This window comes from Natator depressus, chromosome 1 (assembly GCF_965152275.1).
Source record: "Natator depressus isolate rNatDep1 chromosome 1, rNatDep2.hap1, whole genome shotgun sequence".
Classification (NCBI taxonomy): domain Eukaryota; kingdom Metazoa; phylum Chordata; order Testudines; family Cheloniidae; genus Natator; species Natator depressus.
The window spans coordinates 264,560,550-264,797,339 of NC_134234.1; the positions used below are offsets into that span (position 1 = coordinate 264,560,550).

Consider the following 236,790-nt stretch of genomic DNA (forward strand, 5'->3'; position numbering starts at 1 on the left):
TTGTCCCCATCACATTTTAGAGCTGAATTGCACTTTAAACCTAACTAGATTATGAACATTTTCTGTAAATGAATAGATGATGACCTGCCACTCATGCTTCCACTCAAAGGAAATTTGAACCAAGCTGACTGTTGTGCTTTGGTAATGCCCTGATGCCAAAGACTGCAAATAAGAAAGCACAGTCGGAGCAGGGATGCAGAGACATCTTTGGTAGTGGCTGAAATAATTTGCTAGCTCTGTTTCCCTTTCAAGTCAAAAATCTAAAACAAAATAAGTAAATAAATAAATAAACGTTAATAATAATTGAAAACAGGCAGAAAGAAAACAAAAGTCTCAAATAATACTGGAGTGATCCAAATTCATTTCTGATATCATTCCATCACCTTCAGTGGAGTTACACCAAGATAAATTTGGCCCAACAGACCTAGGACAATGCAAACAAACACTAACAAGGATTAGATTATAAACCAAGTTTGCCGTTTTTATATGAAGTTGCTTTTGAGTTATGAGTGGATAAAAAAAACCCAGAACAATTTTTCAAAAGTGATAAAACATCACAATTTTAAATTCTCACTACTGAAACACATTGTCCCAGTATCCTCAAACGAAAAAATCTTTGCAGAAGGGAGCTTCCCAAGTCCTGAAAGTGATGGAAGTAGGAGACTATCAAAATCAGGTATATTGAAAACAGTTGTACAGATTTTGACTCCATGATACACAATAGCACTAATCCCACCTTTGGACAATATAGAATACAGAATTGCTGTATTAGAAAGGATTTGCCATATATTAGTCACTTAATTGGGCAAAGTTAAACAGGTTACACTGAGACTATTAAGACACCCTCACAAGAAGCAATAACTTAGAGAGGGGAAGACAAAATTAGTTAGACCATGTGGACATAATACACAGTGGCCCACATACAAAATGTTTTTCTTCTTTAGGAAACCATTACATAGATTAGTTTAATATACACATAAACTACATTAGATTTAGGCAACTAAGCACCTCTCACATGTTCAGCTGATCCTATTCACATTTATCTCCAAAAAGGAAATTCATTATATGACTAATGTGAAAATCTGTGAATGATTTCTTAGGGAAAAAAATTGGTCTATTAAAAATGTATATTGTTTTGAGACTATGACAAATGGTAGGTCCAATAATATGCTACACAAGAAAAATGGAGCTCTGATTATGAGGAACTTCAAGCACTGTGATTTTGTAAGTTAAAATAGTGGATTCTTTGAAAGTCTTTTGATAAAAGAGTGACCTTTATAGCATTCATCCAAAAAGGAGAGAACTATGGAATAAAAGCGAAACCAGCAACTCTGAGGCTTGGTCTACACTGCCACCCCCGAGCTATAATAACCTCACCCCTGGTGTAGACAGTGCTATGGCAACAGGTGGGCTTCTCCTGTTGAAATGGCTACCGCCTCTTGAGTAGCAACTAGCGTCTTCACTAAGTGATGCAGCACGGTAAGCGTAAACAGGCTCTGAGTGAAGACAGTAAGAGGAAATAATAGAACTAAGCCCTGGCTGGGATGATTTAAATTGGGGATTGGTCCTGCTTTGAGCAGGGGGTTGGACTAGATGACCTCCTGAGGTCCCTTCCAACCCTGATATTCTATGATTCTATGAACTGTGAAGTATTGCATTTTTATACCTCTGATCTGATTCTGTGAAAATGTTTATTCTAAGTAAACTGAACTTATACATAACAAACAAGGAGACAGGCTCCAACTTCCTTACACTAAAAACATGAAAATAGCAATAGATATCAATCATTAGTATAGTCCAGCTGTTCTCAAACTGTGGGTCGGACCACAACGTGGGTCGAGACCCCATTTTAATGGGGTAGCCAGGGCAGGCATTAGACTTGCTGGGGCCCAGGGCCAAAGCCTGAGCCCCACAACCTCGGGCTTCAGCCCCCACACCAGTGGTCGTGTAGTAATATTTGTTGGCAGAAGAGGGTTGCGCTGCAATGAAGTTTGAGAATCCCTGGTATAGCCATTCAAAGAAGAGAAAACATAAGAGTAAAGAGCTTTCTGCTGCTTGAGTACAGCATATACCTGCTCAGAATTTCACAGTCATTCCAAGTGCATGTCTACATGGTAATCACTTGTTGTGATTGCAACTCAGGTAGACATACCCAAGCAAGCTTTGATCTAGCTAGCTTGGGTCCTGGAGCAGTGAAGCTGCAGTAGTGGGGGTTCAGCACAGGCTGTACAAGACCGCTCTGAACTCTGGGTAATCACTCACAGGGCTAGCCCGTGTTGAAACCTGAGCTGCCACAGCTTCATTGCTCTGGTACTTGAGCTCACTAATTAAAGCTAGCTCAAGTAGGTTTCCCCAAGCTGCAGTCATACCCTATGACTGCAGTGTAGACATACCCTAAGACAGTGGGAGCCTGACATATCCCATTGTGAAAGAGTATTGTATAGAAGCGCTAGGTGTTGTATTACCATTCAAGTAATCAAAAGAGCCACTTTTGGGGGGGGACAGTTTGAACAAGAAGAGATTCAAGGAACTTGGCTTATTTAGCCTAACAAAATGAAGGCCGATACACCAGAGGGATAAATAGCAGGGAGGAGGAGTTATTTAAGTTAAGGGCCACTTTTGGCACAAGAACAAATGATATAAACTGGCCATCTGCAAGTTTAGGCTTGAAATTATATGAAAGTTTCAAACCATCAGAGGAGTGAAGTTCTGGAACAGCCTTCCAAGGGGAGCAGTCAGGGCAAAGCAGTCAGAGCTTGATACACTTATGGAGGGGATGGTATGATGAGATTGCCTACAATGGCATGTGGCCCATCCGCAAGTGCTAGTGGCAAATATCCCCAGAGGCTGCTGTATGAGGCACAGCTCTCTTAATGGTTTAAACTAGAATAAACGGTGGATTTGCTGTAACTTGAAGTCTTTAAATCATGATTTGAAGAGGTCAGTAACACAGCCAGAGGTTATGAGTCTATGGCAGAAGCGGCTGGGGGAAGTTCTGCAGCCTGCAATGTGCAGGAGGTCAGAGGAGATGATCACACTGGTCCCTTCTGGCCTTAAAGTCGATGATTTTAGGAGACCAGATTGTATAGACACTGAGGCCACAAAACACTGGCAGAAAGAGAAGGAATACCCTTGGTCAAGATGAATTCACAGCTAATACTGCAATGGCCTTCTGAATACATATATCAAAAACTATAAAATGAGAATAAACTATGTCATACAAATATGAACTAAGTGTGAGGGCAACTGCAGCATATTATTACTCAAGATTCGTTTCAGTTCCTCCAATGGCGCATTGTGCTATTTTTACTCTCCAAAAACATTTTATAACTTCTATTGCCCCTGTGGCCATTCTGTATTTGATTAGTTGGAGGGGGGGGATTTTTATTTACAGCACCAAAAATAAATTATTACCTCTACTTTCTCTAGCATCCCAATCCTCCCTTCCTGGCTGACTCCACACTGACTCCTATCGTGAGCTGGCATCAGTTCTTCAAAAGAGGAAGTGTTAATTCTCACTCAGTAAGGTCTATGAAGTCCCACTATTTAATTTCAGAAACAATGCTGAGACTCTCCTCTCACCTGGGTTCCAGTTCCTTTGATGACTGACCAAACAGATTGATCAGTTTGCGGAAGGCAGTAGTTTACATTGCACATCTGTGCTGATGTCAAATACACGCTACAGCTGGTTTGAAATTTTTAGCTGAAACGTTTTTTCAGCAAAAAAAATGCTATTTTTGTTTAACTGGAAACATTTCAGATAATATGTCAATTTTGACAAATATTCCTGTCAAGGTTCCTTCCCCACTCTGAACTCTAGGGTACAGATGTGGAGACCTGCATGAAAGACCCCCTAAACTTATTCTTAACAGCTTAGGTTAAAAACTTCCTCAAGGTACAAACTTTGCCTTGTCCTTGAACCCTTTGCTGCCACCACCAAGCGTGTTAAACAAAGAACAGGGAAAGAGCCCACTTGGAGACGTCTTCCCCCCAAAATATCCCCCCAACCCCTACACCCCCTTTCCTGGGGAAAGCTTGATAAAAATCCTCACCAATTTTCATAGGTGAACACAGACCCAAACCCTTGGATCTTAAGAACAATGAAAAAGCAATCAGGATCTTAAAAGAAGAATATTAATTAAAGAAAAAGTAAAAGAATCACCTCTGTAAAATCAGGATGGTAAATACCTTACAGGGTAATCAGATTCAAAACATAGAGAATCCCTCTAGGCAAAACCTTAAGTTACAAAAAGACACAAAAACAGGAATATACATTCCATTCAGCACAACTTATTTACCAGCCATTTAAACAAAAGGAAATCTAACGCATTTCTAGCTAGATTATGTACTAACTTTACAGGAGTGGTAAGGCTGCATTCCTGATCTGTTCCCGGCAAAAGCATCACCCAGACAGACAGACCCTTTATTTCCCCCCACCCTCCAGCTTTGAAAGTATCTCGTCTCCTCATTGGTCATTTTGGTCAGGTGCCAGCGAGGTTATCTTAGCTTCTTAACCCTTTACAGGTGAAAGAGTTTTGCCTCTGGCCAGAAGGGATTTAATAGTTCTGTATACAGAAAGGTGGTTACCCTACCCTTTATATTTATGACAATTCCCATGGAAAAAATATTCTGAAGCAAAATTTTTGAATTTCAAAAATAAAAATTTTCTCAATAAACCTTTTTAGGAAATTTCTATTTATGGGAAATTTTGAAAATATTTGGTTTTGGTCCAAACTGGACTGAAAACAAATTTAAAAATTTCCCTGAACTGGAAATTCGAAGTTGTGGCCAGCTTGATACACTATTGCTGTCTGCATAGTTCATTTTCCACACCTGAGGAATAATACCTAAAATACCTTTATTTAAATATATATCAGAGGGTCCTAAAATCCTTCACAAATATTTAAATCTCACAACATCACTGTGAAATAGTCACATATTATATCACTTTAAAGAGTGTAAACAGGCAGGCAGAGGTTGAGTAACTTGTTCAGGGCCACACAATAAGTCAGTGAGAGAGCTGTAAATAAAACTCCTCCCAGTCACCTGCTATAACTACTTGACCACATGACTCTTCTTTAAAAATGAAGGAGTAAAGATTGTTGTTCAAGGCAGCAGAGGCCATACCCTATGTCAACAGTAAGGTTCTTAGCTCATGACAGGCTGAAGTTCCATATTTGTAATATCTCCTTTTGAGCAGTCTGCTTAGACCAACTACAAAAATATTTACCAAGGTCAGGATCTGTCAATATGATGTGATTTTGGAAGCCTTGACCTGATCCCCTTTAATTAATATAGTAGCTTGCAGTCAAGAAACACCGTGCCCCGTAATGCCATCAGGGAAAAAATCTGACATATTTAAAAATCAGTTTTTATCTGTTCAAGGACCACAAATACAAAAGTGCCTTCATCTTAATCATATGGTTATTTTACAGCATCACAACAGGGCAAGGTTAACGTTGTTTGGGTTTAACTGCATCTCCATACTTTAAGCTTTGTGGATTCCTTTTAACTGTAGCCTTTACTGAATTTCCTGGGTTTAAAACACTTGGGTCCAGGATCACTACAACACCCCTATAATGTCTTTTACCCTTAAATCACTAATACATATTCCCAATCTTAACTCCATTTTACCATAGTTTTTGTCTCTGGGAATACCAAAGTATGTGAGATTACCGTAATGCATTCTAAACTACTGAAATATTGTAAGTAAGGTGAACATTTCTCTGAAGTTTTTACTGATCCAGATTGTGTTCCCAGCACCTCCACAAAGTCATCAGTTGTTAGAAATACCATTTAGATAAAAGGATACAATGCAGACAGAGTATACATTGATATACACCACTGTCACATATTGTGAGGCATTATAGACCCTTTAATTCTCAAATCACAGAAGGAAACATTTGGGAATGAAAAAAGACCAATAGTGCTTCACACACAATTTGGCATTGGGGACCGTATGTATTATGGCTTCCATATGTCTCAGCCTACTAAATGCATTCTTAATGACAAGCTCCTGTTGAGAGAAATCTGCACAGTAGCTTGGGTATTCTATCTAAAGGAAAAAGTTATTTTGTTCATATTTGTCCTGAACCTTGCCTCAGTGCTGCTTCTAGATGTCCTCGGAGCCTCCTAGATGTCACAAAAGGGAATAAAATATCAGAATTCTCTTGCAGACTTCCTTACCACTCAAGATATGCCACAATAAACCATTAGATCAGGGGTCTCAAACCTGTGGCCCACGGGGTTATTGTCTGTGGCCCGCCAGCTCCCCACGGCCCCCAAATCCCCCCAGGCTCCCTCCCTGCCTACCTGCCCTGCCCCCGCACCACTCCGGGAAGCAGCCGAGACCGGGGGGGGGGGCCACAGGGGTCTGTGTGCTGCCTCCAGGTACCTCCCCCGAACCTCCCATTGGCCAAGGAGCCTGCCCTGCCCCCGGTGCGTGCCGGGCTGGACCCACCCCCCGAACCCCTCCTGCAGCCGAACCCCCTGCTGCACCCCACACCCCTCCTGCACCCCGACTCCCTGCCCTGAGCCCCCTGCTGCACCCCACACCCCTGCCCTGAGTCCCCTGCCATACCCCGCACACCTCCTGCACCCCAGCTCCCTGCTGCACCCCGCACCTCTCTTGCACCCCAACCCCCTGCCCTGAGCCGCCTGCCGCACCCTGCACCCTGCCCCCCTGCCCTGAGCCCCCTGCCACACCCGCACACCTCCTGCACCCCAGCCCCCTGCCCTGAGCCCCCTGCTGCACCCCGTACCTCTCCTGCACCCCAACCCCCGCCTTGAGCTGCCTGCCACACCCTGCACTCTGCCCCCCTACCCTGAGCCCCCTGCTGCACCCTGCACTGCTCCTGCACCCCCTGGGGGCAGGGAGGGGGCGGAGTTAGGGTGGGGATTTCAGGGAACGGGTGGGAAGAGGAAGGGCGGGGTCGGGGCCTCATGGAAGGGGTGGAGCGGGGGCGGGAACGGGGACAGGGACGGGAGGGTGGTCAGTGGTGCAGCCCTTGGGCCAATGTACTAGTCCTCATGTGGCCCTCGTGGTCATTTGAGTTTGAGACTCCTGCATTAGATATTTTACCAATGTCAGGGGAAAGAAATCACTAACTTTATGTCTGAGGATCTGAGCCCCCCAAAATTGAGGACCTCCGCCAGTCTGAGTGGTTCATCAGGATCAATTACCTCTTTTGTATGTTGGCACAAGAAGTTTAATGCACCTGGTCCTTAAATGAGTGTGTTTGGTGCAGTTCTTCCTCAGACCTCTCTAATAAGGAATGCTTTTTATTCTTCAAGACTAAACTTAAAGGCATCAAAGATTCCTAGGTATTATCATTCTTGGCACTGAGACCTGTGGACAGAATTATCATCAATGCTGCAATCAAACTGCTCCGAGAGAATTCACCTGCAATCTCCTCTTCTGCTCTGAGAGAACTCCGCAGATGAACGTGGCACAAATTGAACAGGTCTGAGTAGAATGGCCTTTGCTGAATCAGGTGGAACAAGTAGGTGTGTTGGCTGGCATATAAGGACGTACCATATGGCACATCCTTGTATCAAGATCTCCTCTCCAGGTTAGCCATCTTGAATGACCCACCGACCCAACAAGAAATTACTAATCTACCCTCAGCACTAAATTCTGTAAGAACGTATTTCAAAAGATTATTTAGAAATATCATATAAAATGAAGATTCATGTTTCTGCAAATTACAGCTGATAGAAGGAAAGAGAGGAAATAGGGAGTATGGATCTTTGATAACCTGTGAGGGGAAGGGATCTTTTATTACCTGTCAGAACATTCAGATCCTTCAACTGATATGTTCATTCCCCCTAAGAGTTATTTGTATGCAATGGTTCTGGGACTCCCAAGGCACAGCTTGAGATTCCTATAGTGGGCGATGTATAGAAACAGTGCCCCATAAAGGAGAAATGGCCTCACCTTCCATTGTATGGCTTATCAAAGAAATTAAATACAGATGCAAGCTAAAAGCAAAATTTTCTTACTTCTGGAATGCCAATGACATGATTTTCCTACCCAACATCTGTGATAAAATTCAGTTTGAAGCCCTGTTATAAAAAGTCAAGTTATAAACATTACTTTTCTGCTCATAGAGTCCTGTGAAAAGCAATCATGGTATTACTGTCAACCGTGGTAAAAGTAATCTAACAAATATCCTCTGTGCTTCCCTTTTTATTACAGTGTTGCCTCAGTGATACTATATACTATAGTTAAGGTCGAGATGGCCAGTCTACTCTAAACTCCTATTTTCAAAGGCTTTCAATTTTCTTTAAAAAAATTACTTTTTGGGATGAAATTTGTTGTGCTTGTTCAGCCCGTAAGTGATATTTTTTGTGTGGTAGTATATCCTTTCAACTATTTGAGTTATCAGAACAAGAAAATGTTTTGGTTTTAAATACATTGTTAAGATATTTCTGCACTCAGATAATTCCCAAATATTTTCATTTTTAAAATTTCAAACCATGTGCGTATTGTACATTCAGCAATACATGCTTCACTTTTCTGGGGGGTGGGAGACAGACTGTCAAGATCTCTCTGCATGGATCAGACTGCTGGATTTGGAGTCTCAGTTAGCCACCTGTGATTTAACAAGATTTTACTTTAAAAATTCGGGCTGGGCCAAAATCAGAAGTATTTATCCAATGACCTTCAATTTAGAGGGAGTGAGGGATGGAGAAAGGAGAAGTTTATTGTTGTAACATGGGACCTGGATACGAATCCCCTTTTGTTCCATATTGGTTTAAAAAAATAAAACCCTTACTGATGAACTGTATTTTGAACAGAAAAAAAAAAGAGGGGGAGCAAAAAAAAAAACACAATTAGCCCAAATATCCAACTTTGTGGGCTGGCTATTGTGACATTATATTTCTATTTACCCCATATTCTGACCCCTTCCAGGGCAACTGGCAAAAATCTCAGAGTCATGGTTAAAAACGTATAGTTACTTCTATTTCTGGAGGCTCCATCCCACCAAGTGATGCATTTCCCATGCTCTTTCCAGCAGGCTCAGCCAAGGATCCTCAGTACACTAAAGCTGTACCACTTCAGAACCCACTCCTGTAGTCCATAGGCAGACGAATACTCTTTGGAGTGGATTTTGGCTGCCTATGGACAATAGGGCAAGGCCCAGTTCCATAGTGAGCATACTGCACTAAGGATTTTACTTTACATTAGCATCATTTTCATACACTATTCTAGATTTCATTTCCTGTTCACATTATATTCGCTTTTATTCCCATGCGTATGCTTATTGTACATTAGAAAAGCAAAGCTGACAAAAATATAGATATTTCATAGTCAAGGTATATTCTGAAATCCTATACTGTTAAATGCTATCCTATACAATTAAATGCCTGACAGGTATAATACCATAGAATACTCTGTCAAGACACTACCCTATGTTGGATAATCTGACCCCGAAGACTGGTAGATAGTCAAGATATAAATTGTCTCCTAAAACCACACATCTTTCTTTACTCATATTTAAATTGCAAACTCGCATTACTTTGCCTGTCTGCATCATTGCTCTCATTTCCTTCTGCTTTACCTCTTGTTCTACACCTTGCCCAATCTTCTTGCCTTGTTTTTACTTTATCTCTTTCTCCCCTGCATTATGGTCAGTAGAACTGGAGTCACGGGCCCATGTTCCTTGGAGGGACTGTTATTGAGGGGATACCAGAAAAACAGGGAGCGTGGGGAATTAGGCTGGAAGCAACTCAGTCACAAGGACAGAGCATGCACAGGCTTTAATAAAGTTCCACTTGTTCAACTTAACCTGCATTCAGCTTCATTATTTACTAATGAAATATCCCCCACACTGCACCCTGCACCTGAAATGATCTCCTTCTTCCACTGTATCAAACTACCCTGTTCAGTGTTCAACAGCTGATGTCCACTCCATTACTGATTACTTCTTCTCTTTCCCTATCTTTACTAAACCAAAAAACACCAAAAAACCCTTGCAAGCTGTATAGACAAATTAATACAAATTGATTGTATTTGTTGAATCACTTGTCCCATTTTTAACGCATCCTGTCTTTGCCAGTTGTCAGTTCCATCCAAAGTGGCTCCCATTACTATAGTACCTGAACACCTCCCAATCTTTTAATCAACACACTTTGAGGAAGGTCAGGACTATTACTCCCATTTTACAGATTGGGAACTGGGGTACAGATAGAATAAGTAACTTGCCCAAGGTCACATATTAAGTCTCTGGCAGAATGACGAATTGAAGCTGGGTCTCTGGAATCTCAGGGTAGCACCCTAGACTATTTAGAGGATTTATCCGGCAGCAAAATTAAGTTTGGGGGTCTGAAACCCTTCACAGAGCACCACATACACTATATAAAAAAATCTGTAGACAAATACCTTTTCAACATGAGGTATTGATCAAATCATAACAATCAGCAGGATTTGTTTAATGGTGTGGAAGATTTTGTGAAGTCATAGGGATAAAAAGATGAATTATGCTGGATTTCCTTTCCATTATCTGCAAGAAGTGTTGCAAGTTTTATGGGTATAAAAAACACATTATTGTAAAGGGAACTGAATATTGTACGTAATTATTTTAAATGTAAATTATATATTCTTTGTGTTTGAATATTTCTGACCCTTCTCTTTCTGCCTCAGAAAATACAAAAATGAAATGTGAAAGTGAAACATTTTACTGTAATTAAATAAAACTAAGATTGCTATTATTAAGAAAAACAGGAATTAGAATGAAAAACTTAGAAAACAGGTTTCTTGTCAGTAATCTTTTCAAAAATTCACACAAAAATATCAGAAGTAACTTTTTGAGAAGTTGGATTGGTTTTGTTAAGATGACTTTCACTTGAACATGTTGGGCATATTTCCAGCTGGTTTATACCAAATGTATTGAAAATACCTTAGAACTGACACACTGTTATTTAACGGCTTGTCTAGGACTCTCTGAGACAAGGGAAAGTTCATCCGAATTAACTAACAGTGTGAATTTAACTAAACAAGTTCAGACCACTTTAATCCTGAATGAGAGTTCTCAAACAGGAGTTTAATGTAATTTAACTAATCTACTTTAAAATCTCATCTTTAGTTGATTTTGATTAACTTTCCTGAGTATCCCCAGGTACACAAGCCCTAATAGTTGTTTCACTATCAAATAAAACAGAGAATGCAAACAGCCCACATAATATACAGTGCATTCAGGGTCCTACAACCCTAAACTCAGACTTCAGTGCTTGCTAGCCCACTCCCTGAAGGAGAGGACAAAGTATAATACAAAATCGGCTTTTGTAGAGCTTAGCCCTTCTGAGCTGCTCCGTATCTCCTCTCCTCCTACATAATGAAGCTTGATGGCTCCTCCAGTCCTGGCACTGAAGGTGTAGTCAGAATTAGAGTAGTCAAAGGATTGACAGGGCAACCCAGGGGACATAACTGGCATCCATGTAGCTGGGATTGTACTGTACTATAAATGCATTGTTGCATTTTTTTGAGAGAGAATCAGATTCTCAAAGTGTTTGCGGGGGGTGGAGGCTAAAATTTGATTTAGAGTTCAACAAAATTTGTAATAAAATATATATACTTATTTTCTTTTCCATATTATGTAAGATTTTCATACAAATAGATATGTTTAACTGAGGAATCTTTTTTAATCCAATGACAGAAAAAAAAACGCATACAAATTGTTGGGCCAAATTCTGATCTATGTTAAACACATGCGAACACATTGATTTCAGTGAGGTTGAACAGATGTGAGAGCAGAATTTGGTCATCACATTTTGGGTACGTAATCTACAACTCTGTGATGTATGTATTTTAGTGATGATAAACTCTTCAGAGTAGGGACATTGTTATAGTCTAGATTTGGATGTCACCATGTATATTTATAGTACTATATATAAATGAGGAGAATGATTCGGAAACCAGTGTCATTAAATGAAGAAATGGCCTCAACTTCATTCTAAATCTGAAACTGAATCAGGCCCTTTTCTGATGTTCAAAAGGATTTAGGCAATTTACAGCAAGACAGCAAAAAATCCATAGGGCTGTTTCTGTCTTAGGGAAACTCGCATCTAAAGACCTTTTGTGAACACAGTTAATGAAAACAATGGGATTTCATTTCCAAGTCATCCTTAAAGATTTGCTTACAAAAACTTGCAAAGAGCTCAGTCTCATTTGCAAACCTCTCAGAGTTTAAATCCTCAGTGTAGAGGCTTGCTAAGTTCCAGGTGCACCTCTCTGGGTCTTCATTGCTGAGACTTTTCAGTTTCTCACCCATCAAAAGAGCAAACCATTCTCCAACTCCTTTGTACTTATGCATCTTATTGTCCAATTGTGTTAATATGATGTCAGACAGGGTTGAAAACCTCATCTTCAAAAACCTTTTTGGGATCTGGTGGCCTTTCATCATTTGCAAGTTCGGGTGGCATTACTTTCCTCCTTCAAGACAGTTTCTCTCTGAACTGCATGGATATTCCTAACATTTCAGTCTGTGAAGCAGCAGCTTCCTTACATGCAACAAAACAAGACCATAATTCTGATAAACCATCTCAAAGGCCACCAAACAAACTGTGATCCATCTGAATGTCAAGATCAAGACTCTGCAATTTGTTTGCTCACGATGTTAATTTTTGATAACATACCACATCTCGGCCAAAACAAGAAACAAAATCTTTGAAATGTTTTGTTTGCAAGTTAGCAGCTTCCAGCTTAAGTTCTGGCATAAGACTCCATGAAGACTTGATCTCATATAAAGGAACAAGAATACCCTGAACCTGATTTTATAGCGGACAGATTGACTCTACCCCTTGCTGACCATCTTGTCATGCTTTGGCATTTTAATGTAATGCTAATGTGCTTTCTTAAACACATTCCAACCACACGAAGAAGTGGAAAATGGGGTATAAATTTTTTTGAACAATTCCAAACAATGGACCAAATTGTGAAACAACCATTACAGCAGCTTCTCCAACAAGATTCAGTGAGTGGGCAGTGCATGGGATGAAAGATGCAAACTGATTTATCTGCTGCATTTGATTTTGAACACTTTTGTATTGCTGCAGCCATGTTAGCTCTGTTGTCTCAGCTTTGTCCTCTGCAATCAATATCTAAACCATATATTTTCAGGTTCTCTAAAATAACCTCCATAATAGCCGCACCGACACAGGGGAGGGTATCAAGGAAATCTACAAAGCATTCATGTGTGTTCCAAACTCACTATTTGGGGTCTGAAAAGGGCCGCCTGACCATTCCATTTGGGGAAGTAAACAGACAAGGAGAAGGCCCCAGGACGGAAGAAAATAGCAAGAAGTTAAAAAAAAAAGGGGGTGGGGGGGCGGGCTTTTATGGACCTAGGCTAAATTCCACTGGACTCATTTGAACTTCCCTTCAAAAATCCCTGTGCCAATGTCATAATTCCAATGACTCTGGCTGCTGTGCTAATCCACCAATGTGGAGACCATGAGGTCTCCCAATATCAATAGAAAAGAGAAACACAGTCCCTTACTTACGTTTTTATAGAACTTCTCTTCCTCGTAGGATGCTGCTTGTGTCCATATGCCATGCTGCAATATATTCGATTTTCCACTATATGTCAATTACAAAACACAAATTCAATACAAAATGAAATTCAGTCAATAGACTGATATTATTTTTATGCCAGACTGGCCAAAAACTTGTCATTATTTTACATCTATCATGGGAAATCATCAAGGTATTGTTGTGTCTCTTAGCATCAGTGTACCTTATAAAATACTAATAATATAGCACAATTGGGAGCAACCATTATAGTTAAAGTTGCATGTGTTGCCTGTCTAACCCCTCTTAAATGACTTTAATTTACCTTTCATGCCGAAATTTTCCTTGCCAAAAATAAACACTTTTGTAAAACTTGAGCAAAATTCAAATGTTTCAGCCATTTCTGAGTAGGAGCTGAGTGAGAGAAAGTACATTTTCCCCATAGCAAAAAAAAAAAAAATCTGCAGTTTTGGTGGGGTTTTTTAAACACAGCTCTGCAGGCCAAACAGCAAATGATAGAAAGTAGAAATTTGACATGAATATACTCCTCACATAAGAGAAGTACTTTTATCAATAGCCTCTTCTTCTGATTGGCTGCTGGCTTCACCTCCCTTTTGTCACCTTCCTCAAGTCTCTTAACTTCAGTCTCATTCAATTGCCTTCCATTCACCCTCTTTCTCCCCATTCTTACAGCCCCTCACTCACACTTTCCTGTACTTTGTTTTACTGTATTTTTGTTTAGCTAAAGTGAAAAGCCTCCGAAAATTATTTCAAACAAACAAATATCCAATCAGCCAATAGAAAAAAAATGTAGGACCGACATGTTGGCAAATCATCACTCTGCTTTTATTTTATTGTTATTTATATTCTTTACCCAGACTCTCTGTCTTGTCTATTCCAACTGTAAGATTTTCAGGGCTCTGTAGTATTATTGATGAAGGCTTTATTACATATAATGTTTAACCACGGTGCAAGAAAATGAAACCAATGACTTACTCTGCTTCATTTTTCAATTGCACAATGTCTTTCACAACCCAAATATTAATCTAGGAGGATAACAAGTGCTATACCTGACAAAAATTCACAATTAAGTTATTAATGGGTCAAAGGTATTCTATAATACACCACTATATTTTTCTGTGTTTTATTTCATTACCTTATAAACTATATCCTCATCCCAAGAAGGGCCTGTCCTATATCATCCACCCCATCTACACTATATTTTGCCCATGCTAGGAAACCATTGTCCATCTTAAGTGATTTCTGTCAACCAACTGTCACAACGAGATTAGGTCAAGAGGAGCAATTCTGTTAGCATTATCCTAAGTTAGTGACAAAAAGAGAATCCTGAAAGCAGCTAAAGACATAGGAGAAATTAGCTACTGAAGGCATACAATATTGTTTTCCCCAGAGCCTTTTTTCAGCTTGGAAAAAAGATGACGGCGGGGGTGGGGGGGGGATATGATAGAGGTCTATAAAATCATGACTGGTGTGGAGAAAGTAAATAAGGAATAAGGAAGTCTTATTTGCTCCTTCTCATAACACAAGAACTAGGGGGTCACCAAATGAAATTAATAGGCAGCAGGTTTAAAACAAACAAAAGGAAGTATTTCTTCACACAATGCACAGTCAACTGGTGGAACTACTTTCCAGGGGATGTTGTGAAGGCCAAGACTATAACAGGGTTCAAAAAAGAACTAGATAAGTTCATGGAGGATAGGTCCATCAATGGCTATTAGCCAGGATGGGCAGGGATGGTGTCCCTAGCCTCTGTTTCCCAAAAGCTGGGAATGGGCGACAATGAATGGATCACTTGTTGATTACCTGTTCTGTTCATTCCCTCTGGGGCACCTGGCATTGGCCACTGTCGGAAGACAGGATACTGGATGGACCTTTGGTCTGACCCAGTGTGGCCGTTCTTATGTCCCGAGCACAATTACAAAAGCCTGGCAGAATTAATTCATGCCAATTAAATGGGTATTTGATGAGGTAGTAGTAGCGATGGCCATATTATTCCAGCAAAACTCCATGTCATCTATTAGGAAAATGTCTACCTTCTGGGACATTAATTCCGCTATTTCTCTGATAGACAAGAGGTAAAAGTCAATGGGATTCAGGCTCATAAGTCTCTTAGGCACTTTTAAAAAATATTACCCAAGATCCTTAAAGCCAACCAATTCAGTTCTCTTGCATTCTAAGGAGATGATGACAACTGAAATGCATATATCTTAACTGTTAGCCTGATCAGGATCTGTACTGGATTTCAATTCCCCTAACTCTCAGATTCCTCATCTTGCAACCTGTCCTACAGTGTTGTGACCTCTTTTCTTTCTATTCAAACTAGTCTATCATTATAGTTGGAATGCAATGCACAGAGAGAATATCTTTAGAAGTTCCCTTGTTGTTCAGTGTAAGAGAGTAAGTTTTAATGGTTAATTCAGTGTCTGACATTTATACTGAAGACAACCGGAGTTTTTCTGTATTTTGAATGAAATTATTTTTAAGCCATCTGTGGTAATTAATTATACATGCGCCAGAGGGATCTGATCAATGTTCAACTTCTGAATTATTATCACTATCCCAGCTGTTCCACGGTTTTGGGTTTTTTATTAATAATCAATAAAAAGTATTTGGAAAAGAATTTGATACTATTCCAGAGATCTGGAGGGTAGCCCATCCTTTGCCTATCTTTAAACAAAATCTGATAGGGAATATCATAAGAATTATAGACCAGAGATCCTGGTAATACTGGATAAATTAGGTGAAACAATAACTAAAAAGACAGAATGAAACCCTCAATGAACATTATATAATAGTAGGCTTGCAATGATTCGATTTTTAGCAATAAATATTGATTTCACCATACATGCACAAACCAACAAAAATATTTCCATAGATAATAATAGAAATTTTTAAAGGGGCAATGTAAGAAAAAAGCTTCTTGAAAACTTCTTAGAGTTTAATTTAAGGATATTTACTTTTTTATATTTTGATATGTGATGTTAACAATTTCTTTTAAGAGTTATAAAAATTGGACCTTTTGAAACTCAGTGTCTATGAAGTTAAATAATTAGACTGACCCTGACATTGCCAGCCCCTCTCCTAATTTCCCAGAAAAATTTAAATCAATCAAAACTGAAAAATGCTTAAAATAAAATTTGGTGTTGTCTGTTGAAAGAATAAAGGAGTAAAAATTGACTTCTTCAAAGCGTATGTAATAGGGACAAACCAGTACGACCTGTGTAAACAAAAACTGTATCATTCCTATCTTTCAGAATTCTTTGAACGATTCAAAAAATTTGTAAAACAACAAAATAATTCAAACTAGAAGAGACACTGAGAAACTCCAGAAGGACCTAAAAAAGCTAGTGGACTTGGCAACAGAATGGCAGAAGAAATGATTGCACACATCTGCAAAGTTGTGCATGCTAGGAGGGACAACTGGATTCTAATAAATTATAAAGCTCAAGAAAAATATTTAGGCATCGCTTTGAACAGCTTAATCAAAATATCTGTTCAATGAGCTCCAACAGCCAAGAACAAACAAGATGTACAACTGTATTAAGAAAACAATAAAGAAAAAACTGAAAATATTATAATGAAGTTCTATAAATCAACATTCACCCTCACTTTCAATATGGGGCCCTGGTCAGCACTTCCCAAAAATAATACACAATAGCAGAAATGGGAAAAGTCCAAAAGATGAGCAAGTAAACGATCTAGAGACATGGAAAGACTTCCTCTGAAGACATCTTAAAAACATGAGGACTATTTATTTAAGAAAGTAGATGAACAAGGGGTAACAACAACCATATACAAAACAGAGTATGATACAAAGGTGGTCAATAAGGTGACCCTACTTAAACTCAGATAATACAAGAACAAGAGGAGTTGTAGCTGTGTCGGTCCCAGGATATTAGAGACACAAGATGGGTAAGGTAATAATATCCTTTATTGGACCAACTTGCTTGTCTCCCTCACCAACAGAAGTTGGTCAAGTAAAAGATATTACATAACTCCCACCCTGTCCCTTTACAAGAACAAGGGGTCACTCAAAGAAATTAAAAAAGGCGATAAATATAAAAAAAGGATTAAAGAAAAAACGTTTTTGGTTGTTTTTAAAACACAAAACAGTTAGCCTGTGCACTCATTGCAACAAGATGTTATTGAGGCAGAATTTAAAAAAATTTAGAAATTTATATTGATAAAAATACCTGCAGTCTCATTAGATAGTATGAACACTTATCAAGGATACAGCCCTCATGTTTCAAGCAGGAAGCTAATCACTAAAAGCCTTCAGCTGGGAAGAAATTCTTCCCACGAGCATGCTATCGCTTAATTGTCCATTACCGAGGTTTTACTACTTCCTCTGAAGACTAAATTTTGTGCAGAATACTAGACTAGACAGATAACTAGTCTGATCTACTATGGTAATTCCTACATTCAAAATACAAAAAGGAGAGCTCAACTCCTTTTTTTATTAAAATCATACACTGTAAGACAAAGTGATTGATATCTTTGAAAACTCGTCACGACGTGCCACTGGCTGGCTGGGTGTGCTAAATGAAGGGAAAAGGACAAGGCAAGGGAGCAATCTGACAACAGGGAAGAAGACTGTAACATATTAAAGAATTACTTAAAGCGTTATATTTGTAAATGCTTTGCTGTAAGCAAAGCTAATTGCAAGTGTTTAATGGTCCTGTCTTTCTCGGGCAAGATAAAGAAAACTAAATTGATATTACTTTACTAGATGTTTACAGTATAAAGTTTCTTACATATAAAATTCTACAATTAAATAAAAATGCTAGCTCTTAAAAGCCGATAAAACATCAGTAAGCTGATAAAGAAAATGAGTTTTCCTTTTAAAAGCAATGCCCAGTAGAACATACTTTTAGTGACATGCATCAAGCAGAACCAAGGAAGATCATGAATCCTTGCTCCTTAGCAGGCCTTTTTATTTAGGTCCAACTGTATCAAACAAATGCATTTTAAAAGACGGTTCATATGGGCAAGCAGCAAAAAGTCAATCAGAAGCTGGAGAGATCCATCAAATGAGCTCTTCTTTTCCTTCTGCTTAGAACACAGATTTGCTCTTAATTTAGTATTTATCAGTAACTGTCTAGTATATTTTAAAAACCTGATATAAATGTCATCCCATTCCATTTGTGTTACTATGAGTATGATGTATGGTGTTCAAAGACCTGTCTTCTGATGCCCTCCTGTTTTAGAAGAAGACTCCAATGATTTTTCAGAATTCCAGATTCCTACAGTCTTATATGAAAAACAGCAGATTTTGTTGATAATCCAATGGATTTTAAAAATATAATTAATTTTTAATTAAAATTTCAATAGGAAAAGCACACCTTATTGGACTTTTAGTTCGTATGTGTATTTAAACATTTTTTGTTGGTAAACTGTTTCGTTGGTATTGATTTTATACACAGACACTACCTGGGATTTTTATAAAAGCTAAACAAAAACTGGAATTCAAGTGTTTTGATTAAGTATTCCCCCTTTAAATGTGCCAGTGATCTTCTCACAGCCAACTCCAAAGAGGGAGGTCTGAGGGGAGAAGGAAAAAAAAAAAACAGGAGAGAGGTTTCCAGGCCAGTCAGCCCTACTCTCCAGCCCACCCACTCCACCCCGCAACTTAATAATGTCACTGAAGATTAGAAGTTTCTCAAAGTGCCCAACCAAACTTGGAACATTTTACAGCCTTCCCCAGTGAATCAGTATCATCCCTCTTGTTAAACAGCAACAGAGGTTCATGGAATTTGTAAAAACTAACCCCTGCTGCTTTGAGTTATTACTGAACTGATCCCCAAATGGTTGACTTTCACTAAATACAGTATAAACATGGTATAGTTCTTAACAGCTCATAAAAATTGAGCTTTAAAAATGTTACGAAATCTAAATGGGCATGAAAGTGCTTCAAGAGGATTATGTTTTCTAACATGTCCCTGAATGAAGCCTCTCCATAGTAATCAGTCTCAGAAATTAGCAGCAAGGCAGGCATGGAAATTTAAAAATATAAAAACTTGAATTGCAGTTTTAAAGTTAACCAAACGATCTGCCTGTATTAAAATGCAACTTAACAATATTTCGAGCTCCCACACTGTCCCTATGGTTTGTTCATGCTGAATAATAACAACTTGCCGAAAAGTAACAAGAGTGTAGCAGCTTGATAACATTTCAAAATTATCACTGTGACAAGGGTTCTGCATTGCATTTTATTTAGCTATTTACTCATTCAGGTAGGGTGCTTAAATAAACCACTGACACGTAAAATGCTGCTTATTTGAAAGCTTTAAGCAAAGCATTCAGCCTGTAAATTTCATTGTTATTTTTGATCCTGATGTGCCATTCATAAAATGGTAAAGAGGTAATGTAGATCACAGGTGACCATTATATAACACAAAACAAATGTAAATATGGTCACTGTAGTATTAATCAGACTTCTCCAGCATTATAATATACAGCTGCACTACATCACAATACCCAGTGCCTTACTGAAATCTCCTTTCATTGAGGAAAGAATAGCACCACTGAAAAAATGGATTAATCTAACTTTTCCTTCAGTTTCACTCAGCATGTAATATATCTCTCTCAGAACGCAAGATGTCATCTCTCCACATAAATGTTTATAAAATTATATTCCCACTCAAAGGAAATATCAATTTGAAAAAACATTTCCCCGAAGAACAAGCCAATATGAAAAATTTCCAATGAAAGTAAGTCTGTCTTACAATATATGGTTTTATTCTAAATAATTATTTTCATTTACACACACACACACACACACACACAGAGCTATATTTTTATTCTTTGTACAGCACCTAGCACAAAGGGATCCTGGTCCATGACTGGGGATCATAGGCACTATTCTAATTCAAATAATACAAATAATAAATAAATAAATAATGAAGATGCTTAATAAATGCACTTTACTGAGTACCTTTCCTGCACTTTGTCCACTAATTCATCTTACTTAGGACTTCTTAAACACTTTTGGGAAATTTCACACAGCCACCATTGTAAAAACAACAAATAACAATAAAACCTAGGAAACCCTTCCAGAAAATGTTTTGTTCTTTCCCCCCATGTTCACAAAATCCTTCTTGACTGTAATGCAGGACAGGTTAAATGCCTCATACCAATTGTGATAGAAATGCATGCTACATAATATTGGAAAGGAGAGATTCCAAGCTTTCCAATGCAAGGTGGTGAGGTCCAGTGCTCAATTTAACTAGCTGCAGCACAGGGACTATTTGAAATTATATTTGGTCGCTATGAAGGAAACAAAGGTTTCTTTGTGTCCACCACAGTAACTATGAATTCCTAACTAGACCAGGCCTGTTTGGCCAACTTCTGAGCTGTGAACAGGGGTTGATAACAGGAGAATTTAGAGGGAGCTTAGAGAGTGAGGATAAGAGACTTCTACCCTCAATAACGTGATGGCCAACAGTAGTTATAAACGGCAATGGATGCATCATGTTTTCTTTGCTGCCTGAAGCCAGTAGAGATTTCCTGTGTATGAAGTGCAAGTTAGTGGCTCTGCTGGCAGAGAAGAGTCTTACACTAGAGAGGCAAGCACAGACTACAGAGCATTAGAGATGCTGAGGAATTTCTGTTTCGCACGGCAAGCCTGCGAGGGAGGGAGGGAGAAGCCAAGCGGCGGCGCGCTTGGGGGAGGCAGCGGTGGTGGAGCGCACCGCCGCTTGGCTTCTCCTCCCTCCCTCCCTCGCAGGCTTGCGGCGCGAAACAGGAATTCCTCAGCATCTCTAAAGCTCTGTAGTCTGTGCTTGCCACTCTAGTGTAAGACTCTTCTCTGCCAGCAGAGCCACTAACTTGCACGGTGAGCTGGGGTGGGGAGCGGTTCCTCTACCCCCCCCCCCGTTACTTCCTGCTTTCCCCCCCACCTTCGTTCACCTCCGCACCGCCTGCTCCCCTGAACACGCTGCCTCTCTCTCGCCTGAGAGGGATGGGGGAGAAATGGAGCGGCGGCATGTTCAGGGGAGCAGGCGGAGCAGAGGTGAGCTGGGGGGGAGCTGCAGGAAGCAATGTGGGGGGGGGGGGAATGCGGCACAGCCGGGGGAGGAGGCGGGGCCGGGAATTTGGGGAAGAGCCAGCCCTGCCTCCATGAAATTATCTAGTTCTTTTTTGAACCCTGCTATAGTCTTGGTCTTCACAACATCTAGCAAAGAGCTCCACAGGTTGACTGTGCGTTCTGTAAAGAAATGCTTCCTTTTGTTTGTTTTAAACCTGCTGCCTATTAATTTCATTTGGTGACCCCTAGTTCTTGTGCTATGAGGAGTAAACACTTCCTTGTTTACTTTCTCCACACCAGTCATCATTTTATAGACCTCTATCATATCCCCCCTTAGTCATCTCTTTTCCAAGCTGAAAAGTCCCACTCTTATTAATCTCTCCACACATGGAAGCTGTTCCATACCCATAATCATTTTTGTTGCCCTTTTCTGTACCTTTTCCAATTCCAATATATCTTTTTTGAGATGGGACAACCAGATCTGCACACAGTATTCAAGATGTGGATGTACCATGGATTTATAAAGAGGCAATGTGATATTTTCTGTCTTATTATCTATCCCTTTCCTAATGATTCCCAACATTTTGTTTGCTTTTTTGACTGCCGCTGCACATTGACTGGATGTTTTCAGAGAACTCTCCACAATGACTCCAAGATCTCTTTCTTGAGTAGTAAGAGCTAATTTAGACCCCAACTTTCTATATATATAGTTGGGATTATGTTTTCCAATGTGCATTATTTTGCGTTCCGTAACCACAAGAAGCAACAGGACGAGTCAGCGTTCTACATGACTGAAGACAGATGAGGATAGGCAGGCTGAGACTACCAGAAAAAAAGAGTACCAGAAGGCATTCCACACAGATAGAAATAGCCAATCAATACTAGGTCCTACGCGTGGAAACTGCAGAATATATCTCTGAAGATTTAGTAGTTTGAATGGACTGGAGAGGAGTAGAAATACACCTGTGGATAGCTTCTGAGCTCAACCTGTAAGAAAATCAAGCATACCTCAAAAAGAGATCTCCAACCATCCAAGGAAAACAGACAATCCTTGTAGGGGATTCTATATTAAGAATGGAAAGAACATTTTGAAAGGGACAGTCTGTATGGCGTACTGTCTTCCTGGAGCCGAGATGAGACACCACTCTAAGACTGGACAGATTTCTGAAGTTAACAGACAAGGTGCTGATGCACACTGCATCACAGGATATCTCATAGAATGTAGATGACTTCAGGAAACTCAAAAGGCACTGAAGGAGAAGAATATCTAAGTGATCTTCTCAGAGATTGTCATAAAGGGAAGGGTAACTACCTTTCTGTATACAGTGCTATAAAATCCCTCCTGGCCAGAGGCAAAATCCTTTCACCTGTAAAGGGTTAAGAAGCTAAGGTAACCGCGCTGGCACCTGACCCAAAATGACCAATGACGGGACAAGAGACTTTCAAATCTGGAGGGGGGAAAAAGGCTTTTGTCTGTCTGTGTGATACCTTTGCCAGGAACAGATCAAGGTTGCAAGGCCTCCAACTCCTGTAAAGTTAGTAAGTAATCTAGCTAGAAAATGCGTTAGGTTTTCTTTGTTTTGGCTTGTAAATTCGCTGTGCTGGAGGGAATGTGTATTCCTGTTTTTGTGTCTTTTTGTAACTTAAGGTTTTGCCTAGAGGGATTCTCTATGTTTTGAATCTGACTGCCTATGAGATTATCTTCCATTCTAATCTTATAGTGTTTCTTTTATCTTTGTTTTATTCTTCTAATAAAGTTCTGTTTTTTTAAGAATCTGATTGGGTTCTTAGGGTCCTAAGAAACCCAAGCTGGTCTGTGCTCAACTTGTTTATTCTCAAGCCTCTCCAGGAAAGGGGGTGTAAGAGCTTGGGGGGAATAGCTGGGGGAAGAGGAACTCCAAGTGGTCCTTTTCCCTGGTTCTTTGTTAAAGCGCTTGGTGGTGGCAGCATACCCTAGTCCAAGGGCAAAAATTGTGTGCCTTGGGGAAGTTTTTAACCTAAGCTGGTAGAAATGAGCTTAGGGGGTCTTTCATGAGGGTCTCCACATCTGTACCCCAGAGTTCAGAGTGGGGAAGGAACCTTGACAGAGATTTTTTCTGTCCCACAGCAAAGGAAGGCAGAAGATTCTGGAAGTAAACCACTGGCTATGCAAGCGGTATAAGTTAGAGGTTTTGGTGTTATGGAACATTGATCCACTTTCTATGGGGAGAAAGGGAGAAATGTACAGTTTCGATGCATCCATCTCAATAGAAGGGGAACCAGTCTTCTCTGGGACAAGCTGGTTACTGTGGTCAGGAGGGCATTAAACTATTAGCAAAATACAAGGGTTAAAGAGAGGGAACAAACGAGCACTCATTTAGCACAAAACCATGAGGTAGAGAACAAAATTAATCAAGACACCAAAGAACATGAACAGAAGAAATTCTTGAATTGCCTAGGTAACAAATAAAAAGAATTGAAATTGATCATTTATTAGCACAAATTCAATCTAGTTAGTATTACTGAAACCTGGTGGGAAGAGTCACATGATTGGAATGTTAAAATCAATGGTTATAACCTATTTAGGAATGATTGAGTGGGCAAAAGAGGAGAGGGAGTGGTATTCCATATCAAAAATTACATTACCCGTTCTCAAGTCACCGACAGCTCAGAAGAATATGATCCTGAATACATATGGATCAATGTCCTAACAGATAAAGCACAAGATGGGGTACTAATTGGTGTCTGCTAGAAACTGCCAAATCACACTAGGAAATAGAATGACTTGCTCCTTAAGCATCTGTCTCTAAAGTGTAGGGGTAAAAAGCTGCATGATCATGGGTTACTTCTATCTGAGTACTTGTGGCACCTTAGAGACTAACCAATTTATTTGAGCATAAGCTTTCGTGAGCTACAGCTCACTTCGTCAGAGCTGTAGCTCATGAAAGCTTATGCTCAAATAAATTGGTTAGTCTCTAAGGTGCCACAAGTACTCCTTTTCTTTTTGCAAATACAGACTAACACGGCTGTTACTCTGAATTCTATCTGAGTGACACATTCTGGAGGTCTCATGATGTCAGTACTAAACGTCCTAAGAATTTCTAAATATTATAGATGATATTGTCCTAACTCAAAAAGTGTTGCATCCAGCACAGGGGAATTCTGTATTAGACCTCATCCTGACAAATAAAGAGGAAATTAAAAGATTTTACTAGATGCCAAAAAGCCACAATCATACAATCATGAAAGAAGATCATACTGGTTAAAACATTAAGCTGGTTTATAGGGGAAGTGAAGGCAGCTAAATATATATATCACAACTGTGAGCAAGGGGACATTGATAATAAAGAATATAAATTAGAAACTGGGAACTGCAGAAGATTGATAAAGGAAGCAACAGGACACAAGGAAAAATCTATGGCCAGCAGAGTTAAGGACAAGGAGTGTTTAAAGTAGATTAGGAAGAAAAAGAATCCTAACAGTGGCATTGTCCATTACTGGACAGAAATGGTACAATCATCAATAACAACGCAGAAAAAGGCAGAAGTGTTCCATAAATATTTCTGTTCTATATTTAGGGAAAAAGAGATAATGTAGGCATATCATCATCTAATGATGGTGATGAAACTCTCTTCATTCCAGCAGTAATCCAGGAGAATGTGAAACAGAAGCTACTAAAATAGACTTTTTAAAATCGGCAGGTCTGGAAAACTTGCAATCAAAAGTTTTAAAATAGCTATCCATGGAGTTCGATTGAAATTCAACAAGTCCTAGAAGACTAGGAAAGACTGGAAGAAAGCTAATGTTGTGCCAATATTTAAAAAGGTTAAATGAGACAACCTGGGTAATTATAGGGCTGTCAGCCTGACATCAATCCCAGACAAAATAACAGAATGGCTGATATGGGACTTGATTAATAAAGAATTAAAAGGAAAGTAATATAATTAATTCCAATCAACATGTGTTTATGGAAAATAGATTTGTCCAACTAACTTTTTTATGAGTTTACATGTTTGATTGATAAAGGTAATAGTGTTGATGTAATAGACTTCTATGAGGAAATTTTTTAAAAGGGTAAACGCGGTGACCTGGGTAATTATAGGCCTGTCACTGTGACATCAATCCCATGCAAAATAATGGAGTAGCTGACACAGGACTCGATTAATCAAGAATTAAAGGAGGGTAATGTAATTAATTGAAATAAACATGGATTATGGAAAACAGATCCTATCAAACTAACTTAATACCTTTTTTGATGAGATTGCAAGTTTGGTGTTGACGTAATATATTTAGACTTTTGATTTGGTACTGCAAGACATTTTGATTAAAAAACTAGAATGATAGAAAATTAACTTGGCACACATTAAATGGATAAAAACTGGCTGACAGGTTTCAAAATATAATTCTAAACAGGGAATCATCACAGAACAGGTGTGTTTCTAGTGTGGTCCAGCAGGGATTGGTTCTGGGCACTATGCTATTTAACATTTTTATTAAAAATGGAAGAAAACAAAATCCTCACTGATAAAGTTTGCAGATGTCACAAAAATTGGGGAAATGGTAAATAATGAAGAGGACAAACACTAACACAGAGTGATCTGGATCGTTTCATGAGCTGGACACATGCAAGTAATATATATTTTAATATAGCCAATTGCAAAGTTATACACCTAGGAACAAAGAACGTAGGTCAAACTTACAGGACGGGAGACTATCTTGGGAAGCAGTGACTGAAAAAGTCTTGGGGTCCTGGTGGATAAATAGCTGCAAATGAGCTCCCAGCATAACTCTGAATATGCCTACACAGCAAGTAGGATCCCAGGGCAGCAAGTCTCAGAGCCCAGGTAGACAGACTCAGGCTCACACGGTGGTGCTAAAAATAGCCACTTGGAATTGAATCCACGATGGAATTGAGAGCGAGTCCTGACATCGTCAAAGACAGAAGACAGTCCAAAAGAAGGGGAATGTCCATGTCGTCGGAAGAAGACCCCTCTGCTGGGTCCAGGGGGTGAAGAGTTTCCACTTGGCCTGATAGGAATGTCTCATGGACTCTTTCCTGATGCTTGAGAGGATGTCTTGTATTGCTGATCAACATTCTTGTGCTAGTGAAGATGTCCATCCCAAAACCAAGCCTTGAGGTGAAGCATCTGCGGATCGGAATGCCTGATTCTGCTGCTGTATTGCATGAGCAGTTCTGGGAAAGATGGCAGAGGAAGTAGGGGAGGCGCTGACATATGGAAAAGGTGAGGAAACCTGAACTGGTGAGGCCAGACTTATGGTAGCTCTCTCCCACTTGATCTTGTGGAGAGAACACAGCAGCAGCGATTGCGGGGGAAAAGCATAACTAATCTGGTCTGACCAGCCGAGGACAAGGACATCGCATTGGGAATGGGCACTGAGACCCCCCCCCCGTCAAGCAGTACATGATGCACTTACTGTTGGCACAGGAGGCAAAGAGATCCCTGTTCAGAGTCCCCCAATAGCTGAAAATGTCACTGATTATGGTGTCGTGGAGCTCCCATTCGTTGTCTACTCCTGGGGGAATTCTGCACCACTGCACGTGTGCTGAATTCATGTCCTCCACAGATTTGTTTGCTTCCCTGCAGAAAAATGACTTTCTGATTGGGAAGAAAAGGGAAGCTACAAGAGCGGACACATGCCCCTCCCCAGCAGCATGGGCACTTCATTTCGAGCACCCGGAGCAGCCAGCAGAGAGGTAAATCACCATGGGTGGGAGGGGGCTTGGGACACCCTGGCTGGTGGCTCCTACCATGCCCTAGGCTCAGCTGACTTCCTCTCCCCTGCAAGGAGCAGCCAGGTACTGGTCAGACCAGCCCCAGAAACTTTCCCCAGCTTCAGAAAGCTCTGCATCCCATCCCCTGACCTATTTCCTACCCCATCGCTCCTCAGCCACAGGGGGGGGAGTCACTATACGGGGAGCTGCTCCCCCGTCCACCCAACCCCCATGCAGCTGGACCCTCCTCCTGCTGACCCTCACCCCCAGCACCTAGAACCCCCCTCACCGAGCTCCCCGCACCCAAACTCCTACCCTGCCAATCCTCACCCCCTGCATTCGGAGCCCCTCTGCACCCCACACCTGGATCCCCCGCACTGAGTCACACTTCCCCTGCATCTGGACCCCTCCTGAGCCCCTCCCCCTGCATCAGAATCCCCACCACTGCACCCAGACCATCCCCCGCTTAGCCCCCCCCAATTCGAACCCTCATACCACCAAGCCCCACCCCTCCTGCACCTGGACCACCCTGACAGGCACCCCACACCTGGACCCCCATGCCATCAAGCCCCACTCTTCCAGCACCTGGACCCTCCTGCTAGACCCTCCACACCCAGACCCCGCCTCAATGAGCCCCATCACCCCATACCCAGACACCCCCCCCCCCGATCAGCTCCAATCACTTTCACCTGGACCCACCTACAGAGTCCCATTCCCCCTGTACCGGGAACCCGCCAACAAGCCCCTGTGGATCCAGATCACCCCTGAACTGAACCCCACACCGAGCCACCTGCACCCAGATTGCCCCACACAGAACCCTCTCCCCCACACCTGGATCCACCCACACTAAGCCCCTCCACACTAGGATCCCACCAGGATGAGCCTGCTTGCCCCACACCTGGATCGGGGGGCCAGGGCTGGGCTGAGCCTCCACATTTATTTATTGACAAATCAAATATGTAGAATTTTAAAATATTGTGCACAGAATTTTTAATTTTTTGATGCAGAATACACTCAGGAGTAGTGGTCAGCCACAAATTTCCTGCTGAGAGACTCTGCAATTACATTCTGAGTCCCCAGAAGATAGGCTGCCAACAACAGGATCTTGTGAGCAATGCATCAATCTCATAAATGAATCACTTCTGCACAAAACACTTGTGACCACGTGCCCCCTTGTTTGTTGATCTAGTAAACGGTGGTGTTGTTGGGCGTGATGAGGAGCAAATGGATGGGAGGAAAGCGCAACGCCCTCCATACTGCCCGAAGCTCCAGAACATTGATGTGCATTGATGTGCATCCTGGATTCCCAAGTGGTCCAAGTTCCCTGTGACGTAGGCACCCCATTCGATGAGTGATGTGTCCATGATGATCGTCGTTTCCGGGGAGGACGGGAGGAAGGGTATCCTGATGCAGACCTGTCCTGGGTCCATCTTCCACTGGAGGGAGAAGAGGACTTTGGGTGAGACTGTCAGCAGGAAGTCAGTGGTATGGTGTATGGGACAATAGACCCTCTGGAGCCACAGCTGAAGGCAGCAAAGACGGAGACAAGCAAAGGTGGTGACATACATGCGGGCTGCCATGTGGCCAAGGAAGAAAAGGCAAGACCTGACTAAAACAGAAGGACTGGTGATAACCCTGGCAATCAATTCCAGCAGGGTCTAGAATCTGTTCCTCGATAGATAGGCCCATGCCAAGACCGTATTGATGGAGGCCCCAATGAAATCTAGGGACTTTGTGATATCCAAAGTCGATTTTTTTGCTGTTTATGCTCACCAACAGGGAGGAAAGGAATTTAAGCAACATGGAGATTGAGGCTCGAGCCTCTCCCTTGGATAATGCGGCCAGCAGTCAGCCATCAAGACACAGGAATATAAGGGCCCCTGACACTGTAGATGGGCTACTACTACAGAGAAAAATTTGGTGAAGACCCATGGAGCAATGGCGAGTTCAAATGGTAGGACCCTGTATTGGAAGTGCTGAGGGCCTACCATGAATCTCAAGAACTTTCTGTGGGTCAGATGGATGTCTATGTGAAAATAGGCATCCTGCATATCAAGTGCCATATGGGTGGGTGTGCAAGTGGCCGGGGTGTGCCAAACAGTTTGAGCCGGTTGAAGAATAGCATTGTTGATTGGTAGAACAACCCTAGTTGGTACCTAAGCATGAAGGATATCAAGAAGCTGACGCTGTTTGTCCTGTACTTTCTCCAATGGAACATAGAGGTTCTCAGCCATCCTGCGTAAGAGGTCCTGGAACTGATTAAAGACAACTGGCAGTGAGGGGGAAGATGAGGACACAGCAGCGTCTGGTGATGTTGACGGGAACCATTCTTGTTTTGGCATACCATCAGAGCTGGACTAAGCAATTCAACCTCAAAAACTGGTTCTGAATGCCTACTCGAAGATACCCGAAGTGGGGAGAGAGGTGAATCCTCTCTTGCTGAACGGGAAGGCTCTGACTGTGGATATTGAGGCCATGACCCCCAGTACTGCCAACAGGACGGATCCATCAGATGCTGTGGTGGGCTCCAGGAAGTTGGATACCAGCGGTCTCTCTGTTGAGGAAAGAGAGGGTACTGCCACTGAGCTGGCAGAGCCTTAGGGAACTTGTAATGATGGTAGGGAGAGGCGGACCCTGTGCTTCATCCGAGTCCTTCAATGACAGTAAGTCGGAGCCCAGTTCCAGTGGCGGTACCATCGGAACTGGTGGAACCATATGAACCATAGGAGAGTAGTTGGAAGCCTGACTCAAGTGAGGTAAGTCCAGGGTAGGAGAGCATGTCTCCCTAGGTGCCAACTGTAGAGGAAGGCATAGAGACCTCGCTTCCCACAGAGCAAAAATTCATGGGGCCCAGGCGCTGCCTGCAACCTCCCCGGTGTGAGTGGTACTTGCTCCAGAGCTGGAACCAGAGCACTACTTCAGTATCAATGGTTCCCTTCACTTAAGGGGCAATAACTTGGAAGGTGTATGAAGCTCAGTGGACAGTACCAGCAGATCCACCAGCCTGGGCAACTTCTTGTCATGTTTGTGAGCCTTGGAATGCACTGCATGGCTCTATTGTCCTTCTTGGGCCTGGAAGAAGAAATTCCTGGTACGACTTGGGAAGGAGAGACAGATACTGCACCTGGATGAAATGTGGCTTCTCCCAATCAGTAAAGGCAATGTTGGTGCTTGTGGCTGACTGAGAACAAAAACAGATCTTGAACCCCGACATCTTTCGCATAATCCAGTACCAGGCGTGGGGGCTGGGGTTGGAGGGGGGGAAGAGGGAGACTGAGAAAAAGGAGTCCCCAAAGTCTCTTAATTTCTAAAACTACTACTAAACACTAAAACTACAGTAAAAAACAACAAAAAGGACTATGTACGTAGACCTCAGCAGCTCTGACTTGGACTATGTGGTGGTGAGAAGGAACTGAGGGCGAGGTCAGTCCGCCCTGACCTTTATCACTTTGGATGAAACCAAGAGGTGGCGCAAGGGCACATGCGTGAAGCAACAGACACTACTACTTTCAAATTCTCTGGCTCCAGACGCATGGCACATGGGACATCCCTCAATGGAATACAATAGGGACCATCACTCAAAGAAGAACAATAGCACCGTGGTTTAAGTAGGATGGGAATAGTAACCGGGCATTTTCAGTGAGGAGCCGCATAGTCAGGTACTTGCTTCCCTCTGGAATGTGTCCAGGTTTGTTGACCTATGAGGCAAGCTGCAAGGTATACGCTCTCAGACTTTTGAAAAAGTGGTGGGTATGCTACTAGAATAAAAGTAGTCCTGTGTCAGCTAGAGGTATGCAGCAAGACTGCAGGCAGAAGGGGTAGGGAGGGCCCACCACTTGCTGTGGCCCAGGGTCCCACAAAACCCTAATCCGCCTCTAATTAACATTAAAACTGAAAAAATAAAAGGTCCAAAATCCCTTAAAGAGAAGATATATTTCCATTTCAAAATTTACACTAAAAGATATGTGGTAAGAGAAAGTTTCTGGTGTAGAAGGATTAAATTTCTGTGATTCCCATTTCTATTTTCAATTTGCACTCATTGTCGAGACTATAAAGAATAATTTAGCTCATCTTTACAGTCACTAGGTCTTATCATAACACATAAGTCACACCTTTCATGGTATAGCTGGTAGAAAAATCGTAGACATGTTTCACTAAAAATTTCTAAAATTTTCAGCAAAAAAATCCCAATCACTAAGAAATAAAAATTCAGTTTTCAGTTCAGTCATTCCCTTACTCTGTCACTTTTAAGAGGCAAAATGGAAAAGGGAATCCAGGTGGGAAAAAGTCCAAATTTGACGGCAAAGAGTTACAAAGGAATCTCACTAAACCTGGGTGACTGGGTAACTAAATGGCAGATGAAATTCAGTGTTGATAAATGAAAAAGTAATGCACATTGGAAACCATAATCCCAACTATACATACAAAATGATGGGATTTAAATTACCTGTTATCACACAAGAAAAATGCAGGTTGGAGTCATCTCAGATAGTTGTCTGAAAACATCTGCTCAATATGCAGTGGCAGTCAAAAAAATCTAACAGAATGTTAGGAACCATTAGGAAAGGGATAGATAATAAGACAGAAAATATTATAAGGTCACTATATAAAATCCATGATATACCCACATCTTGAATACTGCATGCAATGCTGGTTGCCCCATCTCAAAAAAGGTATTTTAGAATTGGTAAAGGTTCAGAGAAGGGTAACAAAAATTATTAGGAGCATGGAACAGCTTCCATATGAGGAGAGATTAAAAAGACTGGGGCTGTTCAACTTGGAAAAGGAGATGACTAAGGGGGGTTATGATAGAAGTCTATAAAATCATGAATGGTGTGGAGAAAATGAACAGGAAAGCGTTATTTACCCCTTCACATAACACAAGAACCAAATAAATTAATAGGCAGCAGGTTTAAAACTATAAGGAAGTATTTCTTCATACAACAAACAGTCAACCTGTGGAACATGTTGCCAGGGGATGTTGTGAAAGCCAAAAGTATAACTGGATTCAAAAAAGAATTAGCAAAGTTTACGGAGGATAGGCCCGTCAACAGCTATTAGCCAAGATGGTCAGGGAAGCAACCCCATGCTCTGTCTGTCCCTAAACTTCAGACTGCCAGAAACTGGGACTGGACACCAGGGGATGAATCACTCAATAATTGCCCTGTTCTGGCACTGGCCCATGTTCAGTGGAAGACAGGATACTGAGCTAGATGAACCATTGATATGACCTAGTATCATTCTTATGTCTAAAGAGAAAGGGCGACAAACAAAAACATAAATTTAGTTTTCTATGTTTTTTTTTGTTTAGAAAATTTCAAAGTCAAATATTTTCCTGAAAATATTTTATTTTGAAAAAGGCTATTTTTTCATTTTAAAAAGCTTTAAATTTATAATTTTAACCAGCTCCACTGATCATGTAAACTCTAACTCTTTGCTTATACTGTCTATGTGAACCTAACACTACTTCTTAATAATAGTAATGGTAAGCATAATAAATATTTTCTATATTCTGTGAATTATAGATGCTGTGGTAACAACTGTTATAGTTTAGTTGGCAAAATAAGTTCCACTATACCCCCATTTTTAGGTTTCTAGGAGATTTAACACTTGTGGGCTGTAAATTCTCCTTGATTCTTTTTCTGAGCAAAAATAGTTACAAAAAAACCCTGAAACTACCTTCATTTTCCCACACTGTAAACAAAATTCTAACCTGATTCTTTCAGGGTTTTCTTAAACAGGGCTACAGAAAAAATAGCTCAATTAACTATTTCCCCATGGTGGCCTACTACATTTTCTTTGTGTGGAAGTAGAATATATTTAAAAGCAAAAACTTATTAACAAATTGGAAATATTTTCTGAGCTGTAAGATCTAAGGGTTTCCCTTATTTTTTTCTGATTTTAATTGTTCAGCATTACTGTTGGATTATTTTGTTTGTTTTTTGGATTTTTTGCATTTAATATGGAAATAGGTTCGAACAGCTGAGCTTTGATTTTGGTTTTGTCAAATAAAATTAAGCTCAGGCCCTCATCCTGTAACTTTTAGCATGCAGGTGAATCACTACACCTGCATGGGACTCTACTATTTGCATAGGGTTCCACTTAGATGCAGCAATCATGCCATGTGCAAGAAGCTGCAGCTTTGGAGCCTTCATTTTTTGTCTTTCTAGTACTATAACCAGATTCTCACATGGGTTTGGTTTTTGATTTGCATCTGAGAAAAATGTGGACTATTTTACACTTCCCAGTTTATGGTGCTCATTTATCATTATCATGCTAAAAAACCCTCTAAGTTGGCCTTGCCCTGGATGCAGAGTGCTATAAGGAAAATAGTATTAAAAAACATGAAAACCTCAGGCTTTTCATTACATTTCTGCATGCTGTTTAAGACCAAGTAATAAACCAGCCTGCCACACTGCCAAAATATACACTAAATTACGCAGTTAGTGTTGAGACTTACTGAAGAAAAGCACTATATAAAAGGTAGGTATTATAATTTAAAAAGCACACACATATTCTTCCCTTTGCAGATCTTAATTTTCTATTACAGTTTGGTTCTTTCAGGTCACAAACTATCTAACCTTTGAATTCTTAGTGCAGAGTTGTCATAATATCCATATTTCCCCCCAGGCTTTAGTATAACAAATTCTGCTGTCTCAGAGACAATTTTCTCTCTACATTACTAATATCTAGAGGCTTCAGGTTCCATGTTACCAAGAATTTCTCACATTTCTAGAAATATAACTAACTATATCATTATTTGTCAGAAATACCCTGTCTCATATATTCAGGAAACATCTGCCTAGAAGATAAATGCATCTATGACTATATAGCAGTTAAAAGTGGTGATTGCTCCAATTCTGTTTCTCGTTCTGTTTCAAATAATAATGACTTTCTGTCTGCACCTTTAAATTAGGATTCCTGGATACCTTGAAGATTTAAAAAAAAAGGTGGGACACAAATTTATTAGTCTGGGTTCCCATCACTGTCCTGGATTAATAATAGACTTCTCTTACAATAAACTCTCTCATTATTTTTCACTTTTCTTCTGTCCTTCCCTGTCTATTCTATAACACTGTACCTTCTTTTTCAGCCTCAATCTTTATTCACTTTCTATTTTAGTCCACTTTCTATTTGCCAGTAAGTATCACTCCATTATTTCAGAATGTGGGTTTTTGCCCTTTGATCCCTCTGTCTCCTTGACTTTGAATATCAGCTAACTGTGTAATTCTCAAACCTATTTCCTCTTTTTTCTTTAGATATTGCTCTTCAATTTCTGTTATTAATCTCATATTGTTCATCTATGGTACTATCTCAGCAACATTCAGCTAACTAGAAATAATTAGTTAAAAATAAACATATATTTATATATCAATCAATTTAAATCCATAATGCATCTACATAAAATATATACAGTAAGTCAGTCTATTAAATGTTTGACTTAATGAAGACTAGTAATTCAATTAAAACAACAACATAATAAGGAAACAGTAAGACTATATAGTATACAATTACTGAATTTAGTCTCCTTTGCACTACATTATTTCTGTCACCTGGAAACTAATTAGCACAACATAATCACATACTTCCTGTCTAGTAAACATACAAGTCTCATAGGAACAAATGATTTGTATCATGAATCACTAGCCACTGCTTATTTGTAATTATCATATAAATGAGGTGCTTTAGGTTGACCTCCAATTCCCCCGTCCTTGTCTGAGGCAGAGAAGATACACTAGTTATGCAAAAACTTGAGGCAATTTAAATTACTTATTTAGCCCCATGTAACATTTTTTGTTTTGTGGAAATTGCTCTAAAAGTAAAATTAGTAAATGTAAGGGTAATTCTGAAGATAAGCACAACAGGGTCCAGATGTTTGACTAGGTTTTCTAAGCACTATGGCAGTACAAATTTAATAAATAAATAAATAATAATAATATAGTCAAGAAAAATGATAAAGTGAAATTATAGAAATGAAATCTCATAGGTGTCTGCTGTGTTATTACATAAAAATCATTCATCTAGTGGTTGCATTAACTTACTAGGAAGACTGAATACTTAACCAATAACTACCTTACTTCAGACAAGTTAACACCTCATACATAATTTTTCATGGTAAACATTTTGCTTGCAATTTTATGAGCAAGTAAGGTTTACCAGCAACATCAGTTCAGGCAGGTCATCAGGTGTGGTATTCTGCCTCCAGTACTGCCCCTTACCTGAAGCAAGGACCAATTAATAAGATATTACAGGATTTTAAGAATCTTAGCCATCCCTGTAAAGTTGATACCACAGCTGACAACAAGCTAGCCAGGAAGCAAAGTAGAAGACAGCAATACCAGGCATCCCACTCACAACTGATTGCCATTGTGACCACCAGCCTTAAACCCCAGAGGGAAGGAATAGGTCATCCCCTGGACTCCTGCCTCGGACCTCCAGCCTTATCCCTAATGCAGGTTGTATTTTGACAAGGAAAGGAGAGAGGAGAGCAACAACCTGAAATGCCTCAACTGGCCACTCACTGGCTGGAGCAGAGCACTAAGGAGGAAAAGGATGTTCAGCTGGGGTGCTCATGACCTGGGAGCAGAGTGAAAGCAAGCCGGTCTGGTCCGGTCCAGTGTACTGGTAAGAAAGTGGCCACCGGTACACAGACGACCATACCAGCAGGCCGCTGATGGGGGAGGGGAGGGCAAAAGGGGCAGCTGCCCCGGGGCCCGGAGATTTAAAAGGGCCCAGGGCTCCTGCCGCTGCCTCAGAGATGGTGGCCAGCCCCTTGGGGCTCCAGTGGTGATTTAAAGGGCCCAGGGCTCCCGGACCCTGCTGCTGATGCTGCTACCGTGTCAGCGGCCAGAGCTCCAGGCCCTTTAAATTGTCACTGGAACCCCAGGTGGCATGGGCCAGGCAGCGCTGAAGGGCTTGCCGGGTAGTCTGGCCCCAGAACTGACCCTCTCACCCGAGGCCCTGACGCTTCTGGGGGCCCAGAGCTGCCCCCCCACCCACCTTGCCCAGGACCCTGGCCATCTGTTAAGTTACTTCCTCCCCTGAAGGCTGGCCACCAGCTCCCAAGGAGGGACAGCCTGGACTCCAGGATCCGGGAGCCAGCCAAGCCGGGATGTGCCCCCACATCCAGACTGAGTACGTCACAGAAGGGGAACAGACCAGAGGACTCCCTGAAATAGAGGACCCAGAAGTTATGGTAGGAAGTGACCCAGGGGAACTTTAGAAGAAAACAGAGTTAGAGCTGCACAGAGGCTCAGCGTGTTTCGGGCAGATCCCCACCGAGAAGTGGCAAGGGGAACTTGCCACTAACAGGGCCCTGGGTGGGGACCCAAAGGAGAGGCTGGGCCCGGGTCCCTCTACCCCTCCCAGCCGCCTGCCCTCTTTGGAGAGGGGGGTGGCCCAGCATGGGAATCACATGGACTCCGACCACTAGGCTGCACTACCACACCTGCAAGGGCGGGTTATATGGACTCTGGCCAGTGGGCCACACAGCCCTGACATTTGGGGAAGGTTACAGGGACTCCGGCCACAGGGCCGCACTATCCCACCTTTGAGGGGGGGGTTAATATGGACTCTGGCCATTGGGCCGCACAGCCCTGACGTTTGGGACGAATTACATGGACTTTGGCTGTTAGGACTCACTACCCGGACAAAGGAGGTGATTGTGTGGAGAGAGACCATTAGGCCGTATCGGGAGACGAGTGCACAGACTTGGGAGTGGCGAGGCTCCGACACCCCACCCATGCCCCAAAGGGGCAGTAAGGTGCTAGGCCCGCCACAGGGAGGATCTATTAACGGAGATTCTCTCTATCTTAGTAAGGAAGAAAGGATGGAAGACGATAAAATACAGGTAGGATCTGATGAGAAACAGTCAAATGAAAAAGAGTCCCATTCAATTACATCATGTAATGGCAGACAGCTAAAATGTGACAAGTTTTTAAAGTGCTTATATACCAGTGCTAGAAGCCTAATAATAAGATGGGTGAACCAGAGGGCCTCATATTAAATGAGGATATTGATGTAGCAGGCATCACAGAAACTTGGTGGAATGGGGATAATCAATGGGACAGAGTAATACCAGGGTACAAAATGGCAGGCGAAATTCAATGTTGATAAATGCACATTGGAAAACTTAATCCCAACTATACTATCAAATGATGGAATCTAAATTAGCTGATACCACTCAAGAAAGATCTTGGAGTCATTGCAGACAGTTCTCTGAAAACATCCACTCAATGTGCAGCGGCAGTCAAAAAAGCAAACAGAATGTTGTGAATCATTAAGAAATGGATAGATAATAAGACTGAAAATATTGTATTGCCTCTATATAAATCCATGGCACACCCACATCTTGAATACTGAGTGCAGATGTGATCACCCCATCTCAAAAAATGCAGCCTCACCTCCAGGGGCAATGCCATGCCAATCTCAGTTGGATAGAATACCAAGGCCTTCTGCAGTCAGGGCCAAAATGGATCACTCACTAAATGTTTGTGAGTGTTGGTGGCACTGTAATTGTCTCACACACTCTAGGGATTGGCAGGGTGAGTTCAAACGTGAGAAGACAGACCAAAAATATCTTTTAAAAAAAGATCACGTGATTTGGAGGCCAGCTCCATGATTTTGGGAGTACTGATTTTTGAACTTTTGGGGTTGGCAATACTGTTTCCTTATTACAGCACAATGTGCAAAAGAACAGACTGTCCATGCCATAGTTTACTGTAATAATCAATCAATTTAATATCCCACTAATCTTTCCCTTTCTAGACTGAACAAACCTAATACTGTGTTATTCTTGGTATTTTTTGGTTGCTTACTTGTTTGGGGGTTTATTGCCAAATCTCTCAAAGCATATTTCCTGCCACTCTCTAGGCAGCTAATGTGTTTTATTTTATCAATAACATTCCATTTTTATTCATCATGAAAGAAAATATCCACCTATCCCCGTATTGCCAACTCCAACGTTCAAAAATCATAAAGCAGATCACCCAAATCATGAGATTAAACACAAAAAAACCTCATTAATTTCAGGCCAAACATTATACTGTGGTTTGGTCTGTGATTTTTAAGTCCCCCTGTGCCCCATCACCCTGCCCCCCACCCCCGCCAGTGTGAGTATGTTGCAATGCTCCCAGATATATCCAAATGACTTTGGCACCTGCTTCTGTAGCTTCATCCACATATCTGCTCATCCCCCTGCCACCCATCAATTCTGTGACTCCAATTCTCTTCCAATTCTGCTCCCACATCAATTCTCCCTCACTGTCTCTCCTCCAGAAGCTCTTCACCCCCCACTCCCAGGCCTGTGGGGGCTGCAATGAGGTTCCCCATCCCCCTTCCAGGAGAGGGACAGCAGCTCCAGGGGCTGTTCACCACCCTTCCTCGTCACCCCTTATTTCTTCCCAGGCCAAGTTAGAGTTAATAAGGAGTTAGGGTGTGGTTCCGACCTGGGGCAGGGGGTTGGGGTGTGAATGGGAGTGCAAGGTGCGGGGTCTGGGAGGGAGTGAGGGTTGGGGAGGGGATTCCAACCTTGAGCAGGGGGTTCACGGTGCAGGCTCCAGCCGGGCAGCACTTACCTCAGGCATCTCCCGGTCGGCGGCGCAGTGGGACTAAGGCAGGCTCCCTGCCTGCCCTGGCTCCATGCTGCTCCTGGAAGCGGCCGTCATGTCCGGCCCCTAGGCAGATGCACGGTCAGGGGGCTCTGCACGGTGCGCACTGCCTGCACCTGCAGGCACTGCCCCCACAGCTCCCAAGACTACGGTTCCCAGCCAATGGGACTGCGCAGCCGGCGCTCAAGGCAGGAGCAGCACATGTAGCTTCCCTGGCCGCCCCTGTGCCTAGGGGCTGCAGGGATATGCCGACCGTTTCCAGGAGCTGCCCGGAGCCAGGGCAGGCAGGGAGCCTGCCTTAGTTCCGCTGTGCTGCCAACCGGACTTTTAACGGCCTGGAGCCACCAGGGTTCCTTCTCAAATGGGTGTTCTGGTCAAAAACCGGACGCCTGGCAACCCTAAGACCACCCTATTTCTCTGGATCTTGACTGCTGACCAGGGTCAGACTTATTTTCTTTAATCAGATTTAAACAATAGTAAATCAATGCCCAGGCAAATTAATGCCCACGCAAAAAGCTGGAGGGGGAGTGATGTTTAGTGGATGAGGCACTGGACTGGAAGCATGGAGACCTGGGTGCTATTCCTCGCTCTGCCATCGCCCTGCTGTGACTCCTTGGACAAGTCACTTTATTTCTCTGTGCCTCTTTTTCTACTTCCTGTCTGTCTTGTCTATTTAGACAGCAAGCTCTTTGGGGGCAAGGATTGTCTTCCACTATGTGATTGGACTGTGCCAAGCACAATGAGGCTCTGATCTTGGTTGGGACCTCTAGTCACTACTGTAATACAAAAAATAATAGATGCCCAGAAAATTACACAGTATAAAATATTTGAACAATTGACTCACACCTGAAAAGCACTGTATCCCAAAACTAATTCAGTGGGGGTGAGGGGAGTGGAACCCAGTGCCCCATAATGTACTCTTCTATACAGGTGATAGCAATTCCGTTATTTTCTGACCCAAAGCTAGCAAAAATAGTGTTTTCTTATAGGCCAGTACACAAGCTTTCAAAGTCCAGAAGCTAAAGCAGAGACCACCTTGAGTGCATATCTTATGAGATCTGCAGTGAGCAAGCACAACATTTACAAGAACTACATTTTATAAGATGTGGTGTCTTGTTCTTACAAGATTTACAAGTGTATCTCTTATAAGATGCACAACCAAAGCCATGTCTTCTAGAACTCCCAAGCTAGGCAGTGTCCTGGGGATAAGCTTCCCAACCTACAGTAGAATCAGCAGTTTCTCTCCTCCCAGGCCATACAAAAGACCTAACTAAGCAGTCTGATTTTTCAGAGATGCTGAGCACTAACCTCTCCCAGTGAGAAGGGTGTGCAGGGGTAGGCTCCATGGAGACACACAGACATGCCATAACCAAAGTCCCAGGACATATTTCATATGAGACAGCCCCAGTACAAGTAGTCTTTAAAACCCAGCTTCATTCTTACCATAGCTGGACTCTGCCAGGATAGCCACCCCAGCCTTTTCATCCAGGGTGCTGCATACCTGCTCTTCCCATTGCAAACTCTCACAGCCACTCTACTGGGAGCATCCTTGACAGAAGAGCATCCTTCACTACTGCTGATCCTCTCATGGTTTCTCTGGGGCCCAGCTCTGCAACAAGGAGACCTCAGTGGGTAAGCTGCTCTTGCCGTTCCCCTTTCCTTAAGCCCACTCTGGTCCTCGGCTCCAGCTCTCTGGCTTAGAGCCAGCAGGCATCTCCCTCTGCTGTTCCTCCTGCTTCCAGCCCCCTCTAGCCTTGGCCCTCTCTGGCTTGGGTATACCAGCCAGCAAATCCTTCTTTTTGCTCTCCTGCCTTAAGATAACTAAGTGACAACCACTACAGAAATATTCAAGATAAACAGACAACTAAACAAACACATATAAGCCAGCTCCTCAAAGGTACGTGACATTTTTGCATTTCTTAGCTAAGACGTGAGTAGATAAGTATTAATGTTTTTATTTTTGTAAGTGAAGTCAGATTAAATATGACTAAATTCCTGTTTACTGGGTATGAAGATACAGAAAATCAGAAAACTTTGTGTTCTGAGGAATTTACCAAATGAACAGTAAATATTCACCTGCTGCTAAGATCAACTGGTTGTCTTCAATTTAATCTAAATATAATTAAACAAAGAAATAAAGAGGAGATCAGGATTCCACTTACCAATTTGGAACCAAATAATTCAAACAATCTTTCACTCTAAAGTTGCAGCAGCATAAGAAAGAAAGTCAATGCAAATCCTTTCTTTTACTTCTACACCAGTATTAATTTCTAGTTAACTAACCCAGTCAACAACTTGAAGGAAAGTCACAATAGTTTCATAAATCATTATAGAACAATATATACAGGGGGAGTGGCTGTGCTTCGAGAAATTTCCACAAGTAACTTTTGTAACATACACAAAGCAGTTGGCAAAGTAAACATGCTTCCAGTGGAACCAGCTGCTGTGTAAGTTCTAACAGTTACTTTGTGTAATGGAATGTCTTAGCAATCAGTTAAATTTCTTAAAGGTGACTCTGACAGATTTTTTTTTGTAATTGGATTTATGCCTGTTATTGTTTCTTGATGGTGTATAAAGAAGCCATAAAAGTTTTTCTCTGCTTGTCTTTTTACCTTAAATACATCGGTGTTGAAACTGGTCTTCCCTAGTTTTAACAGAGAATTTTTTGAGGGTATCAGAGATGTGTATTATGAATTCTCATACCTTAACTGAACGGGCAAGCGTGTTGAGCCTTTAACAAAGCCACCCTCTCTCATAAATTTTCATTAGGCACTGAAGCTAAACAAAACTTAGTAAAAACAAAAAACAAAATGTAAACACATGGTGGTCTCAGGGCAGCCCTGCAAGTGGCCCCTCATCTCAGTTTTCCTTTTGAGTCCCCAGTAACTGCAAAAGAGCTTATTGTCTAGTCTATAATCATAGTTTATTAGCAAAAAGCCATAACCAAAAGTCCCAGGACATATTTCATATGACACAGCCCCAGTACAAGTAGTCTTTAAAACCCAGCTTCATTCTTACCATAGCTGGACTCTGCCAGGATTGCCACCCCAGCCTTTTCGTCCAGGGTGCTGCATACCTGCTCTTCCCATTGCAAACTCTCACAGCCACTCTACTGGGAGCATCCTTGACAGAGGAGCATCCTTCACTACTGCTGATCCTCTCATGGTTTCTCTGGGGCCCAGCTCTGCAACAAGGAGACCTCAGTGGGTAAGCTCCTCTTGCCGTTCCCCTTCCCTTAAGCCCACTCTGGTCTTTGGCTCCACCTCTCTGGCTTAGAGCCAGCAAGCATCTCCCTCTGCTGTTCCTCCTGCTTCCAGCCCCCTCTAGCCTTGGCCCTCTCTGGCTTGGGTATACCAGCCAGCAAATCCTTCTTTTTGCTCTCCTGCCTTAAGCCCTTTTCCAGGAACCACCTTCTCTCTAGCTCGCTCGGGCAGCTCTCATCTTCCTCTTTTCCTGACTGAACCAGTCTGCCCTGCCTCTTCTTTTCCCTCACCAGGCCTCTTAGGATATGTCTACACTGCAATGAAACAGCCCTGCAGCCTGAACCCTGTGAGCCCAAGTCAGCTGGCATAGACCAGCTGAGGGTGCCTAGTTGCAGTGTAGACATACCCGTAAATATGTTCTAGACTCAGGAAGTGTAGTCCTAGGAAATAGAACAATTCAAATGTTTCCGAGTGGCTGTATTAAATGCAGAAAAAATGCCTTGCTGGACAAATCAGAGTTGGTATCATCAACATTAAGAAACAGATAATTTCTGTATACAAAATTAACCAGAACTGTTTTTATGCTACAACATGATCAAGAGCCAGACTTAACACACTTAGAGGCATATCACTCAGTCAAGTGGTGATGAGACGCTCAGATATTAGGGTGCTAAGCACAGTATAGAAATCTATATAGAATAGAATACAGACAATTGTTTGGATACAAGACTTTTAAGCACTTTAGCCAGAAATAGTACATTAGCTATTGGAAGGCACATACTCCAAAATCCAATGCAGCTTTTAATTGAGCACACATCTAGTCTAATTTAATGGAATTGGAACTATACCAAAACTTAAAGACAAATCAATAGTTTGTGTAACAAATGAAGAACTCTAACTGGTACATTGGTTCAGAAGGTCAGCAGGCCAGGAATCAGAAGTCAACATTTTTTCCCCATTATGTTTACTGAAATCTTTTGAGAGAGATACAAGGCATTACACATATCCACAAACACAGTAAAAATTCATGGTAGATGACAGACAAAATAAGGATAATACAATTTAGAAAGACATTACAGGACTTACAATATAATAAGTTCTGAATAATGCATGGAGGATAGGAGCATGGTAGATTTATCTGTGGCAAAACTACAGGGAAGGCAAAATAATAATAATAGATTCTATATGTAAATAATGCTTTTGATCCTGAAGGATTCTAAAGAGCTTCAGAAGTTACAAAACACACTACAACAAAAATAGAAAGCAGACACTTCCTATTTGGGGGTAGAGGGTAGGGTACAGTCAGTGAGCAGAAAACACAATCAGTAGTGAAGGGAAAGAAAATCTGGTTAAAAGCATATGAGCAAACTCATATCCTAACTAAAGTTCCCTGGGACCTTTCATGCCCATTAATAGTAGAAAAAAGACATTTGTTTTTAAATCTCATCCACAAGATCCTCCAGAATAAACTGCATAGTGTTTAGTGTAATTATCTCAGTAGGAAAATATGCTGAATTCGCCTTGCTGGAATTTGGGAAGGGAAAAAAAATCAGACAGGTTTCCACACATTCACAAAAATTTCATAAAGAACATCATCTTCTCCACCTTTATTGTCTTGATAAGTTCTTAAAATCAAGCACCAACAATGAAAGGGATGGCATTAACAACATATTGGTCAGGCTTATTTTGTGCACTGTCAATCAGACAGCTGGCAAGAAACACACAGGACAAGGTACCTTGAGAGATACTACATGTCCAGTGTAAGATCCCCAGTTACACAGACTCCTAGAAAGTATCTGCAATATAACAGCAACTTCTAGAATTAATATCCAAACAAGGGTAACATGACTCAGATCTAAACCAGAGGTGGCCAACCTGTGGCTCCAGAGCCACATGCGGCTCCTCAGAAGTATAGGCACCAACTTGTATAGGTACCAACTCCAGGGCTGAAGCTACAGGCACCAACTTTCCAGTGTGCCGGGGGGTACTCACTGCTCAACCCCTGGCTGTACCACAGGCCCTGTCCCCACTCCACCCCTTCCCACCCCCTCCCCTGAGCCTGCCATGCCCTCACTCCTTCCCCCCCATCCCCGAGCCTTCTGCACGTCACAAAACAGCTGATCGGGAGGTGCAGGGAGGGCCGCCAGTGGGTGGGAGGCGCTGGGAGCTGGGGGTGGGGAGGCTAATGTGGGGCTACTGACTTATTACTGCGGCTCTTTGGCAATGTACATTGGTTAATTCTGGCTCCTTCTCAGGCTCAGGTTGGCCACCCCGATCTAAACAAATTCCTCTTATCTCTTCCATATGTAAATAGCCATATAAGTACCAAGGCCCAGAATTTCAGACTTGAGTGCCTAAAGTCAGGAACTTAGATCCAGATTAAAGTACCTAAATGAAAGGTTTTCAGAGATGCTGAGCACCCATAGCTCCCATTGACTCTTATTTAAATGTCTCACTTTAGGCACCCAAGTTTGAACTGTATGGCCCGGTTCTCCTCTGCTCACAGCCACTGGGAGCAGCTAAATGGCTGTGACATGCCAAACTACATTACAGGGAATCTGTACCATTCATGATTGTACCAAAAAAGCAATGGTGGGTGAGAATGGTTTTAGGTAGGTCATTATCTCTAAACTACTTTGCCCTGAATTTGTGTGACAACATTAAAGTTTTAAAACCTTGGTGTAGTGCTCCATCTGATAATCCCATATACGCATACAAGGGCAGCAATTGGCTAATATAAAGGAAAATACCTATCGACACAGGAAGTCACAAGCTTTGGAGTAGAGGAGAAGATGGAAACCCACAATACTGAGGTCTCAACAGGAACAGACTGGGAGGATGCTAAGAATTCAAATAATAAATGTTTTTATTCTATTTCTAGATACTGAATTCTCACCCAGTCTCTTTAATGAAAGGTAGAGGTAGAAATTTTGCTAATAATAAATACAAATTTTTTGGGTCAAAATATTTTTTTTCAAAATAATATATATATTATATATAAACAAAGTGTGCTTTTTCTTATTTTATTTAAAATTGATCAGAAATATTACTGAAAATGGTTATCAAAATGTTTCATTTATCAATTACTGGGTAATCATTTTGCTAATGCTTTTGATAATTTTTTCCTCCCAAAACAGGCCTTTTTTTAATTTACAAAAGAAAAAAAGAATCTATTTGAAATACTTTGAAATGAAAACAACTTCCAAATTTTGAAACTTTTCAAAGAAATAGATTTTAATTTTGTAACCAGCTCTATTCAGAGGCTATTTCAAATCAGTTGAAACACCATTTCTAGTTAAATATCCCAAAAGAGGCTCAGAGGTCTTAACTTATCAAATATAGTAGTAATTTTGACATTTTCCACAGTCTGAGGAAAGAATATAATTTTGACTGTTTTATAGAGGGGCAATAGGAGACATCAAATCTGGAGGGGCTCATAAGGTGGAATTATATCTCTTCAGGGACACAAGGTTTCCAAACACTGTAACCTACAATAGCAACAACCACCATCACCATTACTACCACAATTACTTATGCAGACTCATCCGCCCCATTCCAGCTTCATTAGTCACTATAGGTTTGTCCCCTCCCTCGCTATCAAAGGTATACTAGCTGGTAAAGAAATCTCTATGAGAAGAGCAAGCCATCTCAACCCCCACAGAACTGACCCTAGAGCCAAAATGTAGCACACGTATCCTTTCCTGATTGGGAGATGTTTGTTAAAGGATCGAATTCTATTGTCTAAATCCAGTATGGCTCAGCTATTCTGGCCCTTAGGAATCTTCATGAGCTCTGAAACATAAATGGTTGCTTAAAGGACTTCATATTTAATTTTGTGATAAGCCTGTGACTACAGACACTTCTTTATTAAAAATATTGTATACGCTAACACAGTCACCAATAGTTCTTCTCCATTCTGTTACTTTATGAAAATAAAAGGATTAAGAATGATTGTGTTGTCTGTCAATATGCTACAGGGGAGATGTCTAATAGCTTCTCACATATGAAATGTGTAGATCAATCATCATCTCTAGAGTATATATTTCATATGGTTTCTTGATAAATTCCAGTAAATAAAGGAAGAGAAGGAGATGATGCCAAAAGCACAATATAACATGGAAACACAATTCCCACCCACCCACTTTACAGAAAAACTACAAAGGAACATAAAAGATAAAAGAAAGAAAATTCAATCACTTAGAGCCAGACTCACCCTGACACTGGAAAAACCACCTTGCGGGGGCAGAAAACTCACAAGCTGCAACTTACAAACTTTCCTCCTAATCTGCCCATTACAAGTAGATAAAGAAAAGGGATAAACAGTTTTACCCCCACTACATAGAAGGGGCAGGAGGGCTTGTCCACTTAAACCTATGGATGTTCCCACATTACAATCAATCCTGGGACCCTCACATGTGGAGGCTAATGCCTCTGCACAGCTGATCTTCTGGGGCTGTTGGCCCCACCAATGGCCGCCTTCAAACTCTTCCCACAGAGTGGTTTTTCTCAGGGAAAGCTTTCTTGCAAAGTGCATCATCTCCATCCAACTTCTCTGTACCCAAAGTTCTCCATACCCAAAGAGCCCAAAACCTATGTACCTAAGAAGGGCTTTTGTGAGTCAAGACAAATCATGAGACTGTGACACAGAGCTCATCATCTTCCAATTCAGTGACCCCCAACCACTCCTCTATAGGCCTATATCCTGGTGAGACTACATCTTCAAAGGTGCACCATGGCCAAAGGCTCCTCTCTTGGCAAGGGGAGAAGGTGGGCAATGGAAGACATGGTGGCCTCATGGTAGATGTAGTCCAACCGGGGAGACAGGTTTACAGAGGAGAATGGGAGCATGAGGCACACAAACAGCAACTCCCAGAAGGCACCATGGCAATATATCTGAATCAAAATAGTTACGGTTTTTAGCTGAAATTTTTCTGAATTTTAATTTTCTATAGAAAAATGCCCATTTTCTGACCAGATCTACTTCAAACCCTGCCCCTCTTTTTTGTTTTGATAAACTTTCTTCCTTCTCCCCTTGCATATGGAAGGGTCCCCATCTAAAGTATATCACACAGGAAGGCTCAAATTGGGAAATAAAACAAAGGTAGTCTGCCTAGCTTTGCCCACAAGCCAAGTTTCACCTACTCAGGATGCCAAAATGAGATGTTATTCACAAAAGCTTGTGCGGATGTTTAAAATGTGACCATGTATTCTCTGCTGGCTTCTCAAGCTTCAGCCCTTCTCAGTAGTATTCAGGGTTGGGTTAAAAAAGAGACACAACCAGCATATGCCTAGGGTCCTATCACTCAGAGTCATGTGATATCAGAATGTACGCTTTGCTCTCATGGTTGCTAAGAAAGCTTGAAACTGAGTGCTGGTATAGCTGCAGCAGAGATATCTGTCTGAGTCTTCAGTCTAGCACAAAGGAAGAAGCAGCAGCCACTAGAGACAGGAAGGTAGTTGCCAGGCCTTACATCCCCCATCACAGCAGATCCATGACTCTAGCCATTTTGAAATGGGACAGCTTGGATGCCCTCTCCAGCTCTGAAGTACTGGCTCCCCCTTGCTAGGGTTCAGATGCCCCTCTGGGCTCCATTCCTCTCATCTGGGTGTTTTGGCTTGACAGGTCAATTTAGAAATGATGGTGTTCTCCCAAGTGCCATCTACTTCTGGCACCATCATGAGATGCCACTCTCCATAGATTGTACAGATCTTTACAGTAGCCTCCCGTTCTTTTTATAAATGATTTGATCAACTTTTAAATAGATTAAAGTTACATTATTGCCAACAGGCCCCACACACTATTCATTTCTCAGTGGTATTGTTTCAAGCTGTGGGCAGACATAGGAAGACATCACTCAGTAGTTATACTTGGTTCACATTTTCAAGCTTTCATCTGCATTTATAACAGTTAGAGACTACTCTTTAAAAAAAAAAAAAAAGAAAGAAAGAAAGGTGAGATTCTGGAGAAAAAGATGGCAGCCTTAACCTGCATAACTCCACCATGGATTCACCACTGGTGAACCATGCAGTCATCCAAAACTCATGTCAGAAAAATCTTTATACTATACCATGCTCTCATGCATTCCATATTTATATGGATTTGACAGATGCGCGCATACACACACACACTCACTCTAGAAAGCATTCATTCATTCATTCAGCATCTGATTCCATTTACAGCAAAAGGGGATTAAATATAACTCTTAGTTTTCAAAGAAACAGCGAATAACTGCAGATTACAAGGTTCTACGGTGGCACAAGCCTACTGAAAACAGTCATCACAAAGTAAAAAAATAAAATATAAATAAAAGGCAGGGGAGGTGAACAATCCAAAACCCCAAACATACTACCTGTAATACAGACACTAAACAAAAGAATTAATAATGGGAAGAATCTGAATAGATTAACTCAGAAGCAAGCTTTCTTTTACTAATACTGAATATCTTTTTTCATTCACTTATATGAACACATTCTTGTCACTGGGCATTTAGACATACATACTGCAGAATACCTTAGTGCTTGCAATCAGAGTGTATCCATTATAACAATGGAAACCAAGCCTGAAATATTTCAGCTACAACTGGAGGATGTCTCCACTATGATTGCTTTACAGAATGCTTAGGAACTCTACACTTCATTGAAAGATTTCACATAGCTACCATGAGGTGTCTTGGAGAAGATGTGGGAAAATAAGGATATATACTTTATGTCCATTTTTCTGTGAGACAGAATTCCTGCAGTCGCTATTAAAATGGCTAAAAGAAGATACTCATTCAAAAGAATTTTTGTTGAGTTGGGTTACTAGGGAAACCTGAGTTGCCTACAACCAGTGAAGTTTTAAATTACACAATGAATGCATGGATCCAGACATGATCCTGCTAGGTTCTGGAAAGAAAACCCATGCTGGATTAAAGGTTTTGGCGGTTAAAAGACATTACTGTACTAGCAGAGATGTTAGCTGAAACTACACAATAAAGGGTGATGGGTTTCATAAAATACAAGGTCTTTTTTATAGAAAGTCATGGAATTACCACATGGTTTGAAAAAGCTTCTTGGGTTTAGAAATGTACGTTTTACATCTAATTATATATGAGATATTTAATTTGGGTTTTATATTTCCTTTTAAATAATTATTGCATAGTATTGGAACCATATACGTATGTCCATGTGTATCTGTTTTCTGGTGGAAGTCTCCTCATGAGGGAAGTTTTGGAAAGTAAAGTGAGCTATTAAAAAATTGTCATAGGCAAAGTCAAATGAGCATTTGATCTGTCATACCAGGTGCTATGGACAGCTCAGCATTTTTGCCATTTTGTAGCCAAAAGTCGCTAGCAACTGTTACCAGCACAGTACACATATGTGCATGTGATTTATGAATACTGGAAAGTAAAGGAAGATATTTTCATAATGAACAAGCTATGCAACAAAACATACCTACTACCGTGTTTTGCCTTTTAGCATAATGTTATTTATATAGCACCAAAAATGTAGTGGATATGTCACAGACACATACCCATATATAGACAATGTCTCTTCCCTAAGGAGTTTACAAATTGTAAACAAAAGTTAGGGAAGAGATTAGAAGCAGGTGATTAAGCAGCAATGTTTAGCTGGCATCTTGTTAACTTCAGGGTTTGATTTATTTTTTTCCTCTTCTCTTGAAAAGAAAACCAGGATTAAGAGGCCTAAGGAAAACAAAATTTTTTTAATTGTGCTAATTTAATATAGAATGTATAGATTTGTGATGACATCAAAGGATATATCTGTGTGAAATATGCAAAGAGTGCTTAAAATATAAAAAATAATCAGTAGAAACATACATCAGATAGCTAACTATGCTATTCTCACATACGCAGACTAATATTATTGAAAAGAAAATTTACCTTAGGAAGATTCAGAAGAGGAAGATGTGAAAATATATTTGATTCTTGGCCAACTCCTCCAGAATTTGCATTGTCCATAACAAGACCCTGACAGGGATGCCTATTAGAAAAACAAAGCAGTAAGCTATTCAGTACTCCTTTTACTTCAAAGTTCCATTTATTGTTTATAAATACCTAAGGATTGAAAGAATGAATGAATATTAAATATCAGATTAAATGTCTAAAGCTTATTTTAAGATTCCCAAATATATACATTCTCATGTTTTCCACAACAGCATCATTCCCTTTATGAGAATGTTCTCTCTCTGGGAATATTTCCTGAATTCATTAAGGTTGTCTTCCATCAACCAAGATGTCAGTTTTTTCAAAGCCGCCACCACATCCCATCATGTCAATTTTCTCAGCTTTATTTAAAGTTTATTTTGCACCAATTTAAATCTTTAAATCTTTAAAAATGGACTAAAGTTTGAATACATAATTTACAGAATACAATCTTTACAAACATGTTTAAAAATACTCAGAAATTTCTTCCCACACTTAATAAAAAAAATACAAGTTAACAGGAACAACAAATTCAAAGGTTAAAATTAAATTTAGTAGCAAGTACTTTGCTGCAGTGTGACTTTCACATAATTACTACTGCTTTTAGACTATGAACTAAAGTAACATTTTTACCCTCATTTGTCAATATAAATGAAATGGATGTTGCTATATTAATAATGAATGTGATAGAAGAAGAAAAATAAAGATAACATATATGAAAGGCTTCTTGCCTGGAAACTGACCTTTTCAAGTTTATTCCAGTAGCAATTTACTGGCTCCTAATTACTGTTCAATATTCCTCTCCTACTAGCACATTAATAACAATAAAAGAGGCTAGCAGCTATCACAGCTGATTTAGAGGTTCAAATTCTTTACTGTAGCAATGGAGATGGTTTTTAAAAAGGCAAAATGCCAGTCATGAGATCCTATCAGACTATTGGTAAACTACTGACAGCAGCACTACAGCAAATCGATCAACAATGCAAAAAGCTGACAAGGAAAGACAAAAATAAAGACTTGCACGACTTTGCAGTTTACAGGCTTTTGTTATGAAATTGTGCTGTCTAACTAAATTTCAACTCGTATTGTTGCAGGAAAATTCTAGTTTTTGTTTATAGGACAAGCCATCAATATGCAAGTAAATTTTCAAATATGATAGACATTCACAGCTTAAATAACCTTACCTATTACTCTTTTTAGAGACACTGGAGAAAGGAATAACTATGCCTAAAGGCACATATTGTAAACCTCTGAAGACAGTAAGGATTAAAAGTGACTTTTTTAAATGAAGATTTCTGGTCATATGAGTTGTTATTCTACACAAAGCTCATTACCAGTTATTCCAGGTTGCTATTTTTAACTAAATTATTTCTGTTACATTCAAAATCGAGTTGGGAAATAAAAACCTCTCAGGTAGCACTAATTGTCTTTTCCTCACATGCATAAAAACCTGTGTAACTCACTGGATTAGATTACAAGCAATCAGTGTTGTTTTTCATTTTAAACAACCCCCAGTAAAGCTCATTTATAAACAGGCAAGTTGCACTGTTAATTTATTAATGGGTTTAGTGTAGTATATAATGGTATCATCAATACCAAAAGCACTTCTGCTAATCTAACTAATCAGAGTTCTGGGAGCATAAAAATAACCTGACTTTAATCCACGGCAATAAAAATATGGAAAAAAGAAAACAGGCATGCAACATTTAAAAAGCCTTTCAAGATAGGAGGTTGACAAGCTTTGGAAAATAGAGTGTTATACGTAATAGTTTTATAAAGCAAAACTGGCATTTAGTACTTTTGACTGTTTTAACTAAAATGAGAACTATGTTAAAGTGGAGGAGAAATGTTAGGTTGTCAAAAGGTAGTATACAGTATTTCCCTTCCCACATGCATATGTGCAGAGTTTAAAGCCAAGTTTAGGTAAAGACTACATCTATTGTTACAATCAATTAACCAAACTAAAAATCATTTTTAAAGATTCTACATGAACTTTAACATAGATTATTATATATTTTCAAAACCCATGATAAGCAGTGGCTTTAACACTTCATTTTAATACATGAATTTTCCTGTATTCATGCTGACTATATAAGTAATAATTAGTTTTTGGGGGGTGCCTTCCTGCAGTCCAACCCCCAATCTTCTGCTAGACCATTACTCCCACATCCTGCAGAGGGCATGGCAGACAGCAGAGCAGGGAATGTTCAACCTCTTTTGCAGCTAAAGTTCACCTCTTCCCACACATGAGCCGTAGGAGAATTGTCAAGGAGTTTTTCTCCCTGCAAGAGTTAAGATGTTTGTTTGGCAAGCCTTAGTTGGCTCCTTGGGGGCCAACAACCCAATGCACACACCTAGAAAACCTATTAGGCTTGGCAACAGGCCTAAGAGCTCGCTGACATGGCTTGTAACCCCAAAGAGCCTCCCATGGTTTATTCATTATTTGTATTATGAAAGCAACCAGAGGCCCCGCATCAGGCTGAGGGTCCCTTCTGCCGGACACTGTACAGGTGTGAAGTACAAACACAGTCCCCTTCTCCAAAAATATTACAATCTTTTAACAGAAGGGTGGGAAGGGATGGATGAGGTAACAATGTAATAAGAAAGTTCCCTACTCTGGAGCAGTAGTTACAGCTTGCCACCTGGCTAACCACAGTCAGTTGGCAGGGAATTGTAGGCGGAATTGTGTGAATAATGGATTTTTTGCTTTACTGGCAATTCCAAAATAATCGGGGGGAAAAAATCATTTGGCATCAAACAAAATGTTTTCAGTCAATTTCAAGAGCTTAATGTTTTTAATGTATTAAAAATAAATGGGAAGGAAATTTCAAAATTAAAAGTCATTTCAAACTGAAAAACCAAAACATTTTTATTTTTTCAGATTTTTGTTTTGTTTTGTTTTTTGTTTGGGTGGGATGAGAGGGTTCTTTGATATGATCAATATGGCAAAACTGACACAAATTCATGAAACTTTTCAGGGTCACTAAATCTACTTTGGCTGACAATTTTCACCCAACTCTAGTTGCTTTCAGCCCCAAGAAACCAGTCACTTACCCCAGATCAATTAGTACCCTAAATCTTATACCAAAGACAACGCCTGTAGCCAATCCTGTAATAAACTATCTTATTTCTTAGTCCCAGTTAATAAAAGTTTAGAGAGTTATTTACAGGTTAAAAGAAGCAGACATATACACAGAAATGAATTGCAACCTAAATCATATGAGTGACAGAGCTGCAGTGATCTAACAATTCAAAGTGTCTTTCAGGGCAAACCCAGGGATAACCCTGGGGGAACCCTCACTTCAGTTTAGAGTCTCCGGCCCTGTAAGAGTTCAAACAGCAAAGAGATGAAAAATCTTCATGTCAGCTGTTTTTATTTCCCTCTTCTTGTATTCAAACCAATGGTACGAGGCCTTCTGCATGTACTCCTCCATGGGTGGGTAGGACAATTAACAAGGCTTTTGTCCTATGTTGGTCCACTGAATTTTTGATAGTCCTTCTGATGCACAGAGGGGATCATTCTCATGCCTGGTTCACAAGTACAGAGCAAATATTTTCAAAGTTATAAAGCGAAACTTACATATAACCACATAGCATGGGATACAGACATTACAAGTGAAATTAATGCCTGCAGCAACTTACAAGCATTTCATAGAGTCTAAGCGCTAAATACACTCTTATAAAACTAATACCTATTTTGAAATAAACTAACCTAGTCGCAAGCTGGTTTGGTTTCCAGCAATGAGTTTGCCAGTTCTTAGCTATGCCTGTGGCCTTGGCTCGAGCTGGCACCTGATTTACCAGCATCACATGGAGAAGATCATAGCAAAATTCGGTTGCCCGGAGAAATTCATCGCAATGGTTCAGCAATTCCATGATGGCATGTTCGCTCTTGTTGTGGACAACAAGTCATCTGAACCATTCCCAGGCACCTATGGAGTCAAGCAGGGCTGTGTGTTGGCCACAACCCTCTTCAGTATGATGTTCTCTGCCATGCTTACAGATGCCTTTCATGACTGTTACACAGGGATACTGGACTGATGTCCAGCTCTTCAATTTGAGGAGACTACAGGAAAAGACAAAGATACAAGAAGTGATTGTTTTTGATCTTCTCTTTGTTGATGACTGTTCCCTGAATGCCAAATCTGAGTCTGACATGCAGCGGAGTATGGACTATTTCTCTTCAGCTTGTGACAACTTTGGTCTCATAATTATCATCGAGAAGACAGAAGTGATGTATTAGTCTGCACCAAGAAACTCTTATGTACAGCCTACTATCCAGTGAATGGCCAAACCCTCCAGGCAGGGACAAGTTCACTCACCTCGGCAGTACATAGTCACGTGCAGTTCATATGAATGATGAAAACAACGTCAGAATTTCCAAAGCAAGTGTGGTCTTTGGCAGACTACACGCAAATGTGTGGGAGCACAGAGGCAATAGTTAACAAACAAAACTGAAGGTATACAAAACCATCACGTTTCCAACTCTGACGTTGAAGTGACCTTGTGCAACCTCTCTCTTGCCTTCTTTATGAAGTAAGGGCATGATAGCTCCCAGCCTCCTGAGTTACGGGTGAGTTAAAAAAAGCCAGCGCTCCGCGAACCAGCTGAGCGGCGGGGAACCAGCTGAGCAGCGGGGGACAGCAGAGCAGCAAACAGCAGGAGTTTGCCTGGGAGTTCGCCTGGAGTGAGCCCACTGAGGCTTACACCCTAACGACTTCTCTGAGTAATTACTGCATCTCCTGAGGAAGCTCATAGTAGAAAGGTAATATGGATGGGGACTTCAACTGTTGTGACCTGAATTGGATGTGCCATGTTTGTCTTTCTTCCAGAGGACAGAAGCGACTTTGTCTGTACAAAGTGCAAGCTGGTCTCCATATTGGAAGAGAAGGTTCAAGGTCTGGAGCAACAGGTATCGACCCTGCGTTGCATAAGAGAAACTGAAGATTTCCTGGACAGATGTTAGGATATGCTTCTACAGGCACAAGGTTCTGAAGATTCAGAGCAGGCTGCGCAGCACGGACAGGAGGACAGTGAAGAAATCTGGCAATACGTGACCTCCAGAAGAAGAAGGGGGAACGTCCATGTACCAGCAACGCGGACACAGGTAAGTAACCGTTTTCATGTTCTCTCCACAGGTACCATTGCGTGGAGTGGCCCAGATGATACGTCTGGGGGAAGGGAGCAGAAGGAGACTCCACCAGTTGAAAGGCATGAGATGCACTGTCCTAAGGTTGGGGGTTCCACGACCACCACTCCCAAGAGAAGGAGGTGGGTGGTGGTGGTCGGGGACTCTCTCCTCAGGGGGACTGAGTCATCTATCTGCCGCCCTGACCGGGAAAACAGAGAAGTCTGCTGCTTGCCAGGGGCTAAGATTCGCGATGTGACGGAGAGTCTGCCAAGACTCATCAAGCCCTCGGACCGCTACCCCTTCCTTCTTTTCCACGTGGGCACCAATGATACTGCCAAGAATGACCTTGAGCGGATCACTGCAGACTACGTGGCTCTGGGAAGGATAAAGGAGTATGAGGCGCAAGTGGTGTTCTCGTCCATCCTCCCCGTGGAAGGAAAAGGCCGGGGTAGGGATCGTCGAATCATGGAAGTCAATGAACGGCTACGCAGGTGGTGTCAGAGAGAAGGCTTTGGATTCTTCGACCACGGGATGGTGTTCCAAGAAGGAGTGCTAGGCAGAGACGGGCTCCACTTAACGAAGAGAGGGAAGAGCATCTTCGCAAGCAGGCTGGATAACCTAGTGAGGAGGGCTTTAAACTAGGTTCACCGGGGGAAGGAGACCAAACCCCTGAGGTAAGTGAGGAAGCGGGATACCGGGAGGAAGCACGAGCAGGAGCATGTGAGAGGGGAGGGCTCCTGCCCCATACTGAGAACAAGGGGCGTTCAGCGGGTTATCTCAAGTGCCGATATACAAATGCACAAAACCTGGGAAACAAGCAGGGAGAACTGGAGGTCCTGGCAAAGTCAGGGAATTATGATGTGATTGGAATAACGGAGACTTGGTGGGATAACTCGCATGACTGGAGTACTGTCATGGATGGGTATAATCTGTTCAGGAAGGATAGGGAGGCCAGAAAAGGTGGGGGAGTTGCACTGTATGTAAGGGAGCAGTATGACTGCTCAGAGCTCAAGTATGAAACTGCAGAAAAACCTGAGAGTTTCTGGATTAAGTTTAAAAGCCTGAGGTGATGTCGTGGTGGGAGTCTGCTATAGACCACTGGACCAGGGGGATGAGGTGGACGAGGCTTTCTTCTGGCAAGTCGCAGATGCTACTAGATCACACGCCCTGGTTCTCATGGGCGACTTCAATCATCCTGATATCTGCTGGGAGAGCAATACAGCGGTGCACAGACAATCCAGGAAGTTTTTGGAAACTGCAGGGGACAATTTCCTGGTGCAAGTACTGGAGGAACCAACTAGGGGCGGAGCTCTTCTTGACCTGCTGTTCACAAACTGAGAAGAATTAGTAGGGGAAGCAAAAGTGGATGGGAACCTGGAAGGCAGTGACCATGAGATGGTCGAGTTCAGGATCCTGACACAAGGAAGAAAGGAAAGCAGCAGAATACGGACCCTGGACTTCAGAAAAACAGACTTTGACTCCCTCAGGGAACTGATGGGCAAGATCCCCTGGGAGAATATCATGAGGGGGAAAGGAGTCCAGGAGAGCTGGCTGTATTTTAAAGAATCCTTATTGAGGTTACAGGGACAAACCATCCCAATGTGTAAAAAGAATAGTAAATATGGCAGACGACCAGCTTGGCTTAACAGTGAAATCCTTGCTGATCTTAAACACAAAAAAGAGGCTTACAAGAAGTGGAATATTGGACAAATGACCAGGGATGAGTGTATAAATATTGCTCGGGCATGTAGGAATGGAATCAGGAAGGCTAAATCACACCTGGAGCTGCAGCTAGTGAGGGATGTTAACAGTAACAAGAAGGGTTTCTTCAGGTATGTTGGCAATAAGAAGAAAGCCAAGGAAAGTGTGGGCCCCTTACTAAATGAGGGAGGCAACCTAGTGACAGAGGATGTGGAAAAAGCTAACGTACTCAATGCTTTTTTTGCCTCTGTCTTCACGAACAAGGTCAGCTCCCAGACTACTGCACTGGGCAGCACAGCATGGGGAGGAGGTGGCCAGCCCTCTGTGAAGGAAGAAGTGGTTCGGGACTATTTAGAAAAACTGGACGTGCACAAGTGCATGGGGCCGGATGCGTTGCATCCGAGAGTGCTAAAGGAATTGGCGGATGTGATTGCACAATCATTGGCCATTATCTTTGAAAACTCATGGTGATCAGGGGAAGTCCCAGAAGATTGGAAAAAGGCTAATGTAGTGCCCATCTGTAAAAAAGGAAAGAAGGATGATCCTGGGAACTACAGGCCGGTCAGCCTCACCTCAGTCCCCGGAAAAATCATGGAGCATGTCCTCAAGGAATCAATTCTGAAGCACTTAGACGAGAGGAAAGTGATCAGGAACAGTCAGCATGGATTCACCAAGCGAAAGTCATGCCTGACTAATCTAATTGCCTTCTATGATGAGATAACTGGTTCTGTGGATGAAGGGAAAGTAGTGGACGTGTTATTCCTCGACTTTAGCAAAGCTTTTGACACGGTCTCCCACAGTATTCTTGTCAGCAAGTTAAAGAAGTATGGGCTGGATGGATGCACTACAAGGTGGGTAGAAAGTTGGCTAGATTGTCGGGCTCAACTGGTAGCGATCAATGGCTCCATGTCTAGTTGGCAGCCGGTATCTAGCGGAGTGCCCCAGGGGTCGGTCCTGGGGCCGGTTTTGTTCAATATCTTCATTAATGATCTGGAGGATGCTGTGGATTGTACCCTCAGCAAGTTTGCGGATGACACTAAACTGGGAGGAGTGGTAGATACGCTGGAGGGTAGGGATAGGATACAGAGGGACCTAGACAAATTGGAGGATTGGGCCAAAAGAAATCTGATGAGGTTCAACAAGGACAAGTGCAGAGTCCTGCACCTAGGACAGAAGAATCCAATGCACCGCTACAGACTAGGGACCGAATGGCTAGGCAGCAGTTCTGCAGAGAAGGACCTAGGGGTGACAGTGGACGAGAAGCTGGATATGAGTCAACAATGTGCCCTTGTTGCCAAGAAGGCCAATGGCATTTTGGGCTGTATAAGTAGGGGCATTGCCAGCAGATCGAGAGACGTGATCATTCCCCTCTATTCGACATTGGTGAGGCCTCATCTGGAGTACTGTGTCCAGTTTTGGGCCCCACACTACAAGAAGGATGTGGATAAATTGGAGAGAGTCCAGCGAAGGGCAACAAAAATGATTAGGGGTCTGGAACACATGAGTTATGAGGAGAGGCTGAGGGAACTAGGATTGTTTAGTCTATGGAAGAGAAGAATGAGGGGGGATTTGATAGCTGCTTTTAACTACCTGAAAGGTGGATCCAAAGAGGATGGATCTAGACTATTCTCAGTGATAACAGATGACAGGACAAGGAGTAATGGTCTCAAGTTGCAGTGAGGGAGGTTTAGGTTGGATATTAGGAAAAACTTTTTCACTAGGAGGGTGGTGAAACACTGGAATGCATTACCTAGGGAGGTGGTGGAATCCCCTTCCTTAGAAGTTTTTAAGGTCAGGCTTGACAAAGCCCTGGCTGGGATGATTTAGTTGGGATTGGTCCTGCTCTGGGCAGGGGGTTGGACTAGATGGCCTTCAGAGGTCCCTTCCAACTCTGTTATTCTATGATTCTATGATTGGCCTTGGTCAGCAATAATGTGAACTGCACAGAAAGATTAAAAGAAGATGTGCAACCAGAAACCATGATCTCCAGGCTCCTTAACCAGTGAAGCTTCCCATAGGCCAAAGGGTATTCTGTACATGATGTCTCCCTTTCTCATGACTGACGTACTTTTGTGGGCAGGCATGACAGGACTACCAGATGTGTGACATTATGCAGGTCTGACAGTAGAGTCAATGAGATAAAATCTATGTACACTGAGTCCCCCTCCTGGGAGCCTAGGGCTCTTTTAAATCGAGGTACAGACACAAACTGATGCATCTTATAACTGAGGAGAATGAGAGACTATACCTTTGCACTTTAGGTCTGTAGCCTTTTGGGAACTGTAATTTAGAAACTCACTGGCCATTTTCTTGTAGGCATTATGGTTCACGACAAATTAAATAAAAAAAATGTGTTATATTAAAAAGCAGTGATGGTGAGTTAGCTGATCAGTTTGCAGATTAACTGTGGGTTATTAACTTGTGGAGATTAACTGTGGGTTATTTTTCATTTCGTTATTGGGTTTACTTTTGGTTTTTAATGTTTTGGGTATGGAATTAGGTGTAACCTCTTCCTGTAGTGCAACAGCCAAAAGATCCCTCTTCTAGTACAGCTCAGACATGGTTAGAAGTAACTAGGGAGCAGACAGAAGGCTGATTCTAGCAGCAGGCACTTGGCCAGGAAGTTTTAACGCTTGTTTGTGCTGTAAATTAGCAAATAACTCCCCAAGTGTGCGAGCACAGGGGTAGAGGGAGGGAAGAGAGACATAGCTGGCTTTTTTCTTTTGCCCCTTTTAAATCAGTATTTTTTATATATAACCTTGCCTCTTCAATGAAATATTCTGATCTGTCATTTCTATTATTTTTATTGTGTTAACTTCACAATTGAAGCACCTGTGTGCTGTAGGCACACAATGAAATTACAGTAAACTGCTTTTACCACTACTTATATTTATTGGCCCGGCCAAGCGATGATGTCATAATAATACCTTATCTAACCCCTTCAGCATATAGTGTAAGAAATATATTTGGGTTGAGAGCAGTGACAGATTAGCCACTGGGTCAACAGGGCCCATGCCCAGGGGCCTTGGACAATTGGAGGGCCCTGGAAAAATGGGCACCCCTGCACCCTGCTCGGTGCTCCTGCCAGGGATTGGGGGAAGCCCCTGTACCCCGATAGGAGCGCATGATGGGGGGCGGGGCAGGGCAAGCCCCCGCACCCTGACCCCATTTCCCTGGCAGGAATACCAGGGGGAGGGCAGAAGAGGGGGGACTGCAGGTGGAAGGAGTGGGGACGGGCACCCAACTTGCTCTGGCCCAGGGCCCCACAAAACCGTAATCCTCCTTTGGCTGAGAGAGAACATACTTTAACCCAAACATACCAATATTACTTTAGCCTTGTCTGCAATGATCTTCAGCTAGCCTCATCCAATACATAATCTCATGCAGACACCAGGTCATTCAATCTACTGCACTAGCATGAGAGTAGAAACTAAAATGTAGAGGATACTGAGCCCTCCACTTTACAAGCCTTCTCCCCACATCATCATATACATCTTGAACAGAAGACGTGACACAATAGAACCCTACATGAAAGTGTCCTTGGAGCAGATGAACAATTGCCAAAAACCACCATGTGATGCTTCTCACAATGAAGAGCTCAGTTATTTGGATCCTAGTTAGAGAATATTCTCTTGTGAAATGTAAATGACATCCCTTTCATCTGAACCATCAGAATGTACCTTCAGTAGCACCAAGTGTAGCAAAACTTCGTATCCAAGCCCTTACTCACAATGGCGAGCACCTATTCACTCAAGTAGTTACATTAAGTTCCATAAGTTTATTCACACAGATTTCTCCCCAGGTTGAGAAAGGGCTTCACAGATTGGCCCACTGTGATTTTATAATAAGGTAAAAGAATAATATATGAATCTTCTGAAACCACAAATGCTATTTTGCACAGGCTCTCAGTAAAACTGGATATTCACCTGAAAAGATTAGCCCATAATGATACATACATAACCAGAGTATATGACAACCTACAGGCTTCAAAACCTGAAACCACAATGCTAGCAGCACAAGGGTCTAGCTTACAGTAAAAACTGGGTAATTTAGATAATAGAAACAAACATAAAATTTAGCTGTTTGTGGGCTTTCGGGAGGGCGGGGAGTATGTCCTAAAAGCTTAACCCCCCATCACTTGAATTAAAATAGCTTTTGCAGACACCTCATGGCATGCTAGAGGACAATAAAATAATCACTGAAAGGGTCCATAGCTCCAAAGCCAGCACCCGAAGGCAAATAATGAGTTATTACTGCTAACACTTTTAATTGTTAGAATAGAATTAACATCCTAAGGACCTACACAGAGCAAAGCGGATGCTGAGTTCCAGGGCCAGAAGAGAATGATTAATTACTTTTTCATGGACCATGCCGGATACTGCTGAGACTATGCTCCTGCATTAAGGGCATTGTAAGATTCAGCCTGAGAGCCTAAAAGTCCATCTTCAGAACCAGACAGACAACATTTTTGGAGTGATTTTTGAGTATTATGTAAGTATATAATGCAAAAGAGAGAGGAAGTAGTTTCTCCTACTCATATTATTATTGCCCCTTCTTCTGACACTAGTGTCCTGTTTCGGAGAACAGTCTTTGCCAAGCAGTAGTAAAATTCTGGGGCTTTGCAACTCATCTTCCTAGCGGAGGAGAAGTCAGTATACAGAGTCTAGGTGGCTTCTAAGGGTATGTCTACACTACAAAATTAGGTCAAATTTATAGAAGTTGTTTTTTTAGAAATTGTTTTTTATATAGTCGATTGTGTGAGTCCCCACACAAAATGCTCTAAGTGCATTAACTCAGCGGAGTGCTTCCACACTACCGAGGCTAGCGTTGACTTCCGGAGTGTTGCACTGTGGGTAGCTATCCCACAGTTCCCGCAGTCTCTGCCGCCCATTGGAATTCTGGGTTCAGATCCCAATGCCTGATGGGGCAAAAAAACATTGTCGCGGGTGGTTCTGGGTACGTCGTCAGGCCCTCCCTCGCTCCCTTCCTCTGTGAAAGCAATGGCAGACAATCGTTTCGCGCCTTTTTTCCTGAGTTACCTGTGCAGACGCCATACCACGGCAAGCATGGAGCCCGCTCAGCTCATTGTCACCGTATGTCTCCTGGGTGCTGGCAGACGGGGTACTGCATTGCTACACAGCAGCAGCAACCCATTGCCTTGTGGCAGCAGACGGTGCAAGAGGCCTGAAAACCATCGTCATTGTGTCCGAGGTGTTCCTGGCCGCCTCGGTAAGTTCGGTCAGGAGCGCCTGGGCAGACATGGGCACAGGGACTAAATTAGGAGTGACTCAACCGGTCATTCGCTTTAGTCCTGCAGGCAGTCCTATTGTACCATCTTATGGTGAGCAGGCAGGAGATGAGGATGGCTAGCAGTCCTATTGCACCATCTTCTGCTGAGCAGCCAGGAGATGTGGATGGCTTGCAGTCCTACTGCACCGTCTGTTGCCAACCAAAGATGTAAAAGATAGATGGAGTGGATCAAAATAAGAAATAGACCAGATTTGTTTTGTACTCATTTGCTTCCCCCCAACCCCCTCCGTGAAATCAACGGCCGACAATCGTTTTGGTGAGGTCTGCAGGGGCACCTTGAAAACTTTAATGGAGATTCAGTCCTGCCTGAAATACCAGAGGGAGGGATAGCTTAGTGGGTTGAGCATTGGCCTGCTAAACCCTGGGTTTTGAGTTCAACCCTTGAGGGGGCCATTCTGTGTGACAGTTGTTTTTGTTTCTCCTTGATGTAAAGCCACCCCCTTTGTTGATTTTAATTCCCTGTAAGCCATGTTGTCAGTCGCCCCTCCCTCCGTCAGAGCAACGGCAGACAATCGTTCCGCGCCTTTTTTCTGTGCAGACGCCATACCACGGCAAGCATGGAGCCCGCTCAGATCACTTTGGCAATTAGGAGCACATTAAACACCATGCACATTATCCAGCAGTATATGCAGCACCAGAACCTGGCAAAGCAAAACCAGGCGAGTAGGCGACGTCAGCGCGGTGACAAGAGTGATGAGGACATGGACACAGGCTTCTCTCAAAGCACGGGCCCTGGCAATGTGGGCATCATGGTGCTAATGGGGCAGGTTCATGCCGTGGAACACCGATTCTGGGCTCGGGAAAGAAGCACAGACTGGTGGGACTGCATAGTGTTGCAGGTCTGGGACGATTCCCAGTGGCTGCGAAACTTTCGCATGAGTAAGGGCACTTTCATGGAACTTTGTGACTTGCTTTCCCCTGCCCTGAGGCGCAATAATACCAAGATGAGAGCAGCCCTCACAGTTGAGAAGCGACTGGCAATAGCCCTGTGGAAGCTTGCAACGCCAGACAGTTACCGGTCAGTCGGGAATCAATTTGGAGTGGGCAAATCTACTGTGCAGGCTGCTGTGATGCAAGTAGCCAATGAAATCAAAGATCTGCTGATATCAAGGGTAGTGACCCTGGGAAATGTGCAGGTCATAGTGGATGGCTTTGCTGCAATGGGATTCCCGAACTGTGGTGGGGCCACAGACGGAACCCATATCCCTATCTTGGCACCGGAGCACCAAGCCGCCGAGTACATAAACTGCAAGGGGTACTTTTCAATAGTGCTGCAAGCACTGGTGGATCACAAGGGATGTCTCACCAACATCAACGTGGGATGGCCGGGAAAGGTACATGACACTCGCATCTTCAGGAACTCTGGTCTGTTTCAAAAGCTACAGGAAGGGACTTTATTCCCAGACCAGAAAATAACCATTAGGGATGTTGAAATGCCTATAGTTATCCTTGGGGACCCAGCCTACCCCTTAATGCCACGGCTCATGAAGCCGTACACAGGCAGCCTGGACAGTAGTCAGGAGCTGTTCAACTACAGGCTGAGCAAGTGCGGAATGGTGGTAGAATGTACATTTGGACGTTTAAAAGCACGCTGGCACAGTTTACTGACTCGGTTAGACCTCAGTGAAACCAATATTCCCACTGTTATTACTGCTTGCTGTTCGCTCCACAATATCTGTGAGAGTAAGGGGGAGACATTTATGATGGGGTGGGAGGTTGAGGCAAATCGCCTGGCCGCTGGTTACGCGCAGCCAGACACCAGGATGGTTAGAAGAGCACAGGAGGGTGCGGTGCGCATCAGAGAAGCTTTGAAAACCAGTTTCATGACTGGACAGGCTATGGTGTGAAAGTTCTGTTCATTTCTCCTTGATGAAACTCCCTGCCCCTTGGTTCACTCTACTTCCCTGTAAGCTAACCACCCTCCCCTCCTCCCTTTGATCACCGCTTGCAGAGGCAATAAAGTCATTGTTGTTTCACATTCATGCATTCTTTATTAATTCATCACACAAATAGGGGGATAACTGCCAAAGTAGCCCGGGAGGGGTGGTGGAGGAGGGAAGGACAAGGCCACACAGCACTTTAAAAGTTTAAAGCTTTAAAACTTATTGAATGCCAGCCTTCTGTTGCTTGGGCAATCCTCTGGGATGGACTGGCTGGGAGGCCGGAGGCTCCCCCACCGCATTCTTGGGCATCTGGGTGAGGAGGCTATGGAATTTGGGGAGGAGGGAGGTTGGTTACACAGGGGCTGTAGCGGCGGTCTGTGCTCCTGCTGCCTTTCCTGCAGCTCAACCATACGCTAGAGCATATTAGTTTGATCCTCCAGCAGCCTCAGCACTGAATCCTGCCTCCTCTCATCACGCTGCTGCCACCTTTCAGCTTCAGACCTCTCTTCAGCCCACCACTTACTCTCTTCAGCCCGCCACCTCTGCTCCCAGTCATTTTGTGCTTTCCTGCACTCTGACATTGTCTGCCTCCACGCAGTTGTCTGTGCTCTGTCAGTGTGGGAGGACAGCAATAGCTCCGAGAACATTTCATCGCGAGTGCTTTTTTTTCGCCTTCTAATCTTCGCTAGTCTCTGGGAAGGAGAAGATCCTGTGATCCTTGAAACAAATGCAGCTGGTGGAGGAAAAAAAACGGGACAGTGGTATTTAAAAAGACACATTTTATAGAACAGTGGGTACACTCTTTCATGGTAAACCTTGCTGTTAACATTACATACATAGCACATGTGCTTTCGTTCCAAGGTCGCATTTTGCCTCCCCCCACCGCGTGGCTAGCCCCTCCTCCTTCCCCACGCCCCGAGGCTAACAGTGGGGAACATTTCTGTTCAGCTACAGGCAAACAGCCCAGCAGGAACGGGCACCTCTGAATGTCCCCTTAAGAAAAGCACCCTATTTCAACCAGGTGACCATGAATGATATCACTCTCCTGAGGATAACACAGAGATAAAGAACATGTTGTTTGAACAACAAACATACACTGCAATGCTTTGTTCTACAATGAGTCCCGAATACGTGCTACTGGCCTGGAGTGGTAAAGTGTCCTACCATGGTGGACGGAGTAAGGCTGCCCTCCCCAGAAACCTTTTGCAAAGGCTTTGGGAGTACATCCAGGAGAGCCGCGAATGCCAGGGCAAATTAATCATTAAACATGCTTGCTTTTAAACCATATATACTATTTTAAAAGGTACACTCACGAGAGGTCCCTTCTCCGCCTGGTGGGTCCGGGAGGCAGCCTTGGGTGAGTTCGGGGCGGGGGGTGGGGTACTGGCTCCAGGTCCAGGGTGAGAAACAGTTCCTGGCTGTCGGGAAAACCGGTTTCTCCACTTGTTTGCTGTGAACTATCTTCCTCGTCCCCAAAACCTGCTTCCATGTTGCCTCCATCTCCATTGAAGGAGTCAAACAACAGGGCTGGGGTAGTGGTGGCTGAACCCCCTAAAATGGCATGCAGCTCATCATAGAAGCAGCATGTTTGGGGCTCTGACCCAGAGCGGCCGTTTGCCTCTCTGGTCGGCTTGCCTCAGCTCCTTAAGTTTCACACGACACTGCTTCGGGTCCCTGTTATAGCCTCTGTCCTTCATGCCCTGGGAAATTTTGACAAATGTTTTGGCATTTTGAAAACTGGAACCGAGTTCTGATAGCACGGATTCCTCTCCCCATACAGCGATCAGATCCCGTACCTCCAGTTCGGTCCATGCGGGAGCTCTTTTGCTATTCTGGGACTCGGTCGTGGTCACCTCTGCTGATGAGCTCTGCACTCACCTGCAGCTTGCCACGCTGGCCAAACAGGAAATTGAAATTCAAAAGTTCGCGGGCCTTTTCCTGTCTACCTGGCCAGTGCATCTGAGTTGAGAGTGCTGTCCAGAGCGGTCACAACGGAGCACTCTGGGATAGCTCCTGGAGGCCAATACTGTCTAATTGTGTCCACAGTACCCCAAATTCGATCTGGCAAGGCTGATTTCAGCGCTAATCCCCTTGTCGGGGGTGGAGTAAGGAAATCGATTTTAAGAGCCCTTTAAATCGAAAAAAAGGGCTTCGTTCTGTGGACGGGTGCAGGGTTAAATCGATTTAACGCTGCTAAATTCGACCTCAACTCCTAGTGTAGACCAGGGCTAAGTATAATTTGTTTTATTTAGATACATACACCAGTCCTGAAACAGAGACAATCATAAAGAGCATGCAGGTAATCCCTTTCTTCCAGAAATTTCAAGTCACAAACCAGTAGACTGTTTGCAGAGAGCTTCTCTGTTCCACTAATTGTCTCTAAATATAGTGAATAAAGCAGAGAGCAAACTCTGCTATCAGTCACAGCTGCGCTCCAATGAATACTGAACCAAACGAACAACAATTCAGCATTCTTCAAATACTAGAGATTTGCTCACATACTAAGAAAAATAACTTAAGACAATGTGTAACAGCACCATCTGGTGCCTCTTGCCATAACATTATATATTTAACATTTCTACAAAGTGTTGTAAGAAAAGACAGACAGCAAGAAGAGAAAGAGAGAGGAAGAAGTTAGTGAATGAGGGATAACATAGGGTATCCAGAGGAAAGAAAAACATTCAACCTAAGGTTTCAGAGTAGCAGCCGTGTTAGTCTATATCCGCAAAAAGAACAGGAGTACTTGTGGTACCTTAGAGATGAACAAATTTTTTAGAGCATAAGCTTTCGTGGGCTACAGCCCACTTCATCGGATGCATAGAATGGAACATATAGTAAGAAGATATATATATATATATATATATAGACACACATACAGATAAGTTGGAAGTTGCCATACAAACTGTGAGATGCTAATTAGTTAAGATGAGCTATTATCAGCCGGAGAAAAAAACTTTTGTAGTGATAATCAAGATGGCCCATTTAGACAGTTCACAAGAAGGTGTGAGGATACTTAATTTAGGAAAATAGATTCAATACGTGTAATGACCCAGCCACTCCCAGTCTCTGTTCAAACCCAAGTTAATGGCATCTAGTTTGCATATTAACTCAAGCTCACCTAAGAGCAGACTACACATTTTTGAAAGCAGTAGATGCTCTAGAAGTACTTCAAAAAACACAAACTTGTTTGACAGGAGTTCTTTACTGAGGTAAGATAATGGAAACTTGATCCTCTGATATAGGATATGCAAGGAATTCCTGCTCTCCTCCTTACCAGTGCTTGTGGGCAAACTATTAAGCAGAAGTAGATAAACACAAAGAAAGTGGCCTGTGTCAACTGCATCGTGTGCCAACAGAATTTTATCAATAAGAAGAGTATTATTTGCTCATTTGTAAAGTAACTTGCATTTGTATTAAAAACTCTACTGCACAAACATATAATAGTAACAGAAATAACATTAAAATGAAACATTTTCCAAACAAACTTTAAAAAAATGGAAAGCATAATTCATGCATCAAATATGCATGCACATTTTGTATGAGTGTTCCATCAAGTAAGTTGTCCGGCTATACCAAAAGGACAGGAGACATTACATATGGTTTTAATCAGGCCACAACTTTATTATTAGATGTCTTGGACTACCCAGCAGATAAAAGTGTACAGTGCAAGTAACCCCATGTTCATTTAATAACTTCTTGGGGGGCTTCCACAAGCCCTCACCCCCCTCTTTTTCTATCCAGGTCTCCCCGCCAACCCATTCCTGGGACTGAGCCCACTTTAACATGATGGTGATAAGAAAGGGGGGTTGGATCTCTGCAGTACCAATCACAGGAGTCCCCGAAGCTTCCCCGCCCCCCCCTCCATTCTGTTCCTTTAACCAACTTTTCCTTTCAAGTCCTTTACCAGGCCATTTTTATCCAATCATTGTATACCTTCCCTATGGAGTACCTGCACGGGACATCCACCCCACTTATATAATGAGTTGCAACACATAGCCTACCTCCCTTCATGCCACACATGAACAAAGCCCTCCCTGATCCCGCTGCGGGAAAGGCAAAAAAAACCCCAACTCCACCTAGGTAAAACTGGTGGTAAGGGAAAAATTCCATCCCCCCACTTAAAGGTGCAGTGTGATCATACTAGCAATGTGAATTTCAAAATCTAAGCACGTGAATAAAGACTATTAAGAATAAAGAAAATTATCAAGAATTTGCTCAATAACAATTAAGAGAGGGACAGAGGGAATTGTTATAATGAAAACATGAAAAGCAGCATATTGCTGGGGAGGGAGTGTTAAGTTTCATTTAGTATGTAATGATTGTGTTTTTAGGTGAGGTAAAAAGTGTTGTGTGTGTATGTGACAGAACTATAAAGTGCTCATTTACTTAATTTCAAACTTTTCAATAACTTATTGCCAGAATATCTTTTCTCACTGTATGAAATATTCAAACTTTATACAGTAAATTCAACAGAGAATTCAATATAAATTTCAAGTCATTTTTATTTTCATTTATTTCTGTGTCCATCCAATGACTTTTCAGTTTTGCATTTTCACTGAAAAAATATTATGTAATTTAGTGAGAATGTAACTGTTAATTGTTGTGTACTGTGCTTTGCTTTTCTCTAATACCCTAGATAGGATACAGAAAGATTGAAAAATATCTAGGTCCTTTACAAATTCCAACTCCTCTTTGCCTTTCATGCATTCATGTAGAGGCCTATAATCCCTACATTATTTCTTACTGACTTGTTCAAGGCTCTTGAATTTATCTCCTTGATATTTTATATTCTTAAGTAGTCCAGAGTCTTGCTCTCTAGCTTCTTATTATAATCCTTCAAGTCACTAATTCGCTCTCATCTTCAGCCTCTTCATTGACATTTTTTAAAGTTGTTTGAAACTGGATATTGAAGTTAACAGGTTATCAGTCTTTATTCGTAACTATTTCCGGCCATTAGCAGCTTCAGCAAGTTGTATTATGGACAAGTGGCATTTAAGGTTGTCTATTTAAGGTTAAAACTAGGGTATATTATACACCTTATTTTAGCTCACATCCACATCCCCAATAACTTTGGCTAGTAAAGTTAGTATGACCTAAGATTTGCTAAGTTTACTCTGAAGTCAAAGAAGAATCCATTATTATTAGCTAAATCAGAAAAAACTTACATTTTTGAGCTACAGTATATTAAAAATTACAAATTGAAATTAGCATCTTATGTTTCTCTGTGTCCTTCATGCTTAATAAGCGTAAGCTACCCTTTAAAACTGCTCCAATAGTTAGCTCTCTTTAAACTTGTGCATTAGCTACATTTGAAGAAAATGTGTTGTAATTAAATTGAAGTCATTAACTATTTATCTAATTACATTATCTACGGCTTATATTATAGTAGCACAGAGACCTCACACAGAATTGGGGCCCCACTTGCTATGTGTTCTTAAAACACAGAGAAAGATGCAGTCCCTGCCCCAAACCTTATAGTCTAAGTGAAATAAGAAGAGCGTGGAGAAAGAGATATAATGAAACAGACAGTTTTTGATATATGTTTGCCTTTTTAAATATTATAAAATAGGTTAAGTTAATGGCAACCATCCCTTATCTTGTCCCTAAACTAGTGTTCAAAGAAGATCAAATTAGGATGGGGAAGCTCACCAATTTTGTTGGCTGCCATAACAGGTGCTCACTTTATGTGGTGACAAAGTATCAGTATTAAAGCTAGTCAATACTTTTTGTGGAAATATTTTTTCAATGAAGTGTGGACTTTTTTTTGAAAATGAAAAGTTTTGTGAAAAATTCTTAGAAAATAAAACTTTGAAAATGTTTGTTTTTTGAAATCCACCAAAAACTATTTTTGTTTATTCATTCAAAATCCAGAAAAGTCCCTAAAAATATTAAAAGAAAATGAAATTGTTAAGTTCTTTTACATTTTTTTCAAAAAAATGTTTACCTTTTTTTAATGCCTGTAACCATAAAATCCGAGTACCTATGTATTCAAAAAATATATCTGAATGGAATTAATGTCCTTAAACATAAGCCACAATAAAATAAGCGTGTGTGTGTGGGCGCACGCACGCAGATGTATGTGTGTGTTATACTCACCCTCATTTCTATAAGTGCACCACTTAGACCTGACCAAGATGGAGAATCTGTATTGATGTAAAAATAGGCAAAAATAGGCAAAAAATGCCCTGTAACATTTTGAAATATTCTACACATTTTCCTGAATTTTACAAGATTTTAGGGCATGTATTTCTGCATCTTTTCCTTTGAAGGGGTTGGGCAGCTAGCAGAGGATCATCATTCTTTAGAAGAGGGAGACATGGAACTCCTGGGCTAAGGCATCTTTTCATCTGATTGGTTATGTTACTGATTCACCTACTCATAGAAAGGGTTGGAGGCCACGAAACTCTTCAGATAGATTCAAAGTCCTCACCCTCTCCAGCTAACAAGGAGAGGCGCTCCCACAAGATCGGAAGAGGGAGAGAGTGGGAGCTCTCCTACTACATTTAGAAGAAGGGGAGCTGCACCACTCATATCACCATACTTAAATTTTACCTAGCCATCATTAGTAGGCTGATTTCTTGAGATGGGGCATGAAGAGAGATTTGAAGTAGAGAGCAGTGGTTATAATATAACAGTTTGCTCACTGTTGGCTGCACTTCAGAGAGAACTTTCTACACTTAACTCTGAAAGAATTTCCCTGAGCTCAGTCACAGAGGGTCAATGTTTTTGAGTTAAAACATCAGGCTTTCCTTCTTTACTGTGCAGGTGTGTGTGATTTACCCAGTAATTATGTGTTTCTAGTAATGGATTCATTTTAGAATGGCACCCAACTGTTTTTTTCTGTAAAGTAAAAAGAAAACTGTTCAGACTGCTTATGAGTTATAGATAATTTAAAATGACCCTGAACACAGCCATCCAGCAGCTGCTACATAAGTTATGTTTCCAACCAGGGTTCCAAAGAAAGCTCTAGAATCACTCCCCTTAATTTCACACAAGAAAAATATTTTTGATTATTTCAGGTTACTCTACAAATGTTTTGGAATAGCCTCATTTGTTCAAAGCATTTTGAAAGTTACTGATGCTTAAAAATGATACTTTAAAACATTTTACTGAAGTGTCACACAGTTTTGGGTCCCTCTCAGTGAAAAATTCTTTGACTAACACTTGAAACTTTCCATCCAGTTAATGTATCTAGGACAGCATAAAACTGAAATATTTTCTAAGACTTATCTGGCATAGCAATATATATTTTATAAAATCTGCATGGCCTGACAGGTCCTTTATGAAGTCTCTGAAGAGCAAGGAAAAACGGAAGCCCTTGAGATCGCTCCTGAACTCCACAGGCAAGGCACAGGGAGCTGGGGAATTTGTGGGAATCCAAAGTTCTGATGTACCAAGAGGCAGAAGGAGCAGGGCAACCTGCTGAGCTCAGGAGCTCTGCAGAGTAGTGGTACCTGTGGAAGACAGGAGACTACAGAGAGAGAAAATGAAAAAGATCTATCCCATTTTGGTGATCTATCTGTAATGTGTCAAACAGAGTCGGAGCTCCAAAGTATTCTGGGCATGACCAGTGGCAGTAGCTCCTAAGAGAATGAGTAGCAAAACACCAAGCTAATCAAGGCTCTGATTGGATACCAATCTTCCAGTCAATAGCGTCTATTTTCCCAGACATTTACAAAAAATAAGTGTTAATAGCTCAACAGGTTAATAGCTCAATAGGTGATCCATATGCCCCTAGGGCCTGCCAACGTATGAGCTCTGTCTCAGAAGGAATGTATACTTTCATCCCAAAGAGCAATCTGACTGATTTTCAGATTTTCATTATTGAAGAGTGACCTATTACTGTAATCAATGACTTCAATAACCTTAGAAGTTCCTACATGACCATCCTGAGAATCAAGAAATTACTTAGCTTTTGTTACTGGCTAAGTCAGGTTTGAACCTCAGTCTTTAGAAGTATTCCAGTATGCCACTTACCTTCCCCAAATCAGCTTTATATTTATACACTATAAATTTCACTCAGTTTAAACCAAAAATAAACTAGAGGGTTGCACACTTTGTTGCTCCTCCATTCCCCCTGACAAGCATTCTGTGTGCCATCCCCTCCCATCCCTCTCTATTTCAGGGACTCCCTATACCTCCCTCATGCCAGGGATCTGTGTCCTGCATGTCCCTCTCCCCAAAGTCATTGTCCCCCATGCTCCCCTCCCACGCCAGGAGCTGTGTGCTTTCCATTCTCCCCTTTCCCCCCATACCAGGGTCCTCCATTCTCACCATCACCAGTAGTTCTGTGTGCCCCCTATTCCCCTCTTCCCCCTACACCAGGGAATTTTTGTGTCCCCATTCCCCACACCCACTTTGAGAGATGAGTCGTTAAGGGGGTCAACATATTAAATTGTATTGAGAGGATAGGCACAGCTGAAATGGGGAGGTACTTTTATGCTGGAAGGCATAAATGGCTGCCATCAACTGGCTCTTTGAACTGTAGACAGTTTCAGGAGTGGTTTAAACTGCTAGCTTTACTAACCTGACACAAGGGGCTCTGTGTCCCCCCTCCCACATTTCCCTGGTTTGTTTTTCTAATTTTCACCAAAATCCAGAGAGTTCTGCCCATTGATGCCCAGAACATACCTGAAATTTTGGACTTGATTGAATGCAACATTGAAAAGTTATCATGTTACAGATGGAGAAATGCTGCTGATTTGAGTATAAAACCTCACTTCGCTCAGCCCAAAACCAATATGTCCAAATATTTCCAGGTTTAGATTACAGTACATTTTCTATTCAAGCAAAAACTAAAAAGAACGCTATGTTGTGAGAGTTCTATGCTGTTTCCAAATGACATTGTTCTGTAATTCGCTAGAATTTAAAATACACATTTGATAATTGCATATGAAAATTGCTAATGTCATACAAAAGAAAGCAAAAGAAATGCAAGTTAAGGTTATGTAACTTGCATAATCACTAACACCTTCTTAAATTTAAATAGGTAGTTCTAAAAACTGAAAAAATCTAAAGTGAATTGAAAATTCAACAAATGAAAACCAGTGCCAAAACTTTAAAAAGAGTACAATTTTCAGATCTGATCTCTATTATTTAATGTTATATGCTTCAAAATTGCTTGGGATTATACAAAAGAGAAATATGAAAATGGACCATGCCCCAAAGAAGTGACAGTCTAAAAGATCTATATATGAATAGTCACATGGGGAGGCTTAGAGGAAGATGTTAATTTGTATTTTTTGATAAAATTTAATTTCTCTCACTTATATAAGCTTGCTTGACCGCCTGTCATTTTTGTACCAGGGCGTGGTATTTAAGTTGTAGTCAAAGGCAGACATTTATGCTAGCTCTGCTATGACTGTCTCCATTTTGACACTGAAGAAAAAAATGAGCAGAAAGAGGAACAGTATAGTAGGAGACACTGTTTGTGGCTCTAATCCAGTAATAGAGGCTTCCAAAGTGTACAAAGCCACAACCTGTTGGGGTAATGCCCGTGACAATCACATCAGTCGTGTGTGCAAAAAGCATGTAGAAAGCAGCTAACCTGAAGCTTGTTTGAACAAGAAATACTATGGTTTTACAAGAGACTCCCAACTTCATCCAAGTACCATGTATCTTCAAGAACTCAGAGCCCCAAAACGCACAGCCTGTCCAGAAAATTGTTTTTCCAAAAGAAAAACAGAGTTCACACTTCCCTAGATGAACTAAAGGCTTTGGATGCCCATTCCCACTGTGAAGGAAGTATGTTTGGGGCTGTTCATAAAACTACTGGAGTCATTTTCCCAGCTCCTCTCTGTTCATAATGTTTTCCCTGATATATATATAAGTTCATCATTAAGTAATAATTCTGCCAAACATCACTAAATATTAATGTGCCTGTGGACATATGGACAAATTTGCAGAGCACAAGCCTCTCTAGGGCTACTCATTACACTAGCTAGACAACTTTACTAGAATATTTGTTCTGCTTTTTGAGGCTTTTCAACACAAAACAAACATGGGAAAATGCCATGTGTGACAGACCCAGACCAGTGGGGTACAGGAGTCTGATCCTGTTGGGATCCAGGAAGTGGGTGCGCAGAGCCCACCCACTACTGAAGGACCTCCCCCAGCCTAAGGGGAGGATCGACAGGTCCGGGATTCCAAATAAGTGCGGGGGACAACTAATGAGATAACAGGAATGGGAGTGAGGTCACAGGGCTAAACGAAGGGAACCTGATGGGGACACCGAGCAGAGAACCCCAGACAGCGCCCACTGTTCCTCGAAGGCATCAAGGGAGCCAGCAGATGCCGGCCAGAGGAACTCTTCCTGGCTGTGTCATCAGACTGAGGAGTGGAAATAGGCCCCACAGTCGCAGGAAACCCCATCAGCCAACCTCCTCTCCCTGGTTTTGTAGATGGCCATTTTGGCCAGGGCCAGGAGGAGGCTGACAAGGCAGTCACGCGACTTTGTGGGGCCACGGATGGGGAGTGCGTAGATGAACAGGTGAGGGAAAAAGTACAACCAAAAACATAACAGTATATCCAAGAGGAGCCAGAATAGGGGCTGCAACCTGGCGCACTCCAGGTACACATGCACCAGGTCTCCCTCACACCGCAAAAGGGGCGGGTGTCTGGGAGGGGAGTGAACTGCGCCAAGTACACGCCCGTGCTCACGGCTCTGTGAAGGATCCACCGGTTGACATCCCCGGTGGGCCTCGGGACCAGGGTGGAATATAGGCTGGCCCACCGGGGCTCCTCACCCTCCAGAGGTGGCAAGAGGTCCCGCCACTTCGTGACGGGTGAGAACGTGAAGAGTGTGGAGCACGAGCATGTACTGGTGTTTTCTTGGCACGGTCCAGAACCAAACCAGCTGCAAATCGTGCAGCCGGCTTGCGATAAAGGGGTAGGATGGCGTGACAGGTCCACGGGGCAGGGCCTGATGAAAAGGTCCAGAAGGCCTGGGGTGGAGGGTGGGAGGGGCATGCCCTCTCACAGGACCCAGTCAAGGAAGACCCACAGTGGGCGGTAAAGCAGCCCTCACCTCCTGAAGTATGCACCGAGGAATACAAGGTCTGGAAAGCCCCATGCACTGAGCGAGCGTCAGGGGATCCAGCCAGTCTCCCCGGTCATAGTCCAGGAGGTCTCCGACTCTGGTAACTTCTGCCAGGACCAACCTCTGGCACACCGAGGGGGACTCCGCCACCTGCACATGGAGCTGGGGGTTGTGTAGTAGGGGCTCCACAAGGAGATCCACCCCCTCGGTAGCCACCACGGACCTGGTGGCCAAAACCAGTTTCCAGGTCTGGAGAATGTCCTGGTAGAAGACCGGCAGCCCAGAGAGGTCTCGCAGAAGACCCCTCGGATGGAGATAAAGGAGCTGCCAGTCATATCGGAGCCCTCAGAAGCAGCGCAGGAAGGCGTGCGCCAGTACACTCCACGCCAGACTACCTGCACCATAAAGGAGCCTCTGCAGGTCCTGAAGGCAGAAGATGTGGACCTGAGAGCGCAGGCACTTCAGGCTCTGTCCTCCCTCCTCCAGGGGCAGGTGGAGGACCCCTGCAGAGATCCAGTGCAGTCCTAGCCAGAAGAACTCCATAACCGACTTCCGGATGTTGGTCAGGAAATCTGGAGCAGGGACCAGGGTGCTGAGCCGGTGCCAGAGCATGGACCAGACTTGCTGATTGAGCACCAGTGCCCTCCCTTGGAGGGAGAAGCACTGGAATAGTCCTGCCCATCTCCAGAGCCACTCTACCACCCTGTCCTCTAAACCTTGCCAGTTCTCCGGCAGAGACTAGATAGAGTAACGCCAAGATAGAGCAGCAGACCTGCACTCCACCGGATGGCCTGAAGCATGGCTTAATGGTGAAATCCTAGCGGATCTTAAACATAAAAAAGAAGCTTACAAGAAGTGGAAGGTTGGACATATGACCAGGGAAGAGTATAAAAATATTGCTCGGGCATGTAGGAAAGATATCAGGAGGGCCAAATCGCACCTGGAGCTGCAGCTAGCAAGAGATGTCAAGAGTAACAAGAAGGGTTTCTTCAGGTATGTTGGCAACAAGAAGAAAGCCAAGGAAAGTGTGGGCCCCTTACTGAATGAGGGAGGCAACCTAGTGACAGAGGATGTGGAAAAAGCTAATGTACTCAATGCTTTTTTTGCCTCTGTTTTCACTAACAAGGTCAGCTCCCAGACTGCTGCGCTGGGCATCACAGAATGGGGAAGAGATGGCCAGCCCTCTGTGGAGATAGAGGTGGTTAGGGACTATTTAGAAAAGCTGGACGTGCACAAGTCCATGGGGCCGGACGAGTTACATCCAAGAGTGCTGAAGGAATTGGCGGCTGTGATTGCAGAGCCCTTGGCCATTATCTTTGAAAACTCGTGGCGAACGGGGGAAGTCCTGGATGACTGGAAAAAGGCTAATGTAGTGCCAATCTTTAAAAAAGGGAAGAAGGAGGATCCTGGGAACTACAGGCCAGTCAGCCTCACCTCAGTCCCTGGAAAAATCATGGAGCAGGTCCTCAAAGAATCAATCCTGAAGCACTTACATGAGAGGAAAGTGATCAGGAACAGTCAGCATGGATTCACCAAGGGAAGGTCATGCCTGACTAATCTAATCGCCTTTTATGATGAGATTACTGGTTCTGTGGATGAAGGGAAAGCAGTGGATGTATTGTTTCTTGACTTTAGCAAAGCTTTTGACACGGTCTCCCACAGTATTCTTGTCAGCAAGTTAAGGAAGTATGGGCTAGATGAATGCACTATAAGGTGGGTAGAAAGCTGGCTAGATTGTCGGGCTCAACGGGTAGTGATAAATGGCTCCATGTCTAGTTGGCAGCCGGTGTCAAGTGGAGTGCCCCAGGGGTCGGTCCTGGGGCCGGTTTTGTTCAATATCTTCATAAATGATCTGGAGGATGGTGTGGATTGCACTCTCAGCAAATTTGCAGATGATACTAAACTGGGAGGAGTGGTAGATACGCTGGAGGGGAGGGATAGGATACAGAAGGACCTAGACAAATTGGAGGATTGGGCCAAAAGAAATCTGATGAGGTTCAATAAGGATAAGTGCAGGGTCCTGCACTTAGGATGGAAGAATCCAATGCACCGCTACAGACTAGGGACCGAATGGCTAGGCAGCAGTTCTGCGGAAAAGGACCTAGGGGTGACAGTGGACGAGAAGCTGGATATGAGTCAACAGTGTGCCCTTGTTGCCAAGAAGGCCAATGGCATTTTGGGATGTATAAGTAGGGGCATAGCGAGCAGATCGAGGGACGTGATCGTTCCCCTCTATTCGACACTGGTGAGGCCTCATCTGGAGTACTGTGTCCAGTTTTGGGCCCCACACTACAAGAAGGATGTGGATAAATTGGAGAGAGTCCAGCGAAGGGCAACAAAAATGATTAGGGGTCTAGAGCACATGACTTATGAGGAGAGGCTGAGGGAGCTGGGATTGTTTAGTCTGCAGAAGAGAAGAATGAGGGGGGATTTGATAGCTGCTTTCAACTACCTGAAAGGGGGTTCCAAAGAGGATGGCTCTAGACTGTTCTCAATGGTAGCAGATGACAGAACGAGGAGTAATGGTCTCAAGTTGCAATGGGGGAGGTTTAGATTGGATATTAGGAAAAACTTTTTCACTAAGAGGGTGGTGAAACACTGGAATGCGTTACCTAGGGAGGTGGTAGAATCTCCTTCCTTAGAGGTTTTTAAGGTCAGGCTTGACAAAGCCCTGGCTGGGATGATTTAACTGGGAATTGGTCCTGCTTCGAGCAGGGGGTTGGACTAGATGACCTTCTGGGATCCCTTCCAACCCTGATATTCTATGATTCTATGATTCTATGGGTGGGAGGGAGCTCGCCTGCCACCTGTCCCCGACCACCAGGCCAGAGCTCTTGACCCAGCTGACCCGGGCGGAGGAGGCCACCAAGTAGACGGCCTGGCAAGCCTCCACCCGCACCAAGTAGCTTGAATCCTGGACCACGAGGAGCACGTCGTCGGCATATGCCAACAGGACCAGCCGCAGCTCTGGTTCCCATAGCACCAACCCCATCAGCCTCTGGTGGAGGAGACAGACGAAGGGCTCAATTACCAGAGTGTACAGCTGGCCTGAGAGGGGGCACCCCTGCCATACTCCCCGCCCAAAGCTGACCGGCTCAGTCAGGGTCCAGTTGAGCCTGACCAGACACTCCACATATAGCACCTGGAGAAAACCCACAATGTGAGGTCCGAAGCCGAACGCTCGCAGAGTGCCTAGGAGTTATCTGTGGTCCACCCTGTTGAACCCCTTCTCCTGATCCAGGGACAGAAGGGCGAACGACAGACCATCCCTACACCCGAGCTCCAAGAGATCCTGGACCAAATACAGATTATCAAAGATGGTACAGCCCGGGACAGTGTAGGTCTGGTCGGGGCACAAATATTCAAACTGGACCACCTGGGTGCCAGAAGACATGTGGTCCACCAGTCTCAGAGACATTCAAACTGTCACGAAAGACTGAGGTTGCAGATTGAGGCAAAGACATCAAATTGTCTGAAAACAGTTGGTCAGTAGGAACGCTCTCAATGTCATGGAATCTAACAGGCCTCAATGAACTCGATTTTTTGAGTGGGAGTCAAGGTTGACTTTCCAGTGTTTAGGATGAAACCAAGACCATTGAGTAAGCACAATGCAGTGCTGATGTGAGTGAGAACTTCCTCTCTGGATGTGCCCATCAGTACCAGTTGGTGATGTACGGGAAGATTTGGATGCCCTTTTTCCTGAGATATGTCATAACCACAACCATCCATTTGGTGAAAGCTCAAGAGTGGAAAACAGGTTGAATGGGAGGACCGTGTATTGAAAGTGGCATTCTCCCATGACTAAGTGAAGGAACTTTCTGCAGCTAGGTAAAATTGCCACATGAAAGTAGGCATCCTGAAAGTCCAGAGTGGCAAACCAGTCATTCTGAGACAATGCAGGGAGAATAGTCGATAGAGTGACCATTTGGAACCTCATATACCTGATATTTGTTGAGGCCTGTTGAGGATGGGTCTCACCCTTCCCTTGGATTTGGGTATCAGGAATTGCCGGGAGGAGCAGCCGTCATCCTGGTGTTTCAGCAGAACCTCCTCCACTGCTCCCAAAGCCAACGGAGAGCTGACCTGCTCAAGGAGCAGTATCTTATGAGCGGGGTACCTGAAGAGGGACAGGGAGGGAGGGTGGGGAGGAGGTGTGGAGAACTGGATGGCATAACCCCATCTGGCAGTGTCTAGGATCCAGTTGTTGGACTTGATTGAGCCCCAAGCATTGTGAAAGCAGGCCAGCCTGTCCCCAAAGGGTGGAGTGATGAGGATGGAGAAGCAACAACTGGAACAGTGCTCTGGACCAAGGAGTCAAAATGGGCATTAGAGAGTGCAGGGGCGCATGGATTGGCTGACCCCCAAGCCTGACTCCTTTCTCCTGTGGAATCTATTCCTCTTTCTGAGATAGTCCCATTGCTTTGGAAGAGGGAAAGGCTGAGCAAATGTGTATTGCAGGAGATATTACTGCTGCTGCGTGCCATAGTGGCACTTCTGTGCTGCCAGTGTGTCCATCCCCAGGGACCTCAAGCTAGCATTGTGACATACCCAGGGTACAACCCAGACTCATACGTAGCTATGTCACTCTTGTCCTCTAACCTGGGGTGCCCTTTACCCTGTTTTGCTGCCATAGCCTCTAGTCTGGACTGCCCACAAACAGCCTCCAGCATGGCAAGTCACTCCCAGCGATGTCTCTGTGTGTGCTGCAACTAGCCAGCCACACCTTGGCTCTTACCAGCCTTGGTTATATTTCAGGGTGACCTCAACACATCCCTACTCCTAGATTTCACCCCAGAAATGTATGCCCTATACTGTCTAGCCCTCTCCTGGACAACGCAAGCGTATATAAAGTCCATAATTTTATTAATAGAAATGATATGCACATATCTTGTTACCCTGCATGGACTTTCCCAGACCCTTGACTTAAACACACTGGATTAGATAAAACAAAACAAGTTGATTAACTACAAAGAGATATTATTTGTACTCACTTAAAATCTAAGACATAGAATTCAGAAATAGTTCTACGAAAAATAAAGATTAAATGCAACTGGTGCCTAATTTAAACTATGTTAAATTCAAAGGGAAGTTTTTTGTTATGTGCTCTCAGCAGTCTTACTAAGCACACATTCTTTTATTTGACACAGAACTGTTTGCCAACTTCAGTTTGGAACATGTGTTAAGTTCAACATACAGTGGAATCTTATAACTTCACATATAAAATATGTGTGGCAGTATTGTCAGGACAATACTGAGAAGCAAGTTGAGTTTTCAGAATACCTTACAAGGCATACGTTCTACAAAGATCATTACAACAGTGTGTGGGGTGTAGACACAAGGGTACATTCTGTCATAAGCATATCATCGGTTTTCTCTGAAAACAGAGGTTGGTCGTCAAAAGGCAAGTCCTCGATGGCTTGCTGGACATTGGACACAATACCCAAATTCTGCAGCCAGGAAGCCCTCCTCATGGTGACTGTAGATGCCATCACCCTGGCCCAAGATGTCCAAGATATTGAGTGCAGAATGCAAGGACATCTTAGCCACCAAGCAAGCCTTCCATAACAAATGCCTGAAACTCCTCCTGTGAGGTCGTGGGCAGCCAGTCTGTGAACATGGACATAGCTGTCCAGTTAAGAAACGCATATCTGGACAGCAGGGCCAGCTGGTTAGCAATTTGCATTTATAAGGACGAGGACATGTATCTCTTTTTGTCCATAAGGTCCAATTGTTTGGAATCTCTGTCCTTGGGGGTGGACTTGGATCTGCCCTATTGGACTCTATCATTCACCAGAGTCATGACTATGGAATTTGGGGGCAGACAGGAATAAAACCCCTCAAACTTCTGCAGGGGACCGAAATAGCACTTCTCCATGCACTTAGCCACCAACGGTACTGAGGCTGGGGTGCTCCAGAGTGCCTTAGCCAGTTCGAGGAGTGCATCATTCATCGGGAGAGTGACTCTCCCAGGGGAAGATGGCTGTAGAGGGTCACCAATCTATGGGTGTTCTTTTGCAAATACTCTGCTTGGATGCCCAGGGAAGCAGCTGTGTGGTGCAAAAGGTCTTGGTACACCTTAAAATCCTCTCGCACTGAAGGGAAGAATGAGCCAGGCAGCACTACGTTATCTGGAGACGAGGATAAGACCTTTAACTGAGGCAAAGCTGGATCTTGTTACAAGGATGATATATCTGGGAGGGAGTACTCTGGAGGTTCTGCATAGAGAGGGACCACTGGTGCCTGGGCCTCCCATGGACCTATGGTCACCACCACAGACTTGGCCAGCGATTTTGCCTTTGAACAAGACTAGCAGTGGAACCTCTGTGATCGAGGAGCTTCCCACTGAGTCCACCGAGGCCACTGATAGGGCATCGGTGGCCAGTAGGTGCCAGGCCAAGGACCTCCATCCCAGTGATAAGGATGGAGCGAGACCAGAAGGAGCAAGTATGCGGTCTGAATTATCTATCGCCCAGAATGAGACAGGAAGCAGCACTGCAGATGGAGGCGGTACCGTTGGTACCAAGCATGTAGGTGCCTGAAGCGGTGTTGGTCATGATGTCAACAGCGGTACTGGAGTGACCTTGGAGACATAATGGGATGATTGCCAACACTGAAGAGACTGAATGTCCAGAGGAATTATCAAGAGGGGGTCTATATCGTGAGGCTTGTAGTTCCAGATACCCACGATAGAGAAATCCATTTTTAAGTAAACAGTAAGATGCCAGCAGGGAGGAGAGCAGTTTAGAGAAAGCACCAGGATAAACTGCTCAAAACTACAGGGCTGCAGCCACAGATCACCCATTTGAAAATTGAGTTATATATAAATATAATCATTTATAGACTACACCCACACATGTTACCCGGAATTATCGCCTTGATCTCTTGTATCATTTGGTGGACTTTCTGATGTGTATTCTGGGATATGGTGGGCTATCTCTAAGTTTGGTTTCTGCCCAGGGGACACACTTTTGATAAGTGTACCCATTATTTTGTATTGCTATCAAGATGTTAGGCCAAACTCTGATTTCAGTTACACCAGTGTCACCCATTATAATTCCACTGACTTTTCAAAGGAGTTATGTTACATTTATACCAGTAGATGATTTATACCAGTGTAGATGAGATCAGGCCTATACCCACATATATACATAAAAAAACGGGAAACAGCTACGGCTGTCGCACGATTAAAAAAACAATAGAATACTATTTATTTTAAATATTTTGGATGTTTACTATATTTCCAAATATATTAATTTCAATTACGACACAGAATACAAAGTGTACAGTGCTCACTTCATATTTATTTTTATTACAAATATTTGCACTGTAAAAAAAATATATTTTTCAATTCACTTCATACAAGTACTGTAGTGCAACTCTTTATCATGAAAGGTGAACTTGCAAATGTAGAATTAGGTCCAAAAAATACCATTCAAAAACAGAACAATGTAAAACTTTAGAGCCTACAAGTCCTACTTCTTGGTCAACCAATCACTCAGACAAACAAGGCTGGTTACAATTTGCAGGAGATAATGCTGCCTGCTTCTTGTTTACAATGTCACCTGAAATTGAGAACAGGCATTCGTATGGCACTGTTGTATCTGGCATTGCAAGATATTTACATGCCAGATGCGCTAAAGATTCATATACCCCTTCATGCTTCAATCACCATTCCAGAGGACATGCTTCCGTGCTGATGATGGGTTCTGCTTGATAATGATCCAAAGCAGTGTGGACTGACGCATGTTCATTTTCATCATCTGAGTCAGATGCCACCAGCAGAAGGTTGGTTTTCTTTTTTGGTGGTTTGGGTTCTGTAGTTTCCGCATCAGAGTATTGCTCTTTTAAGACTTCTGAAAGCATGCTCCACACCTGGTCCCTCTCAGATTTTGGACGGCACTTCAGATTCTTAAACGTTCAGTCGAGTGCTGTACCTATTTTTAGAAATCTCACGTCAGTACCTTCTCTGCGTTTTGTCAAATCTGCTGTGAAAGTGTTCTTAAAATGAACATGCACTGGGTCATCACCGGAGACTGCTATAACATGAAATATATCCTGAATGCAGGTAAAACAGAGCGGGAAACATACGATTCTCCCCCCAAGGAGTATAGTCACAAATTTAATTGACACATTATTTTTTAATGCGCATCATCAGCATGGAAGCATGTCCTCTGAAATGGTGGCTGAAGCATGAAGGGGCATACAAACATTTAGCATATCTGGCATGTAAATACTTTGCAACACTGGCTACAACAGTGCCATGCGAACGCTTGTTCTCACTTTCAGGTGAAATTATAAATAAGCAGCAGACAGCATTATCTCCTGTCAATGTAAACCAACTTGTTTGTCTTAGCGATTGGCTGAACAAGAAGTAGGACTGAGTGGACTTGTTGGCTCTAAAGATTTACCCTGTTTTGTTTTTGAGTACAGTTATGTAACCAAAACAGTCTGCATTTGTAAGTTACACTTTCATGATAAAGAGATTGCACTTCAGTACTTGTATGAGGTGAACTGAAAAACGCTTTTTTTTTTATCATTTTACAGTGCATATATTTGTAATAAAAAATAACAATATAAAGTGAGCACTGTACACTTTGTATTCTGTGTTGTAATTGAAATCAATACTGAAAATGTAAGAAAACCATCCAAAAATATTTAATAAACTTCAGTTGGTATTCTATAATTATTAATTTTTTAATCGTGATTAATTTTTTTAGTTAATCGTGTGAGTTAACTGCGGTTAATTGACAGCCCTAGAAATAACCAACCACATTTGATCTAAAATGGGATTTTCACAAGTGTATAAGTGAGTTGGGTACCTAACTCACTTAAGCACTTTTGAAAATCCCATCCATAAACTACTGTACTTAGCTAAAATATTTTATCAATAAAATATTTTAGCTAAATACAGTAGTTTATGGATGGGATTCATATATACACACACACCCCTGTAAGAGCGAGACAAAACAATTAATGTATAAATAATGTTGTCATATAACGGTTTTATTAGCATCATTTTGACACTGCTAGCTACTCACAAGTGGAGAAGCCACAAGTGAGTTATGCAGATCATCCCAAATAAGTTTCCAGTAAATCTTTGTCAGAATACTGCTCCATACTATCAAGTATCTTCACATGCCATATATTTCAAAGAAAAAGGATTGTAGAAGTATTTTGATTGTTAAAGCAATTATATTAATAATATTTGTGTACCTGCCCACTTATAAATGCCAAGTGCCTTGGTACCATCACTACAGCTGTCTATTGCTTAGGAGAATTAATACTAATATATTTTTAAAACCTCAAAAAATGTATATAAAAAGATTTTCTAGCACTTAAAAATATCAGATATCTCAGGACTTTCAGGAACTAGAAGCAAGTCCTGGGTATGCCATCAGGAAGATGGGGATGCTCCCTTTCCAACAGTATAAACCTCCCATTTCAAACCTTGACAGATCATGAATCTTATCTGTCACTGGTCCTGGACTGAATATTGCCCAACCTGGGTAAAAAGTAATGACATTTTTTGTGTGTGGGGTGTATGCATGTGTGTGTTCATGCATGTGGGTGTCAGGTCCCTGCTTTCCTCGGTGGGGAGGGAAGTCTCCAATCCTTAAAATATACACTATACACAAGGGACATTTTGATTGTTTTCATGCTAATGCTGAGAAGAACAAAAGAATAATTTATGTCCCCTGCTGACACTGATTTTGTCCCAGTTTCTTAAGCTTTCACAGTTAAAGTTTAATTAATTTTTTTCAGACTTTCGGTTGCTGGAAATGGGGTGTGTGAATTGGCAGCACTAATCACCAGTTGCTGGCTATTAATGAAAGCACTGCACAGCACTTCTTTGGTATTGTTTTAACTCCACTTAAACAAGACGTCTGGTAGACAATTTTCAAGTGGAGCAGCTGCAGACCTTGCATGAACAATGAAAGAAAACAGAAGTAAGGAAACAGAGGTTAACAATGGACAAATAATAAACTCACAAATCAGTCTTGTAAATGACATGTAGTTAGTAGATAAAGAAATAGTAAGAAGAGTAAAGTGTGATAAGCTTGCAGCTGCAGCTCTGCTTACTCACCTACTTTGCAGCTTGTGGATTGTTCATGATCTGTACATGGATTGGTTACAAAAATTAACAGACCAATCAGAAATGTATGAGTTGTTCTGGATAAGCTGAGTGGAAAAGGTTTCAGAGGGAATCCCAGCAACAATATAAATGAAAACAAAATTAGGAAGACAGAATACTATAAGCAAGTTACCAAAACTTACTATTTCTCTGCTAGTACTGCTTCAGAATCATCTTCCAAAGATTCTGGACCGTCTTTCTCAGAAAGTGATAATCAAAGTAAAGATATGGATATGAACTTGTTCCCTCAGGAGAGGGAAGAAGAAAAGGCAACTGTTCCTGAAATATAAGACAAAAGTAATGATAAAGAGATGACGCATATTTCCTACCGTTTGTCTGTACAGAAGGCAGAGACAATAATAGTAATAAAGAGGATGATGTTGCTGTTAACGTTGAACAAAATCTGGCTAAATTGTTTTTGATAATTGAGGAGTTGTGACATTATTTGAAAGAAACAATGGACAATGCCGAGTAAAATGGTGACAGTCAAATGGAAGCACAAACATTGTACAAAATGTGCCAACGGGAAACTGCATTTATGAGTATCTTATGGAATGTAATACCAGAGAGGTTTGACAAAACTAGTGTAAAGCTTTAAAAGGCAGGTCTGGATCTTGTCATTGTTGTTAATTTGCTGAGTTCCTTGGAAGAGCCGGTCACAAGCTTACGGTATCAGCTTGATGATTTTGAGGATCAAGCAAAAAAATGGGAAGTGATGATGATGAGTCCCGATGTCCAGTGATGTGTTCTATGTAGGTGTCCCTTGACCACCTGATGGCATCTGACACCATGAGTTGCCTCATCAGCCAAGCATAGCATTGACCGATTCCGCATTCTCTCAGCACTTGCTCATTACTGGGGTCCCATGAGCCTGAGGCTCCGACGATCAGTGCGTGTGTCTGGACCTGGTAACCCTTAGCTCTCAAGGTTTCGGCCAGAGGGGCATATTTCTCTACCTTTCAAGCTTGGGCATGGTGGAAATCCGGGGTCCTGTTCTCGAACGGCACTGTGACCGTCCACCATGAAGATCTTCTTCCAGTCCTCATTGGTGACGACAATGTCTGGTCGCAGTTGGCTGTCAGTTCCAGGGATGGCGGAGTTTATGGCAACCTTCCCCGTGGGTGGCAGGATGGCTCTGGCCAGGCAATCTTGGATGGCGTTGTGTCGCAGCTGCCAATCTCTCGAATGGGGCTTGCAGCTACACAGGACGTGGGGTAGCATCTTGTTGGTGTAGCCGCACTTCCTGCATCGCTTGTCCTGATTCCTGTGGCGGATGGCTCCGTTCAGAGGAACGCAGTTGAGCCACCCTGTGGATGAACCTCCAGTCAGCAAATCGGGCAAAGCTGTCCGCGGAGAGGAAGTGGTTGTTGGCGTCCCACTTGCACGTCACCTTGAACACCTTGCCCTGGTCTGGCTTCCATTTCAGGTTTTCCACGTATTGGCAGCAGATGGCATCCTTCAGGGTCCTCGCCAGCATAGTTCTAGCTCTCGGAGTGATGATAATGTGATCTGTATTCTTCACCTGTGGCACCAGGACTCCCAGCTCCTGTCGTTCTTTGCACCATGTCCAGTGGCAGCCGATACGGTTTGCCAGTCGTCGTGTAGCATTGTGGGCACAAGTCCAGAATGAAGCAAAGTCTCCCCCGTCTCTTCCAAATTCACCTTCCAGTGAGCTGCTCAGGTAGGTGGCAACATCTTGGTTGGAGATGGTCCTGGCGATTCGCTTCTTGATGGCATCCTTCAGCACACACAAAGTTCAACTCATAAAAGAGATCTAAGAACAAATAAAGAGAAATGAAAGTATCCCACCCCTGCAACAGCTTCTTACAATGATTCGTCTGGGAAAATTCTAAGCATTTTATCTGAGAACGTGGTAGCATCAAACATGGTTGTTTATAGTTATACAAACTATTTCTCTAAGACTAGTGATTTACTACCTTACATCTCCTGTGGCTAACTTTCAAATAACAAACTTATGGAAGATCATCTTTATCATAGCTCAAACAATGCTAAAACAAACAAACCCACCCTGCCTCCCCAAAAAGAGAGAACCATTGAAACTACTTTCAGACTTCACAATCTGATAGTTAACTAGCCATGTCTCTCAACTTTTTTGGATACCTAATTTGTCTCATTTAGCCTTCATAATATTGCTCAATTTATTTAACATGGCACTGAAGCTGATGGCCAATCATGTCGGGCAAGAAGTAGTGCACATTGGTCTGGTTATTAATTAATCTGGAAAAAACTAAGTCCCTGGCCATTACCATTAAGCAGCCTCCAGATTACAACCAAGTATTAACTTGTCCAGATGGGACATTAAGCAGGTGGAAATTCAAATATTTGGGCAGCATCATAGATTGTGATGAATGATGCCTTAAAGGTATGGACACTTGTATACAAGCAGCTGCTGTCATGTTTTGGGCCCTTCAGCAGCTTCTGTGGGGATGTTTTGGCATGAAGCTTATTACGAAGCTGGTGGATCTATAGAGCCACTGTTATACCAACTCTGTTTTACAGAAGTGGAACGTGGGTGCTGAGGAAGGCTGAAGAATACCAGATTGACATTTTCGATTCTCGCTGTCTTGGTCAGCTGCTTCACATCAAGTGGCAGGACAACATCAGAAATGATGATATTTGAAGCCACACCTAGCAACTGTTTTATCAACAGGTTCAATTTTTGTGACTTTCTTGGTATAGATATATTATTAGAATAGAAGACAAATGAATTCCGAAGAGCATGTACCAAGGAACGCCGCTACACAACTTGTGATTGCCTGGGGACCAAAACTTTTGGTGGTGTGATAAGAATGCTCTTCTAGGTTCCAGTGGGAAATTCCTAATTCATAGTTTTTTTCCCCCACTCCTCAATCTGCATGATGACCGATAAGCAACATACTCAGTCACCACAACGTGTATGCTGCATTTTGGTGGCATCCAAACATGTAATATCCAAACATCCATAACATGTAGGTTGTAGGGTGACATCCTAGCTCCATTGACACCATTTTTTTTTTGCTAATTAGTATTGCAGTCTCTCTTTTGTTCTTTTTATGAGACATTCACCAAGCTTCTCTTAGCAAATATCAAAAATTTTAAAACGATCTAGGTTATGTGAAATGTGGCTCTTCTACACTGCCCTGTCTTCTTAAGAATGAGAGGATCATAGAACAACCTTTTGACAGAACTGTTGATTCCCCTAATATTAAGAGAGAAGATTTTCAGCTTATGTGAAGGCTCCTGGCTGGTACACCTTATTCTTCTTAGCCTCTGCTTGCCTGTTCTTCTTCAGACCAGACATTCCTCTTGTAGGATGCTGCTAATCTATCGTGACAAAAAAAAATTTCAACAAAAACGTAAAAATATCTTAGCACTTTGAAGCATCATATCTGCCTGCTGCAGCAAACTCCATTTCAAATTAAACTCCTGTCTCCACCTCCCTTCTCTGTAATAAAACAGGATTTACCTGATTTATAAAAAAGCAAATAAACTGTGTTTTGGTAGTGTATATGATAAATTGGTTTGAGTACAGTTGAAGGATATATCATCACATTTGTCTAATCCATAAATTATCCAGAGTTTTACTATTTCAGTTTTATACTTTAAGTGGCTTCTGAAGTGCTTCTTCAGAAAGGTGGAGAAGATACATTATCTAGGGGTAATTTACACAGAATGAAACCCTGGCATTTTGCAACACACACGACGACTCTGTTGGCATCATGAACAAGAATGAGTCTGGCAGGTCCCCAAATACTTGATAGGAGTCTGTTTCATTGGTGAGGCTCAACAGGAATTCATTCTCTTCTTTGGCCATGTCTTTGCTCTGATTTCTCCATAAATGGTGATCTGTCTGGCATCATGATCCATGTGGTAAAGTTTTCTGCCTCTCTCTTGCTAGCCTTTTCCCCCTTCTTCTACAAACTGTTAAAAATGAAACTACTATTACCTATTTCTTATGGTCTTGGTTGGGTCTGGGTCCAAGAAGTCTGTGTGCCCTCTTTCTCCAGGTTCAAGGAGGCTGCTGTCTATCTAAACCTTCAACATTTCAGTAACGCTGCCATCATCTGTTACTTAATTCCAGATCATCACTTCATTGGTCTCAGCTTTTTCCAACTGCTTGTCTAAATTATTAAAAAAAAGATTGTTGAAAGAAATAATACCGTTAATAATACTAAACCTTGAATGGCCTGGATGGCCAGCATCCATCCACTTGCCCTGATGTGCTGGGCTCTCACTGAAGACTATTGTGAGCTGACAGTCAGACTACATATCTGTAATGGAGCAGAAATTCTTTACAGAATTCCCTGTGCATACCAGATTTTTTCTTCTATACCTCTCCCCCTGCCAGTGAGCCCTCCTTTGAGGCATTATTTCTTTCTTCCCATTTATCTGAAAAGTGGGAGGGAGCAACTATCATGTCAGATTTCTGAAGAACCAGAAACAAAAGGAGAGGACACTGGTGGCACATCTGTCATCCAAGGCTTCCTGCTACCTTGGGCTTTGGGCTTGACTATATGCAAAAGCTGCACCCATTTCATTTACGGTGCGATAACTGTATTAAGCTAAAGTGAAATAGATCTGATATAAACTGAAATAAATGTGTCCACACAGCCTTTTGCACCCTTAAGTAAATCAGTTAAAAAAAAGTGAATTTACCTTAATTTAGTGCAACTTCTCTGTGCATAGGCCTGGAAAACTGAGTTGATAGAAACATTAATTATCACATTTTAATTAATATATAAATCTGTACTTAGCACCGGCACAGACAAACTCAGTTGTGTTTAAAAACAAAATTAGCTGGTCTTTGTTTATACCTTTTCTAACACAATCCACTGTACCAGTGTAAACAAAGCCTAAGTGAGCAAGGACCTTGGGGGAGCTGATGTGGCAACTCCAGCTATGGAAAAAAGAAGGCTGGTGTGGTGATGGAATCAAAATGTGCCTTGGTCTTACTGATACTTATTTCTCCTTCCAGCTCTTATTTAAGATGGTAGGAGAGGAAGTGAAGCAGCACCAGCAGTGCCAGCTCTGGCAGCAAGGAAGAGGTCCTGGCATCGGATCAGAATTGCCTGAGCCCCACTACTGCTGATTACCTCTCTCCTACTGCCACCCCACGAAGTCATTTAAGAAAAAGATTTGATTTCAACATGGTATTATAAATAAAATAGCTTTGTACACTTGAGTTTAAAGGCTATTAGGTAAACAGGATCATTCTATCACAGAAAAAGCAACTGGGACATATTCCAAGGGAAAAGAACACTGAAGAAATATGTGAAGACAGATGGTAAAATTCAGAATGGGTAGGTTTCTAGCACTATGTTTTAATTACATAATTACTTTGGTCCCTCCCTATTCTCTGCCTGGGACTCACATTTAATTTCCTGTGGACTGTAATACTTTGGTTTCAGAGTCGTAGCCGTGTTGGTCCGTATCAGCAAAAACGAGGAGTCCTTGTGGCACCTTAGAGACTAACAAATTTATTTGGGCATAAGCTTTCATGGACTAGAACCCACTTCATCAGATGCATGGATACTTTGGTCTAGTTTTGATTATTGGGTTTAGTGTGCAGGTACTAGCTAGTGTTAGTGGCCTGTGACATACAGGAGGTCAGACTAGATGATCTGGTGGTCCCTTCTGGCCTTAAACTCCATGACATTAACCTCTTTTTATTTATTTCTTCTTTAAGGTGTTTCAGGGAGACTGAAATGCTCCAGAAATGCATGATGGGATAAAGAACCTTTTTCACCAGCATCTGTAGGGTGATTTTAATGCGCCCTAGGTCAGTAAAGACCCAAAGCCATTACAATCTGACGGCTCTTTCCAGGCTTATGTGAAAGTGGTTGGTGGTTTTAGTCCTAATGGACACATTTCCACATGACTACAAGTAAACACAAGGTTGCATTGTCTAAAACCCACTGTGTCCTATTCCAGACTCCCATCTATACCAACTGGTACATTTTATTACCACTGTTTTTTGGGTGGGGAGGAATACAGATAATATGTCCAAAGAGAGATTTTACAGGGAACTAAGGAAATAACAAATGGAGGTTTACCATTAGAGGTTGGGGCGAAGAAGAAAAACTTCCCAGGCAAACAGTTAAGATGGAGACAAGTCACCTTTACTCAAATTACTTGGATCACAGAGCTCTCAATCTACAAGATGCAGCTTGTATGCCACATCATGCAACACTGAAGCACATGCAGTGAGCTTTCACACTAGCCCCCTAGCAGCTGCATGTTTTGACCCACACTATTTGGACCAGCTCTGTGTATAAACAGGTCATATATATTTTACATCGCAGATAAATAATTAGACTATCTTACTATGCTACATTTAAAAAAAAATATCTTGGAATAGGGCTTCTGTGACCAAATGTACCACTATATTCACACTCTACACACCACTGTAAAAATCTGTACAAAATATGCCTTGTGAGGTACCATTCGAAAAGCTCATTGGTCAATATCAACACGGTGAAATGTACGTAGCAACATTATATGTAAAGTTATGAATTCCCTCTATATGATGGCAGCACATGTTCAAACCCATATAGCCCCGAGTGGGCAGGGGTGGTTAAGCAAGTCTATCTTAAACAAAGGAATGGGTGTTCACCTCAATTTACATATAAGTACTAAACAAGGTCCTTGAGACAGCAAGAGGGAGACAAGGCAAATCTTCATTTCAGCATACACAGGGGAGAAAGAGCATGGCGGCACCTTCACCCCCAGACTCCACTATTTGAATAAACTTTGCTGCAAAGGGTAATACTCAGAAGAATCCACTTCAAAGGCAATGGGGGACTGGACCATAAAAATAAAGGGCAAGAACATCTCACCCGGTCTACCTCTCTCTCTCTCTCTCTCTCTTTCTTTCATGTAAGAACTCAAAGGAACCAACCCTTTGGACTGGGGGGCAGATCCTGATTTGAGAATTTGGTCGGCTGTGTTGCTGGGAACATGTAGTAAGGATTTCACCTTGAATCAAATCAAGTTTGTTAAGATCTAGTTACTAGAAAGTGCTGTCTCTTTATTCTCATAACCATTTCTAATTTTAATGCCTTAGACTTGTACTCACTTAAGATCTCTTTGTAATTAAACTTTTTTGATTCTTTAATCAAAACTAATCCAGCATTGTGTTTAAATTGAAGTGTTTGGTAACTCCAATTAAAGTAACAAACTTTTGCACATTGACCCCTCATAGGGGCAACAGACCTCTAATATCAGAACTGCCCAGGAGAGGGCTGCACAGTGCAGAACCAACATTTCCGGGGAAAATCCAGGACTGGGGGAGTGTTTGGGGTCATTCTGCAAGTGGTAACATAGGGCTAGTCTACACTGGCAGCGCTTTAACGTGCCTTGTGCGGTCACGGCACAGCGCTGGGACCCAGCGCTCAAATAAAACCACCTCAACGAGGAGCGTTTTACAGCGCTGTAACTTGCTGCACCCCAGGGGTGTATTTTTTCAGTGTAAACAAGCCCTAAGGCTGGAGGAAGCCTGAACGTTGACTGAAATGTTGTTAGCAGGCTGAAGCTATACGCAGACGCTCAGGGTGTGACCTGCATGCTATTTTGCTGTTTATGAGGGGCCCAGGTTGGGAGCTCCAGCAGCAAGGCATTGTGATGCAATCAAGGTTGCATGGCAGGTAGTGACACAGGCCCTCACTAGTCTGGATCGCACCCCAGACTCTGATAGCTTCCAAGGGACGTTGTGGAATCCCCATCACTGGAAACTGTTAAGAATAGATTGGACAAAATATCCCTCAGGGGTGGTCTAGATTTACTTGGTCCTGCCTCAGAACAAGGGACTTGTTGACTTGATAACTTCTCGAGGTTCATTCCAGCCCTATATTTTCTATGATTCTATAACTGTAAAGTAGAAAGAGAACCAGAGCCATGGATTTAACTTTCCCATTTTCATTGATAAGACTCAATATGACAGTGTAGTACATAAAAACAAAACGTACATGAAAAATAAAGCATCTCAGTTGTCTTAACAAGGCGCCTCCCATGCCTCCTACACTATGACAAGCTGGCTTATTTCTATAGTATATTTAGTAGAAGTAGTCCTGCATTCCTTTAAATTTTGATAATTCACTGTGTAGTTTGTTTGCAGCTACTTCTGATGTAGGTTGACAAGACAGTCAACCTGTTTGCCCTCTCTATTTTCTCAGCAATAAACAATTCTGGCTAGCCATACCGATAACCATTTAATATAGTATTTCATTTTTCCTGCTACAAGGAATTCATTATGTGAAAGTAAATGAGGCCAATGGGACAACCTATGTTCACTCCCATATCATAGAAATAATCTTTATTCTGTCCTAGTACTGCCAAATTTGAGGGAGTGTTCAAAAAGAGTTTCTAATTTTGTCCTCTCACTTGTCCCTATTTCAAGCAAGTATAATCATCGTGCAGTACACATCTTTTAAGACTTGCCAGTGTCCATTCTTAAATTCTTCTTAATGAACTTTTCCAGAATAAGTTTGAACCATGGTTTATCTATACATGTAATCTTACCATAAAGGTTTTATACATTTTGTTTAATTAGCTTTGAACCATCAAAGTTCCTAAGTAAAGAACAGTAATAAGGAACATAATGAAAACAGAAAAGCCTGACACACAAAGGCAAAAGCTGAGGATTTAAAAGGCCTTTAGGTTGGAGCCAGGTATAGCAAATGCTAGTCAACACCAGACATGCCAAACCCACAAAAAAAACCATAGAAATTGGGCTTGTTTTTGGCTTAATTGGCTTGTGAGTTGCTTGTTGGCTAGTTTGTAGCTTGTTGCTTCTTTTTTTTTTTTGATTGGCTCCTGGCAAGCAGGGGCAAGCAGGAGTGGGAGGGGGAGAGAGTCATGGGTACACAGCAGGCCAACCACAGTCCCAGACTGCATGTTGGGGGGGATCTAGTCACAGAGTGTTGGGGTTCTTAGGGATTGGCTTGTTCTGGCCTTGTTTTGAAATGGCATTAGCTTGATTTTTGGTTTATTCTGAAAGTTGGGGTGCTTATTTACCACGTGAAAGCTGGCAACTGTGGTCAACACTTGGATGTCTACAGATTAGCGGGGAGGGGAAGGGAAGAGGGGCACCTACAAAACTATTTTCATAAGTTCTCTTTATTCTCAGAAAGAGAAATTTAGAATTGTTTTTCCTGCATTTTAAACAATAAATAGCTAGTTCAGCAAAATTACAGTTTTCTTTGCAGATAACTGTACACCAAAAATATTTTTAAAGCAACTTTTTGCTGTAATTAAGTGAAGATGAAAAAAACCTACATGCTGAAGTTGTTGAAATTCTTGTGGAATTTATTAACTTCAGTGCAACTGCTAAGACCAAATGAGCTTCTTTAATTTCCATAATGAAATTGTTTTTATAAAGTTAAAAATACTGTAATGAGGCCAAAACGGTGTGCTTTCAGAGGCTCCCATGGTGAAACAAATGAGATTTTAGCTTCTCTAATTGGGCATACTGCAAGCTGGGCTTGATGCTGTCTTCAGCACAGGATGTTTGTTATCCCTAACAAAACAAAAAAAAAAAAAAAAAAAAAAAAAAGGTCTACAGCTGTCAGCATAATACTATATAGCTTTTCAGAAACTAAATCATCAGGAAGAAAACTGCTGCTCTCTGACTGGGACCACCCAAAGGGAGAGATCAAGTAGAGAACAGCTCTACTTTTCCTTGATTAGGAAGTTATTCGTAAGGTAATTTGTTTACCACTATCAAAGAGAAGCTTTTGAAGGAACTGTTGAGAATTCCCAGAATCCTCTAGAAGAATTTTATTTAATTAAGCAATGAATATGGATATTCTCCCCCCCACCCACCCCTGAATTAAATCTTATTACCAGTCAACACAAGCCTTTGGAGTCTTACTGGTCCTGCAGGAAAAAAAAAAAGTTAGAGGCATTGTGTTTTGTCCGCATTGCCAAACTCTGCTCTTTTGCTGTCATGTACAACACCATGGTAACAGCCTGTAAATCTTTAAGAGCTTTAAAATCATTTGGATGAAATATTATTTTCATTTTCCCCCAAACATTGCTTTCACATGTAAGATATAGAAAAAGATAGGCCATTCTAAAATGATTTTCAGCATCTGAAGATTTATTATATTTAAGTAAATGTATTCTTTTATCATTAATCATGATTTAATGTCTGATGCAAGTGCAGTGCTTCCACACAACAAATAAAGTAATACTAGTACAGTATCAGAGGAATGTGACCAAACTCACTTTCTGAAGTTAACATTTACCCCATGACATTTAATTCTGATGTAAAATTAGGAACAGAAGGTATCCTATAAAAGGCAGAACAATACTAACTGTTCTTTACTCAAAGCCTAAACCACCACTAAAAGACTAACTGATTTAATGTTTCAGGAAATTTTCCTGATACTTGCAAAACACAACATAAGCCACTGATATACTTACCTAACCATTCGCAGACAAATTTTACTATTCAAAACTGTTTTCAAGTAATGATTTCTTTGTTAATCGCTGAAGGAATTTATTTGTAAGCTTGCTAGCCACACTCTATTCATGGTTTTAGTCTCACATACAGAATGTTCATGGTTGATACTTTCCTCTGTAGGTTATTATCCCTTCCCCGCTCTTCTGCTTTGTTTTTACTCCCCCAACCATTCAGTTGTCAATGTGCTGTACAGGTGAAGTAATATTGCTCTTGGGAAGATAAAAATCAATGATTTTAAACAAATAAATGAAGACTGGATTTTTATTTAAACTGAACTTTTAAAATTTAAATTAAATACAAATTTATTCTTTTTAAATAAACATTTAAAGTCAATTTATAATTGACAACCTATGTTAAGGGCTAAGCTTATTATAATCTAGTAAAATCATTTAAATTATATATAAAAAACATTAAAACTTGACAGCAAACATGTACTGCTTAAAGAAAATCACACCACTGAACTGGTGGACGTCACTGGCTAAGCAAATGGAACCTGAGGTTACTGATGTGCTAAACCGGTTTGTGATAGCAGTAGCCTGATTTTGCAGGTGCAGGAAGAATATTTTCCTCATTTGAGCTTATTCATCTAGTTCAGTTCAATGACTAATTCTTTCAAAGTTCCGAAATCAATTGGGAGTTGAAAAAGTAGTTGTGTTCCTCGTCCAATCTATGTATTAAAACTAGGTGTGAGAGGATAGGCTCTACTAGTTCTAAAATCTTCAAGGATATGGTGAACAGAAACAATCAGATCAATATACTGATTTCAGCTAATATTTCTTGTTTAAAAAATGAGTTAGTTTTAAATGCAAAAACTTGTTTTTCTATTGTGTCCAGCACATTTAAGATAGTTTTATTAAATAAAACAATTAAAATGCTGATTTTGTGCATTTTAATTGAATTTGAATTACGATCCAAATATAGCTTGGCACAAATCACAAGTAAAAAATTAATCTTCATCTAGAAAATTTGTAATGCATCATTCACTAGTTTCTACCATAAACAAAATGTGAAAATTAAAAATCTGAATTAATGTAAATTAAGTTAAGATATATAATTGCTTAAATGTTCATAGATATAGTATATCCTCCTGGTCAGCAAAAAGAAGCACCACATTTAGTGTAAAAGCTCTATTTAGTTGCAAAGCAACAAGTTTTAATGGTTACCAACTGATGAAATTCAACCTTTCTTTAAGAAAATAAATAAAGACAACAGATGCAAAACACAATTAGAATCAATTATTTAAATCAAGGTTTCTTGCTTGCTAATTTAAATCACAATTAAAATCAGTGATTTAAATCACATTGATTTAAAATCAACCAACCCTGGTTACCACATGTTCTACAACTTCCTCTTCTTTACTGATTTAGAAAGCATAAGAATCAAGAAATACAGTACTACCCTCATGGAGGACACAGGAAAGAATTACGATGAATGGTATTAAAAAGAAAATTGGAAGAGAAATAGTAATACAAGAATTAAGGGGTGGAAGAAAAATTGAGGGTATAGGTGAAATCCTAGGCTATTGAAGTCAATGAGCATTTTGCCACTGACTACAATGGAAGCAGGATTTCACCCTTTGTTTAGAGATATATAAAGCAAACACAAAGAATGAATGAGGAATATATGGGATGGGACTGAATATCTCTAAATATCAATATGCAGAATTTTATGGGGTTGGTTTAGAAGGATCATGTTTGATAAGCATCTGAAGATATTTAAGCAAACAAAATTTTTGGAAACTCTTCAGTTAAGTTTCTCTTCAGCAGGTTTCCATTACCATTATGTGCTGAATTTATATTTTAAAAGGGGAGGGGAATCAAAGGGGTAGAACAGAATAATTAAATATTTCTATAAGATTCCAGCTCTTACTGATTATAGTCTCACAAGCAACATTTATAGGTCAGGGATCAGCTTTGGTTAATTAAAATATCTAATTGCCTAAAGTCAAACTTAGCTTTGGACTATAGAGAGTTTCTTAAAGTCTAGCAAGTTAATCTGAAAATTTTCAGCAGTAGATACAAGCAAAACAGCCTCACACAACTAGAAAGTTCAAAGGAAGCAGAGATTGAGAGTCTCCTCTGAACACCGGGATCATTACAAGGGAAAATAAAGAACAGGGTACCCATGCTATAGTTTTGACTTGCTGATGAAAGAATATCAAAGAAATTATAAGCCTTGTCACAATGTCTGCCAATAGCAATTAAATAATAGGCTCCTTTGTGCTACTAGACACTAAACAATGATTCATAGCACTAATTACATAATTTATATTTTGTATTAAGAATTATTCATAATATATCCCATGAATGTTTCTAGGTTATGAAATAGCTTCTGCGTTAGAAATTGACTATGTGTGTACCTATCTAACACTATAGGAGATGCTATTAAGCTCTACATCCACATTACAGCTCTGTATAACCTGTCAAAATACTGACAGAATTTTGATCTTCAAACTAGAAGACAAATGTAAACACTCATATTTAAGTTGCTGCCAAAGCTAGTCACAGAATAGATTATAATTGGCGCCCCATTACCAATTTTCAGAAATAATTATACTGTAAATACTGATGGTTCAGTTATAAAAACCAGATTTACAACAATATTTTAAGAGTGTAAGATCCGAACAGACCTGTTGAAATCTTTACATCAAGCATCATCACTTAAAATAATTTAACAGTTTTACTTTTATTAATTCATCATATTATTTTTCTAGAATCTAGAATCTATTGAAACAGTTAATTAACTAATCAACAATTAATTTGTTCTTTAAAATACAAAGATAGTGAAAATTGTATTAAAAAATAAAAAATATTTTAATAGTAAGATGTCTTTTGTAACACCATTCTCCTCTACAGATTATCACAGTGACGGCCACATATATTGTTGCACTGATGGCATACTGAGCAACATTTATCATGACAAGAAGCAAACAATGGATCTGTGTCTCTGTTACCAGTTCCATTTCCTAACAATTTCATTCTCATTATTTTAGTCCGGTAGATTGTTACACACACACACACACACACACACCCTACCTCACACTCTACTTTGGGGTTAAATTGCACTTTGGAATTCACATTATTTTGTAGATGTGTCACCATTCATTTAAGTTGCTAGGGTTAGCACTTCTTTTCTATCAGCTGAAGCAGTTAATTTACTTTCATTGACCATCCAGGAGTGTAATCTAACACCTGTTTATTTTCTTTCTCTCAGGCTACACACAAATCTAAAAAAAAAGTATCCTTTCTTTTTTATATTCTGTAGTTTAAATTCATATGAATGTAATCTTGAATTCTTAAATTCTCTGAGGCAATTTGTGCATGGAAATGTTGGGATTTTTACAGCATCACATCTGTGCATGCATGTTGTGTTTAATAGAAGACAAATCCTTCAGGCCATATTGCAATTGATGCATCAATGCTAAACTTATTTGAAACACAGTGAAATGTAAGTGTATTACATATTTTTCAACTGATGGCTAAATTATTTTTTCCACAGTCAGGGTAGGTTATAGAAGATTAAACACTTTTTTCATTACTATATAAAAGCATCCTTTGTGTGTGAGAGAGAGAGAGATTAAGAATGGGGGACCTACATTATGTAAATGTGGAAACAAATGTTTTCTAAAATATTAACATTCCAACAGTTAAATATTTAAATCAGACTTACTAAATCATACCAAAAGGTAAATTAAATATGAGGGGGAAACTTATCTAGTCTCATTCTCTGCTATTTTTGTCCCATTGTAAATAATAAGACTATTTTTACTTCTCTCTAGACATTTATAACCCCACCAAATGCTAATTCACACTTATCGTTGAGAGTTAGAACTAGTTGCCAGAAACATGTTCTGTTCAGTCTGCTGCTTCATTTTGGGTTAAGAGACTGCGGTTTTGACAGTAGGGCCATCTGCTGTTAACTTTCCTTCTCATCATCATCCTTATTTTGCTAGTCCAGTCAAAAGCAATTAAAAATGTTTTGCCATTATAATATGTAGATAATTATGATAAATTACAGTTTTAAAATGAGTCTAAAATTATGCATATGCTAGGTATTTGCCTCACAGTTATGAATATAAAAATATTCCTGCACTTGTGAAATATTACTATTTTATTAGTGATGTTAGCTCTGTAATGATATACCTACAAGGAAATTTCCTAGGCACAGAGTCTGACAGTCATTAGAAATCTATTTATATCTCAGCGAGATAGTTCACCAAGTGGATAGCAGAGCTCAAACATTCTGTGTTACTATTGTACAAAATACACAGCACATAAGGCTCTATGTTGTTATATTTTATGTCACAAAATCAACAACATACTTTTTATTTGTGGTTTTTGTGTAACAGGAAGAAAATTCAATTTTTGGACACAGCATGGTGTTATATAAAAGAGTTAAGACTAAGCTTAATGGTTTTGAGAAAACTGACAATTTCTAAAGCAAGTTATACATTATACCCAATTTCAAACTACTGTACCTTGGACTTTATTAAAATACTCCTTAAAATGAGGCAGATGTAAATAATCAACATTCAGAACTGCTAAATAAAAATATCAGATCTTTTCAAAGAAAAGTCCCCCCATAGTGGTACACTGGAAAATTTCAACATTAATTTATGCTGTATTTTATTTGTGGCTTCTGTGTAATATTTTTGTCTGAAGATTTGCTTTAAAAAATCAATACCCCTTAAATTTTATTGTAAAACTAAAAGAAATACAGTTTATTATTTAAAATTTCCTCTATCTTCCTTTTCTTATTAGTGGACCAGGTTCTTTAGAAACAACAACAAGTCCCTATAATGCAAGCACCGTCCTACTTGCAGTGACTTTGGCTGGACTGATTGATAGTCCAGGGTCTGACACTAAACATATATAATTCTTGCAAGAAGTGTTCTGTCCACTAAGAAAACCTGTTTACTTATTGCAAGTATAGCAATGACTGACAACGCTTGAATCATGGCAGACTATAAAGAGGAACAGCTAGAGGGATAGGGAGAAAATGTCAAACAACAATTTTGGCAGCGCTAGGACCAAATCTTAGCACTGTTAAGTCAGTGGGGATGGTTTCTGCCTGGTGATGGCCTTATTACTCTCACCTCATTATGACCACACAGAATTCACAAGTCAAAAAGATAAAAGCTGCTTAGAAGAAAAAGTTATCAAGCCTATTGGCTTAATTCCTTAGAGCTCAAGACACAGGCATTTTGTATTGACATTTAAATCGTTCACTGCAGATAGGGCAATGGTATGGTATTTCAGCAGAGTGGTGATATGTAGAGAAAACTAGTAGGCAATGTATGCGCCATTTAAATGCCAGTGACAGATCTTCAGTTGTGCTTGAAATTACCACTTTCTGACCCAGAACCAGATAATACCAACTAAGCAAGAAATGCCCTATACACAGAGATATACAAAATTCTTACAATTTGAAGTACTTTACCATTTAAAAATATCTAAAATTAAGTTCATATTGTTCTCTATCCAAAAGGGTTTTTATATATCATTTAGTACATGTAATCTATTCATTATCTCCCCCCATCTCTTTATTGGCCTCATCATTCTAGTTAGCACTGCCAGTGTGTTACCATACTTTTTTCCCCCTTGGCTGGTAGGATTGCCAACCTTCAAGCATTGTCCTGGAGTCTCCAGTAAATACAAATTTGTCTTTGGTTAAAGATTATGTCATGTGATGAAACCTCCAGGAATACATGCAACCAAAACTGGCAACGCTATTGGCAGGACAGGAAAATTGCTTTCCATAGACCAGATGCCAATCAACAGAATAGTAAAAGGTATTCTTTGGGCAAGGAGCATCAGTTGTCTTCCCATAAGACTGAATAAATTATTTCCAAAATACTAATTTTCCAATAGACTAGGCCCTGGGGTTACTTGTGAAATCCCCCATTTGTTTTTTTTTTTAAATGTGACATCAGGTTGTCCTAAACTTCCATAATTAATTTTAAAAAATACAATGAATATTTTAATTTTGAGAATAGTGCTACATAATTATTTGATTAGGCATTCATCTGAAAAGGCCCTTAATCAAATACTATTGAAGCAAATCAGTGTTCAGCTAATGTATTCATTTGCAAGGTTAATTTTTCAAACTAGTCTGAAAATTATAGTTTACTGTTTGGTATAGTACCTGCTGTCTATACTTGTTCTATATATTTCATCAAGAATTTTCAAGGGGACACATGATTTCGGGATTGAAATATGACATACCATAAATTTATAACTTGACAAGAATAGTTTTTGAGGCTATAAATTTTTTTTTAAATATTGTTTTATTGCTAACTGCTTCATCTTTGAAAAACTGCAACCAACTACTGTTTTGTGAGTCACATGAAAATAATGGTTTGCACTCTTTTCCCAGTTAATTAACCTATACTAATCAATTAGCTAGTCTAACATCAGTCAGTCATGTGGTTGCCTAATAAAAGTGCTCAGAATGACAAAATGCTACTTAAAATTGAAACTGCTTTAGAAATAACCTTGCTAATTTCTACTCCTTCCAAAGCACATGCATATTTGCCAAGTAGAATAGAAAATAAGATTCATTGAGAAAATTCTTACCTATAAAGTGGGCTTTTGCATCTCATTACTGTACACCTTCTTCACTTAGTAAAAGGCAGCAAGTAGCATTTTTCTAGACACAAGCTTTTGGGACTGCCACAGCAGTGCATGGTTAAGTCCATTTCCAGGAGATACTTCCACCGTAGTTAAACTACAAAATGTGCTAACACCATAACTAGAATTAATAACTACTTAGAGCCAACTAGAGGTAACCAATCCCATTAAATGTCAAACACAACCACTGAAGCTACCCTAATGTGGGGTGAGATGTTCCAAACTGGTACTGAGATGCCAATTGTTATTTATGCAGTGTCAAACATGCAAAGCACTTTACAGACGAAAGAAAGTCCTTGAACCAGAGCTTACAACCTGTGTTACAATCCAGTTTACAGGTATACACACAGTCTTCTAACTCAGAGCCAAAACACTCTCAGTAGTAGGAAACTAATATACAATGTACAGGCACATAAAAAATATTAGAGGGAATGAATTCTAAAGAGCCAGGGAGGCTTGCAAAAAACTGTATCTAAAATCTTGGACAACATAAGTACAAGTATCCAACATGTAAAAACTTATGGAAAAAACAAAACACCAAGAGATGACTAAGAGGCACACTTCTATATCATGTGCCCTAAAACAAGGACGAAACAGGAGAATCTCTGCAGTATGTTACCTGCTTCTTCAATGCCTAGATGTCTATCTCAGAATGAAGATGTGCTCTATGGGATGGACTACGTTGGTACTATTCAGACAAAAACCGGAGGTGTCAACTAACACCTAGAGAATGTCACTTGCTCATCCTCAGCCTGGATCTGCACACTGGGAGTAGAGAAGCAAAATTGTTGGTAATGTGTGTAAGCCTCATGGAGCTTACCTTGGTTCCTGGTTCTCTCCCTGCTGGTAATTCAGGGGGAGGTACACAGTCCCTGGGAGAAGAGGGCCAAAGGGCAGACTCAGAATCCCAGTTGCTATGCAACTGAGAGGGAGAGAAGAGAAACACTATTTCCAGTGATAGGGGCCTCTATCAGCTCGGCGGAGGATAGTAGGAGCACCTGGATGGCCACCAGATGCCTGCTCCCAGGGACAGCATGGCCCAAGAGAAAGGGTGGGTTAGAGTCAAATGACTGACAGGAAAAGGACCAGGAAAGTAGAGCTAGACTGACCAATAAGAAAAGTCCTCGGTGAGATGCCTGCCCCTCGGACCACTGGGATGGGGAGAAGCCATTTTTAGGAGTCTGGAGCAAGCCACTGAAAAAGAAGGACTTACTGTGAGTGAGCTCGTGAGTCCCAGGCCTGAATGCAGGGTTCCTACTGAGACCAGGCCTCTGGGTGCCTGGACGCAAAATCTTCAAGCTTGTTCCTTTCCGTGTTCAAGGTAACTCCCAGTTTATTACGCCTGGGGGGATTCTGTGGGACTGCGTGCCTGCAGAAAATTCCCTTCCCCGCCCCCAGCAGAATTCCTGTGCTTCCCTGCAGAAAGGCACATTCCCATGGGCAGAGTCTTTTGGGGGGATTACCCCCTCAAACAGAGGGGAGGCGTGGGGGGCACATAGGGTTATGTGCCACTGCCACCCTCATTTCTGCAAGCGCAGAGCTGCCCAGCTGAAGAACGCTGCATCTGGACTCCACTGACTCTCCAACTGAATGTCACCTCCTGGGTTCTAGCGTCAGTCGTGCTCCCCTTCTATGTGCTGGGAGCCTTCTTGTTTTCTGTGCAACAGTGAGCGCCCCTGGTGGGGCTGTGTAAGGGGTGGGGAGAGGAATGTGGAAGTGAGGGGAAGGGGTTGGAGAAGAAAAGGGGATAGGGGAATTGTGGGGAAGCGGGAGCCCGGCATGCAGCGTCCCCTCAGCAACAGCTGGGGCTCCCCCATTAAGCAGGCCCAGCGAACGTCCACCCAGACAAGCCCTACCCCGCTACATCTGGACCCCTCTGACGAGCCCCACACACCCATCCCCCCATCCCACTGATCCCCAACCAGCTGCACCTGGACCCCCATCCCATCAAGCCCCACTCCCATGGTACCCAGACCCCCCTGCCTAGCCCCATCTCCCTACACCCATATTTCCCCTGCTGAGCCCCAACCACCTTCACCTGGATCCCCTGCAGAGTCCCATTGCCCCTGCACCCAGAACCCCCCAATGAGCCTCTGTGCATCCAGATCCCCCACTGAGCCGCCCGCACCCAGATTTCCCCACAGAGAAACCTCTCGCCCCACACCTGGATACCCCACACACTAAGCTCCTTCACACTTAGATCCAGCTGGGCTGAGCCTGCCCACCCACACCTGGTGCACCAGGCCCAGATAGGTAGGGCCCTGGGGTGTTTCTGGGGCAGGCCCGGCCCTTGCACTGTGTCAGGGTCAGATGCAGCCTCACTGCCGAGTCCCTGTACCAGGGGAGGTGGGGACTTCAGGGTGATCTCCCACCTCAATGCAGCCAGTGGTCTGTGCTCCCCACTGCCATGCTGAAGCCACATTTATTTATTGACAAATAAAATTTGCAGAACTTTGTAGAACTTTAAAATATTGTGTACATAATTTTTAATTTTTTGGTGCAGAATTCCCTCAGGAGTAGTTTATAGAGTTTTACTAGGAAAACTCCCCCTACCATCCCAGTCAGGCTGAGTTAGCCCCTCAGCTCCCTAAGGGTATGTCTACACTATGAAATTAGGTCGAATTTATAGAAGTCATTTTTTTAGAAATCGGTTTTATATATTCGAGTGTGTGTGTCCCCACAGAAAATGCTCTAAGTGCATGAAGTGCATTAACTCGGCGGAGTGCTTCCACAGTACCGAGGCTAGAGTCGACTTCCGGAGTGTTGCACTGTGGGTACCTATCCCACAGTTCCCGCAGTCTCCGCTGCCCATTGGAATTCTGGGTTGAGATCCCAATGCCTGATGGGGCTAAAACATTGTTGCGGGTGGTTCTGGGTACATATCGTCAGGCCCCCGTTCCCTCCCTCCCTCCGTGAAAGCAAGGGCAGACAATCGTTTCGCGCCTTTTTTCCTGAGTTACCTCTGCAGACGCCATACCACGGCAAGCATGGAGCCTGCTCAGCTCACTGTCACCATATGTCTCCTGGGTGCTGGCAGACGCGGTACTGCATTGCTACACAGCAGCCTTGTGGCAGCAGACAGTGCAACAGGACTGGTAGCCGTCATCGTCATGTCCGAGGTGCTCCTGGTCGCCTGTGTGAGGTCGATCAGGAGTGCCTGGGCAGACATGGGCGCAGGGACTAAATTTGGAGTGACTTGACCAGGTCATTCTCTTTAGTCCTGCAGTCAGTCCTATTGAACCATCTTATGGTGAGCAGGCAGGTGATACGGATTGCTAGCAGTCCTATTGCATCATCTTCTGCCGGGCAGGCAAGAGATGAGGATGGCTAGCAGTCCTATTGTACCATCTTCTGCCGAGCAGCCATGAGATGTGGATGGCATGCAGTCCTTCTGCACCGTCTGCTGCCAGCCAAAGATGTAAAAGATAGATGGAGTGTATCAAAACAAGAAATAGACCAGATTTGTTTTGTACTCATTTACAAATCCCCCCCCCGCCCCCCATCTAGGGGACTCATTCCTCTAGGTCACACTGCAGTCACTCACAGAGAAGGTGCAGCGAGGTAAATCTAGCCATGTACCAATCAGAGGCCAGACTAACCTCCTTGTTCCAATAAGAACAATAACTTAGGTGCACCATTTCTTATTGGAACCCTCCGTGAAGTCCTGCCTGAAATACTCCTTGATGTAAAGCCACCCCCTTTGTTGATTTTAGCACCCTGTAAGCCGTGTCGTCAGTCGCCCCTCCCTGCATCAGAGCACCGGCAAACAATTGAGCATCTGAGTTGAGAGTGCTGTCCAGAGCAGTCACAATGGAGCACTCTGGGATAGCTCCCGGAGGCCAATACTGTCGAATTGTGTCCACAGTACCCCAAATTCGACCCGGCAAGGCTGATTTAAGCGCTAATCCACTTGTCAGGGGTGGAGTGAGGAAATCGATTTTAAGAGCCCTTTAAATAGAAATAAAGGGCTTCATCGTGTGGACAGGTGCAGGTTTACATCGATTTAACGCTGCTAAATTCGACCTAAAGTCCTAGTGTAGACCAGGGCTTAGTAAATCACTTACCACATGGCAAGTACTGCTCCTACTGCTACTTCAGGGTTGCCCTTCGGCTATGATCGTATCTAAACTCTAGCATAGGAGATTAAGAGAGTAAGAGTTACAATTTTTAGGATAGCTGTTGTAATCTGCACTTGATTACTACGTCCCTTTATGGGGAGAAGAAATCTCAGAAACAGAAGCAGCCTGATTCCTGCATGAAGAGGATGTCTGCAACTGAGATGGTCAGTCCCTCTGGTGCTGAGGAGTCTGGATTCAGCTCTGAACCTGAGACCATTTGTGGAATTGCGAGAGCACCATCTTTTAGTTAGATAGGGAAACTGTCTGGGTGACTCCTATTCTCTGCACTGAGTCCTCAAGCCATGGGGTAAGGAATTGAGGATTTTATTTCCTGTGGTCTGCTAAACCTGTAGGAGGGATTTACCATCTTATCCCATGTGTGAGTTTTTGGGGCGCTGTACTGGGCCAAGTCAGCCAAATTACTTATTACTGCTACAGAAGATATTGTTTTCACAGGTCATCAAGGACCCCTGCAGAGTATGCCTATGGACAGGATATTAAATTTTATTCGTGCTATACCAGGTCACATGACCACAGGGGCAGATTAAGCTTTTGTGGGGCCATGGGCCAGAGCAAGTCGGGGTCCTCCCCACCCCTTCCACCTACAGTGCCCCTCTGCCTCCCCCTCACACTCCTGCCAGGGCTTGCCTGGCCCCCCGCCCGGCACTTCTGCCGGGAAGCAGGGTCAGGGCACAGGGGCTTCAACATCCTCAGAGAAGAATTATGGCTTTTGCTAACACTTGCATAAAATGTTTTATAAAAATCAGTGCAAAATTACAAGGATGGTATAATGAGATACTGGCCCCTTAAAGCCAGAGAAGATAGTTACCCCATTCCATGTGCCCAGGGAAGTAACTGAAGCAGTCTCTGGGAGAGGCATTTGGTTCCAGGGAGCAGCTAAGTCTGGGAAAGTGAAGGTATAGGGCCATCCCAGACCATTGTTCCTGTAAAGGTCCTAGGACCAGGAACCGTGGACAGTAGGTGAGCAAGACTCCCTTCTCTTCCAGACAGGACAGACAGGTGTTTGGGGTTATTAGTCCCATCTAGGAAAGATCAAGAGTCTGATTAGTAACTGAGTGGGTGACTCAAAAAATGGCTTCAAGTCCAGTAAAGGTGTGGGGAGGTGGCAGCATACTGAGACAGCTGCTGGGAGAAAGAAAGCAAAGCGCACTTCCCCAGAAAGGAAAGCTGTGCAACCCTTGAACCTGAGAGGGAGACTCTACAGGCCAGGATAAAGAAACACAGACCCCAGGTAGTAAGGGTGTGAAAACACCTGTATTTAAGGGAAGAAGCGTTTATAGAACAGGGAGGCAGGACCTAAAAGGGCTATGAAGCCATGAACTAAGGGGGGCTCTTTTGGAAGCTGAGCAGTGCTTAATAAGTTAGACTCTATGAGAGGGGGGAAGGTTATTTTAAAGGCTCTGGGTGTAAGAATTATTTTTGGGATGCCAAGGGAAACTGAGGCCTGCAAGACCATCTCAGGCCACAAAGGGGTGTCCTGGGAATGGCACCTGTCTACAGATGGTAATAACAATATTTAGCCAGTTCTCAAATGATAGAAAAATTACAATAAACACAGAAGTGATAGTATACCCCTCCCCAATTCTTTTTAGACTGGCAGTGGTGAAAGAGACTTGCATAACCACTAACATGCATCCCAATTTTGAGCACTATATACTTTGTTTTTTCATAAATCAAACATTACTTAGGATGAAGAGGAATTGAAAAAGAAGCATAATATAAAACATGGTCTAATAGGATGTTGAACAGATCCATGAATATGGCTTTTGGATCCAGATACCTAACGCTGTACCACTCTTTCACAGAGGTCACTGGATACCCAGAAGTGTGGCATCTAGCTATCCTTACCAAACCACCAGCCTTTCAGATACCTTCAAATGAAGAAACACCTCATTAGGAACTTTCCTTCAGCTTGATGTACTGGACTGAGCGGTTTGCAGTCCTGAGAGACAATATATTTTTACTACTCTTAGATGCTTTTCATTCCAGGCCAGAAAAAGAAGACATCTTCGTCTACAAAGATCAGGTTTAAGTTCTCCTAGCTTGGTCATTTCTGAGATAAACAAAGAACTGGTTGATGTTAGTATGTCAGTTCCGTGATAGTGCAGGTGCTGAATTTATCTTAGCTCTCACTTGACTGTGCTCATTTTCAACATACTAACACAGCATAGCATGCAGCAAGAGAAATGTAATCCTCAAATAGTCCCGAGTAAAGATCTAATAGCACGAACTTTAGATTTGGAGCATAAGAGGCAGGTATTGTGGAAGACAGACGAATTCACACAGATTATTTGAAAAATGAAGACAATGTTAAATGCCTCACTCATAACTTACAACAAAAATCCACAGACATCTGGTGCAGATCTGTTGGCAGAATTTGTCCTGACTACTTGTCCACAGCCAATTTCTATTTTGTTTATTCATAGCTAAAAATTGTTTCACAATAAATATGGAGAGTGACAAAACAGCGCTAATTAAATTAATATGACGTTCTCAATTTAACAGTTTTTAGTTTATAAGGTAATAATATGGTTCTCCAAAATGTCAATATGGCTCTCCAAAATGTCAACACTGCAGATTACTCATACCTTCTTGTAATGATTGTCGATTGCTTTTCTGCTGACGTGCTAAGTATACATATGTTGACAAAGTATTAAAGGGCCAATGAAAAAACGAGACTTTGAAAATGTATTTTTAATAATATTACATTATAAAATGTAACAATATGAAATGTATTAATGTATAAAGAGGAATTTAATAAATGTACTGTTCTGTCAAATAAATTTAGTTCTATCAAACGAACTCCTTTATCAAAGACACACAGACAGAGAATAGCTGAAGATCAACGGCAATACTCAGATACTGGGATTAGTCATTAGATTTCTGAACAGGGCCCTAAAGTCTGTAAACTACGTCCCTTCACTTTAAACTGAAAAAGGGAACAGACACACACAGTATAAACAGTGTGCTAAATGACTAAATTGCTTGTTTCCTGGCTCTTTAGCAATCTACGTTGGGGAGACATGCAGTCCAACAACTTTAATTCCAAAGTTAAAGTTTGTTTGCATGGGATATGTGTAAAGACAGAAATATACAAGTTGAGTGACACTTTATTTTTTGTTTTTTGAGTAAATACCCAGCTGCACTATTGTACTAGATAATCACCACACACTTAGAATTGTGTTATTGTCTTATATGCAGTCAAAGCACTTATAGAATCAGAGGGTTGGAAGAGATCTGAGGAGGCCATCTAGTCCAACCCCATGCTCAAAGCAGGGCCAACACCAACTAAATCATCCCAGCCAGGGCTTTGTCAAGCTGGGCCTTAAAAACCTCTAAGGATGGAGATTCCACCTCCTCCCTAGGTAACCCATTCCAGTGCTTCACCACCCTCCTCCCACTGCAACTTGAGACCATTGCTTCTTGTTCTTTACAGTTTATCAATAATTCCAACAAATATCCACAAGCATCTTTAAACTTATCTCCATTAAAGTTAGATGATATTCACTTTCAAGGTAGACATGTAACAGACATATACATCCTTGGGATTAATGTTAACAGATGGCTTTTCTAACTGGTTAAATTCCAACAATACTATTGCTAAACAAATATTCCAACATTAAATACCATTAAGACTTTTTACAGTTGATTTTTCTGAACATTAGAAATCTCTGTGGCGCAATTTTTCTATGAATTCATACTGTCATAGATATTGGGAATGTACCTATCACCAATATACCTATCTGAGAATCTCACAATTAGTGATTGCTTTATCCTGACATCACCCATGTGAAGTACGTAAGAATTATCCCCACTTTACAAATTGGGAACTAAAGCACAGACAGATTAAGACCCACATCCTCTAAGGAATTTAGACTCCTAACAGCCATAGAAATCAATAGAAATTAGGTACCAAAATACCTGTGAGGATCTGGGCCTAAGTGACTTGCCCAGCTTCACAGAATCCCTGTCTTTCCTCAATAGCAGGGGTTCCCAAAGTGGGAGTGGAACAGAGGTTGTCTTTTTTTTTTTAAATGGTTCTCTTAACACACACACACACACACCCCTGTACCTCTTGTCCTTATGGTCATAAAGATAACCTCAAAAATGCCTGTCTGAATCTGCAGATGGTCTGAAACTGAAACAATAGCTGTAAAAGATGTAAACAGCCCCATTCGATTTATGCAAGATCCTGCAGACACCTGTTCCAACTTAAGGTCATATTTGAAGAATTCTTCCCTGAGGATTTGAGCCCATTGTTGAGGAAGGGGAATCAATAAAGTCACATTGCTACCAGATGTGCAAGATTTATTGATTGTCTTGCGATGAATCACTGAAGTTGCAGATTGCAAGTGAAGACGGGTGTCAGTTTTGGTGCTCAGTGAAATGCAAATATCTATTACTTTTTTCCCCCCAATAGGAGCCAAGAGGGCTTCTTTCGTTTGCTTCTTCATGTCTGCATGAAGCAGGATTTTCAAGAACAGTTGCCATTAAAAATAAGTTCAGTCACCAGCTAAGTGTCAAGAATGAACTACTTTTATGCCTGATAAACTTCACGCTGCTCCTTGAACTGATCTGCAATTCCAGACAGATTCAATCTGATTAACCATTAATGTTAATAAAAGAAAGGCAAGTTATTGGATTTAGTTTAAACTGTAGTACATTTTGGGAGCAAATCTGTACAAATATATATTTTTGTGTATGCTGCTAACAAAATGAAGATTATAAATTCTACTCTAGTAATTTATTTGCAGAGTAGGGAAAGTCATTACTAAGAATTGAGGATTCTGATAAGTCATGAAAATACTGATGGCATTAAAAGGGGTCAGGGCTTTGAAGTTTAAGAACCACTGCTCTATGGCTTGGCTTAATAACTGAAGGCCAGATCAAAACCCATTGAAGTCAATGGAAAGATTCCTACTGAGACTTTAATTGGCTTTGGATCAAGCCCTGAATGAGACAGGTGTGAAATTTAAATAATAGAGGGACAGGCCAATAATTGATTTTGACACCAAACAGTTTCAATGTCATTTATGAAGAATGAATATTGTTTATTATGGTGCTGTAACCATTTGAAATGGTTTTTTTTTTTTGTTATAAGAATGGTTTTTATATTACATTTAACATCTTAAGAATATTCCATGGCTGCCTTGATAAAGGGAGTATTCTAATTAACTGATGAAAGCTAGTATAATCTATGTGAACCATCCAGCCCAGCAACTGCAAGTTGTTTAATATCACAAAATTGTTTCAAAAGCAATACTAAACAATAACATTCAGCAACAGAAATCTTACATGGAGTAAAAAAAGAAGGAAGAAATGGAGAAAGACTCCTGTTTGTTACTCTACATACAGTTAAGTATGTATACAAAAGTCAAGAAGCAAGTCCAAGTTAGCAAAGAGACCACTTTTGACAATACCTACAGGCCTGATTCTGCAATATTTGCACACCCAATATTTCCACTGGCATCATTAAAAGTTTTTTCAGTAGAGAAGGAAGGCAGGATCAGGATCATAAGCTGGAGCCTCATTTGGGTTAGAGACAATGGGTAAAATCCCAGCCCCCACTGAAGCCTATGGAAAAATTGCCACCTGACTTCAATGGAAGCAGGATTTCACCCACTTCCTTTCTCGGTATTCTGCTCACCACTTGCCTAGTATATAGGTAGCACTCAAGTAAGTAACCATTAGCTATAGTTTCTCTGTTGGTTGCTACTGCTTTTAAAGCTAGTAGTATGAGTCACCTTTTACAAATTCAAGACAAAGTCCTACATTTTCAGCACTTGTAGAAAGCTAGAAAAAATGTAATTTATAAGTTTTCAAGGAGTCTGCTTCCCCATTCTGGCTGCAGTGTCCCCTAATGACCTGGCTACACGTAGGAAAATTTACACACCATTACATCTTTTTAATTGTAACAGTTTCTTGAATTTATGATCCCTGATCTGGGCTAATACTTATCTTATGTAAAGCTGAATCATGTTTTCAGATATTCAAAATGCTGAATGGTATGTAAGCTGAGTCTTAGGGTATGTCTACACTGCAGCTGGGAGCATGCCTCCAAGCCTGGGTAGACTGCCTCACACTAGCTCTGCTCAAGCTAGCACACTAAAAACAGCAGTGTGACGTCGTGGCATAGGCAACAGAGTGGGCTACCCATCTGCTCGGACCCCGGGGTTGAGCGGGCTTAAACTCAGGAAGCTAGCCCAAGTTGCTGCCTATGCTGCAATATTACACTGCCATTTTTAGTGCCCTAGCTCGAGCAGAGCTAATACAAGTCTGTCTACCCAAACTGGGAGGCACATTCCCAGCTGCAGTGTAGACATACTCTTATGGGTCAGACAGAGAGGAAATGTGGAAGAGAGGAAGAATACGAAAGAGCACTCTTGTGACCCTAAAGCAAAACATAAAAGTTATTTATACCATGCGGAGGTATAAGACAGGCAGCATGGCTCATTGTATAGGAGTCTCCTGGAAGACAGAAGAGCTGGATTCTAGTCATGGTTCTGGTACTGACTTGCTGTATGAACTTATGTATTATATTTGAGTCTCCTGTATTTTTCCACAGTCAAGATGGATGTCTGTTTCCAGCTATTCCACAGTTTTATTAATATCATAGGTCTAATTCCCTGAGAGACATTTGTCCTTTCACTTGGGAGGTAGTTCTGCGTGTCCAAGGTATAGTTTTTCAGATGGCTGAGAATAAAGAGAAGACATCTTGGCTTTTATGGCTCCTGAGAGAGCATATTACTTTGGAATAGTTATTGCTCAGATAATAAATTCCCTGATCACAGTTTATTTATTAAACTAGGTCTGTTCTCCTTAGTGATTTATTTAGCTGTTGACTTTGCTAAGTACCCTTCAATCCTTCAATTTATTCCTTGTCTTTAACTGACATTAGGCAGAACCCCACTTGATTAATTTGAAACAGATTAATATGAGACTTTAGGTTAGGTCATAGTTTTAAGAATGATTTGATAGGGTCACTAGTGGCTTTAACTGCAAGGTTTATGTTAAGATATTTCAACAGCAATAGCATTTAGCATGAGTCCAGAGAGAGAAGCTAAAGACTAATGGTAACCTTGCTGACAGTCCTCAGGGTTTTTGTTTTCCATTGATTCTTTTGCATCATCCCTTGGCTGATGTTGGCTATGACACATCTCACTGGCCTATCTTTGGCCTCATGTAGTTTCCCTGTGTAGTTTCATAAAAGGTAACAGTTTTGTTTCTCCCTCTTGCCTCTTTGGGTTGACACTAGGTACTTTAGAAAATCCTACTTTAGATGGCTGCCCTATTGTCAAAACCCCCCCCTCCAATTATCAGAGTTGCTCATCCAATCTCCAGACTTAGTGTGTGTATCTACACCTTGCTCATAACTGAGACTCAAACGCTCAGTCAGCAGAAAAGAACCTCCCTTCTAACCAAACCAGTAGGAGCTGTAATAAGGATGTCTCAATTTCAAGTCACTGTTTTCATACTCCTATCTGATATTATAAGCACTGTCAGTGCTGACACACTGTTAGACTGAAATTCAGTCACAGATGTCCAGACAATGGCTGCAAGCTAATTCAAATAAAAACTAGGTGATGTTTATGAGATTTTGATGATATTTCAGTTATGCTGGAAGGACACTTATAATACTGTCTGGAACATGTGTATGTGCCCAGAGGCCTTTTGAGAATGATGCATTTCCTCATCTGCCATTTCATTTACAAAATCATTCCATGACATGGACAGTTTTCTAGGTGGATTTATGGTTTGCTCTTCCAAGCAAACATTTAGGAAATGATGATAATCCTTTTAATGGAATGGTGATTGGAAGAACTCTAACAAATTAAAGCATATGTTTTAAACTGTATCTTTAGTACAAGTCTTAAAAGCCCACCAACTGACAAAATTAAAATTAGAGACAAGAACAGTACATAGCATCTGATGCATATAGATGGCAAACTCAGCACCCAGTGTACATTCTGCCTGGTAACGACTCTTCTGTCACACCAGTATATCTTCCTGAATAATGTCTTATAATGACAAAACTTTCTTAACACATGACTCCTATTTGTTTGTGGGAGGGAGTGGGGATACTGGGAGGTGAGAAATTCATGCAGTGTTTCCCACTCTTCCACTAAATTTCAACTAAAAGTGAAGAAAAATGTATATCCTGAAGGCAGTGACTTATGATCCCCATTTGAACATACCTAATATAAGTTAATATTTTTTTTAATTCCACAGTGCCTTTCATCTGATGATTTCACAGTTCTTTACAGTAATGTCTCCCAGGTACTTCTGCAAGATCCATATGGTTCTACCAGTTTTGCAAAGGAGGAAACTGAAATACATGGAGGTTCACAAAGCATGGCAGAGTTCAGAACAGCCATACTCCTTCCAACCCTTACAAATCTTACTCATAACTAGAGCTGTGTGGATTGCAAAAATTCCATTTTGCAAAGGGTTTTGAGATTTCAAGATTTGGCTTAGTGCCAAATCAAAACAAATCCAAACATTTCAAAATACTGTGCAAAAAAATTCAGGAAAAAATGGTTTTGGATTAATATTTAGTGTAGATTTTGAATTACTCTGAAATACATAATAATACAAAATAAAACGTCACAATAAGAAGTTTCAAAATGTAATACTGAAACATTCCATTCTAAATATATCAAAAATGGAACATTTCAACATTGTCAGAACTTTTTTCAACTTTTCTCCCCTAAATAAAATTTTAGCAAAATAGACACTATTTTGTGGAGCATTTCAAAATCAGTGGAACCACATTCTCCAACGGAAAAGGATTGTGTCAAAGTTCCCACCAGCTGTACTCCTCACCTTTCTGTCCTCCTGGTAAGCATTCTTCCCCAGTCATCCTTATATTATTGCATCAACAGGGGACTGTGGTTTCATTGTAGTATCTTTACAATCAACAGGCTTGAAAGTCAACGTGAAGCTGTAAAACTGTTCCAAACACGCTGTGGGGGGAGGAGACTCAACAAGTGGTAAGAGCTATACTGATAAGTATCAAGACATGGTAATTCTACCCAGTTCCATGAACTGTATCCCAGTGAAAGCACAATATAGGCACCTCCCATATAGTCATACATTATGGTGAGAATTCAAAATTAAATAAAAAACTAGTTAAATGATATCGGTGTGTGTGTGCATGCGTACAACATCAAGCTTTTCTATAGTGTGTACACACACACACACGAAAAGCGTGATATTATTATACACAAATGCACTACCAACATAAAAGAGAAATAGTCCTGAGGAACAAGAATATTGGCACAAGATCTGTATACCATCTAATACTGAAAGGTCAAACGCTGCAACTATTCCTAGTTGGCAATGGATAACTTATCAGAGATGCCTTCTTGAGTGAATTGGGCCCATGTTTAACAAACCATTACGTTGCTTCCTTTCTCCATGACATCTTTGAAACCAAAAACTGATACATCAAGAAAGCTGAAGTGCTTAATGCCTATTTTGCTTCAATCTTCAATTAAAAGGTTAACGGAGACCAGATACTCAACTGCAATATTACCAAGGGAGAAAGAACGCAAGCCAAATTAGGGAAAGAACAGGTTAAAGAATATTTACTAAGTTAGATGTATTCAAGCTGGCTGGGCCTGCTGCAATTCATCCTAGGGTACTTAAGGAACTAGCTGAAGCAATCTTGGAACAGTTAGCAATTATCTTCAAGAACTCATGGAGGAACTCTGGGTGAGGTCCCAGAGGACTGGAGAAAGGCAAACCTAGTACCTAACTTTAAAAAAGGGAAACGAAGAGGAACTGGGGAATTATAGACCAGTGTGACAGGCGTCGGTCGGTCCTCCGAGCCCCTAGGAGCGATGGAGAGCTATGGTCTCCGTGGCCGGCCTCAGCCACACCTTCCGGGCATTGGGGAATTAGCGGGGAAGGTGTGCCGGCCGGAGTCAGTGGCGCGCCCCTCAGGCAGGGGAGCGCCGGCAAGAGTCAGTGGCGCGCCCCTCAGACAGGGGAGCGCCGGGGTAGGGGAACGCAGGCCCACCCAACTCCACTGCATTCCAGCCCAGGGCCCTGACAGTGGCAGGAGGCGAAAGTCCCGCCGCTGGGTCAGCGGGGCCATCCGCGCCCGCTGATCAAACACACCCACCCCACGGTGTAGTTCGGCCCCTGGGCTACTTCCTACCCCGTCTCTCAGGCGGGTCGCTCCGGTCCCTCCGTCTCGTCCGGGTATTCCGCTGCGGGCCACTCCCGCTCCCCCTCGGTATCGGACTCATGCTGGCCCGGGCTGCAGTCAGGCCCCTCCAGGTCCTCTGGGTATTCAGCGGCTGGCAGCCCTGGTTGCCACAGGCCTTCCTCCCGGTCAGGCTCCTCCTTGCCCAGGGCTTCGCCTGGGTCAGCAGCAGGATCGCGAGGGAGCAGCCAGCAGCCTGTGTCTATCTCCCTCCCTGGTGCTCTCCTCACTGGGCAGAGGGCCCCACCCTTTGTACTTCCTGTCCCACCCTTCCCCTTCCGGGGATTGGTGGAAGCTTGGCCTGGCCCCGCCCACTCAGGCTGAAAGGGTGGCTCTTTACCCTCTGGTTCGGAGGGGAGCCACCCTGGCTCCCTACAACCAGTCAGCCTAACTTCAACACCTGGAAAGATACTGGAACAAATTAAGCAATCAGTTTGTAAGTATCTAGAGGATAATAAGGTTATAAGGAATAGCCAGGATGGATTTGGCAAGAAGAAACCACACCAACCCAACTTAATTTCCCTTCTTTGACAGGGACACTGGCCTACTGCTTGGGAGGGAGCTGCAGGCATCTTATCTTATGTTGATGTTAGTAATGCTTTTGATACAGTCCCACATGACATTCTCATAAGCAAACTAGGGAAATGTGCTCTGGATGAAACCCCTATAAGGTGAGTGCACAATCAATACTAGGTCCTCAACATTCAAACTATGGAAGATGCCTCTCAAAATCCAGCTAGTCCAAGGGAATGGAGAGCTGTTTGGGACATGCCTGTGGATGGCAGCTTGTCCCAACCTGATTGTGATCTTTTCCAAGACTTCTCCAACTATCCAAGGAAGGCAGACGATCCCAGATGGGGATTCAATATTCAGAAGAACTGAAAGAACATTCTGCAAGGGACATTTGAAAATGACAATTGACAGAACATTCTGGCAGATAACAGGATGGTGTTCTGCTTCTTGGCGCTAAGACACAAGATATCACTTTAAGATTAAATAGGTTTTTGAAGTTGATTGGAAAGGATCCATTGGTGAAAGTTCATATTGGCACTAATGACACATGTCACAGAATACAGATGACTTCATGGAACTCATAAATATGCTGAAGAAGAATGTCCAAGACATCTTCTGAGATACTTCTTATCCCACGACCACAGGAAGACAGAAGGCAGAAGACTCTAGAAGTGAACCAAAGTAGTTAGGTAAGTGGAGGAGTGTTTGTGGAACATTAATCCATCTTCTATGGGGAGAGGGAGCTGTATAGATTGAATAGCCTCCATCTCAGGAGAAAAGGGAGTAATCTTCTTGGGGACAAGCTGGCTAGTGTAGTCAGGAGGGCGTTAAATAGGGAAGGGTAAACAAAAGGGAAGGGTAAAAAGAGGGACAATATGCGCACTCAGCACAAAAATCGAGATATTGTGAACAAGTTAATCAAGGAACCAACAGACATGAAGAAAAGAAATTCTTTAATTGCCTATACACCAATGCTAGGAGCTTGGGTAACAAATAAGAGGAATTGGAACTGGAACTGCTCATTTATAAGGACAAATTTGATCAAGTTGGTATTACTGCTGAGATTCCCATGACTGGAAATTTAAATCAATGGTTATAACTATGGATATGATTTTGTCACATTAAAATTAGACAAAATTCACGGAGCAGTCATGGTAAAAATGTACAAAATCAGGGTATGACCATGGTGGGGCTGAAGCCCAAGCCAGAACCCCATTCCCAAGCTGAAGAAGTCACAGAGATCTGTTAAAGTCACGGAATCCATGACCTCCATGACCAAATCATATTCTTAGTTATAACCTATTTAGAAAGGATCAAGTAGGCAAAAGGGGAGAGGAGGGAGTAGCACTCTATAAAAAAGGGCATTACCTGTTTCCAAAACACTGATAACTTGGAAGAAAATGATCTTGAATGCTTATGAATCTATGTCCTAACAGATAAAGCATAAGATGGGGATGTTAGCTGGTGTCTGCTACAGGCCACCAAATTCCACTAGGAACTAGGTGCGTAAGGAGCCGGTCAGTCTATCTATAATGTGATCGTGGAAGACTTCAATTTGAAAAGAGTTAAAAAAAAAAAAAAGGGTAAAAGGGATAACCCAGATATAATTATAGGTCTTTCAGTCTCACATCAAGCCTGGGCAAGATGATAGAGTAGCTGATACAGGGGGCAGGGGGTCCAGGACTCGATTAATGAAGAATTAAAGGAGTGTAATATAAATAATGAAAATCAACACAGGTTTATGGAAAATAGATCCTGTCTAACTTTATATCTTCTTTTGATAAGATCACAAGTCTGGTTGATAAATTTAATAGTATTGATATAATATATTTAAATTTCTGTACAGCATTTGACTTGGTACTGCATGACATTTTGATTAAAAAACTAGAACACTATGAAATTAATATGGCACACATTAAATGGATTAACTGATAGTTATCAAAAACATAAGAACAGCCATACTGGGTCAGAACAAAGGTCCGTCTAGCCCAGTATCCTGTCTTCAAAGAGTGGCCAATACCAGGTGCCCCACAGGGAATGAACAGAACAGGCAGTCATCAAGTGATCCATCCCCTGTCGCTCATTCCCAGCTTCCAGCAAACAGAGGCTAGGGACACCATCCCTATCCATCTTAGGATCATAGGGTTGGAAGGGACCTCAGGAGGTCATCTAGTCCAACCCCCTGCTCAAAGCAGGACCAATCCCCAATTTTTGCCCCAGATCTCTAAATGGCTCCCTCAAGGATTGAACTCACAACCCTGGGTTTAGCAGGCCAATGCTCTAACCACCAAGCTACCCCTCTCCCCCGCCAATGGCTAATAGCCATTGATGGACCTATCCTCCATTAACATATCTAGTTCTTTTTTGAACCCTGTTATAGTCTTGGCCTTCACAACATCCTCTGGTAAGGAATTCCACAGGTTGACTGCGTTCAGTGAAAAAATACTTCCTTTTGTTTGTTTGAAACCTGCTGCCTATTAATTTCATTTGGTAACCCCTAGTTCCTGTGTAAGGAGAAGGAGTAAATAACAGTTCCCTATTCACTTTTTGATTTTATAGACCTCTATCATATCCCCCCTTAGTCGTCTCTTTTCCAAGCTGAAAAGTCCCAGTCTTATTAATCTCTCCTCATATGACAGCTATTCCATACCCTTAATCATTTTTGCTGCCCTTTTCTGAATCTCTTCCAGTGCCAGTATTTTTTTTTTTGAAATGGGGCAGCCACATCTGCACGCAGTATTCAAGATGTGGGCGTACCATGGATTTAGAGAGAGGCAATATGTCTTGTTATCTATCCCTATCTTAATGATTCCCAACATTCCGTTTGCTTTTTTGACTGCCTCTGTACATTGTGTGGATGTTTTCAGAGAATTATCCACAATGACTCCAAGATCTCTTTCTTGAGTGGTAACAGCTAATTTAGACCCCATCATTTTATATGTCTAGTTGGGATTGTGTTTTCCAATGTGCATTACTTTGCATTTATCAACATTTCATTTGCCATTTTGTTGCCCAGTCACTCAGTTTCGTGAGATCCTATTGTAGCTCTTCGCAGTCTGCCTGGGACTTAACTAGAGCAATTTTGTATCATCTGCAAATTTTGCCACCTCACTGTTTACCCCTTTTTCCAGATCATTTATGAATATGTTGAAAAGGACTGGGCCCAGTACAGACCCCTGGGGGACACCACTATTTACCTCTCTGCATTCTGAAAACTCACTATTTATTCCTATCCTTTGTTTCCTATTTTTAAACCAGATATCAATCCATGAGAGGACCTTCCCTGTTATCCCGTGACAGCTTACTTTGCGTAAAAGCCTTTGGTGAGGGACCTTGTCAAAGGCCTTCTGAAAATTTAAGTACACTATATCCACCGGATCTCCCTTCTCCACATGCTTGTTGATCCCTCAAAGAATTCTAGTCAATTGGTGAAGCATGATTTCCCTTCACAAAAACCATGTTGACTCTTCCCCAACAAATTATGTTCATCTGTGTGTCTGACAATTTTGTTCTTTACTATAGTTTCAACCACTTTGCCTGGTACTGAAGTCAGGCTCACTGGTCTGTGATTGCCTGGATCATCTCTGGAGCCCTTTTTAAAAATTGGCATCACATTAGCTATCCTCCAGTCATTTGGTACAGAAGCTGATTTAAATGATAGGTTACAGACTACAGTTAGTAGTTCTGCATTTCACATCTGAGTTCCTTCAGAACTCTTGGGTGAATACCATCTGGTCCTGGTGACTTATTAATGTTTAGTTTATCAATTTGTTCCAAAACCTGCTCTAAGGACACCTCAATCTGGGACAGTTCCTTAGATCTGTCACCTAAAAAGAATGGCTCAGGTTTGGGAATCTCCCTCATATCCTCAGCCACGAAGACCGATGCAAAGAATTCATTTAGTTTCTCCACAATGACCTTATCATCCTTGAGTGCTCCTTTAACATCTCCATCGGCCAGTGGACCCACTGGTTGTTTAGCAGGCTTCCTGCTTCTGATGTACTTAAAGTTTTTGCTATTATTTTTTGAGTCTTTGGCTAGCTGTTCCTCATATGCATTTTTGGCCTTCCTAATTATATTTTTACATTTCATTTGCCAGAGTTTATTCTCCTTTCTATTTTCCTCACTAGGCTTTAACTTCCATTTTTTTAAAGGATGCCTTTTTGCCTCTCACTGCTTCTTTTACTTTGTTGCTTAGTCACAGTAGCACTTTTCTGGTTCTCTTACTCCTTTTTTTAATTTGGGGTATACATTTAAGTTGAGCCTCTATTAGGGTGTCTTTAAAAAGTTTCCATGCAGCTTGCAGGTATTTCACTTTTGGCTCCTCATTTTTGTGTAGTTCCCCTTTCTGAAATTAAATGCTACAATGTTGGGCTGCTGTGGTGTTTTCCCCACCACAGGGATGTTAAATTTAATTATATTATGGTCACTATTACCAAGCAGTCCACCTATATTCACCTCTTGGACCAGACCCTGTGCTCCACTTTGGAATAAATCAAGAATTACCTCTCCTCTGAGTTCCAGGACTAGCTGCTCCAAGAAGTAGTCATTTAAGGTGTCAAAAAACTTTATCTCTGCATCCCGTCCTGAAGTGACATGTCAATATGGGGATAGTTGAAATCCCCACTACGACTGAGTTTTTTATTTTAATAGCCTCTCTAATCTCCCTGAACATTTCACAGTCACTATCACCAACCAGGTCAGGAGGTCGGTAATATATCCCTACTGCTATATTCTTATGATTAGAGCATGGAATTACTATCCATAGAGATTCTATGGTACAGTTTGGTTCATTTAATATTTTTACTTCATTTGATTCTATGCTTTCTTTCATATACAATGCCACTCCCTCACCGGCATGACCTGTTCTGTCCTTCTGATATATTTTGTACCTTGGTATTACTGTGTCCCATTGCTTATCCTCATTCCACTAAGTTTCAGTGATGCCTATTATATCAATACCCTCATTTAATACGAGGCACTCTATTTCACCCATCTTATTATTTAGACTTCTAGTATTGGTATATAAGCACTTGAAAAACTGGTCACTTTTTAGCTGTCTAGCATTACATGATGTAATTGAATGGGACTTTTTTTCTTTTGACTATGACTCATCAGACCCGACCTGTATTTTATCATCTTCCATCCTCTTCTCCTTACTCCTTATTCTCTAGGACATAGAGAATCTCCATTAATAGAGCCTCCCCTAAGGGATGTCTCTGTCCAAGCCACGTGCTCCTCCGCACCTATCGGCTTTCCCCCAGCCCTTAGTTTAAAAACTGCTCTACAACCAGGGGCAGCCCATCCATATAGGTGAACTAGGTGGTCACCTAGGGCACCAAGTTAAATGGGGTGCCAAATTTGAGGAAAAAAATCAAATTTTAAAAAAAATAAAATGAAAAAAATACAAATAAAATAACGAAGATGTCATTATTTCAATTCCCATGCGTGTACAGAGAGAATATGAATTATAATTCATTTCTCTACATTTCTGAGAATTTATTAATATGTCAAATCTTATTTACTGCAAAAATATATATTTTAGCAAAAAAAAATTTCAATTTGCGACATAGGGTCAAGATGTCCCACTCCACAATTTTGACAAGCAATAATTCAGCCACAATGAAACACATCCGCCAGCGACAAGAGCTGCAATGCTAGTGACACCTAACTCAAATATACATCCAGGTTGCATAGCCGGAAATTTATGTAGAGCGGAGATATTGCATGTTGATACATGTCAAATGGTCATTTTAACACACGTTGCAGGTAGATGGTTAAGAATCAAGTGAATACTGCGGAAAATTGTATTTCTTGGTGCCAAAGAATAAAGAATAATGTCTTTCAGCATTATAAATCCAAAATGTGAGCATATTTAAGCATTAATAAATCTTAGCATTATTATTGGGCTGTATAATTATGAACTTTTCTTTGTTATAACTAGTTCACATGTAATAAATAAGGTCCATAAAAGAAAAGTAACAGCGTTAACGCTTAATAGACTATGAAAGTGATGACATCACACTCCAAGCGGGTAACCGTGAGGAAGGGGATTACTTTCCAAACAAGCGGTGTCAGGTTATAATGTTGAAAAAGACCATTTTGTTTCTGCGTAAACACTGTAACTAACTGTTTTAATAGGTAATGGAGTGTATGTTACTAATCACTGAACCTTTAAGCAGTGAAAAGACATGTTGGGATGGCTGCAATGTGGTTTAAATCACCAACCATGTGGTGTGTAAGACATCCTTAACGCTATAATGCTTGCAGTCGGGAGCACAGTACATAACAATATTCAAATATCCCATGGCAGAAAGAGGAAAAAGAAAACCCTCAGGAGCTGAGTATCGTAAACAAAAGGCTGAGAAGGAGAAGGACCAAGCAAAACAGCAGGGATCCTTCCTGAAATATCTTCTCTTTAATCCAAATAAAGATGGAAGCAGTACACAGCATCCAGATGAAGGAATTTTACTTAGAGAGGAGGTTAGCTCACATCCGCATGGAAGCAGTTTGGAACATCAAGATGAAGGTATATTACTTCGAGATGAGGGTAACTCACAACCACAAAAAAAGCAGTTTGGAAACTCAAGATGATGGAAACTTACCTCTAGATGAAGGCAGCTCACAGAATCAGACTGATATGGAAGTGGAGAAAATGTATTCACCTTCAGAGATACATGCAGAAATTTAAAGTAAACGAAGAAGAAGGAAGAAAGGATGAGAAAGTTACAAACAAGTTACAGTATGGGGACCCAGCTTCATGGCCCAGATGTGATGACAGTGTGCGGCAAAGTGTCATGGAACATGGACCCGAATAAGTTCATGAATTTCCCTTCCCTAAGGATGGAAATAAAAGAAAATTCTCTGCTCAGTATTACAAGAGGAAACTCATTAATGGGGAAGAAATTCATTGAATCTGCTTACAATATTCAATGTCGAAGGACTCTGTTTTGCTTTTGCTGCAAGTTGTTTAGAAATCAAGGAATTGGTACATCACTTACTGAAAATGGTTCGAAGGATTGGAAAAACATATCTTCAATTCTCTCTTCACTTGAAAGTAGTACAGAACATTTGGAACGTTTTCAAGATTGGAAACAACTTGAATTACGATTGAATAAAGGAAAAACTATCAAAGAAAATTTACGTGTGATCAAGGAAAAAGAAAAATATTGGCAACAAATATTAGAGCATCTGATTTCCACAGCCGCAGAAGAAATGAAAAATTATACACTCCAGGTAATGGAAGGCTTTTAAAATTTGTTGAACACCTACCTTTGTTTGATCCAGTCATGAAGGAGCATCTGTGTAAAATAACAGATCATGAAACACAGGTTCATCACTTAGGAAAAAATATACAGAATGAACGGATTCAAATCCTAGCAAATGCCATTAAAAAGAAAATTGTTGAAGCTGCCCATTCTGCAAAATACTTTTCAATAATACTGAACTGTACACCAGATGTGAGTCATGTTGAACAAATGATGATGATCATTGGTTTTGTGGATATGGAAAAGTCTGCAGATGAAGATAAAGTTAAAGTGCTCATAAAGGAACATTTTTGGGGTTTCGTACCACTGAAGGAGACTACTGGAGCATTTATGACTGAAACTATTCTACAAGAGCTTGAAATGATGTCATTATCTGTTGAAAACATACATGGCCAAGGCTATGATAATGGGAGTAATATGAAGGGTAAAGACAATGGAGAATGATGGAAATCAATTCTAGGGCCTTTTTCATTCCTTGCAGTGCGTGTTCTCTGAATTTGGTTGTCAATGATGCTGCTAGATGCTGTTTGGAGGCAAGCAGTTTGTTTGACCTGGTGCAACATGTTTATGTGTTTTTCTCAGGCTCCACACGCCGTTGGGAGATTGACTCGCCAAGTGAATTCTCTAACTGTGAAACCACTTAGTCAGACAAGATGGTAGAGTCGCATTGATACTTTGAAGCCTCTTCGCTATGAACTTGGAAACATTTATGATGCCCTAATTGAAATTTTCTAATGATACTCTCTTTATTGGATCATCTGGAAATACAACACATTCAGATGCAGAAGCTCCTGCAAATGGTCTTTCCAAATTCAAATTTGTGACTTCACTCATTTTGTGGTATATCATCCTTTTTGAGATTAACCTCACTAGCTTCAGGAAAAGAACTTGAACATACGTTCTGCTATTCAAAAACTGCAGAAAACTACAAATATTCTGGAGGAATTCAGAAGTGATGAAGGGTTCGAAAGAATACTGGTAGATTCTCTTGAGCTTGCTGAAGAAATAGACTTTCCGACAGATTTTGAACCAGAGCCAATTTGCATTCCGCAAAAGAAGAAGTTACTCACTTTGTGCAGTAACAATGGTTCTTTGAGATGTGTGTCCCTGTGGGTACTCCACTCTAGGTGTCGGTGCGCCCCTGCGCCGGAGATCAGAGATTTCTCACAGCAGTACTCAGTTGGGGGAAGGGCGTGCATAGGAGTTGTCTCGTGCAGCCGTTGGCACCTCCTGTAGCATATGCTCCCCCGACCGTCCCTCTGTTCCTTGTCTACCGCACAGCTCAGCTGTGTGAACTCCGAAGTAGTGGAGCACCCACAGGGGGACACATCTCGAAGAACCATCATTACTGCACAGGGTGAGTAACAACTTCTTCTTCTTCGAGTGGTGTCCCTGTGGGTTCTCCACTCTAGGTGCTTGTAGAGCAGTACCCCACCAGAGGTGGTAGGGGTTCAGAGTTATGTATAAGTGTGTGATGAGAGCACTGTAAGGCCAATGATAGAGTCTGAGACAAGGCCTTGGGTGATAGCGCAATGTTTTGAAAAAGTGTGCTCTGATGTCCAGGTTGCAGCTCTACAAATATCTATTCAGGGGACATTGTTCAAGAATGCAATTGATGTCGCCATGGCTCCCGGTGTGTGGGATCTGATGCCCACGGGGAGTTCTTTGTGATGCAGGTGGTAGCAAGTTTGAATACAGGTAGAGACCCATTTGGAGAGTCTCTGAGTCGATATAGTAGAGCCCTTGGAGCGCTCTGCTGTAGAGAGGAACAGTCTTGGTGACTTGCTGAATGGTTTAGTTCTGTCCAAGTCGAAGGCTACAGCCCGTCTGACATTTAGTATGTGCAACATTGCTTCTTGAGAGTCGTTATGTGGCTTGGGATAGAAGGCGGGTAAGTGTATGGTTTGGTTAATATAATTTGTAGCCACTTTGGGCAAGAATTTTGGGTGAGGACATAACATAATTTTGTCTTTGATAAATATAGTGTACGGTGGTTCAGCCATCAATGCTCCTATTTCACTGACACTTCTGGCAGACATGATTGCACTAGGAATGCGACCTTCATTGACATATGAAGGAGCGAGCAGGTTGCTAGAGGTTCGAAGGGTGGTCTTGTGAGACAGTTGAGCACAAGATTAAGATCCCATGGTGGTGCAGGTTGGCATACTTCTGGGTACATGTTCTGTATACCTGCTAGAAAGCGCCATGTAATTGGATGAACGAATATTGAAGCCCCTTCGATCTGTTCAAGGAGGGCAGTAATGGCAGCGAGGTGTACTTTAATAGAGCTTAGAGCTAACCCCATTTCCTTCAGTTCTAGTAGGTAGTCTAGGATCATAGAGAGAGGCGCCTTGGTCGCATCCAGCTGTTTTTGCTGACACCAAAGGGAAATCTACTCTACTTGTGGCGGTAAGAATCTTCTCTACTTGTGGCACCATTTCTAGTGGTGAGGGGATGGCTATTTAGTAATACCTGTTTTACTTTCTCCGAACAGTTCAATTTCCCATGTTGGAACAGAGAGGAAACATGCTTTGAGATGGAGTTTCGCTAGGTCTGGATGGAGTGTCAGGCCGTTGTTCTGGGACAGGAGGTCCGTCCGGAAAGGCAGCAGTTGTGAGGCACAGACTGCTAGACATGAGAGGTATGGAAACCAAGTCTGTCTGGGCCATGTGGGGACAACGAGAATTATGTATGCTCTGTTGAGTCGTATCTTGCGGATGACCCATGGGATCAGTGATATCGGCAGGAAGGCATACATGAGTGACGTGTTCCACGGGATGAGGAAGGCATCCCCTAACGATTCCGGTGCCAGGCCTGCCCTGGAGCAAAATAGTGGACATTTGTGATTTGCCGCTGAGGCGAAAAGGTCGATTACTGGGTGACCCCATTTTTGGAATATTGTGTCGAGAACACTGTCGTGGGTTTCCCACTCGTGTTCCTGTGAGAAGTGCCTGCTAAGGTTGTCGGCTGGAGTGTTTTGGCACCCTGGTAGGTATGATGCTGTGATGTTTATATTGTTGCGGATGCAGAAGTTCCATAAATTCATGGCTTCTACGCATAGCAAGTGAGACCTGGCTCCTCCTTGGCGATTGATGTAAAACATGCACACCACATTGGTGGTGAGAATAGAGATTGAGATTTCTCATATGAGTGGGAGGAAGTGTCAGCATGCATTGTGTACCGCACGGAGTTCCAGGAGATTGATATGTAGTCGAGTTTCTGTTGCAGACCACTTGTCTTGTACGTTGTGGTGACGCAAGTGAGCGCCTCAACCTATCAAGGAGGCATCTGTTGTAATAGTCACTGACGGGGGGTCTTGTTGAAAGGGAATCCCAGAGCACACATTCCCTGGCTTTGTCCACCATTGTACGAAGAGGATAACCCTTGGTGGTAGTGTCACACGTCTGTTGAGAGAGTGTTTGCTGGGTGCACAGATCGTGCTCAACCAGTGCTGCAGACAGTGCGTATGGAGTCTGGCATACTTTACGAAGAAAGTCGTAGCTGCCATATGTCCCAGAATCTGAAGGCATGTCCTCACTGAAGTTTGTGGGCTGATAGTCACCATGGAAATAAGATTGATCAATGTAGTGAATCTGCTGTATGGCAATATTGCCTCAGCTTGTATGGGGTCTAGGTCTGCTCCGATAAACTCCAATTGCTGGGTTGGTTCCAGGGTGGATTTCTTTTCATTTATCTGTAGACCTAGCTGGTGAAATAGGTCTATCGTGGTCTTCAGCATGCCTGCCGTCTCTTGTCGGTTGGTACCCTTGAGAAGGCAATCGTCCAAACAGGGGAAGTTTATGACCCCTTTGCATCGTAAATGTGCTACTACTACCGCAAGTGTTTTTGAGAATATGCGGGGAGCAGTAGACAGTCTGAAGGGAAGGACCCTGTATTGGTAGTGGTTGCGTCCTCCTGTGAACCTCAGGAACCGTCGGTGGGCAGGATGTATTGTAATATGGAAGTATGCTTCTTGGATGTCGAGAGCTGCAAACCAGTCCCCCTCATCTAGTGCTGGGATTATTGTGGTCAGAGTGACCATTTTGAACCTCTGCTTGCATATGAACCTGTTCAGTTTTTGGAGATCTAAGATTGGTCTCCACCCCTATCCTTTCTTCTCGGTCAGGAAATATTTGGAATAAAAACCCTCCCTCGGTATTGATGTGGTACTGGTTCTACAGCACCCAGCAGTAGGAGGTGGTCTACTTCCTGTTGCAGAAGGTGCTCATGAGAGGGGTCCCTGAAGAGAAACAGGGAAAGGGGGACAGCGCTGAAAGGAATGGTGTAGCCAGACTGTATGATCTCCAAAACCCATTGATCTGTGGTTATCGCAGCCCAGGCATGGTAAAATGGGCATAGTCGGTGACCAAAATTGTGGGATGGGGTATCTATTGGTGCTACAGGTGTGGGGAGGTCATGCATACTCTCGACCAAGACTTCAAAATTGTGGCTTTGATGTAGATGGACGGGTGGACGAGGCCTGGTTCTGTGGAGCTCGTCGTCTCTGAGCCTGTTGTTTAGGTCTGTTCTGAGTGAAGTATCTTGGTTGTTGACGGTTAAACAAGGTGTCTCGTGACCTCTGGTACAGTGTAAAGTGAGGGCATTTGTCAGGGGGTGGTTGTATGCCTAGTGTATGCAGCGCCATTCGGAAGGCCTTCATGGTATGGAGGACATCGTCTGTTTGAGACGAGAATAGTTTATCCCTATCAAAGGGGAGGTCCTCCACTTTTAGTTGCAGTTCGTTTGGAATTCCCAAAGCCGGCAACCATGATGTTCTTCTCATAACTACAGCTGTTCAGGCAGCTGTGTCCGCTACATCCATTGAAGCTTGCAGCGCTGTGCAGGCTATTAACTGACCCTCGTTGATAATGGCATTGAGTTGAGGACGTTTATGCTCGGGGAGGTCCTCCATGAGCTCTTGTATTTTACATCAAGTGGGGAGGTGTTGCAAGCTCTTGGAGGACAGGATTAGAATTCAATATGATCTTGAAGAACTGGGGAATTAGTCTGAAATCCACAAGATGACATTTAATAAAGACAAGTGCAAAGTACTACACTTGGGAAGGAAAAAATCAAATGCACAGCTACAAAATGGGGAATAGCTGGCTAGTTGGTGGCACTACTGAAAAGAATGTGGGAGCTACAGGGGATCACAAATTGAATACAAGTCAACAGTGTGAGGCAGTTGTGAAAAAGGCTAATAACATTCTGGGGTTTTATTAAGAATAGTTTCATATGTAAGACATTGGTATTTTTCCTGTTGCACTCAGCAACGGTGAGGCCTCACCTGGAGTACCTTGTCCAATTCTGTATGCCACACGTTAGGAAAGATGTGAATAAACTGGAGAGAGTCCAGAGGTGAGCAAAGAAAACGACTGAAGATTTAGAAAACCTGACCAATAAGGAAAGGTTAAAAAAAACTAAGTGTGTTTATCCTGGAGAGAAGAATGAGGCGAGACCTGATGATAGCCTTCAAATACATTAAGAACTGTTATAAAGAGGATGATCAATTGTTCCCCATGTCCATGGAAGGTAGGATAAGACATAATGGGCTTAATCTGTATGGAGATTTTGGTTAGATATTAGGAAAAACCTTGTAAATATAAAGGGTAGTTAAAGCTGGAATAGCCTTCCAAGGGAGGTTGTGGAATCCCCATCATTGGAGGTTTTTAAGAAGAGGTTAGAAAAACACATCAGAAATGGTCTAGATTTACTTAGTCTTACCTCGGTGCAGGGGGCTGGACTTGATGAATACTCTAGATCCCTTCCAGACCTAAATTTCTATTATTCTATTATTTTCATTTGCCTTGCTTACAGAGGGGCACTTAACTGAGCCAGGATTTTACCTAAATATGAGCACCGAATAAATGTGTTCCAATTTTTTAAAAAGATGTTTGCAGAATTGAGGGTTTTAAACATATTCAAGAGAAAAAACATTTGCTAGGGAGGTAAACTATGGAGTATAAGTGGAGCCACTAGGCTCCAAAGGAAAGCTACCAAAGGAAAGGAGATAGAAGAAAGACTTGTAAAACGTGTGGTTTTACAACCAACAAACCAACTTACTTTAAAGGGAATCAGAGTAGCAGCCATCTTAGTCTGTATTCACAAAAAGAAAAGGAATACAGACTAACACGGCTGCTACTCTGAAACCTGTCATTATGCAAGGCACTGAATTTAGCCGTATGGAGTGGAAATCTATCAACTTCATGAAAAAACTCGTACAGATACAGACAGACATCATCTTCCTTTCCAAATGCAAACAGACGGACATCATACCAAAAGGACTGAAGGTAAAAAATCCATTACAATCTACATACCACACAGACTATGCTGACAGCTTGTGCCACACGCTCTCAAAGAAACTGCGGAACCACCTGATCAACATCCTCTACAGCAAACAGGGAAAGATTAAGAATGAGCGCTCAAAACTGGATACTCTCATAAAAAAAAACAACCTTCCACACAAACTTCCTCGTGGCTGGACTTTACTAAAACTAGACAAGCCATACACAACACACACTTTGCTTCTCTACAAAAGAAAAAGGACACTACACTTCCTAAACTACTACATGCCACAAGGGGCCACAACAGTGGTTCCCTTAACCCACCCAGCAATATTGTTAATCTATCCAACTATACTCTTAGCCCAGCAGAAGAATCTGTCCTATCTCGGGGCCTCTCCTTCTGCCCCTCCACCCCCACGAACATGATACAGTTCTGTGGTGACCTAGAATCCTATTTTTGACGTCTCCGACTCAAGGAATATTTCCAACACACCTATGAACACATACTAAGACCTTCCTACCAAGACTACAAAAAGAAGGATTCTGGGTGGACTCCTCCTGAAGGTCGAAACAACAGACTGGACTTCTACATAGAGTGCTTCCACCGACATGCACGGGCTGAAATTCTGAAAAAGCAGCATCACTTGCCCCATAACCTCAGCTGTGCAGAACACAATGCCATCCACAGCCTCAGAAACAACTCTGACATCATAATCAAAAAGGCTGACAAAGGAGGTGCTGTTGTCATCATGAATAGGTCAGAATATGAACAAGAGGCTGCTAGGCAGCTCTCCAACACCACTTTCTACAAGGCATTACCCTCTGATCCCACTGAGGGTTACCAAAAGAAACTATACCATTTGCTCAAGAAACTCCCTGAAAAAGCACTAGAACAAATCCGCACAGATACACCCCTGGAACCCCGACCAGGGGTATTCTATCTGCTACCCAAGATCCATAAACCTGGAAATCCTGGACTCCCCATCATCTCAGGCATTGGCACCCTGACAGCACGATTGTCTGGCTATGTAGACTCCCTACACAGGCCCTATGCTACCAGCACTCCCAGCTATCTTCAAGACACCACTGACTTCCTGAGGAAACTACAATCCATCGGTGATCTTCCTGAAAACACCATCCTGGCCACTATGGATGTAGAAGCCCTCTACACCAACATTCCATACGAAGATGGACTACAAGCCGTCAGGAACAGTATCCCCGATAATGTCACGGCTAACCTGGTGGCTGAACTTTGTGACTTTGTCCTCATCCATAACTATTTCACATTTGGGGACAATGTATACCTTCAAATCAGCGGCACTGCTATGGGTACCTGCATGGCCCCACAGTATGCCAACATTTTTATGGCTGACTTAGAACAACGCTTCCTCAGCTCTCGTCCCCTAATGCCCCTACTCTATTTGCACTACATTGAGGACATCTTCATCATCTGGACCCATGGAAAAGAAGCCCTTGAGGAATTCCACCATGATTTCAACAAGTTCCATCCCACCATCAACCTCAGGCTGGACCAGTCCACACAAGAGATCCACCTCCTAGACTCTACGGTGCTAATAAGCGATGGTCACATAAACACCACCCTATACCGGAAACCTACTGACCGCTATTCCTACCTACATGCCTCCAGTTTTCACCCAGATCACACCACACGATCCATTCTCTACAGCCAAGCTCTACGATACAACCGCATTTGCTCCAACCCCTCAGACAGAGACAGACACCTACAAGATCTCTATCAAGCATTCTTACAACTACAATATCCACCTGCTGAAGTGAAGAAACAGACTGACAGAGCCAGAAGAGTACCCAGAAGTCACCTACTACGGGACAGGCCCAACAAAGAAAATAACAGAACGCCACTAGCCATCACCTTCAGCCCCCAATTAGAACCTCTCCAACGCATCATCAAGGATCTACAACCTATCCTGAAGGAGGACCCATCACTCTCACAAATCTTGGGAGACAGGCCAGTCCTTGCTTACAGACAGCCCCCCAACCTGAAGCAAATACTCACCAGCAACCACACACCACACAACAGAACCACTAACCCAGGAACCTATCCTTGCAACAAAGCCCGTTGCCAACTGTGTCCACATATCTATTCAGGGGGCACCATCATAGGGCCTAATCATATCAGCCACTCAGAGGCTCGTTCACCTGCACATCTACCAATGTGATATATGCCATCATGTGCCAGCAATGCCCCTCTGCCATGTACACTGGTCAAACTGGACAGTCTCTATGTAAAAGAATAAATGGACACAAATCAGATGTCAAGAACTGTAACATTCAAAAACCAGTTGGAGAACACTTCAATCTCTCTGGTCACTCGATTTCAGACCTAAAAGTTGCAATTCTTCAACAAAAAAACTTCAAAAACGGACTCCAACGAGAGATTGCTGAATTGGAAGTAATTTACAAACTGGATACAATTAACTTAGGCTTGAATAGAGACTGGGAGTGGATGGGTCATTACACAAAGTAAAACTATTTTCCCTTGTTTATTTCCCCACACACACACACACCCCACTGTTCCTCAGACGTTCTTGTGAACTGCTGGAAATGGCCCACCTTGATTATCACTACAAAAGGGTTTTTTCCCCCTGTTCTCCTGCTGGTAATAGCTCACCTGAAGTGATCACTCTCGTTACAGTGTGTATGGTAACACCCATTGTTTCATGTTCTCTATGTATATATATCTCCCCACTGTATTTCCCACTGAATGCATCCGATGAAGTGAGCTGCAGCTCACGAAAGCTTATGCTCAAATAAATTTGTTAGTCTCTAAGGTGCCACATGTACTCCTTTTCTTTTAAAGGGAATGTTTGAACCACAATGTCTTTTAAATTACAACTTACACTTAAAACTTAAACTTACAAAACCCATGTGCACCGACTTTTGGGAAGGCAAAAGAGTTAAAGAATGTTTTTTCATTAACACTCCCCCAGAGCACTATAGCTCATTCAGAGACAGACATTCCAATAGTATGGTTCTGGGTGCAGTTGAAAGAGCATAGATTTGACAGATGTTCAGATACAGAACGGAACAGAACCAGCCGGCAGAGACTGTCTTGCTGTCCTGACACTAGTACAACCTGTTAAAAATATTAATGTTTCCTTCAATGTAAATGAATTCAAATATTGTTTTCCTGAATAATAAAATATTTGAAACACACTTCATGGCTTCAAGCATGAGATACCATGCAGTATTTACACCCTAACAGAAAAGGCATTAACCACAGGGGTGGAAGATAAATTACACCTACAAACCTTTCTTCTTTTATTCTGCTTTTCTGAAAGACTGCAATAAAAAGTCATATAACATGCGATGGGGAAAGAGCAAGCAAAGGACTAAGCAATTAAATTCCACTGAAAACAAATACATCTATAATATGAATGAAAGATGCATTGAAATATTTGACACTTGTTTTCCTGCAAGAAGACTTAGCTTTTCACAAGAATCTTTTTTTTTTAAAGAAAGAACAAGACAATGATGACACTCCACAAAAAGAAAAGTGTAAGTGCCAATCAAAAGCTCCATACAAAAGGCAACAAGGTGTGTCCAAACTATTAATGATACTAAGGGATTCCCCGCTCCCGCCCACCCCGCATTTCATTTTTGAAAGAAGTAAATAAACTAAAAGTCACCAAATCATTTTAAAGGGCAGTTTCACTTTAAAACATCAAACTCCACAATATCATTTTTACAGTCACTTTTTATTGTCTCTCAGTAACTTCTAAATCAAATTTTCCATAAGTCACAAAAAATGTTTTGTTTTCCCAGAAGTGCCAGCACTAAAAACAATCTGGACTCCAAAAATCAAGTAGTGCCCCTTTTCTTTTCATGTCACCTCTGGTAACAAAGAATGTTCTGGCAAAACTCAGGTATGTAATGTGTGTACAAACCCCAATCATCGGGAGAGAGCCCCAGAGCAGCAGGACTGTCTACAGGAACTTTGTCAGCTGGAAAAGACAAAAGCACTTGTGTTTTCCCACTGTCTTCTTTTCTGTGTCCCTGAGTACCCACCTGGGAACCTCTGCTTTCCTTAGACAAGTTCCTAAGCAATCGGATTATATTCTGAGATTTCTTTCTGAAATAGAAAGAGTTAGAGACTTTAAGAAAGAAAAAAAGCAAGTAAGCAGCAAGCACAGGTCATTTGACAGGCTATACTAAGTAAGCTCGTCCAAATCCCAAATTAAATTCCAAAGCACATAGCTCTCAAAATTAGATTATAATCAAATAAATTTTGGTCCTGAGCACAACATCATGGCATTTCCAGTAAGCTAACTTATCTTTCTTCTTCCTCTTCTTTTACTAGAGAGAGATCAAAAAGGCTTCTCTCTAGTCCTTTATTTTGAAGGTGTCATGATTCAAAAACCCCTTATCCAATTTACTTGAAGTTTGGGAGAAAAATTGTGTCCTAACTCCACACCTAACCAATATGACTGATTTAAGAGAGGGAGCAAAGCAGTTTATAATGGAAACTCAGCTGCAACTTTAACATTGGAATAAATGCTGTTACTCTGTACTGCCACACAATCTATACTTGCAGAAGAATTTACTGGCAATAGCAACAATTAGGTCTCCTAGGGAGCAAAAACAAGGTAAAATGGTATGATGCATGTTAAGAAAATGAAAAGGAATCTGTAACAAGAAAGAGACTTTAGGAGAAATGCTTAACTGAATGACATTAAATTAGTATCAATTTATAGAATACTCCCCCACCAGAGATCAGGATGAAATTAGCTCTTGTCACTGTTAGAGTGAAATCAAACCCCCATTCTTTCCCACTGGCCTTCCTGCAACTACATAAGACTCCTGCATGGCCCAGGAATCATTTCTCTATAGAAAAAATATTTATGGTGCTGAATGAAGGAGAGGTAGAGACCATGAATTTTCAGACAAACTTGTTTTGTTAGCACCTAGATTCTGCAGTAATAGGTGAGCCATAAACATATGGCTGTTCAAGTCACAGCTTTCTCACAATGTTCCTTCATGACACTTAGGGGTACATAAACTCTCCCTTATGAAAGTTAAGATCAGATCATCATCTCCTTGGAAAACATAAAGGAAACAACCAGTGGTGGATTAATGATTTTGCCACCCCTGGCCCCTTATGAACTTGTTTTAGTTTTTGTACAAAATTCGTTTGAACCCACCGGTAGCTGTTTCCTGCGGCAAGCCTGGGAGGGAGGGGGTGGGAGCGGAGCAGCGGTGTGCTCGGGGGAGGAGGCAGCAGTGGAACGGAGGTGAGCTGGGGCAGGGAGCAGTTCCTCTGCCCCCCAGCCTGGGTTACTTGCTGCGACCCTCCCCGCGTCCCCAGCTCACCTCTGCTCCACCTCCTCCCCTGAGCGCACTGCCGCTCTGCTTCTCCTCCCTCCCAGCACTTTCGTGCGGCAAGCCTGGGAGGGATGAGGAAGGAGGGGAAACGCGGAGCGCCCGCAGGAGGAGGCAGGGCTGCGGATTTTGGGGGGCGGAGTTGGACCGGGGGGGAGGGCACGAGCTCCCACCAGCGCCGGGTAAAGTCAGCGCCTATGGCTATTATAAATTTGCCACCCCTGCAAATTTGCCACCCTAGGCCTAGGCCTTGTTGGCCTAGGCGATAATACACCACTGGAAACAACCCTGGCAGAAAAAGGAAGGGCTAATATACTGATAATAGCTACCAAGTTCTCAGACTTATTTTCAGAGATGCTGAGGCCCTCCAGATATCATTGATGTCAATGGGAGTTGTGGGTGCTAAGCACATCTGATAAGGTGTGGTGTACAGAGTTTTAAAAATTGTTTTGACGTGGTTACTGTACCTTGAAGGTCTGGAACATTCTGTGCTGGAGTTCAAAAGACTTGTTGGGTGGACAGGGTTGGAATGTGAATTGGGTTGGAAACCTGAACCCAGAAGTAAAGTGGTATCGAATGCAGCCTGTAAATAAGGACCCCATGCTAACTTGGTTTACATTTATTTTATTTTAGCTCCTCCTTATTCCCATAAAATTAGCCACTCTAGTTCTTTAAAAAGGCATGATTGGCTTATTTAGGTCTTGCAATATAAGTAATTAGTAGAGCTGTCGGTGAATCGCAGTTAACTCATGTGATTAACTCAAAAAATTAATTAGGATTAATTGCAGTTTTAGTCACACTGTTAAACAATAGAATACCAATTGAAATTTAAATATTTGGATGTTTTTCTATATTTTCAAATATATTGATTTCAATTACAATGCAGAATACAAAGTGTACACTGCTCACTTTATATTAATTTTATTACCAATATTTGCACGGTAAACGTGATAAAAGAAATAGTATTTTTCAATTCACCTCATACAGGTACTGTAATGCATTTATCATGAAAGTACAACTTACAAATGTAGATTTTTTTTTTGTTATTTAACTGCACACAAAAACAAAACTATGTAAAACTTTAGAGCCTACAAGTCCTACTTCTTGTTCAGCCAAGTGCTAAGACAAACAAGTTTGTTTACATTTACAGGAGATAATGCTGCCCGCTTCTTATTTACAATGGCACCTGACAGCAAGAACTGGCATTTGCATGGCATTTTTGTAGCTGGAATTGCAAGGTATTTATGTGCCAGACATGCTAAATATTTGTATGCCCCTTCATGCTTTAGCCACCATTCCAGGGGACATGTTTCCATGTTAATAACGCTTATTAAAAAAAATAATGCATTAATTAAATTTGTGACTGAACTCCTTGGGGGAGAACTGTATGTTTCCTGCTCAGTTTTACCCGCATTCTGCCATATATTTCATGTTATAGCGGTCTTGGATGATGAGCTGGCATATTGTTCATTTTAAGAACACTTTCACTGCAGATTTGATAAAATGCAAAAGTGGTACTAATGTAAGATTTCTAAAGATAGGTAAAGCACTCAATCCAAGGTTTAAGAATCTGAAGTGCCTTGTAAAATCTGAGAGGGACCAGGTGTGGAGCATGCTTCCAGAAGTCTTAAAAGAGCAACACTGCGATGCGGATACTGCAGATCCTGAACCACCAAAAAAAGAAAATCAACCTTCTGCTAGTGGCATCTGACTCAGATGATGAAAATCAACTTGCATCGGTCCGCACTGCTTTTAATTGTTATCAAGCAGAACCCATCATCAGCATGGATGCATCTCCTCTGGAATGGTGGTTGAAACATGAAGGGATATGTGAATCTTTAGCACATCTGGCACGTAAATATCTTGCGACACCGGCTACAATAGTGCCATGCAAACAACTGTTCTCACTTTCAGATGACACTGTAAACAAGAAGCGGACAGCATTATCTCCTGCAAATGGAAACAAACCTGTTTGTCTGAGCAATTGGCTGAAGAAGAAGTAGGACTGAGTGGACTTGTAGGCTCTAAAGTTTTACATTGTTTTGTTTTTGAGTGCAGGTTTTTTTCTGTACATAATTCTACATTTGTAAGTTCAACTTTCATGATAAAGAGATTGTACTACAGTACTTGTATTAGGTGAATTGAAAAATACAATTTCTTTTATTTTTTTACAGTGCATATATTTGTAATCAAAAATATAAAGTGAGCTCTGTACACTTTGTATTCTGTGTTATAATTGAAATCAATATATTTGAAAAGGTAGCAAACATCCAAAAATATTTAAATAAATGGTATTCTATTATTAACAGCATGATTAATTTTTTTAATTGATTGACAGCCCTAGTAATTAGTAATTGCTTCAAGGAAGCCCTAACAGCCAATGCAAGGGTTGCCTCTATCTGCTTGAGAGAGGAAGCAAAGCAGATGTAATTTGCCCATCTAGATAACACAGTATCATCCAAACTCTGTTTTTTCCTATCATTGCCTCTAGGAGGAGGGATCCAACCTGGTACCTCTGGATTTTAAAGCATGAGCCTCTACTGCCTGAGTTAAAGGACCCATCTCTGCTAGCCAAGGCTCTAGCCAGCTTATCAACCTCTCTGAGTGTCCCAGTCACCATTAGAAGGGAACAGATCACCACACTGAGTGGTTGTGGATTACACATAGCATTATATATAACTTAAGCAAATTATAAAATTTTCACAGAACATCTGTGATTGTTAATTAAAAAAAAGTAAATCTGCAAAGAAAATAAATCTGCAATTATGTTTCAAAACATCACACTGGAACACAAATTGGAAAAAAAATGTAAGACTTTAACTTTAAATTCCATATTTCTTAGTACCGTTCCCCTCCTTACCGCTCCCTGGAACTCACAAGTTTGGAGTGAACTCATTCTTGCCGTAATTTCTTCACTTTTGTCATTTTGTGATATAAGCTTAGTATTATTTCAGCATAATTGTTGTATTTATGTGTTTTCAGTAACAGTTATGTGGCAAAGTCAAATATCATTTACAGTATATTGAAAAAACAAAAATATTAAAAATCAAAAAAACTAAATTATATCTCCTATCGTCTACTTTCAGACAGCATCTTTCTTCTTCCTATGCTGTCTTTTATTAAAATCTAATACTAATACCGGGTTAATGTGACAGCTCTGAGTATTCAAACCAGGTTTGGAAGAAAAGAAGGTTTTATTACTTTTGCAAAGAAACATAGATAACTTAAAAGTAAAAGAAGGATGAAAAAAATCTACCAATTCTGAAAATAAATAGAAAAGAATGTATAAGCTAAAAAAAATTCCAATATTTCTAGTTAATTAGGCTGTGAAGTTTAAGATAAAAATACTAATTCTCTCTGTGGTATGTTATATAGAGTTCCGTTGCTCCGAGATACCCATCTCTCCCAATATAAATTATCTTTATGCGATTCAAATAAAACACTTGTGTAACACTGAAAATTGTCTGATTTTAAGGATAGCATTATAAAGGTGGTATCATGTATTAATATAGATATATACCACTAATGAGAATTAGAATTTGGATTCGTCAACCCAAAAAATATACATAAAACAACTCAAAAATAGATTTACTCCTGCTGGAATTCTTCAGGCGTGTTATGACTTCAAATGCAACAGTTGCAAAATTCCAGCTGGAGTTCAGCTTCTTAAAAAGCCATTAGACATCAAAGCATGAGTCATTCTTCAGTGAACATTAAATGACAAAGTTTGGATGCCATTAGTGAAGTTGAACGTTAGGGTTTTTGTAAATCATTAAAACAGACGCAACTCAGTGTTCCAGTTATGTCAACATTTTAGAAAGCTTGGAAAATGATGTATTATTACAAACTTGTCCTTGTGGATGGGTCTTAACAATAACACCAAATCCAAAACAGCCCTGCAGTTTTGTTAAGTTTGAATTCTGAACCAAATTCTCATCTGAATTGCTTAGCTTGAGTCTATCTCTAGATAGGATAACACAAAAGAGATCTTCTTACCTTCTTTTTTTTTTCCTGTGACTCAAGTTACAGTAGTACAGGCCCGCACCTTGTCAAGTAGGTGCAATCAGTTGGAACCAAGGGCTTTTTAACCCCCTGAATTGCTACCTTCTCCGCATGATGCTGCCCTTCTATTGAGAAGTGGTTCATTTCAGAACACTGCAGCACATTAATTTCCACAGTTGGAGAGAAATGGATGTTACAGAGTCAAACTGATATAACCTGTTTATTTATCAACACTACATATGCAAGTTCTGTTACTCAAATAGAGACAGACCAAACTTTACACAGGCAGCTCTGGAATCTCCAGCTCAGTCACCAGGCAACTGTCTCCACTGCTGTCCTTCCAGGTCTTCCATCATCCATCCATCCATCTCCTCCTGGCTGGCTGCCATTTCACCCTCCAGTTGAGAGCCAGTATAGCAGTAGCAGATGCATCACCAACCCCCACTGCCAAACTGCTACTGCTCAGATTCATTGCAATAGCTACACAGGTTACTATTTAGAGAAACCAACAGATAGATAACCAACACTTCTTCACAAAGTCACTAGGCCAGTTTGCAAGCCAAGCAAAGTGAGCTGGTGATAGAGTCCTGTAGAATGCTCAGTATATGATGCATTTGAGGAACTTCTTCTATAGAAGAGGTTGTGAAAGAAATAAGCAGTGACTCTGGGCTTGTTCATTTAAAAGAAAATTATAACTTTTGGAAAAGAAAGAAAAACCACAAAAGACACAAGAAAATATTCTTCCATAGCTACACATTTCTGCCTGATCTCTACTGAACCAGGAATCAAACTAATTAATATAGACTGAGGAAAAGCAATGCAGCCTGAGGGCATGAAACATTCTGAACAATCAGATGGGAGGGAAAGTGGTAGCCTGATACCTCTACCGTGTATTCCTGAGGCACATAAAAAGATAAATCTTTGTTTTGCTCTCTACTCTTAGCCCTTGTTCATTTCTCTCACTCAGCTTTCTTCTGAGCTCCTCCTTAAGTTCTTTTGGATTGTTCTACTTTGTTAATAGTTCCTATTGTTTATTCACTTGCTGCTGCTATTCTCCATCACCTAGTAGCGATGATATTATCACTAGCATCCATGTAGGGTGATCACCATAGACCATGGAGCCTGGCAAGATAATCAAGAGAAAGGAGCATATGAATTATAAATCAGAGGGAGGATGTCACTCACAACCAGAAGGTGACTATGAACATCATGAATACACAGAAGGGTGGGATGGGTGCAGAATATAATCAAAGTTAGGATGAGGCTGGATAAACTCAAGTATCTTATTTTACATAGGGTCCTACAGAACATATAACTGCCCTGGGGAGAAACTACAATATCCACCAAGGTAGGTTAATAGCTTATGAATCACAGAACAGACTCAATCCAGTTCATTCTTTTCTTCTTAAAGACCTACTATCATGAGTCTTTCTGTCCTTGAAGGAGCTCATGATATTATCGATACTGGCAATATACTTTATATGGTAGAGAAAGACCCATGTATTTGAATTACTTCCACCAGAAATGCTGGAAATCTTTCAAAGTAAAACGCTTTGATATGACTCTCTCATGTCAGTAGCCTGCGGTACAAAGTGTCTTAAAAAAAAAACAGATTAGATTTGTCTAACTGCTTTCTAAACAGATTCAATCCTTAAAATGGAATGAAATTTATTTTTCTTTCTACATTTTAAATAATTTAGTTTTTAAATAATTAAGTGGTTTATTTTAATAAGTTTCTTCTGAACTAAACAGGAAACAACAAAACTGAAAAGTGAACAGAATTTATTAGGAATATGATAGCTTGAGTAGGTTGCAGTAATTTAAAAAATCCATTATACATAATTAAGGAACTTGATTAATATAACTGCAGATTTCCTCAAAGTGTTTTAGTTTAACATATATAGCATATGTAAATAATTACATAATAAATGGTGGGGGAATTTCAAACTCTGATCGTAGTATGTATATTACCAAAGCCATTCTAGAATGTTCTTAAAATTAGAATTTGGTTTCTCATCTTCATGAATAATTAGCTTTGCACACATACACATACACTCTCACCCCATTTGCTCCATCTATACAGCTGGATATTAGGATTTTTTTTTTAAACAGCCAGCTAATGTACAGTAGTTGAATGAGATAGATGAAAATACACAAGAGGAAATGTGTCATTAAACAAAGTAGAGAATAATTTTTGAGAAATTCCAGAATATTTTGTTCTGGGCTCATTTTACAATGAGAAAAGTAAAACTCTCTTACAGCTGCCCAAGGTGGGAAGTTGTGTAAGCAGAGCCACTGAGCCCTTTCACACACTCGCAGCTGTTCAGCAAGGTCAAAGTAACATGCATGCTGAGGGTAGCATCTGTGTGCCAGATCTTCTCAGGTGCATTTATGCACCAAAGATTATACTATCTGCTCAGCCTCTCCCTAGTCCTTGCTACTGGGCTTGGACAGGAGCCACCAACTGGATTGAAATCTTAAGCATTAGGCCGTATCTAACCCAATGCAGTGTTACTCAAATAGTTGATGGAACATTCACCCAGTTTAACAAACATCAAGTTTAACTTTGCATGTGCAGGAGTTAGGTAATGAAGCTGTTTAAAAGACTGTCTAAAAATGTTATGATTGCCTATCTTGCAGAAAGGAGACAATTTGCAGCCAAGTAGTTGGTACATTTTCCTAGTGAATTATGTTTCTCAACACATATTACTGTGGGTGGAGATTATCCTCCCTTTTCTTCAACAGAAAAATGACTTGCCTCCGAGAGAAAACAGAATCTGTCATTCTGAGAGCTGATAAATGCTAACCACCTCTGGAGGTGTTCTTTACTAACATCTTAAAAATAGGGAAATATCATATCATGGGATCCAGGGAACAAAGAAAGGTTGCGGGCAGGGGGGCGAGAAATACCACAATTTAAACATGGATATATTTAGTGTCTAGTTCACACTGGCAATGACAAATAAAATACACTTTAAAAATATAGTCCACTGTTTAATTAACTAATGATTTTATATTACATAGCATTTTGCCAGTGAAGGAGGACAGAAAAATGTGCTTTACTAATAAACAAGTTATTTGTTCAGTGACGAGCACAAAAAGAACATAGATGGTGGTGGTGAAACTAAATGAACATGATAGTTCCTTTCTAGCCTTAAACCTGTCAATCTATGAAGACAGTTTAGGGAAACCTATATATTTGTATCAAGAAAGTGGTATTAATTTTCCCTTTCTCCACCCAAAGGATTCCTGGGAAGCACTTCAAATATTAGCTCCCTTTATACTGTGTTTTGTTCAGGAAGACCAGAATCTAGGAATAGAAGCCATATTGGAATAGAAGATTTATGAGAAATGCCATCGAATATAGGGTCGTGAGTTCTCCACAACACAGGCTTTAAAAACACACTAAAAAGAACATTTAGCTAGAAGAGTACAAATCTGAAACCAGTAAAGCATAACAAAAAAGAAGCCAGAGAAACCCACATATAACAAATCTGAGACAAGAATTTCTCGGTCAAGGAAGGCGGTTCTATTTTTCTAATCATTGCTGCATTCTTCAACTCTTGAAATGCTAATCAAATAATGTCACATCAGGTGCAAGAGAAGTGGGATGCAAGTCCTATTGCTGGGCTCAAACAGTCTGAAGAAAAACAGAAGTAGGACTCCTTATATTTACGGTACCTCATGATGAACCACATCCAGTTCTTAAGCAGCTCCCTCAACTTCCTCACTGCCCAAAGTCCTTTTTAAGTCCTGATCCTACATGATATTCTTGCTTCAAATGGCACTTGCTACTTTCAACCCTGTAGTTAGTGTGGAGAATTTCTAAAAGTCTGTAATAAGTTCCATGTTTGCTTTAAATGTCATTCATGTTTGCTGCCTAACAGGCAGGCATGAAGGCCAATGAGAAGGAGAAATAGAGCATTCAAACAGAAGTGGAATGAGACTCAGAATATAAAGGACTATTCTCTTTTATTGATACAGAATGAACTCCAGTGTACTACAGCCTCATCCAAAATCCCTAATTTTTAAGAGGTCTCACCAAAAGACATAGGTATCCCCATAAGTAAGGTTATGTTTTACTAATGGGTATTTTTAGTAAAAGTCATGGTCAGGTCAAGGGCAGTAAACAAAAATTCACGGCCCACGACTTTTACTATATATCCCTAACTAAAATTTGGGCGGGGGGTGCGAGTGCTCTCGAAGAGGTAGCGGCCCGGGACCCCCGCTGGTGCTGAGGGAGGGGACCAGGCCGTAGCTCAGGACCTCCGCTGGTGCTGCGGGAGGGGGGAAATGGTGGGGCTCACAGGCTCCCTACTCAGCTCTGCCGCATGTCCCTGCAGCTCCTAGGCAGCGGAGGGGCTAGGGGGCTCTGTACACTGCTCCTACCACAAGCGCAGGCTGCGCAGCTTCCACTGGCTGGGAACTGCAGCCAATGGGAGCTGCGGGGGCAGGGCCTGCAGGTGCAGGGAGCACATATAGTGCCCTGGCCCCTCTGCCTAGGAGCTGCAGGGCCATGCCAGTGGGAGCCAAGGAGCCTTCCACCCCGAGGTAAGCACCCCTCTTCATCTCCCAACCCCTTGCCCCTAGCCCTGACCCCCCTCCCACACACCCAAACTGCTGCCTTACCCATAAGTAAAGTTTTTGTAAATCAAAGTTTCTATAGTCAAACAAAAGCACAGACAATCCAATCCAAAGTTTCCTACAAAGAATTGGCAAATCTCTCTATTCATGAAGTTCCTTTAAAACTGTCCCTCAGACATTTAAAACAGTTCCTTTAGTTCCATATCTCTCCACTTAATGTCAATAAGTTCTTTCCCATATCATCTCAGAAGCTGTCATGCTCAAATTCCTCATCTTCACATTCTCATCGAAATTCTATACAAAGTTTCTATAATTCAAAGTTCATTTATACATTTGTATATATTGTATATGTAGCTATCAGTCCCATTGGACTGTTAAAAACTTGAACAACCTTAGCCTTTCACTGATTAAATAACTTTTACAACTTCAACAATAAAATCCACTTCTGTACAAAAATATATTGTAGAATTTATACCAACTCACTGATTGTGAAAGTATGTGCAAATATCTCTTTCACTCTTCATTTTTAACAAATGAAATGATGTTACTTAGCCAGGAAAGAAGATGCTTTATACAGAAGTTGAATTAGAAACTCCGTTCCTTCTTTTTACCTTTTCCTGTAATACACTAAGTTAATGGCCATTAAATTTAGAACAAATAAGAGGCAATACTTCTCTGCTTTGACTGAAATGGTTAACTGGTACTCACTAACCTCCATGTCAGGACTGAAATTCCAAACCTTAACTTAAAACAAGAACTGTGCACAAGGTAGGATTTCCTGGATGGGAGTCAATACAGTTGAGTCCCTCATAGAAATGCCAATTGCCAAATGCCAATTGCCAAAAATCTAAGATTCCTCTTTTCATCAGTCTATAAACTTCTCAGTGTGTGGTAGGAGAAAAAGAAGGAACTAGCAAATTTTTATCCTACCCTCCAGAATTTTGAATTTCTCTGCCAAGCCCTCTATAAAGCATCTCCTTTCTTAGCTAAATAACTTCTTTTTAAAATGAAGAATTAGTGTCCAATGAAATAAATTAAATCGCACTGAAAGGCACAGGCTTCAGTAAGGCAAGGATGGTATCAGTTTATCCCAGGGCTCTGATTAACTCAGTGATTTGGGAGGCCTACATCAAGATTCTGAGTGAGCTTAAAATACTCTTTCTTGATGGAGAAGACCTTGCTTGTCCAACGCAGAGAGGATTACAACAAATGACACTGACTCCTTTCATGCCTCGAAGTGCTCCACAGGAGTTTGCCCGGCACAAACCCAAATCTTTTCAGACCCCACAGGATCAAGGTCCAGGGAGCTTTTTTTTAAAATCTAGAAAGACTTTGAGCCTACCAGCAAGACCTTCAGATGAGTCCTCATACCCCATATTGACAACCATAATGGGGAGAGGGGACGTAGCTTGTGAAGCACACAGTAAGGCCCAACTGCTGTCTGAGATCATAGAATCATAGAATATAAGGGTTGGAAGGGACCTCAGGAGGTCATCTAGTCCAATCCCCTGCTCAAAGCAGGACCAATCCCCAACTAAATCATCCCAGCGAGGGCTTTGTCAAGCCTGACCTTAAAAACTTCTAAGGAAAGAGATTCCACCACCTCCCTAGGTAACGCATTCCAGTGTTTCACCACCCTCCTAGTGAAAAAGTTTTTCCTAATATCCAACCTCAACCTCCCCCACTGCAACTTGAGACCATTACTCCTCGTTCTGTCATCTGCTACCACTGAGAACAGTCTAGATCCATCCTCTTTGGAACCCCCTTTCAGGTAGTTGAAAGCAGCTGTCAAATCCCCCCTCATTCTTCTCTTCCGCAGACTAAACAATCCCAGTTCCCTCAGCCTCTCCTCATAAGATGTTTCCTGTCTGCCCTTACTTAACTCTGTCTTGTGGATGTGGAGGGAGAAGAATGAGGCCCCCTCTCCAAGAGCTGCAAAATTTCAAACGGTGGATAGCGTTGAAGTTCCCAGCCCTCCCTGACCCTTATTTTGTTTCCACATTAGTGGGCCTCAGCCTCCTGGTTGTATCCACTGCCAGGCCGGGGCTCTACTCTAGGGCTTATCCTGGAGAGAGGTCATGGCAGACATCTCTGTTTCGTGATGAAGAGAGGCTGGGAGGGCCCAGAGGGTCCGCTATGATTGATAGCGTACCTACTCCACATAAGAAACATCTTTCTGAGTCTCCTCATCTATGCAACCATTTGCAAAGGTAAAGAAACATGACTGGTTACAGGAAGCAGGCTGAAAAGTAAAAGCCACCAAAATCTTCTTCAGATGACTGGCTAAAGATGGAAGTGCTAGCTACTGTACAGCATCATAATCATCATTTGCCTCTTTTCATTACATAAAGATTATTGGAAGGAAACATGCTCAGGTGTTTTATTAATGGATTTAAATTTGTATGTATTATAGGTGGAACGCTTGTGAATAAATATGTGAATAACAGAACAGTGTTTTGCTGGACTTGCTGGAATGAAGGAGACAAAGCTAATGTTGACTGATCAGGCACGAGGAACATGAAAGTAGAATCTTTTCACAACTATAAGCCAAATCCTGCAAAACTCATCAATGTATATGGACCACTTATTGCTGCATGGGTCCTCTCATGGGATTTTATGTGTGAGTAAAGTCTGGTGTGTGTGGATTTGTTTTCAGAAACTTGGTTACCTCAAGCTCATCATTATGTTCCCATGCCTGAAAGCACTGCTGGTACTGTAAAGAGTGCATGTCCTCAACCAAGAATTTCAAATATTTGTGGTTTGGTTTTAACCCTCTAAAAAAGGTACTTCTGCTCTAGTCCAGCATCATACCTCAGAAGCACAGGAAGTATCCAGACATGTTAAATATATTAAGACTTCAGAGAACAGCAAGAAAATGATGAAACTGAAGTCAGTAATATTATCCAGTTCAAAAACCTATGTGGTAATTAAGCATGCTATAACTTGGACAAATTTTGGACTGGGGTGGAATTTTGGTCAGTTTCCTAACATACTGAAGGATAAAGAATAGTGCTTCTAGTCTGCCCATCTAAAAGGCCTTAAGAAACTTCACTGCCTTCCCTTAAGTGAGATTGGGATGCTTTTCCATTGACTGAGAAGTTTGCACTATTATTTTCCGCATGTTGATATGGTGCAATACTAGCAGTCGATATTTTTACGTACAAAATTGAGCTATGTAAATCTAACAGCAGCCTTTTGCCATCCAGTAATGGTGTAGTGCTGATTGGATTTAAATAGGAGAATGTCAATGTTAAAACTTTCTGGTATCAGACCGCAGGTTGCCTTATGTATCCAGCATTTTACCATTTAAGCTCACTGCAACCGAATTCAGTTTGTATCAATGGTGATTTATATCAAGCATTGGGAAGACAGGTCATCTCCTAGTGCTGTCTTACAGAATTATAATCAAGAACACAGAAGCTTATAGCAACAAATAAGAGGAAGTCAGAGAAACAATTCATGTACTCTCAAACCCTGTAATGGTCATTCTATTGCTAAAAATATCTTCAAGATATTTTTGTTTATAACAGTTTAGTTTTTGGAGGAAAAACAGCATTGTGAACACCATTTTGAGTGTAAACTACTCTGCATTTTCATTATTGTCTTTTTACCTTCATCTTGGACTGGGATTCCAAGAGATGTTAGCAAAGAACTAACAGTGCAGAGCAATCAAGAGTCAATAACCTGGAAGGTCTTCCATTCAAATGGAAGCACCTTAGGACAATAAACTAGCTGATACTAGAGGAACCAGATCAAGCAGGTGAGCTTATAACAAAGCTGCAGAGCACCTTATAAGAGACTTGAAACCACCTGATTTGGAGGGGAGGGTCAGGAAGAGAAGATTTGAACCTTATAAAAGGAAGGCTCTCTCACCTGCCATTTTGGAGGGAGAAGAAACCAGAAGTAGATGAAAGCAAGACTGGGCAGAAGGAGGAGGAAGAGAAGAGGGTCCTGACCAAAGGACACTGACCAAAACCCAAAGGTCTCTTGGTGTGGTGAGGAAACTGAGGCAGGGTTTTGCATGAAGCGTTTGTTTTTTCCATAGTTCTTGATATATCTTGCACTTTGTCCATGTGACAAATGTGATTGGTTTAGAGATTCTGTTGCAAAATCTGTATGTCCCTCTCTTTCATTGTCACAAGGCCCCTGAAGGGGAAAACAGTCATTCAGAGGGTCTATGGCTTTGGTGGAACTTTGGGAGCAAGATCTACGAGGGAGGTTTGGATGAGCTGGCACGAGTTTCAGGGTCTAGACAGTTGGACTGCAGAGTCCCCATCTCTCAAGTAGGCGTGCTAGAGAGAGGCTCTACATCCTGAAACTGTACCTAGAAGAGGCTCAGAGACAGTGCCTAGACCCCACCCAGCCCAACAGCATATGGGATCCAGTGGTTGGATCCAAGTATAGAAATCTGGTGAGTATCAATCAGTGTTGTAACAATCCAAGTAGAGCAAATTTTGCACAATTCAATTTCTCAACTTATTCAAAAGTTCCTTATCTGTTTAGCAAACACTAATAACGTATCTTACAGATTGTTATACACAATAGATGACAGATGACTACTTACTCAAACAAATACTAGCTGTGAATAAACTCAACAACTGTCTTTTCAGGCTTGAACGAAATAGAAGTATTGCAAATGTAAGGCCTCAAACTTCCGTATTTTGCAAAATGCAAGCCTTGCAAAAATAAAGCTTACGCTTGTGACTTGTGGTCAGGAAACGAGGCAACCAGATCGCGATTTATGCTGACTCCTATGTACTTATCAATCCAAAACTACCCACATTCAAAATCTAATTGGCTACAGAAAATAAATAGGCCTAAAAATTAAATATGCATCAATTATACAATTAGGGCAACCACATAAGCAATGTGGCCCACCCTGATTGGTTGGTCTGTTCTAAAACGCGGCCATCAGACCAGATAAAAAGGACGAAGGCACGGGGGTGGGGTGTGTGTGTGTGTGTGTGGTCGGTCGTACCTGACCCAGACCCTCTGAACCAAAGGGACATGCACTTCTCGACTGTCTGTATCTGGCCAGTGCGGAAAACGGCCGACTGAAGGGTAACGTATTTTTCGGACGAATGCAGGGTAAGTCTATGGAGTAAAGAAGTCTGGTCGCTCGAGCCAAATTGATCATAGTCGTATCGATACCATAGTATAAAATCAATAGTAGATGGCTGACACATAATAGCTTTGCATGTGTTATTGCTTGTCTTTTACATAGTCCTAGCAAATGCATGTAGCGCGGTCGTTCATCAGCTTTATGTTGCCTTTAAAAACACCAGGAATATAGGGCTGGTGAACAATATTTTTACCTGTGCTTGTCTTCGGGGCTTTTATTATAACCTGCCAGGACCAACATATGTAGAGCCACTGTTCAGGAACTCGCAAATGGTCCACAATATTACTTGTACTTGTGCTTGTCTTCAGTATAATCTGCTTTTTGTATTAATTCTTATTCAGTGTTGGTCTTTGGTTTTCCTTTTCTTGTTTTGTTTATGCTGTTATTATAGTCGAAAATCATTAAAAGCCTTTCTTGAGGAATAATTAATAGTTCTTACTTATTTTATACAGACACCACTTAACCTCATTACATCTGTGTTGGTGGTGGGAAATAGCGAACACCCCGAGGTGAAATAGGGCCCCGAGACGTGCCTCGTTCTTCCTTGATCTCCGCACTAGCTACTGTTCAATATTTACTCTGGGAAATATTTTCAATGACACAGAGGTATTAGATGTCCAGTGAAAGTCAATTGCAGTTGGATGCCCTAACATCTGCACTTTTGAAAAAGTCTCCCTTTCTACGTCTATCTTACAGATATTCAGCTAAGCAACCCAGTTCAATTATTAATTTTGAACTTTTTGCTGAGGATGACATGGGAAACAGGAGTGTGCATGGTACATATTATCCTCAACTTAACTGTGGTAATAATTATGGAGAACACAACAAAATTACTTCATTTTATCCTTCATGCTGCTTTCCCCCGAAAGCCAGGGTTTTCACCCTGCTCCAAGCACAATGTAAACATTACGTATATGGTCCAAACTTCTCCCTTACTTTGACTTTCCAGGTAACTCAAGCTTCAACCATAAAACCTCAGCATCAACTTTCTTCTCAAGCTTAGCTGTTCCATTCTCTTTTTGAGACACATTCCAAACCTGCTTGTGTGTCAGCTGGAGGTAATAAAATCAATCCACAAATTTCAGTTAGCAATAGCCCATCTGCATTTTTATGCACGGTTCTAATATCTGAACCTAGGTGGCTCAACAGAAGCCCCTAATTTCTTATGCAGGGTCCTAGAAATTAGAGACATCATCTTTAATGTTTAGAATAAAGGTTACTGTTAAGACCAAAGCATGTGAGGTAAGATTTTAGCTCTCTCAAACCATTTTTGTACCGTCTGTCTTTAAAAAAAACAACAACGAAAAAAACCACTTTCTTATTTCTAACATGCTCATTTTTTTTTCATTTTAACATTTTAATGTTATATGGACACCAACTACAATGTTGACATGCTAAAAATAAACACACTGACAGCTTACATTAATTAAGCAATAAAAATGTATAATTAGTGTTAACTTCCTTCTTTAATTAAGAGTGATACAAGATACAAAAGAATGATTTTGAATAGCTGATGAACCAAGACAGCAGGGTTGAAAATAATGTATTACAGATTGGAAAACGTATACTTTTTTTAAATGACTAAAAACTTCAGAAATCCTAGCTTTGTTTAGTTTTATTTATTGAAATGGTACTCCTCCCAGACTGATTTTCTCTTTCGGTATCTTATTTCCCATATGATTATCTTGTTTTTTGAAGGCTATGGATTAGGAACTTTTTAAATAAGGGCTGAAAACCCTAAAAAAAAAAAAAATCATCCTTAATAGTTAAGCTCTTGGAAAAGCATTCACATTTTCAAAAGGGGAGGTATAAGATGAATCTGCTGAAAGTTTTTAGTTATCCTTGTTTTACTAATTATAGCCACAGACATTAAACATACGCATTTTTCAACAGTAGTCCTACAAGTTGACTGTACTACAAAAAGAAAAGGAGGACTTGTGGCACCTTAGAGACTAACCAATTTATTTGAGCATAAGCTTTCGTGAGCTAAATTGGTTAGTCTCTACGGTGCCACAAGTACTCCTTTTCTTTTTGCGAATACAGACTAACACGGCTGTTACTCTGAAACCTGTACTACAAAAGTATACCTTTGAAAATAACAAATATCTCCTAATTCTTCTTTGCTCAGATATATAGTCTATATTGACCTTTACAAATACAGCCCAATTTTTCAAAGTCACAAAGGTTTTACTGAGTGTTGAATGATTTTCTTCACTGACGAAATGTCTGAAGACTACCAACAGGCCAAAAAAAAAAACCTCAACCAAACAAAAACCCTATTGTTCCATTGCATTCCATTCCTGTTAAATCAACCTGATATACGTGATAAATTAAATCTATACTTCAGGTCAGTGAATTTTCTATTAACTACTTATTATGGAAGGAAGTAAAGCAGCACAGGCAAGAACTCTACACATCAGCCAAAGCAAGCTGTCACTCTGTTTAACTTTTACAATAAATGTCCCTCAGACCCACACATGTGAGAGAAGAAACACTATTAGGCATTTAAACTTTAGCTGCCAGTGTGCATTAAAGCAGAGAACCAGCGGATTGATTATGCCTCCTGATTTTAAAAGGTCAGGAATTGCTATGGTGGCTTTTTTAGGATTATGTTTTCTTGATTTACAAACCAATTGTTTTAAAATTGCAAATTCCAAAATTATATAAATTTATACAATGAACAGCATCTCAAATTCAAAATTGTTTTAATCACTCTTATCTCATGCTTAAAGTTCTAATAAGTCAAAGACTGAATGGAACATGAGAAAGAAACATACATAAACTCCTTCTGTCTAGGATTTATACTACAATCTGTCCTTGTAATATTAGATGTGGGTGGCCCCTGCATTACATGTAAGCATATAATATTTGAACAATGACAGTTTATATGAAAATTTGTTTTTTTCACTCTCTTCAAATTTACACTAATTTATCTCCCCCTTTAGAAGGGGGAGGAATGCAGAGAAAAATATAACAGACAGAATAAGTAAACCAAGACGCTGAATATAATTACCAGGGTTGTCTGCTCTTGAGATGCACCAGCAAAATGGAAGCCTGGCAATCTATTAAAATCAAAATACAGATCTTCAAAAATCAATTTCATGAAAACACTTCACCTTCATCTCTCAAATTTTGCAAATTATAATCAGAAATAGCCACAAACAACTCTATCAACAAACTGAAGAAAGCAGCTACAAATAGACTGCACTTAGAACATAGCTAATTTCTTCTTCATAAGTAACCTAATACTATGGTAATGAACAAATGGGAAAAATAAAGCTTACTACTATAATCAGTAGGAGGAAAATATTTCACAGTGTAGTCAGAGCAAAATAAATAATATCAGCTCGGGAGGGCGGGAGGGGAGGGGGGGCGCTACTTTGGCCTCAGCTCTGGTGGGGGCCATGAGGTAAAAAGTATGGGGATAGTTTTGCTGGTTTTCAGCACCCCCACTATAAAAAAGCCTTCTAGTGCCACTGTGTATTCAGATGGGTAAGTGGATAATAGAATCACAGAAATGTAGGTCTGGAAGGGACCTTTAAAAGTCCTCTAGTCCATCCCCTCAAGCTGCTGAAGTATTAAATATATCTAAAATGTCCCTGAAAAATGTTTGTCTAGCCATTTCTTAAGAACCCGCAACAATGAGATTCCACAACCTCTACCAGTAAATTACTCCAGTATTTAACCATCCTTATAGTTAGAACATTTTTCTAACATATAGTTAGAACATTAATACCTAACCTGAATCTCCCTTGATGCGAATTGAGCTCATTACTTCTTGTCCTACGATGGTGGACATGGAGAATAATTGTTCACTGTCCTCTTTATAACAGCCCTTAACATATTTGAAGACTTATCAGCTCCTCCTCATTCTTTTCCCTCAAAACTCCCTCACAGGTCATGCTTTCTAAACCTTTTGTCATTGTTGTTGTTCTTCTCTGGACTATGTCCAATTTGTCCATATCTTTCTTCAAGTGTGGTGCCCAAAACTGGACACCATACTCCAGCTGAGGCCGCACCAGTGTCAAGTAGAGTGAAACAATTAACCCGCGTGTCTTACATATGACTCTCCTGTTTATACCCCCAAGAATACTGGCCTTTTTCACAACTGCATCATATTGTTGGCTCATATTCAATTTGCGATACATTATAGCCCCCAAATCCTTTCCAGCAGTACTACTACCTAACCATTTCCCCCCATTTTATAGGAATGCATTTGATTTTTCCTTCTTAAGTGTAGAACTTTGCCCTTGTCTTTACTGAATTTCATCTTGTTGATTTCAGATCAGTTCTCCAATTTGTCAAGGCCATTTTGAATACTAATCCTGTCCTTCAAAGTGATTTCATCCCCTCACAGCTTGTCATCTGCAAATTTTATAAACATACTTTCCACTCCATAATCCAAGTCATTAAAAATATTGATTAGTATAGGACCCAAGACAGACCCCCTGTGGGACCACTCTAGATATGTCCACTCTAGATAGGACAGTGAATCATTAACTATTCTTTGAGTGTGGTTTTTCAATCCATTGTGCACTCACTTTATAGTAATTTCATCTAGATCACATTTTCCTATGCTTATGAGAATGTCACATTGAACTACATCAAAGCCTTACTAAAAATCAAGAGATATCATGTCTGCTGCTTCCCCTGCCTCCACTCAAACCCTCTCACAGAAGGAAGTTAGGTCAGTTTGGCATGATTTGTTCTTGATAAATCCAGGTTGGCTATTCTTTATTACCCTATTATCATCTAGGTGCTCACAAACTGATTATTTAATATTTTGTTCCAGTATCTTTCTAGGTATTTAAGTTAAGATGAATGGTCTAATTCCCTGAGTCCTCCTTGTTCCCCTTTTGAAAAAAATGAGTACTATAGTTGCCTGCCTCCAATCCTCTGGGACCTCACCAGTCCTCTATGAATTCTCACAGATAAACCGTTGGAATATGAAGTTACAGCCACACAAAGTGCTTCAATCTCAGTTATTTGGGGAGTTGGTTGAATTTGTGATGCATAAGCTTTCGTATGGCCCAAAATGAGGGTAAAGCTAGGCTAAAAGGGGGCATGGCTAGGGTAGCCAGAAGTGTGCCATTTCAGCACCCAAGCCCCAATGCAGCAATGCACTGCTATTCCACAAACCACTTAAGCAAATATTTAGCTTTAAAGGTATACTTGTCCCACTGACTTCATGTACATCCTTAAGTGTTTTGCTGAACAGAGATAAACTTAAGCATGTGCTTAAATTATTTGCTGACTTCAGGTCCTACTGAGCTCCTAAAAAAACAAACAAACAAACCAAACCAAACCACACACATCAGCAGCCACTCAGCCTCATCCCCACAGTACAAACTCCCGTGGAAAGTAATAGAAGTAGCACTACCTGCCCCTATGTGAATCTATCTGTTGCACCAGTTTTCTTAGTCTGGCCTTAAGAGTGTAAAAACATGTTGTAACATTGTATAAAAGCTATGCATTACAATCTACTGCACACAAAGCCCAGTCCAATTTTCATACTGCTAGCTAAAAATTACAATAAATAGATAAACCCTAAACAAACTGTGCAAAGTGTTGCTTTATAGAACTACTGCTACACGTAGTAAAAATCACCAGTTTAATCTTATTTCACTAGTTCAGTTAGGACTTATGTTAGAGGAAAACTAAGATGTGGTTTGCTGGGAAGACAGTCAGTGAACAGCACATAAGAAAGCTACTGCCCATTACCAGTGCTCCTATCAAGCTTCATGAAACTGCTATGTGACATATAACAAGTTTAGAAGTAGGAGTAGAAGGTATCCAGTGGCAGCCATTCATTATCATGCCAATTTATTGCCCTGACTACAGTCTACTTTTAAGTCCATATGTAATACAAAGTGCATTTGTCAGGCAGCAAGCTTAGATATCAGACAGTTGCAAATTGTATTGAAATCACAGTGCAGTGTAATTAAGGGTAAGAGGACTAGCTCTGAACTTTAGAACAAAAAGATGCATAAAACAAATTAGTCTCGCTTCTCCAAACTTATTATTTTGGAGAGGTTAACCACTTACTCTACACTTACATTTGCATTTCTAAGGATACCATTATTAGAATGCTTATTCTGCTTAAAATTATTAGCTGAACACCTCAGGAGACATAACATTTATAAACTTCTTGTCATCCAATTTGGTTATAAGATTAATTTAAACAAACCGCACTAATAGTTTCTCACTTGCTATATATAAAAGTGACATTTTAGATATTCACATCAGCAGTTTTTAGTGCTAAAAGAAAAAAGAAAAACAAACTTGGGAATGCTTCAGCACTAGCAAAACTATAGATGAAGAATGCAGTCCAGAACTATTCTTACCTGACAGCACATTTTCTAATAATATTACCCAAGCAAACTGCTCCTTTCCTTAGTGAATTATCAGTGATGATATATTGCATAACACAGCTAAAACCACACAAGATAGTCGTTTGTGCTGACAAAAGGTAGAATGGGTGTGCAAAAGTGGCTTATAGTAGGATTTATAAACCAACTGGTGCACTCATATGCCACTGTACATATACATTCTGTCTTTCACAGGTGCTAAAGATTGTGGATTCAATATCACCCACGTAAATTTGAGGGTATTCTTGAAAATACAGCCCCTAAAGATCACCAAGAACAAAAACTATGTTCTCAATATCTATTATTTTGTATTTTATATGCCCTTTGGCCAACTTTTATCAACAGTTCTTAACAAGGGAGTTAGTAGACTTTTGGGAGGCTTCACATATGGATGCAAGTTATGTCTAAAAATATTTGGAGTGGGAGGTGCAAGGAGTCCTAATCTTCAACGTAAGACCTTCCCTACTTCCTGTTCAAAGAAGCAAACATCTCCACAGCTATGGTGATGGCGGCACCCTTGAAGTCTTACTGAGCACAGGCAATCAAAGTTCTCAGCAATTGCTAGCTCTAAAGAATAATCTGTGGCTGTGAAATGCAGCTTGATGCTGCTGCATAGCTGTCCGCCTCTCTTTTGGGCCCGATCCAAAGCCTATTAAAGTTAATGGAGTTTGTGATTTGATAATCAGGAGCTTCGGATCAGGCCCTTACAGCTCTTAACATACTTTTCTCAGTTGTCCCTCCTTATCGATGCAAGTTTAACTCTGGGCTGTCCCAAACTGGAGTTCCCATAAGTACTGAAAATTGGTTACATCAGGAAGCTGACAGTGCAAAAAGCATTATTAAAGGAATCAATCACATCCATTTGGGCTTCATGATCTACTAATTCTTGTTTCCTCATTTTGTGGTGGTGACGCATGCTTTGCAATGCATTTAGGCTTCAGTTAATGTTATGCATTTAAACTTTGGATAACTACAGCACCTATCGGTAGCTGAAGCTACAAAGCAGTCCACTGAATTCAGGACTGACAGTCATTAAACCAGTAGTCATCGACTGGTTGATCGTGGAGCCTCTGCCAGCCGCTTGCAGTCTCCAGCCGCTAAAAGTCCAGCAGTGCAGTGGGGCTAAGGCAGGCTCCCTGCCTGCTCTGGCCCTGCACTGGTCCCAGAAGCAGCCGGCACATCCCTGCATGGCGGGGGACAGATGGTTTCCATGCGCTGCTCCTGCCTGCAGGCACTGCCCCCACAGCTCCCATTGGCCAGGAACAAGGAACTGCGACCAAAGGAAAGTGCGGGGGAGTGCCTGCAGGGAGGGGCAGTGCGTGGAGCCACCTGCCCCTCCCCCCAGGGGCCGCAGGGACGTGTCGGCAGTTTCTGGGAGCAGCGGGAGCCAGGGCCGGCAGGGAGTCTGTCTTAGCCCCGCTGCCCCAAGGTAAATGCTCCCCAGCAGGAGCCTGCACCCCTCCCACACCCCAACCCCCTACCCCAGCCCTGGGCCCCCTCCTGGAGTTAGCACCCCAAACCACCTCCTGCACCCCAAACCCCTGCCCCATCCCTGAGCCCCCTCCTGCACCCAAACTCCCTCACCCCTTCCTGCACCCCTCACCCCCTCCTACACCCCAACCCCCTGCCCCAGGCTCAGCCTGGAGCCCCCTCCCACACTTCAAACCCCGCAGCCCTAACCCAGAGCCCACACCCCAACCTCCTGCCCCAGCCCGGTAAAAGTGAGTGAGGGTGGTGGGAGAGTGAGTGATGGAGGGAGGGGGGATTGAGCAAGCAGGGTGGAGCCTCAGGGAAAGGGCAGGGTAGATTCTAGGTTGCACTTATATTCAAAAAATGATCTTATGCTTAAAAAGGTTGGAAACCACTGCTCTAAGGACTAACGTGCAGTGCTCTCTTGAGGTGAGTCTAGAACCTCTTCTATTGATGGTGGTAAGAATTTTCAAAGATACCTAAGGAGTTAGGCACCCGGTTCATACTGAAAAAGAAAGAGTTAGACATGGCTTCCTGGGGCTCTTAAAAATTACATCTCATAGTAATAATTCCAAAACAAATAGGTAGCTTCCAGCATACTAAAAACTGCTTTTCTGCATCCTCATTCAGCTAAGTATTTAATTTTAAGCACGTGCTTAATTCCCATTGACTTTACATGCTTAATTCCCATTGACTTTATATGCTTCAAGTTTGTGGCTTGAAGAACCGGGAATGACTCAAGTACATGCTTAAGTTTAAGTATACACTTTTGTATTTTGCTGACTCAGGGTACAAATGCCCAAATAGAAATGCTAATACTATATCATGAGAATTAGCAGTAGGACACCACTGTTAGGTACCTAGTCCATCACCCTGCCAATGCAGGATTGATATCAACTTTATTGGTACCTTTTCTGATGTGATTAAGTCATTTTCAAATCTCTTTTTAAATAACAGAAATCATTATTTTTTAAACTACCTTAAAAATGTATTTCATATTAGAGGTAGCAATTCTGACCTTTTGCAGTCATAGGAAAAGGAATTAAACTTGGATTCATAAGATTGATGGATTTTAATATATTTTGGTACTTGCCATGATAACTGTATTGTCTGTACGCAACACAGTTGCAACAGACATATACCCAAGTATACAAAATGAGCTAGATTCATAATTGTCCCAAAAATAGTCCCATATTGTTACAGCCACAGAGCAAATTTAAAATAAAAAGCTGTACTTTCTCCAGTGAATAATTTATCCATTTTGAATTAGAGGGCTGCAATTTATACATACTATTAAATGTTATAACTTTTTTTAAAAATTGAGACTGTCAAAAATAAAGAAGCAACTAATCATATAGTATTTATATGTAAATCTGAAAGATATTTAAAGCCTCTAAGTCCCTTCCAGTCCTGCGATTCTGTGATTCTACGAAAGCAATATGGTAGTCTAAATGCTTGCAGTGTAACCATATAGAAGCAGACCCCAACTTGTCTTCTCATGTCCTGTCCAAATGTATCAGCAAATAGAATAGTGTAATTAACAAATATGGTTGCAGTAAACAAACAAGTTACACATTACACATTACATTGGGTAAAGGCCCAATTCAAGGAAGCACTACTGTTGCCTCCAGGAGGTGCCAACCCAACAACTTTCACCAGCACCTAGTTCACTTCATATACACACCCTATTTGTAACTGTGTGAGATGGTAAGGAGGCTAAATGTGTATACATGTAATTTTTGGACAATTCATCTTTAGGGAAAAAGTCAGTTCATCTTAAGTTGCTCTGTTGTCTTACAGAGATTAAAAGGTTGCACATGCCGTGTCTCTTATGATTTAAACTATAAAAAAAGACCCCCTAATTATATGCATCACTTGCACAAGAAACAAAGCAAAAATTACTTAGATTAATGGAATCAATGCAATGAGACTGTCTTGTTATGCCTGGGCAGTATCTCTCACACTGTTCATGTTGCTGGAACATACATAAATAATAATAATGCCAGCTCCAGAATGCAAGATGCTTACCCACAATTTTTTAAATAAACTTTCTACTTTTTCTAAAAAAGTGAACTCCAGTTTGTTTCTTCACAACATCTACGGATCAGGTGCTCCGCTTCTCTTTGTAACACTGGTTATTTTTAAAAACTTTACATTACAAAACCAATTAGCCTATCACAGCTAAACGCATTTTCAATAGGAGCATTATATTTATCACTTGCATATGCAGCTGTGCACATAGACAGGTGAAGTCTGTCTTTTTAAAATGAGATCTACAATGTAGTGCCATTTTACACTGCACCAGCATCTAATATTTGGATCCAGAAGAGGAAACAGATATACATTCCTGCCTTTGTGTGACAGTGTCTCTCGCTGCAGCCTATCACATTTTTATACTGCTATTAAGATTATTTCTGATGAGATATCTTAGTCCACTGGAGTCAACATCTCATTTTCGACTTTATAATTCACAAGCTACTTATAGCACTTCTATCAGAGAATGTTTAAAACAGCCTCTTGTTTTTTGAAAAGAAAAAAAAAGTCATCAAGTATTCTATTAGGGTTGCCACTTCCAAGATGCATAAAAAACAGCTATGGCCCTTCCTCCACCTCAGGCCTGACCTTCTTCTTTCCCTCTCAAGCAACTCCACCCCACCCACACCAGCCTGACCCACCTCTTCCCTTCTCAAGTGCCACCTGTCAACCCACCTGACCCTCCCTTTCCTCTCTCAGGCACCCCACCCCGTTACCAGGCTGACTCACCTGGCCCATAAGCCCCTATATCTACTCCTTTCCAGGAGCCTCAACCCTTGAAGGAGCCCTCCTACCATCCCCTCCCAGGAGCCCCTGCCTCCCACACTGTGGTCCCCACTCCTTACTCCTCCCTGCTGGTGAGCCTCAGGTCTGTCCATCCTGCTTCCCAGTCCCCAGCAGGAGGAGCAGGACCTGGGTGTTGCACCAGCAGTGTTCCCAACCAGGCAACCTGCATGCAGTACTTACAAGATTGCTGCGTGGCAGCCTGCACTACCACACCTGCACACAGCATATAACTGGACAGGAGAGGACCTACAATAAAAGGTCACCTTGCAATAGGCAGAGGAGGTGAAAAGCCAGCCAGGCCAGTGAAAAACCATTATGTTCTGTTTATAAACTACTCTGTCCACGCTTGTATGTGTAATCTGAATGAGTAATCTAGTCAAATTCAAATGGGTGGCCCATGTGGAATAGCCAGTATATGCTCAAACTCCAATCATGTTGATGAATTATATATTCTGCTGGACTTCTTGCTTTTCCAGATTCATCCTAGGGCTACCCATGGAATACAAGAATAAACATCATTTTTGTCTGGCAGTCAGTGCTGAAGACCACTCATTTGTAAAGTGCTAGTTCACCTACAGCTGATGTTAAGGCTTGAGGGCTTTGGTTTAAACCATTATTCATACTGGGACAAGTAATTTCAAGTTAAAGAAAGGATTTGTCAGTAAACTTCTAAATCAAAGTAGATCAAGATTTTTTGTTCCAGTCCTGTCAGCATTTTGTCCTTCCTCATCCCCAGATTTAAGTTCAGAAGCCCATATCGTTATGCAACTCAAACCATTGTGGAACTGACTAAGAAAGCTGTACAGAGATAACAAATGGGAACAGTTTTAAGATTGGAACACTTTAAAGAAGTGGTGAACCCAACAGCAGCTAATTTCTCCAAAAATATTCAGCAGAAATCCAAACAACATACTACCAAATGTTAAAATACCCACTGAAATGTTTTACCCGTAATGTTAACAGATTCTTGAATATGAAACTGACTTTTCTTGCTTTGCACAGAGAGAAGTAACATGGGTTACAAAGTCCCAAACCCTTCTTTTTAAAATATAAAATATTCTGCTACACACTAAACAGAACACTAAAGTTAGAAAATATGTGGCTGTATTAAATATTAATATTTTGTAAGAATTTTATCTGCTATTGCAATACTAAATGTGGCCAATGCTCTTGTCCTTATAGCTGCTGAGCAGGTGTGCAGGTAACTGGTTACCAAGACAACATATTGGCAAGGGATTAGGGCAGACACTTGTAGGTGTATAACTGTGAATAATGCAAACATTACTAAGCGATACATTTTTCATGATCTTAACTTCATGTTGTTTTATGACATCTAATTTTTTTCCTGTTGAACATGCCCCTATTAAGAACCCAATTTAAACCCTACAAATAGATGCAGTAATCGTTTTAATAAAACAATAAAAAATACCGTTTTGTGCATTTGTTACATGTGTTAGATAAGCAGTTATCCTAACATCTGTTCAATTTCCTATGTCACATTTAGAAAAAGTAATTGGCAAGGAACAGATTTTATAAAAACTAAAATAGTTAAAGAAATATGGGAACTTCATCAACTCTAATCATCCACAGATCATCAAGAAACAAGCTCCTTGGAAGGGATGCACCCTCACTGATAATTCTATCTTATTTATTCTAGTGCCAGATTTCAAATTCCTTTTGTAATTTGTGTAGCTTTGTTTTGTTAGGCTCTGGAAAGCACTTTGAAACCTGTGAAAGTGCTATATAAAATGAATAATAATGTTAAGTAATTACGCTAGCTAGTAAGAATATACACAAATACATAAAGACTGCATATTAAATGGTTTTCTGTTCTTAGTCACAATTTGAAATGTTGCTGTTCATAACACAAAGCTTAATGTATATTAGAATTGTAATATCTCAGTGCTAACTTTAATTGGGCATTTTTACACAGCCTGAAGACAGGATAGTTGAATATTCCCTGACAGCTAGGAGGAGAAGAAAACATGATTCACCACCTTTTTAATGGTCATAGGATTCTGTACTATGATATACTAAATGGAAGCCTGCTCCTAACCTTTTGACCTACTGGGGTACACACTGACAAATTCATACAATTTCAAACAGCTTAACTCATTTCTTATTAGCCTTAATATACTCAATGTTATATACTTAATATTTGATAGGAAGGGTTGTTAAATTTCTATCCCTCACTCCCACAATGGTGAGAAAAAAAGACAAGTATTTAATCCTCCAAGTATTTAATTCCTAAACAAACATTTTGCCTTTTTTTGGTTTGTGTTTTAGGAGTCATTGCTATATATTCTAAATTCCAAAGAGAGGATAATAAAAATTGAGAAATTCTGGCATGTGGACTTAGGAAATTTGCTTTTTTGCTTTTTAAATGCAAGCTAGTGAGCACAAAGACATTTATACTTATGTATTTCCCACTATCCATCATTTAATACAACTGCCTCCTGCCTTGGAGGGTCTATCTTCTACTGTTTAACAGTAAAGGGATATTACAGTCTTGAGACTAAATCCTTAGAGAGCTGTTTTAAAATTAGACTATGATAACATTTTCAAAAAGGTTCTTAAGTCATTGAAGCACAAGTCCCATTTTCAAAGTGATTTACAGCCAGATTTTCAAAGGTATTTAGGTACCTAAAGATGTAGGCAGGTGCTTTTGAAAGTCCCAGTAGGAGCATAAGCAAGTTAGGTGCCTAATCTTCAAGGGGAATTGAACCTGCTTCGGTGCTTTTGAAAATCCTATTGGGAACCTAAATACCTTTGAAAAATCTGGCCCTCAGGAGCTTAAGTCTCATTGAAAGTCAATGGAATTTACAGTCTTAAGTGCCTGAGTCACTTTTGAAAACGGGACAAAGGTGTTTCTGAAAATTCTATTCCAGGTCTTAAATTTAAGACCCACATCCTGCAAACATGTGTAACTGTGTGTTGTAACAACCAGGCAAGGTACGAACAAACTTCAACAGGACTTTATTCTTAAAGTGGAAACCTCTTTACAAAGCTGCTGCTGCTGCACCCTCGGTAGCTCTCACTCAGCCTCAACTCCCCCCCCTTCCTTCCCGTTTCCTGTCCTTTCAGACTCCCAACAGCCAGTGCTCAAAGGTCTAATAATTACAAGCAGCATCTAAACACCACACGGTGATCATAATAAGTCCCATTGACTTCAATGGCAACTACTTATATGACCAAATTTGTAGGATCAGGGTCATAATTCTGTTGCAGACAATTGTGAAAAGACGAACATGATACTCTGTCAACCACTTTATTGGACTGAATTACAATTCCCTCTGTTCAGTTTCCTCCAAAGAAACAAGCTCCATCTGCTTCAAGTTGCAAACATTCTTAACATCCCAACCTGGTTTATATTAAAGCTAAAGCTGAAAATCAAAGCCCAAATTATGCAAGTAGCTGCTTACTATGTATATAGTTACTCCTATAAGAAGCCCATAGAAGTCCATGAAACTCCACAAAGTAACTACATGCACATAACTGTTAGAAAGATTATGCCCCAAGTGTCCACAAACCATATCTGAAAGGCTCAACTATCTATGCTTTTACGTAATGTCATAAATATAAAGGGAAGGGTAAACCCCTTTGAAATCCCTTCTGGCCAGAGGAAAAATCCTCTCACCTGTAAAGGGTTAAGAAGCTAAAGGTAACCTCGCTGCCACCTGACCAAAATGACCAATGAGGAGACAAGATACTTTCAAAAGCTGGGAGGAGGGAGAGAAACAAAGGGTCTGTGTCTGTCTGTACGCTGTTTTTGCCGGGGACAGAACAGGAATGGAGTCTTAGAACTTTTAGTAAGTAATCTAGCTAGGTATGTGTTAGATTATGATTTCTTTAAATGGCTGAGAAAAGAACTGTGCTGAATAGAATGACTATTCCTGTCTGTGTCTTTTTTGTAACTTAAGGTTTTGCCTAGACGGATTCTCTATGTTTTGAATCTAATTACCCTGTAAGGTATCTACCATCCTGATTTTACAGAGGTGATTCCTTTACTTCTATGAAAAGTCTTCTTGTAAGAAAACTGAATGCTTTTTCATTGTTCTAAGATCCAAGGGTTTGGGTCTGTGGTCACCTATGCAAACTGGTGAGGATTTTTACCAAACCTTCCCCAGGAAGTGGGGTGCAAGGGTTGGGAGGATTTTGGGGGGAAAGATGTGTCCAAACTACGTTTCCCAGTAAACCCAGTTAAAGTGTGGTGGTGGCAGTGGAAATTCCAAGGGCAAAGGGTAAAATTAATTTGTACCTTGGGGAAGTTTTAACCTAAGCCGGTAAAAGTGAGCTTAGAAGGTTTTCATGCAGGTCCCCACATCTGTACCCTAGAGTTCAGAGTGGGGAAGGAACGTTGACACATAATGTAAGGACTAATTGCATAGAGTCAGAGTTGCCCTGAAGCTTTGATTACTTATTTTAAAATGTAGAATCTTTATTCCTCCACTAGAAGCACCAGTAGTTATACATTATTCAGTTATATTTCTCTTACCAAAACATATTGGGGACATTGCTAGTCCCCACTGCAGCCTCTATATGTCTGTTATCCCCCTACTTTGCTCGAGGACCGAGATTATTTCCTTGGCTCAGGACTTTCTTAGGGCTAACATACACCCTAACACAGCCCACACTTGCAACCCCAAGTACATGGCAGAGCACAGCACTTCCCATACACAGACTTGGGGTACTGCTCTAATTTACACTGAGGGCCATAATAGCCCATTGCAGCAGCCCAGAATTTGGAGGGCACCCAGGAGGTGCAAAACGTAATCAGTCTCATTATCTAAATGTCTACCCTCTTCAACAATAAGTCTGAGAAAGTATGGTTTCTATTATAAGCTTTTACTGAATAATCCCTAAATTTATGACCTTGTTATATCATTTCCAGGCAGTTTTTGGAAAAAACAAACAAACAATTTCTCACTTGCATTTACTGCAGAAATGCTGAAATACATATACTGAGCCAATTCTGAAATCAATGGGACTGCAAGACAAAATTCAGTGCAGGAGAAACAGAATGTGGTGCTGGCAAGATCACAGAACTAGGGTTGCCAGCTGTCCGGTTTTCAACTGGAATGCCTGGTCAAAAAGGAACCCTGGCGGCTCCAATCAGCACTGCCAACCAGTCTGTTAAAAGTCCAGTCAGCGGCGCAGGGGGAGCCTGGTGCTAAGGTAGGCTCCCTGTCTGCCCTAGCTCTGTGCTGCTCCCGGAAGCAGCCGCCAGGCCATTGCGGCCCAAAGGAGGCTCCACACGCTACCCCTCGCCCGAGTGCTGGCTCTACAGCTCCCATTGGCTGGGAACCATGACCCATGGGAGCTGCAGGGGGCAACACCTGCAGGCAAGAGGATAGCACCCGGAGGCTCCCAGGCTGCCTGTGCTCCTCGCTACTGCAAGGACTTGGCAGCCACTTCCTGGGAGCCGCACTAAGCCCAGCCTGGAGTCTCCCTCCCACACCCCAAGCTCCTCATCCCCAGCTCCATCTTGAGCCTGCACCCTGAGCCCAGAACCCATAGCCCCCCCACACACACACCTCAACCTCCTATCCCAGCTCAGTGAAAGTGAGTGAGGGTGTGGGAGAGCGAGCAACAGAGGGAGGGGGGAATGGAGTGAGGGAGCGCGGCTTCAGAATGGGCAGGGCACAGGTGTTCAGGTTTGTGTTGTTAGAAAGTTGGCAGCCCTATCATAAAACTCTTAACAGTTTTTATTCATACATCCCTCTCTCTTTTCTAGCTATTTTTGTACTTTTATATGGTGAGCTTTTCTGACTCACCTATTGAATCTTATGTTTGATTAAGGAATAATTATACTGGTCTTTTGTGTCTGTCTACATAATAGGGATGTTTCAGTTTCACTGTTAATGAATTGAACCTTCCCCTTACTCCCAAATGTAGTTAGTTTCTTTTGCAAAGACAATCAGCAATGAAATTGCTGCATGGAATCATGCTGGCACTATACAATGCAGTGTGGAAATAATTTGATAAGAGGCTTAAAAAATTGAATGTTTTCCTTTGTAGCACGTCTCTTCATATATAACTGTATACAAAGGGGAACATCTCCATACTGCCCACCATATAGTATCAAGCATTTAAGAATTTTGGGAACAAAGTTGCTTTTGTTTTGTTTTTTTAAATTAGATCTAGAACTGAGTCCTGTTTGCCTTATTCATGTAAGGAACAGGATTTGGATCCTCATGTTCTGTCACTCTTCCTCCAACAACATCCCCTACTGCTCTTGCTGCTGCTGCCTCTGGGGGCAAAATCACCCATATCTTTATGCTTCCTCTTAAAAAAGCCTGTCTCCCCTTGTTCCCCCTCTTCCCCAACTGATATACACTCACTACTACACTAGCTTAGAGTATCTCAAATTCCTTTACTCTAGCAGAATAAAATGTTCTCTCACACATACCTTCTAATAAATTTGTATTTTCTGTTCACTTTGTTTTAATAATAAAAAAAATTACCAGGAAAGGGAGAGCACTGAGCTGAAGGACAAAGCTACTAGGACAGAATAGTTCACTCCATCTATATTTTTAAAAAAGGAACTCAAATTTGACTCAAAATGTAAGCAAAGTTGGAAAAAATTGCAAAAGGTGATGACAAGAAAAGTGACTTGGGATCAGAAGATAAAAACATATCGCAAACATGTCAAAAATCCACTAATTTACACTCTGCTTATGGTTTATGCTGAAAGTAAACTTGACAAGCTATGAATGAGTTTTCTGAATGTCACTGTATAGTTTTCCAATGATCACAGGACATATGTTAACATTGTTTTTTTGATGGTAAGAACTGGGAGCCAAACAAATTCTCCACTTGTCAATCAGTTCTTTGATTAGCAAGTATTTTCTCTGGGTGTGTAATTATTTCTGTTTCTACTATTAGCATTGCTTATGCTGAGCATATCTTTGGAACCTGGTCTTCAAAAATGGTCTTAGAAATGGAACAACTTAAAGATAATTCTATTTAAACTGTATATTGCTAGATATATCATGTCTCATTTATATGAGTAAGGTACAGAATACACAAATAGCATAGCATCACAGGTGGTGAGAAGAAATCTCAATGAAAATAAACTATCAGGTCCCTTCTGGCTATCTGTATTTGAAATTTATATTAAAATATTCATAAAGGCACACAAATAAAAACTATTTTATAGCATTATTAAAAAGCTTTTACAGACATGAAATTATATAGGACCCAATTATGGTCATTCCAGCCCGTTGGATTGGGTTGAAGGGCACGGAAAAAGAGAAATGGAGGTTCTTCAAGAGGTGGAATACAGATAGGGACCACACATGTGGATACCTTGTGCCCGAGATTGGAGATTTCTAGCAAGTAGTGTCCGTCGGCTGCACCTGTGCAGTTGTTCACCTCGTGCTCCAAACCAAGGGCATAAGGAACAGCACGGATCGACACCTCTCCAATTCCTTTCCTTACCATGAATCCAGCCATGATCTACAGCAGCGGGGGATGAAGGGTTGATGAGGGTGTGTAGTTGAATACAGATGGTGACCACACATCTTGAAGGACCTCCTGCTACAGGTAAGTAACCTCCATTTCTGCTTTCTTTAAGTGCTGGTCCCTACGTGCATTCCACACGTGGGTGATTGGTAAGCAACAGTCAAGCAGGAAGGGGTTTGAGGATATTGTTGGTATAGATATGTGCAGTAGTGTTGTCCTCACAGCTACATCTGCAGAAGAAGCTGGACTAATGTATAATTTTTTGTAAAAGTATTACTTGAACTCCAGCTAGCTGCCTTACAGATGTCCACTACGGGTATGTCTGAAGAAAAGCCAGGAAAGTTGCTTGTGCTCTAGCAAAGTGGACTGGACTTTCACCCACCCAGAGGAGAAATACATGCCAGTTGATAAGACTGATGTAACCAGAGATCCAGTTACAGAATCTCTGAGCAGATAATACTTGTCCCTTAGATTGCTTCATTAAAGCGACAAATAGTCTAGGCATTTTCCTAATTGACTGAATTCTCTGCAGACAAAAAGCCAAAGCCCATTGGATGTCAAGAGAGTGAAGTCTTCTCTCCTCATCAGAAGCATGAAGATATGGAAAGAAGTGAATAGGTTAAATTTCTGAGTTCCACATGAATCATCTCAGTAACAGTCTTCAAATATGTCAAGGGCTACTTTAAAGACGATGGTGATCAATTGTTCTCCATGTCCACTGAAGGTGGGACAAGTAGTAATGGGCTTAATATGCAGCAGGGGAGATTTAGGTTATATATTAGGAAAAACTTTCTAACTATAAGGACAGTTAAGCTCTTGAATAGGCTTCCAAGGGAGGTTGTGAAATTCCCATCATTGAAAGTTTTTAAAGTACAGGCTAGATAAACACCTGTTAGGAATGGTCTAGGTTTACTTGTTCCTGCCAGAGCCCAGGGGGCTGGACTTGATAATTTCTGAAGGTCCCTTCCAGCCCTACATTTCTATGATTAAGATCCCATTGTGTTTGTTTCATCATTAGCAGGAAAGTTCTCTTGAGGCTCTACAGACATCTGGGTTTTTTGTTGCTGGATGAATAAAAAACAGTAGAGCCATCAAATGGGGAATAGAAGGTGCAGACTGCTGCAAGGTGGACCTGTAATGAGCTAACAGAAAAGCCCCATGTCTCAAGAGTGAGTAGGTAGTCTTAAAATAACAGGATTCCCATAGATTCTAGGGATAATTGGTTCTGTTGTGTCCAAGTGAAGGAATACCTCCTTTTGGTCAGATAGGCAGAAAGAACTCCCCCAGAAAATACTACAATCCTGAGAGCCCCTCATTTCCCTCAGGCCATACTGTAACTCATATCAGGCCTGACACTCACTCCTCCACCACACTGATTCTTGGAGAACCTCGGTGTAAGCAACTAAGCCAGGATAACAGCTCATCCCAATCACTCGTCCTCTTGTTAGCATACATCCCCAGCATAGATTTCAGTGTCCCCTTGAAAACTTTCAATAAAACCATTTCTCACTGGGTGATATTGGGCAGTCTTCAGCTGTTTCACACCACTCATTCTCCAGAATTCACTCAATAGCTCAGACATGAAATTTGACGCAAGATCTGACAAAGGCTCTTTAGAAAAACCTACTCAGCTGAAAATAGATAAAAAAAGAGCTTTTGCCACTGTATCAACTTCTATACTAAACAGGGCAGCTGCTTCTGGACATGTAGTGGCATAGCCACTACCACCAAAAAATGTATTTCTTCCCCCTTTGGGTTGTTCAGGTGATAGGGCTTATAATATCCATTGCCACCCTAAAAAATGCCTCCTTGATTACAGGTAAAGGTTGTAGGGGAGATTTATGAGACCCTATAGGCCTCTTCTACTTCTGACATAAGTCACAAGACCTGCAATAGTCTGTCAGCTCATTCTGAATATCTAGCCAATAGAAATTCCTTTTTAACCTTTCATATTGTCCTTGGATTCTCCAAGTAACCTGCAAAAGGAAAGTCCTTTTAGCTCCCTATGAAGCTTAAACAGGCGTAACCAGTTGCTTGTCTGACTTTCCAGCACTTATTTTTCTCCACAGAAGCTTCTCTATACATCCTTCCCCCTCTCTTCCAGAAACCTTACCCCATTCTCCCTAACCTATGCTTTATAAATTAGGGTCTGAGCTCTGTTCTGCTGCAAATTTCTGCCTGCTGTCAGCTCTGATGGCTGCCTCATTCACTGGGAGTGGCTCCTCCCTGGACACACGCTGCTTTCTAAGCTCGGGATGGGAATGTCTCCCACTCCCTTAGCTATTTCTCAGTCTTCGTAATTCCCCTTCTGGGATTACAGAGCAATATTCCTTTTTGCTTTGGGTTAGACTCAGTTTGTCCTAGACATAGTTAATACATCATTACCCTTGAGAACTTCTGCTCGAATGCAATCCAACATACCAACTTTTAAAATGCCTTCTAGACCTCCTCACTCCAAGTACACTTTAGCAAAGGCACAGTGGTTTTAAGTTTTCCCATTGCCAGGTGTCCTAAGTTTTCACCAATTAATAGTCAGTTTCCCTGACCAGGCCCTCTGATCAAAGAGATCTGGGTGCCAGTGTCTCACTACCCTGGGCATTCTTTTCCATTTAACTTTGGAAACTTTAATAAATTCAAGAGCAACTTCTTGTCAGACCCTACAAAACTAATCAGGAGCCCCTCAGGCACCTATGTGGGTCCTGTGCTTAGGACGGCCACATTAACCTTGGTTGGATGGGGTGTGGGCTTAGATTCCCTTTGTTTAGGGCAATCGTCCCTCAGGTTAAGAGGGACTGGAACTGGGATTACCAGAAGGGAGTCAGTTCTGGGAAGATGAGTGTTTGCACTGCCACTCATGCTCCCTTTTCCCAGGCATAAAAGAAGTCCCCCTTCACACTGGACTTGTGCTCTTCTTTTTGTGGCTTGCAGTTACTGAACACCAAAGGAGACCAAAGCCCTGAGGTAAGTGGGAAAACGGGATACCGGGAGGAAGCACAGGCAGGAACGTCTGTGAGGGGAGGGCTCCTGCCTCATACTAAAAATGAGGGGTGATCAGCAGGTTATCTCAAGTGCTTATATATGAATGCACAAAGCCTTGGAAACAAGCAGGGAGAACTGGAGGTCCTGGTGATGTCAGGGAATTATGACGTGATTGGAATAACAGAGACTTGGTGGGATAACTCACATGACTGGAGTACTGTCATGGATGGTTATAAACTCTTCAGGAAGGACAGGCAGGGCAGAAAAGGTGGTGGAGTAGCACTGTATGTAAGGGAGCAGTATGACTGCTCAGAGCTCCAGTACGAAACTGCAGAAAAACCTGAGTGTCTCTGGATTAAGTTTAGAAGTGTGAGTAACAAGAGTGATGTACTGGTGGGAGTCTGCTATAGACCACCGGACCAGGGGGATGAGGTGGATGAGGCTTTCTTCCAGCAACTCACAGAAGCTACTAGGTCGCACGCCCTGGTTCTCATGGGTGACTTTAATTTTCCTGATATTTGCTGGGAGAGCAATACAGCGGTGCATAGACAATCCTGGAAGTTTTTAGAAAGCGTAGGGGACAATTTCCTGGTGCAAGTGCTAGACGAGCCAACTGGGGGGGAGCTTTTCTTGACCTGCTGCTCACAAACAGGGAAGAATTAGTGGGGGAAGCAAAAATGGATGGGAATCTGGGAGGCAGTGACCATGAGTTGGTTGAGTTCAGGATCCTGACGCAGGGAAGAAAGGTAAGCAGCAGAATACGGACCCTGGACTTCAGGAAAGCAGACTTCGACTCCCTCAGGGAGCGGATGGGTAGGATCCCCTGGGGGACCAACATGAAGGGGAAAGGAGTCCAGGAGAGCTGGCTGTATTTCAAGGAATCCCTGTTGAGGTTACAGGGACAAACCATCCCGATGAGTCGAAAGAATAGTAAATATGGCAGGCGACCAGCTTGGCTTAATGGTGAAATCCTAGCGGATCTTAAACATAAAAAAGAAGCTTACAAGAAGTGGAAGGTTGGACATATGACCAGGGAAGAGTATAAAAATATTGCTCGGGCATGTAGGAATGAAATCAGGAGGGCCAAATCGCACCTGGAGCTGCAGCTAACAAGAGATGTCAAGAGTAACAAGAAGGGTTTCTTCAGGTATGTTGGCAACAAGAAGAAAGCCAAGGAAAGTGTGGGCCCCTTACTGAATGAGGGAGGCAACCTAGTGACAGAGGATGTGGAAAAAGCTAATGTGCTCAATGCTTTTTTTGCCTCTGTCTTCACTAACAAGGACAGCTCCCAGACTGTTGCGCTGGGCATCGCAACATGGGGAGTAGATGGCCAGCCCTCTGTGGAGAAAGAGGTGGTTAGGGACTATTTAGAAAAGCTGGACGTGCACAAGTCCATGGGGCCGGACGAGTTGCATCCGAGAGTGCTAAAGGAATTGGCGAATGTGATTGCAGAGCCATTGGCCATTATCTTTGAAAACTCGTGGCGAACGGGGGAAGTCCCGGATGACTGGAAAAAGGCTAATGTAGTGCCAATCTTTAAAAAAGGGAAGGAGGAGGATCCTGGGAACTACAGGCCAGTCAGCCTCACCTCAGTCCCCGGAAAAATCATGGAGCAGGTCCTCAAGGAATCAATCCTGAAGCACTTACACGAGAGTAAAGTGATCAGGAACAGTCAGCATGGATTCACCAAGGGAAGGTCATGCCTGACTAATCTAATCGCCTTCTATGATGAGATTACTGATTCTGTGGATGAAGGGAAAGAAGTGGATGTATTGTTTCTTGACTTTAGCAAAGCTTTTGACACGGTCTCCCACAGTATTCTTGTCAGCAAGTTAAAGAAGTATGGGCTGAATGAATGTACTATAAGGTGGGTAGAAAGTTGGCTAGATTGTCAGGCTCAACGGGTAGTGATCAATGGCTCCATGCCTAGTTGGCAGCCGGTGTCAAGTGGAGTGCCCCAGGGGTCGGTCCTGGGGCCGGTTTTGTTCAATATCTTCATAAATGATCTGGAGGATGGTGTGGATTGCACTCTCAGCAAATTTGCGGATGATACTAAACTGGGAGGAGTGGTAGATACGCTGGAGGGCAGAGATAGGATACAGAGGGACCTAGACAAATTGGAGGATTGGGCCAAAAGAAACCTGATGAGGTTCAATAAGGATATGTGCAGGGTCCTGCACTTAGGACGGAAGAACCCAATGCACAGCTACAGACTAGGGACCGAATGGCTAGGCAGCAGTTCTGCGGAAAAGGACTTAGGGGTTACAGTGGACGAGAAGCTGGATATGAGTCAGCAGTGTGCCCTTGTTGCCAAGAAGGCCAATGGCATTTTGGGATGTATCAGTAGGGGCATAGCGAGCAGATCGAGGGATGTGATCGTTCCCCTCTATTCGACATTGGTGAGGCCTCATCTGGAGTACTGTGTCCAGTTTTGGGCCCCACACTACAAGAAGGATGTGGATAAATTGGAGGGAGTCCAGCGAAGGGCAACAAAAATGATTAGGGGTCTGGAACACATGACTTATGAGGAGAGGCTGAGGGAACTGGGATTGTTTAGTCTGCAGAAGAGAAGAATGAGGGGGGATTTGATAGCTGCTTTCAACTACTTGAGAGGTGGTTCCAGAGAGGATGGTTCTAGACTATTCTCAGTGGTAGAAGAGGACAGGACAAGGAGTAATGGTCTCAAGTTGCAGTGGGGGAGGTTTAGGTTGGATATTAGGAAAAACTATTTCACTAGGAGGGTGGTGAAACACTGGAATGCGTTACCTAGGGAGGTGGTAGAATCTCCTTCCTTGGAAGTTTTTAAGGTCCAGGCTTGACAAAGCCTTGGCTGGGATGATTTGATTGGGGATTGGTCCTGCTTTGAGCAGGGGGTTCGACTAGATGACCTCCTGAGGTCCCTTCCAACCCTGATATTCTATGATTCTATGAACACTCTGGTTTTGTACATAAACCAGATCAGCTACCTCCTGTACAAACCCCAGGGATACATCCCAAATCGTCTCTCTGATCTCCTCAGAGCATATGCCCAGAAAGTGTTCTGGTGCAAAGAGGTCATTTGCTGGTCATAATTCTCAGTCCCTTCCCCGTTTACCCATTTTCTCATCAAATCGGACAGTTTTATATACACGTTCTCTGTGGTTCATCTTATTTTTGAGGTCTCTAAATATTAACCTATACACTTCAGGGGTAATTTGAAACTTTTGCAATACAACCTTTTAAAAGTGAGTATATTTCAAAGCCTGTTCAATTTCCATTTCATTAAATACAGGCAATGCTTTACTTGAGAGTTTGGAGAGAAGCACTGGAATCTTCTTGTTGTCTAGAGCTTTATGCAATTCACACAGTCTCTCAAAAGTAGTGAAGTATTCTTCAATACAATCCATCTTTTTGTATGTCAGACATAAATTTATCCAAATTGCTTATTCCTTAGGGAGGTGGCATACCTGGAAGCTATAGGGTCTGACCATGCTTTTCCCACCAGCTCACGTTGCCTTTCCTTCTCTCTTTCCAGTTCCACGGTTTGTTGTTGGGCTTCTCCTGCTGCTGTTTTTCCACCTCCCTGTCTTTGACTCTCAGGTCAGCCTCACTCCTTTGGTGCTCTTGGTTCTTTCCATTTTTGCCAACTCCAAATTTTTGGTCCACTCTGCTATCTCCAACTTTCTGTAACTTAACCTCCTTCCTTAGAGGTTTTTAAGGTCAGGCTTGACAAAGCCCTGGCTGGGATGATTTAACTGGGAATTGGTCCTGCTTCAAGCAGGGGGTTGGACTAGATGACCTTCTGGGGTCCCTTCCAACCCTGATATTCTATGATTCTATGATCTCAGCCAGTTTGAATTGCATGACTGTCTCTCTGTGGGCTGTGTTTTGCCCTCCAATCCCTTTGGTAGTCTAGCCTGCCTACTCATTTTTATATACTTTCCTTTGTTGTGTTTCCTTCTCCAAAAGGAAACTTAAAATAACAAAAAAAACTTGATCTTTTCTGACTGTTCCCAGCCGCCTCAGTCTGAATTATTTTAAAAAAAAAATCTAGCTCACCAGCGCTTGAAGCGCAAACCACAGTCAACAAGCAAGCTGTGTGTAAATCCTGCCATCTATGCCACTGGGATGCTCTGGGCACCCAAAACTGTAAGCCACTGTGTTACCCTCCTGCCTCAAAAAAGGAGAGCTTTTTGGGAGCTTAAACTATATTTCAGGTTCTTGACGTGCCAGTCTGTCTGCCTTGCCAGCAAACTCCTGGAGACTCTGCCAGTCTAAACGTTGCCTTTCAGGTAACAAACCTGTGAACCCCAGTTCCCAAGAGACATCTCCCTATAGTGTCCAGGCCCTCTCCCTTGACACTACCAGAAACTAAAGAAAAGATGGTTATGATTCAGTGCCTATGGATCAGTCAGTGGCTGACCCTACTGTATCACTGGCAGTGGGAAGGTGTAATTTTAAGAGTCCCTCAATGCCACTGGCAGAGGGCCCACTTTACAGCAACTCATATCAGGCCTCACACTCACTACCCTCAACACACTGTTGTCATAATATGTATCCAAAAGGTATCTTGTAAGGTATCCTCTAAACTGATACAAGCTGGTGGCAAATATCATCAAGTGATGTATGTATGGCTCATGTATTAACAGTTGTGCACGCATGCTGGAAACGTGTTCTTAAAATTTATTTTAGAGGCAGCGCTTAAATCAAGTCTGCCCTCGAGAAAGGAATGTAGATTTACTTGTCTGACTGGCTTGATTGCAGATAGAGAACAATGAAAGTACATTTATGTATAAGGTAAACAAAGCCATCAAGCTAACAAGCAATGGAGGAAACAGTTTAGTGGGCACACTGGAGGTCAGTCTGCACCCCAAGAAGTCTTCCTGACTCTTGAGGCAGACACAATGGACTTTGGCAAATATAAGGGCAGCAAAAGGTAATTGTAGCTATCCATCACTTAGAGAAGAAAGGGGACAGAATTCTCTGATTCTGTGAAAGCTGGATCCCCTGAAGGGCTGGAGATGCTGGTAACTTGATGTAAGTGAGAAAATTGCTTAGGCAAAGATTGTAACTTGCTATCACTAAGCTTTAGTCACAAGAAAGCATGTTTTTGTTTTGTTTGTAATCATACCTGTCTCTTGTCTTTTGCTTAGTATCATTTAAATCTCTGTTCTTTATTCATAAACTTACTCTTAGTTTTACTATAACCCAACCCAGTACTGTTATACTAAAATATAGTGTGAGTCCTCAAACTAACAGGCTGGTGTCTGGAGGCAGCAGATTTATTATTTCTCTGAGTGTCCAATGAGAGGGACTAGACATTGCAAAGAGATGTCTCTGGGCAACTCAAGTTCACTGCTTGTTACCTGCAAAGCAAGGTTTAGGCTGGCAGAGTCTCAGGGTTGCTGACAAGGCAGACAGACTGGAATGTCTGGGAGCTAACACACCAGTTTAAGCCCCACCAAAGCTCTCCCTTGTTGAGGCAGAGGGAGTAACACAGTGGCTTGTGGTTTTCGGTGCCCTGAGACAGAGGCAACAACTCTTTGGGTGCTCCAGCTCCTCCCCGTCTTGCCCAGCACCTCCCGCCCACCTGCAGCCCCACTAATCAACTCCTCCTCCTCCCTTCCAGTGCCTCCTGCCTGCCACAGATCAGCTGTTCCATGGCGTGCAGGAGGCGCTGGGAGGGAGGACGACGACTCGGGATGGGGTGTACTCAGGGGAGGGGGCGGAACTGGATAGGAAGTGGTGGGCCTGGGACGGGGATGGGGACTTGCAGGAAAGGGTGGAGTGGGTGCGAGGCCTGGGGGCAGAGTGGGGATTGAGAACCCCCGGGGCCAGGAGGAAGCCAGCACCTGTGTCCTGAACAAAGCATCAAATTGCTTTGACTGAAAATAGGTTAAACACCTCCATACATGATTGCTCTAGGTCTAATGCCCATCCTAATACAAGGCCTTGAGATGAAGAGGGCCTTGGCTGAATGTCTCTTGAGTCAGTAGGTCTAGAAATGGTTGGATAGTGATGGGAGGATGGGCTGATATTCTCAGAAGGTCTGAAAACCAAAATTGCCTGGGCCAGTTGGGTGATGAGAATGACTCAAGCTCTGTTGTGGTAAATCTTTTGTAGAACTTGTGATATCAGTGGAATGGAAAGAAATGCATACCTGAAGTGGTCTGTCCAAGATATCAGAAGTGCATTGCCCTTGGAGACCCAGCCCAGAGCTGCTCTGGAGCAGTAGAGGGAAATTTCTGGTTAGTCTGGGAGACAAATAGGTCCCGGGATGGTGTTTCCCAGTAGATGGCCTTGTTCAGGACAGAACTGTACATCTCCCATTCATGGTCTGTACAGAAGTGTCTAAAGAGGATGTCTGCCAGAGAGTTCTACACAGCTGGTAGGTAAGCTGCCAAAAGAGTTATGTGGTTTCTATGTAGCCAACTCTAAGGTCGCTTGTGTAAAATCTATGGTCTTTGTGGGAGTCACAGTGGACTTTTCTATGTTGACACAAATTCCCAAGGATGACAGCAGACAAAGTAGAAATAGGGTTGCTGATTAAAACTCCTTGCTGGATCTGCCAGTCAAGAGCCAGTCACTGAGACACAGAAAGAAGATGAAGCCATTTTTTCTCATCCAGGCCACCACCACTATGTCAGGATTACAAGGAGAGCCAGGGCCAAATATCAAAGCAGGGGCAAACCTGAGGCTGAGAGTAGCCAAGGATTTCACAGTCAGGTTCCAGGCTTATGCTTGGAGGGGCAATACCAGTTGACTGAGTCCAGTGTGCAGGGGGGATCTCCCCAGCTTGGATATGACTGGGGTCCTATGGCCTTCTCCAAAAGACGTTTTAGCCAGAGATCTCGACCCTCACAGGCTCAGGGAGGGAAGGAGCAAAGGGGGAGATGCAAGCCATGACCAGGCAGTAAAAGCAGTGCTGGTGATCATTCACTTATTGCAAAGGAGTGATGGGCAGAATATGCACTTCTTAAACTCCAGGACTCTGGTTATAGTCCTTGTCAGTGGGAGGAAAAAACTCCAAGGTGGAGAAAACTAAGCTATACAAACCATAAAAACTAAAAGTACTAAGACACTAGGAACTATATACAATATTTTCAGTTTGGGATGAAAAAGACTGAGGGAGTTGTGGACACAGAGGATTTTGACTCAGGCCCTGTGGCAGTAAGAAGAGGAACTGAAGAGGTGTCAGTCCTCCCTGCTCCTTATATTCTTAGTTCAGAGGATGAGGAGAAGCAACTGAGCAGGTGCAGACCAACAGACACTACTTGGTAGAAATCTCCATCTCAGGTAGATGGTGCATACATATTCCTAACACTCATCACCGATGAATCATGTCTCACAAAGGCATAATGCCTTCAGGCACCACCACTCAGACTGTGCACCTCCTCCTGCATCCCAGACACATAACTGAGCTCAGAATAAACTTAAAAGTAACACTTAAATTTGGGGCCACAATTTGAAGTTTGTAAAAGCAAGCTTTCACAAGATATATGCACAGAAGTATTTCAAATTGTAATGGAAAGAGGTATTTCAAATAGACATTCCCCTACAGTCTTCTGCAATACAAATATTACAGTCCTGAGAACCTAAAGTATAAACTGGCTGCAAACAAAAATGAATACTAAATTGAAATTAATATTTTTAGCCTCAATAGTTTAAAGTGTGTGACACAAAAACCTCTTACTGCCAGCTGGTAATGGGTTTCAAGAATGTCCTGATTCTAATATGAACATTCTGGTTCACCAAATGAAGTCTCAAATGAAAGCCGAGGTTAGATACTGGTAAGGAGTTATGTATATATACACTGAATATATTTTCTTAGATGCTCTATCAAGCTACAAGTCACCAGGATAGGTGAATAAACAGGTTTTATGTCAGACAAGACATATTTATTTATCTCTGTTGTATTAAATATTGTCAGCAAATCAATGGATGCCCAATTACAAAGTTATCTAAGAGATACGAAGTCAACAAGGAAGCAGCACACAGGAAAAATAAGCCATGAGAGTTTTCCTGTCTGAGTACAGACAATGAACTTCAGGGAGTAAGAGTTCAAGGCAAAGAAGACACCTCCTGATCCCGCACCTAGGAAGTAAAGGGGCAGTGCATTTACGTTCATGAAAATAGGATCGTAGTCAGTCAATCTTATTTGAAACACTGCAGAGGACTGTGGGGCAAGAAATAAACTTTACATATGAGGTTTACCTGTTTAAGTTTAATCTCTAGATAGCATGTTATGATTTTGGTTTTATGTAACTATTTGTTTACAGTATTCTTACTCACTATTATTTGAATATTTGACAAACTTATAACTGTCTTTTTCTACAAATATATCTCAGTGCTGTGATATTAAACAAGGTGCTGATCCTGAAGTGAATCATACAAGCTGGTATGTACACTGTTCCCTCGGGCACAGCAGACGTGGTATTTTTATGAGTGTTCAGTGGATAAGGGATGGAACACTACAGAGGAACTGTTCAAAAAGGGACTCGGGTTCATCTGTGGTTAACCTGTAAGGCAAAGTAAAGGTGGTATAGTCCTGAAGAAACTGTTTGGATGGCTAACAGATCGGTGGTGTCAGGGAGCTGACACCCAGTTAAGCACAAGCAAGATGCCCTCATGCTAGAGGCAGGGGGCAACAAGGTGATCCTCAGTCCTGAGTACCTCAAGAACCATCATAAGGCATTATTAATCACCTACATAAAAAACCTGCTAATAATCTATCATTTAAGGTGGAAGTATGCATTTACATTCAAATTTAATTCTGCATTTTTAGTAATAAGGGTAGACTATTAAGAGATACACAACATATATTTATAATGTACATTGATAACTATCATAGACCAAATATTATATTATATGACTGCATGTATTTTCTGTGCTGGCTGCCAGTAAACAAAACTAAAAAAAATTAAAAAATAAAATTCACACTGATGTACATGCATCTTGGCAGCTCTTCTCTTCATAAGTTATACGTTCAGGTAATTTCTGTAACAAGGCAATATTGTCAGATACTTACAGTGAAAATATAATAGTTTATAGTACCATTATGCAGTATAATCTTAATGATTTGTTCAAATCATAACTCATTGTAGTTTGATCTGCTATCTTGTAAGCATAATCTAACTTCCTAAATTGCATAACTCTCTAAATTTCATATCTTGCTATTGATTCTTCTTTAATACAGAAGTACCATAACACTGCTGGTCACCCTTCCCTCATCCTTGTAAATAGCAAGCTCATAACTGTTTATATACAATACCTATAGAATTCTTGATTCCAAAGAGTTAAATCATGTTTTAGTCCTATTTAATGGCTGTAAACTGTGCCGGTGGCATTGGAGACAGGGTGCGTGAGGTAATATCTTTTTTTGGAGAAATTCTGTTAGTGAAAAAGAGATACACTTTCGAGCTACACAGAGCTCTTCTTCAATAGTGCCATTGATCAGTTATCTTCTCTTAGCAATGGAAAAGCATAAGGTAACTATGCTGATATTTTAATATCCATTAGCAGCCTTTGATACTCCAGACCTTGAAATCTTGACACAGCTGGGGGTCCCAACAGAAGTGGAGAATGGTGCCATGCCTTTCTTCTGGAAAGAGCCCAAGTACAAGCTATGAGTAAGGCTACGTTTATGTCATGGAGGTCACGGAATCCATGACTTCCAGAGACCTCCGTGACATTCTCTGCTTCAGCCCCAGGGGCTGCAGGACTGGAGCTGGCAGCCAGCGGAGCAAGGTTCCAGCAACAGGTGACAGACTCCTGAGGGGGTCCTCCTCAGGGTTCCAGCAACAGGTGACACCCTCACGTGGGGGAAGGGGATGCCTCAGGTGAATGACTGGGGGTGTCAGGGAAGTGATTATTCCCCTCTATTCGGCACTGGTGAAGCCACATCTGGAGTACTGCGTCCAGTTTTGGGCCTCCCACTACAGAAAGGATGTGGACAAATTGGAGAGAGTCCAGTGGAGAGCAATCAAAATTATTAGAGTGCTGGGGAACATGACTTATGAGGAGAGGCTGAGGGAACTGGGCTTATTTAGTCTGCAGAAGAGAAGGGTGAGGGGGATTTGATAGCAGCCTTCAACTACTTGAAGGGGGGTTCCAAAGAGGATGGAGCTAGGTTGTCCTCCGCGGTGGTTGATGACATTACAAGGAGCAGTTGTCTCAAGTTGCAGTGGAGGAGGTCTAAGTTGGATATTAGGAAAAACTATTTCACTAGGAGGGTGGTGAAATCTCCATCCTTAAAAACCTCTAAGGCCCGGCTTGACAAAGCCCTGGATGGGATGATTAATTGGGGTTGGTCCTGCTTTGAGCAAGGGGTTGGACTAGATGACTTCCTGAGGTCTCTTCCAATCCTAATCTTCTATGATTCTCTTTGGGAAATATGTTCACCCTGCAGCTCCTAACTGCTGTGGGCAGAAGTCCCTCCCCCGACAGCTTCCAGCTGTTGCGGGTGTAGGGGGAACCCCACAGCTCCTAGCCACCACAGTGGTGAGAGAAACCATGGATCTGCAGCAGCAAAAGTCAGACAGGTCACAGCTTCCATACATTTTTGTTTATTATCCATGGCTTTTACTAAAAATAATCATGACAAAATCTTAGCCTTACTCATGAGTCATTTATCATGAGGGCTCTCACAGAGTACTGGAGGTTCTTATTGGTAATCTCTCTCAATCAATGCATACACAAAGCTGCTAAGAGAGTTAACAAGGAGACCTGGACCACTGTGTCCTTAATATGCTGATCTTTCCCTGCTCCCCGTCTCATTTATGTCTGATCCAACTGTTGCAGTGGAATGAATGATTCAGTGTCTTTACGAGTCTGAGGCTTGCACAAGGACTAGCTGGCTGAAGCTCAATCTATACAAGACTAAAGCAGTATTGGCAGAATTGAAGAAGTTAAAATCCTCACCAATTTTTCTGGTTACTAGTAGTCATAGGAGTGTGACCACTATTGGTTACCTAGGTTAGCAGTCTGAAGACTCATTTGATCCTGGAGCTGCATTTTGATGTTCAGGTAGCAACAGTGACTAATGGCATTTTGTTTCATCCAAGCATGGTAAGAAGAACGGAACCATTTCCTTCAGCTGCCGCTCTGGCTGTGACCAGGTGCTTAGAATGGACCACACTGAGAATGCCATGCTCAGGGCAGACTGCAAGAAACAGGGCAGGCACACCCCAAAACAAGTGGTTTACACTACAATTAGATTCACAAAACTAGTGACAAAAAAAGAGCTTCTGCAATACCACACAGTTAACAAGAAGCCAAAAGACTGTCCCTTTTAGGCATTCCAGCCCTTGATTTCCATCCAGACAACTGGTCTTCTACAGTGAGAAGTTACTGAAAACCCAATTCACCATACCAATTGGGATTCGTAGAACCTCACCAAGGTAGAGACACTTGACTTGGGGGTAATATATATATATTTCAGATATCACCCAAATATCATGCTGTCAGCCAATCCTTAGTAAACTAAGAATTTATTAATAAAAAGGAAAGAAGAGAGTTAAATGGTTAAAAGATTATACAGAGAGAGAGAGAGAGAGAGGGAGAGGACTGCAAAGTCCTTAGATCAGGTTTGTAGCAGTGATAAATAGACTTTTGGAAGTTACTAGAGACTTGCAAAAGATTGGAAGGTCATCAGTCCATTGTTCAAAATACTCCTTTTAGATTTAAATCCATAGTCCAGAGAAGTGAAGCAGGAATGAGGAAAAATGGAGATGTTCCAGTTGCAATTTATACCCTCTCCCATGCGCATGGAAGAGAAGGTTATTCACCTGGTGCAGTAACTGAGGTTCTTCAAGATGATTGTCCCTGAGGGTGCTCCACTTTAGATGTCTTGGTGCCCTGTGCTTCTAATTAGAGACTTGTGGTAGCAGTGTCCCAGTTGGCCATGCACGCACAGCAGCCATCTCAAACCACTTCGAGCAGCTACCCCATGCGCGCAGCCAACCGCCACCCAGTTCCTTCTCTACCCCAGAGGATCAAGCCGAAACTCCACAGCAGAGGGGAGGAGGGGGGGGAGTGGAGCACCCACAGGGACAACATCTTGAAGAACCTCAGTTACTGAACCAGGTGAGTATCATCTTCTTCTTCTTCTTCTTCTTCAAGGAGTGTCTCTGTAGGTGCTCCACTGTAGGTGACTGACTAGAAATGTCCCTTGGTGGAGAGGAGGGGCTTTGGAGTTTATGTATGTACGGTGGAGAGCACCAATAAACCGAAGCGAGCATCTGCAGCTGACTGCTGTTCCAGGGCATAATGTTTGGTGAAAGTATGAAACGACGCCCAGGTAGCTGCTTTACAAATATCCATGATGGATACATGTTTGAGAAAGGCTATCAGTGTGGATATAGCTCTAGTGGAGTGTGTATGAAGTCCAGAAGGAGCATGCAGATTGTATTTTTGGTAACATAATTGGATAGTTAGAGATCCATTTAGAAAGTCTGTTTGGAAATGGTTTGGCCTCGTGATCGTTCTGTTGTGGATACAAGTAGCCTGGACGATTTTCTGAATGTTTTTGTTCTCTCTATATAGAACGCCAACACTTTGTGGATGTCCAATGTGTGAAGGGACACCTCCCTGTTGTTAGTGTGTGGCTTGGGAAAGAATACAGGTAAGTAAGTGGATTACTTCCTTGAAATGGAAGAGGGAGGCAAGCCTGAATATGAATTTAGGGTGTGGGCATAGAATTACTTTGCTCTTGAGCAATGTGGTATAAGGTGGGTGTGCCATTAGGGCACCCAACACTCCCACCCTTCGTGCTGATGTGATAGCTACTAAAAAGGCGACTTTCATGGATAAGTGTAGGAATGAGCAGGTCGCTAGCAGTTTACAGGGTTTGCCCATGAGGGCACAAGGTTGGGGTCTCACATAGAGGTCGGGTCCCTTAATGTGGGATAACTGTTCTCTATACCCTTGAAAAAGCACTTAGTCAGCAGATGGGTGAAGACAATGAGTCCATCCACCTTGTCGTGAAATGTGGTGATGGCTGATAAGTGCACTCTGAGTGAGCTAGTCGAGAGGCCTGATTTTTTGAGTGTCAATATGTAATCAAGGATAGTGGGTAACGGGGCCAACTGTGGAATGATTTGCTTGTCTCGGCACCAGATGGAGAATCTTTTCCACTTGTGTGCATATGTTTTTCATGTGGAGAGACGTCAGCCGTTAAGTAGAATGTCTTGGACCTCCTTGGAACAGCATGTTTCGAGTTCTGTCATCCCTGGATTAGCCATGCCTAGAGACGAAGTGTTGGAATGTTGGAGGTATCCTGTGTCAGCCGGTGAGGCAGGAGGGGAAGGGTTCATGATCTGACAGCCACCTGGGTCAGGTATGGGAACAATGTTTGTCTGGGCCATGTTGGTGCAAGCAAGATGACTCTGAATTTGTCCTGTCTGCTCTTGTGCAGGACACTACTTAACAGGGACATCAGGGGGAAGGTGTACAGAAGAGGTGCCTCCCATTTGAGGAGGAAGGCATCTGAGAGAGTTGTGTGCCAGTCCCGCTCGGGAGCAGTATTGTGGGCATTTGGTATTTGGATCGTGGCGAAAAGGTCTATAGTTTGCAGAATTTGTGGGTCTATATCCCACTCGTGCATCCATGAGAAGTTCCTGCTGAGGTCGTCTTCTGTGGCATTCTGGTTTCCATGTAGGTAGGATACTGTGATGTGTATATGGTTGGAGATGCACCATTGCCAGAGGCGGACTGCTTCACTTACCTGTGCAGAGCAGGTAAGATCGGGCCTCTCCTTGGCCATTTATATAAAACACAGTCGCCAAATTGTCCATGAGAATCTGGATATTTTTTGTTGCGGATCGGGGGGAGAAAGTGTTGGCAGGCGTTTTGAACTGCTCGGAGCTCCAGTAAATTTATGTGGAGATTTGACCCTCTAGGGACCATCAGACCTGGATGGTGTTGTGGGCCAAATATGCCCCCCATCCTACCAGACAGGCATCTGTGGTGATAGTCACTGATGGGGTTTCTCTTTGTAAGGGAATGCCTGAGCAGACATTTGTTTGTTTTGTCCACCATGTGAGCAAGTCTTTCACTCTGCTGGGCATTGTAAGCTGTCTGTTGATCGAGTGTCTGTGAGGAATGTATACAATGCATAGCCAGGTTTGTAGACATCTCATATGCAGCCTGGCATGTTTCACAACAAACATGGAAGCTGACATGTCCCCTAGAAGTTGTAGGCAAGTTCTGGAGGATGTTTGTGGGCTGTGACTTACTGTTGTGATTAGGTTTGTAAAGGCAAGAAACCATTTTTGGGGTAGCTGTGCTGATGCTGTGACACAGTCGAGGTGTGCCCATATAAAGTCCAGTTGTTTGGTTGGGGTCAGGGTGGATTTCTGTAGGTTGGTTTGTAACCCTAGGTTTGTAAATAGGGTTAGAGTGGCGTGAACTGCCTCGATGTATGTCGGTGCTTTTAGCAGGCAGTCGTCTAGATAGGGGAATGTGGTCACACTCTGCTTGCGAAGATGTGCTGCTGCAACAGCCAGTACTTTGGAAAAAACCCTTGGAGCCACAGAGAGGCCAAAGGGAAGTACCTTGTATTGGTAGTGTAGGTTGCCCAGAGTAATCGTAGGAATCTCCTGTGCGCCAAGTGGATAGTGATGTGAAAGTAAGCATCCTGTAGGTCGAGGGCCGAGAGCCAGTCTCCTTTCTCCAATGCAGGAATTATGGTTACTTGAAGCGCTGTGTTCTCACGAACTTGTTCAGTTTGCATAAGTCCAGAATGGGCCTCCATCCACCTGTTTTCTTCGGAGTGAGAAAGTAATGCGAGTAGAACCCCCAACCCCTGTGCTGAACTAGTACTGGTTCCACAGCACCTAATTGTATTTCCTGCTGTAACAGGTACTCATAAGATGGGTCCTGGAAGAGAGATGGGAAATGGGGGTGAGTAGGTGGAAGGAAAAGAAAGGGTATGGAATAGCCCTTCTGTATAATTTCCAGAACCCCCTTGTCTGTGGTGATGGTTCTCAAGACTGGGTAAAAGGGTGTAAGGCCGTCCCCAAATGGGCTGGAAATTAGAGGTGACTCTGGAATTGGAGAATGTGGGGCTCTCGTGTCCTCGACCAACACTTCAAAATGTTGCTTTGAAGCGGATGGCTGAGACGTAGACGACTGCTCCTGCGTCTGACGGCGTCTCATCTGGCGCTGCTTGAGGCATTGATTGTAACGTCATTGAGGCTGCGTGTAAGGGGAAGGACGGAATCATTGGTTGTAGAATCTGCCCTGTTTCTTTTTGTTCACAGGCATATAGATTCCAAGTGTCTTTAGTGTCGCCTGGGAGTCCTTCAAGGTGGGTAAGGAGACGTCCGTGCTCTCTGCAAACAACTGTTGCCCCTCAAAAGGTAAGTCCTGTACTGTCACCTGAACTTCCTTGGGGAAGCCAGAGAAATGGAGCCATGAAGCCCTGTGCGTGACAACGGACATGGTGATGGAGCAGCCCGCCATGTTGGCGGAATCCAGAGAAGCCTGCAGAGCAGTTCTGGCAATAAGGAAACCTTCTCCTATATCGGCTTTATATTGTTCTTTTTTTGTCAGCTGGGATGTACTCAATAAAAGAGGACATCTGAGGAAAAAATGGTGTGTGTGTACTTGGCCAGTAACGCAGAATAGTTTGCTATGTGAAACTGGAGGGTTGCCGATGAATAGGCTTTCCTGCCGAAGAGGGTCTTGGTGTTTCCAATCTTTATCACAGGGGGTGGTTTTGGTTTGATGTTGCTTCCCTCCTTTGATTAACTGCCTCTACCACCAATGAGTTTGGAGTAGGGTGGTTAAACAAAAACTCAGCTCCTTTAGCTTGCACATAGTACTTCTTGTCAGATCACTTACAAGAAGGTGGGGCCATGGCTGGAGTCTGCCATATGGTTTTTGCTGGGTCCACGAAGGCAGCATTAGTGCTATCTTGGCTGACGGAGAAGCTTGCAATATATCTGTCAGCTTATGTTGAGTCTCTGGTAACTCAGCCAGTGAGTTGTCTAATGAATCAGCTACTCTTTTAAACAAATCCTGAAAGGATTTGAAGTCATCTCCCAATGTGGAGGGAGGCGGCATTATTGTTTCATCCAGAGACGAAGTCGGGATGTGGGAAGGTGGGAGGGTGTCACCCTCCAGCCTGCCCGCAGATTCTTCAGCTTCCTCCTCCAGCAGTTCTGGGGAAGCTGGAGCAGATGGAGGAGGCGATCGCTGTGTCCTGGACCTAGATGGATTGGATGGCTGGGTGTTTGGGATTCTGAATAATGCCTAAGGGTCCCAGTATGCCCACGATGGTGGTAAGGCCATGGGAGGGGGCACCCATTGTGGGGGTTGCCAATCCATGCCCTGTGGCCGAGAGGGTCCAGGTTTAGGAGAGGTGTGTCCACTCCTGTCTCCACTTCCTCCTCCTCATCACTGGAGAGAGGAGGGGCCAACACAACGAGTGTAGTGATAAAGTTTGGCCCTGACCTGGCCAGGGTACCATCGGTGCCAAAGAGTGGAGTTACCGGGGTGGAAGCAATGAGGAGGTCTGCATGGCTGACAAACTGTTGCAGTACTGGGAGACGCGGTGCCGGCAGCGCAGGTAAGCTCAGGCTGGGAACCAGAGGGAGCGTTGTGGGTGCCGCAGACTTGTCATATTGTATTAGTGCAGCAGGTGGAGCCATAGCGCTGCTCTGTGACTAAGGTTTCTGTTCCCTCAGTGCCAAGCTATGAGGCTTAGTTTTGCTGCTACGAGAGCAAGACCGCACAGGGTCTTTTGCTCCTCCGGACGTTTCAGTACCAGACAGTCCTGGTGCGTCGCAGTCCAGCACTCTGGGTGCTGTCAGTACCGGGGCAGTTTTGCAGTTGGGGATTGCTTTTTTGGAGGTGACTCCTGGTGTGGCGAGGAGTGAGACCACTTTTTTGTGGCTTTGGTAGGACCAGGGTCCTTAGCAGCCATTTTTGCAGAGGACCTCATCTCTGCAGGTGAGGACAGGCGAGGTGGTGTCCTGGACTTGGGTTCGGAGGCATCTCTCCATCATTAAAAGTTTTAATTGGAGGTCCCTGGCCTTTCTTGTCTGTGCTGTGAGTTTCTTGCAGTGGGGACACTTTTGGGCAATGTGTGTCTCCCCCAGAGAACGGACACACTGCGAATGGCTGTCTGTCACTGGTATTGAGAGTCTGCAGATCAGACAGTGCTTGAAACCTGGAGAGCCAGCTATGTCCGAGAGGCTAGCTGAATAAAGAATGGGAACAGTCCCCGTCTAATGCCTCTTCAGCGACTGCCCACCTGACGTGGGAGTGGAAAAAGGGAAAAGGTTTTCTTTGCTTTTGTTTTTTTAAATGTGAAAACGAAAAAAATAAACGTAGAGATAAACAATGAGGAAAATTAACTGAGAAAAGGGCAGAGAGTAAAGGAATATGAGAGTAGATAAGTGCGCTGCTGTTGTCGGTAGATAAGGGACTGGGTGGTGGTTGACGAGGTAGCTGCTCAGCGCGGCGTGAGATGGCTGCCATGTGTGCGCGGCCAACTGGGACACTGCTACCACAAAACTCCGACTAGAAGTGCAGGGTGCCAAGACCTCTAAAGTGTAGCACCCACAGGGACGCTCCTCAAAGAAGAAAGTTACTTGCAAAGAGAGAGTCTTAGGTCACATGTCCACATCACATGTCCTTACATGTTTTGCTGAATCATGGGGTAGCCATTGGCTCCACGCTGTCTGAGGCATCCTCAGGGAGGCTCCCTGGAGAATTGATTCCTCTTAATGGCCCATCCCCACCTGAATGGTCCATCAACACTGGGCTGGCTAGACTGGATGTAAATATATCTTGTGGGTATCAAAACAAGAACAAAACATACGTTTGAGATACAAATACATAGCAAATATTCATAACTTCAGATACAGTGATGATACATAGACTGTAACTTTTCCATTTACACCTTTACATAATACACTTTATACAAGATTTGTTGCAGTTGTATAACAGTGGTAATATCAGATGATATGGTCATCCTCAGTCATACTGCACCACACTGGCTACATTCCATTGTCATCAAGACTGGACTACTGCAAGGTTTTCTACATCAGGTTAGATCTTGAGACCGCCTAAAAACTTACATTAGTACAGAATGCTAAGCTGCTTATGAGTGTTTTGTGCTGCGAGCACATTAACACCAATGCACTATTAATTTTCCTGGCTGCCAACTACTTTCTCTATAGAGTTTAGTTTTAACTTAATTAAGCCCTGAATGTTTTAGATTGTTACTGAAGAAACAGCTTCTCTCCCCATGCAAGATGTGAAGGAGTAGGGAGTGGGCAGTATTGACCTGGGAATGTTGCACAAGAGTTTTACTGGTACTGTCTGCATTGGGGCTAGATGGTGGTGGGATATCAGGGTGTGACTTCACTTGAGGGATGATACGTGAGGATGTAACCTGAGCCCAGGAGGGGGTTGGGGCCAGGTGACACCTTCTCCCCAGGAAACTGGACAAAGGCTGGAGGAGGAGGCGGGGTGTGTGGCTGGGTGAGACTGCTGGAGGGGGTTTCAATTTGGAGCTGGCTGGTGAAACGGAGGGAGGCCCAGCACTGGGGTCTGGGCTCCCTACCCCCCAGGATGGACCTGACTGAGGAGTCCTGTTTCCTGTACCCACAAGCTCTATTTTGGACTGTGTTCCTGTAGTCTAATAAACCTTCTGTTTTATTGACTGGCTGAGAGTCACAGTGAATAGCAAGAAGTGAGGGGGTGGGGTGCAGGGCCCTGACTCCCCCACATTCTGTGACACAATATCACTGCAGTTTCGATCAAATGAAGCACAGTAGCTGAAGTTCCCCTGCTTCAAATAAAAACAGGGTTCTTGGTAGAGTTTTTTTCCATGTTTGACTGGAACTTGCTCCCCATTTTGGTCTGACAGAACCCGGATCAGTTCACTTTCTAGGAATGCATAAAGCCCATCATTTCTCTCCAACATTTGGGAAGAGATTTGGTTGAGCACTATAAGGTGATCTAACAGGGCTATTAGGGTTTTTTGTATTATAGCAGCCAAGTGTTATGTTACTCTAAGGGCAGTCCACTATATGTGATAGGCTGTGAGTTTTATTTTTGTATCTGAACTTTGTAAAAAAGTGCCTAAGAGCTAGGGATAGATACTTAAATATGAATAGGACACATTTTATAATTTTATTTTGATCCCAAAGATAACAAAAAGGTACCATGTATTAACTTCATAAAGCAGGACCAATAAAGTTTTGATTAATTCAGGACTCAAATCCTTTAGACAGGTTCCTTGCATGCAGCAACTAGAGCTAGTTGAAATTTTTCAAATGAAAAGCTGCTCCCCTCATTCAATGCACAGAAAAGAAAGAATGTTTTGGGAAAAAAAAGAAAAAGAAAAAGAAAAACTTCACCAAAAAAAAAATGCTGATATGTTCACAAATGTAACATTTTTGGTAACCAAGGACTTATTACTGACCAGGGACTTAAAAAAAAAAAAAAAAAAAAACAACCCACGGGCCATTCAAAGTGTGTAAAATGGAAAGACACTTCGAATTTTGTTTTCGTTTTTTGACCAGCTCTAGCTGCAACCCTGATCAGTCTGATTCTGTGATGGGTTCTGTCCTCGCAAACTTCAGAAATACAAGTAAACAGAAAAATCATAGTTAAGCTGAATCTTTCTTAAATGTGTTGGAGGCACAATGTTATAGCAAGTGCTCTGTTTCATATGAGCTGTGAAACTAAGATCCTGACCATGTACCGTCATTATATTCTAACACACTTTTCACAAGATTAGGAACATTTTTAAAATAATCCCCTCAAAAACTCCCCCCACAATCATCTCCATGCCTTGTTCCTTATGTATGGAATACCTTCTATGAATGAATTCATAAGGCCATTACCCTCTCCTCCTAATCTCCCTCAAAACCCTCCTTTACTGCAATGATTACAAGAAATCTAATCAGTGATGCCCAGTTTATGTGACAGTCCAAGAATAGCTGGTTTTTGTTCATATTTTAAATCTACACTTGCAACCATTAGCAGCCTTCAAGTTGTGCAAGTGTTACCTATGTAACCATGCTATTTTATTGCCCTGTCCATGCTCCCTCCCTTTTTATCTGTCTCAGACATTTGTTATGACTTGTCTAAATCTAGATTGTCACTTATTAGGCATATGTTCAGGTCCGATCAGAGTGCACACCAATCCTTACTGAGGTTTCTAGTCTCCATCATAGTAGACAAAATGGAAATAATGATAGACTACTAGGAAAAGCAGTGGACTCAACATTTGTGCAGCTCCCATTAATGGAGTCAGGGGAAGGTCTCTGCAAGCGCAAGAAGTAGACCTTCACTTTTAGTTGTTTGTTTAAATGGAAACAGATTCTCATGTAATCACTTGAATCCAGGAGCCGGGGCTTTAAGAAAAGCACCAAATCCCCTGAGACTGACAGAAATTGCAAGAATTGGTAATGATGGGCTGGGGATGAGCTGGGTGGGAGGAGCATGCACTTTTCCAGTCTGCAGCTGATGCTGAATATCCCTCCTTTATTTAAGCACAAACCCAACTGTGTCCCACCCCCACCCCACCCCACCCCACCCCACCATGTATCGATACCTGTAAGGAAAGGCAACACCTCTTGTTCATGTTCAGTGAACTGGGTCCCATTCTGGAATTTCTTCTAGGTAGGTTGGCTTAGTGCACAGCCTGTGAGTCCCAGAAGATCATGCCCATATAATTTATACAATTAAATATCATCCAGCACCTTTTGGAGAAATTCAGAAAAGGAAAGAGTTACAGAAGACTGTTACTTTTAGATTTTCATGTCCTTGTTTTGCTAACTTTTGTCACAATTTAAATACTACAGTAGTGTTTTGTAGGATTTTCTTCTTTGTATTTAAGCCCTCTTTAAAAAAAATTCATGAATAGCTACAAACTACATTAGCCTGAGTAAATATAGACTTAGCCAGTATTATACATAATTAGGATAAGCTAGATCTATAAATCAGTCATTTTAAGGAGTATCTTTAGTGATATTGTTGATTTTGCACATTAATTAAAAATTACAGAATAAACACTGTAGTCTGATATAAAAAAATTCAAATCAATACTTTAAGGCAGTGTTTCCCAAACTTGTTCCGCCGCTTGTTCGGGGAAAGCCCCTGGCGGGCCGGGCAGCTTTGTTTACCTGCCGCATCTGCGGGTTCGGCCGAGAGTGGCTCCCACTGGCTGTGGTTTGCTGCTCCAGGCCAATGGGGGCTGCGGGAAGCAGCGGCCAGTACATCCCTCTGCCTGCGCCCCTTCCCACAGTCCCCATTGGCCTGCAGCGGCGAACCGCGGCCAGTGGGAGCCGCAATCGGCCGAACCCCCGGACGCGGCAGGTAAACAAACCGGCCCAGTCCGCCAGGGGCTTTCCCCGAACAAGCGGCGGAACAAGTTTGGGAAACACTGCTTTAGGGGCCAAAGAAAAAACATATAAGCTATCTCTCTACCATAACTCAGATACTGTCAGGCACTGCCTCCTGGTAATCATGCCTAGTGGTTGGAGTGGAGGTTGAAGCCGCACATCAGGTTGGGACTGGGCCAAGGGTGGCTCTGGAATCGAGATCTGAGGACAGGCTGGGGTCAGAACCAAGAACAGAATCTGTAGTCAGGACAGAATCGGTACCATAGCTGGAGTCCAGGTGAAAGCCAGGGGTCAAAGCAGGGCAGTCAGAGTCCAGAAAGAAGCCAAGTCAGTAGCATAGCCTGGGTCCACATATAGGCCAGAGGTCCAAGCTGGGTCATCAGAGTCCAAGGGTACAGGGAGAGTCGGGAAATGGAGGCAAGACTGGAGCAGGTCAGTAACAGGGCTGGAGCAAGGACAAGGTCATGACTGGAACAAAGCTTGGGCAAGGCTGGGGCAGGAACAGGAACAAGGTCAAGAGCAGTCTGATACACTGCAAGGCAGCAGGAGGATTCCAGCCAGGTACTGCTGTTGCAGACTGATCTGCAGCTCTGGTGGGGTTGGGAAATACTTGACCTAGGGTCTGTCAAGGATAGGCTGCTGTAGGAAAGGTAAGATAGTGCAGCTGAGTTGTTGCCACATGCTTGAGTGATGACTCACTGTTGGAAGAGCACCTGTTGAGTTCCTTGGGGCAGGAAGGTGCCAGCCTGCTCACATCTAAAGGCCCCTCCCCCAGCCTATGGCGAGGAGCTACCAAACCCAGAACTCAAGTAAATTTGGGGAACAACAAATAAGAAAAAACAGGGTGGGAGTGAGGGTCACAGGGTCAAAAGCAGGGAGCCAGAGGAGGACATCAAGCAAAGAACCCCAGACAGCGTCCACTGCTCCTTGAAGGTGTCCAGAGAAGCAGTGGACACAGCCCAGAGGAACTCTGCCTGGATACATGACCAAAGGGAGGAATGTAAATAAGCCCCCACAGTTGCACAGCAGCTCCCAATCTAATATCCTCCTCCCGGTATGGTGGATGGCCGCCGTAGCCAGCACCAGGAGGAGGGCAACAAGGAGGTTTCATGACTCCATGGAGCCCAGACGGGGTGGGCGAATATCAGGAGGTGTGGGGAGAAGTGCAGCCAAAATGTGAGAGGGTTCTGTAGGAGCCAGAAAAGGGGCTACAACCTGGCACACTCAAGGCAGATGTACGCCAGGGTCTCCCTCACATCGCAGAAGGGGCAAGTGTCGGGGGGGGGTCAACAATGCCAGGTACATGCCCGTGTTCACAACTTCATGAAGGAGCCACCAACCAATATCCCTGGCAGACTGGGGGACCAGGGTGGAATAGACTGGTCCCCCCAGGGTTCCTCACCCTCTACTTTGTATCCGGGCGGGATGCAAGGGTGAGCAAATAAAGAATACAGAGCACAAGCTCGTATGTTTCCTAGGCACAGTTCAGAGATGGGCCAGCTGCAAGTCATGCAGCCGTCTCAGGGTGTTGCAGACGGGACGGCCAGGAGGCTTGCAGGGCAGGGGCCCGATGGTGAGGTGTGGAGGGCCAGGGGTGGGCAAGGAGCACCCTCCCACAGGACCCACTCAAGGAAGACCCAAGAGGCAGGTGGTAAGGATGCCCTTTCCTCCTGAAGCATATCCTGAGGAACAAGGGGCAGAGAGTCCCATGTGCTGGTTGAATGCCAGGGGATCCACCCAGTCCCTCCTGTCGTAGTCCAGGTCTCTGATCCTGGTGATATCTGCCAGGACTAACCTCCGGCACACCGAGGGGGACTCCGCCACCTGCGCACCAAGCTAGGGAATGTGTAGTACAGTGGCTCTCAACCTTTCCAGACTACTGTACCCCCTTCAGGAATCTTACTTGTCCTGCGTACCACCTAGTTTCACCTCACTTAAAAACTGCTTGCTTACAAAAAAAAAATCAGACATAAAAATCCAAAATGGCACAGCATGCTATTACTGAAAAACTGCTTGCTTTTTCATTTTGTTTGTATGAAATTAGTTTGTGCTGACTTTCCTAGTGCTTTTTATGTAGCCTGTTGTAAAACTAGGCAAATATCTAGATGAGTTGATGTACCCCTGCAAGACCTCTGTGTACCCCCAGGGGTACATGTACATTTGGATGAGAGCCATTGGTGTAGCAGGAGCTCCTTGAGGAGTTCCTCCCCCTTGGCAGCCGGCAAGGACCTGGTCACTGAGATCAGCTTCCAGGTTCTTAGGAGGTCCTGGTAAAAGACCGGCAGCTCAGAGAGGTCTCATAGAAGACCCCTTGGATGGAGATAAAAGAGCTGCCGGTTGTATTGGAGCCCTCGGAGGAAGACGTGTGCCAGTGCGCTCCACACCGGACTACCTGCACCATAAAGGAATCTTTACAGGGCTTGGAGGTGGAAGACATGAACCTGATTGCAAAGGCAGAGCAGGCCTGTCCCTCCTATTCCAGGGGGAGACTCAGGATCCCCACAGACACCCAGTACAGCCCTGACCAAAAGAACTCCAGAATTTTCTTCTAGACGCAGACTCGGGTACCCGGGGGTGGGCTCAAGGTGTTGAGCCACTGCCAGACCATGAACAAGACCAACTGGTTAAGCATCAGAGACCTCCCCTCTGGCAGTCCCATCCACCTCAGCAGCTGCTTAGACACGCTGTCCTCTAAATCATGCCAATTCTCTGGAAAGGAGGAATGGGTGGAAAGGTAGACACTCAGATGGCCTGGACCACAGGTGGGAGGGAGCTTGCCTGCCAACCACCCCGACCATCAGGCCAGAGCTCTTGACCCTGTTGGACCTGGGCAAAGGAGGCCACAGAGTAGATGGCTTGGCAGGCCACCACCCCCGCCAGGTCGCCCGGGTCCTGGACCACAGGGAGCATGTTCTCAGCATACGCGGACAGGACCACCAACAACCTCGGGTTGCCAGGTATCCAGTTATTGACTGGAATGTCCAGTCGAAAGGGGACCCTGGCTGCTCTGGTCAGCACCACCGACCGGACCGTTAAAAGTCCAGTCAGCAGCGCAGCAGGGGCCTGGGGCTAAAGCAGGCTCCCTGCCTGCCCTAGCTCTACACGGCTCCTAGAAGCAGCCACCAGATCCCTGCAGCCCCTAGGTGGTGGGGTGGACAGGGACTGGGAGGCTCTGTGTGCTCCCCCTGCCCCAAGTGCTGTTTCCACAGCTCCCAATGACCGGGAACTACAACCAATGGGAGCTGCGGGGGGGGGGGGGGTCCTGCGGGCACAAACGCAGCTTGCACCACACAGAGCCGCCTCGCTGTCCACGCGCCTAGAGGCTGCAGGTACCTGCTGGGCAATTCCTTGGAGCTGGGTAAGCACTGCCAGGACCCCGCACCCCAACCCCCTCCCTGGAGTCCCCTCCTGCACCCCAAACCCCTCATCCCTGGTCCCACATCCAGAGTCCACCCCCCTGCACTCTAAACCCCTTGGCCCCAGCCCAGAGCTCCCTCCTGCACCCCAAAACCCTCATCCCTGTCCCACCCCTGAGCCTGCATCCCCAGCCCAGAGCCCATACCACCTCCCACACCGCAACCCCGACAGATGGGGGACATGGAGCAAGCGGGGGACAGGGCCTTGGAGAAGGGGCAGAGCAGGGGTGTTCAGTTTTGTGAGATTAGAAATTTGGCAACCCTGCGTTGCAACCCTGGCTCGCAGAGCACCTACTGGAAGGGCAACTAAGCTAGCAGCTCTGGTTTGGCTGTGGGTTTGCCTCACAGATACTCATCTCCATGTTATAAAACTGAAATTGCAAATGTGATACCAGCTCTCACATCATGCGTATAAATAGCTTAGATTCTGAATATGTGTAACTATACCCAAAATGTGTTAAAATTACATATATCATTCAGTTACAAACAAACAGCCAGCCACAGTGCAAGATTCATAGATTCCAAGGTCAAAAAGGCACAGTGAGTGTATAAAGTGGAGTTGCATCTGTAAATGTTGTTCTGCTTTTGGAATGGATGGATACCACATAAACCTTTTTGATTTAACAGGCAGAAAAATCCAAGAAATACCACTGAATTCTGGTATTCTTGAGCTCAAGATGTCCCTTGCTACAGCCTTTAGCTCCAAATGAAGTTACTTCATCACAAGTAATAAATCAGGTTTGAAATGGAACAAAGACTTTGTCCCTAGAACTATGAAACAAACTAAATTTACCTTAAAGTCTCCCCAATGAACAAGCAAGAGGAAAGCAGTTATTTCTATCCCAATAGAAGTTTTATTAATCCAAAGAGAATAAGTTTTTATTAGACAATCAGTATGAGTGATCCCTCAAATTGCTGAGAGATGCAGGGACAACATTTAAAGGTAAAAAACAAAAAAAACAAAAAAATTTCAAGCTCTCTTCAACTTTACAACTATCATTACTGAATCTGTAAAACAATTCCTTCACAGAGAAATGACAAGGAAGCACATGATGCATCCAGCACGTTCAGACAATTGAGTTACCATAGAGCTCATCCACAAGTGTAGAAAAAATCGTTCCTGGAAAATGTGGCAGGCTGACCCAAGTATTATTTGTACGGTGATTGCACCCATAACCAAGGTTTGAAGGTCCATCCAGCTCAGCACTGTTTATCCATAATGAAAAGACTGTACCTGCCACAAAGAGCATACAATTTACATATATATTACACACACGCACTATGTGAAAAGAACATTATTCAGGTTGCAAAGTCAAGCACTGAAAAATTAGAAAATGCCAGAATTAATGTTACCTGTGCAACCTTATTTCACCCACCTTGTTTCTCTGTATTATGATACAGTCTTTAATTACAAGATCACATTTTCCCCCTCACAGGCTTGTTAGCTCTGCAGAGCCAATACAGCCTGGGGAGAATGAACTGGACTATATTTGAGTTTATACATTAAGATTCAATTTAATGGACAAATTTTAGCCTCTGAACAGGCTTAGAAAACACCATGGTAGATACGTCTGCACCTAGTCTACACTAGTGCTTCTACCATTGCTAGCACAGGCAGAGCTTCACCAGCACAAGAGTAAATAGTGTAAAAGTCCTACCGAACACAAGGCTAAAATATCTGTGCAACTCCACTGAAGCAGTTGCATGAAGGACTGAATTTGGTCCTCTATTACCATTGATGAAGAACTGTGGAAACATTTTGTCCATATGCTATCAAGTTAGTCAGAGAGACCTGTCCTTCTGGAATGAAATAGGGTTCCTGTAACCCTACTGGATAACTCTCTAATAGAGATTTCCCCCATAACAAAAAACCTGAAAGTTGGAGACCTAAAACCTAGCCTGAGAAGGAAGCCTGGTGACTGTAAGAATTCAGAACCAGGAACAGACAAATATCAGCAAAAACTTGGTCTATCAGGCCCATAATCGTGACGCTGTCAGTATTCTATTCAGTTTCAATTCTGAGGAGATTTGTACATTAAAAGCACATGAAAAAAGAAACCACTGGGTGAAAGATACATAGAAGTCATCCAGGTAGAGTCATCTTCGCCTAGCGTCTACTGCAGAACAACAAAAGTTGTTCACATCAGTAAGGAATTTCAAGCCAGCCCATTTCTCCATAAAAGCCCAAACACTTCAGATTAGAGGGCCCCATTATGCCAGGTGAATTGACAGATGGCTTAATCTGTCCGCTAAGGAGATTCATTTTCCAAGGCAGATGATGGAGGAAGGAGATGAATCGCCTAACTCTAGCTCTAACTCCTGTTTTCCCCCTTTTGCTCGTCACTGTAGACAGTTTACTGCAGTACTGTTAGTTCACCCTTGATCCACCTTCCTTATTACCTGGTTCCAAGGGGCTCACTCATTCTCCCTGAAATCCTAGGAGATTTGTATATACTGTTCTCTCTAATCTATCACTTTTTAGTCCAGTTCTGTGAAGAGCTTCTGTCAAGGTTCCTTCCCCACTCTGAACTCTAGGGTACAGATGTGGAGACCTGCATGAAAACCTCCTAAGCTTACTTTTACCAGCTTAGGTTAAAACTTCCCCAAGGTACAAACTATTTTACCCTTTGCCCTTGGACTTCCACTGCCACCAAATGTTTACCTGGGTTTATTTTATTAGGAAAGTGTTGTTTGGAAACGTCTTTCCCCCCAAAATCCTCCCAACCCTTGCACCTCACTTCCTGGGGAAGGTTTGGTACAAATCCTCACCAATTTGCATAGGTGACCACAGACCCAAACCCATGGATCTTAAGAACAATGAAAAAAACATTCAGCTCTTACAAGAAGAATTTTAATAGAAGAACCAGTAAAAAAGAAGTAACAATAAAAAGAATCACCTCTGTAAAATCAGGATGGTAAATACTTTACAGGGTAATTAGACTCAAAACATAGAGAATCCCTCTAAGCAAAACCTTACGTTACAAAAAGACACACAGACAGGAATATCCATTCTATTCAGCACAGTTTAATTTCTCAGCCATTTAAAGAAATCATGATCTAACGCATATCTAGCTAGATTACTTACTAAATGCTAAGACTCCATTCCTGTTCTGTCCCCGGCAAAAGCATCACATAGACCGACCCTTTGTTTTTCCCTCCCCACAGCTTTTGAAAGTATCTGGTCTCCTCATTGGTCATTTTGGTCAGGTGCCAGCGAGGTTATCCTAGCTTCTTAACCCTTTACAGGTGAGAGGAGTTTTCCTCTGGCCAGGAGGGATTTTAAAGGGGTTTACCTTCCCTTTATATTTATGACAGCTTCCCTTTGTCTTATGACCACATAAGAGACATCCTGGTACAAAGAAAAGTGGAAGACAAAGATCCAGCAACCCTAAATTGTAAGCACCTTTCTGGAAGAGGCCAACATAGCACTGAGCTGTACTCAAAGTGAGCTCTCCTCCTACTCTCCACTTAACTTTTCAATTCTCTACCCAGTCTCTAAGACAGACTGTGGTACTGCCAAATAAGCCATGGAAACCTCTCTCCAGTTTAAAAAAAAAAAGGGGGGGGGGGTTGGGATAGCTATCTTCTTCACAAATACTGGTAGGCAAATCCTCACCCCACATATACTGATCAGAAATGAAAAGGAGCTGGCAAAGCCAACAACCCTACTGCTACAGACTCTAACGTGGACACTCTGGCTGTTTACTGACAGTTTTGACAGTTAGCTGTTCGCCTGGAGCGGACACAATCATCCCTTGGAAATTTGCACCCTGTGAACTGCTGGTGAAGATAATGTTTTTGGGAGTAGATACTATGGGGATAAAAGGATTTAACTCAGCTCTGAGGTTAACAAAAGCCTGTGATGGAAAAATGGGTACAGTGAGGAAGCAAGCAAACAAGGATACATGGAGACAGTTTCAGATGTGTAGTGGGAAAAAAAAATGATTCCAAACACCCCACATAAAAACAAATCAAAAATCCCTGAATGGCTTGATGCTAGCAGAGAAGGCTTTAAAAAAAAAATAAGAAGGAATTTTACCCAAAGTGGGGGTGGTGTTAAAAAACATGTATTACTTTTTACTTTTATTTGCACTATTTATGTTTTTGCTGTATCCCCTGAGCTTGAAATAACCTATTTCTAAACACCCTAGTTTCTATGTATTGTTCTTCTCTTCTTACTGGTATCTAGTATTTACTACAGCTCCTAATTTAGTATCATCTTCAAATTTAACAGGCTGTTTACCCTTTTTTCCTGATTACAATAAATATGTTCATTAACACACAGCATCCCTACGTAATATCCTGGATACATTACAATTAGTTATTTTTAATAGTTATAAATTTGAACATTCAAACCAATCTGTGGATGCAATTACATCAACAAAATCTCAGTATTACCAACTGTTTATACTCCTTCATAGTTTTCAATCCATGTAACAATCTTCATATTCAAACCAATGTGAATTATTTACACAAGTAGTATTACATGAGATGGGTATCAAATGCTGTAATGAAATCCAGACATCTACATCTGAATAAAATTTAAGCAGGCTTTCAAAAGTGGATTTTCCTTTTACCTAGCCAACTTCACCAGTTGTGCAAATCCCTTTTATATTTTGCATCAGCAATCCAATGGACCGTAACAAGTTCCCTGAACAAAGTACAGCAAAAACCATAATTCTGCATGTTCATGAGACTGGCATTGAAGTTTATCAAAAAGCCTAGCTCTAGTTTAATAATTCAAGTTTTGTTATTTAAAAAAACCACTCTTACTTGTAACACATAAAAGTCACAAGCTTTAGTTTACAGTACTCTGAAACTTGTTCTCTGCACCATTTTCTGGTATCTAAGGCTTAGAAGTTACTTCAGTTATTGGTGAAGATAGTAATTATTTAAACGGAGACCTATGCATTAAGTGATCCAATCTTTTTTTAAATATGCTGGTCTACAGAAGAGGCAAGAAACAGGAATCAATAATGGTGAAGCACTGCAAGTCAACTTCATAATCTGAAAATCATTAAACAAAACCAGTTCAATAAAATTTCATTAAAACAGTCTTTATGCTAGGCGACCTTCATAAAAATTGCTGTTAGACAAAAATCTCCTCCAACCTATTTCAAAGATTTCTACAAGTGAATGATTCTCAACTGCATATCATCATTACGCTAATCTTTATTTAAACTTGCCACAAACATGTGAACTGCAGATTTCTTGTAGCAGGCATACAACTATCCTAGATTAGATGGATTCTATCATCTGTCATGGAGCACAGAGTGTGCCATGCCTTGTACCCCATCTTGTAAGCACACCTTCCTAGTGTTAGGTTCTGGGCCTCCACTTCACTCAAGGAGGAGTCCCCTGACTCTACTACTCTTTAACTGGGTCTCCCTAGGCTTCAGCACCCATTTCTCACAGTCACTCTTCTAGCAGATTTCAGAGTAACAGCCGTGTTAGTCTGTATTCGCAAAAAGAAAAGGAGTACTTGTGGCACCTTAGAGACTAACCAATTTATTGAGCATAAGCTTTCGTGAGCTACAGCTCACTTCATCGGATGCATACTGTGGAAAGTGTAGAAGATCTTTTCATACACACAAAGCATGAAAAAAATGGCCCACCTTGACCACCACACACATTGCAAGGAGAGTGGCCACCCCAGACAAGCCACCACCAGCAGGAGAGTGGGCCCGCGCGTGCGGGGGGGGGGGGGGGGCGGCGGCAGGAGAGAAAACCCGGACCCGCACTGGAAACGGCCCAACCCGACCACCACACACACTGCAAGGAGAGCGACCACCCCAGACAAGCCACCACCAGCAGGAGAGTGGGGCGGGGGGAGGCACCCTCCCATGCCCTGTGTGCACAAAAAGATCTTCCACACTTTCCACAGCACGCACCCGACGAAGTGAGCTGCAGCCCACGAAAGCCCATGCTCAAACAAACTGGCCAGTCTCCAAGGTGCGACAAGCACTCCTCCCCTTTTTTTTGCGAATACAGACTAACACGGCTGTTACTCTGAAACCTATTTGAGAAGAAACAGCCGTGTTAGTCTGTATTCGCAAAAAAAAGGGGAGGAGTGCTTGTCGCACCTTGGAGACTGGCCAGTTTGTTTGAGCATGGGCTTTCGTGGGCTGCAGCTCACTTCGTCGGGTGCGTGCTGTGGAAAGTGTGGAAGATCTTTTTGTGCACACAGGGCATGGGAGGGTGCCTCCCCCCGCCCCACTCTCCTGCTGGTGGTGGCTTGTCTGGGGTGGTCGCTCTCCTTGCAACGTGTGTGGTGGTCAAGGTGGGCCATTTTTTCATTTTTTCATGCTTTGTGTGTATAAAAAGATCTTCTACACTTTCCACAGTATGCATCCGATGAAGTGAGCTGTAGCTCACGAAAGCTTATGCTCAAATAAATTGGTTAGTCTCTAAGGTGCCACAAGTACTGCTTTTCTTCTAGCAGAGCCACCTCGTCTTTGCTCCATGCAGGAGTTCTCTCTATAGGCAACTTTGTAACCAGAAAATGTTTGCAGTGACAAGGCCAACACACCTGAAACTTACCTAAACTTTATTTTCCATCCCCTTGCAAGATTTGGGTAAGTTCCACTAAGCCTGTACACCTTTACTCCTGGCCACAGAGAAAAACAGACCTTGCCAGCATTCTGTGTGTTGCCACCTCCAGCCATGGCTGCCCAGAGTGCCTGCTCACCCCCGTCCTTCCTCTCTAAGGGTATGTCTATACTATGAAATTAGAACAATTTTATAGAAGTCGATTTTTAGAAATCGATTGCATATGTCCACACTAAGCACATTAAGTCAGCGGAGTGCATCCTCACTACCATGGCTAGCATCGGCTTACGGAGCGGTGCACTGTGAGTAGCTATCCCACAGTTCCCGTAGTCTCTGCTGCCCATTGGAATTCTGCATTAAGCTCCCAATGCCTGATGGGGCAAAAACATTGTCGCGGGTGGTTTGGGGTACATGTTGTCAGTCGCCCCTCCCTCCGTGAAAGCAACAGCAGACAATCATTTCACACCTTTTTTCCGTGCAGACGCCATACCACGGCGAGCATGGAGCCCGCTCAGCTCGGCAGACAATCATTTCACACCTTTTTTCCGTGCAGACGCCATACCACGGCAAGCATGGAGCCCGCTCAGCTCAGCTCACAGTCACCACTGCTGTTGTGCCGTGGGTGCTGCTGTCAGCAGACGGTGCAGTACAACTGCTAACCGTCATCATCCACCACTTCCGCTGCAACTCTACTCTCCTGCTCTTGTAAATGAGCTCAGTCTCAACAGCAAATTGCTCCATGTTGTCGTCATCCACTGCTTCCGCTGCAACTCTGCTCTCCTGGTGCCATAAATCCACCTCGCAGGTCCTCTCGTCGTTCTGTATAAATATCTATTCTCGTGGCATCCATCGTCATCCACCACTTCCGCTACAACTCTGCTCTCCTGCAGACGCCATAGCATGGCAAGCATGGAGCCCGCTCAGCTCACCGCTGCTGTTGTGAGCATTGTAAACATCTTGTGCATTATCCTGGAGTATCTGCAGAACCGGACTAAGATGCCAGCACGAGGACGATTTTGATGAGGACATGGACACAGAGGTTCCTGAAAGCATGGGCTGTGGCAACTGGGACATCATGGCGGCAGTGGGGCTGGTTGGTACAGTGGAATGCCGATTCTGGGCCCAGCAAACAAGCACAGACTGGTGGGATTGCATAGTGTTGCAGGTATGGGATGATTCACAGTAGCTGCAAAACTTTTGCATGCGTAAGGCCACTTTCCTGGAACTTTGTGAGCTGCTTTCCCCTGCCCTGAAGTGCAGGAATACCAAGATGAGAGCTGCCCTGACAGCTGAGAAGCGAGTGGCAATAGCCCTGTGGAAGCTTGCTACGCCTGACTGTTACCAGTCAATCAGGAATCAATTTGGAGTGGCCAAATCTACTGTGGGGGCTGCTGTGATCCAAGTAGCCAATGCAATCATTGACGTTCTGTTATCAAGGGTAGTGACTCTGGGAAAGGTGCAGGTCGTAGTGGATGGCTTTGCTGTAATGGGTTTCCCTAACTGTGGTGGGGCGATAGACGGAACGCATATCCCTATCTTGGCACCAGACCACCTTGCCAACCAGTACGTAAACCACAAGAGGTACTTCTCAATAGTGCTGCAAGCACTGGTGGATCACAAGGGACATTTCACCAACATCAACATGGGATGGCCAGGAAAGGTGCATGACACTCGCATGTTTAGGAACTCTGGGCTGTTCAAGCAGCTACAAGAAGGGACTTACTTCCCAGACCAGAAAATTATCGTTGGGGATGTTGAAATGCCAATAGTTATCCTTGGGGACCCAGCCTACCCCTTGCTCCCATGGCTCATGAAGCCGTACACAGGCAGCCTGGACAGTAGTAAGGAGCAGTTCAACTATAGGCTGAGCAAGTGCAGAATGGTGGTAGAATGTGCCTTTGGACGTTTAAAAGCTCGTTGGCTCTGTTTGCTGACTAGGTCAGACCTCAGCACTGTTAGGGGCTTATTCCCTCACCCACTTACCTCCCTGGTCCTTCTCACATGAACAGAGAGCAACAATACCTAAAGGCCAAAGGTGAGAACAATTCGATGTTTATTGGGGTGAACTTCCAGCAAGCATGATTCCAGTTTCCTTCCTTAGCGTCCCCCTTCCCAGCTCTGACACCACAAAGCCTTACCTGTGTCCCTGTTCCCATTCCCCCCCTTAGCAAACCATGATTCCAATTTCCCCCCTTAGCAAAACATGATTCCAATTTCCCCCACACACACCCACACACTTCCTGATTGACTGCAGACTATATAGTAAAACTTGAGTTCTGCTTAGCTATACCTTAACCAATCATTTTACTGAAATTTAACTAACCAATCCTAACATATTGTAACATGATTATTTAACCAATTATATCCCACCACCTTAATTAGTTTACACCCAGCAAAATTAATTATACAGCAGACAGAAACAATCACAAAACCAGACAGAGACCATGCAAATAAACAATAGCAAAGTGGGAACTATAATGACAAAACAATACAGAAGTGAGGATTTCACATCCCAGCTATTGGTAAGTGAGTTCTTGCCAGACAGGATGCTATCAAACTAAATTTCCTTTTACATTTTCTAGACACTTCCCTTTCTCTGGAGGTGACAGGAATACAATCCTGTCCTGATAATGCCTAACAGCCCAATAGCACCTTATTTCAATGTGACTAGTTTGGAATGTGAGGATGTGACCGTTCGCTTCCCAGCTTATGGCTGCCTCTGCTGCTTAGCCAAAGGCCTTATACAGTCAGACAGTGATTTTGATTCTCTCTTTTATACCTCTAGAACTAGCTAATTGATAAGAATACACCTAAATTAGAGTACAGGCCTTTACAGACAGGCCTGAATATCTATATCCTAACAAGCGCAACCAACGTTCCCATTGTTATTGCTGCTTGCTGTGTGCTCCATAATATCTGTGAGAGTAAAGGGGAGGCATTTATGGAAGGGTGGGAGTTTGAGACAAATCGCCTGGCGTCCGATTTTGAGCAGCCAGACACCAGGGTGATTAGAAGAGCACAGCAAGGCACGCTGCACATCAGAGAGGCTTTGAAAACCAGTTTCATGACTGCCCAGGCTTCGGTGTGACAGTTGTGTGTATTTCTCCTTGATGCAAACCCACCCCCCTTTGTTGATTTTAATTCCCTGTAAGCCAACCACCCTCCCCCCTTCGAAACAAAGTAACTATTGTTTTGAAACCATGCATTCTTTCTTTATTAAAAAAAAAAAAGGGGGGGGGGGATAACTGACAAGGTAGCCCGGGTGGGGTGGGGGAGGAAGAAAGTACAAGGCCACATTACTTATTGTAGTCAAACTACAAATCAAACTGTTTGAATGACAGCCTTCTGTTGCTTGGGCCATCCTCTGGAGTGGAGTGGCTGGGTGCCCAGAGCCTCCCTCCCCGCGTTCTTGGGCATCTGGGTGAGGAGGATATGGAACTTGGGGAGGAGGTCAGGCAGTTGTACAATGGATGCAGCGGCAGTCTGCTCTTGTTGGCTTTCCTGCAGCTGTACCAAATGCTTCATCATGTCCGTTTGCTCCCCCATTAGCCTTAGCATCACCTCCTGTCTCTGCTCTTCACGCTCACTTAATGCTTTCCCAGCCTCTAACACTGAATGCCTCTATGCATTCAGCTGTGCCCTATCAGTGCAGGAGGACTGCATGAGCTCAGAACATGTCATCGTGTGTTTTTTTCACCTTCTAATCTGCAATAACCTCAGTGATGGAGATGATAGGGGGAGCCTAGAAACATTTGCACTTGGGGGGAGATTAAAAGGGAGAGTAAAATTTAAGATGATACATTTCTGAGAACAAAAGGGAGACTCTTTCACAGTGAATCAAACAATTCACAGCAGACAACACATGTGCTTTAGGTACAAGGTCGCATTTTGCCTTTTATATGGAGTGCTTGCCGGTATGGTGACACATCACACATGGCTGGGCAACAGAATTCGGTTTCCATGCAGCCATGGTAAGGTAAAGGGTACGTGAGGTTGGCTTCTTATGCATAACATGTGGGAATGGTTTCAAACTGCAGCGCCATCCTTTCCCATAACAAGCAATGGTTTGGGTTTCACATTTAAAAGGAGGGGCTGTGGTTTTCGGGTGGATGTGCAGCACACACCTCCCCCTACATGTCTATTCTCCGGGATGATCCCTTTTAGCCAAGCGCAAACAGCCCAGCATGAACGGGGTTCTTTTACTGTTCCCTTACAAAAATTCCCCTATTTCAATCAGGTGACCATGAATGATATCACTCTCCTGAGGCTAACACAGAAAGATATAGACCAAATGTTGCTTGAATGCGACCAAAACCCAGGACCATTCGCTGCCATGCTTTGTGTTGCAACGATTCCAGAATACTTTCAGAATACCTCCAAGAGAGCTTCATGGAGATGTCTCTGGAGGATTCCTGTTCCATTCCCAGATATGTGAACAGACTTTTCCAGTAGCTGTACTGGCTGTGAATGTATCCCAATTCTTCAGGGCAACTCAAACATTAAACACTATTGCTTTTAAATCCTGTACTGTAGTTACAAATGTGCACTCACCAGAGGTGCCTTCTCCAGCTTCAGGGTCGGGGATCCCGCCTTCGGAAGGTATTGGCTCCCGGGTGACGAAAAGGTCCTGACTGTCGGTGAGAATGGATTCACCGCTTGCCTGCTGCGCATTCTCCTCCTCCTCATCCACAAAATCCTCCTCCCTGTTGTGTGAGACTCCCCCCTTGCAGGTGTCAACGGACAGTGGTGGGGTCCCCTCCTAGAATGGCATGCAGCTGATCATGGAAGTGGCATGTATGGGGCTCTGACCCAGAGCAACCCTTTGCCTCCTTTGTCTTTTGGTAGGCTTGCCTCAGCTCTTTAACTTTCACGCAGCACTGCTGTGTGTCCCCGTTGTAACCTCTCTCCAAAGTGCCCTGTGAGATTTTGGCAAGTATATTTCCATTTCTTCTTTTTGATCAGAGTTCTGCCTGCACAGATGCTTCTCCCCATACAGCAATCAGATCCAATGTCTCCCTTTCGGTCTATGCTGGAACTCATTTGCGATTCTGTGGGGACTGCATGGTCACCTGTGCTGCCAAGTTTGCCATGCTGTCCAAACAGGAAATGAAATTCAAAAGTTCCTGGGGCTTTTCCTGTGTGCCTGGTTAGTGAATCGGAGTTCAAAGTGCTGTCCAGAGCGGTCACAATGGAGCACCATGGGATAGCTGCCGGAGGCCAATACTGTCGATTTGCATCCGCACTATCCCAAATTCGACCCAGCAAGGTCGATTTTAGCACTACTCCCCTCACCGGGGAGGAGTATAGAAGTCAATTTTAAGAGCCCTTTAAGTTGATGGAACGGGGTTGGTTGTGTGGACGCGTTCATTTTAAAATCAACCTAAAGCGGCTAAATTCAACTTAACCCCGTAGTGTAGACCAGGCCTAAGTCTTCAATGGTTTTGTGTCCCTTTGATCCCAATATCTTGGGCCTAGGGAAAATAAACCTGCTACCCTAGCTGGAACCAGGTGGGTGGGCATGTCACAATTAATGGCTCTCCCAAGTGTTCCCTTGAGGAACCCTGGTATTCTCTCTGAAGGCATCTTCTCTCTGCCATTATTTCATTTCCTGTTTGTTTCCCCCCACCCCACGAGCCTCCTTTGATTTAACTCCATGCAATCAAGCAAATTAACAGTAAGTGAAATGATGCACATAATATTAATAAACACAGAAGTCTCCCACATTCTCCACACCATTACAAATAATTCAAGTGTCTGAGAAGTACAGGCCTCCTGCAAGCTCCTGACACTGTATGATTCACTCACATCTGTTCATCATTTGTAGTTATAACTACTGGTATAATCCAGTTAGATTACTTGATTAGCTGTCCATGCATTGATTCTAGCATGAGAAACGCCCAAAGTGCAAATGTGGAGGTATCTGAAGGTGTAGCTAAAGTCCTGTAGAAAAGCACTAGTACACTTCTGTGATGGAAAGCGTAGAATAGTTTCGTGGCAAGTTCAGAGTGCACATACTTGGGCACTGTTCATCTGGTGGCCGTGGAATTGTCCATGGAATTCACTCCTTCCTTACTGAACTGCTCCAGACTCTAAGTTTACATTTAAAATCAATACATGCTCCTTGCCCTCATACTTTTAAAGATAATAAGCATGAACCAAGTACAAAGCAATGCCACATTTTCTTCCCAATTCTGGAGACAGTGGGAAAGGTATGAACTGCCCAGTTCATTTTAACAGGTTAGCTCAAACTAAATCATGACAATCTTATTGTCATTGTTTATTATGTCACAGATTTTTCACAAAAATAACCAGCTAAAATGTTTATCCTATAATCCAATACTGCCTCCAACACCCCCAGTTGCCAAAAGGTGCCAATTCATAGATGTACAGATTCAAAGGCCAAAAGGGATAATTGTGATAATCTAATCTGACTTCCAGTACAACTCAGGCCAGAGAACTTCATCAAAATAATGCCCAGAGCCTATCTTGATTTAAAAATTGCTAGTGTTGGAGAATCCACCACAACCCTAGGAAAATTGTTCTCTTTTCAGCTGTGAGGCTCTCCAACTTCTCCCCACACCCCCATCAAAAATGTCAACAATGTAGTTATGCATTGTCAATATAAAAGTATGTGGCATATGAGAAACTGAAAACATGGGAAGAGTATACATTGAATTTGACAGAAACTAAATGGCAGTGGGGAGTGTACTGATTATATTATTCATTTTCATATGCAATTGATTATAAACCTCATTTTTAAATTTTTAAACAAGCTGCCAAAGAATTTCTAGTCTGCTGCACCAGAATGCCATAGATTCCAAAGGCTTTGCTGCAGAATACAGGTCCAATTTGCAACAGAATACATGAAATGTAATATATCTTACCAGTTCAGTCTTAGCTTACTGCAAACCCTAATGGAAGGGCACCGAAGAGTAGAAGTACTCAAACAATACTGCACCAGCCAGTCAAAGAGTAGGCCCTGGTTGTCCAGCAAGTTTATATGCTGTATAAAGGCCTTCTTGTGAACTCAATTACTCAAAACATGCATACATAAAAATCACCCTACGAATACAGAAAGATTACTAAAAATATGCAGAGGTTTTATTTCTGAACCCCTTAATAAATCTGATCAAGAACATGTCACAAGAGATGCAATATACACAGCAGTATTTTAGTAGTAATTGGTATATCATTTGAAAATGCATCCTCCAACATCAAATTATGCATTATACTATGGAAATAATAGTATTCCAATCTTTCTAATGAATACAAAAGAAATCTTAGGGCCAAAAATCTCTTTTGCTGTAACTCCATGTACTTCCATGGAGCTCTGCCAGCAAAGAACATGACCTTTAATTTGTTTAAGGTTTCTAAATAATTTTGGTGAAATGCATGCATGCAAAGGTGTTTTGAAATAATTCTGTGAAACTTTATGTGGATCACCATAAACCTACCAAGTTTTAAAAATCATGTTAGGCTACAATTTAAACAGGAATTGTTGTCAAGCAGTTCGAGCAGAAGACCGGGTATCAGCATTATTGGGTTCTACTCCTAGATATGCTACCTGACCATAATCCAGTCCATTAGTTTTGAGTTAGTGGAGAGATATAAATTTTTTTCCCCTGTTTCAAAGGAATCTGTTCTTCACATGACACAGCCTTGAAGATCTCAGACAGCTAGCATCCAGCCACGCTCTTCTATCCAATGCAGCTTCAGTTAACACCGCAGACAGTGAATAAAAGCATTTTCATTTTTAAAAGCTGGTGTTCCTTAATGGAGGATGGTGCTCTTTATCCTTTAACTCATTTTTAAATATGGTTTCGGGGCATCACTTATAAGTAATACCTAAAACAGTTACGTTTAAGCAAATTGTAGGTCTGAGACCCTGCCTCTGCCCTATTTTTAAGTTGCTTTTGTCTTTTGTGTCCTTTGCCCCCATAAATTTGTCTGTCTGTAATCTTTCAAAACTAATAATTGTCAACATTCACATCTACTTCACTATACCATATAACTTTGTTTTCCTCTCCCTCCTCACATTACTCAATTCTCTTACTGTCCATGCCTACTAGCATATTTTACTTGCCACTTCCTCCTGGGTTTTGCCTACTTATGGCAGCCCTTGTGCTTCTCCAAACCTGGGGCTGTATAGCACCAAATATACAGTGTCCGTTTTCCCTAACACTGCAAATTGATGCTACGAGGATCAACAGTATGAGCATCAAGATGATGCATGTCTCAACTGCCAGTTACTTCTGACAATCTCAAAGATATTAAATTTTAGATTAAAAGATAGTCTCTCCAAGACTATTTTAAAATCAAGTTGGACATTTATGTCCTTGATCCCAGTCATCTGGCAATGAAAAAGACCAAAGCGAAAGGAGATGAGTAAGCGAAAGCGAAAAAGACCAAAGCGAAAGGAGATGGTCTGCTACAGACTAGGGACCGAATGGCTAGGCAGCAGTTCTGCGGAAAAGGACCTAGGGGTGACAGTGGACGAGAAGCTGGATATGAGTCAACAGTGTGCCCTTGTTGCCAAGAAGGCCAATGGCATTTTGGGATGTATAAGTAGGGGCATAGCCAGCAGATCGAGGGATGTGATCGTTCCCCTCTATTCGACACTGGTGAGGCCTCATCTGGAGTACTGTGTCCAGTTTTGGGCCCCACACTACAAGAAGGATGTGGATAAATTGGAGAGAGTCCAGCGAAGGGCAACAAAAATGATTAGGGGTCTAGAGCACATGACTTATGAGGAGAGGCTGAGGGAGCTGGGATTGTTTAGTCTGCAGAAGAGAAGAATGAGGGGGGATTTGATAGCTGCTTTCAACTACCTGAAAGGGGGTTCCAAAGAGGATGGCTCTAGACTGTTCTCAATGGTAGCAGATGACAGAACGAGGAGTAATGGTCTCAAGTTGCAATGGGGGAGATTTAGATTGGATATTAGGAAAAACTTTTTCACTAAGAGGGTGGTGAAACACTGGAATGCGTTACCTAGGGAGGTGGTAGAATCTCCTTCCTTAGAGGTTTTTAAGGTCAGGCTTGACAAAGCCCTGGCTGGGATGATTTAACTGGGAATTGGTCCTGCTTCGAGCAGGGGGTTGGACTAGATGACCTTCTGGGGTCCCTTCCAACCCTGATATTCTATGATTCTATGATTCTATGATTCTAAGAGGGGACATGCTAGAGATATAAAAATAATAAATGGTACAGAGAACATAAATCAGATGTTTTTATTTTCTCTGCCAAAATACAATGGCAGTAAATTTAAAAACAGGCCAAGAAGATTTTTGTTTACATACTACATAATTAACTTGTCACAAGACATTGTTCTGTTGTGGCTTACTGCTTAGCAAAATTCAAAAAATAAATAGTAATTTATAGGGTTAATTAAAACATTCACATTAGTTAAGTTTTCTTTTTTTAAAAATAAAAAGGTATATAAACCCTCTTGTTTTTGTTAGCATAAGCCAACCTCCAGCTAACAGGAGTTAAGCAGCCGAGAAAGAACTTCCTTGGTATCATACAGTTATCCACTCTGAAAGTCCTTGCACCTTCCTGAGGCATCAGATTCTAGACACTGTCAGAGACAGCACACTGATCTAGCTGGACTACAGCTCTGATCTCATGCAACTAATCCAATATTCCTGGAACTATTAGTAGGAAGAAGAAAAAAAAAGTACTCTTTCCCCCAGTTTGTCAGTCTCACTTCTATGAATCTGTTTGTGTCAGTTATTATTACTTTACTTTTATTCAACCTACTTGATGGAAATATTCTGCTTTTCTTCCAATAAACAGAATAGCAAAGCAGCACTCGGCTTAGATTTTTTTTAAAAGAAATAGAAGTGATAGTTAAAAGCCAGCACTGTGCTAGATGAAGACCAAATGAAAGCCATATTCAAGTGAAAACCAGATAGAATGAACAAACAAAAATGGTTTTAAATTAAACTTCTACCTTCGCAAAACATGCATGTGCGCTGCTTTTAAACTACTACTTTTCCTATACTCAACTGGAATCATTACCTTCTGCCTTACTTTAATAAGAAGTGAATATTAAGAAGCGGTAGGGCCAAGTTGATAAACAATTGAAAGCTGAAGCCAGTCTAACGAGAGGAGGAAAAAGTCTGGGAAAGGGAGAAAATGTTTTTAAACACACACAGAGTTAGGAACTATTCTTTGAAATCAGCGGAATATTTCTCCTTTATGGCTGCAGCTGCTTATTTTGACCTACTCTGAAAGACAAAGTAGTCTAACCAGTATTAAAGAAACCAGCATTGAGGCTTAAGACCTCACAAGTTACCACTCTTGCTTTTTCTAAGCAAGCTAATCAATAAGCGCGGGGGGAGTCTCCAGTGCCACTCAATTTCCAGTATCCTAGATCCCTCCCAGTCAGGCTCCAAGCCAGGTCACAGCAGAAAGTCCAGAGCAACAGCTTGTTTCTCTGATAAATTATATTCTCCTTTCACAGGCAAAGGAAATACATCCATGCACATCCTTCTGGACCCCTCTACAGCATTTGATACCACTGATCAACTAATATCCTCCTGACCCAAAAGATGCTGTAAACAGAAGTGTCCTGAACAGAAATATCCTGACATGGCTCTCGTCCTTCCTCTCACTGTGAGCCAAGAGCATTATTATGGGAGAGCAGTCCATCTGCTTAGCAGAACAGGTCACCAGGAATATGTCATCCTAGTTCTCTGCTCTGGATCATGACTGAGTAAGGAGTTAAAGTCTGTCTTGATATTTAAAATCCTTTATGTGATTTACCCTAGCTGTTGGAGAGATCACCCCTCTCTTCATGACCATGTTCTCGCTTGACAGGTACATTCCACTGGAAACAGGAAATGGCATAACATAGGGTACAACTTTTTCTGGAGCTATACCAAAACCAAGAAACTCATGTCTGCAAGAAATATGAATAACCACAGAACTCACCCCATTCAGAACCAGATGCAAAGCTCATCTCCATCTTACCTTTCCTGCAATAAGTCCATTATCTCACACACAAACACAATTCTGAAAAAGTTTAACCAAGATAGAACTATCTGCTGGAAAGGGAGAGAGATAATTTCTTTTTAATTCTTGAGAGATGCTCAGATTCAACTGACAGGCACTATAAGAACCTATATAAATAGAAAATCTTAGAAGGATTCAGAAACTAAATATAGCCACTCCACCGCTATTTGTTTCTCCTGGTGTTAGATCGATATATTGATTTTGTTAGTGTTTTGAAGTTACAATCAGGTGATTAGAAGTAGCTCTGAAGCATGTAGTTGTACTGATTTTTATGACTCATGACCAACTATGATTAGTCAGATAGCAATAATTTCTAACATAATATAATAAGGATTTAATACTATCCAAAGCAATTTTTGGGTACTGTATTCTGAAGATTTTTTTCTGATAGCAACTGATCTCACATTTTTCACAAGTAAAACCCATCAACAAATGCTGTATACTAATGTACCTTTTAAAATAATGTTGGAAAGATTAAGTCATCTTGTTGGAATATGTACCACCAAAAGTTAGTATTATAGAGCTACAATCCCTGAACTCAAAAGTTTGTCTACCAAAGTAATCAGGAGCATTGTCCCTATATATCTGGAGCCTGACTAGGAAAGGTCTGAGATATCTGAATGGTGGGTTACTATTGCTGACTGTCCTTACACTTGAATATGACTACGCTTTAGTGACTAGAAGGATGTTCTTGGTGGAGGGCCCGCAGCTCTGGAAATCACTTCCTCCGCTGAGCCATTTCAAAAGTGATTAGTGATTTCCGGTGCCCAATCTGAGACATTTTAAGGGCCCCTGATTTTCAGAATGTTTTGCGAATTGGCTCTCTGAAAATAAGGCTCCTTAAAAAGACTTGTCAAGTTGGGCACCCCCAAAAAATCCCACACAAAGCACCCAAATGTATTTATCATTTCTGAAAATTTAGGCCATGAGCTTTGGTCTGAAGAGGATGCTTATGGCTAACTGAATTCATTTTAGGATTGAGCTGATTTAGTTTGATGTGACCAGTAAGTGTTATTGATATTTTGTATTTATCCTCCTAGCATTTTGACTGGCTTTTGTATGTAAGCTAATAAATTATTCCAAATTTTATTATAATTTCATATTAGCTAGGATAAAATTAAGTTGTAGACTTATCAGTAAATTTAGTTTTAAAGAGACCCACATGCTAAAGTGGCTTAAACTACTTCCAATTTCCCCCTGCTCCTTTGTTCTTAATGGAAATCAAAACAGAGACAAATACTTAAGTAACAAGATCATATGATTTTTCCCCCCAGTAAATACTCTCCCCACTAAAAATCCAACCACAACTACCAATAGAGGAGGAAACTCACTAATAACGCTATCTGAAATGTATTCAACACCATAATAATGCTATGATGCAACACCAATGTGAATTCTGTGTTTGGCATCTCCAGTTTAAGGAGGTCCATAAGAAAGTGTTTTTAGAACAATTTCTACAAATATCAATTTTCTATACTTAAACTAAAGCTGGAGAAACATTTTTGTACAATACCACTTACAAAATTTTAGAAAGCCATAGCTGGGAATCACCTGTTTATGAAAATCAAAGATTTTGTTTTGGTTACAGCTCAATTTTTTTTTTTAAATACACACACACACACACACACACACACAAACTTGCTCTGCCTAGTCTAAACAATCAGAAATACAGTCAAGTCTTTTTGGTTACATCTCAAAATTACAGATTATATATATAAATAAGATGCTACTAAACAGACTAGAATAATATCTTTGGGTGTTTAGACTAGGCAAAGTGAGGGGTTGTGTGTTTTTATATATATATATATATGTTTGTGCACACAAAACTCACTCTGCCTAGTCTAAACAATTACTATACAATGTTCTCGTGTCAAAACTTTTGACATTGGTTTTAATATTTTCTCAAAATGACTTGCAAGAGACTTGGAGTTATGTACCAGCCAGCTTAACAACATTAAGGTATGAGAAAATAAGAATTTTAAGAACATATTTATTAAAAAGAAAGTTATTCTAGGAGTTCCACACGTATACAGTTAGTTGAAAGCTAGTACAGTGCAATGTTGAATGAAGACAAAAGACATAGGATAGTTCTGCCCTCTGCAGGGGGTATAAAGGTATTAATTAAACCTTCTATATAAAAAAGCGATACAGAACTTATGGAAGCATTGTACGAACACTTTAGAAACAAAAAGGTTTAGAAAAGTCTTCATGATATATTCTTTATGTAAACTATTAAACCATTACTAATGCAAAGTTTCAGTGCACAGATGTTCAAAAGCATTCATAATATTTTATAATATTTGGCAGCTGCAACTAAAAGCTTCTACTGAGTAACTACTATGTAGGGATAACTGATGGATATTAATTTTTTTAAGTTAACTGCAGTTCAAAAATCAAATACTTTATAGTGTCTACCTTCAAGGTGAGCTTGCATGGAAAATATACCTTTTACGGCCCCAGTCCTGTAACTGCCTCCACTTGACTGACCTCTGAACCAAGACAGAGGGAAGTACAGGATTGGGGGCCTAAGATAGCCTCCCTTAAGACTGATATGAAAGTCTAGACGCAGTGTTTCTCAAATGCGGCCACCATGGCCACATGCCTTTTCTTGCGGCCACAACCTCCTGGGCTGCTATTGGGCGGGCGGGGAGGAGAAAGTAGCTGCCCCTTCCCATTCCTGTTGCTCCTGGACGCACAACCTTGGTGTTGATTGCTGGGGTGCCAGCAGGGGCCTGTGGAGACACCTGGGGCACAATGCTGAAGGACCAAGCAGCTGGTGAGTTCCTCACCTTCCCAGGGGCGGTGGGGCTCAAGCTTCAGCCCTGGAGTGACGGGGCAGCAGTCTCTGGCCACAGAGCTTCGGGCTCCAGCCCCCCACTGCCTCCCCCCACCCCCATTGCCCCTAGTCCCCGCTGCCTCCCGCAACACCCACATCCACATTACTTTGGGGGGGCTCTGCCCTCCCGCTGCACTAGATACCGATTTCTCAACCGCAGGGCTCTCCCGGGAACTGCAGCAGGGAAAGGAGCAGAACGTGGGGCTGCCGGGCAGCCCCACACTGGCAGCTCCTCCGGCACCACCGCTATACCGCCCCCAGACCCGCCCTCAGCCCTGTCCTCCGTGGGGCTGCCGTACAGACCCCAGTCAGGAGGACTCAGCTGCGTGGAAAGGCTAGGGGTGGTACAGCAGCCCTGCCGGAGGAGGGTTCACGTTCTGCTCCTTTCACCGCTGCCATTCCCAGGATAGCCCTGTGGTTTAGGGCTCTCCCTGGAAATGGAGCGGCGAAAGGAGCAGAATGCTGGTAGCACCTCTGGCTTGGCTGTACCGCCCACGGCCCTGCCCCTCCAACCCTGTCCTCCGGCGCGGCTGCTGTACAGACCCCAGGCAGGAGGACTCAGGAGACGCAGCTGCGTGGAAGGACTCGGGGCAAGGCTGGGGTGGCCCCATGTTCTCTCCTTTCACTGCTGCCGTTCCAGAGAGCCCCTCCAGCCCTTCCACGCAGCTGCATCTCCTGAGTCCTCCTGCCTGGGGTCTGCACCACAGAAGTCTCCGGGGCAGCAGGAGGAGGACAGAGCCCCCTGCCTGGTAACGTGGGATGGATGTGGATCATGGGGAGAGGATGGGGAGAGCACGGGGGCACCAGCCTGAGGGTAGGACGGGGGGCGGGGGGGAAGCAGTCACATGGGGAGGTCACATACCCTTCCCCCTTTGTGTCCCTCCCATGAGCACACTAACAAGAAATGATTTCTACTTGCACCACTGACTGCACTAGAGCAGTTTTCAACCTTTTCCCCTTTTGTGGACCTACAAAGTTCTGACTTGAAATGCAGAGGCCCCTTTGGAAATCTTAGGCAGCCTGCAGACCCCAAAGGGTCCGTGGACCACAGCTCGAAAACCACCGCACTGGAGGGCACACCAGCTCCCCCGTGGGGGAAGCGCGAGTGAAAACAACAGCTGATGACAGCCACCTAGATCGACAACCCCTGTCACGCACCTGTCAAGTATTTGCGAAGTTTCCTCAAACAGAATTCACGACAGACCTGGCCTGCAAAATGACTGGCGGGGCCACACGGAAACATCCCAGGATTTCATGCGCCTTGCCACGGCCTCGGGGCTCTGTGCGGTGCCAGGGTGAGACAGGCTCCCCCCGCCCGGCCCCACCTACCCGCGACCTGCCCGCGGGCCCCCCCGCCGTCCTCCCTTCCGCACGGCAATCCCCGCCAGCGGAGCCTCTCTCTGCCCCGCCCGCTCCAGAGCCCTGGCTGCCGCCGCCCCCCGCCAAGGGGCACGGAGCTCCCTGCCCTGCCCGGGGCATATCTCCCCCGCAGCCTCCTCCGCACTCACCCTGCTCCTCCCCGGGGCCGGGGCAGCCCGCGCTCTGACCCCGGGGCCGGGCGGGCCTGTCCCGCGCCGCCTGCTGCCGCCGCTCTGCCAGGGGCCAGAGGCGCCTCCCGCCCAGCAAAGGCGCCGAGCAGCAGCTTTGGCCTCAGGCTTGTTCCTGGGGAGCGGAGCCGCCCCGCGCGAGAGAGGAGGGGGCGGGGAGGGGCTGCGCAGGTGGCAGGACGGTTCAATGTGTAAAACCCAACCCCTGAAGTGTCTCTTCATTGCGGGCCAGTCAGTGCCATGAGGCGAGGGACCCGGGGCGATCCAGCCCAACGGGGAGTAGGAAGGGAGGGGCAGGTAGGGCAAAGAAGGGGATACACGGGGGCCCAGCGCATTTAAACTAGTTATCAGGGAACTAGGGTTGCTAATGGACTCTAATTAGGCCCTAATAATCTTCCAGGGGAAGCGGTAGAAGCTCCCGCCTCCAGATATTTAAACCTAGAGGAGACCTAAGAAGGGCTGTACTGGGTCAGCCCTTCCTACTTGTATTATATTCTTCCTTTACTTCCAAGTATTTCTTCACATAATGCACAGTCAACCTGGGGAACTCTTTATCAGAGGATGTTGTGAAGGCCAAGACTATAACAGGGTTCAAAAAGGAACTAGATAAATGACTATTAGCCAGGATGGTGCCCATAGCCTCTGTTTGCCAGAAGCTGGGAATGGACAACAACTGTCACAATAAAATGTGCCCCCCCATGGGGTCCCCAGGGTCTGCACCAGCATGTATATTGCTAACGCCTTTGTATGCATTGGAAAATATCTTGGGAAGGGTTGAAGGTGTGAGTGTGGAGCGGAAGATTCCTTTGCAGGTTACAAGAGGCTGAAGGGGGAGGAAGGGAGAAAGGAACGGGTTAACGCAATGATCCAGCTAGGCCCAAAAAATAAGGAACAAAACTGCAGCCCAAGGCTAGCACACACAAACAAGCTCTCTGGTGCCAAACAGCCAGAAGCCTGTATCTCAACCCCAGCCAGCCATGAGAACGGAGAACTAAGCCAGACAGAACTGAAGGGGTTGCAAAACTAGTAAAATTGTGAAGGACAGTGAGTTAAAAAACAGTCTTGCGACCCTGAAACTGGTGTGTTTTGGGGAAACTAAGGGAGCCACAGAAGGCCGGTTCAGACTGGTACCGAGAGCACAGGGGACAAGGGTCCCTGGATGAAAATGCCCCCAGAAGAACCCGGGGCTTAAAACCCTCCTGAGAGCTGAAGCAAGTCGGAGATTTACAGTGGACCCAAGATGAATTGTGCAGAGGGCAGAACTCTCCTCTACCCTTCCCCCCCTTCTCCTTATTTTACACCCAGGCTTGGCCAGCCTTGGGTCTTGTGTGTGTAAGTATGAAAGTGGGTTAGGGCTCAGGCACTAACGCTTTCTTCCTCCCTCTGAGTGACATGGGGTGCACCCAGCACTCACTGCTGTTATTTGGTTCATAAAGCTTTAAAACTTAGTCACTTCATGTGCTCCTTCATCTCCTCCCCTAAAAATCCTGCAGCCTCACCCTGATCTGAAGCCCCAGGCAGACTGGTAAAATAAGTCTGTCACACAATGAATGGGTCACTTGTTGATTACCTGTTCTGTTCATTCCCTCTTGGGCACCTAGCATTGGCCACTGTCAGAGGACAGGATACTGGGCTAGATGGACCTTTGGTCTGACCCAGTATGACTGTTCTTATCCGCCCAATCTCCATGCATCCAGACCCCCTCCCATGCCCAGACCCTTCTGCCAAACCTTACCCCCCTGCACTCAGAACCCCCACAATGAGCCCACTTCCCCTGCACCTTAACCACCCCAATAAGCCAGCCACACCCAGATCCCCACTCCACTGAGCCCCGACCATTTGCACTTGGATGCCTGCCCCACTCTCCCAGCATCTGGATCCCCCACTGAGCTCTCCTACACCCAGACCCCCTGCTGAGCTCTATCCCCCACACAGCCAGACCCCCTGCTGAGCCCCGAACACCTTCAGCTGGACCACCCCTGCAGATTCCAATTACCACTCCACCCAGAACCCCACCCCCCAACAAGTCCCTGTGCACCCAGATCCCCTCTGCACCCAGATCCCCCACTGAGCCACCCACACCCAGATTGCCCCACACAGAACCCTCTCAACTCATACCTGGACCTCCCCCACACTAAGTCCCTCCACATTTGGATCCTGCCTTGCTGAGCCTGCCTCCCATGCCAGGTGCAGAGGGGCAATGCCCTGGGGTGTTTCTGGGGCAAGCCTGGTCCTTGCACTGTGTCAGGGTTGGGTGCAGCCTCACTGCTGAGTCCATGTCATGGGGGTGGGGAGAAGAAGAGCTGCTCAGTGATCTCCCAGCTTTGTGCAGCCAGTGGCCTCTGCTCCCCAATACCATGCTGGAGCCTCCACATTTGACAAATAAAATGTGCAGAATTTTAAAATATTCTCTACCAAAAAAAGTTTAATTCTGTGCACAACACCCAAAGGAGAAAATTAAGAAACACATCACTTTTAATACTTCTAGATCCAGCAGCAGCCTTTAACAGAGTCAAGCATAAACTGCTGCTAAGCTACCTACAAGTTCTGGTTGAGCTTGATGCAGACACAGGATAGTTTTGCTCATAACATGTCTGCTACATCCCAAAAATAGCAATAAGAAGTTGCCCCTCTTGCCAGAATTCTGATTTGCAGAACCCCTCCCTTCTCTCTCCTCTGTTTGACACGAATGTTAGGTTGAACTGGTCGGGAAATGATTCCACAAAGAAAATGCTGAAGAAAGTGAAACAAGTACTGTTTTCATCACAAATGTCTGGACACTTCCCACAAAACCTTTTGTTTTCTCTAAACCCCCCCTCCCCCCCCAACACACCCACACACAATTTTCTGTCGAAGTTTGGATGGGAAAGTATTAACCATGCCTTAATAGCATTTCAGTAAGGGATATTGTAAGATGCAGTTAACAGCCATCTTCTCTTCTCTTTCTTAGCAGAGAAAGGCAATGGCAATAGTCTGAAAAAATCCATGTCTGAATGAAATAAGCTTATGCTTAAACCTGGAAAGAAGGGATGCTTACTGGAAGAAGCGCTTGGAGGAATTGGAAGAATCTATTACTGAACCCTCCGTTGACAGAATTTGCCCTATGGTTATCAAAGTGGGGCAAAGTCTGTGTCCTACTAGAGAGTTATCTCCTCAGACACATACACAGCAACAGTGGAAAGAAATATCTGCTTTCACATTTGGCTAGCCTGAAGACCGTGCCCCTTCCTCTTAGCGGTGTGTCATTCCACATCTACCCAAGCCTTTCTTACCTCTAGGCAAAGCTAACACAAAGCATTCTTCTTAGCAGTGGGAGCAAAGGCCCAAAGTAACTTTTGCTCTGAACAACATGAAGCAGACAGTCTTAAAAGGAAGGAGAAATTATTGTGATAGGCATTATAAAAATAATCAGAATATTTAAGTATACAAATTGACAAGAGCATATTGCATTGGTACTCCAGACTCTCCCTCCATCTCCAGACCAGCTTCAAAGTCATCATCTTTAATGTGGGTTAGCATGTTAATAAGTTAGCTATCTATAGAATTCTCCTCCTGCTTCATTCTGAGAATGCTATGATCAACAGGGACCCAGTGATTGACACAGCCCATCCTTAGATGCATGGGAGATTAGGGCATAACCATCACACAAGTTTCTTGGCACTGTACCTCATGCAGAGTGCAAGTCTTCTCATGGTCAGAGTATGATACCAGACTCTCCTTTTTGTAAAAGCCTTCTGTCAATAAAGGAAGCTGCTAAACAAACTGACACCACCTTCCTTATCAACATCCAAACATAACCCTTCAGAAAGGCAAAAATAGGCAAATAGGTAAAGCAGAGGTCATGTTACACATCTACTAATGTTACACAATAGTTACACATCTAATTCTGATATTTGGTGCCTATAGACTACAGTGATGGAATAATTAGAAATTCATAGATAAGGCAAATTTATCGGTGCAGATTTAGGGTTAGAACTGAGATTTTTGACTCCCAGTCTTGCGCAGAGACCCTTAGACATGCCTCCCTTGTCAGGTACAACATTACACAAATGGCTAGATGTATATGATGGGATTTTTTCCCCCCTCACAGTATAAGCACCAATATTGATCACTGCTGGAGGAAAGGTGAAAAGAGAAGTGGAGAGGTGCCTCTTCATCTGTGCTGGCCCCAGCACGGACCGCTGGAGCACCTCTTTCCCGGCCCCAAGTTGCTATAGCGAGAGAGGGGGAAGGGGAGTCCACAACCAACCCTCTGCCCCAGCCCTGAGCTCCCTCCCACACCCCAAACCCTTCATCCCCCGCCCCACCCCAGAGCCTTCATCCCTAGCCAGAGCGCCCACCACATGAATTATTATGTGAACCAATATGAAGGTGATGTGTCACACATCACGTCCACTTTGGTGCACATAACAAAATTCATTCTGCACATGGATGTAAAAAATTAAAGGAAACCCTGGTCCCCGCCTACAGTCATGGTATAGCTTTCCAACCATGAAATTAAACAACCTCACAGGAAGAGTTTAGGGATAGCCACATCAATTATTTCCATGGTAAGAAATTTACTTCAGAAAAGAAGTACAAGGACCTAAAATGAACTAGAGTAAGCAGCAAAAACAACTGACAGCATGGGATGTGGCTATAAAGAATATAATGTCTCTTGTTTTGGAACATTTCCCCATTTCACTTGGGATTCTGGCACTTACGGATAATGTGGTCAACCCAAATATGTCTCATTGAGGCATTTACAGCACCACCTCTTGTTCGCATAGCTTGTTTTGTTCAGGTTTTGCCTTTTTTTAAAAGTCTGCTTTTTCCCGTTTGAATTGCGTTAGTTACTATGACAAAGGAGGTCATTGGTGTGGATATTAATAAACTCAGCTCATAAATGCACTATTGTGATGGGATACACTCACCTGACACAAGCACCCCCTTTCTCAGTTCATGTGCCTGCAAGCACATACTCTGTGTGTGTGTGTTTGCAGTGGGTCTTCACTGACTCAGCCCCCTGGGCTAGTCATACACGGTCTGTGAGGTGAAAGCAAAGCAAACTCCTTCCAGGGTACAAGTCCAACACGGGCCTCTCTCAGTGCCCTCTGTAATGTCTCTCTCAAGTTGTCCCAGCTCTGGTATAGAGCAATACCCCAGGGCTCCTTTGATGGAGGTAGTGTCTTTGCCCTCTTAGGGCCTTTCTAGCCCCAGCTCTTCAGCTGGGCCACTAAAAGAATTCAGTTCCCCTTCTGGGGGGTATATCAAAGTCCAGGCTGCTTTCCCAATGGCTGGTGAGTGGGACCTAAGCCAACCCTCTACTCTGGGTCCTAGCCCAGGGACCCTATAGATAGCAGCCATGCCATGTCCCTTTATCTAAGGCACACTGCTACTCTAATTCCCTAGGCCACTTCCCTGTAGCTCCAGCACATCCTTCACCTTTACCCAAGGGCCTCATCCTGGTGGAGTCCCAGCAGCCAGCCTGGAATTCCTTCATGTTCCCCTCAGCCTCTACCAGAACTTCTCTGTCTAAGGTCCTATAGCTCCCTCAGCCAGCCAGGCATACCATCTACTATCCTCCAGGTCAAGTAAGGAACTAATCTTACCCTACCCCTGCAGCTCTTCTTATACTAGCCTATTGGGCCCTAATTGGCTGCTTTCCACACAGCCACTCTAGGTAGCTTGGAGGATCTCTCTACTGTCCTTTTCTGGGGCAGGGTGTGGCACGGCCATGAGGCCACCAGCAGTGGGCTTCCGAATCTAGTCCATCCCATCACAACTATGAAAACAATTTAGAGGATAGTTTGAAATTTACATTATGGGGCCTTATAAATATGCCCCTGGTTGCAGTGGAACCAATATGGTAGGATGAAGGGAGCCCTTGCAGTAAGGGTATGCAGGATGGGCGTTTGTAGTGCTCCAGAAATGGGACTTGGGAGTAGAGCCAACTCCCTATGGGGAACAGGACCTGCAAGTGCCTGTTGAGTGATTCCAAGGTTGCTGAGACTGGGCCTGCAGCAGTGACTCTAGAATCTGAGGGGTTGAGTTCTGTTTCCACACCCATAGGGCACCTTTGTTTAGTCAGATTTGTCACAAACTGGGAGATTTCCCTAATGATGTGGGGAAATACAGGATTTAGGATTTGCAGCATCACAGATGCAGTGTGTGTAAGCATTGAGATGTTATGAAATCATGGCAGTGATGCAAAGTTAAAGTTGGAAGATGACTTCCATTCTAAACCTGATTTTGGAACCCTCACCAACATTTTTTGGGGCAAAAAAGCCTCCTTTCTGCCTAAAATTTGTTAGGAGTAGTCTTTGTCCACAAGCCAACTGTGTTTGTTTAAAGAAAGTGTGAGGTTAATTGGAGAAGCCAATTTAGAATTATGGGATTCTGGCAAAAGTGATGACTTTTCACTTTTTGACATTATTCTTTTGACACACTTTTAACTCAGAGAGCAATGTAAAATGAAAACTTGTTTTATATATTAACCCTTATGAAAAATATTACACTGGAGTATTTTTGCCAAGCTGGAATATAAAGGTTTTTAGTTATTAGAGGATGATTTTTTAACACCAGGGAGGCATGGGAAGAATTTTGCATGTGTCATAACATCCTTGAGAGGTTAGGTAGCTGTTGCAAAGTCTATTCCCCCTAACCTAAGTTTGTGGCGTTTATTTTTAAAAATCTTTAGCATTTTTTGTTGTGAAGATAGCCTTATAGACAATTATTAGGGGGCCCATCCTGCACATATTTGTTTTGGTAAGTTTGAAACCCATTTTCCAAGCTATTTATTTTAAACATTCCCGTTGACATGTTTAATAATTACAAAATTTGTGCATGGTAGTAAATGGCAGATGAAATACACGTGCATTTTATTACAACATTTGATATGTCTCTGTCCATCTTATTTATTCAAAGAGACCTGGTTAACAAATTATCGGAGCATTTGGACTGGTAACAAGACATAGAACTAGAGGTAAGAAATAGAACAATCTACAACACTTTCTTCCCAGCACAAAAGGGAAGCTATGCAGGTTAAGTCAGTGGAACAAATCAGATAGTTCCTGTGATAGAGATGGGAATTTCCTGAACAAAGCTTATTGAATTAAGTTAAAGTATCTAAGGAGCATATTTTATTAAAACTGTAAATGTTTGTGTTATTGTATGTAACTTGTCCAGGAGACATGGCTAATATAAACCTTGGGAACGGTTATGAGCTTCAAAGGACTCTTTTAAAACAATGAGCTAAGACAAAAATGTACTGTTAGTTGAGTAGGTTTCCTAGGAAATAAGTGGGAGGAGGGGATGGCAAATACTCATCTATGGACTGGATCTTTTGTGGCACAGGGACTTTTGTCTATGAATTATCTATTCACAGGATCAAGAGGCCCAAACAGCATAAAGGAGTAACTCACAGTTGAATACATTTTCTTGTTCTGAGCACAAGTGGGTATGAACTTGTAACCACAGGAAAAAGCTCTTAGTGGGGTTTAAAGGGTTGTTCACTGGCCAGGGCCCATGTTGGAGTTGGGGTGATCTGTGGTAAGTTTATAAGCAAGCTTGGAAGTTCTTTTATTGTTTCAATATGTAACACTTTTACTCTCTAATGCTTTTACCTTAAGAATGCATGTCCTTGTTTAGGAAGAGCTGTGTGGTAACTTAACTGTGGCAATGTGCTACTGTGCGTTATCTCTGAGGACAAAGCTAAAGCAGGCCTGCTTAGACAGTCTGATTTCCTGGGAATTTGACAGTGTATGGAGGGAGCTCTGCAGCCTGGAAATGCTCCAGTCAGGACCGGGAGAGACCCGTGTCTCCAGCAAAGAGAGGTGACAGGGGTGCAGGGTTCTGGAAGCCTGAGAGCTGGTGCTCTAACTGTGCCATGGAGATGGAATACTGGTACAATTGCCCTGAGCTGTAACAGTTCCCCCCCGCCCCAATCACCACTTTTTTCCACCTGAAATTTACCCTAAAAAATTTACCCATACATTTTTTGCTTCCAGCAATAGCAATGGGATAGGTACATTAGGAGTCCCAGAGTTCACAAGGGCCACTAAACCTTGGACAACGTCCATAAAAGTTGCTGTCAGAAGTAGCAGTGCTAGGTTGATAAATTTAGACAAAGAATTTGAAGGCTCTTTAAACAAGTCGGTACCTTAATTTTTGGGTACCTAACTTGAGTCACCCTAAAGACATCTGACTTTCAGAAAGTATGGGGCATTCACCCTCTGATGATCAAACATCTTTAAAACATTCCAAAAGATGGATGCTCAAAAACAAACAATCCCCACCCCAAAAGTCAAAATCACTAGTCACATTTGAAAATGTTGGCCTTAATTAGTGTAGTGGTTCTTTACAGGAGACATGGTAACAAGATGTTAATAACTAGGTAGAAGGCCATTAGAAGAGTTCTTCCAGAGCTGTAAAAATATTCCAGCAACCAACGATTAATATTAATACAAAAACTTGATGAGAGAAGCTGCTAACAGAAAAAACTATCAGGTAAGAAATTTCTCATTCTTCTGCACAGCTTCTCTCCTCTTTCATCACTAATGGAAAGTAGCGAGAAGTGAACCTCAGAAACTGGAAGGGAAAAGCCAAGTTTTAACTATTATTATAGTAAAATAATAGGCAGGAAAGGAAGTCCTCCCCCAAACTATCGTGTAAAGCAAGAGCTTTGTTATTTAAGAAATTATTTGGGAACCAATCCAGTAGCATCTTCCTATCATAGGATGCCTCTGCAGCAAAATGGAAACCTACCTTCCAAGTCTTCCTCTACACTTTTCTCCACAAAGTCAATAGGGAGTTTTGCAACAGGAGCCTTGACTCCCCCTGTTAATATTTTCCCAGATACCTACCATGCTAACTGGTACAGGATTTTAACAGATTGCCTACAACCTGAGACCCAGGAACTCTGCATTTTGGATGAGGTGAATAGGATACAATTGGCATGTGTACTCCATATGCTTGAGATTTATCTTTACAGCTCTAGGAATGCTCATTTATGTCCCCCTCATTTATGCCATGGACTGGAACAAAAGGATAGGAGAATTATTTCCCGGAGAGTTGTAGAAAGGTTTCTGGAGCTATAAAAATAACCTTTTCTTGTGGCTAGAGGAACTAATTCCAAACCCTATCTTTTGGAGGTGTTGGCATGTCTAATCTATCATTCCAGTTAGTCTTGACAGCTGATGAGATTCACTCAGAGAGTCCACTCTGCCTGCCTAAGTAATGCTGCTAGGGCTAGTACCTGCTTTTCTATGGTGCGTGGTCAAAGGACTCCAATCAGTGATCCTGGAGAAATTCTAATGTAGCTGAGATCACCAGAACTTTGTGATTATTACTACTGGTATAATGGTAGGTGTCTAGAGGCCAGGACCTCATTGTCCTGGGCACTGTACCAACAAAGACACAGTCCCTGCCCTGAAGAAATTAGTTTCCCCTCACACTATAATTTGACCAGAACCAGAATGAATGAATGAGATTTCCTGTTTGATTTCTGTCTGGACACCAAAAAGTATTGAGAGACTAACAGAGAAACTCCTTAGAATTACACTTCTCTTCTGATGCCCACTCTGTTAACTGTAGGTTACCCAGGTTCAGATGAAGGAGTCTCTGCTTCTGGAGGTCAGATATTTTCTGAAGGTGTTTTGGAGCTTCCTTGGTTACATCAAGTGTGAAGTGCTTTCTGGGGCAGTGGAAGATTGGGAAAACTTCCACTCTTCCTTTTCCTCTTTTCTGTATGCTTCATGTGAACCTTCCTGAAAAGCAACAGATTCTTCTCTGCCCTGGACATTATTTCAGTAGCCCTGGAAAAGCTTTGATCTCTGGTTACTCCCTGGTTTTGGAAGGGTATATAAACACTTATCCCTCAATCATATATATATATATATATATATATATATATTATATAAACACTTATCCCTCAATCATAAGCCAACCTCTAATGGGAGGTAGGAGACCTCCCCTGTGAGTACCATAACTGCCCACTAGGTGGGTTCTTGCACCTTCTTCTGAAATACTGGTACTGACCATTATCATAGATATGATACTGGATTTGATGTCCACAATGGTTCAGATCCGTGATCCATGTCTTTGTTTTTGTTCAGACACACTACTGATAGGGTTGTCAAAGTGATCTAAGAGGATGTGTACTCGGTGCTTTTGGTATGCTCCCAACCCAGCAATGCTCATTTCCACAGTGAGTATGCGAGGGTCTAGGAGTGAAAGTTGGCTTGGCTGTCAGCATGCTGTTTCTACTGTGACAAAGTTCCTTCTCTGCCTTGGTGGATCCTGTGCTTACTGGTGGATCTGCTTGCCTCAGAGATTCATAGCAGCCCTCAGTTTAGCCACTTTTGCCAGTGTCTCAAACCTGCCATTCACTCAGCTAACCTCATCATTGGCCAGCATGGGAAAAGAAGGAGAACAATCCCCACAGTCTCTGCTGGCCCACTTAGTGGGTTGCAGGATAGGCCAGAGACCTGCCTCTCTGGTGGGACCCACAGTCCAGGTCAACTCCTCTTATATCAAATAGGGAGTTGGGGAGGATGGGGGGAACCTGGGCCCATCCTCTACTCTGGGTTCCAGCCCAGGGCCCTGTGGATTGCAGTTACCTACAATGTCTCCTATAACAGCTGTGTGACAACTACAACTCCCTGGGCTACTTCCCCAAGGCCTCCCCCCACCGCACCTTCTTTATCCTCACAATGGGATCTTCCTCCTGAAGCCTTATCACACTTGTATTCCTCAGTTCCCCAGAAGCACACCTTCTCACTCCCTGCTCCTTACATGCCTCCCCCCCCCCCAGTAACTGATGGGAGGTCCTTTTTAAACCAGGTGTCCTGATTAGTCAGCCTGCCATAATGGATTCTAGTATGTTCTTAATGGCTCTAGGTGTCTTAATTAGCTTGCCTGTCTTAACTGGTTCTAGCAGGTTCCTGATTACTCTAGGGCAGTCCCTGCTCTGGTCACTCAGGGAATAGCAATCTGCTTCTCCAGGGGCCAGAAGCTCTGCCTCTGACTACTCTCCTATAGCCTTCTGGCCTGGAGGGAGGTGAGAGGCTGTTGCTAGGCCCTGGGCTCTTGCTGCTGCCGCCTTGGCTGGGCCAGACACCACCCCCTCCTTCTCTACTACCTGGTTGCTGGCTGGCTGCTAGACCCCCCTAACCCTCAGTTGCTGCTGCTACAGCCTCTTGGGGGGGGGGGGGGGGGGCTGCTGGCCTGATCCCCAGAGGAGGGGAGTGAGGGACCCCAGCCGCAGCTGTTGCTGCTGTGGACATCACCCACCACCACCACCTGTGAGGGGCCCTTCCTGCCTGGCCACCGGACTGCTGCCTAGAGCTGCCGGAGTTGCTGCTGTGTTTGCTGCTGAGGAGCTGCTGGTGCCCTGAGGAGGAGAAGAAGAGGACAATCTGCCATTGGGGGAGCGCACAGAGACTCTGCAGATCACTGTGGAGGGGGCCTCTAAGACTGAGTAACTTTTGACCTTTGCTCTTGTGGTGGGGATTTTGACTGTGTTTGTGGGGACACGGGGTGTGGCATGGAGCCTGCCTCCTGGTCCATCTGTGTGTCCCTCTTTGCCCCCAGTGGACACTTACCATCTGCCTCAAGCTCCTGCCTCTGAGACTCAGCTGCTCACCTGGCTTGCCGCGCTCTTTCACCACCTTTTGGGCCTGAAGCAGCAGCCAGCCCAAACTGACTTTTGCAAGCGCACGTTCCCCACTCCTTGGACTGCCCCCGCCCCAGCAAACTGCAGCTTTGCCCCTTGCAGCCTTTTGCCCCTCCCCTTTGCTCCAGCCCCCCTCACTAGCTTCAGTTTGTTTGTCTGCCCCACCCGTTTCCCTCTGCTGCTCTGTTTGCCCGGCCCCAGCCTCTGAAGCTAGCCCCTGGGTCTCCTTCCTGGTTGTTCCCCTCCCCCCGCTGTCCCCCTGCCCTGAATAACCCCTCGCTCTATATGCCCATGCCCCCCCTCCCATGCACGTGTGCCCCTCATGTCACTGCACTCCCCTAATGCTATTGTAACCCCCCCCCAGTGCAGTTAAAGGAGCCAGAATCCTATCCTGAGTTGGTGACAGACCCCCCGCCCCAATGTCCTCCAGCCCTCCCCTTCTGGCGCCCTCCTCCCCTGCCTGCTGCCTAGGGGGAGGAGTGGTTGACCTGTTCCTTTTCCCCCCCTCCTCCTGCTGTTTGTTCTCCCATCTCTTATTATGGCAGGGGATGAGGCGGGTGGGACCCCTCAGGCAGCCCCCACCGCCCCTCCTCCACCTGCCCCCTCGTCACCCACTCTAGCCTCTACCTCAACCACCGCTGCTGAACCACCTGCAATCGTACCCGCTGGGGCACCGGCAGTGGCAGGCAATGGGGTGACCTCCGCTGCTGCCACATCCCTCGCCCTCTCCGATTCTGGGGGAGCCCCCCCAGCTGGCAGGAAGGGCCAGGGGAAGAAGAAGTGTAAGGGCCCCACCAAAAAGACGAGGCCCTCCATGGCAGGGGCTGCCCTGACTACCACGGCCCTGCCACCAGCCGCGGTGTCCCTCACCGCTGCCCCCTCCACCAGCTCTGCGGGTGCCCCTCCCCCGGCCCCGAGTGCGTACGCCCAGGTGGCGGCAGCCCCCCTGCCTGCCGCTAAGTCATCTCCTCTGACCGCTGCCTTGGCTACCATCTATAGCGGCCGGGGCCCCTTCCCCACCTTGACCAGGAAGCACAGCGTCTGTTGTCTCTTGGTGCCCACATCGCCCCACGTAGAAACCTACGTGCAGGCATTGGCGAGGGTGGTGGGGCCCACGGCCAGTGTGGCAGCCTCCAAAATATACGAAAAGGTTGTCTTCTTCCTAGCATTGGAGGCTGCCGCCCAAGAGGCAGTGGAGAAGGGCCTGGCAGTGGGGGTGGGGGGTGGGTGTTCCCCCCTGGAGCTGCTAGAGGACCTGGGCGTCCGAATAGTCCTGACTTCTGTCCCTCCCTTCCTTCCCAAAGCCACCCTGTTACCTGCCCTCTCCACCCTGGGGAAACCAATCTCTGTTGTTAGCCCTCTCCCACTGGGCTGCAAAGACCCCGCTCTCCATCACGTCCTTTCATTCCGCCGGCAGGTGCGGCTTCAACTGCCGGTGGCAGTGCGTGACAGAGAGGTGCATGAGGGGTCCTTCATGGTCCCCTACCAGGGGGCCTGCTACCGGGTGTAGTATTCAATGTGGGAGTCCCGGTGCTACCTCTGCCGGGCGATGGGGCACATCCAGAGGGACTGTCCCTTGGCCCGGCACGGTGGAGTGTCCGGGACCCACAAGCCCCGGCACGGCGCCAGCCCTGTCATCGCCGGCACCCCTGGCTGCCCAGCACCTGGAGCCACCCCTCCTCCTTCTCAGTCCACCACTGCTCCCGCTCGGGCCCAAGGGACACCTCCCCCAGTACGCCCAAATGAGCGGGAGAGCTCCGCCTCTGCTGCATGCAATCTAGGGGGGCCTGTGGAGGGGGGTGCAGGGGGGGTACCACCGGGCATGGGAGAGGGCCCATCCCGGGGGGAATCTTCCCTCCCTTGTGCCACCCCACCGCTACCTCCCCGAGTCATCACCCCTGCCCCCTGACCTGACCCCTGCTAGCCAGCCCCCGGATGATGCCATGGAGGGCTGGGCCCTAGTACAGGGGAAGCAGGGCAAGCGGAAGGCTTGGGCTCCGCTCCTTCTATCTGATGCAGAGGCCCCCCAGAAGACCAGGAAATGGGGCACCGATGCCAAGCCTTCTGCCTTGCCCACGGGTGAATTCCATCCACTGGTGCCAGCTGGGGAAAACGTGGCAGCACCAGAGAGAAGCGCTGCCCCTCCACTGGAGTCTCTTCCCATGGAGGCCCCCTATGGAGCTTTCCTGCCCCCTTAAAATCTGGAGCCCTGAGGCAAGCATCGCTTCGGGCACTGGTGGGGAGAACCACGGGGTAGTGGAAGTTGATCTCCCTTCCATCTAAGAGGAGATCAAGGCCCTGGGTCTGACTCCGGTCACCCAGGGGGGTGACAACCTTCTGCCATCGGGCCTCAATCTGCCTGACCTCACCCTGGCCCTGCATTCCCCATGCTCCCTCCCCCAACCGCTGCTTCCGCTCCTGCCTGCGAGGGTCCCCTGGATTCCTCCATCTGCCCAGCCACAGGTGGCACCCCGCTGATGGCCGCTGAGCCTGCTGAGGCGATGGTCAGTGCCTCGCGGCCGGGGCCCAAGTCACCAGGGGCATCCCTCGATGGTGCAGGGCAACTGACCTCCTTCCTGGGCCCCACCCAGGGGACCCCACCAAAGATCATCCACCTCCTGATGCCGTGGCTGTCACACCCACCAGAGAGCCTGAGCCCAGCAGAGGGCCCGCTTCCCACCCCCCAGACTCCTGAGCCTGACCGAGAGGGGCTACCTCCCAGCAGCCCAGCTACTGGGGTCCAGGATCCCATCTCTGCTCCTCTCCCCGACCCTGTTTCTATGCCTGCCCTGCCCCTATCCCGGACCCCTGCCCTGCCCCTGATGCCAACCCTGTCCCTACCACCTCCACCTCCTGCAATGCTATTGCCACCCCTGGAGCCGCCTCCTTCCCTTTCTCAGAGGATGACCCCCAGGGAGCGGCCTTCGTGTTTCCCTGTCCCGACCCACTAGGGGCTGCTATCTTCCCTCGGCCACCGTCCATTAAGCCAGGGTCTCAGGCAAGGCATGTGGTCCAAAGGGCGCCATGTCGGGGGTCCGCTCCGTGCCTGCCCATCTCGGTGGGCCACGGGGCTGTGCCAGGAGCCCTGCCGGAGGACGGCTGGGGGCCAGTGACCCCACACACACACACACGCTGCGAGAGGAGCTGCAGGACTTTCTAGAAGACGTCCGTGGCTCCTGCAACAAGGTGCAGCTTGCTCTCCAGCGATGGGGGGATTTTCATCAAATCCTCCAGGCCGTGAGGGCCCTCATGGGGGAGGGTAAAAGGACCGGGAAGCAGGCCACTGCAGCCTACCAGCAAGTCCGCAGCTTCCGTGACTCCTTGCTCACCTATGGGGTAGGTCACGGTTTGCTGTGCGGCCCAAATGGGGCCGTGAGCGTCCCTGCCGGCGAAGACCCCCCCCAACCCTCCTCAAGGCACCCATCATCTTTGAAAGCGTTGAACACCCGGGGCTGTAGGATGGATCTCCACAGGTGACAAGTGCTCCCCTTCCTTCGGGAGAGGGGGTATTCTATAGTTTTCTTGCAGGAGACCCATACGGATCCAGCCGCTGAAGATAGCTGGCGGCTGGAATGGGGGGACAGGGTCTACTTTAGCCATCTCACAGTTTGTACAGCTGAAGTGGCTACCCTGTTCTCCCCCAGCCTCTGGCCCAAGGTGCTGGGGGTCGCTGGGCTGGGCCGGGCCGCCTGCTGAACCTCCAGGTCCTCATGGAGGGGATCATGGTCAATGTCTATGCACTGACATTGGGCCCGGAGCGGCTGCGCTTCTATCAGCAGGCATCCACCTTCCTTGGATCCTTGCGAGTGCCTGGTCCTGGGTGGGGACTTTAACACCACCCTCAAGGAGTGGGACAGCTTGGGGACCGAGCAGTGCCCGGCCACCACGGACATCTTCTGGGAGATTGTCGACCATCACTCCCTGGTGGACGTCTGACGTGACCACCACCCAGACGACGTCTTGACGTTCACCTTTGTCCGGGTGGAGGCCCATCGGTTGCGCCACTCCCGGTTGGACCACATCTACTTGTCACACTTCCACCTTTCACGGGCCCACTCCTTCAGCATCCGTCCGACCCCGTGATGGCCAGTCTCTGTGCGGAGAGGCCGTGGCTGGCCTATTGGCATTTTAACAACAGCTTGTTGGAGGATGTGGGCTTCGTGGCGTCCTTCTGGGAGTTCTGGCTGTCCTGGCGAGGGCAGAGGGGCGCCTTTCCCTCAGCGTGGAGGTGGTGGGACATGGGGAAGGTGCGCACCCGGCTCTTCTGCCATGACTACACCCAGGGCCCCAGCCGACAGAGGGATGCAGCGATAGAGCAGTTGGAATGGGAGGTCTTAGAGCTGGAGAGGGGTCAGGCCGCCAGCCCCGAGGATCCATCCCTCTGCAGAGCATGGCTGGGAGAAGTGGGAGGAGCTCTTGGGCCCTCGAAGACCATCGGACCCAGGGTGCCTTTGTTCGATCCCACATCCGCCTCCTTCGGGAGATGTATCGCGGCTCCCGCTTCTTCTATGCCCTGGAGAAAAGGGGGGGGGCCAAGAAGCGCATCACCTGCCTTCTGGAAGAGGACAGCACCCCCCCTCACGGATCCGGTGGAGATGTGCGGGAGAGCCAGGACCTTCTATGCAGGCCTTTTCTCCCCAGATCCGACCGATCTTAACGTTTGCAGAGTGCTCTGGGACGGACTCCCGGTGGTCAGCACAGGCGACTGACACCGGCTAGAGCTGCCTCTCACTCTGGCCGAGTTCTCAGAAGCCCTCCGCTGCATGCCCACCAATAAATCTCCAGGCATGGACTGGCTGACCATGGAGTTCTACCATGTGTTCTACCACATGTTCTGGGATGTCCTCAGCCCGGACCTAGTCACCATCTGGGCCAAGTCTTTGGAGAGCGGGGTCCTCTCTCTCTCATGCAAGCGAGCCGTGCTCACCTTATTGCCGAAGAAGGGGGACATCTGCGACTTATGGAATTGGCATCCTGTCTCACTCCTCAGCACAGACTACAAAGTCGTAGCGAAGGCCATCTTGCTGCAGCTGGGGTCCGTGCTGGTGGACTTAGTCAACCCAGACCAGACTTAGACCGTCCCAGGCCATACCATCTTTTGATAACCTGTATCTGGGCCGGGATCTCTTGGAGCTTGGGTGTAGGGATGGTCTGTTGTTCACCCTCCTGTCCCTGGATCAGGAGAAGGGATTTGACAGGGTGGACTACGGGTATCTCCTGGGCACTCTGAGCATTAGCCCATAAACTGGGGTCCGAAGCCTTTCTCCAGGTGCTGTACACCTCCACAGAGTGTCTGGTCAGGCTCAACTGGACCTTGACAGAGCTGGTCAGCTTCTGGCAGGGAGTACGGCAGGGGTGCCCCCTCTCGGGCCAGCTGTACACTCTGGCGATCGAGCTCTTCCTCTGTCTCCTCCATCGGAGGTTGACAGGGTTGGTGCTGCGAGAGCCAGAGCTGCAGCTGGTCCTGTCAACATATGCCAACAACGTGCTCCTTGTGGTCCAGGATCTGGGCGACTTGGTGCGGGTGGAGGCTTGCCAAGCAGTCTACTTGGCAGCCTCCTCCGCCTGGGTCAGCTGGGTCAAGAGCTCTGACCTGGTGGTTGGCGACGGGTGGCAGGCGAGCTCCCTCCTACCCGCGCTTCAGGCCATCCGGTGGAGCGCAGGAGAACTGGGATGGTTTAGAGGGCAGAGTGACAGAGTGGCTCCGGAAATGGACAGGACTACTCTGGTGCCTCTCCCTTCGAGGGAGGGCACTGGTGCTCAATCAACTAGTCCTGTCCATGCTCTGGTACCTGCTCAACACCCTAGTCCTGGCCCCGGACTTCCTGGGCAACCTCCAGACGGCGATTCTGGAGATCTTTTGGCAAGGGTCCTCCATCTGCCCCTGGAGGAGGGAGGGCAGGGCCTCAAGTGCCTATGCACTCAGGTCCATGTCTTCCGCCTCCAGGCCCTGCAGAGGCTCCTTTATGGTGCAGGTAGTCCAGTGTGGAGAGTACTGGCACACGCCTTCCTGCGCCGTTTCTGAGGGCTCCGATATGACCGGCAGCTCCTTTATCTCCATCCGAGAGATCTTCCGTGAGACCTCTCCAGGCTGACGGTCTTCTACCAGGACCTCTTCCAGACCTGGAAACTGGTTTTGGCCACCAGGTCTGTGGTGGCTGCCGAGGGGGTGGATCTCCTCACGGAGCCCCTGCTACACAAGCCCCAGCTCCGTGTGCAGGTGGTGGAGTCCCCCTCGGTGTGCCAGAGGTTGGTCCTGGCAGAAGTCACCAGAGTCGGAGACCTCCTGGACTATGACCGGGGAGACTGGCTGGACCCCCTGATGCTCGCTCGGCGCATGGGGCTCTCCAGGCCTTGTACTCCCTGGCGCGTACTTCAGGAGGTGAGGGCTGCTTTACCGCCCACTGCTTGGGCCTACCTCAACTGGGTCCTGCGAGACGGCACGCTCTGCCCACTCTCCACCCCAGGCCCTTGGGACCTCTTCAACAACGTGCAGCTGGTTCATTTCCAGACCACGCCAAGGAAACATCTATACACGCTCATGCTCCATACCCTTCACCTCCTCACCCTCATGTCTCGCCCCAACACAAAGTGGTGGGACCTCCTGCCACCTTTAGAGGATGAGGAACCCCGGTGGGCCAGCCTATACCTAGGTCCCAAGGCCTGCTGGGGATATCAGTTGGTGGCTCCTTCACGGGGCCATGAGCACAGGCATGGATTTGGTGCGGTTTACACCTGTCCCTTCTGCAGCTTGAGGGAGACCCTGGCGCATGTTTACTTGGAGTGCGCCAGGTTGCAGCCCCTAGTCCGGCTCCTCACAAATATTTTGTATACATTTCTGACTACACTTTTCCCCTCACCTCCTTATCTATGCAGTCCCTATCCATGGCCCCACAAAGCCACAGGACCTCCTGGTCAACCTCCTCCTGGCCTTGGCTAAAATGGCCATCTATAAAACCAGGAGAGGAGGTTGGACAATGGAGACTCCTGTGACTGTGGGACCTATTTCCAATCCTCCGTCCGTTCTCGCATCCGGGCAGAGTTCCTCTGGGTGGCGTCCACTGACTCCCTTGATGCCTTCGAGGAGCAGTGGGCGCTGTCCGCAGTTCTCTGCTCGGTGTCCCTGTCAGGTTCGCTTTGTTTCACCCTTTGAACGCACTCCTATCCCTATTATTTCATTAGTTATCCCCCAGAATTATTTGGTTTCCTGATCCTGTGGATCCTCCCCTTAGACTGAGAGGGAGGGGGATCCTTTAGCAGTGGATCACAACAGGACTACTCTGCTGTACCCAACTGGTCTGGGTCTATTACAATACCTCCCACAAAGGGGCATTTGGATGTGGCTAGGGAATGACATCTAGTTTTGCATTCCCATTAGTTCCATGTCTGAGCCCTGGTCTACACTAGGAGTTGAGGTCAAATTTAGGAGCGTTAAATCGATTTAACCCTGCACCCGTCCACACACTGTGTTGTTTGACTCCTTCAATAGAGATGGAGGCAAAACGGAAGCAGGTTTTGGGGACGAGGAGGAGGAGGAGGATGATGATGATGATGAAGT

General features: G+C 43.1%; 1 long non-coding RNA gene across 1 annotated transcript; it reads right to left on the reverse strand.

The window, feature by feature from the left end:
* Nucleotides 1–64,154: 64,154 nt before the first annotated feature.
* Nucleotides 64,155–217,306, reverse strand: LOC141986494 (uncharacterized). Its single transcript, XR_012639296.1, has 6 exons — nucleotides 217,191–217,306; nucleotides 191,429–191,576; nucleotides 134,755–134,818; nucleotides 89,149–89,323; nucleotides 85,532–86,976; nucleotides 64,155–64,765 (listed from the first exon to the last, which is right to left on the reverse strand). It is a non-coding gene; the product is annotated as an uncharacterized LOC141986494 (long non-coding RNA).
* Between the last annotated feature and the right edge of the window lie 19,484 nt (nucleotides 217,307–236,790).